This window comes from Arvicanthis niloticus, chromosome 22, assembly GCF_011762505.2.
Source record: "Arvicanthis niloticus isolate mArvNil1 chromosome 22, mArvNil1.pat.X, whole genome shotgun sequence".
Taxonomy (NCBI): Eukaryota; Metazoa; Chordata; class Mammalia; order Rodentia; family Muridae; genus Arvicanthis; species Arvicanthis niloticus.
The window spans coordinates 11,933,247-12,221,604 of NC_133429.1; the positions used below are offsets into that span (position 1 = coordinate 11,933,247).

At 41.3% G+C, this 288,358-nt stretch overlaps 5 protein-coding genes and 2 pseudogenes across 9 annotated transcripts; 4 read left to right on the forward strand and 3 right to left on the reverse strand.

Moving 5' to 3' along the window:
- Positions 1–24,795: 24,795 nt before the first annotated feature.
- Pmch (pro-melanin concentrating hormone) lies at positions 24,796–25,949 on the forward strand. Its single transcript, XM_076919903.1, has 3 exons — positions 24,796–25,041; positions 25,368–25,566; positions 25,836–25,949. The coding sequence occupies exons 1-3, from the start codon at positions 24,796–24,798 to the stop codon at positions 25,883–25,885; spliced, it is 495 nt and encodes a 164-aa protein (XP_076776018.1). The 3' UTR covers positions 25,886–25,949.
- Parpbp (PARP1 binding protein) lies at positions 24,991–68,606 on the reverse strand. Of its 3 annotated transcripts, none has more exons than XM_076919898.1 (11): positions 68,475–68,606; positions 65,135–65,290; positions 61,370–61,600; positions 56,572–56,676; positions 50,401–50,571; positions 49,039–49,193; positions 39,241–39,421; positions 36,344–36,522; positions 34,961–35,042; positions 27,440–27,572; positions 24,991–27,010 (listed from the first exon to the last, which is right to left on the reverse strand). In XM_076919898.1, exons 2-11 carry the CDS (start codon positions 65,285–65,287, stop codon positions 26,679–26,681), a joined length of 1,722 nt encoding a protein of 573 aa, XP_076776013.1. In that variant the 5' UTR covers positions 65,288–65,290; positions 68,475–68,606; the 3' UTR covers positions 24,991–26,678. The 3 variants fall into 3 exon arrangements, with proteins under 3 accessions (XP_076776013.1, XP_076776012.1, XP_076776014.1); XM_076919897.1 differs by having other exon boundaries at positions 27,440–27,575; positions 68,475–68,595; XM_076919899.1 differs by lacking the exons at positions 24,991–27,010; positions 27,440–27,572; positions 34,961–35,042; ... (2 more) ...; positions 49,039–49,193; positions 50,401–50,571 and adding an exon at positions 54,867–55,733 and having other exon boundaries at positions 68,475–68,598.
- A 35-nt stretch (positions 68,607–68,641) lies between these two features.
- Positions 68,642–93,540, forward strand: Nup37 (nucleoporin 37). 3 transcript variants are annotated; one of them, XM_076919900.1, is made up of 10 exons: positions 68,644–68,729; positions 69,826–70,043; positions 75,108–75,232; positions 77,833–77,905; positions 79,899–79,993; positions 87,434–87,524; positions 89,789–89,970; positions 90,300–90,350; positions 92,177–92,270; positions 93,280–93,540. In XM_076919900.1, the coding sequence occupies exons 2-10, from the start codon at positions 69,888–69,890 to the stop codon at positions 93,391–93,393; spliced, it is 981 nt and encodes a 326-aa protein (XP_076776015.1). In that variant the 5' UTR covers positions 68,644–68,729; positions 69,826–69,887; the 3' UTR covers positions 93,394–93,540. The 3 variants fall into 3 exon arrangements, with proteins under 3 accessions (XP_076776017.1, XP_076776015.1, XP_076776016.1); XM_076919901.1 differs by having other exon boundaries at positions 68,688–68,826; XM_076919902.1 differs by lacking the exon at positions 90,300–90,350 and having other exon boundaries at positions 68,642–68,729.
- A 5,433-nt stretch (positions 93,541–98,973) lies between these two features.
- On the forward strand, positions 98,974–107,708 carry LOC143436487 (uncharacterized; annotated as a pseudogene).
- Positions 107,709–110,037: 2,329 nt separating this feature from the next.
- Positions 110,038–151,629, forward strand: Washc3 (WASH complex subunit 3). Its single transcript, XM_076919904.1, has 7 exons — positions 110,038–110,200; positions 110,753–110,851; positions 121,384–121,449; positions 123,691–123,798; positions 126,909–127,019; positions 144,232–144,296; positions 151,377–151,629. The coding sequence occupies exons 1-7, from the start codon at positions 110,150–110,152 to the stop codon at positions 151,459–151,461; spliced, it is 585 nt and encodes a 194-aa protein (XP_076776019.1). The 5' UTR covers positions 110,038–110,149; the 3' UTR covers positions 151,462–151,629.
- A 26,244-nt stretch (positions 151,630–177,873) lies between these two features.
- Positions 177,874–182,000, reverse strand: LOC143436488 (WD repeat-containing protein 75 pseudogene; annotated as a pseudogene).
- Positions 182,001–234,469: 52,469 nt separating this feature from the next.
- Positions 234,470–267,575, reverse strand: Dram1 (DNA damage regulated autophagy modulator 1). Its single transcript, XM_076919905.1, has 7 exons — positions 266,903–267,575; positions 254,435–254,502; positions 250,395–250,537; positions 247,566–247,743; positions 239,631–239,689; positions 235,421–235,513; positions 234,470–234,861 (listed from the first exon to the last, which is right to left on the reverse strand). The coding sequence occupies exons 1-7, from the start codon at positions 267,031–267,033 to the stop codon at positions 234,817–234,819; spliced, it is 717 nt and encodes a 238-aa protein (XP_076776020.1). The 5' UTR covers positions 267,034–267,575; the 3' UTR covers positions 234,470–234,816.
- Between the last annotated feature and the right edge of the window lie 20,783 nt (positions 267,576–288,358).

Consider the following 288,358-nt stretch of genomic DNA (forward strand, 5'->3'; position numbering starts at 1 on the left):
ATCATTATTCAGCCAGAAAATAATTCTAAGAATTGAAGATTTAGCTAGATGCATTTATATTCTAAGAAGCAGGCGTTCTTCCTGTAGTTCTGAAAGACAAACAGAGAGAAGGAAATGGATTACATATTGATGTCATCAGAGTGTAATATTTCAAACATGATTTTATTTTAAAAGAAATGCAAAAAAAAAAAAAAGGAAAACTTTTCAAGTTACACCAATATCATTAACCGCATTTCTCTGGCTTGTGACTCACAAATTTCATGTGCATTAGTTCAAATTTCATGGTAACATGATTCCGTGTAATAGCAGAAACGATCATTTAAAAGAAAAGTTAATGCTTGGTGTAATCCAACTAAATCACTAAATATACTCACAGTCTAAAGATATGCTTCAATGATGTAGATATCGTGAGTAAATAGTCTGATGCTTATTAACTGGAGCTTGGTCGGTGTAGTTACTGATTATAAGGCAAATTGTACACTCTTTTACCACTGCATGCTTCAGGACTTCAGGAAGACCAGTGCTGCCTTCAGGCTCTCTCCCTTTCATATCTGCAGAGGCTAAGGCTTGACCTCATTTTGCTCTGTAGAAGTTGACAGGTGATCAGCTCTAAAGAGCTAAGACTCACTATTGCATACGCTTAATGTTTCTAATCAACCTAAGTTTTCTGATTGCTTTCTAGCGTGAATCTTTCCCCATATTTGGCTTGTCCTAAGATGTTCTCATTGTTAAGTACTGATTATGTGTAAAATCTTCGATGGTGTTTTTTCTGATATATATCTATACTTAGAACAATCCCGACCTGCTAATATAAGGCAACCGCTCAACAGTCATTGAACTGAGTTCTTATTCCTACAACAAATAAATTGTATACTAGGTAGAAGATTTCTAAATTATAGAGTTCTCTTTGAAGCAGAAAATGTCTTTCAGGAGTTAACTAGGTAGAAAGCTACAGTGGTTCTTCTGGGGATGGCTTTGGAAATGAAAGCTGACCACAAGGGAAATCAATGTGACAGGCCTTAGCTCTGTAAGATTTAACCACCTATGAAAGATCTGCTCCCGTCATGAACATCAGGAGGCTTATAAATTGGATGCAGGCTACTCGATCACTTTCAAAACTGAAGCTTTCTCTGGGTGGTGGTGGTGGGGGAGCGTGGATTGCAAAGAATGGTTTTTATAATTCCTATAGTAAAAGGAGTTTGCACAGTGAACTAGCAGCAATTGGGGTTAGGCAGGCCCCCTTTTCCCAGGCAGATTCCCCAGGAACTGTTTTTGTTTCTTGGTTTTGTTAAAATGAGATCCAAGTTAGGGTTCCATAATTTCCCCATCACTGGCCCTAAAATGAAGTTACTACAGCCCTTAAACTGGATTGACGCCACTTGTTACAGAGCAAGCTTTTGTCCAAGATTCAAACCAAACTGAATGCTTGAGGGTTTTGGGTTGTTTTGAGTTTTCTAAACTTCAAGCTTAAATTTTCATGAACCTTATTGCACTTCCTGATCTTTTCTGGGAGAAAGAGTGGAAAAACTGACCAGTTTGGTGCCAGTGTTAGAAGCAGCCAGTTTCTAAGCATTCTCATTAATAGTAGGCAGAGAGGACAGGCCTAGATAGGTCTGAAGTAAATCACCTACTCTGGAATGACATGGATGCTTAACTCTGACACTTTCTCTTATAATATACTCTCCTAGTTCCTCCCACTTAAAGTATACACTAGCAGTACTAGAGGGTTACATTCCTAAAACCAGAATCATATTTAGAAATCAGCAATTTTATTCAGAACAGGTAGCTATCAGCTATCCTACAAAGGACAAGTAAGTATTAAGTAAATATAGACACATAGTATATGCTGTTTGTAAGAATTGAGTGAAAGAGAAATAGGTGACCTGACTTAAACCTTTGAACTTGAAGATTTGCTGAATTCCACAGGTATTTCAGCAGAACGTAGACTTGCATAACGAAAAGAAGGCCACGCGTGAAACTCGGAGGTAAAAGAAATTAATTTCACAAAAGAACCATTTGGAATGTGAAAGACAATGCAAGCCATGAATTAGATAGATGATTAAGGACTGCGCTAGTCTCAATAACTTCACTGGCTTCTGTGAGCAATTGCACTCCCAGACATAGCCACACACAGATGCACCTGCACATTAAAAATAAATCTTTAAGAAATACTAGAATACAGATCTCTTCATTTTTCCCAAATAGAAACACAATTAAATAAAACCTGCTATTCTTTCAAAGAACTTAACAGAGACAAGATTGGTGCAACCTATCAGATTCTTAATCACTACTTCCAACAATATTTGAAGCTAAAATACACCTTACATGACAGCATGTCGCAACAAAGCTGACCATAGGTCAATCACCAGGTGTAGGGAGGAGTTCTAGGGTCGTGACAAAGAGGAACCTGTCAATCACAGATAAAACGGAAAGGGAATATTGAAGATCAAAGAAACAGTTCAAATTATGCATTGATTTAAGGGGGAGGAAGTCTCAGTCTAGGCCTCCGGGATCCGCAGGAATCAGCACAGGATAGCCATTGATTAAAACAAGCAACGTGAGGCACATATCAACCTGAAATGGCCATTTCCACAACAAAACAAGCTTTTTGTGATCTAATAAAATCAGAATGGTAGAGGTCATTTAGCTCACATTTTTTATGGAATAAAACTTAATTTTTAAAAAATTCAGAATACAGATAATCAAGAAAATACATGTATGTCAAATCCTACTTTGAGAAATAGCATTTCTGAGTATACAACTTTAAAGAAACACATATCTATCATCAAAGAGGCTTCGCCCAGCAACTAATAGAAACAGATGCAGAGACCCACAGCTAAACATTAGCTGGAGCTTGAAGAATCCTGTGGAAGATGGGGAGAAGAACTGAAGGACCCAGGGGAGTCAAGGACACCACAAAATAACCTACAGAACCAACTAACCTAGGCCCCTAGGGGCTCACAAAGACTGAACCACCAACCAGAGAGCATGCATGGGGTGGATCTAGGCCCTCTGCATATATATAACAATTGTGTATCTGGGTCTTCATGTGGGACAGGGAGCAGCACCTGTCTCTGTCTATATTGCCTGCCTTTGGATCCCTTTCCCCTAACTGGGCTACCTTGTCTAGCCTCAGTAGAGGATGTGCCTAGTTACTACAACCTGCTATGCCAAGGCTGTTTGATTTCCATGGGAGGCCTCCTCTTTTCTGAGGAGAAGGAAAAGAGATGTGGAAGCTATGGGAGGGGAGAGGAGAGGGAGGTACTAGGAAGAGAGGAGGGAGGGGAAGGTGAGGTAGGGATGTAAAGTGAATAAGTAACTTAATTAATACAAAATAAATTGTAATACAGAGCACCTGAACAAAAAGGATTAATTTTTAAGTACAGCTAAAGGATTCAATCTAATATTTTAATAGAAATCAAGAAAGTCACGTCTGAGGTATTCAAGGACATAAGATGAGCTCATTTTAAATGCAGTAAAAGTGACCATAAATTCAGATTCTTGCATGCCTTTGCTGAGAATTTACCTCACACAACCAAAATGATTGGAGAGTTGTACTAAGGATAGTAATAGATGTTTAAAATATAATAAGACTAATACTATACTATATACTACATAAAAACAAAAGAACATTATAAGATGAAGTCTAAGTGACCATTACAAGAGAAGGCAGGAGTATGAGATGGTTCTGTGGTCAGATAATGAACTCTTGTACAACCACAAGCAACAAAGACACATATACAAAAAGAATCTCTCAGACTCTTCTCTATACCTACATTGGAAGTAGAGGCAGGTTAATGTTTTGAAGTTGTAAGTAATTTAGGAAAATATGAGAGATTGTTAGACATTTTAATATCAGCTCTAAATTTAAGATTTAGGATTTTTTTATCAGGGCAGGGGAAAGGAAAAACAAAATTAGGGAAGAGGTTGAATGTGCAAATCCTGTAGCGTTTCTAGCCAGAAGCATCAGGATGAAGTCATGAGATGCTTCACTCAGCAGTTTTCATGCTCTTACCCACCACAGGGACTTAGAAAAGAGCATCTCAGTGAACACTGTCTCTGAAACCAAGAACATTCCATTAAAATTTCAATTTTCACTTCAAGACTTCTGAAAAAATGGCAGGTTCCAAGCAAGAAATGTGCAGGATGAACTTGACATACATATCATACCTTGGCAAGAACGCTTGTGCTCAAGTAAAGACTCTCCAGTAGCCAGATATGGGGCAATTTAAGCTTTAGGTTGGATAATAGCAGCATAGTGGAAACAGGAATTAAATTTAAGTAAGTTTCTGTTGACACCTAGAGAGGAGTTGGTCATCTTTGGAAGAGGAGAGGCACCACCCCTTCCCCTTATTCTCAATGCAGTAATAAATAAAAATAATCAAGAACTTCTTCATTTCTTGCATTAATTATATCATTGAGTAACAAAATGACAGATAAGGGTGTGTATTTCTCGAAAAATATTCCAAATAATAAACAAAAAGAAATGATATGCAGCTGGAGATTGGTCCGTGGTAAAGAGCATGGGGTGCTCTTTCAAATGACCCTGGTTGAATTCCCGGAAGCCAAATGCAGCTCTGAACCATCTGTAACTCCAGTTCCAGGGAATATGATGCCTACTTCTGGCCTCCTTAGGCCACAGACATGCATATGATATATATGCCTGCAGGCAAAATACCCCTATCCATAATTTTTGCGTTAAAAAACTACAAAAATAGAATTGCATTACTTTATTTTTATTAATCATTTTATTTGTTTACATTTCAAATGATATCCTTCCTTCCTTCCTTGTTACCTCCCCATCCAATCCCCCTTCTCCCCCTTTGTCTCTATAAGGGTGCTTCTCCACCCACTCACCCACTCCCACCTCACCCCTCTAGCATCCCCATACATTGGGGCATCAAACCTCCACAGTACCAAGGGCCTTCACTCCCACTGATGTCAGATAAGGCCATCCTCTGCTACATATGTATCTGGAGCTATGGCTTCCTCCATGTATATATACTCTTTAGTTGGTGGCTTAGTCTCTGGGAGCTCTGGGTGGTCCAGTTAGTTGATATTGTTCTTCCTATGGAGTTGCAATCCTCTTCCGCATCTTCAGTCCTTCCCCTAGCTCTTCCATTAGGGTCCCCAGGTTCAGTCTGATGGTTGGCTGTGAGTATCTGCATCTGCATTGGTCAGGTGCTAGTAGAACCTCAGGGAAGAGTCATACCATACCAGGCTCCTGTCAGCAAGTGCTTCTTGGCATCAGCAATAGTGTTGGGATTTAGTGTTTACAGATGGGATGGATGCCTAGGTGGGGCTGTCATTGGCTGGCCTTTCCTTCAGTCTCTGTTCCATTTTTTGTCTGTCTTTCCTTTGGACAGGAACATTTCTGAGGTAACAATTTTTGAGATGGGTGGGTGGCCCCATTCCTCAACTGGGGGCCATACCTATCTACTGGAGGTGGTCTCTACAGGTTGTACCTTTGTTGGGTATTTCAAGTAAAGTCATCCCCATTGGGTCCTGGGAGCTTCTCCATTCCCTGAAGTCTTGGACTTTCTAGTGGCTATCCCCAGTTCCTCATCCACCACTGCTACATATTTTTATTCGATTTTCTAACCCTCTGTACTTCTCTTTTATCCCTTCTAATACCTGATACTGCCACTCTTTCTCTCCCCCCTTCTCTCTCCCTCCCCAGTGGCTGCCTGCCTCTACCTCCTGTGATTATTTTGTCCCCCCTTCTATGTAGGGTTGAAGCATTCACACTTTGATCTTTCTTTTTCTTTTGCTCCATATAGTTTTAGGGTTGTACCATGGGTATTCTGCTCTTTTAGGGAAAAGATCTTTATCAATCTTATATCTATAGAGGGCTAATATCCTATATATACAAAGAACTCAAGAAGTTAGACTCCTGAGAACCAAATAACCCTATTTAGAAATGGGGTACAGAGCTAAATAAAGAATTCTCAACTGTGGAATCTCGAATGTAAGTATTTAAAGAAATGTTCACCCCAAGATTGCTCAGACACTGAGCCACCAACAGGGCAGCATACACCAGCTGATATGAGGTCCCCAACACATATACAGCAGAGGACTGCTGGGCCTTGACTCGGTAAGAGAAGATGCATCTAACCCTCAAGAGACATAAGGCCCCAGGAAGTGGGCAGGTCTGATGGGATGGGGGTAGGGAATGAGTACATCCTCTTGGAGACAGGGGGTGGGGGAGGAGGTATGGGATGTGAAACAGTCAAAGGGCAGGCCAGGAGGGGGATAAAAACTGGACTGTAAAACAAGATTAAAGAATTTTAAAAAGAAAGAAAGAAAGAAAGAAAGAAAGAAAGAAAGAAAGAAAGAAAGAAAAGAAAAAAAAGAAAAGAAATGTTAAACATCTTTAGTCATCAGGGAAATGCAAATCAAAACAACCCTGAGATTCCTCCTCATACCAGTCAGAATGGCTAAGATCAAAAACTCAAGTGATAGTAGATGCTGGTGAGGATGTGGAGAAAGAGAAACACTCCTCCATTGTTGGTGGAATTATAAGCTGTTAAAACCACTTGGAATCAGTCTGGTGGTTCCTCAGAAAATTGGAACTAGTCCTACCTGAAGACCCAGCTATACCACTCCTAGGCATACAGCCAAAAGATGCTCCAACATATAACAAGGACACATGCTCCACTATGTTCATAGCAGCCTTATTTATAATAGCCAGAAGCTGGGATTACATCACTTTAAGCCACCAGTTAATGAACCATCAACAACTAATAATTTTATTACTTCTGATTTTGAAACAAAAAGACTCATTTGGACTCCTGTCAAAGGCACCAAACATGAGTCTTATTAATTCTCTGGACAACATTACTAAATTGTATGAAAAGGAACTAAAGAAGCTGAACTTCACTTGTTACACTTATTTGCATACTAGGAGCAAAATCCTGACTCAGAAATTCTACAGATAAGTATTTTGGTTTTTTCATCCAATGAATTTTGAGAAATGAAAAGTAATGAAACAGAGATCTATATATGTACAGGGACAACACTTTTGTAATAAGCAAGACTAAGTTCCAAATTGCGACCTTTACATTTAAACAATAAAAACCCAGAAACTCAGTGAGTTAATGGTGATGCTAGCAATAACAGTGGTTCCTTTGAAAGCAGAACTAGGGGTCGACAAGGTGAGTGAGCCTGAGGGGGCTTGGGTAATAATACATGGGAAATATTCTGATTCTTGACTTGGGTTGTGGTTATTGTATCTCTTAATTCACTGAGCCTTATGTGTCTCATTTTCTGTTTTGTGTGTGTAATACAATGTATTTTGTATAATATAATAACTATAAATTATTAGCCATTAAATCATTGTAGTGGTAGTTGTAATAAAATACCTGACAAAAGCCACTTACAGAAGGTCGTATTTTGGCCTCCTGTTTGAGACCGAGGGTGGAGTGCATCATGGGAGGGAGAGTATAACAGCAGAACATACTGTATTCAGGCAGGAAGCAGAGAGATGAGTGCCAATGTTCAGCTTGCTTCCCCCTGCCTGTTCAGTCTAGAAATCTACCCCATGAAATGGAGTCTCCCACTTCAGTTAATGTTCAGAGAACATTCTAGAAATGTTCTCACAGATGTGCATGGAGATTTGTCTATAAGGTGAAACTAGGATCTGCCAAGTTGACAATAAACACCAACCATCAGAATTCATTATTTACCTGTATTTTATTAGTTGAATAGAAATTGAATCATTACGATAGGATTTAATAAGTATTCTGTCAAGGTTGTTTGTTGATTGATTGGTTTGTTGTTGTTTTTAAATAGCCAAAGTATTTATTGAGCTGGTCCTGTGCTGAGACTTTTTCTTAGAGGTTTTTTTTTTTCTTTTTATTCTTCTCTTATATATTACATCTCAACTGAAGTTTTCCCTCCCTCCCCTTGCCCCAGTTCTCCCACACACCTCATCCCCCTTCTTCCCATATTCACCCTACCCCCCTTCACTCCTTCTCAGAAAAGAGCAAGTCTTCCAAGGACATCAACCAAATAAAGGCATAACAAGCTACAATAAAACCAGGCACATATTTTCATATTAAGGCTGGACACAGCAACTCAGTAGGAGAAGGAGGGTCCCAAAGGCAGGCAAAAGAATCACGAACAGCAACTGGTTCCATTGTTAGGACTCTCCTGAGAGCACTGAGTTACACAGCCATACGTATGCGCAGAGGACCTAGTCCCCTGTCAAGTCTTTGAAAGTAAAGAAACTCAACTATGAAGAAATGTGACAGGTGTGGTGGGGCTCACTTGAAAGGGAGTGCCAAGAGGATTAGCTATCCACTGGGGTCATCCTCGGCTACACAGAGAGGTCGCGGCAAACCTGAGCTATACAATGAGACCCTGTCTGAAAAACAAACAACACAAAACTGGACTAGACGCCCAGCAACTGAAATCACTGGGTGCTATTGCAGAAGACCTGTATTTAATTTCTGGTATCAACGTGGCAGCTCACAATAGTCTAGCTCCAGTTACAGGAATTCTGACTCCTCTTCTAGCTTGGGGCCATGCACACAGGCAAGGCACATACATACATACATACATACATACATACATACATACATACGTATGTATGGATTAAGGAAGGATTTCTAAAGAAAGACAGGTCAATACAATCCATTTCAATAACATTTATTTGATACCCAGTTTTCTCCTCTGAGAGATCAGTCCTGAGGTCATGTGTTTAACTGGACTAGCAATGATTTACATGAAGCTTACTAGAAGCACTTAGATAACGTAACCAGGAGAATGGACATTCTTCTAGGTTTTTGTAGAGCTACATTTAATTCACATTTAGTTATTTCACACCAGAACATATCTTAAAACTGCTTTTTTTATAGTAACTAAAACTTTATTTTAAACAATTTACAAATAAAAAACATTAAAAATGAGATTAAGACTGGCTTTTCCTCTTGCCCACTCCACTGTTTGCCAACGAAATCTCTATCCAGTAGTTGCTCCCAGCAACACTTCTTTACTTAGTTATTGAAATGTGCAACAGGACTTCCACAAGCCAGCCTGGAACTCTATCCTCTTTCTCTGTTTCTCTAACACATGCACCAGCCTACCTAGCTGCAACGCAATGCCCATGGTACTAAGGTCCCTTATAATGAAACTACATCATTTGGCATGACAACTGATGACAGCTAGGATTCCATTCCTGCCACCCCTTGCAATGATGGGTGACAGTATGAGAGGTAGGTACGATCGACCCTGTGGGGCTTCAAGGAAAGGGTTTTACAGGGAATAACTGAATCAACAATATCTTCTTTTTATCTTTGCCTGTTGTTTAGCGCCCTCCAGTCAGGAATCTGGAGTGGCTGGAACTGCAGCAACTGCCACATGACTTTAAGGAAAAGAATCCAGTCATTACAGTCACCCAACGAGAATTAGAGGAGTCTTGTCCTCAGGAACATTTGAAGCCACCACACCAGCACAATTACTTCCATCCCTTTACTCTGTATTTCTTCTCTTCAGATGATTATTAATATGATAATAGTGGTTGTTTATATCAACAGTATCAGCATCCACTGGCATATCATTTAACAGGAGCAGGGATTGAGATACACACACTAAAAAATAAAATAAAATAAAAAGATAAAATCTCTGAGAAAAGAACTACAGTTCTCAGCCCCCTTTGTACTAAAGAAGGCTGCTAGGACTTGCCAGAATAACAGGACTGAGGGTGCAAAGAGAGATAGACAACTAAGATAATGAGCAACAGTAAAGCCCCAGTGTTCCAGGTTTATCTTCTGCATCATTCTCTGGAATGTCATTATCAAAAACATCTCCTAGGTATCCCAGATAACTTTAAGTTATCTGTGGGTAAGAGCTGTCTAATGAATTAGCATGATCTCAACTCCTCAGCCATCACTCATGTGGGCACAAGTCACAATATAGAAAGCGTTTCAAGACAAAAAGATTGCCATCAGCTAGAAAAGCATAACTTTCGGCCACTGCTAGAACATATCATTTCTTTCCATCACTGGCAAGACCTCGGCCAGAATTCTTCTGGATCAGTCATTGCTCACTGGGTCATCCCAGAATAACTGTGGCTTTAAACCACAGAGCAACTGACATAATCATTGCTCTATGTCAGAAACAAGAAAAACACAGAAAACAGCCTGAACATTACTTAATTTATTGACTGCACTAAAATGCTGATGGTATCTGTGGGCCTCGGCCATAAATTACTATCTAGCTTTCTGTGCTTATAACTTGTCAGTAGCTAAGAAGCTGGTGGGACAGTGTGCATTAGTCAATTCCTCAAGAGTCACTCAAACAGCTATGATACACCTCATGATATAATCCTGGTTATTTATCTGACTACTTAATGACTGCCTTTCCTATTAGAACACACGTCCCATGCAAAAAAGGCTTGAAACTATCCTGTCCACAACTGAATTCCCAGTGCTTACTTTAGTGACTTGTATATAATGTATGATCAAAAACATTTCTTGAGTGACTATAGGGATAAGAAAACTATAAGACATAAATTTCTTCTTATTTCCTACCAAGGAGGAGGCAAGACATAAAACAGGGTGGGGCAGAGGTGTCTGTGAGAAAGTAGTAGCTGTACATAGGACTTGAATTCAGATCCCCCAGAGGCCCAGGATGTGCCCGGGACATGCAAAGATAACATCCTAGCCAAACATTCTATCCAGATTGGTAAACTTCTGGTTCATCAAGAGAACCTATCTCAAAAAGTAAGGTGAATTGAGGTAGAGAAAAACACCTGATATTAAACTTGGCCGCCTCCAGCCTCTGCCCTTAAATGCACAAGTGTGTATACAGATACATACATATGGCGGGGGTGTGGAGAATAAGAACATTCCCTCTAGGCCTAAGGAAAGACTGCATAAGGGGGCATGGAAAGAATGTAAGCCACAAAAGATAGGGAGAAGGGCTCCAACCTGCCATCTTCTGGGCAAGGCATCCATTACAATCAGGAACTCAGCATCTGTGGATGCATGCTCAGAATGTGCACAAGAACAAACCTACCAGCAGTTAGGCACGGAGGCGGGCTTAGGGGATCTGCTCCTTACTGCGGAACTTTGTGCTACTGATAGATTCAGGGAGGAAAGGCATTGCCCTCATCTGTGCACGTACTGGTGATCCTGAGAGGTTCTAATGCATAGCCCCCATCCATATCACATAGCTAAGGCAAATGGGGCAAACGTCCTAAGTCTGGGGAAAGGACAGGCAGGGGCTGTTTGATAGAGATGGAAGGGAAGTAAGAGATGATGGGGAGAGAAGAGCATCTGAGTTCTAATGCAGAACCAGAATGGAGCAGCACACCCTTCAGTGTGTGATGTGATGTTCTGCATCCTCCAACACGGTAATCACCACCCACACATGGCAATTGAGACCTTGAAATGTAGCCGCTGAAGTATCACCACAATGCCTCCCTGCCATCCAACAATGCAGCACCATTTAGTGTTTCTTAAACATTCACTGAAGAATGTCTCGGGGTTTGGAGTAGAGAATGAGGAATCTTAAATTATGTTTGGGGATGAAAGATTGCCATTCCCTTCCCATACCCACTGCCAGTACACCCAAAATATATACAACCAAAAAAAAAATACAAGAATGATAATCAGTGGATTGTTTACATGAGAACTGTACTTTTCTAAGTTATATTTAAAGAAAGAGGAGGAAAGGGTTTGCCACTGTTAGCAGTACAGCTTACCAACAGCATTTTAAGCATGCAGCATTGTTAGGATTACAAAGTCAAACATTTGAAACACAAACACAGTCATGATGAGGACAAACACTGAAGAGAACAGAAATGGTACTGGATTGAGAAGAAGCTGGGGGACAGCTACAAGGACTTTAAACACAACCCTTAGGATACAGTTCCTAAGGTTTTATTTATTTTTGGTGACAGAATCTCATGTAACCATGACTGACCTCAAACTTTCTATGTAGCTTAGGCTGGCTTGATCCTCCTGGTTCCATCTCCCAGGTAGTAGAAGTATAGGTGTGGGCTAGCATGCCTGGAAAGGTTTCTAAGAGACGCTTGGAATGATGCGTTTTTCATTTTCAAATGTTTACTCTGGGTGTGAAATTTTAAAGGATGATGTTGAGGGTAGGTGGTAACAGGGAGGTAAGGGGAAAGAACTGGAACAGAACAGAAAAGACTCCTCCAACCTCTGCTCTCTTATACTCTAATTGGCATACATATATCGGAATAACCAGGAACATTCTACTCAGTTTAACAGAGGGCCTTCTCTTAATTCACATACTATCGACACTAAGTTATATGACCTGTTAAAAGCTTATCTTACAGATATTTGCAACACCACTCCACAGAATCAAAGGGTACTTCTAACGGACATTGTGATGCTTTGTGCTGTGAACTAGTCAAGGTGACAGAATCTAGAATCACCTGGGATTTGAGCCTCTGAGTATATCCATAGGGAATTACCTTGATCGTATTGCTTGAGGTATCAATTGCTCAATGTAGATGGTGCTATTTTCTGGCTGGGAGCCTAGATCAAGTGGAGAAAGAGTACTGAGCATGAGCAACAGGGTGTAGTCATCACTTCTTTCCAACTGTGAATGTTATAGGTTAAGCTCCTGCCACTGTGATCTCCCCACCATAATGGACCATATTCTTGAGCTGTGAGCCAGAACAAACCATTATATTGTTTTGCCAAAGTACTTTATCAGAACAGGGGAGAAACCAAACAAACTAAGTATGTTCTCTATTAAGCAAAATGAGAAATGGAAAGATGAGCTGATTCTACACCTCTAAAGGGATGGGTTTCTCTAGAACATGTACCCTTAATCCATGTTTCACAGAAAGGTGGTAAGATTAATAAGCAACATTGCCCAGAGGAGGTCAACTTAACACAAAGCTACAAAGATTCATAATTTCTACTCTGTGATTCCCATGTCCTTCCAAAATTTCTAGTTTTCCTGGAAATGTTAAGAGTCAAATCTATTCTCACAGTAATAATTTTAAAATAACAGCATCAATCAGATTCCTAAAGCAGTGTGTGACTGAACTACATCTGGACCACAAGCTAGATGTATGATTTTAAGCAATGGTTTTGTCTCTGCCATAATAGTTTGGTTAGCTAAAATATAGCATGCATTTAGAGACTTGGTACATAGTTAATACAAGGTGTTACTCTACAAGTGCGGTGACTAATTAACTGTTCTCAGTGCTTACACACCAATCTCTACAATGTTCTACCATAGGTATCATTATTACTGTCTTGCCAAATAAACACAAAACAGTCTTAGGTAACATGGTCGTATCTATCTACGTATCTCTGACCGTTAACTTAGGGATGTTAGGCCCCTTTGCATGTGTTCTTACATAGTGCTCCTGTTGCCCAGATATGTTTTCACAGGCTAAGCTGCCTCCCCCATACTAGGTGGTTATCAGATCCCCTAAACCTGTAAATGTTACACTTATAAAGTAAATGAAAATATAATTAAGTTAATGAATTTGAGATAAGGAGATAATTCTAGCACATATATTATACTGTCTCTTAACAAGAAAAAGCACCCATACTTCTTTTTTATATTATATGCACTGAAAGTTTATTACATATCACTCTTCTTCAAGCAAAGGGGAGTAAACAAAGCACTATTGCATGAGATGGACAATAAATATGTAAATAAATGAGATGATTTCATAGAGAAGCACAGTGAACAATGTAAGAATGTAAGCCGAGTCATACATGACAGGGCTGAGGGAGTCTTTTATCTCATGTGACCGAGGAAATATCCTCAGAAGCCATAGATAGGAGTTGAATGTGCCTCATGGTGATGAGCTGTAAATGCTCACACCAATAGTAGGCAGATGCTTCTGACAGGTAATGGTGGAGAAGTAGACTCAACAAAACTGATCTTGGCATAACATGGCAATAGAAAGAAGAACAACATGGCTAGAGAGTGTTGAGAGAGGAGGTACGCCCAGCAAGGCAGGCAGGAAGGAGAACATTTTTGTCAATTATCTACGGTTACAATGACTTTTATAAGAAAGATGGACTAATTTTCCTCTCATGTAACAAAAGCATGCAAAACTTTGAAAGGCAATGAACAATAAATATTTATGGATTATGCTTTTGGGGTCAACTAGGAACCAGCTAGGCAAAGAAGCTGATCTCAATTTGCCTTACTCTGGTATCTGTGATGAAATAGATGTCTGTTGATAAAGGCCTAGAACATCATGGTCCTTATAGCTAGTAAATATTCTTATGATGATGGAGCAAAGGTTGAGGTGGGAATGGCTTCCCAAATATAACTCTATTCCTAGCTTATGCCTGTGTAATATTTGATAATTCTGTCCTTAATGGAGGCTAATCACTAAACTGGAGCCCATAGTGGGCAAGATTATAGCAAAGAATGAAGTCATGAAGACAAGGTTCTGCAGACAAGTATAGCTCTTATAGACTAATACATAAGTTTAATTATAACAATGTATTACAAGAGTGATGACTCAAAATAGAGAATTTGGATGTAGTACCCTGACAAAGCTGAAAGAAGGGTCTTTGTATATTTGTGTGTGTGTGTTTGTATGTATGTATGTATGTACAAATAATCACGTATATTTATTGGTTGTCTGTCACATATTTGTGTGGTGATATGTGAATGTTTTTGGGTGCACATGTTTGTACAGGTACAAAAAATGTACATGTTTAGCGACCAGAGGTCAACACGAGGTATCTTCCTCAATTGCTCTCCACTTTACTTTGGGGACAGGTTCTCTTGCTGAACCTGTAGTTCTGCCTATTATACATATTCAAGTAGTAGAATTATAGATATATGCCACTTTGCCTGCCTCTTTTAATGAATTCTGGAGATCAAACCAAGGTCCTTATATTTGCATGGAACAGATTTTATGGAATGAGCCACCATCCCAACCCCAGAAGAAGGATCTTGAAGGACATTTAAGATTTGGATAGATGACTGGATAGGTGGATGGATGGATGGATGGATGGATGGATGGATGGATGGATGGATAAATGAATGAACTGACAAATTGCTAGACAAAATGAAGAAATGTTAAGAGCAAGAATTATTGTGAATAAAGCAACAAAGATAGTAAAGAGTACTTACTATACATGGAAAAGATGAAAGGACAGCAGGTATACCAGTTATCCAGATGCTTTCACTATCCAATCTAACACAGAGAAAAATGCAGTCTTTCAAATGAGTCACACATTTAACCTATATAGAAGAAACCACTACATTGTAAAAAATGTTTTAGGAGTCTAGAGTTTGAAATATAATAAGTAGGAATGTCTGAGGGGCAAGACATCCATGAGAGTACAAATCTAAGATTCCTAACATGCATAACAATGAAGATTCAATGTAGCTTTACAGTAAATAATGTGAAGAAACCTGGAATTATGAATCAATGTATAAATATAACAATCCTTGTTGGTAACCCAATGTTGAAAGCTATCATCAGATTGTTTTTCTAGAAGAAAGATATCAGATTACTCCAAAATTGCTAGGAATTAAAACAAAATTTAAAAATCATTTTTTCAAGGAACTAAAAAAAAAGGTCATGCATATTATCTTAAGCATATTCATCAACTTTTAATGTAACTTAAATCTTGGTTTGTGACAAGAGCATGAAGGGGATTCTCAAAATTATCATTTTAAAATTCTAATATTTGAGTATATTCTATTCTTTACAACTGGCTTTTTGATTGGCTTCTGTTTATATCACACTAATTACAACATACCATCTGGTAGCAAGATCTAAGACCAGGTTGACCTCACTATGTATGGCTGAGACTGGTACTGAAGTCATATCCTCCTGCCTCTACCTGTAGACTCCTAAGATAGTAGGTGAGAAGCAGCATGTCCAGTTAAGTATTATTGATTCTGAGTGGCCGAAAGGACCACATTTCCCTGTTAACTATAGCATAGCCCAGAGACCCCTGGGAAGGGTGCTGCAGGATGAATTCTCCTATAAGCCAAGCCCACTGAAATATGTGCTCTATTGAACCCACTCAACATACAGACAGCATTTTTGTTACCTGTTCTCCCATGCCTTCATTTCCATTAAAAATATTTTCTCTCTATCCTTTATCTTTAAACTATGGTATCTGAATATCAAGTACATTTAGAACCTTATCCACTTCACTAATCTCTACCATATATGTTTAAGAATTGGAAAGTAAGATGAATGTCCTTTTTATTATATCGTTATCATCATCATCATCATCATTTTTTACAGTCCAGTCATTATCCTTACTCCTGGTCCACCCTCTCACAGTTCTTCATCCCATTCTTCCTCCCCCATCTCCAAGAGGGTGTCCATCCCCTCCTCCCCCCACTAGGCCTCTCCACTCCCAGGGGCCTCAAGTCTTTCGAGGGTTAGGTGTGTCTCCTAATGCATGTGTTCATTTATTTATTTAAAGTAATTTTATTTGAATTTTGAAATTAAAAATTACACTCCTAAAATAAACATTATCTGGCTATGACATATGACCTCCATATAACTGGATTTATATGAGAATGTTTTGTTGAAGACTTTTGCACTTTTATTCACGAGAAAGACTGGCTGACCTATACTTTTCCCTTCTAGTAATATTCTTTTCAGGTTCTGGTAATCAAGTTTATGCCAGACTTATAAAAAGGACTGAAATAAATATCAATCAGAATGCAGCCAGAAAAGTTATATCATACATATAAATATACACATGTATCTGCAGAAACAGATACATGATTTGCTACAAGGATTTGTTCTTATGCAACTATGTAGCTAGTCCCACATTCCTAGTAAGACGGTTCCATTACATGCTGACATTCACAGACATGGCAAGTGGATAGAAATTAAAAACCAAGGAACAGAAGAGTGGAAACAAACTAGAATCTACCAGCATGACTTGAAAACCATAAGAACAGAATGAAACTATAAATTATTTCCCTGTTGTAATTATCTAGGAAGCTTACTACGGCTGTCTGCTAAACTATGCATAGTCTTGGATGCTTCTGGCCACTCGCCACCCCATATAATCTAATCTAGACCCAGAATGTTTTTAGCCTCTGAGACTTGCTGCTGAATATGCTTATCCCTTCCTAGTTCTTTCTGAGCTCTGGCTGGCTGATTCAACTCAGCTGATCTGACTCAAACCCGGCTCTCAGATCTGGCTTTTCTCTTGGCCTCTGAATTGCTCTTCTTGGTCTCCAACTAATTCTAGCAATCTTTTCGAATCTGGCTCCTTCTCAGTCTCTAGCTCATTCTGTCTTTACCTGCGTCTAACTTGTTCTTTCTTCAATCTGTCTCTGAAAAACTCTCCTGGTAAAACTGCCTCCTTCTCCCTCTGTGCTGCTCTACTCTCCCTCTCAACTGTCTCCACAAACTCTGCTGCATTCCTGGAGTGTACTCTCTTCTCCTGTATTGTCTGTCTCTCCCTTAAATGGCTTCCCTTTCCTCTCTTTTCTCCTGAGAGTTGGGTATATCCCATTCTGTCAAACCTTCCTCTGATTTGGCACTTTGCCACTCAATTAGACATCACTTTCAAACTTTTCAAACATGTGTGCTTTCCTTCTACAAACTAACTTTACCTTCCTTGTTTGGGATTAAAGAGGACTACTAAAGGCGTGTCTGGGATTAAGGGTGTGCTATGGGCTGAGCCACCCTAACCAGAAACAGGTTCAAATAGCCATGTGGCCCAGAAGACCCAAAGTAAGTATTATCTGAAAGCCCCGTGTATGAACTGTCTAGCCCTATGCAGAAGACTGTTTGCCAGTGTATTATTCGTTTATTTGTAAAACATTGTTGGATGTTATTTCTTGGTATGTGCTTAAGTTCGTGTGTATGTGTGTGCATGTTTGTTTGTGTGTGTGCTGTTAAATCTGAGATTTATAGGACCAAGTCCATGATTGTCCAGATAAAATTGCCTATATTTTGGGGTGCACACAGGACTGGTCAACTGACTGCCTTAGGATGCTAAGTGGGGATTTGAGAGAGCAGTTCCTGTCTCTGTCAACCTCTTGAAGTCCCTTTTATAGAAGCCCTAAGATGTCCACAGGAGTGAGAGGGTTGGCTGTTGTACATTGTTGGGAAACTACAATGAAAGGAGAAGAACAAGAGTAAGGATATAAATGGGGTCATAAGTTTAGTGTAATTGTAAATAGAAACCTTAACTTGCAAGAACTTAGTACAAACAAACAGGAATGTATTCATTAACAACCAACAGAAACCTTAACCTGCACAGGACCTACAGGAACTTAGTTTTAACTGTCTTAACTGCAAACACAATTCTTACTCTGCAAGGTATATTGTTCCTGTTTTGGTCTCCCATTAACTTGCAAGGTATAGGGTTCCCATCTTGGTCTCATAGTACATGCTTTTCTGTGTACCCACGTACATGTGTGCTTACATTGTGTCTGTGTGCAAACATTTATGAGTATATACACATGTGTATGAACATACATATGTATGCATATTCGTGTCTTTGAAGGCCTGAGATCTACACTGAGGATCCTTTTCACTAACTCTCCATATTGTTTTGATTATAAGTTTTTGAGATGCAGTCTCTCATTGGACCTGGAACTCAATGATATGGCTACAGCGGCTGGCCAGCAAGCCCTACAGATCCTCCTGTCTTGGCTTTCCCAGAGTGGGGATTACCAGGGTGTGTCATCGCGCCTAATGTTTAGAGGGGTGCTGGAGCTTGAACTCCAGATTTGCGAAGCAAGCACTTTACAAACAGAGCCATCTCTTTGGTCTTTTAATCTTTGTTTTTTTCATTAACTTTAAGAATCATAGTAATGTCTTCGTTTTCATTCCCGATGTAAGTAACATGTTTTCCTTCTTGATCAGTCTCACTAAAGGCATTAATCTTTGCTCAATTTCTATTGTATGATTAATTCACATTGTCTTCATTCTTATTCTGTTTAGCAGTTCTTTTCATTTTCTGAATTTATTTTTTTGAATTCCTTAAGATGAAAGCTTAAGGTGCAAACCAGTTTTTAATTTTACAAGCATGTTTTTGTAGCAGGAGGTATTAGGAAAAAGGAACCATCCGGCTAGCTCCCAGCCTGGCTGCCATGTTCCAGCTCCAAGTTCCTGCACTAATGGTGATACCGTAGGCTGGCCAGTGGCGCCAGCCTGGGACCCACAAGACGTTGGCGTGGCTGTTGCCTCCGCTGGATCAGCTCTGTGGCCTCCATGACTCTAGGCACGGCTCCTAGGCCAACTCTGCCACCCCCATTCAGTAGATACAACAATTCCCAGTACCCAGAAGAAATAAGACTCTTAAGGCTTAAAGATTAACCAAATAGATTTATATATCAGCAAATACTCAATCCCCAAGATGTTCACATAATTAGAATTATTATCCCAATTACCTAACTTTTTGATATGAATAACTACTCAAGACTGCTAGAGACACATCACCTCCTCTCCCCTCTCCCCTCCCTTCTTTTTCTCTCCTCCCAACTCCCAGCTCCACCTCCCTCTTTCCTATCCAATGACAGAGCTCCACTGAAAATACAATGCGCAGGAAAGTCCTGCCATGTGTTTCCTTTTAAGTACATTAGCTGGTTCCACAAATTATGTCATATTTACCTTTAATCCAAACTATTCTTTAATTTTTATTATGCTTACTTTCCAAAATCACAAGATCTTTTAAAATGTGGCATTCAATTTCTAAACACTTGCATATTACTTATTTTTCTGCTATTGATTTCTAAATTAATTCCAGTGTAAATCCAAAGTATAATCTATGATTTAAAAAACAAATCATAGCATGCATAGCAATCATGAAAACGAAACGAATTGTCTAGTCAACTTCAATATTATTATAAAGACAAGCTTGTAAAAGGATCTCTTACCTGCCTGTTATAATTGTCTTGGAGGCTTACTGCTTAATAAGCTCACCCTTCCTAGCTCTTTCTGAACTCTGGCTGGCTGATTCAACTCAGCTATTCTGGCTCTAACGCCTCTCCAAGCTGACTGATTCAATATGGCTTATCCCAGTTTCTGACTGAATTGCTCTGTTTGGCCTCAAACTAACACTACCAATTTGTTCTAATCTTCTGGCTCCTTCTCATTCTCTGGCTCATTCAGTCTTCACCTGTGTCTACCTTGTTCTCTCTGCAACCTGTCTATAAAACTATTCCTATAAAAAAAGTTCCCTCTGAACTCCATGAACTGAACTGCCACCAACTGAACTGTCACAAACTCAACACTCCCTTCAACTGACTCCCAATTCCTGTTCTTGTCAGAGTTGGGTAGATCCTGTCCCTGATTCTGACTCATTCTGTCAAGTCTTTCTCTGATTTGTCAACTTGTCTGCCCCTCAATTAGATGTAACTTTCAAACATGGCTGCTTCCTTCTACATACTATTTTTGCCTTCATTATTTAGAATTAAAAGTATATTACTTAAGGGTGTGTCTGTATTCTAGACAGAGGGATTAAAGGTGTGTCATACCAACCAGATCACACAGATCTAGAAGGTCTTTAGATGTGATCCCTTGCCAAAGCAGCTATATTGCTGGATAAAAATTCCTCTACACAAACTGATATGGCAAAGCTATTCCAGAACCCTTAAACTCTGCTTCCTTAGGAAGTGTATATATTATGCACCAAGATAATACAGCAATAAAATTTAAGTGAATACATCAACCAATAAACAAATGAGTTAGGAAGTCCCAAACAATTCTTTACTGTTAGGGATTTAACTCTTTATATAGACATCAAAGTAAAGCAATCTGAGGAAAAAAAACTTTTCAGCTAATATGATGACATTGTTGGATCTTCATGTGGAAAGAAAAAAAGACAGGAACTATCTGTTCTACCACTTATAAAATGCAAGAATTAATAAAAAATGATAGATTTAAATGTAAGATTTTTTTAAAAGCTTCAGAAGTGAAAGAATACCTTTTCATGTGTTAGAAATAAGTAAATATTTCTTAGAAAATAAAATTCAATAACAATTCTTAGTTTGAAAAATTGTATTTAATCAAAAAGAAAATTTTATGCTTATTGAAATTCTTTTAAAGAGATAATAACCTCTCACACATACAGAGAGAGAAGAGGAGACAGAGAGAGAGATACAAATAATTCTTACAACTCAATTAACAAAAGGAAACAAACATGCCTTATGAAAAATGTCAGGGCAAAAAGTTTATACACAGAAGATACATTGATAGCTAAACATCTCAACATGAGTTCTCTGGGAAATCGAACTAAAACCCCAATGAAGCATCACTAATCATGTATAAGAATGGCTAAAAGAGACAACTGGTCCCACTATGAATAGTTTACCAATGGTTAATAGACCTTCATATTTTCTCTGTCTTATTGAAAATCATCTTATATGTTATTAAGATGCACACTAAATTAGGTACTTATGGGCCATTTTTTCTTTATTTTTCTAAAGCAACAAACTAAGGAAAAACTATTTGAATATACAGTTCATGCTTTCCTGGCCTTTAGGATAACTGATCACCTGCAAAGGCAAAAAATATCAGTGTCATCAGACATGATTCTCAGCCAATGTACACTCATTACATAGAAAGGGTACACTAACTGGAGGAAAGAGAAGTTTAATGATAAAATTATTTACAAAGATGCTGCATGAAGTTCCTCAGAGAATGAAGCCCCCTTTCAGATGAACCTAGTACTTACACAGGTTTCCTGAACCATACAACTCCATCTGGTAATAGTTTTTCTTCAAAGTTGCTTTCTACCACTGAGGAACTTTCGTTTCAGCATCAGTGAAAAGGAAATCTGCCACACTCTATTGCACATCAGAGTAACCGATGTAAAAGAAGTTATCATTAAAAATTGGAAACTATCTCCATAATTAAATGGTTATGGGAAACCTCATAGTGTTCAGAAGCTAGAACAGTTTAAATAAAACAAAGGAAAACACTAACTAATTTTTTAAACTGTCAGAATGGTTTGGATTTGGCCCCAGTTTTAGAGGAAGCCTAGCCAAAACAATTCACCCAGTGGAAACTTAAAACAAAATACATAACTATTAATATTTATTATAGTCCAAGATTGCAACTAGGAAGAAGAGGAAAAGGTTAGTATTAACAAGCACTTCTATAGATTGCACATACCTCCAAAGCAGGTTTTAAATGCTAGAAAACAAACCAGGCCATGAGTAATGGCATTAAGAAGATTAAAAGCAAGCAAACAAACAGCAGCACAAACAGATAAGCACTCTCTTAAGAACAAAGACATCAGAAAATACTTGTCTATTATGATTTTGGTAGCCCCAAGTGATTTGGCATTAACTATTTCTACCTGATAAAATTTACATTGCATATGTCATAGAACATAAAAAAAGGTAAAATTAAATTCCTATCTATAGATTAAAACAAAACAAAATTTAAATCCTACCAAGAGAATTCCACACTCAAATAGCTCAACAGTAAAGGAATAGGCTCTCCCTCACTACATCCTATGAAATTATTATAATCTAATGTCAAACTCAAACAAATTCAATAATAAAAAGAGAACTTATAGATTACCTTCATGGAACTACTGAAATAGTTCCATGTTGAATATAAATAAAAATTTTGTTTTACAAGCATATGAAAACTTTAATACTAGAAAAACTCTATTAGCTTACTAAAGACTAAAGAAAATTATATGATCATTTCTAAAATACATATAGTATTAAGTATTCAGTAAAATCTAATAATTTGTGGTAAAATTGTCAGTGAGGCAGAAATAGGAATCTCCTGCCATTTAGACAGTAGACAGGAGATCTAAGGTTGTGCTCCAGGATAGTGTTACTATTCTCTATAAAATCATTACTATTGCAAAGATGTCTGCTCACTCAATTTCAACACTTGCTAGGAGTCTGGGCTAGCATGTCTTCAAAGTCCTATGGGAATCCATAGGCTGTTGAACTAAGAATTGTCCAAGAATAGCCAAGGAACTGCTTAAGAAAAATAGATGGCCAACAAGATGGTTAGTAGGCCTCATCCATTAGACATTAAAATAAACATGGATAAGGTGGCTGATCTGACAGCATGGTGAAGAATTCAGAAAGGGACCTACACATTCAAGAAAGCCCGGCATCTTGAAGACAGTACAGCAGATCATCTGAAAGAGGGCACATAATAGCCCAGGCGGTATGTAGATACCAGAAACATAAGAGCCCAAATATATACCATTTGCAACATTCTGAATCATTTAGATTTAATTAATAAATAATAAATGTGAAAATAAACACATTTACAAATTTATATTTTAAAAAGAAAAATTGAAATATGTTAATAATTGCAGAGTTAGGAAAGATTTCTTTTAAAAACAACATATTAGAAATAATCAAATATAAAGAAAAATTCATATATTAATATTGAGCAGACTGGATCACTAAAACATACCACAAACAAGTTAAAATAACAAGCCCCAAACCAAGAAAAATATTTCCAAGATGTATATCTAATGTCCAGAATAGTGTATAAAGAGTGCTTATAATCAGTTATCAAAAAACAATCGAAAGCCAGGCCCGGCCTTCCTGCTATTCCAGATGTTAAGGAAGATTGAAAACGTAAGGCCTACGTGGGCTACAGGGGGAGTTCAAGGCTACATTAGAAAAGAGTATTACACCATCTAAAAACTAAAACCAAAAGAAAAAAAGAGCTAGAGACACAGTTCATCGGCAGAGCATCTGGCTAGCATGTGCAAACCCTAGGTTCAAATCTCAGAACCAGGGGAAAGAGTACACAAAACAGCAACAACTGAAATTCCAGCCTTTTTAGCATTGTCAAGGTCAAACAAGTGGCAGTCAGGATTCTTGTACCCTGTTAAATGAAAGCATAAATTGGTTACAACTATTTTGAAAAACATTTCTAAAGCCAAACATATACGAAGTCTATGCCCTAGAAATTCCCTACCTTGAAACACAGTTTTGTTAACACACACACAAATATATGCGTGAGAATGTATTACCCATTAGAATCTTAGAAATTAATTTTGAAATATAATTTAAAAACACAGTATCTAAGCTGGCTATGGTGGCACAGCACATACCTATAATCCCAGGACTTGGTAGGGTGAGGTAGGAGGATTACCAGAAATTTAAGGCCAGCCAGGGCTACATAGCAAGGCCCTGTCTCAATAAATAGAGATCAAGCAAAAACCTAAAACTTCCAAAATTAATCCTTATGGAGACCATGAATATTCACAGACTTTTTATCAACTATTTACTAAATTCTCTAAGAGGAACTCAGATAAAGAACAGCAGACAGTTAAGTTTCAGATGAAGTATGAGCAAGTCTTTGTTGTTGTTTATACTGACACACAGATGTACTTTCCTCACAAAAGACCATATCAAGTATTTATAAAGGAAACTCTTTTCTAGCAATAACTTCTATTTAATAAGGATTAAAAGGACATAACACTTTTATCCTTATTATCCATGAATTAAATAACATGTTTTGATATCTTAATCAGAAAGTATACAGAAGGAAACAGTGATACTACGAGAGCCTGGTGTCCCGTGGTCTTCCTTAATAACATCCCACTCCAAGAGCCTATAATCTGCTCACAAAAAGCCTCCCCTCAAAGATCTTAATCAGATTCGGAGAAAATTCACACACGAAATAAACAACAGGCCACTAAATCCAAAACAATGCAAGCATTAGCAGCCTTACAAAGGCGAGGCTCTGCGGGATGAGTCATTTCTAAAATGAGAAGATAAGGCCTTCAAGTGTTTCCTATTCAGGCAGAAAGTATATAAAGGTAGGAATCATCCAGCTCCCGGCAGAGTGTGAAACTTTTCATCCAACCCATTCTTGTTTGGCTTTATGCAAGCTTCAAACTAAGGATGGCAAAGATGAATCTCTCTTCCTACGTGTTAATGCTGGCTCTTTCTTTGTTTTCTCAAGGTATTTTGCTTTCAGCTTCCAAGTCCATAAGGAATTTAGAAGATGACATAGTATTTAATACATTTAGGATGGGAAAAGCCTTTCAGAAGGAAGATACTGCGGAAAGATCAGTTGTCGCTCCTTCTCTGGAGCAATACAAAAATGACGAGAGCGGTTTCATGAACGATGACGACAAGAACATAAAGGTAAGTATATGCAGTCCACTTTTGATCGCACTAGAAATGAAAATGACTTTTATAATTAAAAACCACCTAGAAGTAAACTTTGAATTTTAATTTTAGAAATAGGCATGCATGCAGTCATTGGGTGCATTAAGATAACTAGGAAAATTTCATACTAACCAGGTATTTCCCCATCCTATCCAAAAGCTTTGTATCTTGTATCTCACATGTTAGGAGGTGAACGTAGTGTAGAGCATCTTAGAATTGATCAGCAAGAATGTTGTACAACTGCATTTTAGCTCTACTCTTAAGAAGACAAGCTGGGATACAAACCAATCTTCTCTTCACAGAACACAGGCTCCAAACAGAATCTTGTAACTCACGGTCTGCCACTGAGTCTGGCTGTAAAACCTTACCTCGCTCTAAAAGGATCAGTAGCCTTCCCAGCTGAGAATGGAGTTCAGAATACTGAGTCCACACAAGAAAAGAGAGAAATTGGGGATGAAGAAAACTCAGCTAAATTTCCCATAGGAAGGAGAGATTTTGACAGTGAGTAGCCTTCTAAACATTCAATTCCTACATAGTAATTCTATAAAAGAGCTCTGAGCTTAACTGAGTTGGATCTGACCATAACAAAATCAAGACCATAATTCAGTTCTAACAAATAACAAATAGTAACAAATAGTAGGCAACCTGTGTCAAAATGGTGACTTTTTCAAAATCAGTAATAGTGGTTTGATTTATGCCGAATTCATTATACGTCCACAGTTTTTCTTAATTTTGTGTGGTAATTATAGTCGTTGTTTGTTCCCTTTCAGTGCTCAGGTGCATGCTGGGAAGAGTCTACCGACCATGTTGGCAAGTCTGATACCTGCTGGTCCACAACATCCTTTCAGAAGAAAACAATTCATTGCAAGTGGAGAGAAAAGCCCTTAATGTTGATATAACTTGTGTATTATCCTAAACGTTTGTTTTAAAAAGAAACTGGTTAAGATATGTAATAATGTAAATGACATGCTTTGACTAGTGCATTAAACTTCACAAAAATTCTGCATAATTCTGACTTACTGGTTATTTTTGAATGGTGGTTAATATGTGAGCCTCACATACATTTATCAAAATAATAAAGCATCACAACAGAACATCTTGGGAACTTATGTAATAAAGACATTCTGCGCAGCCTTGAAACTTGAAATTTGCCTCCCTCAAACACTCAGGTTGAAATTTAATAATCCCAGTATCCAGAAGCTGATCCAAGAAATGAAGCAGAGCCATCTACAATTGACCATTATAAATGACCAACGGGACCTCAAAAGGCAGAGATCTTCTTCCCTCCTTACTTTTTAAGGAGTCATTGCCCTCCCAGAGGAATAGAGGGCATTAAAGATGTGGTGAGGACCCTCTGGGCACCCTCTTTATTTGTTGGAAGCTGGGCTAAATAAATGTCTTTATCCTTCATTCCACCCAGTCTGTGTATAAAACTCACACAAGTCACTAAACAATGTTACATGTGAACTGTTTGCATCACAGGTATATTGAGAAACAAAGGTGAAAGCATTCATAAAAAACAAAAAATTAAGTCTTAAGATTTAAAAAGTTAGCTCAGAGCTCTGGTGAATGGTCTTATATGTACCCAAATCTAAAGCATATGGATGACAAAATCATAGCATAAAAAACTGTGTCAACTTGGTCTGGCCAGGAATCAGTCTGTCCTTGGCAGTGCACCTGTTGCCTTTCGCTCCTCGGGCTAGTTTGCCACCAGCTTTACTGTGTGAGTCACTGGGCACTTTAGGGATCTTAACATTTTTATGTTGGTACAGTTCATTTCCATGGTCACAGTGAATATTCTCACTGTCTAAATCCAGCTGTTTCCTCTTCAATATCTTCCTTTTTGTAGATTTTCTTGGTATTTTGTCATCCCTACTTCTGTCCAGACGCACATTTTCAGAACTTGTTTCAATTATTGCTTTTCCAACAGACGACTGTACTCCCTCTGTCATGAAGTAGGACAAGGGGGAAAGGAACAATGAATGATATTAAGTATTATAAATCTTGAGACATATGAAATAAACGTTAATGGCTAGACCATTTAAAATGTGTTTATAACATAATAATCCTACCAATTAAACACTGGAAGTAGCTGTTGTCACACTAACTTTCATTTTACTATGCCAACTCTCATCCTGCACAACATCTATGTAAAAGCACAACAGACAAAACTACGAAGTAATTTCTAAATCTACTTAGTTAGATTAAATTATATCATATTCCTTTTCATAAATCTGTACTTAGATTCAATTTCTAAAACAATCCAGGCCTAAAAACCCACATCTTTACATTTCTTAGTATGTTGCAGAAATAATCTGGTTTTTACTAAGGTAAAACCAATTGGTTGACTAATTGTTCAAACAAGGTCAATTACCAGAACCATCATTTTCCAAGTGAAGAGCAGACAGCGGCTTTGATGATGAGTTAACATTCCATTTATTCTTGCTCATTATGGAGTCATCTTTATAAGTACAAGCAAACTGGGATCTAATTAACGTTTGTCTCATCTGCTAACAAAAAAGAAAAAATATGCAATTATATTCTGTCTTATTTTCCATTTAGTTCTATACATGTCCCTTAGTGATTGACACACAATACAAAGACTGTCCTTACAAGTCCCATCACTCACTTGTTACTATGACTAGCCTCTTGGTGTGTTTAGCAATACTAGCTTTATCCAGAGAGTTTATATTTTTATAATAGTTCTAAAATTTCTAATTATTTACTCCTTAGAAATTTTGTAACATGCTTTTTTTGAGCTGCTTTGGAGTGGGTGCTATGATAACTTAAGTAATAATATATACTCATACAATCATAAAAGGATGGGAGTTCTATATCTTATAAGGAGCACAAAGCTTTGAAAGATAGGACATGAGATTAAAGATACTGGTGGAAGGAAAAATACTAAGACAAAAATTAGGGTTGAGAAGTTAAAAGGAAGAGAAATAGCAAACGTTCAGCGAGAGGAACATAAACAGTGGCAAGTCACATCTTCTTGCTTAACACATGCATCTGAGAAAACCAGAGTCTTTAACTATGTCATTCTAGAAAGGTGCAATGCAGTTTTAATGGTCGAAATTTCAAAATATACACTTGCATTTAACCTCAGAGATAAGAATTTAAGCTCAACTTTCTCATAAACAGAAGAAAAACACACAGATAAAGTTAGTTCTAAGTGGGGTGTAGACACAGCGCAGTAGTCTTAACGCTCAGAGGATAAAGTAAGAGGATCAACACTGAAGGCCTGGATTATATTCTGAGACACTGAAGGGCAGGGCGTGGGGAGAGGGAGAAGGAAAAGTTAATTTATGAAGTAAGACAGGAAGACAAGCAGTTTGGAAATGCATTCTGCAAATACAAGACTATGGAGCATTTACAGAAGTAGGAAAAGATTTCAGAACAATGCAGTCTACACAAATAATGTGAATGTCATCAATGACACGATCTCCCATTGTCTCCCATTGTCTATTACCACTCATTATTATGGGAGGTTTCTCCAAATCAATAGATGCTATGTCATATCCTGTTAATACTTCAAACTATACTTGTATTATGTTTGATACTACTATGAGTATTTACTGATTAAAATCTAATTATATATTATATTCAGTAATAACATTTTATGTTACCGTAGTCAGAGACCAGTGCTTCAGTTCACGCATATGTTTGCAAAGACAATGGCAATGAAATCACCAACTATAGCTTAAAGATTATGAGGATAGCTTCCTTGCCAGCAGCTTCATAAAAAACAATTTTACTTAGAGTAATAAATTATCTTTAAGAATAATCAAACCATTTTCATAATAGTAAAAATGATAATAATAATAATAATTTTTAAAAGTTAAAACTATGGAGACTTTAAATAAAAGATCTGTGAATTTTTTTTTAAAGAACTATGTTACATATTTTTCCATGAAAAACTATTGAAGGTTTTAATCACAAAGATGTGAAAAGTTGCAAAAAAAAAGTATAAAAATTCAGAAAATGAAAGTTATAACACAGTGGGTTCTTATAGTAATGAGGACAGACAGATACAGGTAAGAAAAAAAATGATTAACCATAAAACACGTATCAAAATACAAAAAAGCCCTTTAAAAATTAAAAAAAAAAAAAAACAGGCACCTTTATCCACTGTACCATCTTGCTAGACCTTTATTAACTAGACAGTCTTGAATAAACCATCAACCTGGAACATGTCCACACATAAATGTAATAATAGTCATAGACATCCCACATAATTGTTAGCATTATAGAAGTTAAAAAACAAAACAAACAAACATTCCTGTGCAATACAGCTTTGATCCCAACTCTGAGGAGGCAGAGGCAGGCAAATCTCTGTGAGTTCAAGGCCAGCCTGGACTACAAAGCAAGTTCTAGGATAATGAAAACCACAGAGTGACCATGTCTCAAAAAACCAAAATACACAGAGAGAGAAAAAGAGAGAGAGAGAGTGAGAGTGAGAGAGAGCGAGAGCGAGAGCAAGAACGAGAGAGAGAGAGAGAGAGAGAGAGAGAGAGAGAGAGAGAGAGAATATGGCGTGTGAAGTCCCCCTTATCTCAAACACCAAAGTGCAGAGGTATAGAGATTATGAATATATGTAAATATATATGTATATATGGAGACGTATATAAGATATGCATGTTCACTGAGGAGATCAATGCAGACACTGGATAGCTATTATAACACAGATGAAGTAGATATCCCTATAATGTAAGTTTTGCTGAATCAGATTTCTCAGATCCAAGCCAATTCTGAAAAGATAATAGACTGTAGCTCAAAACAAGGACTTTATAATCAACTTCTTCATTTATTAAATTTATTCAGTTATTAAGAGAGTGCAAGCTACATTGGCTTGCATTTATAACTTGAAAGGGAATTTTGTTGTTGTTGTTCATAAAAGCAGAATTTTTCTGCACAAGATTAATGGTCGCATAGAAATAAGGTTACTTCCTGTTGCAAATCTTCCAAATATCTCTGTGTATTTTAGTTAGAATCACAAATAAACAAAACAATTTCCTCTTGAAAGTGCTTTTGAAGTACCAAACAACTCAGAATAATGTCCAGATTCATACATGGCTGTTAAAATCATTTTATGTTCAAGTCGTATGAGAGAAAAGGATTGGAAGTTTTCTCTTCCAAAATTTCTCTCCTTTGGGGAGATTGCTATCCACAGTGAAGTTACAACAAACTTCAGATTTGCCACACACTGGGAAAGTCCTTTGCCACACCTCTTTTTAATTCAAATTATTAGGAGGTTTCCAGTTAGAGGAAAATAATACTTCCCATAGGAAAGCATGACTCTAGTTAAAGCTCTGGGCAGGCATCGACAGTTAAGATATTAAGTCTTAGCTACCACTACAGGATCAACAAGCTTGGAAAGGGAAACTAGCCTCAAAATACCTGTTAACTATGTATCTTAAATAATTTGTTCCAAATGTATCTTTTCATTCTTCTATTACCACATTTTCAAAAGAATGGAGATTTTATGTCATTTATTTGATACTGAAGAATTTGTATATATACAAAATAATATCTTTTGCTATCAGAGAAAATTCAACTACACAGCTAAATTTAAAAAGTCATCTAAGCAATAACTTTATGAGCCTTTCATTTACTCTTTGGCAATAAACCAAACTTTCAACTCTAGAACCTAAATATAAAACCTTACCCTGCTACCTGCTACCAATGTGATCTATAAAATAATTTCCAGAGTTAATAAGGGTTAATTAACAGATTTTTAAGTGCCCTTGGTAGAAAAAAAAATACTGCTGTATATTAGGTAATGAGAAGTTTTCAAATAGTGGTCAGCCCCTCAAAACACACAAAGCTTCACTCACTTGTCCTCTTCTTTCCTTTGTTAGGGGCTCTTTATGTGGCTAATCGCAATCCTCAGTGTATATCCCCAGAAAACAATCACCAACAGACTGGGAAGAATCATCAGAGAAGGACTCATTCTTCCTGGGTTCTTAGTTTAACTCTTCTGCTTCATAGCTTTACCATGCCTTTAAAATGTGTTTTCCAAACGTATCTGCCTTTTCTAATCGTGTTACTGTAAGAGAAGTGAGCTCGGCCACAATCTACTATACTCTAACTGGGACCAGGAGTCTCCAGTCTATGGCTTATTACTTCATTCTAGTCACCTCTCATTTGAAAGCAGCTTATTTCTCCCCAGAGTCACATATTTTCTGACCCTCACTTTTCTGTTGTGAAGGAATGGTTGGGGGAAGATACAGAGGTCACCATAAGCAACAGTCTAAAGAAGTTTCTGGTTCTTGGGTCCCTTTCTTGAGCTTATTACTAAATATTATCAGGTCTACCTTATCTTGTAGGGCTACACTTGATTCTAATTAGAGGACTGCTTAGACGAGATTTAGTAGAAGCCCAAGAGCCTTCACTTCTCTCAGAACGTGCATTTCAGAGTCCACTCTCACACATTACTGTGCCCACTACTTCTCTGAAGAGTAAGAAGAGAAACACGTTTACTTGGCTTCCCAGTTTGGGAAGCCAAAGGACAATTTGGTGAACTCAATAGTTCTGTATCTCTGTTATCTGTCAAGCTGGACTAGATTAGTACTGTATTCTCTGTATCTGATAACTAGGACTAAATTAATACTGCATCTCTATCTGATAACCAGAACTAGATTAAGTTGCTAAATCATGCTAAGCGTCTTACCTCTGCGACTATTAGCTCTCTGTGGGCCATGTTGTAATAAGTGCACTACAACTTATTACAAGACTTTTTGCTGTTTGTGCTCAGTGACTGCTGGGGGGGATGCGCATGCGCGTGCGTGCGTGCGTGCGTGCGTGCGTGCGTGCATGGCAGCTGCTCTCACCCGACCTGGTACATATGGAAATCAAAGGTGATTTTCCTAGAGTATTTGTCCTCAGTCACATCACCCTAATTTCTGAGACAGGGTCTCTTATTGACATTGGAGATGGCCAATTCGGCTTGGCTGGATAGCCAGTAAGCACTAGGATCCACTGGCCTACCCAACCACTGCCTGCCTCCTCTCCTGGAGCTAAGGTCACAGGAGCAAGCCACCGTGACAGCTATTTCTTGGATACTAGGAATCTGAACCCGAGTCTCTGTGCCTGCACAGTGAACATTTTACCCACTGAGCCACCGTCTCCTAGGCCCTGTTTCTCTTAGTTTTAATAACTTTGCAATTCACGTTAGGAAGCAGGAGAGAGGACATTCTGAGAATCAATCCCAGTGCACCTATTTAACTTGGATAAGCTTTCAATGTTTCAAATTCCCAGGCTAACCTGGGTTATCCAAGAAAGAAATTTCTAACACCCCAGGACAAGGAGTGTTTAGGGAGATAACAATTACAGAGAGGCAATTGTCTTGCACTACTGACATCTAAATTTCACTGTACCTACTGTTCCTCGTCTTAAGGATCCTATGCCTTCTGAATTGGGTCATTTCCATTAGTAAGTAGATAACTACATATGTAACACAGATTCATTGAGATGCTAAAAAGTATTAAAGAAAAAAATATGTATGCCCTTTCAGTTGAGGCAGATATGCAAGGGACTAGCAAATCAAGATGTAAGGACTAAAACACACAATACACAAAAGTTAAGAAGATTAAGTGGGCCCTTAAAACTCTTCTAATAAGAAATAGAAAAACTATTTAATAAATGATGTAAACTAGTTTGAAAGTAATGGTAAAGAAGTGGAAGAAATATGGTCTGTCCATATCAAACACAGAGGTTTAATGAGGCCCTTCCAGTTTCCTTCACGGGGAAATCTACTGGATTATCAGATGCAAGTTTCCTCATAGACCACAGTGGGAAATGAAAGTGGAAGACCTAGCTGTAAATTCTCTAATATTTTCTTCTTTTAAAATGCTTGAAGTAGTTCAAATATAGACCACATATAACTCCCATAACAAAGAAAAAACTTCACCACAACTCTATACCAATAGAGCAAAAGGAACAGAAAAATATAGCAATAAGTAGTTGAATACTATTTCATCAACACTCTGAGAGTTAATACAGGCAATATTTCTTGTTATTTCCAGCAAATATTCTACCTGTCTGTGCTTCAGTTATATGTCTGGCTAAGTTGGAGGATTTCATATTTTGCTTCTGCAAAGGCTATTTACTATAAAGCATGATTATGAATAGTAATTCTTTACTGTCTTTTAGTTTCATACCTGTGTGGACGAGGCTGCCAAAGCAATGCCAGTTTAATTCACGCTTTTGCCAAGTGACATAAGATACTGCACAGTCATTAGTAGACATCATCCTTCTAAAATGTGTTTCTATCTGTGCAAATTATACTAAATTAGATGATCTTTTCTATTTCTCTAGCACACATGGATTTGTTTTCATTTTATAGTAATTAGCTGACCCCTGAGAATTTCTAAAAATGCACAAAACCAACTACATTTTAAATATTTGTCCTTATACCCACAGGTAAGTGCAGTCCTCATCACTTGCCAAGGAAACTACCTCTTTGCCTCAGATGGAAACCACTATACAAAACCATAACCAATCAAAACGGAGAGTTGTGGAACCCAGTCCCCGGGGATAAATCTACAACACAACTCCAGCACCTAAGGCTCTGGGGTCAATGGAGAAGACAGGGCACAAAGAATCTGTTGTGCTTGTGTCTTAAGATGGTGTCTCTTAAGAATATTAGACCAACACGACTGCCTAAACATGACCCGCACATGCTAACATACATGAGAGCAGTGAGAGAAGTTGGGAGGGGAATCTCAAGAGGCCTCAACCTACATAGAAAACTACAAGCAACTCAGGAATGCTGAAAGTGAGAATGATAGTCTTCCCCAGGGAAAAGTACACCAATACCAAATGGTCAACCATGAAAGTAAATACAAGCAAGTAATATTATAGAGACTAAACAGGTTGGAATAGTATGTGTGTAAGTGTATCATAACATAATTAACAACATAACTCATAAGAACATAACAATTAACAATAAAGAGGTCATGAATTTTAAAGAGAATAAGGAATATATATATTTAAAAAATAAAAGAAACAATTTTTAAAAGAAATACAAGAGAATAATAAAAAATACAAAAAAGTTATTTTTTCTGTTGTATCAAGATGAAAAATTATTTAATAATTTAAAGATAAGTATAATTTTTATATAAAAACTTTTAATAATACTTAATAACATACAATATATGCCCAATATATAGAAACTATTGAATATATTCCATTAAAACATAAAACCAAAAATAATTTACATGTTTGAATAAACACATTATCAACTTCAGACACAAATGTTCTAATGGAAAATCAGAAACTTACTTCAAGTTATATGAAAGCAGATAACCACTAAGGAACAATGTGAAGACTCTCTCATCTGAATCTATAACTAAAGAGCTACCACTGTGTCTTCCGAATTTATAATTTGGTATATATATATATATATATATATATATATATAATTAAAATTTATAATGTATATAATTTTAGTATTATAGATAACTTTAAGAGTATAAATACTTTAGAATGCCATCCAAAGGCCTTCTCCCTTTACAGCTGACCATCTCAGTTCGTGTTACAGTGGTGGCAGCATATCAAGTCTCCATTCCGTTAAAAATGCTGACAACCACATAAGGACACAGCTTCTTTATTTTTTCTTTCACTCATTCATACACACTGGTCTAACAGTTACAATAGCTCTGCTTACTTCTTTCTTTCATTTAAGATCCAATAAATTAAAAAGTCACAGATAGGTCAAGATTATATAAAAGCAATGCTGTTCTCCACAAACTGTCAATGCTAATTTTTCATTTACTCCTTATTGTGTTATATGAATGGCATAACTACAAAATCCAGCCTAGTTTTATATATTCATTTCTCCCAAAATAAAACAATAGCTATCATTTTATATATAAAATGAACTTTCCTATACCTTATTTTTCTCTGCTTGCAGTGACCTATGGATTCGTTCTTTGAGAGGTTTAACTGATGTATTCTTCACTTGTGTGGGAGACCTATGGGGGGAAAACAAATGAAGCATATAAATAGGGCTTGGATGTTCCTGTCCTTTCCAAATGTACATTGACATTTAGTCTCCACTGAAACACTGCTAAGAGGGAAGGCCTGAAGAAGGTGCTGAGGTCGGTGATGGATTAGTGAGAGCACTTGAGGGCCTCACTCTCATTGTCCTTTCGAATTTTCTGCCATATGAAGATGCCTGGGCAGGTGCAATTCACAACAAACAGGCCTCCACCTACCAATGACAATCAGCCTGTTGACACTGTGATCTTGAGTTTCTAGCCTACAGAACTATGAGAAATGAATTTGTTATTTGTAAGTTACCCAGTCAAAAATACATTTTGGTAGCAACTCAAATGAACTATGACACTCATAAGCCAGAGAAGCTTTTAAACTAGTTTTCTCCCTACTCTCAAAAGCATATTTACAGGAGGAAAAAACCTGCCATGTGATTGTATTTAACCATTAAATGTGACTGTACATGAATTGAAGAGACAACTGCAGTTAAAGGATCTCCAAGGGTAACCTCTCAATTGGATAGGACATATGCTTGGTAAGAAAGGGGCAAGAGAGAAAATGTGAACACAGTAAAGAAGCTCATGTAAGGAAAGCAAAACAAAACAAGACGGCATCCTCTAAGGAGGTACGGTTCTCACCAGAACCCACTGTGCCACCTCTGCTGCTATCCCCTCACACTGGGCCTGTTTAACTGCAGTCTGTATCCGCCTATGGTACTTATCATGGCTGCTGGAGTGATGCCAAGGCAGTGTCAAGGTCTTTATATAACACCAACATTCACTTAGCAAGGAAGCTAACAAATGCCAACTCTGCTATAAATATGGTGTGTATGCCTCATCCTGTTACTACACAGAATAGTGGCCAATAAAAAATGACCTCAAGTTTGGGAGAAGAAGTCTTTGCTACTTGTTAACTGAGCTCTCTTTGGCATATTTTACAATTACTCTCAAGTCTCAAGTCTTCACTAGACATCAGGAACGCCACTAAAAAGAATTGCTTTAAGGGCTGTGATTTAACAAAGTTCCGATATACACCAAAACAAATAAAAATTTTTCAGCAATACCTGAAAACACTCTTAAGTGCTACACTGACACTGTAACTGGGCTACAGTGACACGCCCGATCTTCTTTAGCTTTTCTTTGCTTTTTCTATATTCTCCAGTAACTTTCAAGTTTCCTACCATAAGTGTAAGTTCCTCTGATAATCAACAAGGTACTTTCTATTTAAAAAAAAAAAAAGTCAAGTCAGTGCTTTCACACATAGCTTCCATTTTACGTACTTAAAGAGTGTAAGCATCGACGTTCCACCGTGAGGAACTGTACTTCCGTCATTGTATAAAAGCTCTGCTTTATTTCTGGTAGGAGCACGGGCTGCGTCTTCATCCAAAAGAACCAGTAAAATCTTCACGGCATCTCTGCCACAGTATGCGGTATCGTGGTTTATGGCAAAAGATTTTGGCTAAAACAAAAATTAATTTAAAAGTATACAGAATAATCACAGCAGCTGGGTGAGTCAGCCACACGTTTCTATTTCAAATGGCACGCTTCTTCATTTATTGCTGAAATCGCAGAAAGTAGCTAGAAAAACTGGATATAAGATATGTAGACATTTTTCCTTCATTTTTAGACATATACGAATATCATCAAAGGAAGGCATTTGTTTCTGATGTAAGGAACATTAGTCTTTAAGATAGAAAAATCTAATCACTATCTAGTTAGGCCTCAACCCCATGACTTTACCTCTAAATCTCTGTGTACTTTTTCTCTTACACAAAAGGGGGCTGGAGTTCTGGTAATCCAAAACAAACTCAGACATGCTTAAGAGCCAGAAGTGGTAGTGCATGCCTATGCCCCTCACCGGGGAGGCAGGGACATGAGTTTGAGACTAGTTTCAGTTACATAAGTTTGAAGATTAGCCTGGCTTATAATGAGACCTGGTCTGAACAAGGCAAAACCAAAAGATTTAATCAAATGGAAATGCATGATGATTCTATGCTCTAAGCATTATTTTAAGAAACTAAAGCTTCAAAGGTGAAAACCAGTACCTTCAAAGAAAGGTACCTTCATCACAAAGTTTCATTACAGTGCTGTGATATTTCCAGTGTGTACATACACTGTGGTGCAAGCACCCGAAAGACAATGGTCAATGCTGTATGAAGTGAAGGACAGCCTCAGGGAGGAGTCACAGAGAGAGGAGCTCAGAGGTGAGGTAGGAGGAGAAGAAGCCTAGGTCCCTAGGTGGGTGAGAGGGAGTTCCAGTAAAGGAGTCTGAAGGAACCCTGCATGCCATGCACTGATGGTCTGGCTCAGCCTGCTACAAAGGTAAAACATCTTGCTTTATTAAGCAAGTACAATAATCTTAATTATACTTCAGAAAAACCAACAATAGCAATGTGTAAAATATATTTTAGGATAAAATTTGTCAAATATGGGCATGGCTGCAGCAGACTAAACGAACACAATAGATTAGTTTTGAAATGAAATAGCCTGAACTAAACAGCACTAGAGATAAAGAAGATGGATTATAAAGGAAGAGCTGGAAACGTAGTAATCAGAATAAATGGATGTGATATGTAGATATCAGACAGAATAAATGGATGTGATAGGTAATCTGCAATGCAAAATTACATACAGGTGCACAAACAGGCATTTCTGTTAGGTTGAAAATATTCCACTAATTATGTCCACTGCAGGACTCTGAGGAGATGCTTATCTTGTCTATGTTCATGACATACTCACTGGCAAAAGAAGAGTAGTGACAGTGCCCTTCCATCTGGGGTGAGGGACACTATGCCTAAATATCAGAGATAATCTTTTGGGTGGCACCTGTGCCAGTCCCTTCAAGATTCATCATTTGGCTTCTTTTGTCTATTTGGCAGCTCAGGCCGCCAGATGAACAGTAATGTATAGCGCTACTCAAAGTAAAACCAGGAGCCTACCATGATCTGGTACTTACCACACAGTTTATCTATCAGTGTCAGCAGGTGCCACATTGCTAACAGTACTTTCGATGAATGTCATTTGATTAGATTTTCAAGATTTGTGATTTAGTGGGAAACACAAAACTAACAACAGGTGGTTTGTGTCAGGATTCTGGTGCCTGGATATAAGAGGCTGGCACTGAGCGATCTGAGATGGCGGTGGTTCCTGGCTTACACTCACATACAAACCCTTATGTTTTGCGCCAACATAATCACTCAAAATGTTGGCATGAAATAAATAGGGGGAAATCCCAGAATCTTCCCCATGATGCCTTTGAAGTAAATCTAAGAAGCCACATTTTTTCAGGAAAAATAGAAAAAAATGATCACCAAGACCTGTGGATGAAAGAATGAATAAATAGGAAAAGCAAAAGTCTTCCTTCCTGTACAGCCTGCCAAGGTAACACCTAAGGAAAGGGCCTTTGTTAACCAAATAAACACTACAATACAGTCAGGCACAATCATTTCCATGTGTAATTCCAGCATCAGAAGACTATGCTAAGAGTTTGAGACTGGCCTGGGCTACACAGGGCGTTCCAAACCAACCTGGGCTACACAGTAAGACTTCACCTCAAATAAAAACAAAGAAAGAAAAAAAGAAAGAAAAAGGCAGATGTATTATAATATATACTCTAAGGTTCTGTTCTGTTTAAAGTCATGGTAGCTCACTTCTGTAGCAATAATCTATTAAAACTGACCATTGATGCAAGAAAGCCAAGGAAGAAATGCATATCGTATAAGATTCTCAAGTATAAGGAAGATTGAACTGTAATCAACTGGAAATATAGTTAGTAATAAAAAATTATATAGCTCTATAAATGAAAACTAAACTTCTGACTACAAAACCTGGTTTACTGGAACTGTTGCTGCCTTGCAGAGAGAAGAGTACTGGTCAAAACAAGACTATTATTTTGAATCTAAGTAAATAGAAAGAGAATGGTATTATAGGAATAATTATTGAAAAGTAGCTCTAAGCACCTTAAGTATTAAAAGATACCAGAGATTATCCAATGTCTTTTTAACAAATACGTTTTCACTAAAGATGCTATGATTTGCCCTAAGTTGAACATAATCCTATTGAGAAAATTAAAATGTAGAAAATACATCTTCTGACTTAAGTAGCAACAGCAAATAATTTCTGCAATGAGCAGAGGAGATTATGTTTTACATAGGACAATAAAGAATAAATCCATTACCGGGACAGGACTGATGTTGGTGGCACTGACAGCTACAGCTTCTTGAGAATTAATAATATTTTTAATCCTCAAATTCAAATCCTGAACAACTTCCTCTACTGCTTTATAAAAAGGCTCCCCACTGCTGTGGCCTTTGATCAACTGCATCTTTATCGCCGATAATATCCGACCCCCTGCAAGGCTGGAAATAGAAATAAGAGTTTACTTGTAATAGTTTTATAAGTAAGAATACGCTGATAAGCTTCAAACTTATTTCTCAGTGTTCATCAACACCTTTCAAAAACATAACTTTGATCTTATACATCAAACAGCAAAGCATTTAAGGAAAAAATAAAAGCCATGAGAAACAAAAAGGTTTTCTAAAACCCAAGATGTCATACATTACATCTTCCTTGATATAAAAGCTGAAAAACTATTTTAACTGTATAAAATATAATGACAGATAAGATGAATTTCTATATATCTGAAATACTTAAAGTATGTACACAATACTAAGACAACAAAAACAGTCACCTAGAATAGCCTAGAATGTTAATTTATCTTAAAACCAACTCAATAAGCTGCTATAGAGTCTCATAAAAATTGAATAACTTATCCTAGGTCACATGGTATCCCAGGAAAGGAGGAGGAAAGAAGAAAGCTAACCCAAAAGAAATACTCTAATACCATATGTGAAAAATTATTATATACAGAAGAGGAAATTAAGCAAGTCAATATTGATCCAAAGCAAACTAAAAACTAAACCAGCTACAGACACTAGACTAGTGTTTTTCAAAACCTGCAATCGATGTTTCTTTCTATGCCTGAATTTGGGTTGCAGCTCCTGCTCTACAGGACTGACATAGGTCCAGTGAGAGATGCACAGGAGGATGGATCTTGGTCTGTTCTGAAGAAAAAACTAGAGGTGTCCAACAATAGCAGCAGGGTTTCCATTGAAGTCATGAGGCATCCTTAGCAAGGCTGTGTCCAGCGAGACGGCAGTCTGGTGTGACATGGAGTCATGACAGCTCTGCCTTTCTGTACCCAGGCCATGCTACTAAGCTGCTCTTTTGTAGTAGCACAAAGGACAACCTCTCAGCTGAAGCTTTTATCCTGAATATCTTATGCCCAGATTATACATCTCAGGTAGTCTAACAAGTGTGTGAAGATTGATGAGGTAAATATTTGGGCCAAGGGGAAAGGGCAATTTTTGAGACAATCACAGAGAAAGAACTGAAAGTCCAATGGCAGCTCACTAGCTCAATCTCTGCCACGTTTCCTAGCATAAGAATCATATTCAGTTTTGTTTGAAACACCACCTCCTAATGTTAGCTTACTGAGTCACTTTCTCCAGGAAGGGTGCTATGTAACTGCATTGGTACCACAGGTGACTTTTATGCTGGAGCAATGTGGGAAGCATTTCATGCAAAAATCAGCTCTGAGGGAGGGATCTACATCTTGAGCAGACATCTCACTGAGTCTGGTAAGACTGGAGGAAAACCTTCAAATATCTCCAGTCCTCCCCGGGGAAAGAGCTAGTGTGGTAAGCTATGACTGGCAAGTGAGCAGGATAAACGGCCTTTTCCTGAAGGCAAATTTGTTTAGCATTGTCTTCTGGGGGTCAGGTGCTGATCGAGCAGAAAGGTGGGGGGGGGGGGCAGACAGAGAGCTCCTCATCTGCTGTAATCCTCAGGAGGGGGAGTTACTATGACTCTTACTACATTTACTCTTTTTACTTTCTAATTGGGGAAACTTTTCTAAAGCTTTTTCCTACAGAGGCGCAATATAGAAATAAGATTGTTTTGAATTTATTCATTATAAACAGAGCAACAGCTAAATTCCACTGCTTATTTTAATGTTTTTCTTTTAGAGTCTCTGAATTTTGAACCATTACAATCATATCACTACCAAATAGTTTTATTTCTTTTAATTATTTGACCTCCATTTAATTTTCTTGCCACACTAATTTAAACTGTTCATCAAATACTGGGCTGCAAAGACATGATGGTGCACGAGCTCTCACCTCAATCTTAAATTGAATGCTAAGACAATTTATAATAACTAGGTTTTTATAGGAACCCTTTTATTGGATTAGACAGTCTTCATTCTTAGTTCATCTTTACACTGAGGGATCATCCCTGCTGGGTGATTACATGTTTGTATTAGACCTGTAATTTGAGCTGCAGCAATCCTGTGCCATACTATTGGTAACATGATTATCCCACAAGCATGAGTACCTGAATTTGATGCCCGGCATACACATAAAATGCCCGGTGTAGTGGTGTGCTCGAGTAATCACAGAGCTAGGAAGGTGAAGAAAGCAGATGCCTGGGACTCACTGGCCAGCTACCACAGCCTACTAGGCAAGACTCAGATGCCAGTGAGACCAGGCCCGAAATACAAGGTGAACAGCTCCTAGAGAGGTTGATCTCTAGCTCCCACTCACAAGTCCACACCTTCACACGCACACACACACACACACCACACGTACCTGCCACACACACAGAATACAATCTCCAGTTCACCAGGTCCACTATGTGACTTGCTCCATTTTTGACTTGCCTTTTGGAATTTTCTTCACCTGATTCTTGGCCTATGTGTTAGCCAGCATTATTAAATTTTTGTTAATTAAAGGGTAATTCCTGGTACTTTGTCTGTCCTACTTCTGTAACAAGAAGTCTAGGCTGGTTCTAGGAATCACTTCACTTACATAAGAACTTTCTTTTCAGCTATTACAAACTTAAACTTATATTTCTACAAAAAGAACAGACAAATTGGATGAACTATAGCCAAAACGAATCCATAGTTAGCACTTTGGCACTTTGTTTTTTCTGGGAACTACTCTTCTGAAAGAGTTTTGGTAGTAAATTCTGTTAAGTACTTTGGTTTCATTAATTTGTAAAAATTATTTATAATATATGATACATCTCTTTAGTCATTCTATCATCACTCAGGATTAATATAAAAGTCATGGTTTACAGACTTCAATGATGTGAATGATGTGGCTTGGTAGTGACAAGCTGCTACTACTATGCCTAAGGGACAGCAATTTACTTTTCTTTACATGATGCGTGTTTATGTATGTTAATGACTTGATTGTTAGCTATTGATGTACAAGAATTGACAAATATGTAATCAGTCCTTTCAAATAAGACTAGTACTGCTGGGCGGTGGTGGCGCACGCCTTTAATCCCAGCACTTGGGAGGCAGAGGCAGGTGGATTTCTGAGTTTGAAGCCAGCCTGGTCTACAAAGTGAGTTCCAGGACAGCCAGGGCTACACAGAGAAACCCTGTCTCGAAAAACCAAAAACAAACAAACAAACAAAAAGACTAGTATTAGTTGATCATAGTGCTTGTTTAGGGCCATTAAGGATGACTATCGAAAAAAATCTGACAACTATAGCATACACTATATGCATACATAGCTCTGACATGTATTGTATCAACATTTTATGGTTTAAGTACTGTCAATAATGTTTGTGTAAGTCCAATTCTGGTTGTTTTTCCCCTAACTACACTAGACTTGTTCTCACAGTTGTGAAGTGCTATGCATATTATATCCTATGTGATTCCTCATTTAAGGAGCCCTCTAAAGTGATAATACAAATACTAATAGGGAAATTTCAGCACAGTAGCTACAGGTCACAGGATCTCTGCCCTAAAGTAATGCTGGATAATGTTACTGGCCTGGGAAAAATTTGTTTTATTAAAGATGGTCTTCCAAGTGGTTTTTAAGTGTATCCTTTTATTGAGGTAGCTAGGTCAATTACATGTTTATTAACGCTACAAATAAACTAACAAAAAATTTCATAAAGAGTCAAAGGATGATTAAAGATGAAAGAATGTCTTAGTTCAAACTTATAAGAATAAAATTTTCACATATTAGGAAGAACATTATCATTTATTTTCTCCCATTCCTTCTATAAGAACAAATTCTCAAAATGGTGTAATTCATTGCCAGAGTTGTTTCTAGGAAAAGACTTACAAGACTTATATTCCAGCTACTTGCCAAGGTTAACATGTTAGGCATTGGCAAGCATTTTAAACACTGCTGCTATGACTAACTCATATACTCCCTAATCAAGCCAACCATTAGACTCGCTACTGTCTATTTGGTAATCCAGTAGCTTCATTCAAGCCGGTGCTTTTAGAACCTGGAAGCTCCAGAGGTGTTTAACCAACCCTCAAGGCTTTCCGTGCTATGGGCTGGCTTTCCACCATGAACAAAAGCTTGTGAGGGAGAATGAGACTAAAAGGATAGAGGGGGCATGACTGGGAAGTGAACAGAAGAATGAGCTATTCCCCAAACACACCTTCTTGCTGATTGAGATAAACATTCTGAGGAGACCTAGATCAGAGAACTAACCCGCAGCTCTCCCCTCACCACACTACAGTCCCCAGCAGAAAACAGTGAGGATGGCAACCACAAGCACAGTTCAAAACCAAGTGGCTGGCCGAAATCCTAGGCAATAATATGAACAAACATCTTCATCTAAATTATTACTCTTTATTTTACTAAATACACTGTCTGGCTCTGCCATTAGGTATTCGAGAATTTGATAACTATTTGCTTTAATACGTTTAAAAATTAAATATGACTACAGGTGCATTAAGTAGTATAAAAACACTTCTGAAACATTTTCAAACAAAATAATAATTAACAATACATGAGACATGTAATTTCCAACCAAATTAATATTCTGTAACCACATATTTAGCCTACTATGTGACATTAAAAAGCTGTGTAGTAAGCCTAAAGTATAGCATTTTTTAATTCTTAACAATAGAACCTAATTAATTTATATAAACTGAAGCTTCCAAGACAGTTTTCAGGTAAAAATATAGCATGCATTTTATGGTGGCATCTACTGGCAAACTTCAGAAATGCAGCCAGCTTAGCTAAAATGGCTTCCTGAAGACAGGCCAAGGACAACGAATGTCCAATGGCATTCTTCTCCCCGCCCCTCTTCCCTATTTACCTATCTCCATCCTTCCTTGGAATAAAAGACTATTATAATGCTTCCTTTATAAGATAAGCACAAACTTACCCTCAGACACAAGAATCAACCCACCTCTATCTCTTGAGTTGTAAGGCGGGGGAACAAAGAGGAGACAGACACCAGAGTGAGAGGTGTGCATTAGGTTATACATATTTTGCTTACTGACCATGATTCCTGAGGTCTGGTCCTACACTTAGTATGGAATCCTGAAGGTCTTTAATTCCAGTCCTATCAATAACCATTTCAGAAATATCACACTGGCATCAGTGCACTAACAGGATTGCTGGATGAATCCTGTTATCCAGTCCAGCAACACAGGACTGGAGGCATGATGAACAACTCAGCTAGGTGAAAGGGCCAGACAAAAAAGGATAGGATTGAAAAGACCAGCAAAACCCAGAGATAGGGCTGTAGCTACAGGGATAAAGACCTGAGATGCAAACAAGCTATAAATAAATAAATAAATAAATAAACAAACAAACAAACAAACAAACCTAGCTAAGGCTTGGAGATATGAGACTTAAACTTGGGTAACTGGAGTCACAGGAGTTATGAGAAGTTCTGACAAGTGACCACATGTGAGGGGTGGACCCTTCCTGATGGTAACAAAGGCCGGATCCCAGAAGAGCACGGACAGAAGAGAAGGCAGGAGAGTAAACAGGAAGTATACTCCACTCTGCCAGAGACTGTGCTACTGCCGGGCCAGCATGTTAGTGAAGACAACCAACAACCACTTACACTTTCTGCCTGGGAAGAAATGAGTCAGGACTGCAAACAAAGAAGAGGGAAATTAAGAATATCACTTTTCATGAGTCTGAGCAAAAAAAAAAAAAAAAAAAAAAAAAAAAAAAAAAAAAAAAAAAAAAAAAAAAAGAGAAGGAACTGGAACCAAAAATAGAGTTTACTGGGGTTTTCTTACTATCCTTATAGACTATGGATAAAGTACAAGTCAAGAAAAAGTGTAAAACTGTAAGAGAAAACGCATAACCAGTGGAGCAAACATCCACTAAGTTACTGACACCCCCACATCTGGCTCACAGCAAGTTTATCCTTTAGATTAAGCTGAACTGCAACCTTTTCCCAGGCATGCTTTCCCAACATCCTTATCACAGGCACTAACAAACCAGGCCTATGTAGGTCCTTCTCACAATCCTTTCCACCCAGTCTTTAGTAATCTTGCTATTCTGAATCATAAAATTTACATATTATTTAAAAATTAAGTAGACTCCCAACTGAAGACATTATTTAGATGCCCACTTCCTTAGTGTCTTCCCCAGAAGATGGGGCAATTATTCATGAATACTTTAAATAAATGGTTGCTAAGTTGAAGAAATATATTCTCTCATACTAGGTGCCTGTAAAAGAAATGCATTTCTAGCCATTTGGTCAAGTTTCCCAACCGAAATTTTAACAGATTTATTGAACTGAATGTATGCATTTATCTTGCTTTCTCCCTAAACCTTACTGAAGTCTAAAAAAAAAAAACAAAAAACAAAAAAAAAAGATTTTTTAAAATAAATTCAGAAGAAAATACTAGTAATAGTAGAAGCATTTCACCAAAATATGGAAAGACAGAAAGCAGATCGACAAAAGCACTAACTACCCAGAACAGTAAGTACAAGCCACTGTTCAAGGACCACCAGTGAGAAGCTCAGAGCCTGGAGACCCTGTAGCAAGGGATGCTGAAAACCTGCACATGCATGTGGGATACTGGTACCCTAGATCCTCTCTTACTCTCAGCAGTGAAGCCTCCTCCACCATGGCATGGAAGGCAGGGTCACCTGAAGAATAAGCAAGCAGGATCCAACCTGGGCCAGCAAAGGGAAATAAAGGGAAGAAAATCTTCACACTGAACTGTGAGCTCAGTATCTGCACGTCCATCACAGGCCTGAATTTTTCTAACCAATGGACTTGCGGAAGCATTTGGAAAGAGTCAAAGAAATGATGGACAGGTATCTGACATCATCAGAGTTAAGTCCCTAAACACGGGGCCAACTGGCCATCCTGCTGTCACGAAGCCCACTACAAAGCTGGTGAACAGCTTTGCGGGGCCTCACTTTTAAGCAGGAAAAGGCAGGATCAAATCACTGTCCCTTCTGGGAATACTCTAACACAGAACAGGACAAAATGAAACTCTAACCAAAAAAATCCTTAGATAAACAAATACCATCTAGACAGCAGGTAAACATTTCATTCTTTTCTTCTTGCTCTTTTGTTGTTAGTGCTCACCCTTAAGAGAAGTCTTATACTGGAGCCCAAGGCAATTTTCTTGTCTCAACTTCCCAAGTGCTTTGAACATGTGTGAGTTAGTATGTTTAACTTAAGTTAAACATGATTAATAATCTTACAAGATAAAATATGATAAGATCATATAAAATCAAATGTGAGACTAAATGTGCTGGTTTCTTGTTTGCTTTTATGTATCCTTATTCCTTTGTTCTTATTGTCCGGGGTGGGGGTGCAGAGCACGCATGGCACTCACATGGCAGGCAGAGGACAACTTTCAGGAGGTGAGTCTCTGGTTCCACTGTAAGTTTCAGGAACCAACTTAGTCATCAGGTTTTGGCAGCAAGGCCTTTACCTGCTGAGCCATCTCACTTGTCCAAGTGCTTGCTTTTAAGAAGCCATGTGAGCAAAGTAAAGCTTTCCACTGGAGAATAAAGCTGTGAAGTCCAGGAACAGGGCAGACACAAAGAAAATTCCCAAGGTGCTGAGGAAGCTCTCTAGTCACCACTCTGAGCAAGGCCCAGCAGGCAAAGGTATGCACTGAGCACTAAAGGGGACGCTGCAAGAATGTGGACAGGAGAAGAGGATGGACCAAGGACACTGCAGAAGGAATGTCTGCAGGGGAAGAGGATGGACCAAGGAGACTGCAGAAGGAATGTCTGCAGGGGAAGAGGATGCACCAAGGAGACTGCAGAAGGAATGTCTGCAGGGGCAGAGGATGGACCAAGGAGACTGCAGAAGGAATGTCTGCAGGGGAAGAGGATGCACCAAGGAGACTGCAGAAGGAATGTCTGCAGGGGCAGAGGATAGACCAAGGAGACTGCAGAAGGAATGTCTGCAGGAGAAGAGGATGGACCAAGGAGACTGCAGAAGGAATGTCTGCAGGAGAAGAGGATGGACCAAGGAGACTGCAGAAGGAATGTGCGCAGGGGCAGAGGATGGACCAAGGAGACTGCAGAAGGAATATCTGCAGGGGCAGAGGATAGACCAAGGAGACTGCAGAAGGAATGTCTGCAGGAGAAGAGGATGGACCAAGGAGACTGCAGAAGGAATGTCTGCAGGAGAAGAGGATGGACCAAGGAGACTGCAGAAGGAATGTGCACAGGGGCAGAGGATGGACCAAGGAGACTGCAGAAGGAATGAACCCTTAGGAGCACAAATATTAAATCTGTCAAGCTTGATGAGTAATTGATGAAAAGTGAATAGGAAAGAAATCCAAAGAGAAGGATGTTTTGAATGTGGACTATCTCCCTTGGGCTCAGGTTGGAACAGTGGGTGCCTACCTGAGACAGTTGTTTGGAAGGCTGCAAAACCTCTCTGAGGAAGTAGTCCACTCAGGTGAATCTAGCAGCTTTACACCCTGGCTTCACTTCCTTTTACTCTCTGCTTTCTGAGTACAGATATGATATAACCAGCCGCCTTCCCGCCCTTATGTGATAGATACTTATATAAGATACAATGCAACTTGGAAGAAAACAGTTAAATATATGGAATTGAGGGCTAGCAAGATGGCTCCGTGGGTAAAGGTGCTTGCTGCCAAACCTGACCACCTGAGTTCAATCCCTGGGATCCAAATGGTAGGAAAGCGTGAACTCTTGTAGACTGTCCTCTGACCACCACTCCCATGTCATGGCACACATATATCCCTCCCCATCCAAAAAGGCACACACATACTTCAAATAAAAAAAATATGGAATTTTCAATGAATGAATAATTGGAATAAAGTGGATGTAAGTTCCTCAGAATGAGATAAAAGAATGTGTATCAGGAACTGAACTGACTAATTTAAGTCCAAGCTCTGCCACTTAATGACCATGTGACCCAGGGTAAATTGCTTGATCCCCACACTGCAGTCTCTTCATTTCTGAACTGAGAATAGTAACAGTATACACCACTTGAGACTTTATACTGACCAAAGGATAATCTACAGAAAATAGTTTAAAACAATGCCCAGTGCAATGCTCAGTAAGTATCAGCTACTTTTATTTGAACAATGCTACAGCTCACCAATCAAAATGACAGCAATCCACAATAGCCAATAGGTACAATCTACTCCAATACCCTAAAATTACTATAAACATCTAACATATCTTTATTATAAATAGAAATCTTTCTGATTTAAAAAGAATGTTCATCTCTACTGTCACATGAAACAAATCCTAGATAAACCAAAGACTTGTAGATGTAAGAAGATGAAAAATAACAAGAGCCAGAATATGGAATTCATTCTTTTCTATTTTCCTCCTCATTCTTGGTATTGGTTTCCTTTATTGCTAAGTAAAACACTTTTTAAAAAATTACTTTGCCATTTCCAGTTCTGAAAAATCTGTTTCTTCCATATAATTATAAATAATAAGCATCTTTACTAAACAAACTCAATTTGAATATATCTTTGGGTTTTCATACACAGAAGGCAGATATTTAGAGAGGACGGTCATGTAGTTATGATTTCTTCATTTTGGTATTTTATTTCTTCTACTTGTGCTTTGGTCTGATGCTTGGTGATTCCAGTATTACCTTCACTCCTATCTTTGATTCTGTGAAGTTTTAAAGGCAGATTAACAATAAACATTTATGATGCATAAATTATTACCTTGGATTTGGTATCTCTCCAAGAATTTCATCTAGCTTGTCGATGAAATGAATAAAATCAGACAGCCCTTTCACATGTGCCCACAGAGGATTTGATGGTGATGGTGCATATCCTTTCCCTCCAAGCTGTAATGTCCTGATAAATGATGTGGCCATCTGTGAAGGAAAATGGATGACTCTGTAACTTATAATGATGTTGAAGGTTAGGCTACAGTAGAGATCTTAAAGCTGGGTACATTTATATAATCCTAGGTATGCAGCACCAATGAAGCACACTTCAGGGAACATGTCACATGTTGAGGAGCAGATACTCTCCGGAGCAAGTGTCACATGGACCCCATCCTAGGTAGGGTGAGACCGAGGGCAAGTAGCTGGGGACGAAACTGACATGCCAGGTCAGATGACAAAGCAAGGATAAAGGAATATGTTCATATTAAGAGCAGACCTTTGACTATACAGATTTTGTTCATGAATATAGTTTCACTTATGTGGATAATTAGCTACTGAAATTGTTACATAGAAGAAATCCATTTCCACTGTCAACTACTCCATTGTTTCCAATGGGCGCAAACCTTTATTTTATCTTTGCTATGAAATAAGACTTGTATCAGATAACCACTAGATCCCGCCAAGTTTCACATCCCGGGATAAGCAGTTGAAAGAACTGTCTTAACACTGATAAAAATGTTTATGTGACAGCTAACACAAGAACATCTCCATCAAAAAGAGGAAATGTTCCAAAAACAGCATCTTCCAAATCACCTTTCAAAAAGCACATTATAGAATATCAGTAATTTGTGGGAAAGTTCTATGGCAAAACAGCTTGAGGAATCACAGACAAAGTCACAAGGTTACTGTTTATAAGACATAAGGAAGTTACTTCACTGAAGGACTTCTCAAAGCTCCTGATACACAGACACGCATCATGTAAACATCACGTATGCTATGTCTGACGATTTTTGCTCTTAGAAATACTTACTCAAGAAGAATCTATTGAAGCCAGGCACAGTAGTACATGTTTATAACCCAGCATTTGTGAAACACAGGCAAGGGGATTGAGAATCTGTGATCAACTTGGGCCACATAGCAAGGCCTCTCAAAGTAAAGAAAAGATAGAAAAGAAGGAAGAAGAAAATAAGAGAAAAGAGGAGAAAACCTGTACATTTATTTATTAGGGGTAATGGTGTATGAAATATATTTTTGTAGGAAATACCATTTAACAGAAATTCTCACTTGATAAACTTGGAAGACACAGAAAAAATTAAAAATCAATGGATTTTTCAAATATGAAAATAAAACATAAATTAACTACTTAAAATTATTTCATTATAATTACAAGTCCTGAAAATGCAAGCATCCATACCAAAAACATAGACAACTGTTTCTCTCGAGCAGCATGCTTCAAGTTGGTGAAGGCCTCTCTCCCCAGTCCTCGATCAGGGATGTTGAGAACATAAGCCAGGGCTAGGTCATTCCTTGAATTCACTAGCAGGCTCAAGTATGAATAGAAAATGTTCTTTGCCAGTAACCGTACCTGTACAGTAAAGTATTCATTATTTTCTTTATTGCAATTGTTCTAAACCTTTTTTTTAAATATGCAGTAAGAAAATATAGAATCATGTAATCACAACACTGCATCCCATTCTTTAAGCAAAAGAAACAGCCAGATAAACTGGAAACAAATTTGACAACCAACATAGTCTTTCTTACTGAACTTAATAACAAGCAAATACTATTGACAGTGGTTACTGGAAAATTACCCTTACAAAATGATACAAAAGGATACATCACAAGAAGGCCTTTCTGGTGAGAGTTCACCTTTCTTCCCTGCATAAGCCTGCCAGGCAATAACAGCCAAGGACACAGTCACCAGAACCTTAGAGCAGAGCCATCTTGCCACTGGACCCAAGTCTACATTCTATTGTGATGCCAAGCACAGAACTAAACTTAAAGGCTTCAGTTTCTGAGAACTACTAGATAATGACTTTGACATAATGAAATAACAAAATGACAAAATGAATGAAATAAATGTTTAGAAAACAATGAAATTTATTGAGTGTTGATATTAACTGACTTCCAGAAGTGTTAACAAATTTAATAAGAAATATATGTCATATAAAAACATATTAAATATAAAAAATAATCTTAAGAGTTTTTACAGAATTATAATAATCAAGATAGAGATATATATTAAAAAAAAAAAAAAAAGACAGATAGACAGGTCAGCAGAATTTGAAAAGACTCCAGAAGCAGATAGACAAAGAAACAGCAACAAAAGTACAAAATAGCAACAGTATCATTACTGGGACTGGGACAAGAGATCTCCAACATTCATATGGCAGCACATGAACCTCAATCAAAGCTCATACCTTTTATGTAAATGAGCTCAAATGGATCATAAATTTAAATTTACAATATAGCTGAACAGCTTTTAGAACAAAACATAGGAGAAAATCCTTACATTCTAGCATTGGGTAGCGAAGTTAGATTTGACACCAAAGCATAATCAAGAAAAGGAAGGAAGGAAAGACAACTAGACTACAGCAAAAATAAAAACTTTTCATGGACTTTCTTTGTGTTCTTTTCCTTTCAACTACGACTACCACCTACAGATCTGGAATCACTTGTTTCTGGCTCTGTCATATTATATACAGAATGGGCTTGAAATCTAGCCCATTCCTTCAGATAACAGATTTATAGATGCTGAGCTCAATTCATGGTCAAAACAAGAAATTCATAAACATTCCAATAACATCAGAAATCTGAAACTCCATAATGTATCCTCTCCAAACTCAAGGAAAGTATTTTCTTTATTTAAATCTTCTTAGCCCAGTGTAAGTGGTAGAATAGCTCCTTATTGACTGTTGGCCAAGGAGACTCCCAAACCCTCTGAACAATACTTCTCCCGTTTGCCTACCAGAACTAGAGAATCAGACCCTATCACTGAAGACACAACACACTTTCGTTCAAACTAGAGCAAAACTACTCATTAGTCCTTGCATAGTTCCAGAAGGTACTATGCAGTCTACTGGTAGGGAAAGGTTATCAGTGGTCTTACTTAGCAGTATCATGCTACCAAACAGACATGCTAGGAAACATGTACACGCAGGTACAATGGTGCTGGTTGTCCGTTATAGGTGTAACCAGGCACTTTCCAACTGGATTTGTGACTCATATTACAGAATGGAATTCATGACTGGTACTATAAACCTGGTCAAAAGCCTGTAACTAGAGAGGTTGTAAGGCCAAAAGAGGTGGGAAAGATCTATTGCTGTCATTTTACTAAACATATATGGTATTATGTTGTCAAACCACCTTCTAAATATTTGTGTTTGTATGCACAGACTAGTGCTGCTCCTGGCCTAAGTCAGAAAAGTGGCTCTTTGCAAGGAACAACAGTGTGTGTGTGTGTGTGTGTGTGTGTGTGTGTGTGTGTGTGTGTGTGTGTTCGAAGCCAAACTTTAAGCTTCCACACCTACAAATTGCTCGTTATGGCTTACAAATTCCATTTCTCTGATCTATGCTGCTGGGCAAACACTCACTGGGGAAAAGCATCTTGGAGTCTTCACAGACGGAGGGCTTCTTCAAGCTCTGGCTGCAGCTGGACCTGCATCCCTTTCATTATGGTCAGATAACATGGCAGTTATGGTTTCTGTGCTCTTGTATGTGCAAGTGAGTTTTTAAAAGGCTCCTTGGAAAAGCAGTCCATAAATACAGTTATGACATCCAGAACCAAGAACCCAAATTGAAAAAATCCACAAGACTAGAGCTTTAGCAAGACATCAAAAATGGGAGTACTGTTCCATTTGCTTAATAAATTGATTCTGCCCAAAGTCTCCTTTCTTACTGAGATGCAAATATCCAACCATAATTTGAAGTCAGGATTTCTAAACAAAAAATTTTGCTTACTTTCCTTGCTAAAAATGTTCCTGGCTAGCTCATAAATGCTTATGTGTAATGACAAAACATTCATTAGATTAAGAATTTTTTATTTGCTTAAAGACCTGGCAGGAAACCTTTTCATATGCTCCACTTTGTTACCTCAGAATTTCTAAAGCAATAGTTTAACACTTTGGGGGATGAGGGGGAGTAGGGTAAAATAAAATAAAATAAAATAAAAAGTATTTCTTAAATCCATCCATGTGAAGATTTTGGTGTGCCATTAGTAAATGTATCTGATAATCAGAATATACCTTTGCAAGTCTGCATCCCCAAAAGTCTCTTTAGAATCTTAAGTATACTGATTTCTAAAGCACCTTGTAAGTCAGGCACAGCCTTACAAAGGTCTCTAGAAAGGAGACAAGGTACCCAAGGTGAAAGGGGGAAGCCAATGTCAGCAAGGCTGGGAACAGCTCTGCAGGACAAGACATGCCAAAACAGAGAAGGCGTGCTGTTCAGCTGATGGTTTCTGGAGATGCCAAGTGAAGTGTGTGCATTTTATGACTCTACTTTTGTTGGCTGTACAGTATTAAAAGGTATTTTCTACATCAAGTTTTATAAAAGTAAGTCTCTTTTTACTGTGGGCACATGTGTGCATGCACACGCACATGTGCATATTCATGTGCATGTGTGTGTTGTTTTAAGCTATGTGCAAGCATACAGCACCCTTCACTGTTATAGCACTGTTCCTAAGAGAAACTTTCCAAAGCTAGACTGATGTGCAGAAGAGCATAGCCTTCCTGCTAGTATTGACACTTGACTGTCATGTGACACAAACTCCTTGTGATGTGAGAATATTTATGGTTTCTCCCACCTTCCCTCATTAGAACACCCTTAAAAGCAGACACCTGTCAGGGCCTGATCTCTATAACTGGCTTTGTGTGTCAGTCAGTGTGTCAGAGATGGTGTTTCTCTTAGGACAGTGGGTTCTTTTCCACATTGTCATCTTCAAACTGGTTGTTCTTCCATTTCCATTCACTTCCTCAAAGTCCGGGTCAGTCTGAAAATTTAGGAAGCATCCTTACTGTGGAACAGTTGGCCCTCACTCAGCTGCCTGCTCAGAACATTAACCGGAGCCTTCATCAGACTTTATAGACGCTTTCTGACTTTTTCACACTAAAGGGAGGTTGAAAGCTGCATGCTGTTAATGACTGCCTCTGGTCGGCCTGAACTTTCATGATTATAGAAAATAGATTTAATGAATCATATGTAGTTTGGCTTAAAACAGAATAGAAAAAGAAAATATAACTCAAGAAAGAAGCTACTGTTTTTTGATGGAGTGGGTTGTTTTTTTTTTTTGGGGGTGTGTGTGTGTGTGTGTGTGTGTGTTTGTTTTGTCCTTGTTTTGTTTTTGTGTTTTTGGATGAAATCTAGGATCTCAAACCCAGGGCCAGATAGAGGTTCCACATGTTCTACCACTTAGCTACACCTCAAGTGTCTCCGTGTTTTTAAAATAAAGAGTATTCGTAAGCCTAGAGAAAGGACATCACTCTCTGACTATTTAACCCTTTGTTACAGCCATGTTTTAGAACACTGCTTTATACATTTAAACGCTTTCATCATTTCACACACAAGTCAGTCCTTTTTCTTGAAAGAGCATGACAATTACTGTGTCCTCCTTACAGCATACTTAAGAGAGAACAGAGACACTGTGCTACTGATGTAGGTATAATGCTGGCCATCAAACCTCACATACACACAAACACAGTCTGTAAGAGAAATATCAGAGACAAGATCGATAAGACCGTACTCTGTTCTCGTGTGATATATAGGAACATACTCATTAAATATAAAACATTTATTAGCATTTGTAAATGTTTAGGATAAGAACAAAAAGAGAAATTTAGATAATTAATTTTCAACAAGAGTGAATAGTTATAAAATCCCTACAAAGAATCTGGTATTATGGACAGAAAACATGCATGGTAGGACTGTTTTTTTTTTTTAATACCAGAAACAAGAAAATACATAAAAAAGTCTAAAGGGGCACATAAAAAAAGACACTGGGGTCCCTTAACAGGGCTCCCTCTATTTTAGCATTAAAAGTACAGCACCTTTTAGCACTGAAGGAACAAAGACAAATAGAAAAAGTATTTCTCTAATTTACCTCTTATGTAGCTCTCCCACACCAGCTCCTACATGGGTAAAGAGGTTTAGGCAGTGACCTTCGCAAATTGTATTTACCCCACTAGACAAGATAAAGCTTTGGTAACTGACAGGAATTAATGAAGACATTACAAATCAAAAACTCGGAGCTCTACAAATGCTGAAAAATAACTGATTCAGACAAGGATCATAACTGCGTGTATTAAAAAATCAATTAAGTAAAAGGTTACTGGGAAACAGAATTGCTTAACGTGGTGCCAGAGGACCCTCTCATGGGTCTTTAATGATGTCTGCAAAGTGGAAACTAAGTTTTATATTAGAAAGATCTGCCAGTTCAGGACAACCTGAATTTCTATTTCCTAATATGAAATATTCTATATCACTCATAAAGTTATTTCTTAGAAAATATTAACACTAAATCTCATAGCTTTTTACTAGAGATACAACAAACACAGGGACAAGTTACAGGACAGCAGAGTATTAAGTAAACAGAGGAAGGAAAAGAAAATTAAGGAGTCCCTAAAGATTAAACCATCAGCTTATTTTAGGAACACACGGAGACATTAGACATGGTGCTTATCCTTTTTGATTTTTCCAGGAAATGCATGCTGAAGAATTTCAGGCATACACATGGCACAAAAGTTTGGTAACCTTTAAATAAATAAGACAGAAAAAGGAGACATTAAAAAAAAAAAGTACATCATTAAATCCAGGAAGCAAGTAAGCATTTAATCAGAGGCAATGATAGAATCTGTTCTTTAAGGTGTAATTTGCTTAGCACAAGACTTTCAGAAGACTCAGCAATGTTCCCTGAAAACAAAGAGAAGGATTTATCAAATGTGCTAACTATATTGGAGTAGATGGCCATGAAAGTAGGATTTCAAAAATATGTCAATAAAAGTTTACTGACTTTGCCAACATTCTTGATCTCTCACTGACGGTGATTCTATTAAACACAAACTTTAATAAACATAGCTTAGTTAGTTGAGGTCAGAGGCACCTGGCACACTATACAGCTAAAGGTAAACCTCACTAGGACAACCCTGTACATGGTATGCACCTTAAGTCGTGTGCACAATATAGTCTGCCGTAAGAACACCATCAGTAATGGAACATAGCCTCTCAAGAATCAATCATCAAAACAGTAGATGTGTTACAAAAACAATCTGACAACCTGAAACTTAACCACTTCCCTGGCACCTTGAATTGTGCCTGTGTCTGCTCAATGTCAGTTACCTTGGCCCAAACCATAGGACATAGATTAAAATGACACTCTTATCAATCCTAATATATTATCCTGTGTAAATTCGGCTCTATTTAAATAATTTTAAAACATGGAAAAATGAAAACAAAACAAAAAAACAAACAACCACCAGATTCAGTGATAACCCTGATGAACCCTCAGATTCACTGATAACCCTAATAAACCACCAGATTCATGACCAAGGGGTCCAATCCTACATTAACTGGCTGATGGTGTTATCAGTACCTGCTCGTCATTCTCGATGCATTTCACTGGTGACACTGGCATATGAAGTTTAGCTTCGTCATTTACTCCACACTCTGTGCCAGACAGAAAATCCCGTAGTTGAATCTGTAGGCGATACATGGTATAATAAAAGTACAGGACACAGAATACTATACTCCATAAAATTCTACACATCGTCACAGATGTTCCAGTGTACAGCACTGCTGGACATTTGTGGATGGTTATAAATAAGCATAATATTGTTTTCTACATTCTTCTTCATATTCTCACAAATCCTTTTAAACCATGGTTAGGAAGGGACAGTCTATTTAATCTTTTGTTAAATAACAAACATATCTAAATATAATTTAATAAAGTATAACTAAGGAATTTGATAATATTTGAGAGTCCAAGAATTTTATCAGAATATATATATATATATATATATATATATGTATATATATATAACTTAGATCATCAGTAGACTATGGTTTCTCTTTAGCTAACAGTACTATTTGTTATGACAAACATTTCATTACACCCTCAGGTCTTTTCCCTTCTAGGGAAACTGCTAGCATCCTCATGGCAAGTCCTGTAGCTCTTCCTTGAAGTTCTTTAAATTTACTTTTTGTTAGAATACTAATTTCTAAGTCAATACACATGCTATACTGAGAAATCTTCCTCATAGTTTTCTCTGAGTTACCATGAAAAGGTGTTTTTTTTTTTCATAAAAATTAGGAAGAATAACTTAAAAGTATTTGTTTTTATATCATTACATAACAAGTTTTTGTGTTTATATTTTCATGTTTTATTTGAAAAGTTAAAAGACTTATCATTTTTATAACTGGTATTTTTATAACCTATTAGTAACTATAAGAAAAAATGAGCCAACCTAGCGGGGAGTTCCTAAGTTACAAATGCTGAAACAGCTTATACAGTAAATTCCTACCACACAGTGAACTGGGGTGGAAGAAATACTGAACTATCCCAATGGCTGCTGCCACCAGCCTGCATCTGTTTGCAGATTTCCCGATTTTTCTGAAGGTTGGTCACCCTCCAAAAAAATGTCTCCAATTCTGACACAAACTGGAAGAAATATTTTTCCACCCAACCTGAAGCTTAAAAATAAACCTTCTCACCTGCGTCTTAGAGCATCTTAGACCTCATGTGCCCTTGGCATCTAGTCAATACTGTTTTTCCAACTCAGTTTTCAGTTTCCCCCAGTAACTGCTGATTCCACTCTACCAGCACACTTTTAGCTGCCTCTCTGAGAAGAGCCAGCACACATGTCCCTGTGCCCAAAGAAGGGGTGGAGTAAAACAGGAGAGAAGGATGGGGTTGAAAGTAAAGGTGTTTACAGTATCACTATAATAAAAGAACAAACTTTTTTTTCGGATAAAGTAGGTGTAACAAACATTTATAAGAGTAATGCCAGTTTATATTTAGTGGCCATGTGTCTAAAAACACAAATGTCTATGCCCTGTGTGGACCTCAGAGGCAGTGTCTGGCTGATCTTCTGTGTTAACCTGGATCACTGGTTTCTTATTCTCGATTTCAACAGTGAGCTGATGCTGCGTGGCTTCTTCGAGGTTCTGGAGAAGGCGACTTTCCCACTGCCTCACCCGCTCCATGGCAGCTGCCAGCTTCTTAGGGTCTCGCTTCCCCCTGCGGGTTTTGTGGAGAATCTTGGGTAACGACGAGTTTCGCGACATGGCTGCGAGACACTGTCGCTTCTGCGGTGGTGGTTGGACCAGCAAGGCTAATGCTGAGGTACCTTCCCCAGGAGCCGAGAAGTCCTGCCAGGGCCTTAATTCCCCACAGGGCTGCTTGGAAGCCCTGGAAACGGGCTTCCTTTTCCTAGAGGCAGCTGTGGTGCTGACCTCTGCTGTATGGACAGGGATATCCTGGGAAAGGCGTGAAGACATTAGTCCACCTTCCACACTCGGTTCACAAAGGTTCAGGGTGTCTCCTACAGGTCTCTGGCTACAGCTAAGGGTAGCTTCCTCAGGAGTCCTGTCTTGTGTGAATTTTTTAAAGCGTGGCTTCATCAGGAAAAATGAGTTCTCCAGAGATCAACGTAGGAACCTGCACCCCCGTACCGTCCCTGCAGTCGGACGGTTGGAGCACGTGCTCTAACATCCCTACGTCATCACACAGCATCTCCAGCAGGCGCATCTTCTTTGTTAGGTAAGATCTAACAAGTCTTGTGCTTCTGTTTTATCAGTGAATTTCTGTAAGCATTTGATATTTCTGTGTATTCTAGGTGTTATTCTCCTCTCTAACAGCTCTCTCTTTTGTTGAGAATGCATGGCCCCTGACTCATCCTTGTCTGGCTGATGATCGTGATCCCAGGCTGGGTTGTTGTTTCTCTTAATTGGCGCTCTTCTCTCTTTTCTCTTCTCTTTTCTCTTCTCTTTTCTCTTCTTCTTCTTCTTCTTCTTCTTCTTCTTCTTCTTCTTCTTCTTCTTCTTCTTCTTCTTCTTCTTCTTCCTCTCTCTCTCTCTCTCTCTCTCTCTCTCTCTCTCTCTCTCTCTCTCTCTCTCTCTCTCTCTCCCTCCCCTCTCTGAAATGATGGATTCTACAAGTAATAAACGATAACACGGTCTTTGTGCTACTCTTCGAAGCCTTAGAAGAAAGCAACAAGGCTGTCGGACACCTGCCAAAGTCAAGGAAGTCTCTGTGTTCTCCCAAGCCTTACCAACAGGAAGTAATACAACTAATACTTGGCTAGAGAGACAGAGAACCCTGCTAGCCCACAGACATCTGTTGATCTAGCCCAGAGGGTTCACAGATCTGTGCCTAAGTTCTTCGGAGAGCTACATTTCTGCTGGCCATAGGTCTCCGACTTTGTAGTCCAGATACTTAGAGTTCTTTTCAGGTGAAATCCAACTCTGCCCCAAATCTCCCTCCATAATATTCCAGTTAGAACCCAAAGTCTTGTATGCTCCCAGATGAAGAATTATAAACTAGGGAGTGAAGGTTCAACTCACCATGTTTCCAGAACTACCTCATCTTTATCTTAATTCCTGATAATCTCTGTATTACCCAATCTATAACATATAAGAAACAGAGCAACTTTATTAAGGCCATGAATTCAAGAGCATAAAAATCAGAACAACTGGGGTACTGTGATATGTAACTTTAAGGACACACCACAAATTAATTAGGGTTACATTTAATGTGTTCTTGGAAAAACCAACCCAGAGATATGTTTTGCTATACAATTTTGTTGTTAGTGAAAATTTCCTTAAGAAAGTATCTGATATTTATCAGAGACTAAGCTGTTAGAATTTGAGAGTTTTCTTCATGAACTGCCATCTCTGCAGATTCAGTTTAATGTCTGGAGTTCTGCAGAGATGCTGACATTTGTGGACAATCTCCCACACAGACAGCCTGAGAAGCAGCCTTTCCATGTCCCATGGCTCAGTGAGGAAATGTGTTAGAGAATGCATCCCCCCCCCAAACAACAAACACACAGGAGGAAAACACTGTGCCCAAGATTTCAGGCATCTTCTCTTGTTTCTTCCTACAACTCAGTGCTTACCTATGATTAGCTTTGTACATTAACTATGCAGGGCTGGTCAAAAATCAGCCAAATAGGAAAAAAAAAAAAAAAAAAAAAAAAACAAACAAACCAAACCACAAAACCCTTCTTTCAAGGTGTTGCTCGTGGACAAGAGAAGAGCACGTGTGAATGAGTGCTTGAAGAAGTTATAGCAGGGCAAAGGTCTGCATGCTGCACCAATGAGGTAAAGACAGCAAGCTGCCCAGAGTCCGTTCTCCCTTCCCACTTACTAACAGAGTGCTTGCCTTCACCCTGGCACATTAGTACTCCAAATAAAGAATATTACTACATTCTCCACATGCCCTTTTTCTCCCGTCATTCTCCAGTCCTACCGTCTCTCACAGTGAGTACTACTATCCTGTGCTACCTTGGACCATTCAAGTAAGAATCACATGGGTCTTCTATAGGGAGTAAAATAGCTTCTACTTTCTTAAAACACATTTTTATACCAGAGATTTCTATTATAATGAACTTACCGCTATTACTAATTACCATATAAGGGCTTAGTATCTCACAAAATACAGTAAATAATTCCTAATTCCAAATATAATTATTCAGCCATTACTAACATATACTTATTTCTTTATTAGCACACAGAAAGTATTAAAGTACTTTCAACACTCAAAAAATAAAACCTGTACATACACAAATAGATTTTAAATAATTTATCAATTCTAGTATAAACAAATCTAAAGAATGCTACAGCTTTTAAATTTTTTTCTATTAAATTAAATGTTTATACAATGAAGTCTATTATCTCAGATACTATATCATTATGTCCTCTGATAGTAATATATGTATGACATGTCTACCTAAGAAGCTATTAAACCATGTAAAACAACTGTAACAATTGTTTATACAATACACACCTAATAAACTTGAACATTCAACAAAAAGGAGAAAAGTTGTGGACAGGTAATCTTTGTTCTAATTCAAAAGAAATCTGACATTTGGAATTTATGTCTTTGCCCAATTTTTATCTATTAAGAAAAATGTTCTTATATCAAATAACAATGTCATAAGCCCATCAAAAATATTTCTTTCGAGTAAAAACTAGGCTTTGGGTAGCTAAATTTTCCATTTTTTAACATAATTTAAAAAGCAAAAAAATGATCAGCTTTTTGTCTTTTTGTCTTCACTTTACTACTGAAAACCAAGGCATTTCTCTGCCTCCCACCATACTTTTAAGACTAGTAACTCTATCTGTGGTTTAAAATAAAAGGATTTTAGCTGAATTAATTTTAGAATACTTACCGAGGATATCGTGTTATTCTCACAATTAGAAGTCAAGATGCTACATTTTTTATAAACATCAATCAGATCTAGTGTATTACTATTCTTCAAGAAATCATCATATGTTTTCTTAATGTCTTCATAGTGGTCAACAACTTTCATGTTTTCAATGGGCAAGTTCAGTTTCTCGTGTAAGAAGTACTTCCATGTCAGTAAGACATCACTGAGACAGACTGCAAATTCTCCATTGTACTGAAAGATACAAACAACAGATAGAGGTGAGTGCTTAATGCTTGAAGTCCACTTATCTCACTGATATGAGAAATACAAATAGCAAGCTGCTAAAGTAAACACAAAACCTTTGATAATTTGATAAAATATAAATAAGTAAGCATGTTTGCAGATAAAAAAAAAATTGGTAAATGGGGTTGGGCATGGAATGCACCTTTAATCCCAATACTTGGGAGGCAGAGGCAGGATGCGTGTCAAAGATGCTGTACTCAGCTACAGGGCTTTTACTCTCTTACTTAACATTCCCAGAGCCATGAGGAATTCCCACATAACAGAATATATTCCAAGTACAGGCTTTAAAATCCAGTCTTAGTGTTCAGGTTATTGTTATTAGGACTTGATTTTCATTTTGTTACTATTACAGAGAAAGAAAAGTATGGCTGCAAAACTAGGAGCCTAGAAAGATTTTTGTTTCTTCTCTGGTCCTAAATACACTAAATTATAATGAAGAAGTGCTAAAAATCAAGTTACACTCTTTTCTGTGAGTACTCAGATGCTACTAAGCAGACAAATTTACTCTTCTACTTCTTGGCTTCTGTTTTTCTTGAAAGAACCCAAAAGATTGTGATCTAACTACACTAGTATATAATTGATAAGAGATCCAATACCATTACCAACAGGATTTTATCTCAGTATAAAAGCTTTCCTTAAAGTATCTCCCTGGATAGCCACATGATAAATTTTCAGCAGATGCACTAAAGGTTTGCTTTTCATTCAATGCATTCTTTTTCCATGTTAATATGTAAGATATTAATAATGGTGACTTCTAAAAAGTACCAGCCTTAACTCATTAAAAAATGCTAACTTCTCATTTTCAATTCAGCATGAAAAACAACTATATTTTAGTATCCATATGTGGGTATGTGAAATGGAATATATGCTGCCTTCCACCGTTTTAAGTTTTTTCCAGTTTCTGTGAATACTAAGATTTTTACAATAGTCCCATTTAAAGATGAATAGATAATTATGTAGTTAAAAACTGTTATTCTTTGAAAATGAAATCTTAATCAAGAATGTAAAAAACCAATGCATCCAAAACAAACATTTGAATTATTAAAAATTTCTCTTTATATCTATGATAACAAGTCATACGTGTTATTTGAAATCCAGACTTTAAAACATCTTTAAGAGACCCTTCCTCCACCAGAAGACACTCCAGCATCCAGATCCCCAGATAAATCCCCAATCTGCAGACCACCAACATTCCCCTAGTGTCCACCCAGCTACCTCCAACAGCCCCTCCTCTCCTCATCACCATATCCCGGCCCACACCTCCAGTGGAAGCCCCCTGATCCACTAGAGGCCACACCAGCACCCAGAACCCCAAGACCGCCAGAACTCCAGCCTCCAACTCAGGCAAAGACCCTCTTTATTCAACTACAGGCCACTCCAGACAGAAGACCAGAGAGAAAACAGAAACAAAAACAAAAAAAGAAAGAAAGAAAAATAAAAAAAAAAAAAAAAAGAAAACACCCATCTAACAAAGACAAGCTCAGAAATCGGCACCTAGACCAATAATTATCCAAACCCAGATGCCCAGACTCCAGCAAGCACCATCAACAGAATTGCAAGGGATGGAAGAGAGAATCTCAGGCACTGAAGATATGATAGAAGAAATAGATACATCAGTCAAATAAAACATTACATTAAACCTAATCAATTCCTGACACAAAACATCTAAGAAATCTGGAACACCTTAAAAAGACTAAATCTAAAAATAATAGAACTAGAAGATGAATAATCCCATCTCAAAGGCTCAGAAAATATTTGAAGCAAAAGCATAGACAAAAATTCTAACCCAAAGGATATGTCTATAAAGGTACAAGACGCTTACTCTAAAAGCCAGAGGGTCTGAACAGATATCCAGCAGACTCTGAGACCACAGATGCCAACCCAGACTACTTTCAGCAAAACTTTCAATCACCATAGATGGAGAAAACAAGATATTCCATGATAAAGTCAAATTTAACTAGTATCTATCCATAAATCTAGCCCTACAGAAGGTACAGAAGGTACAGAAGGTACTAGAAGGAGAACTCCAACTCAATAAGGTTAACTACATCCACAAAAATATAGGCAATAATTTCACACCAGCAAAACCCAACAAAGGGAAACACACACATACAATCACCACCAATAACAACAACAAAATAACAGGAATTAACAAACATTGGTCTCAACGGACTCAACTCCTCATCTCTATTAGAAGGTCAATGGGCCCCAGCAACCTACAAGAGAATCACTTTGTAGAGATTTTTCTTCAAGGTAGCTTCCAGCAGGTCAATGAAGACTCCATTAGGACAACAAGGCAACAACTTGGAGTTGTTTGTTTGAGCACCTCCTATGTGCTAGGGAAACACTCTACCACTGAGATTTCTCCAACCCTTATGTTATTTTGAGACAGAGCCTCAAAGGCCCAAGGCATGGACTAGTCTTGAGCTCACTCTTTAGTCCAGACAGGCTGTCTTCTGAGCATGAGCAGCTAGATTTACAGGCCTGTGGCACCAAGCTTCAATGAACTAGTATATTTTTAAAGACCTCCCAAAGGGAAATACTGTGGAAGACAGGGAGGAAGAATTTTAGGAGCCAGAGGGATCAAAGACACCATAAGAACACATAAGAACACATAAGAACACAGCCTACTGAGTCAAATAACCAGTACTCATAGGGGCTCACAGAAACTGAACCAATCAGGGAGCCTGTATGGGTTTGACCTAGGTCCTCTGCATACATGTTATAATTGTGTAGCTTGGTGTTCTTATGGGACTCCCAACACTGGGAGTGGGAGCTGTCTCTGATTCTTTTGGCTGCTCTTTCCTCCCTGTTTCTCCTAATGGGCTGCCTTATGCAGCCTTGATCATGTTTGGTTGCGGTCTCTGGGAGGGCTGCTCTTTATGAAGGGAAAGGAGGAGGAGGAGATCTGGGGAGAGGGGAAGTGGGAGGGAGGGGCTTAGAGGAGAGGAGGGAGGGGAAACTGCAGTCAGGATGTAATATATGAGAGAAGAATAAAGAAACTAATTAATTAATACCTCCCAAATGATTTTAATGTATAAACAGATTTAAGAATACAAAATGCACACAACAGTGCTGAAAGTAGACATAAAATACTTTATATTGAATAAAAATGATACCTGCTCCTCTAGAGCTTCTTTTAGGGAACAAAGGAACAATTATTAAATAGGAATAGATTTAACCATAAGAGCTGCAGATTTAATCTTTATGATCTTTTTCATGAGACCAAATATCCACATTTCACGTTCAGATCATACACATAACATAAATTGAATCATTTCAGTTATACAGGCAATTTGTTTTTCCAAAAATTCCAACTGCAATATTTTGACACAGATATGCAGAAGCATTTCTGAAACACCCTATTTCAGGAGAGGAAATATTGCAAAGACAATGATGTGTGTAATTAAGTTCAAACCTATCATAATGGGCAACAAGTAAAACTGAGTTATAAAAAAGTTAAACTAAATATAGCACACTAACCTGTTTGTTGTTTTCTGCCATGGAGAGCTGCAGGGCCAGGAGCATGGAGTCTGGACCACATACCGTAGTTCTTTCAGAGTTACAAAGAGCACGCCAATTCCTTCTAAACTCTTTAATCATACCCAAGACAGACAGCTGATTAAGCACAGCCATTCTCTTAAAGTAGAACAGAATACAATGTTAAAGTGACTTGTTTTAATTGGAAAGTAACATTTAACATGTGTAAGCAAACATGGTTAGAAAAAAATAAGCAGTGAACCAGAAGTCATTTCATATTTACCAGGATTGCTTTTAATTAAATTTAGGAAAACAGAATAATACAATTTCCGCCCAATCATATTTTCCCCTCCTTTAGTTTTCTTAAGCCAAATCTTTTGAAATAACAAAAATCCAACCTTCAGTTTTGAAAATTCTCATAAAACAGACATGCAAATTGTGCAAATTTATAATTTTAGACACAGACATCACTAATTAAATCTGTATTTTAAGATAGTTGTTTTGAGACAAATGGTACTATGTGTGGTAGATTTGGGGAGGGGGGGTGTTTCCTCTCATTCATGTATTGTTCCAAAACGAGTGGTTTACTTTTCTAGTCACTTGACTTAGGACTTGATTTGACTAGTAGACTGTGAGATAACAAGAATTCTAAGCCTAGGCTTTAAGAGGTTTGTGCAAAAACAGTTAATACAGCAAGTTTCCATTAAAAGTATTTTATTGTGCTAAATTGTTCTTATAAACTATATGTGTTTTGTGATGAACACCTCATTTCCTTGAATCTGAATTTTTTTGGTACGTGTTGGACAGGGTATGCCTATGAGTCTAGCCCCCCCAGTCAAAACTCATCAGCATTTCTAAGAACTTTCCTTGGTAGACAATACTTCCATGGATTGTCACAAGCTGTGGCTGAGAGAATTAAGCATGGACTCTCCAAGGACACTGAGAAGCCTGTGCTTGCTCTCACTCACTTCACATGCCCTGCCCCTTCACTGACACTACCTTTATCCTTTGCTACAGTAGTTCAAGTCCACAACTACACCTAAATGCTGGCTTTCCTGCTCTTCCTCTGGGGAGACCTAACTCCCAAGCCCAGTTAAGCTGTTGACAAAAGCGAGTTATCTGCTCCAGGCTAGCAGGGGAGTCAACTAACTGGCCCAGCCCAAACTGCTGACCCACAGATTTAAAGCAAATAGTTGTAATTTTACAGTGCCTGCGGTTTTGATGTTTTGTTACACCGCAAACAGATCATCAAGATGTGATCTAACACATGAAGCTTCTTAGTGCCATATACTTTTCAAACATTTAATATTAATTACTTTGCTCCATTTTCACAAGAGTCCTGATGACGCCAGTCTATGAATGTCTGCATTTGACACAGGAAGAAAGCAATGTTCAACGACATGACATGAAGCTAGTAAATAGCCAAAGGGGATACATCCACTTTTTCTAAGCTTGTCATAAGCTCTCCTGGATGCATGCAGAACCCTTCCAATGTGAGCTGGGCTGTGTCAGGATTCTAGACAGCCGTCCTATGGAGTCCCGTTCCACTTCCATTCTTCTCTGTGTGTGTGTCTATGTTCGCCTATATGTGAGTACGTGTGTGTGGAGGCCCAAGGTCGACACTGTTTTCTCCACTGCTCTCCACCTTGTAGATTGAGGAATAGTTTCTGCCTGTACCAGAGCTCACCACATCAGCTAGTCTGGCTGACCAGCTTGCTCGAGTATCTCCTGTCTACACCCCGGCACACTGGGATTACAAGCAGGCTGCTCCACCAGCGTTTGCATTAGAGCTGAGGATTTGGATCCCAGTCCTCATAACTGTTCAGGTGCTTTATCCACTGAGCCACCTTCCCAGACCCTACTCATACATTCCTTGATGAGCACCTAGGTTATCACATAACACATTTATCTCTTAAAAAAAAAAAAACAAAATTGAAGAAGTCATAAAAAGTATGAGCTAATATGATTAGTTTGCCTGAAATGAAGTTTTTTGGTAAAGGTCTACCCATTGGTATTATTTGAAGGTATTACATGTTAAGATCTCTATAAATACAAATCCACCCAGATCATCCTGACTCCCTGGCTCTACCCATTGCTAAGCTAGGAGATCTTAGCCAAGTAACAGCACCCCTCCCTGCCTCAACTTCCTTGTAGTGAAAATGAACAAAGTTCTTACTGAGTATAGTTTGTGAACAGTAAAAGAAGAAACTATATCTAAAGCTTTTACATGCAGCAATGTCAAGCACATTAGTTATGATTGTACATCATGAGTTTTTAATGGTTTTTCTTTTTCTGTTTCTTTTCTTTTTTTCTTTTTGAGTTAAAATTTCTATCAGTGTGAGAAAGCCAAGAGTCACAACCACTTACCCTGACCTTGTCACATAAGGGTAACTAGGAACAATGCATAAACAAACATAGCTGGACCTCACTAAAATTTTATTTATGGACAATAAAACCTGTTTTCTATAATTTTCAGAAGGCTCAAAATGTTCTCTTTTTTTCCTCCACTAACCATTTAAACATGTAAAACCATGTTTAGCTCTGGATCTGGCTATTCACAAACAGGCATGCAGCTGACATGCCAATGCCTACTATAGTCCCAGCTTCTCCAGGGCTGCCAAACTTTAGATCTGGCTGCCCAGAGAGAAGTATTATCACAAAGAAAACAGGACTATGCCTCCCACTGTGTTCTATCTCCCAGCCTGTTGTGAAGACTCGGTGAGACGCTGAATATGGTTGGACAGAAGAGATAGAAGGTGTCAGAGGGAATAAACTCTTGCTTTAAAAACTGGATTCAAGGTGCACTGGAGCAGAAAGTCTGAGACAGGGAATTGTCGCTGTTAGGTAAAGTGAGAAAAGCATTGCACTTAGCCAAGCATCTCTGCTACTACGCGCCTGCATTAGCTGTACCTCGTGATTGACACAAATTTCTCCACATCCCTACTGGGGATGGGACTATCGACTTAACAGAATTATGAGGCACCAGTGAAGCAAATACACAAAATCCTTATTGCCAACACTTAGAAAACAGTCCATTAAAAGATGACAGGTGACAGTTAACCTCCTAGTCTGGTCCCGAATGTCCCTTTGAAGGATGCAACAACAACAAATTCTGGGGGAGCCTGCACACGTTGTGTGCCAGATCCCCGGTCTAACGGACTAAAAGCAAATTTTGATGGGTTTCAGTCTTCCCATCTACAGCCGAGCCCTATTGACCTTCCAGGTCTTCTTTCACGGGATACTGTGAAGTCAGGGCGAAGCCACTGCGCAGACAACGCCGCTGACAGGCACAAGGTACGTCGCTGTCACCGAAACGCGTTCGCAAAGCAGCAGCCGGAATTACCACTGTGACCGGAGGCCAGAGAAAAGTCGAGATCCACCTCGTCCGGGACCCAGAGGGTGCAGGTCGAGGGAGGAGCAGCTCAGCCAGGATGCCGGAAGGCGGAGGTTTGAATCGCCTCGGCGTCTCTTTTAAATCTCGCGGCACGACCTGGGAACCAATCGCTGCGCTCGCCCTCCGACCCGGAAGCAGAGCGGGCGCCCGCCGCGGCGGCCCTTGGTCGGGAGAGCTGTGCCTAGGTCACCTCCCTTGCATTAGGTGCGTATGGAGCGCGGTGGCCGGAGATCGCCAGCTTGTGCTGTTTCCCCAGGGTCCCGTCCCTGTTCCCTAGAGCTCTTTGCTGTGACCTCGCGAGGTGGGAGTGGGTTGTCTCGGGCCACACTTGGGGGACACACTCCAGGGATTTGACTACTGTGCTTGTTCCTCGCCTGCTCGGGAGGCCCTGGGAATATTGACATTGGGCTTTAAAGACCAGGAGATGAGGGGTTGCCATCAAATCTAGACCTCAAGTCTCCTGCACGCCCTATACCTCTCTGCTTCACGGTCTTGTCACCTGCTGGTCCCGCGTAACATGTGTCCAGTATCCCTGAGATGGGACTTAATCTGAAAAAAAACCTCAGCAAATACTCAGGATTTAATGTGTTTGTTCATGGCCTTGGATGCCTCCTTTTAATTAACAACAAAGTAAAAATTAATTCGCACGTGAGAATGCTATTTCTACAGGGCACACTACCTGTCTGGCGACAAATAGAGGCTCGTGGCTGATGTTATAACCTTAGTAATACACATTACTTCAGAGCCTGTATTTTTGAATCTGCTTATTTTATTGCATGGGTTATTGTTAATTGTAACTATCCCTAGATGATATTAGCCTTCAAGGCTCTTAAACTCCATGTGTCTTTAGGCAGGGGTAGGACTTTCCAGTTCATCTGACCCTTGATGTTAAAAGTCATATAATTCGAACAAACAATGTAGCATAGTCCCGAGAAAGGCAAGTGTGCATATTTGTGTTTTCTCTGGCATTTAGGCCTAACACATACTAAGACTTTCAAATCCTCAACCTGTTGGTTAACTTGGCAAATTTCTTCATAGACAAAGAGGGGACTGTTGTTAGTACCAGCTTTTATAGAACTCTTGGGTGTGATAATGTCAATACAACATGTCAACTACAAATAGTCTCTCTGTTGCTTAATAATCGTAGGAATCTATTCTTATTAAATGTATTCATGTATATGTGTGTGTTAATGTAAGCAGAATTCTCTTTTGAGCTGCCTCTGACATTGCAATACCAGGCCCTATTGTAGTTCTTCTGTCGAATGACAAACACTTCTTAAATTTTCTTTGTGATCCACAGTTTTGTGACAGCCAATAAAAGGCCATTTGATTCTTACAACCGCTCAAGCTTTGGGATACAAGATGAAGCAAGATCCTACAAAAAACGCCGCCTACACCGTGGATTGTGAAGATTATGTGCATGTGGTGGAATTTAATCCCTTTGAGAGTGGAGATTCAGGAAACCTAATTGCATATGGCGGCAGTAATTATGTGGTTGTTGGGATGTGTACGTTTCAGGTTAGTCCACCAACTGCATGGGGTAACACTGAAGATATCGATAGATTGTGGACATGAAAAATATGTAGCTATTCTTTCAGCTAGAGATTCATAGTGGTGTATTCTGTTAAAGCCCGATATCACTGAGCAGGCGTGTATCTGCATGTATTAGAAGGGCCACTTCAGATTTCCCTGCATTATACTGTCACAGAAAACAAGGTGATACTGAAAAGCTACAAAATTATCTTCCGAAAAACGTCTAGCTTTCATAACTAATATTCAGCTTTCCTATTAATTTGCTTTCACACCTTGTGTATCTGCAGCAGATATTTAGATAACCATATAGGATTACATCAGTTCATCATAGCTTCCATGAGTTCTGTGGAGCCCGAGTGTCTAGACACTTGGTTTCAAATGACTATGCTTCATTAGATACTTAACCCCTCTTCTCTAAAGGTGAGGAATATGATGTTCAGTAAGGCTTGTGAGGGGTGGTGTGTTAGTGCATATAAAGTTCCCAGATGACATTCGGCAGTTTGTAATCTATAGATGTGTGTTTTCTTTGTGGTTGGTATGGGCAGTGGTGACAGTCATACCCTCATATTTAATCATCAAAGAAAAACTGCTTCCAAGAGTCCTCCTCCAATGTTTTCTCACAGAAACCTAGGGTACACATAGGAAACACTCAGCAATGAAGATTCACCACCACCCTGCCTTCCCAGAGTTTCATTTCTACTATTCTTTGTGTAACAAAATAATATTTAAGGACTATATTTCTATGACCCTGACCTAAGTTCAGCTGGACTGTCAGAATCGTAAGTCATATGTCAGGCAAGTGATGTAGCAATGTTTATTAAAAACTCTCTGCTGTGGCCACTCACCTGTTGTAAACGTAAGCAGCCGTAAGGTGGGCTTGAGCCTCCCTCGTTATTGCCGCTGCTTTCTGGATTAGCAGATGTGACATAGGATTGCATTTTCAAATGCTGACAAATACATCTACCTCTAGTTCAAGTCCAGTTAGTAAAAACCAGAGGAAATCAAGATGGGAGAAAAAAGAAGATGGAGAAAGCAGACAAGGAGACACAGGAAAATGAGAAGAATGTTTGTGTCATTCAAAAAACTTGTCCTTATTGGTCCTCAGGTCTGTGAATGCAACAAAATAGGTCTTATTTCCAAATTGTGTAAGGGAAAAAACAATAGGCTTTTTTCTTTGATTAGCGCATAGAGAATACAAATCATATTCAGGTCTTAACCTTAGAGGTGGCCTTAAATACACCTCTCCCGTTCCTCTTAGACTTTTCATTCTGCTTCAGAGATGTCTGGGGGAGTGCGTGACGAAGGAATGAGAACAAGTTTGAGACCTCATTTGAAATTCTGTTCTTCTATCAGACCCGTTCTTGTGTTTCTCTTCAAATGCAGTCAGTAGTTCATCCTGAAGAATTTAGTTCCATTACTTTCTGTTGGAGATCGGAAACAAGCCCCTGTTCTCCTTTGTCAGTTTAGACACTGTTGGACATTCGAATCTTCAAGCTCCATGTCCCCCAATTTTACACCTTGTAAGAAAAAAATGTACATTAAACCAATTTTCCCATGCCTATAAGGAAAAAAAAGCAATCTTTACTGTGGGATTATCAGGAAGCACTAACTACAGAAAACTGTGAGTTTCAGCTGAATGGTTTTTAGACTCTCATGCTGCCCTTTTACATATCCAGAAATATGAGTAAAAATGGTAGGCTTGTTGATTGCTACACATTTGTAAAAAAAAAAAAAAAAAAAAAAAGTCATGAGTGTAGTAAGGGCCAGGAAATTAGAGAGAGAGAGAGAGAGAGAGAGAGAGAGAGAGAGAGAGAGAGATTCTTGCCCTATCCCCAAAGAGAGTCTGAAATCAGTGCGCTCTTATAACAGCCTCGTTTGTAAAAGACCAAATAAGGATAAAAATTTTGAGTCTTATTCACTCTTCGGTAATAAAGAAGTCTGGTTGGGCTGGAATGAGAGCGTTAGTTTAGGCAAGCACATTTTTGTGGAGAAAACGAAACAGAAAGATACCTTAATCCTTTGATAACCAACTTCGTTTAACAAGTATTTATTGAGTGCTTTTTGTCTGCCAAACTCTGTTCAGATCCAAACATTGTTTAATAGATTGGACCAACTCAAATAAGGGACAGTTAATAAAGATGACTATAAGTCTTAAGACAATAGACTTAGAACTGGGAAGGGAGAGTTGTCACTCAGATGTTAGTCACCTGAATATTAACCCCACGTCAGCACAATGGGGAGCTGAATAGAGCTCCTTCAATACTATCCAGTTAGAATATTGTATGAGCCACGAGATAAGCTTAGATGTCATGATAACATAAACTCAGGACCAATGAGATGTGTTACTGGGTAAAGACACTTCTTAGCGAGCCTCATGACCTGAGATCAACTTCCAAAGCCCACATGGTGGGACATAGAACCAGCTCCTGAGGGTTGACCTCTGGCCTCAGTATGTGCACTATAGCACATGCACACAATGAAAGTAATTAAAAAGGCAGAATGAAGCCTAAATGAATATTTTAACTAGAATCCTTCACGTATGATCAATATAAAGGTTATCCTATACTTTGCCTTATGTTGATAGATTTCTTTGAGATCTTTGTACAATGCTCATTTTATACCTTATAAAGTAAGTATACATACCGGCTGCATTTCACATGCTTTAGGCCCTGTATGACTAGTAGCTATCTTATTGGACAACAGTTCTCTAGAAGTTGATAAAAATGTTTTTGATCTTTATTTCTCAGCATTGTATTCTGATTAAAAAGGAGATGGTGTATTTGGGAACAAATTTCAGAGCTATATTAAAAATGTTTAAAATTCCTCATGGAAGGGGAATTAGACTGGCAGTTTGACTGGTCACCTCCATTTGTCTGCAGTAACGGGTGCTAAGTCTGCCCTGAATGTGTTCACCTATCAGCTTGCTCTGGCAAGGTTTGCCATCACAAAATTCAGCTTATCTTGCATAGTTCCAGAGACAGAACTGGAGCATTAAATACAATTATGTGGAAACACTCTGGCTTACCATTGAGATCACTAATAGCCCTATCTGCTATTGAATCTGCTTCTCCCAAAGCAGCTACTTTTCTCATTGGAAGTGTTCAGAGAGCAATTTTTTTAAAAATATTTTTTCAGATGTTGAGTTAAAATGAAAGCACTAATAAGAGAGTTGCACTAGATAAACCAGCCTGGGTTAACTGACATTCTGTATGAGTCCTTAGTGAGTGTGGTGGGAAGGCCTACCACACCAAATCCCTAGAAGAGCTCTTCCCCCAACTTGGCTGTTCCTCAACCCCAAATTGCTGGAACCTTCTATAATAATTTCTATTACAGCAAGTTTTCCAAAGTCTCTTAATTTCCTGCCTATACAATACAGCCTACACCCCAAACTGAACCAAAAATAGCATTCATCTCTGTCTATACCACACACACACTGCCCTTTTCATCGGCTGGCTCAATAACAGGCAGTATTGCCAGGGGCAGGGCAAGTCTTCCTGTTAATACATAAGGCTTCATCTGTGCAGTCCCTGTGATTTCATTATTCCTAAGACCGCTCAGTAGTTCCATATCTAATTAACGAATACAGGCCCTGCTTTTCATCACTCTTGTTACAGTAGCAAAATAATGTGTTTTTATATAAAAATTCATTTTTAGGTTTGTCAAGTATGGAAAAATAGATCTAAGTCAGTCTGTGAAGTCAGCTATGATTAGGCTCTTGAACTTAATTTTAAACTGCTAGTGGCTGCTGCCTGGCATGTCTGTTAGCTGGTTAATTGTAATATACACAAATTTTGAAGTAAGAAAATTTGGCAGTGCTTTTTTTTTTTTTCCAATTCACTTCTTTGATTAATGGAAAACCCTTTTGTTAAGTTTACCTGGAATTTAAAGTTACATTCAAATAGTGTTTGAATTTTATCAAGACTTGGGTAGCATACCTGCGAAATGATTTGGCTGGGATCTCAAAAACTATCTTGGAAAAATCAATACATCTACTGGGGTTCAACAAAAGTATATATGAGAGTATACTATGAAACATGTAAAATAATAAATAAAATAGATCCCTGTATACGTATTACCTAGTCTGAGAATTAGGAGTTTAGCAGTTATTTTGGAAGACCCTTGAGTATCTTCCGTGTGTGGCTGGTTCCCTATTCTTACAGTATTATCACTATGTGCCAGTATACTGAATCAGTATACCTTTATATCACGTTCATGGTCTTTAGTGCAGTGGTTCTCAACCTATGGGTTGTGACCCATTTAGGGGAAGGATGGCTCTTTCACAGGAGTCAACGTAAGACCACTGGAAATCACAGATACGTATTACATTACGATGCCTAACAGTAGCAAAATTACAGTTATGAAGTAACAAGGGAAAAACCTATGGTTGGGGCTCTCCACAACACAATGGATGAGCTGTATTAAAGCAGTGCAGCATTAGGGAGGTTGAGAACCACTGGTCTAGTAGGACAGGTACATTGTAACAGCTCATGCATATATAATACTGTGTCAAAGTTAACACTGACTTGGAGGCATGCATTGCCATTCAAAGGATCTTCCACATACTTAAAACATATCTCTGTGCTCCACTATCTTCCTATCAGTTGATAGTTGATGTATAATTACTCATTTACCTAGAAGACTAATTTTGAAGCCATCTCATTCTTTTAATTGCTATGCAGTGTATTTGCTATTGAAAATAAAGTGTCACCTGGTGAAGGATACCAAGTTTATTGCTTTGCTTTACCTGTGTCTTTGTTTTTAAATGAGGCTTAACAGATTTTTTGTTTGTTCCTTTATATTTCTTTTGCCTCTCTCTGAGGATACTGGGGACCAAACTAGGACCTTGTGCACATTAGCCAAATACTCTACAGCTATATCTCAAGCCCCCAAATATTCTTTTTAATTCTATAAACTACTATAATCTCAATATCTAATTTTCTTTTGCACTCCTCAAAAGCATGCCTTGTGATAAATTATAGATTAAGATGAAATTCAGAGTATTTTATTGTTTGTCTTTATAACATTAAACCATTTGCTATATCTGTTTAGGAGGAAGAAACAGACATTGAAGGGATTCAGTATAAAACACTACGAACATTTCACCATGGAGTCCGAGTTGATGGCATTGCCTGGAGCCCGGAGACCAGACTTGATTCACTGCCTCCTGTAATCAAGTAAGTTGAAACATTTCAGTGCAGTGTTGCTGTCCTTCCTGGAAGGTGATCCCAAGTGCTCCATGCCTATTGTCCATCACCTTAGATGACTAGGTATGTTAATGTTTGCTGTTATTTAATAATTAATGGGTATTGTCTTTGTGGTTTAGATTTATGACTGTGACTGATGCTTTGACCATGTGTTTGGTCCAAACTACAAATCTCTTTACCTGAGTTCCATCAGAATCATTCACAGTCATCACAGACACTGTATGTCTTATTCTTAATTAAAGGGCTTCTAAGCCCAACAAGATAGCACAGTGGGTAAAGGTACTTGCCACCAAGCCTTACTGCCGGAGTTCACTTTCCAGAACCCATTTGATGGAAGGAAAGCTAACTAACTCTAGCAAGTCATCCTCTGACTCCACACACCCACCATTGTGTGTACATACAAGGACACAAAGTAAATGTGGGAACAATGCAGTGCTACTTTGTTAAAAATAACTGCATTTGTTTGAAACAGTAGTATAGCATTCTGATTCCAGCTGTGAGCCTAGGTCATATACTCATGTTTAGCATAACATTCATATCTAGTTTATTCAGTGGCTTCAGTTTTGATTAAAGCATTTTTTAAAAAATTGGTTTTGAGAAAAACCACGCACTTGTAGAGAACCTGAGTTCAATTCTCAGGATCCATATCAGGTGGCCCAGAAACCACAACCACAGTAACTCCTCAAGGGAGATCTGATGCCTCCAGATTCCACACATACCTACACAACCCAAGTTTTGACAAATGCGTGTGTGTGTGTGTGTGTGTGTGTGTGTGTGTGTGTGTCTGCATGCACATGTGCGCGGGTACATTCCTGCAGTAGCTGGTGGACAAGCTTGGATGGCATCCGTGGTGCAAGGGTCTCTCCCACTTAACACCTCCCCAGCACTGTGAGAACAGCACATGCCGCTACACCTGGCATGTTCACATGAGTTCTGGCATGTTCACATGAGTTCTGGAAATTGAGTTCAGCTCTTCACACGTGCACAACAAGCACTGCTTACCATCTGAGCACCAACCCCAGCTCTTCGTGTAGTTTTATAGTTCATATTCTTGTAATACACAGCCTTGCTCTGTCCCTCAGGAGCTCTTCATGCTCCTGCCCAGCTACGTTCATTTGGTTATCTAGAGTGCCAGATACCATCACACATGTCTTCTTCAGACATGCCCAGGGATTTGTTTCAGTGATAATAATAAATTCTATCAAGTTGACAATAGAGATTGCATCAACATGTTACCTTCCAAGTTTTCAGATGGAGTGCGTAGAGTTGTAGCCTGGCATCCTACTTGAGATTTGACCGAGTCTCTACTCGTTTTTAAATAGACTTTATAAGCTCATCTTTCCAGGGGTCAGCATCCTTGCTTTGGATACATTCATCTCATCACTCTTTGGCAGCATCTATGTTTGTGGGCAACTGCTTTAAAAAAAAATATACAACACTACTAATAAAATGCAAACCAGAATATGTGGCAAGCATCTTAACAAAACACTGAGAGTTGTCACAGTGTCCATCGAATTAGATGCAGCGGTTTCTCAAGTACAGTGTCAGGTGTCTCATTTGTTTTCTGTTGCCCGTTTACTTCCATAACAGAAAAAGAAAACGAGACTGTGTTACTTATATGTGTCCATGTTCTTTATGAGGGGTGACAAACTCGGACTAGCTTGATGACTTTAAGACTCTGCAAGCAGGCACTTCATGTGTAAGATTATTGTTTGAAGATTTCCTGCTTATCTGTGGCAGCAAATATCATGAAAGTTATACACAGGTTCTGTTTACTCATCAGTTTTATTAATATTTATATAGATACTGTCTGCCTCAACTCACTTCTTCATTCAGTATAGCTAAAAAATGCCAAAAGGTTGGATACCCTGATGTGTGTGTGTGTGTGTGTGTGTGTGTGTGTGTGTGCGCGCGCGCACACGCGCGCATGCATGCTTGCATATGTGTGATTATAGTCATATACATGCTCTATTATTTAGGAGTATTCTGAAATAAATAAAATTTCTTCGTGACTGCATAGTGGGCTCTGTATGTGACTGAGGTGCAACTTAGAATCTTTCATTGTCAAGTTTACATTTAAAAAGTTCTGGTTGGTAATGCAGTGGGGGTGGGGGCATGTTTGTTTGCCCTCTTCCTGACTTGCTGCACTTTTCATCTATGCTTGATTTTCTTTCTTAGTAGTGGAGCTCTGATTGCACATCTTGATTCAGTCTCTGAGGTGTTCTGGTCTCCTTAAAGGACAACTTGTAAACCCCTAATGTAGCAAAGATTCAGAGAAAGGTAGAGAATGCCATTTATTATGAAATTCTGTTTATGGTTGAAGACACAAACCCAGAATGTCCTGACACTTTATGCGTTCCAGAATAAAACATTACATTTGTCTCCTACTTTCTTTAATGGCTGTAAAAAATTTTTTAGTATAAACAGCAATAACCCCTGTGCCTGCCATCACCAATCCCAAAAGCGTCTTCATGAATTATGACAAGGTTTGATGACGTAGAGGCAAAGGTGGCATGGGGAGGACTTTAATTTACAAAGGCTAAACTTAGTCTGATTCCTTTTTCCTTTAGATTTTGTACTTCAGCTGCTGATATGAAGATTAGATTATTTACTTCAGATCTTCAAGATAAAAATGAATATAAGGTATATTGACAAGTATAATGAATATATCTTCATGTTAAAATATGTTCATATTCTTTGCTTATGAAATTGTACTTACCATGGTTTTAAATGACACTTTAATGAGCATTGGATTAGTCAAGAATTCTTAGAGGAACAGAGCAGAGGAATGAATGTATTTTATAACAGTAGAGTTATGATATGACTGACACAGTAGGAGCTGGGTCATCTAGCAGCAGCAGTCTGCATGCTGAAGGGCCTGGGAACCCTGGACTCTTCTGTCTGAGGCTTGACACCTCAGCAGTCCAGTCGGTGTTGAAGGCCTGGAAGATCCTGAGTGATCACATGGGCACTCTGATGTCAGCAAAGAACAGGCACGGTGGCAACAGCAGACGATACACAAGCTCCAGCCAGAAGTGAAGGCAGGCTGGCAAGCAGCACGGTTCTTCCTGGGACCACTTTATATCTGGGGCCCGCCACTCCGGGTGAGGGTCTTCCCTTCAGGCCAGAGGCCTGTGTCTTAGTTAATTCGAGATCCAGTCAAGTACATGATTATTATTCACCATCTCGTCAAAGACTACAATTTAGGTTTTATTTACTGTATTGTACACCCTAGTAACTAGGTTGCTAGAAGAATCCAGTTAGAAACTATGATATCACTTCCAGATGCTTGGAACAGCAGGTAAGAGAGGACTTTACAGGTGAGTATAGTGAGAATGAAATGAATGTAACTTCAGAAGAACAAACATTGAGTGAGGTAGCCTAGGCTGGGCTACACAGTGGTGGTGGGCAGAGTATGAGCATGATATATGCATTGATAATTACATATATGAACAATGCTGTATTGTCCTAGGTTCTCACAACACAGAAAAGTGAAGCAAGCCAGGCAGTGGTGGTGCGCAGCACACCTTTAATCCCAACACTCGGGTGTTGGGGGGAATGCAGGGCAGAGGCTAGTGGGTCTCTGAGTTCAAGGCCAGCCTGGTCTACAGAGTGAGTTCCGGGACAAGCCAGGGCTACACAGAGAAACCCTGTCTTGGAAAACAAAAAAGAAAAAGGAAACAGTGAAACACGTGAACCTAAAACCGTATGAAGGGTAGACCTGTGAGCTTTGCTGCAGTTATCATTTACAGTGTGTGCACACTCCTTGGGGGACTTTTTCAGTAGGTTTTTAGAAAACCAAATGCAGACCCTCTTAAGACCATAGATTCACTTCCTGTATTACAACTCAGTTCTCCCCATAGCAGGCAGGGAGCAGAACTCTTCCTCATAGATAAAGCTAGGTATAGCATCTGTCTGCCTCATAAGGTTGTGAGTACTGGTTGCGCTAATTCATATAGAACTTAGAGAACAATATTTCATACAGAGTAACATATATATGCACACACATTTTCTGTTAATAGTAGCTCTCATGTTGAGTTGAAAACGTATCATATTTTCATACAAGAATAATATTAAGAATGATATTGACCCTTGCAAGTTCCCATTAGTTCCATCAGAGGCCTAAAGGGGAATTTTGTGTTGATTGTGATGATGGGTTTTAGTATTCGCTATCTCCAATGCTTTCATTGAACTGAACAAATGCTTACAAACGTTAGAGGCGAACTTCATATTGTTCATATTTGCCAGGTGGCTGTAAGTGTGCTGAGAGACAGATACATAATACAAAGCTTAAAAAGACTGTCTCGGAAGCCCCAAAATATCTCAGCAACTTTAGTTGTTATTTGAGCTTTATGAGGTAAATGAAAAAGGCAGTGAGTGATATGAGGACAGATACAGTTAAAGAAAATAATGTGTTTTTTTTTTTTTTAATGCACACTAGAAAAGAAAGACTGAGTTAATAGCAGTGTTGAATGATCGACTTCTCTCCAAGATAGCCTTTCTCGGAAAGTGGCTATATAAATCATACTTTCAAGATGGCAGATTTATTAAACTATTATAGAAAAAAGTATAAAGTGAAGGTATTAGGTAGGGAAATCGTAGACTGGTCATGCTTCCTTACTGATCTCTCTCACAGGTTCTGGAGGGCCACTCAGATTTCATTAATGATTTGGTGTTCCATCCCAAAGAAGGCCAGGAAATCGCAAGTGTGAGTGACGACCACACCTGCAGGTATGTAGCAGTGTTACAGCCACACTTTTGTTCTGTCATTTTTTTAATAAACATTTTAAAAATTAAGACATTATAGCTTCTGTATAGACTCTACAGAATACTGGAAATGAAGTCTACTTCATTTAAGTTGTAGAAATTTCCCAAACTTGAGTTCCAAAACCCATAAAGTTTCTATCCAATTACTGGATACTCCCTTCTTCTTTATATGTACTCATGCCCTGTTCTTTTGGGATGTGAATATTTATTAGCATTACACACGCACACGCACACACCAGTAGATCAAAGTCTCCAATATTGGGCAAGCTCAGTAGGCTAATAATACAAGGCTGCTGTCATATAATGAAGTTATTTCTTATATCACAAAAGATAAGTTAATGTTTACTAATAAACTAGTAAAATAAAATTTACTAATGCTGACTGAGAGGGAACCTTTAGTGTCTTGACAAATCCTACAGTCTATAAAGTTCTCAGTGGATCCTATGGTCCCTTTCCCAGTTTAGAATAGACAGGATAAGTAGAACATTTTGATGGTGCCCAAAGCTATAGAACATGAACAATAAAAGGAAGAGCAGTGGTGTAGGCAAACATGAGCTGAGTAGCGTCAGGTCAGTAGAAGTGCCGGTTGCTTCATTTGCTTTTACAGGAGTGTGAACAAAAGCTCACCGGATGCACCTTGAATTCTCAATGTTTATAATGTTCTTGTAAAACCCTACTGATTAATGTACATACATCTATACAGCTACTAAATATTTAGTGCCTCACACTGATAGTAAATCCGATAGCTATTCCTTACATCTTTTGTCTTTATATAGTTTACTTTTCTGTTTCTTTGCTTTGTTTTTAGAGACAGGGTTTCTCTGTGTAGCCTTGGCTGTCCTGGAACTCACTCTGTAGACCAAGCTGGTCTGGAACTCAGAAATCCACCTGCCTCTGCCTCTTTAGTGCTGGGATTAAAGATATGAGTTATCATGCCTAGCTTATAATTAAAGATGTAGTTATAGTTATAGGCTATTATATCCATGTACTACCTGCTAAAATATCCATGTGAGGGACAGGAAAGATTTGTAGACATAACAGCCTAGGACCCTGAGGATTTATTAACCCGTTTGAATAGAGGCCTAAATAATAAACATACTATTTAAAGTAATAATTTTTGGTGATTCGGTTCTATAAAATTATGATTTTTCTAGTCAAAAGTATGTAGAATAATGACACCTGAAAGGAGAAGAAATGCATGTCCTTGCAAAGCCAAGGAGGAAGCTGGGTCCAGAAGAGAATTCTTAAAAGACAGAACAAACTTGAATCCAAAGTCCTTTAAATAAACTGAACTTTACAAAATTTATGACAAAAACTGAAAACCCAGGTGTGGTGGCACATGTCTATATTGGTTAATTGGGAGACTGAGTTTGAAACTTCCAAGAGCTGCTTGAGTACCCGGCTAGCCAAGACAACATCCCAAGACCCTTTCTCAACAAAGAAAAAAGTAGACCTCATTGTACCTGAGTACCCCATGTGCCAGACACTGCTAGACCTCTGCAGCTATGGCTCTAAGAGCAGAGCCATTTCTTCAGCCACATGTTTAACTGGTTTTCAGTGTTTTATTTTAAATATTTTTTAAAGTTTTTTACTTATGTGTAACTATATGCCCACATATGTGTGGATACCCTTGGAGGGCTGGAGAGAGTGTCAGATCCCCTGAAGCTCAAGTTACTTACAGGTGATTGTGAGCAGCCTAACCTGAGTGCTAGGACCAGAACTCTGGCCCTGCGCGGGGGAACCATCTCTCCAGCCTTTGTTTAAATTAATGGGTTAAGCTTATAGTTTCATAAATTCATCCATGCAGAACATCCTGTTCCTAGTCAGTGCCAAATCACATTCTGTAAGAACAAGTCAGATCAACAAATATTTATTAAACATGTTAGTATACCCAACACTTAGTATTTTGGGGGATACAAAAGAAGTAGATTCAGTGTTCACTATAATTACAAAAGCTGTCAGAAGGAAATCCTCCCCACCCCCAGCCTTAAAAAGATTAGATAAAATTTGACAGTGAAGAAAAAATTGATTTCTGCAAACCAAAAAACTCTTAGTGTAAAACCAATGTATATGAGACATGTAATATACCATCCACATTCTCTATAAAATATGAGATATTATAGATCTCATGTTCTGGTTAGGAATGGGAGAAAGTAAGGATACGACTTTTTTCTTAAAAGAGATAAGACTCATTTTAAATTTTCTATTACTCTTAACTTTGTGTATATGTGGGGTGGGGTAGTTGTGCATGTGAGTTCAGTACCTGCAGAGTCCAGGAGGTGGAGTTAGATCCCTGGAACTGGAGTTCCCAGGACTTGGGAACCACCTGATAAGGGTGCTGAGAACTGAGCTCGGGTCCTTGAAGAAGGACCTCTCACCTCTGGGCCTTCTCTAACCTCCTTTTTCTTGTTGTTGTTTGCTTTTGGGTTTGTTTTTATAAGTATGACCAAATAACTGGCTAGGAATACTAACTGGTGACTTAAGCTATTCACTGAGCCAGTAGTATAGTCTTTCAAAAGAATGTTCCAAGAAAAAATATCTCACTTCTTCTGTGTATCACATGATAGCAAGTTCTTGCCAGTCTATCTGTTTACATACATTTGAAAATCTCTTAGGATCTCTCATTAAGATGGAGTTTCTCTCCTGCTTCTTCAGTTGGAACCATAAAATATGTGAAATATTTTTAAATAGCCCTTGATGGAAGTAGCAAAGTGGAACCTGAGATCTTTCTGAAGATAGGCCAAGGCAACATTTCTTTCAGAAGAGTCAGCATTGAAGACCATATACAGGATGCCTAAATAATTCTAAGTATAGAATGAAATCAGAATAATGGATTATTTATTACTATGTTATAGTTACATCATTCAGGAAAAACACTACAAACTGGATCACATTTTCATACCTTTATTAATTCAGTAAGTGAATTAATGCTAATGAAAGAGAAAACAAGCACAGGTAATTCTTGGTTTTAATTCCTCTTACTCTGTGATTAGAAACCCATTTCTTTCATCATTAATATTGCTAGTATATAAAGTTATTGCTGCTGCTTGTTAAGTAGACTTCAGTATTTAAAAAAGATAATACTCAGTTCCAGTGTTAACTTCAGAGTATATTAGAGAAATCTGACATATATTGACATACCTTTTGCAAACTTCCTGCTTCAAATTATCATTCCATTTATTATCTCTACTTTTAAGGCTGTCAAAGTTTTCTACAGTCTAAGCTATATAAACTAACTGTACACCACTGACAATATGTGTCTTCAAGATTTGACAAGTTTAGTTCCTAGGTTTGGGCTTTCTATGACAGAGCCCCACCTGAACTTTGCCCTGAAATGCCAGCACCATCTCCTGTGTTAATGCTGAGTCCTTTTGACTCACTCTCTTTTCCTAATGTGTCCTCAGTAAAGAATATACCACTGCTTTCTTTAATCAGCTAACATAAGAAGGGACGTCCTCATTTTGCTATCACAACAGAGTCAGTGAAAACTGCATTGTCAACACAAGGGCATGATAAAAATGCCTTCTCATCCTTAAAACGACAGCTCTGCACTGTTCCCTCTGTTCTTTCATATCTAATTAATCAGCATGCCGGTTCATGTGATCTAGTTGTGTCTTTTAGAAGTACTGTGGTTTGTGTTTTGGCTTTACCCATTAGAGAATGCCAAATGGATACAGATGTATCACTTAATGTTGTCCATTCCTTCTTTTGTCTGTTGTTTAAGACAGTTGCTAGCAGAAGTGTCCTTCTGCAGCAACTCTCTAGCAGACAGTGAGCTGCCAACTGAAATAGACAATAAACAAATAAAAAGAACAGTGTATTACGCAGGAAATTCCCTCTGAGTTCTCAAACAGAGTCTGCCACCGATTGTCAATTGAATAACCCTCGAAAATAGCTGTGGTGTCTCCTATGCCAACACACACTCTGTGGGATCTTTTAATTAATTAATTATATGAAAGTTACATCTTAATACTATATGGTAAGGAAGTTAATATTTTATGAAAAGCACTCATAATGATTTCAGCAAGACCCTATAAAATTAAAGGAAGTATAATTCATAAATTTAGATGAAGTTAACTCTTCATTCTTCCATGTTACAGCTAAATCTAAATTTTGTTTTCAGGGTGGTATTGGCATGGGAATCCCTTGTTTTAATTCATGGATGGTATTGACATGGGAAGTTTCTTGTTTTAATTCATGGATGGTATTTGCATGGGAATTCCTTGTTGTAATTCATGGATTAAAGGTATTGGCATGGGAAGTTCCTTGTTATAATTCATCCTGGGTAAGAACTGCTGTTGCCTTTTCTTTGACAATGGCACTGTATCATCCAGTTCTCTGATGCCTTTGGTTCATTACAGATTGGCTTCTTTAAGACCTTAAAACCTTCACCTCTAAATTTAATTGGAAGCATTTATAATTGAACCTGATAGATTTTACCCTGTACTTTATAAATTGCTCATTTCTTTCCGTGCATTTGATTATGTGTACTGATAGTGCTGTTTTTTGTTTGTTTGTTTACCTTTGAGGTGCATGGGCTCTAACCTAAGCCCTTAGACATGGAAGACAAGTGCTCAACCACAGTGGGGGAGCTCCCTGACTACACCTTTCTCAGTTTCTAGTATACCTGGTGTTTTCTTTTTTAAATATCATTAACATATTTGTTGACAAATAAATTTGGAACTTAATAAATAAATTTGTTAATATCTGAATTTCCAGTTTCCAATATTTTCTTGTTTTTTACAGGAAACCCTCCTATCTGACATGAACTAGACCAGTAGTTTTTTTAGAAAAGCAAAAAGCTATAAAACCATCTGAAACATGCCCACCACCTTATTTTAATGCCGAGTATGTATATGAAAATTCATTTGCCAAGGTTTTGATGGTAGGGCAAAGCTTTTTTTCTTAGCTTGTTAACCCATTAATGGCTATTAGAGCATCTGTGTGGTTGTGTGAAAATGTCTTAACAAAATTGCACGATGTTCTCCACTCACTTCAGAACTCTCAGTAGGGTCCACCACAACAGATATGCAGATTGTTCTCAAGATTTTAGCAATCTCCTAACAGTAATCAAAAGCATTCGTGAGGATTTCTCACATTTTCACACAACCCGAAGGTGAGTAAAAGAAGCCAGATCAAAAGAAATACATGCTATGTGGCTTCGTGTGCTATTAACATCTAAGCTCCCTCGTTAGAAGTCATAGTAGTGATGCCTTCGGCATTCCTGAGACTGAGGACACAGCTAAAACAGAGCTCAGGTGACGTCAGTGAGAAGACTCTGCACTGTGTACTAAGATTCATGCACTGTTTGTATGTATGGTCTACTTCATACAGGAAAAGAAGTGTGACTTAATCAGATGGGCTTAAAGATAGAAAATACATTGAACTTCACAAAAGGATTTCAGAGGACATAATTATGGAATCTATCAAAAAGGGAAATAAGACATAACAACTTAAATTGTACCATCTGCAGCTAATTTAGTTAGGATAACTTATTTTAGTCCAATTTGTTGTATTTTGCATACTTAGTTCTGAGATTATGTAACAGTTGGGAATTACTGAATCAGTGTATAATTACAAACCATAAATCATTGTATCCTAGTCCTCTGAAATATAATCCATATGACCCTCCTCATGCTTGAGCTAGCTCTCTTTCTTTTAAAGGCTCATCAGGTTCTGATCAGGATAAAATACTGCTTAAATTAGACTAAACTTTGGTTCCATTAACCCTCAATCTACTTAGTTAACTGGCTTATTTTCATAACTATCTCTCTATTTTTTCACCTCATCATCTTCTGGATTTGAAAGGGGGGAGAGAACCATGAAAATATTGGTGTATGTATTTGTCCAATTTGTATAATAGCCAATAAAAGTCAAATTCATTTTAAAATAAAAATCAAAAGAATGGATATTTCAGTCCCCCCTCTTATGAGAGCCATTGAACTGAGAAGACAAATTTCTGCTCTTCCAATAGTGATAAAATATATGCTAGCCCAGTACTTCATTATGGAAATGGCAGCAGAAAGGAGATTCAGTTGTCTTAATGTCTAATCTCATTCTAGGGACTGAAGGACAAGAACATAAACCCTTAATGATTTACTTCTTCAATTAAACCGTAACTGTCTCCTTCATATAGGGAAAAGTGTCTTTTAGTAAAAGATATGATTTTAATATTTAATCAAGTAGACAATCCTCAGACATGTTTGCTATTTCATATGTTACTATGATATGTCAAATTTGACATCCTATACCTTTTAGGAAAAAAACTTTGCCTACTTTTTTTTTTAAACTTCTTTACAGTCCTAAAGAAATCAAGAACTGTAAAACCTACAAGAAAAAAGGAGAAATCCTCATGAATGCTTTTGATTATTGTTAGGAGATTGGTAAGGTTGGAACCCAGAGCCTCGTGTATGCTAAACACACACTCCACAGAACTATACCCCTCAACTTTGAATGTGTTCACTTGAGGACCAGAATGCTGAAGGCACTTTGTTACCCATCAATCATGGAGCTTCTGTTTCCTGCCATGCTAACTCTGCTCAGCACAGTGTAACAGTGGCTGAGTGAGAATCATGAGCTAGCCAAAAAGCATAGTTCCCAGGGATAGTCCTTTGACATCCAAGTGCTATGCCCGTGATTTCTGATTAAAAGGCGTTGAGATGGGGGGTGGGTGTGGGGGGGGAATGAGGATAGGGGATGCCATCTGAAGTGTAAATAAAACATCTAATAAAAAAAAAAAAAGGCGTTGAGATGAAGAGCCCTATTTGTGAGTAAGTTGATGCTACTTGATAGACAGTAAAGAACCAAATGCTGCTTCTTTGGCCCATCTTTAACCTGGCAACTGTTAAGCATAGCCAACTTGTAGGAGAAAACACTAGAGAAGCCAGCCAGATGAGAAATTGCATACGATGGGACACAGAAAAGTAGAAGGAATAAGTGTTGTGGGAAATGGTTATCCCATTAAATGCCTGTCACTTCCCATTTCTAGCTTCTTTATGTGTTACTTTGAAAATAGAAAGGCTATATGGGGGAAGGGGAGAATAAATACCTTTGATAGGAATAATTGTTAATTGAAATGACTTATGTAGGCTTGCAACCTGATTGATGGCCTAGAAACATTGATTTTGCTTACAATGAATATATAAATAATTAAGTAATATGGTAACTATGTTAGATTAATTACAAAATGTATAACTTTGTCCCCATAATTAAGCATGATAAAACTTAAATTCTGTATGCTACTTTTATATTTTCCAACAACAGTATTTTTTCTCAAAGATGTTTATTAAATACAAATGAATGTAATAATATGTAGTTAATGGCTTTAAATACATTTGTCAAAGTTTTATTTCTTTTATTGGTAGTGATGTATCAAGAGTATTTAACATCATACTCCTTTGTTAGGATTTGGAACTTGGAAGGAAAGCAGACAGCTCACTTTCTTCTTCATTCTCCCGGAATGAGTGTATGCTGGCATCCTGAGGAAACGTTCAAGGTTATTATCTATAACTTAATTTTTCTTTACCAAGCTTAAAAGACACACAGTGTAATACCCATATTTTTAAAGGAAAGAACCAATGGCTTTCTACCTCAAACACAAATTAGTACAATTGCATTTGAGTTTTTATAGAAATAAGTACTTTAATAGTTTCCCTAAAATTGTTAGCTTTTTTGCAACCATCATTTATATATACAGAGTGTGCTCTTCCTAGCCTTTGGCAGATTAGAGCCTAAAAACTGGCATTCAATCTAGTTAGCAGTATGTATTAAAAAAAAAAAAAAAAAAAAAAAAAAAGGAAAAAAGTTAAATCCATGCATATGAGCATATATAAACAAGAAGTGTCAGTGCCGTAAGGCACATGTGTCCTATATTAGTGCCACTCAAACTAAAGCTTTCTGAAGTACTAATGGGTTTTGAATACAATTTAGCCATAATTCATGGTGAAAACAGGAGCCATTTAACAAGGTTTCTCGTTTGCCAGTGTGTTTTCCTAGAGTTTGAATGCCTTGTGTACCTCAGAGTCAGCCCTGCAGCATCTCCTGCAGCCATATCCTCCCACTGGCTCCTAGGTTTCATAGACCTCTGATGACCTCATGCTCTCTTCATTTCTCCTTTCTGCCCTCAATTTTGTAGAAAAGATAGAGTTTATTGAGTCTATCTGCCAATGTACAATGTTAAGCTTTTACAATTACAGTTACATTATGACAACTTAAGCTATCTGATTTCTACCTTTTATTTTCAAATGTTTGGATATATTTTCCTTTTTTGTTGTTTGAGCTTCCTTAAAATTAGAATACAAAGGAATGGATTTCATTATTGGCGTGCATATTTTGTTCTTATTGATTACTGTATCCCACTGCCCTTTCACTGTCTTCCTGCCATCTCGTTGGTCCTCTTCCTGTCCTCCAGGACCTCCATCATTCCTTCATGTCACAGGTATTCCATTGCCCTCTGATACTAGAATACCCTTTTTTCTTCACTTCTCATGGTCCCCTTTTTAGTTTCATGATGTGTGTGTATGTGTGTGTGTTTGTGCACGTCTGTGTGCATGTTCATAGATGTGTCTAGTGATTACTGCTACACTATTCAGAATAGCTAACATATAGTCTGGATGTCCATAAGTAGATAAAGGAAATATTGTATATGTATGCATACAGTTGGATTTTGGTATTTAGCCATAGAAAAAATTAAGTCACAACATTTGCAGGGCAGTAGATGGAAATTGAAACCTATGCAAAGTAAATAAGTCAGACTGATTCTTGTGTTTTCTCTAAGGTTCGGATGCTAGATTTTAACTTTTATATTAGAGTATATATACAGGAGATCAACAGGGTCATGCCTCTTTTAACTTTACTTGTACTTCATAATTATAATCTAACTCCATAATTTCAGTTAGTTATTATACTCTCAAATTGCCACCAATACATTAGAGAATGTTTTCTCCTTCATCCTTAACTGGAAACAGTTTTCACATTGTTGACTGCCTATTTCTTGAAGCTAGTTCTGATAAATACTTGGGCGTGTGGATGTGCGTGTGTTTGTACATTCTGTTTGTGATTTGTTTTTCCTCTTGTAAATAATTACAAAGCAAACTCCAAGCCATTGAACACATTACGTATCAGAACTCAGGCTTCTGATGCCGCTCCCCACTCTTTCCACTCTGTCACTGCTACCTCACACTTCCAGAATGTCTGCAGCTTTAAATCAGCACAGTTAGACGACCATTCTCAGAAACAAGGGTCTTTACACGGTAGATAAAGCATATTCTTTGGATACTAGCTGTTAATGCCCTGTTCAGCATAGTTGGAGAAATCTTGTTCATTATACTATGACATGCTTTCATAAGTCTAAGAAACAACTTTCATATTGTAATTTTTTAATTGGGATTTATTGTATAAATATATGCATTTGGTTACATATTTTGTATATTAATAACTATTTAACATCTAAAATTATTGGAATCATTTTAATTATTAGAGTTTTATAACAAGGAAATAATGAGTTACTATTAATAGTCACTCTTTCTTGATTTAAGAGTTCAATATTTACTAGGTACTTGTACAACAAGCTTATTGGTACCCCTGATACTTACATTACTTCATTTCCTATGTATTTGTTTTCTATTTGTGATACGTATGTGTGTGTATATACATATCTGTGTGATATATGTTTATTTTATGACATTGAATCTCTGCTTCTTTCTCAAATTTAGCTACTGAGATACATGTAGAGTTTTCTTTTTTCACCCTATATTACAGTTAATGGTTGCAGAGAAGAATGGAACAATCCGGTTTTATGATCTAATGGCCCAGCAGGCAATTTTATCTCTTCAGTCAGAACAGACACCATTAATGTCAGCACACTGGTGCTTGAAAAACACCTTCAAAGTTGGTGCTGTTGCAGGAAATGATTGGATTATTTGGGATATCACTCGGTCCAGGTAGTTATTTAGTATGTCTGTCTATTATATTACATAAATGTGTTGTCAGATGACCCACTTAGCCATTCTTGTACATGTAGGCCTCCATGTCCAATGAAAACACATGTCTCCTGTAGAAAAAGAGGAGAAATGCTGTCCCCGTATTGCCCCAGAGTAGTTCTAAGTCTTGCCCATTGTTTGATATCTATTTCCAATTGATTGCCTACTTGGAATTTTATTACAGCTTAAATTTATTGGGCTCCAAAGAGAAACACCCTTAAAACCTTCATTCAAGTCCATCTACTTGACTCTAACACATAATTTGCAAAATGCAAACTCTTGTTCTTTAGTTATCCTCAAGAGACAAGACCTGTTCACATGGACGGAGCACACTTGTTTAGGTAATGTACTCTTTCTGCTGGAGTTGTGTGAACGCTCGATTTGGTGGTATTCCACTGCCAGAGAACTTCCCAGCCCTCCTCTTTACATTGGAGTTTGGGAATTGGTTCTCCTCTTCTGTCTGGTTGCTTTATAAGGGTTATTTTGCTTTCCCTACTGAGTTGTTGCTTTGTCTTTTGCTTTAGGTGAGCAGGACATTTATTTTTCAACCACTTAGAAAATGTTTCTAATTCACAGAAACCATGTAGCCAGTCTACCAGTCTACCTCATGGTCAGGATGGGTTGTGCTGCTCTGTACAAGTTCACAGGGACCCATGTGTACATACAAATACCACTGTATTTGAAACACAGTCATGCCAACTAATATATATTTTTAATATGCTAGTTTCATGTTATTTTGTCATGTTTGGGTTTTTTATTTGCATTAACATATCTTGGTTTTGTCATTTTATTCCACTGTATAGTCATTAAGCAGCCTTACATAACAGGAAGAGCAAAAAAGACCGAGAACAGTGAGGCATTTGTAATTTGCTGTTTCAATTACATCAAATATCCCTAGTAAAATGAGCAGGACTCCATTATTATTAAGAATGAAATATATTCATCATAGTATTAAAGTTCCATAGATTGGGCCTAGAGAGGTGGCTCAGTGCTTAAAGGCCTTGGTTGCTCTGCTAGGTGACCCAGGTTCAATCCCCAGCACCCACATGCAGCTCACATTTGTCTGTAACTCCAGTTCCAGGGCTTCTGACACCCTTACACAGACATATATGATGCAGGCAAAACACCAATGAACATAAAATAAGTTATATATTTAAAATTTTTTCATAGATTATTATGAAGTAATCCAAATTTCAGAAATATGATCAAATAATGTTTTTGAAACCAATGAATCATGCATGGTCTGTATTGTTAAAAACTTAGACTCAGTGCTGGGGCTTAGTGGGTAAGAACACTTATACAGGTCTGAAGACCTGAGTTCAAAGCTCCTACCCTACCCCATCACTGGAGAGTGCAGACAGATAGCTCCTAGGAGCTCACTGGCCTGCCAGCCTATAGGGAACGGTGAAGCTGTGGCTCACTAAGCGATCAGGACAAAAAGGAGCCGTCCATGGATGTTGGATTGCTACGGCTTCCTTATGCCAGTTGTATCTCAGCCCTAGAATGGAACACTGGCCCAAAGAACACAGCTCAAATTCAGTTGCTACAGACAACAGAAGCACTGTTAAACCGTGATGTCTGAGACCAGGTGATTTATTATCAAAGAATTCTTTTTCTTTTTCTCAAGCCTTGTCACCACACTGACAGTACAAGTCATCTGTCAGGCATCCACTAGCACTCGCTGACTTAGGAAAATACAGCGACCAAGATACCTTGAAGGCTTTGATATTCTAAGTGGCTATCATCCCAAGTGACTTAAACATGTGTATCACACAAATTTAAAAGAAATATCAATAAATGGAGCTGGAAAGATGGCTCAGCAGTTAACACTGGCTGTTCTCCCATAGGATCTAGGTTTGATCTCAGCACCCATATGGCAGCTCACTCACAACTGTTTGGATCTTCACAACCTCTGTACATGGCGGATGCCTTGTGTCCCCGTCTGTAGATGCCATGTTAACCTTGCATGATTTTAGCACATAGTTCAGCATTCAACAAATGTACAATACGAGAAAGTGTTCATGGCTACATAAACCAGGGGTCTGCATGGAAAGTCATACTAACAAATTCAGGATTATGGAATTAGTACTTTTACACAGATGTAGCCTGTTTTAGAACATTATTGTCTGTAGGACAGTGCTTACTGTTATGCTTTCCTCTCTCTTAGGTGGTCTGCCATTAGTGAGAACTTGTTTGCAACCACTGGATATCCTGGGAAAATGGCCAGTCAGTTTCAGATTCATCATTTAGGACACTCTCAGGTAACATGGAAGTGTTTCGTGGCATTTCTGAATACCTGGTTTTCACACAGGGTTTGTTTACTTTTCTATCCATAGCTCCCAAACTGACAGTTACTAACTAAAAATACTTATGTCTGCTGTCTGCATAAACTGTAAGGTTTTTTTCTTTCAATGTTTTAATCACCAGTAGCAATAGATTTATTTTTCTTCAAAATTAATGTAAAAATCATATTTTATCTGTTTCATCTGCATTTTATCTTTCATTTAAGAATATTAATTTTGCTTGCTTAGTTTATGTAGACTGCAAAAATTTTTGATTCTGGACCATACCCATTATTTATAGGTAGCTTAGATTTTCATTCAAGTCAGGTACAAATAAATAATGTATATTTTATTACTATGCTTCTGCTACAAACATAGTTTTCAATACATTTCATACTTTTTATTTTAGATTTTTAATTTTACGTGCATGAGTGTCTTGCCTGGGTGTGTGAATATGCACCACATGTATGCCTGCTGCTTGCAGAGGTCAGAAGAGGTTATAGATCTCCTAGAACTGGAGTTAGGGGTCGTTGTGAACAGCTGTGGGGGCCTAGACTTTAAACCCTGGGTCCTCTGAAAGTGCTCTTACCACTGAGCTACCTTTCTAGACCCAGTGCTTGTTTGTAATCATCGTTTAGGGGCTGGCAAGGAGTCACTGCTTTGCGATTATTTCTCTGCACACGTATCTCACAGAGGAGCACCTCTTCTGTCTGTTTGAACTCCTGCCTACCTTTGTTGCACTGTAAAGATGTCTCCTCTGTGATGCTGCTTCTGTCTCTCAAGATAATAATCTAATAAGTAACCTCTTTTACTATAAGTGATAATAATTATTTCATCAACATTTACCAGCACTTATTACTTATTAAATGTAAATATATTTCTTTTTTAAAAAAAAAATACAATAGTTTTCTTTTCTTTTCTTTTTTTTTTTTTTTTTTTTTTTTAAGTTAATACTTCACTATGCTTCTTCTATTCACATGTTTTTCAGCCCATCCTCATTGGCTCTATAGCTGTCGGATCTGGTCTTTCCTGGCATAGAACACTCCCACTGTGTGCAGTTGGAGGAGACCACAAGCTCTTGTTTTGGGTGACAGAAATATGATTTTCCTCTGTATTTTTGATCCTATGCTTTGTATTTTTAGTATATATTTTGGAAAAATCCTTATTTTTATATCAAACATACTGTATATCTAGAAATGCCTCAGTTGACTTTTCTGATAAATAAAATGATAAAGACTTCTTGGGAAAATGTGTTCCTCTTGTGTCAGGGTACTTTTTGAGCTACATTTTGCTTTTTTTAAATTTATCTCCTTTCTAACCCTTACTCCACCCTAATCCCTTCCAATCCTCCAACACTAGGTAGGAGAGGAAGGCTAGAGGGAAAGGGGTTAGATCTCTGTAGGCTACTTCCTGCTGGTTAGGACGTCAGGTTCCTTGGGGCAAGTCCAATCCTCTCCTGTCAGGCTATCCAGTTTCTTCTCCCTCTGCTCGCAGGGGAAAGCAACAGCTGCCACAGGCCCTCTCCAAAGTTCCCAGAATTCCAAATGTAAACTGTCTGCCCCTTTAATCATGCCCCTTGTAGTGCACCAGGCAAATCATAGTCACCTGCTGTGAAACAGCCACTTACCCCACACCTGGGATTCAAAAAAAAACGTATTCACATAACTAGGTTTTTAATGAAACCAAAATTCTCACTATACTGTTGTGCCAAATGTGTGTACAGATGCCCAGATACTTTTAATCATCTTGTATCAACTTAACAGCTGTATTTCCCAGCCTCTACACTTTGAGTGTATATATACTTTTCCTAATTTTCAGAGGTAAGAACACTTGAGAACCCAGAAGGTAATCAAATATTTGAAAATTGTCATCTTAAAGTTATGAAGTGATGTAAAAACAAAGTTAGTTGTATTTAGGCATTGAGTTTGGGGACATGAGTATGCTGAAATTGGGATCTAGGATGGATTGCCTAGAATAAGTCCAGAATGTTCAATTTGTCTGTTGAAATGATTTACTGTAACTGCCATCTGTTTATTAAAGGTATTATCTTAGAAAAGGATAACTTATAGATGTTTAAATGCAGTTTTGCCAAAAAGACCGGAGGTTTTAACCTAAAAGGGAAGAAAATGCTGTTTCCAGTGGTAAATTATTATATTACTATATAATAAAGCATTTTTAAGAATTGAGAGAGATTTCAGAGTTCACTGTTGCCCTTAGTTACAAACAGGTCACAGGATACTGTCCAGCTTCTCACCTGTTACACTGTATTGTGTTCTTTGCCGTTGTATCCTGGCACTTGTTCCCTAGTAAGCCTATTCTTTGAAGTATGTTTTGATTCAACTAAAGCACAAGCCATAATCTAAGAGGGGTGCCATTGGCTCAAAGCTAGCCTGTGCTACAGAGTCAGATCTTATCTATTAGTGAGTCAGTGAGTAAATAAGAGACCGACAGACAGACATACACACAGACAAAAACTGGAAAAAAATGCCCATGGGGAGCTATTAGTAACCACTCTGGTTCTTGGTAAATAACTTGGGTTCTGAAATTGAGTGTTTCCTGGGTTTCGCTTCCCTGTGTTTGTTTATAAACATGTCTCCGAGGGTTTTCCTTCTGTTGGAGTGTCCCCCAGGATGGCCTCACATACAGACATCATGGAAAGGAAAAAAGCTGTGCTTGTATGTCAAACCTCCAATTGTTTGACACTGTTGAACAAAGTCTGGATCTCCCAAATCCACAGGATATCAGAACTAATCCTGGTCTTTCCAGATGATGGAGTCATTAGTCTCCTTTTTATGATCTGGCTGTTGGGTAATTTCAGGGTCTCTCATGCCAAAACACAGAACCACACACTGGTGTTTGTTCCTTACTTTGATAATTTGTGACTATACCCTGACACTAACCTAGATACATTCCTCTAGCTGTTTTAAATCTCATGTCAGTAGGAAAAAAAAAAGAAATCTTTTTTTTACACATAAGTGACTTGGTTGTTGCTGTTGCTTCTAATTTGTCCAGAATCCGACAATCCCAGAAATGCAGGAGAGTTAAAAGACACTGTTAGGCCCCAAACTACTTTTAATAGTTCTAAGGAAAGAAATATCCATGCCAGACTATTTCCATAATTTTCTATAGTTTAGAAGTTGACTTAGTTTGACCCAGGTAGTAGCATCTTTACTCTTAGCAGAAGTATGTTTGCAAGGTGGAGATGATGTTTCAGTCGCTCAGTTTCCCTTAGTTGAGTCAGTTGAGTCCTTAGAACTAGCGTTCTGCTCCAGTGTGTCTTCAACACTGCCTGTGTGCTCAGTAACAGGACAAGTGGTGAGCAGTTTCTTTAATAGTACACCTTGCTGATTGAAAAACATCTACATCTCTAAATATAACTGCACATTTAAAGAACTTTAACCCTAAGACACAGGCCTGGTTTTGTTATTTTACTGTGGTTTTTTTGTTTGTTTGTTTGTTTGTTTGTTTGTTTTAATTTACATCATCTATACCTTCCCTTTTCTTTTTTCCCTCCAAATCCTCTCATGTACCCACTCTCCACCCCCTGCTCTCTTTCATATTTATGGACTCTTTAATTCCTAAGCACCTAGATAGAACCTGCTCAGTCTGTGTAATGTTACTTGTATGTACATTGTCAGAGCTGACCCTTTAGTGTTAGATAACCAGTCCAGTCGGTGTGCTCTTCTCTGGAGAACACTATTTCTCCTGCTCTAAGCCAGCATTCAGTGGTTGCCTCTAGTTCTTTATGTAGGGTTGAGGCCTCCTGGACTTTCTCTATCCACTTTGACATGGTTCTTGTCCTTGTTTTGGCAAGCTCATGTTTAGGCAGTCATGCTGGCTAAGACATTACTGATGTTGCTTCTGAAATTACTAGACACAAGTCTCACAGCAAACTCCTTGGGGATCCTCTGGTTCTTAAAGTCTTTCCACTCACTCTTCTGTAATGTTATTTTCCTTGTATGATTTTTATACTAAGTTTCCTTGGTTAGAGGTGAGAACTGCACTTATCTGTGGGTAGAACAAATACTTAGAATGCAGTTAGGGATTATGCTGCTTTAGTAAACGTTTATTTGTCAATTTTCCTCCAAAGTCCATGATTTCACTAGCCCTGGTAATTGGCTAGGTTTCCAGAACTAGTCACTATTTCCCTCTTGTTAAGCAGGTCTTAAGTCTATTAGAGAACTGTTGGCTACCACCAAGATACACGTACCACTACTGTACCCTTAAAGTTACCATACCATTCTTGTCATGGTAGTTCATTTTTAGCTGGGTAAGACTGTTGGTTGCTTCCCTCCCTGTCAGGTCCTCTGGGCCTGTGTCCAAAGTCCATGTTGTTTTCAACAATAGAGACTTAACGTCCACTTCCGGTAGGCAATGAAGGCAATACCCAAAAAGGGCAAAAGCCTATAATGTTTTTATAATCTCTAGACAACCCTGACTAACAATTCAAAGGAGGGGTTCTCATGTTTAGTATTTGTTAGATAAAGACCCAGACTTTTTTAATTAACATGACTTTATAAAGAACATTTATTACCTAAGCATAGTAATACAGTAAAATCATTAGGCTATCATTTTTATGATCTCATTTTTATAAAAGAAAAAAATCATGTTTTATGATGTATTTGCGTGAGTGGTTTCTGTTGCACACATGGACACAGCCTTTATGGGAAAACAGAGCATTAAACTACTTTCTGACCTTTTCAGCTGTTCTGTAAATACCCTGGGAAAACAATTGCCCCTCTGAGGAGGAACTGGTGACATTTTTGTCTGGAAATTTCTTTGGGTCAACTTACTTCCATGTATGCCTCTCATATTATTCTTTGCATTCTGGGATAATTTTTGACAGATCCTGAAACTCATAACACTTAAGTAAGCTTATAAACTCCATATGAACAATGAATAGTGAGCAAAATAAGGCCACCAGGTCTCTTGGCCTTTACAATTTGCAGAACGAAATAGATTTATTGTTTATGAAACAAGCATGTCTACCATCTGCGTTCAGAATGCTTTATTGAGTCTCCATTTCTGTAATAAAAGACAAAAGCTGCTGGCTGCTTTGCTTAGGATAGTGCTTAGCTACAAAACTTTGATCTTTCTTATAAACACTGCCATCACCCTATCATTGAGCAAACTCCAGGCAAGATTAGACTCTGGCCAAAGTTAAGGTTAATCTTTGCAGCCATCTCAAGTAAGGGCTTTCTAATACTGTTTTAGGAAATCTCTGCTTTTGAGGCAGTATACAAAGGAAATGAAGTCCCAGACAACCTCTAAAGTAAGCCAGAGTTAACTAATGATGAATTTTACCACCGTGATAAGGAAGTAGAAAGTAGTTTGTTTGGGTTCATTTCTGCTTAGACATTAATCTGGAGACATTACTCTTCTTAGTTCACATCAAGTTTAAATCAGACCAAAATAAGTTACTTTTTAATAAACTTCATGGCAATATTTCTTTCGTCTTTCTTCCACTAATCCTAGTGAAAATGAAGTGTTTGTTCGTTAAAACAAAGCAGATGTATTTTAACAAAGAAAATCATGTTTTTCAATAATATTTAGACTCAGGAGTTTTATGTACTTGGCCAAATTTCTTGTGGGTTATTCTCCTTAGACTTGAACACGTGCTTCAAGTCATGTGATAAATGCTCCCCCGTGCATCCTCTCCAAATTGCTCCTGGAGACCGTGAGTGCACGGATGCCTCACCTGGACTATGTGGAGCTCTGCTGTATGTATGTCTTACGAGTGCCCTGGTACTTGATTTCCAACAAATCATATGTACCTCTGCTTCAATGGTCTTATCGATTCCTGGACTTACCTGATGGATACATTACACTCACCAGCAGTTCTGAAAGTGTGAAGTCCTAAAGTGAAGAGTCTTTCCTGCACCATACCACCTAGATGCTACAGTCTCTGAGAAGTGTTCTAGGCAGAGAAAATCTTAACAAGACCTTGCATTATTGTTTCTCAAACCTAATGAAGAAAAATGCCTGGAAAAGAAATAATTCCATAGCATCGTCACTATTAAAACCTTAGAAACAACAATTTCTTAGGATCCTGGAGTAATAGATACCCCAAAACCCAATCTGCTTACATATCTCTAGCAGACATTGATTTAATGTGTCCTGACATCTGCCACCTCCTACCCCCAAAATTTCAAGCTAGGAAATAAAGAAGAAATAAAGCTTCCAGGAAAACCTTTTGTCTTCAATGTTGGCATGTAGAGTCCTTATTCAGAAATCTGGAGAAAGTTAAGTTCCTAATGTTAGTACATCCAGGTTGGTCTTTCTTCTTGGTGCCTTTTATGTGGTTCTGGGTTTGCCTCTGTTATTGAGATGAAAACCAGGATACGTCAATCCCTCCTGCCACAGTTACATAGGAGAAAGGCTTTCTAAAGCAAGGTACAAAAGGGAAACTAGTGGAATCCAGCCTAGAAAACAAAAGAGGAAAATAGTGTGCTTGACTGCAAAGACGGGATATTGTTACTGATTTCCAGAAATAGTCTCCTGTTTCCATTTAGTGTGCGGATTTCCTCAGCAATATGTCTACTGTTGTCCAGTGACTATTAGATGCCTTGCCATGATTCTCTCTCCCTCTCCTCCTCCCCTTCCTTCTCCCTCCCCCGTCCAACCCCTCTGTGTCCTTCTCTACTTCAGGAAATAGCTCAGTTGCAGAGCATTTGCCTAGCGCATGGAAGGCCCTAAGGTATGGTCCCCAATAATGGAAAAAAAAAAAAAAAAAAAAAAAGGAGAAATCAAACCAGGTTAGAGGACTGATCCTCATGCTGGCCAACGTTATTACCACTTTTCTGAGCCGTTGTACTCATAACTTTTGGCCTGGTCTTTTTTTTTTTTTTTTTTTTTTTTTTTTTTTTTTTTTTTTTTTTTGATCAGTTCTAATACAACTCTAACATTGTTTTGAAGTCCAAAAACAAAGCTTCAAGAGGAAATGTTGCTGCTGGGTCCGTCTCAATGACTGTATGAAGCTGTGATTCAAAGTAATCTGACTGCTTTCAGAGATCCAGGTGCTGAGTCACTTACAGAAAGAGCCAGGCGAGGTTAACGAAAAGCAGCTGAGAGTGGCATCCATTGGCTGCAGTTTTTAAAATAGACCTTTTCTTTAAAGGTGGGCAGAACTAAGCAAAGGCCGGTGACGGAGGCCTGCCGCGTTTGAATTCAGGATCTCCAGAATCATTTAAACTCTTGCCTTCATGAGAAAAGCCTCAGTAAAGACTATGATGCTGCCTTGTCTCCTGAACAAGGTCTGGCATTTCCCTTATCTGCATGACATGGAGTCTTGCCTCATTTTCTTGGTTAGGGCGAATGCTAAAGACCTACCTCTCCCAAGAGCAGTTATCCTTGCCACAGCAATGGTGTGGGCAGCTAGGGCATTGTTAATGATGTGTCTGTTGTAATCACCCTCTCAATACTTATTTCTCTTTTAAGCTGAGGTGTTGGAGGCCAGAGAACTCTGACTCCCTAACTGACAACCATTAGACCCTTCCCTAGTGCTTTGGCTGCCGAGAGCAGAGATGACTGTCAGCTAAGCAGCTAGCTGGATCGCCCTCCCGCCAGCAATAGCCACTCTGAGGAGGCTAGCCAGTAACCACAGCTGCTTGCTATTATATCAGAGTCACAACTATACTCCTAAAGGCCCTATCCCAGTTGCAATTGTTTTAAACATGTCATGCAGAACTTTGTGCCATCAAAAACCCTTGGTCAACTGGAGGTTTGCTTCTTCAGCCCAGAGCAGAGGAGGCATATTGCCCCTAATGGCTCAGCAGAAGGCCTCTGACTGGTGTGAGACCAATTGCTCAGTCATTTCTGTGGTGGATGCATGCACCCCCTTTCTAACGGTAGAAGCACATTGTCGGGCTCACTTTCTGAGTTGGCCAGAAGACCAATGTGCCAGAAGACCTGCGATGTGCAACCTGAGACCCTTAGATGGCTTCTCTAGAGAGATCTTGTCTGCATTTGACTTCTTACCCTTAGCAGAATGAAGGAAGGACAGCAGCAGACCTCTTCAGCGGTGACAGCAGTGACACAGCTGTTGGGGAAACAGCTGAGATGGAAATGATACAGGATGAGGTAGACAGAAACAAAGCAAATGAGGGACAAGAAGAACTAGAGACTGTGCCCTTCAGGCTTCACTTACTGGAGGACAACCAGAGATTATCCAAGCCTAAGGACCAAGAATCCTATCAGCCTGGGCTCAAGAGCTGTGACACTGGACACTCACTGCCTGTATGAGAGAGCAGCACTAGAAGATGTCACATACTTCTGCTTGCTGCTCACTGAAGCCAAAGGTGACAACTGCCAGAGCTGCTGGCCCTTAAGCCCCAAAGCTATGAGCCTTCAGCCTGTCATTGTAGAGCAAGAAGGAGCTGTAAGCCACTGGGTCTGTGAATCTAGGCTATAGGACTTGTGTGCTGTGGTGCTTTGAATAGGTTTGGTCCCCAGAGATTCGTGTGTCCCAGTGCTTGTCCATAGGGAGTGGCACTATTAGAAGGTGTGGCTTTATTGGAGGAGGTGAGTCACTGTGTAGGTGGTTTGAGGGCTCCTTTGCTCAAGCTCCACCAAGTGTGGAATCAGACCTTCCTCCTAGCTGCCTTTCAAGATACAGAACTCTCATCTCCTCCAGTACTATGTCTGCCTGAAGGCTGTTAAGCTTCCCACCATGATAACGGACTGAACTTCTGAAACTGTAAGCCAGCCACAATTAAATGTTTGCCTTTATAAGAGTTGCCTTGGTCATATTGTCCCTTCACAGCAATGAAACCCAAACTAAGACAGGCGCTCACCTAGATTTTCCAGCAGTAGAATGGCTTCCCACATACCTACGATTCTTAGCTCATAGAACGGAAAGATCTTAGCCAACCAACAGAAACAACTTTCAATGCTTCTAGCCTCTTTGTGTCATCACTCAGTCACCTCCTTTAAATAAAAGTCCCAGGAGTAGAAATGAGATAGAATTTTCTTCTCCAAAGTATTCAAATTAATTAACTAATTAATAAATAAAAATAAAAAACTTGCAGAATAACATTGGGCTGTCTATTGCTTTACTGAGGACTTTCTGACTGAATGTGTTTCGGCCCCTTCCTTCCCTTGAGGTGATTGGCTTTCTAAAGAGGAATCTAGTCTCTCACCAGCAGGATATAAAGTTATGGTCCAGTGTTCTGAGTGGCCTTAGGAAAGCCAGATCACTTAGCAGTAGTCTCAAAGAGACACACTGGAATAATTAGACTACAGTTCCTTCCCTTAACTGAGTCTCCGCAGAGGGTTACAGCACTCTTAAGGAATGGGGCCTAGAGGAGGGATAAGAGTAAGAGGCATTTCATTCTTTCCTGGGATTATGAACCAGTTGTGTACTCTTCTGACTTTTTCAGCTTAAATTAAGGGATAGTATAAAGATGGGAGCCTACTTCTCACCTGTTCTCCCATCTAAGAACCAATCTGAGGTAAAATTAAATTTCAGCCATCTACCTATTACCCACAAAAACGAAAGTAAGTGCTTGAAATTTGTAAGACTGTTTTATTGGGTGAATGAATGTAAGGGACAGAGTCTCTATCTTTAAAGTCGGTGTTCATTACGATCTGCTCAGCTTACTGCCAAAATTCACTGTAGTAAATGAAATCTGGCAATACGTTTTAGGGTTTGTTTGTTTGTTTGTTTTGCCAGGGTGGGGAAGTCTGCACAAAATCATATATGTCAGAAGATTCCTGGTAGTTTGCCAAAACTTCTAGGTATGGATCATTTTTTACTAGTCCTAAAAATTCTGTTTTTAAAATGAGACGGGCACTGCTGTCAGGAACTATGGATGATGGATGAGCAATCCTCGTCCAGGACCCAAGAAGGCAGCCAGAAATAGCCGTGCTTTCTGCTGACTAAACATTGCATCTCCCAGCATTATTTATTTATGCTTATTGATATATATCATATATCAAACAATTTCTGTTGTCCTTTGACCAACTGGGAAGTTTATACATTGACAGTTCTGTTTTACACATTCACAATCACTACTTACAAGTAGGCAGTGGGTAGTAGTGATTTGTTTTGTCTCACTCCTCACTTGCTCTTGGATTTCCCCTCTTCTGACCAGGAACTTGTCTTTGCTCTAGAGAGGCAGGATAGGCCGACAATTTAAGCTGTGTCCCAGAAAGGCTGCGAGTTGTGAGTTATACCTAAGTCAGGAGTTCACAGAGGATTAAGATGTGAAAGTCCAAAGATCTGGCTGTCATTCAATAGACACTTACTAAGGGTTTGCTATGTAGCAAATGTTGGGCTTAAGTTAAATTAGAAGTCAGGGCAGTCTGTGCCCTGAATTGACTCCCAACAGGGCTCTAAACAAACAGGCAAGTAACTTGGTCCATTGATCAAGAAATATATTTGCTAATATAAGATTAAGCAGAGCTGGCCAGCAGCTTATTCAGAAGAACGACATCCTTGGGCAGATCGGAGAGACTGAGGATGGAGTGGTACGACTTCTGCTGATGATTGGGACATGGAAAGTTGTAAGAAAACTTTCCAACGCTATGATCACAAGAAACAACAAAATAAAGCAAAACCCAAATATTTCCATGGGTGTCCTGAGACACAACAGCATGACCTTAATGAAACACATTCTGAAGAGGCTGCTCTTGAGAAACACAGGTGAACACGGAGTGATGAAAGGAACATGACAGATGGAGAAATAAAAGCATCCTCCTGCAAGAGGACTTAAGAAGATGAAATCAAGTGGGTTCTTGCTAAGAGTATATAAGCTGTGGAGACAGACTTGGGTCTGGAGGGCCCCCAGTCACAAAACTAGATCCCCTGTAAAGTTCCTAACAGGAACAGTGTGTAGTTATTGGCAAATGTTCACTCTGTCCTGCACAAAGACCATCATCCCCAAGCATGTGGTATACAAACTTGAAGATCAAGGATGTGGTGTGAGAATGAGCAGAAGTTAGCCAGACAGTGCTTAGGAACAAAGATGAGTGTTCCAGACAGAGGAGACATCATGTTTAAAAGAGCCGCCTGTTTAAAGTTTAGTTTTGAGTAAGTGATTGCAGGAATGGAAAGAAACTGGACTTAGAACAGGGAAGAGGGAGATGAAAGAGGTGAGCAAGCAGCTGGATGTTGAGCAGAACGTGAGATGTGTCAGGAAGGGTACAGTCGTGAGTAGACTCAAGAGCTGCCGAGGTGGGAGGATACAGGACCAGGATGCTCAGGTGTACCAGGGGCTGGAGTATAGCCAGCTATAGCCATGTAACGTTTCCAAGCTTGCCTACCTGAAGAAGACACACTCAGTTGTGTGTTGTGCCAAGTGGAGTGACTGCCCTAAAATAAGATTCAAAAGAGGACGAGCAAGAGAAAGCCAACTACGAGAACAGTATCTCTTAGAGCATGACCTCAACTGTCGGGGCACGTTTACAGAGGAGGGAAAGACAGTAGTGGCCCAATGAGGAGCAAGGGAAATGACCGTCTCCCCCCCCCCCCCCCCCCCCCAGAATACAGGAAGGGAGCTGAAGATGAAGAAAGGACCAGAGAGGCTACACGGGTTGCAGTATCCTCAGGAGAGGCTAATGGGGCCTTTGCCCATTGCTGATTTCTACATGTCACAGTAAGGAGTTGGGAACTGGGAAGGATACGGTCATCAGTGTAGCACGCCACTTTCTGTACATGCTGTGGGGTTCAAATCTGTTTTATTCATCTAACTATCATATCTTCAAAACTAAGCAGCGGGTCCTCTTAAAAGAGATACCTGTATTCATCCATCTATTAGGTGTTGTTCTTCGGGGCACACTTTAGCCTAGCCGTTATGACACTATTAATCTCTCATTTATTTGTCTCCCAGTCTAGACTGTGAGCAACTCCAGGCCTGTTATCATGTTTATATGCATGAGAACGTAAGCGCTATCTCTTCTTCTGTTCCCTTCCATATGCCTGTTTATGATATGTTGAGTACACACCATGGGATATGTTTGAAGAGATGGCTGAAGGGATGGATAGAAGGATGACTGTTCAATGCCAAGGACCATGTCTGCATCATAATAAGCCCTTAAAATAGCATGTTTAATTTATTAATGAGTTTTCACTGGAAAGCAGCGTGACAGGCACCAATTGAAGACTCAAAAGAAAAGAATAGCCTTTGCTCCAAGGAATTTACAGCCTAATGGAACAATTCCAGGTCGTATGGACTTTATCAAGGGGAGAAAACAAAACATAAGTACAGTTGCCTAGAACTGTCATAGTGTGTGTGTTATTTATACACGTGACACAAGTACAGTTTAGGCAAAACTTGTTTTATTGTGGTTGGTTTTACTGGACTTTCCAGATAATATTCTCTCTCTCTCTCTCTCTCTCTCTCTCTCTCTCTCTCTCTCTCTCTCTCTCTCTCCTCTCTCTCCAAACTGAAGCTCTGTGGCAACTTCATGGAGCATGTCTAGTTCTTAGTCCCTTTTCCACAGTGTGTGATCACTCCTGGCATCTATGTCACGTCTTAGTAATTCTCAGCACTTCCTACCTTTTCATTATGTTTGTTTACAGTAATTTGGGATTTGTAACCATTGATGTTACTACATGATAGTTTTGGAGTGTTGCAAATCACACCCATATAAGGTGGCAGACTTAACCCATAAGCATCATCTATGTCCTGACCACCTGTTTCCCTCTAACCCCTGAAATACAAGAATGGGTCATGCTAGAATCCACAGACCCATAGAAGCCAAATAACAAGGAGGACCCAAGGGAGGATGCTTGAATCTTTCTCAGAAGGGGAAATAAGATAGACATCGGAAGTGAATGGAAGGAGGAAACTGAGTGGGAAAGGAGATGGGCATGAGAACAGGGTTGGGGGACCAGGTGTAGGGAGAGCCTGGAGGAGAGACTGTAAATAGGCAGCAGGGGGGATGTCTCTAGGACATGCCACAGACCTGAGAGGGAGAAGGTTCCAGGGAATCTATGGGGGTGACTCTAGCTGAGACTCCTAGCAGTGGGGGATAGGGAACCTGAAGTGGCCACCTCCTATAGCCAGCAAGACTCCCAGTGGAGGAATAAGGACACCAACCCATCCATAAAACCTTTGACCCAAAATGTGTCCTGCCTACAAGGACAAAGAACAGAGACTGAGGGAATGACCAACCAATGACTGGATCAGCTTCAGACAAGTTGGGCCCATAGCAAGAACCAATGGGCAAAAAACGGTCCCTGACACCATTAGTAATACTCTGTTATGCTTGCAGATAGGCTCCTAGCATAACTGTCCTCTGAGAGGCTCCACCCAGCAGCCAATGGAAACAGATGCAGAGACCAACAGCCAAACATTAGATGGAGCTCGGGGAGTCTTGTGGAAGAACTGGGGGAAGGATTGAGGGACCTGAAGAGGACAAGAACTCCACGGGAAGACCAACAGAGTCAACTAATCAGGACCTTTGGGTACTCCCAGAGATTGAACCACCAATCAAAGACCAAGCATGGGCTGGACCTAGGACACAACACATATGTAGCAGACATGCAGCTTGGCCTTCATGCAGGTCACCCGACAACTGGAGTGGGGGCTGTCCTTAACCCTTGCCTCCCTGAAGATCCCATTCCCCTAACTGGGTCCAGTGGGACAGGATGCTAGCAGAAGTTCAATGAAGTTCTCCGCAAGTGCTGATGCAGAGATGCAGCCAATTATCCCTTAGGTCTAGAAACCATCAGTGATGAAGGCAGCTCTGCTAGCCAACCAGCTTTCAACATGGATGGAACAGCTTCCTACTGGAAGATGCCATGTCAGACTTTTATAGCCAGAAAGATGTCAATGCCATTGTCAAAGCCTCAAAGGTCAAACTAATTCTCTTGTTAGGGCTTAAAGAAGCTGGGGGCTTTTCGTTGAAGCCAATGCTAATTTACCATTCTGAAAAACCTAGGGCCCTTTGCTCTGTGAACGGAACAAAGTCGAGATGATATGGTATTGTTTTCAAAGTTCTGTATATCTCAAGTAGCTCAATAGATTGTCTGGGTGGTCAGAGACTTGGAAAGATCACGTTTGGAAAATTGCTGAGAAAGACATCTGGGAAAGGAGTATGTGGATAGATCTCTCCAAATGGGCAAAGAACATGAAGATATTTGTGTCCCATGTAAATGTTCACCAAAAGGTGACTTCAGCTGAGAAGGAGTTCAGTAATCATGTGGATAAGATGACCCGTTCTGTGGTCAACGAGCCTTTGTCCCCAGCCGTCCCTGTCATTGCTCAATGGCACATGAACAAAGTGGCCATGGTGGCCAAGATGGAAGTCATGCTTGGGCTCAACAACATGGACTTCCACTCACCCAGGCTGACCTGGCTACAGCTGCTTCTGAATGCCGGATCTGCCAACAGCAGAGACCAACACTGAGCCCCAGATATGGCACCATTCCTTGAGGTGACCAGCCAGCAACCTGGTGGCAGGTTGACTACATTGGACCACTTCCTTCATGGAAAAAACAACCTTTTGTTCTTACTGGAGTAGACACGTATTCTGGTTATGGATTTACCTTTCCTGCATGAAATGCTTCTGCCAAAACCACCACCTGTGGACTTACAGAATGCTTTATCCAACATCATGGTATCCCACAAAGTATTGCTTCTGACCAAGGAACTCATTTCACAGCCAGAGAAGTGTGACAGTGGGCCCACAATCATGGAATCCACTGGTATTACCATGTTCCCCATCATCCTGAAGCAACTGGTCTAATAGAAAGATGGAATGGCCATTTGAAGATATACTTACAGCACCAGTTATGTGACAGCTGCATGGAGGGCTGGGACAGAGTTCTTCAGAAGGCAGGATATGTGTTGAATCAGCGTCCAATATATGGTACAGTTTCTCCTATAGCCAGGATCCATGGGTCCAGGAATCAAGGGGTGGAAAAGGGAATAGTTCCACTCACTATCACTCCTAGTGACCCTCTAAGAAAATTTTTGCTTCTGGTCCCCACAACTCTAGGTTCTGATGGCCTACAAGTTTTGGTTCCAGAGGGAGTGGGGGATGCTCCTACGAGGAGCCACAACAAACATTCCATTGAACTGGAAGCTCAGATTTCCCCTAGTTATTTCAGGCTTCTAATGCCCTTCTAATAACAGTGTTAGGAGGGGTGATAGATCCAGAGTACCACAGGGAAATTGGATCACGTCTCCACAATAGAGGTAAGAAGGATTATGTCTGGAGTGCAGGAGATCCCTTAGGGCATCTCTTAGTACAACCATGTCCTGTGATTAACTACAACAGCCTAATCCAAGCAGGATGACAAAGGACGCAGACCCATCAGGAATGAAGGTATGGGTCACTCCTCCAGGAAAAAAGCCAAGACCTGCTGAAGTGCTTGCAGAGTGTAGAAGAAATACAAAATGGGTAGTAGAGAAAGGTAGTTATAAATACCATCTAAGGCCACGTGACCAGTTGCAGAAATGAGGATTATAAAGTAACTTGGATGCTTCTGTTTTATTTTGTTAAGAACGCATTTGTATAGTATAAGCTAGTTGTGCTTTCTTCCAATTTCTTTAACATCAATTGGTATTGAAGCTGAGATGCTAAAAGAATGTTCACTAGAGACATTGTCACATTGTAAATTTACAAATGCATTTGTGGTTGTACAAGGAATAGTTATATCATGTCAGGCATATTCATGACCTTGTAATTGTTTCATGTGAACAGGAGATATTATTTGTGCCAAGTCGACAAGGGGTGGACTGTAGTGGCTATTCTTGGTTGTCAACTTGACTATGTCTGGAATGAACTACAATCCAGAATTGGAAGGCTCACCTGTGATCTTGATCTTGAGGCTGGAAGACACAAGTTTCTGACCTGGATTTTAGCATGGAGATCTTGAGGCATAGTGGTTATGAATTCCAGGAGATTAAGGCAAGGAGTTCAAGGTCATCTGGGACAAAGCAAGTCCCAGATCCAGATGTGGTGGTACAAACCTTTAATCTAGGCTACACCTTCTGCTGGAGACCTAGATAAGGACTTTGGAAGAAGGAAGATTCGCTCTTCTTCGCCTGCTTGCCTTGTGGGACTGAGCAACTACTAGTTCCTTGTGTTGGACTGCAGACTTTAAGTCATCATAACAAATTCCCTTACTATATGGAGACTACCCAGAAGTTCTGTGACTCAAGAGAACCCTGACTAATACAATGTGCATATATAATTTCAATGGAACTGCTCTATAATAAGGCAAAAATGCCCCTACTAGATACTGCGGGCTAACCAAAAGCCTAGACCTAGGAATGGGTTACCTCTTTTAGAGCTACTGGTCAGTGAGGTCCTATAGAACCTGACAGTAAGAGCTCACTGCTGCAGGCAACACAATGCAGACTCATTCCTGGGAGTGGTATTTAAAATGCAAGCATCAACGTTTATCCAAAAGACATCCTGATTTGGCTTGTCTGAGGTTAATCTCTGGAATGGGCGTTTTAAGAAGCACTCCCAAACAGAAACTCTCGAATCGCATGTAGAAAAACATGACTCTTATTCTGACATAAAGGCCCTTCATCGGCTTTTTGTGTCTACTTCTGCCTTATTTCTCATTATTCTCCACTTCCGGACATTTCTGTTTACACCACCAAACCGCTTTCCCTTTGTCTTAAACACCATATGCCCTCATGCCTCTGCGCCTTTGTTTGTACACAGGTTCATTCCAGATCATCATCTTAACTCCTCTTAATGTTAAGTAGATGCTAAGGTCAGCTTCCTCTTCTTGGACAACTTAGAAACTCCTATTATCCACAGAACCACAGCACTTTGCGTGCGGTGTGCATGTACTCGTGGGTCCACAAGTGTTTGTACATGCTAGTTTGCAATGCCACAACTTGCACAGGAGTTTGTTTGAATGTCCATCTAAATTTTGCCCATCACAATTCTGCGTGTCCTCCCTTTGAATAGTACAGCAGAGGCGATCCCATCACCTCTTCAGTACTTGTTTGGTACAATAAAAAGTTTTGCTTTTGCTTAGGTGACCTATTCTAACTGACATAGCTGGTAAAATGTGTTCCAAACTCTTATACTGCAGGTGTAAAGATCTTTTACATGGTGTAAATTGCAATCACTTTCACATCTGTCTGTCTCAGCTGTTGCTTGAAATTATGTTATATCAAAAAAAAAAAAAAAAAAGAAAGAAAGAAAGAAAGAAAGAAAGAAAGAAAGAAAGAAAGAAAAAGCTTTAGAAATAGATCTCTAGGGTATAAGGCTCTCCAGGGCTGAAGACTCATTCTGATCGAGTTCTCTATTCTTCACAAGGGCTAGCAAGGGCTAGTAGAATATCTGGCACTTAGTAGGATTACACAAAAAGAGAAGTGCTCTTCAGTGAATTATGGATCTTTTTTTGTAACAGGACTAAGGAGGTAAAATCTCAAATGGTTACAGCTCAGCTTCTAATTTTCTCAATCTGAACTCATCCGTACGCTGTGTCTCCCCCCCTCCCCCCACCGTGTGTGTGTGTGTGTGTGTGTGTGTGTGTGTGTGTGTGTGTGTGTGTGTATGCCTCTCTGTTTTTGTGTGTGTCTCTGTCTCTCTGTCTGTCTCTTTGTCTCTATTTCGCCCTCTGTCTCCCTTCCTCCCCTCCCCCGCCTCCTTTTCTTTCGGCTCTTTTCAGATTTTACAGCTAAAACAGCAACTGTGAACCCTGCTCATCAGCATATTTTTCCCAGCCCAACTTTGCAATCCGACTCGTGAACTACCAATCCCAGAATCCTGAGCGAGAGCAAGGGGCGGGGCGGCTTCTCCGAAGCCACCGATTGATTGGTGAACACACGCGCTTCTTCCGGGAAGGCCCCGAAGGCAGGAACTTGGGAAAGGAGTCTAGGCTCTCTACCGGGCTGGGAGGAACTTGTGCCTGAGCACCGGGGTCCCCATCCGCTGAGGAGATGGATGAGGATGGGCTTCCTCTCATGGGGTCAGGCATAGACCTGACCAAGGTTTGTAAAGGATGGACTTGAGCTTCCGACAAACAGGGAAGGAGGCTTGGCCAAGGGGGCCCGGTTCCCAGGGGGACACCGCCTCTCCAGGCCCAATCGGGGCCCCTGTTTTCCTAGCCTGGGGAAAGGGGAGCCCTCTTGAGCTAAGAAAAGAGTTGGTGTGCCACGCAGCCTTTGCACCAAACATCACGTGTCTCTATGCCCAAGATTGACAGTCTGGAGATAGTACCACCTCTAACACTTCACCTCTTATTCGACCGTCAAGCTGCTCTCGTGTGTGTGTGTGTGTGTGTGTGTGTGTGTGTGTGTGTGTGTGTGTGTGTGTGTGTGTGTGTGTGTGTGTGTGAGACAGACAGACATTCTCAAACTTTATGCAACCCCTGTCACTTTGACCCACACAAGATTCAGGAAAACAAATTGGTGACTCTTCTCAGCCCTTCGTGAAATTCATGTCCCAGGGCAGACCATCCCCTCTATGAAATAAATATATCCAAAGGATTGCACAGGGTTTGTTTCTCCTGTAAGAATCATGTTTGTTTTTACATGACACAGGTGCCAGCTATTCAACAGAAAAGAACCGTGGCATTTCTAAACCAGTTTGTGGTGCACACTGTGCAGTTTCTCAACCGGTTTTCCACAGTTTGTGAGGAGGTAGGTGCTGGGCTACTAGTTTATGGAGCGGCCAAGAAGTCGCCTTCAGCCTTTCATGTTGACAAATGAAGTGGAACAAGAATTACAGCCTTCATGTGTTCACTTTGCCATGAATTTCAAATGTCTTAAGACGACAGCACCTCTGATTCTGTCGCCATCAGTCCTGTGCCCTGCTTTAGCTGAAATAGTACTCTAAGAAGCTTCTGTGACATAGCTCAGCCAAGTTTGTTATAATTATGAGAACAAAAGAAAATCCAGGATTTCACCGTTGAAATTTTTTTTTTATTTGAAAATGGTGTTTTGTTCATCCTCCTACTAAGAGATTACATTTTAAATATATGTTTGAGTTTATCTTGAATTGCTTAGCATCCTTTGAGCCAAAATGGGTTCACGGAGGTAGCCTATAATTACATGTTCCAAAAAATACTTTTCTGCAAATGACAGATGACTCATGAAGTGAGAATTATGTACATAAATAAGAATTTGGCGCCAGATCCAGGAACCTCCCCTGATCTTGGAAAAAGTTTTGTTTGTTTGTTTGTTTTAAAGAGGAGGAAAATGGGGAATATATATATTATATATATATTATATATATTGAAACTAAATTTAAGAAAGGAAATAAGAAAGTAGAAACTTATCGACAGTTTACAGCTGGATTGATTTAATATTCTATTTTCTTATATTGTCTTAATGTGAGGCGTATCCTTGACAAAACAGAGTTTATGTTAGATGTGGGGCTGTTAATCAGAATTGCCTGGAGACAGGAAGCTTCTCATTTGAGTAAAATTTGAGCTGTTTATATTATGGGTTGTGATTAAGGCCTTGAACATGCTACCCATGTACTCTGCCACTGAGTGACACCCCCAGCCCTAGCCATTGTTTTTATTTCTTTATCAGAATTCCTTCAGCTTTTCTACTGAGACAAATGAAAGTAAAATGTAATTACTGATGCAATGAGGAGCTCAGGTCTGTGTGTCTTATGTTTGAACAGCCCCAGAGACTAGGCGCTTGCTCCCAGTCCCCACTTTTTCTCCTTTCTTTTTGGTCTATTAGAAAATTTAAGATGTACTTATTTTATTTTATACATGTGAGTATTGATCACGTGTATGTCTGGTGCCTATGGGGGTCAGAAGAAGGCTTAAGACTTCCTAGAATATGGACAGTTATGAGCTACCCGGTGGGTGCAGGCAATCCATCCTGGGTCCTTTGCCCAAGTACTTTCAACTGCTGAGCTGTCTGTCCAGTCTGTTTCTCTCTCACACCGTTGCTTCTCTAAATAGGATAAGGAACCCACTGAGTAAAGGGGTTTTTCACCTCTCTGTTCTTACGTGACCCATTTTACTCTAGGCCAGAGTATCTAAAGACTGAGTTTCAGCCAAAGAAAGCAGGTATTCGTTTCCTATAGTTGTGCAGTTGTCCTTATTGGGGTAAATAAAACTAGCAAGCACAGGTAGGAAAGCAATTTGCTATAAGCTGCTCTGGGGCGAGGATAACCCCTTGTCTTTGTAGCCCCGCCCTCCCCACCCCATCCCCAGTTTCCGTTGTCTGGTGAATTGGTGCTGCTTATTGACAACCAGGATCAAAGATGGGGAGTGTCACCTCACTGAGAGCAGAGCCTTCCGACCCACACTTTCCCCCTCCAGCTCCTTCACTCCCAACGTTCCCCACAGTTGGCCCGTCTCCCCTAGTGATTCCCTGACCGCCATGGAAAAGTGTGCTGGATAGAAAGCTCAGTCCATACAAAGCTAGCCTACTGCCTTGTGTTCTTTTTCATATGTTTGTTTTGACAAGTAAAAATTGCAAAGTCTTTACGATGTAAAACGTGCTGTTTTGATTCTCGCGCCCACTACAGAATATCTAAATCTCATTTGGGCTGCTTCACGCACGTACTCTGCTGTGTGTGGAAAGAACGAAACTTGTGGTTTCTTCATTCTTGAGAGGGTACTTCACTGTTAGCTGCGTGGTGTACAATGAACAGAGTGAGTGTTTTCTCCTGAGATTCTGTGGCTTTGAACAACACCTTCCCAGGCCCTCACCTCTCCCATCCCACCTCTGAGCACTGGTATTTTACTCTGTTTTTGAGTTCAAACTTGTTTTCATTTAAAAAATGATAAGCTAAAATTGCATCGTTTTCCTCTTTCCCTGACCTCCCTTCAACTCCTCCCATATTCCCCCCCACACACACACACACACAAAACACCTTGCTCTCTCTCAACTTGGCTAGAGCCAAGAGTGATTTTATATATACATATATATAATATATATATACACACACATATAAATATTTATGTGTATATATACATAAATATGTATATAAATATATAGACAAAGATATATATATACACACACACACACACATCCCCATGCTAATTCCTGAGTGTTTTTAATCTAGTAACCTTAATCTTCTAACACTAACCTTTAATGGATGTGATGTGAGGTCTCATTACATTTTAATCTGCATTCTCTTTATGATAAGTGAGGCTACACATTTTCCCCCATGTTATCCATTTAATTTCTGAATCTTCCATTGGTAATTACCTGTTCAGGTGCTTTGTCCATTTCTTAAAATGGAGTTATCTGGATTTTTACTATTGAATTGGGGTTCTTTATAGATTGGGCTATCACCATGCTATTAGATAGGCAGCTTTTAAACATCCTCCATTCCAAAGGGGGTCTTCATCCCTGCCATAGGGGGTCTCTCACCCTGCCATAGGAGGTCTCTCTCACCCTGCCATAGGAGGTCTCTCACCCTGCCATAGGGGGTCTCTTACCCTGCCATAGGGGGTCTTCACCTCTGCTATAAGGGGTCTCTCACCACTGCCATAGGGGGTCTTCACCTCTGCTATAAGGGGTCTCTCACCCTGCCATAGGGGGTCTTCACCTCTGCTGACAGTTCTACTCTGCACAAAAGCTTTTTGCTTCAAGTAAATTCGCTAGTTCTGCTTTTGCTACCTGGACTTTTGGGGTCATTTTCAGAACAATCATTGTCCATTCTGCTGCCCAAAGCTTTCCTTCTGTGTTTTCCTTTTCTGGTGGTTTTATGGTTTCAGACATTTCATGCAAGCATTCTATCCATATTGACTTGGTTTTTGTGCATGGTGTGTGATAACCTCTGATTTTTACTCTCTGGCTTATGTATATCCCATACCACTTATCAGAGAAAATGTTCTTCCCCTGCTTTTTTTTTCCAATTGTGTTCTTGGCATGTCTGTGAAAATCAACTAATTATAAATGTCTGGCTTTATTTTGGGTACCCTTTTCTGTTCCACAGCCTGTTTTTATCAGTACCATACTGTTTTGGTCTGTATAGCTTTGCCGTCAGTGTTTAGATTTGGGTAAAACCATGTATGTTACCAGAACTTACAGTCACAGGAGCAGGAAGCAAAGTTTTTTCTAGTGGGTCACTAGGAGCTGTAGTGACTGGAACCATCCCCATTTCTACCCCTTGATTCCTAGACTCATGAGTCCTAGCTATAGAAGAAACTGCTAAGTATTAGATGTTAATTGAAAGCATATACTGCCTTCTAGAGAAGCCTGTCCCCGTCCTCCAGTCGGCTACCACCTAACGGGTGCTGTTTCTGTCTTCAAAAGGCCATTCTACCCTTCTCTCAGGCCAGCTGAGATGCTTCAGGATGGTAGAGACTGTGGTAAAACTAGTTCCATGAGCACGGACCCACAGTTGCACATTTCTGGCTATGAAGTGAGTTTCTTGGTCAGAAGGATGCTGTGTGGAACACTGTGATGGTGGATAAGGCATTTCTGAGCCCAAAGTGATAGTTTGGCAGAGATTTTACTTGCAGGAAAGTCAAATCCATGACCAGAAGTATCTATTCCAGTAAGGACAGAGCATTGAACTTTCCAGGAAGAAAAAAGGCCAATGTAGTAAACCTTCCACCAGGTGGCTGGCTGGTCACCCAGTGGGATGGTGCCATGTCAGGGGCTCACTGTTTGTCTCTAGCATTCAGCAGCTGCTGTAGCCAGGTCAGCCTAGGTGAACGACAGTCCCTGTTGGTATGCCCTGTGTAACCTCCATCTCTGCCTGGTCGTGTGATGCTTCCAGCTATGCTTCTTTTATTTAGATTTGCTGTTGATATTTGAGTCTGTATTGTGTGTGTGTGTGTGTGTGTGCGTGCGCGCGTGTGCATTCCCATATAAATTTTACGATTTCTTTTGATAGAGATTATGTTATGTCTATAAACCATTTTTAGGTCATTTGTACATTTTAGCAATATTCTGCAAACGCATGAACATAGGGATGTCTTTGTATTTATTTGTGTCTGATTTTTCTCATCAGTGCTTTATAGCATTTGCTATACAGATCTCACATTCTTTGTTCTGCACTGAGCTTGGATCCAGTGAGGTGGACTTATTGATAAGCTTATGATGTGGGTTTTCTAGGGAAGACCTAGAGTCTGGTCCCTAAGAAGCCATTCTAAACACCAAGTCTACAGAGACTGACTTGGAATTGTAGTTAGCCTTGAACATGAGTTTGCAAAGTCCAGCTGTGTACCTGGCCAGTCCTGAACCCTCTGGGATGTGTTGGAAGCCTGAATCTGAGAGGGTAGGCCCCGTCTGTATAAGCTGATGGTTGCATCGAAAGGGGTCTTCTGAAAGCTTTAGTTTGTGTGGGCATTGGGGTCTGCTTAGGGTTTGCCTGGATTCTGAGTCTACGTGGGTAGTTTGGTACTATGGCAGCTACAGCACCTATATCTACAAGGTTGGTCTAGAGTATGGGATAATGGGTGCTGGGCTGATACTATAGGCCACGTGTTTACAGGGCTGGGACTTGGGAGTTCTGGAAGCTATCCAGAGACTGCATATATTGGCCTGAATTAGGTCTGGGAAGGTTGTCACAGGCAGAGTCCATGAGAGCCTGAAGCTCTGTAGCCAGACTAGATAGTAAGACTGTAGGAAATGACCCCACTGTGTTCATGGATGTCAGTTTGGTGACTTAGAGTCAGAGGCATAAACCTGGAGCTGGGACAGGCCTCAAGCTTACATTGTGTGGTCTGCCTGGCTTTGGGCTGGGTTAGAATTAGGGCAGACCTGAAACCTTCATTCCCAGAGGCTAACTTGAAGGCTGAGTCTGGGGCATCATGGCCCTATTGTGGGTCTGGAGACAGAGTATGAGGACTAGCCTGACCTTTGGGCTGTCTTGAATGTTAGCTTGATCTGGAGGTTTAGACCACTAGGATTGACCTGGCAGTGGGCCAGGCATGAAGTCTTGAGATTCTGAAATCTGAATAGATAATGATTGGTACCAGGTATCTGGGGCCACCAGGGCTTGTCCAATGCTAGATTTGCCTGGGGTGGTCCTGTGATGAGTTCTGAGGCAGAGAGGGTGGTTCTCACGCCCCTGCCTTTTTCCCAGGTAGAGTTGTTTCCTCCTCATGATGTGCCACTTGGGGTTTGGTGAGAGCCCAGTAGTGTGAAGCTGTCCACATCATACACACATTACATCACACACACCGCTCTTGTGAAAGTGTCTTTGTGTGTGGCTCTTTGATTAAATCAATGCCTTTGCTTGTACATGGGTACTAGAAAGTCCTGGGTCACCATCTTCCTGGTATCCAGCCTTTCTGCTTTATGTTTTATAATTGACTATATGATTCATTATTTATAGTTGATATTTTGGCATTTTATCCTTTTGTCAGTTGTAGGCTATTGGCTGGGAGAGGACAGTGACACTCACTAACTGAATTAGATGTGTTTAGTCATCACAGCCCTTCCTTGAGGACAGGTCTAGGCATCTCTCTTTGGTATGTCCACAAACTAAGATATGGGGGATTGACCTGGTCTGTTCTCTGTTTGTTCATTCCACGTGTATTTGAGTCCCTGGGCTTTGTATCTAGCTGTGTGATACACTCTAACTGGCTGAGAGAAGCCTAGAGCCTACCGAACCAAACTGAGATTCCAGCTCTTATTGAAGTGAAGAAACTAAAAACTTTCTCTCTATATTGTAGTTCTATTGTTCCATATCTACTAAATGTAGTATCTTTGTGGATATGATAACTTCTGAAGATATTATATGTGTATCTCAATGTTGCTTTCTGGAATCATTTTTAATCTGTTAGTAGCCCCTAGGAAGCCTGTTGTCTTTGTTTGGCAAGCCTTAACAGAAACCAAAATGACCACTTTGCTAAATGAAAAAAAAAAAAAAAAAAAAAAAATGACATCCACTATTGCTTTTTTAAATTAGGAGTGAGCTCCAGGGAGAAACACCCACCCACCGCCGCCCTGATCTCATCTGGCATAAATGTAACACTTTCATACTCAGCTAGGATTACATTGAAACAAACTCAGCTCTTTCTTCATCTGTTATTCTGTTTCTTAGAATTCTCTGATAAAGAGTATAGGACTCTTTTTTGTATTTTTTTTTTTTTTTTTTTGTAAAGAACTAAACGTTCTTAAGACTCCATGCGTACTAGGCTACTTTGTAAATAATTCTCCTTTGCCTGCTGAGATCAGAGAAAGGAAAGAAGTTGAGTCAGACCCAAGTTACAACGTTTTCAGGGTCATCTCCTCTTCCTTCACAAATCCTCAGTAAACATTTTTGTTCTGTCCCAGTCAGCACAATTGTAGGAGGGTCCACTGTAGCTGGTCTTTGCCACTTTGTAGGTTTTTCTTTATCCCACCTTTCTCCCCTCCCCCCATCCCACTCCCACCCCAGTTCACCCTTTATCACTAGATAGGAGAGAGAGAAGGATAGAGGGGAGCGAGATAGAGACCCTTGAATCTAATTGCTTTCTTGTTTCTTCTTTGAGCACAACTACTAAGAAACCACATCCAATCCTCCTGAGTAAGCACGGACCACCTACCCATGCCGCTCTGGGCTCTAGCGTTTATATACCCTCTGAATTCAAACCATCACACAATCGCAGAAACTATCTGCAGCTGGCAAAGCCATGCCTCTGCTGCAGCACGAGGCAAATCATAGTCAGCTGCTGCGGACAGTCTGAACCAGCCCCGTATCTCCACACCTGGGATTAAAATGAAAACATATTCTTATAATGTTCCTGTGTTTTTAAAGAAACCAAAGTTCCAGAATTGTCACTACAGCTCACCACTCGGTGGGCTGGGCCATCTCAGTTCTTACTGGAGTAAAATCTGTGCAGACTCTGTTTAACCATGAGTTACACAGTCAGCAACCCCATGTAAACAAGACATGTGGATGTTTTATCTTGACTCAGATTTGTTACACACAGTACTGGATTTCAAATCATTTCTAATCTTTTTCTTCTAGAAATCTTTAAATACAGGCAAAGGTGTTGAGAATACTCATCTAACAAATTTATAGTGTTTATCTCTTATAGCCAAGTTTTAGGCCCACATTGAAGTTAACTTTCAAACAATGATATCTTTCTTAAACCCCCTTTTTTTGTTGTTGTTTTTAGCCACATCCTTATAGTGGAGAGGCATAAGAGTTGTATGCGGATTAATAAAGATATTGATTGATTCCCTTGCTGGCTTCTAGGACACTGAACACAGCAGAGTACACTGAGATCTACTTTAGAGCACTCTTTTAGAGATGTGGCTATACATGTTCAGGATTTTATAATCACAAAGTTATGTCATCCTATTATTCACAGTGGTATTAATTAGCCCTCTCTGGGGCTGGCTTGAGAATCTCAGATGTTCAGTGTTTCAGAATTTTCTATTGTTTTGTATTACTTGTGAGAATCCTTTCTTTTCTTTTTTTCTTTTCTTTTCTTTTTTTCTTTTTTTTTTTTTTTCCTGAGACAGGGTTTTTCTGTATAGTCCTGGCTTTCCTGGAACTCACTCTGTAGACCAGGCTGGCCTCGAACTCAGAAATCTGCCTGCCTCTGCCTCCCAAGTGCTGGGATTAAAGGCGTGTGCCACCACTGCCCGGCATAAGAATCATTTCTTAACACAGCACTCCTCACATGAGTTTTTAAAATAATAGCTATACTTTTTGGAGGGGTTTCTAGAACGTCAATGTAGTATAAAATTGCTAGGGTTTTTTTTTTTTTTTTTTTTTTTTTTTTTTTTCTTTCTTGAAATGACGTTTACATTGGTTTGCCTAGTTTTAACATAGGTGGTAGTAGCCACAGTAAGGACAAGACCCCTGCTCAAAATACTCATCCCCACAATGATAATTGTCTTTATAAAGGTAGTTAGATAAAAGATTACAAACTAGCTGGTATTGATGTTGATATCAGTCTTTCATGTCTTGCAAGGATCAATCACTCTTGCCTCCTGCAGCTTTGAAAGTAGCAGATGAGAGTAATAAAGTGAGCTCCAAATGAAGAATGGTGGTACCAGAGCATCCGACAGGATGCGGAAAGAGAAGTTACTGCTTTGAAGTGATTGACAGTCTAGTCAAGAGGTAGATTTCCAAACAACTCTGGGTAATGAAGAGTAGTCTGCAGCCCCCGCATTTACCATCCTGGCATAGCAAGCTTCTGTCAGCTCTGGGTCTGAAGTGTTTTGGTTCAGGTTATTTTCCTTGTACGAAGTCTCACTTTTTTCTTTTTCTCCTCAAAATTAGCAAAATAATCCCTACTTCATAGAGTTGGTGTGAGAGTTTGAATGATATGTTGCAGATACAGTATCTCATACATAAGTGTTCAGACATTTATGATATTAAATGTTGGAAAGTGTATATTTATATGGGCATATATTAAAACCTAAAACCTCAATTTGGGGAACTGGAGAGCTCATCAATAAAATGCCTGCCCTGAAAGCAGGAGGTCCTGAACTTGATTTCTCAGAGCCCAAATAAAAGTCAAGCAGGAAGTGCACTTATAATCTGTGTCGGAGGACAGAAACAGGAAGACTCCCCAGATTTGCTTTCAAGCCAGTCTAATTGAACTGGTGAGCTCCAGGTACAGGGAGATACCCTGCCCCAAAATCTAAAATAGAGATCAATTAAGGAAGATGCCAGTGCTGACCTCTGACCTCCACATAGGCACACATCTCACACACACATGAATGTGTATATGCACATATGGATAAAGTTTTAAATTTTGAACACATTTTTCTTTTTATATTCATTTTACTCAAACAAAATGTTCATTTTTCACAAATGGAAGTTATCATTTTATGAATTAATTTGTTGTAAGATTTCTTCTCTGCAAATTATAAGACTTACTAAATTTGCCAAAATTGAATTTCCGTGATTTTCAGGAATGTGCCTGTAATTTGAATAGCATGACATGTTTTATAACTTGTATTTATGTTTACATAACCGCTTATTGTGAACAAATTTCAAGGTTAAACTTAGCATTGATGCCATTAAAACTACTTAAGGGATGGGCCTGTAATCTGAGCACCAGGATGAGTGAGCAAAGAGTGCTAAGAATTTGAGGCTAGCCTGGGCTATACTGATAGTGCTAAGAATTTTAGTTTAGCCTAGACTGTACTGAAAGTTTGAAGGCAACCTGAACTTCCACAGTGTGACCCTTTCTCAAAAACTGAGACCAAAATGACAACTTACCTTGTGAGCATTTAATTTCCAGATTGCATCTTTGGAGATGCCTAGATGATCATGCTAAACAATCAGTGCTCTGGGGCTGGAGAGAGAGTTCATTGGTCCCAGGTTTGGTTTCCAGCACCCAGCTCTAGGATATCTGGCACCCTCGTCTGGCTTCCATTGGTACCTGCACTCATGTGCACATACACACATAATTTAAAATAAACTTTAACAACAACAACAAAAAAAGTGTTCAGTCGTTGTGTACCTTGCATCAGGTATGAGAGAGGTATGAGCTAGCGTGCTAAAATGGAGCATATATGTTAAACCTTGAGGTTCTGTCTCAGCAGTCACCAGTCCTGCTGATCTGAGTTATCAGAGCAACTGCTCTCTATGCCCAAGAGCAGTTCCTTCTGATACTATATTCTCTGGTGCTGTTGTGTCACCATCCACTAGGGCTTTCCTTGTCATCCCAAGTGTAAAGATGGGATATTATGCATCTTCATCCCAGCTTGCAAAGACAAAAGAGACAGTGCAATAATAGGTAAAATAAAAAGAAAGCAGCTTTGATTTACTTTCAGATGACAGGTTCAGCTAGAGTAGTATAGCCTGCCCTCCCTGCTGTTTGTGTGGCTGCTGTAGGGAGCTTCCCTGAGCCCAAGTTTGAGACCTGCACAGGCAGCATTAACAGATCCTGTCTCAAAACAACGAAGTATCCTGTGGAGAAGCCCTAAGCAGTGACCAGTGGTCAGCATTTTACTCCTAACTGTGGACAAAGTGACCTTAGAGCATCAAAGTTCTACTTTTAGTAAATTATCCCAGGCAGCAAACAGTGCTTCCACTGAGCCATAAAGTAAACTGGCCAACCCTCTTGGAATGTATGACTAAATATGGTACTGTGTACAATCAAGGTATTCAATAAGCGTGTTGATGGATTGTACATTATTAGGCTAACTTTTCTTTTTGAAAGTACATATGTGTGTTGGTGAATGTGATAAATGAGAAATATTGAAATCACATAATTTTCAAGTCTGCCCTTCATTTTTCTTTTCCACCATTTTAACCAAACACATTATTCTTATGTCTCTAACCTTTCTAGAAACTGGCAGACCTTTCTCTTCGGATTCAACAAATTGAAACAACTCTCAACATTTTAGATGCGAAGGTTTGTATTTCTAAATACAGGGTAAGCTTTTCTGTATGTACACCATCTTTCTCAGTCATACTTAAAAATGTATTGGGGGTGAAATTAATCTAACCCTGTATCTGTGAAGTGATACATTGTTGTACATTAAAAAAAAAAAAACATAATTGCAAGGCAATGAATTGTGTTCATTATAGACATTAACTTAGTCATTTCAAATGAACTTGTAGTTTGAGATTTCTTTGATTATGCCAGTTGAAAGTACAATATAAACAGCATGGTTACAAATTAAACTGTTATGTGGGTCACATTACTTCATGGGAACTCAAAATTCTTGTTATTGGTTATAACGTAGTAATAGTACCACAATAGTGTAATAAGCGGAATAAAACTTAAATGTTTACAGGGCAAGATTTATTGACACTATCTGATCGTTTCACTTGTATATATTTTGAAAGTTATGAAAGTATTGAAAGAATACCAGTTTGAAATCACAAATTACAGAGAAGCTGGGTATAGTAATCCGTGGTGATAATCCCAGGCAAGAGGATAATGAGTTTGACACCATCCTGATCCATACAGAGAGGGAGACTGTCTCTTAAGGAAAAAAAAAAAAAGAAAAAAAAAAGAAAGAAACAAAACAGGAAACATAAGGTCTCATGTTACCTGGGAAAAATAATTTTTATTTAAAGCCTAAAGATTTTGATAAATAACTGACACAGTCAATTTTAACTTGGTTTAATTTGTAATGCTATATATGTTCTTCCTGTTTATGAGGTAGAGGATTTAATTCTCTGGTATTTTTGTAACTTTTATCCTCTCTCCCTGATGGCCCATAAAAGTGTACTGTGGCTGTGTTTTCAAAAGGGAATTTCACTTTTTTAACTGGTCAAAATATCTACTGACCATGTGAGTGGAGAGTGTTATGCTCACGTTAGAATAAGGAAGTGAAGGTAGGTATGTACACTTTCCCTGCCCTCTCTGGACTTCAGCAAGTGTGTCTGTTGCCTTAGAACCTTTCTCTGGAAATTTAGAACACCTGGCCTTGAACATGCTGGGGACATTGTGTCACTCACAACTATACCCACTTGTGACTTTGGGGCCACTGCCACTTTGCTAAGCACTGTCATCAGTCAGCACTTCGCAATGGCCTTTGCTGCCCAAGATCCTATCACTGGGGAGTTCTTATGCCCTTTCTTATGACTGAATCTTACTTAACAGTTGGGATTTTAAGGTGATGCCATCCAAGGACACAAGTTACGTTTCTGTGTGGGCAAGTTCCCTAGCCATAGTACAGTGTCCACAGTCAGCCAGGCAGCTGACAAACGGGTGTCACATGGCACCAGGACAAAAGCAGGAAGAGTTTTTGTAAGTCTAACCCAAATGCTTAGCTTCTTTGTTTTGAAATGTTTACTATTCGAGTCTGAAATGCTGTTGTGTATGAAGAAAGAATATTTTAGTAATAGTCAATGATAAATGTTTAAAGAAAGAAAAACAAGCTGTGTCATATGTTAAAATGTAAAGACATATCTCGTATAATTAAAACTTAACATTGTTAGAGGGCTAGGGAGAAGACTCAGTTGGTGAGGTACCTGCTGTACAAGCTCAAAGGCCTGAGTTCAGATAGGAGAAAAGAGGGTCCTGCGATCCAGCCAAGCCAGGAGCTGCAAGGTCTCTGAGAGACCCAGTGCACAAACACACAACACATTCACGAGCACACATACACATGCTTGCTCAGCCCCACACAGGTACATGTACATACACGTGCGCATACATACATGTAGACACACACACACCATATGTATGACAACAGCGTGTTACAGAGTACTTTTCCTTAGCAAGGCATTTTTAATAAAATTATTTAAAATACTTTTATAAGGAAACTGTTCTTATCCCCTATACAGGGAACAGAAGTAGGACATGAGGAAGGTGGGCCAGGGAGCCCACCAGCATATTAGGACTTCAGTACACTTCGCAGTCAGACTCCAAAGCCCATGTTCAATCCTCTGTAGTCTATGGGCTGAACAATACTTTGTAGGGAAAGATGGGATTATCAACTAAATTAAACTTTGGGGAAAAACTGTTCCAGAGAACAGTGAATGTTTTTCACTTTTAATTTATGACATGGACATAAAAGATGAAAGTTCTGAACCTATACAGCTTTACAGGTTTAAGGGAGCTAAGTAAGAATGCGCAGTTCAGAGGGTCTATTTGTACGCCGAGACTGCTCTCCATATGCCCACACTAATTCATGCTTCTCAGCTGTCATCTATCCCAGGCCTAGAGGACGTCACAGTTGAAGTGTCTCCTTTAAGTGTCACTGCTGTCACAAACGGATCACATTCTGAAACTACTTCTGAGCAAGCACAGGTAAGCATCTGAGTCACAAGAGATGCAGGACATCTGGGTTGGACAGGATTGCTGGTGTTAAATATGTGTCAAATCATAAAACCACAAAGCACACTGAGGAAAAGAAGCTAGCTAACACACACACACACACACACACACACACACACACACAAATATCAAACCAAAATTAACAAGACCCAAAGGCTGTATTGTATGTTGAACTGAAAAGGGTGTAGTTTTGAGGCTGACTTGTTTGAGTCCTCATTTCACATTATGATAAGAGTCACTGTACAGTCAGCTTTTATGACATAATATTCTTTTATGCTTCTATACATTTAAGTTTTCTCTATTTATTTTAAAATGTATAATTGTACATATATATCTCAGTAAGGTACTAAAATATGAAACAAATTAACCACCAAAATGGTAAGCCACTAAAATAATATCAGCAGAGTAGTCGCCCTATACAGGTACATTCTACCTTTGCACCTAGATGTGCTTGACCCAGAACTTTAGGTCACATGTGCTGATCCTCAGAAGGGCCTGCAGCCCTGTGTAGTTGTTGTTCTGTGCCTGATTCCACGTCTCGGCATTCACAGAGGCAAACATGGAGAGTATTCAGAAAAAAGAATTTGCATCTCTAGTAAACACGCATGGACTGTTTTCCTTGTCAGTATTCCCTAAACAGTGCAACTGCTTACGTTGTAATAGATACCATAAGTAATCGAGAGGAAGTTAAATTCAGACCAAGGCCACTTTATATAGGAGACTCTAGCAGATTTCAGTAGCTGTGGGATCTGGAGCCAGTCCCCTCCAGACTTCAAGATACCTGTCACTATTAATCACACCTGAATTTCTTAATTTTCTTTGCAGATTCAGAATCACCTTTTGTATGTCTGACAATTTTTGAGTTGTAAATTAGTTTGTTTAGAGTATCTGGAAGTTCTTGCAGCCATCCTGGATTTATACAATTGTGATAGGTGTTGTGTCGATCAGCCTGATAAAAGGACTCTTAAGGCATGTTAACATTCAGATTGACTTCTCTTTTTTTCTTTACTGACATTAACTAGTATACTTTTATATAAAATATTATGAAGCCAGCTGGTGGTGTACACCATTAATCCTGGCACTGGGGAGGCAGAGGCGGGGGGGGGGGGGGTCTCTGTGAGTTCAAGGCCAGCCTGGGCTGCAGAGTGAGTTCTAGGACAGCCAGGGCTACACAAAGAACCCCACCATCAAAAAGCCAGTGTGTATGTATGTGTGTGTGTGTGTGTGTGTGTGTGTGTGTGTGTGTATAATATTTTGAAAGGAACTAAATATTGCTTTATGAAGATTTCCATGGTTATGACAGTGAAATCAGCTATGCACTTTGGATATACATGCATACATGTATAGCCCTGGCACGTGGAAGGTGAAGGCAGGAGTTCAAGGTCATCCCTGGCTGCACAGGGCATTGAAGGCCTGTCTACATGAAACCCCTGACTCCACACAACACAATAACAAAACCACCCATTTGTCACTCTTTCTAAACTCTGAGTCAGAATCCTGAGGTCTGCATACTGATTTTATGCAGCTTTAATCTCATGGCTCAGATCTTTGCTCACGATAGAGCATCCAGTTGTACAGATTGAGATCAATTGGAGAATGAAATGAAGGACAGTTGAGAGACAGGATTACGATGCTTAATGGACTATTCACATAGTAAAGGCACGCCAGTTCGTAATTAAACCGTGCGAGGGCGTGCTTGTTGGGCAGAGTAGCAGCTGGGAGCTGAAGACTATTAGACTGGGTAGAGCTCTCGTTCACTCTACCGAGCTTGGGGGAGCCATGCATAAAGACTTAGAAATGCATTTGGATCTTTTTCCTTTTTTTATGGGTAATAATGTTTTAGACTTCTGTATTAACTGTTTGCAGACGAATATTTATACTCATATATATTTTCACTTGCTTTTGTAACATTTAACAATATCCAGTATAAGAACTTAAAGAATTTGTGTTTGTTTTATTGCTTCAGAATTTCCTTTTTTTTTTTTTTTTTTTTTTTTTTGGATTTGGCTTACATATAAATTATGTTAAAAATTCAATATACAAATATAACTTAGGTCATATTCTTAAGTTTTTTTTTTTTTTTTTTTTTTTTTTTTTTTTTTTTTTTGTTGTTGTTGTTGTTGTTGTTGTTGTTCGAGACAGGGTTTCTCACTGTGTAGTCCTGGCTGTCCTGGAACTTACTCTGTTGACCAGGCTGGCCTTGAACTCAGAGACCCACCAGCATCTGCCTCCCAGGTGCTGGGGTTAAAGGAGTGTGCCTCCATGCCCAGATGAGACTGAAGATTTTTAAAATATTAATCTGTCTACATTTTAGCATAGATACATTGACCTAAAACTAATAGTGACTGTGGAAGAAATTCCTTGGAACAATTGTGCCAATGGGAGTGATGGTCACAGAAGCAAGCTTATTCTAATGTTCATATTGGTAGAAAAGCCGAGTATTGCAGTGTTGTGTGTTGTATGAACCTTTGCTTCACACTTAAGCTAGGGCAGGGACTCACGGTGTTGTGCAGTGTCAAGAGGGCCTTTATTTAAAATTGCCATTCCGCAGTATTTGCCACGGACACTAACACTGAGTATTTTGGCCACTCTGCTGTCTTTATTACCACTGATAACCACTCATCAACACAAAATATACAAACAATGTACAGACAATCTGGTTCTCTCCAAGAAGTCTCAGAGCATGGCTTTCTAAACACAGAGTCACCATATCCACTTAGAAGATAACGGTTAAATAAGTGAGGGACAGGAGAGTGGGTGGCAGGTACCTAAAAAAGCAACTCACTGTCCATTTGTTGAGCAGTTGACAAATCCTTCTGCTAATTTCCTGGTGTATCCACTTATCATGTTTCACAGAAATACATTTGCATCTCAAGGAACAATCTGTCATTGATAGTATTTAGTTTATAAGTATAGATATTTGGGGATGCATATTTTATAACTAAATGATTGGTATTTAAATATAAAAGTATAACTTTTGAGTATTCATTGCCTCATAATTTTAAAAATAAACATTGCTTTTAAGTAGCATGATGGGTCCTTTCTATGAGCTGTCTAAAGATTTCCATAAAAACCCTCTATAGCAGAACAACATGCAGGACTCAGGAGCACAGGAAGGGGAAGCACCGTCAGAAAACGTCCTCACTGTAGCCAAGGATCCACGATATGCCAGATACCTCAAGATGGTTCAAGTGGTAAGCTAATTCTGTCTGTCTTCTCTGTCTAGCCCCAGGGATTTCACTGTATCTTTTCCAGTCTGAGAAAACAACTAACCGGAATGACCAAGTTTTCAAGTCTCTTGCGTCTTTTCTACTTCATAATGCATTCCTTAAAAGAAACCAGAAGTCCAGCTTTTCCCAGTAAAATCAATTACACTTGTAGTTGATTTGGGCTAACATAGTTCAGTGTGGATCTGTGCCATTATTGTTATTATTGTATTTGAAATCTTGGCTGTGTCAAAAAAAATGAAAGAGAGCTGTTCGTTTGGTAAACTGAGTTTGATTCCCATATTCCAGTGTAAATATGGTTTTAAAATGTATTTTATTTTGCTGGTCATCTATCAATAATTTGGTTTATAAAAAAGAACACAGCTCACTTTGCTACATAAGATAATAGTTCTAATATTATATACCTTTAGAGTTTATGTTTTTATATACCTTTAGAGTTTATTATATACCTTTAGAGTTTATATTTTATAAACCTTTAGAGTTTATAGTATGATATAGAAAATGTTTGTGGTTGTCTGTAGCAGAAGTAAATTTACTCCTTTACCTATAGAAAGCCCTACTGCACATAATTGGAAAGAGCTAACCAAATTACTATTTTTCTGCTAATCAAAAGTATTTATGGGGAAAGGGAAATTGATGCTTCTGTAACATTTTATCAAGCAAAAAAGTACTGAAATCTAAAAAGTAAACTTGTTTCACAGTCAGTGGCATTACGACCTGAAGGCCAGTACTGCTGCCTGACAGCAGAGAGATCTGACTCAGGGCTTGAGGTCGGTCTGCAGAGGCAGTGGGGAAGGAAGCCATGCTCTCTTCTCGGTGTTGCTTTGCAATGGTGCATTGACAGTCAGTGTCTTGGCCTCTGGGTGTGGGGAGGAAGGTGGACTTTAGGGTAAGAATGTATAAGTTTAGTAAGAGCAAGGACAAGCTCAGCTTGAGTAATGATGGATCCATGTTCAAAGTGGAAACCAGGTAAAGACTACACTTGAGAGAAATTCGTAAAACTGTAGGACTCTCAAAATAAGAAAGAAAAGCCTTCAAAAACAGCACCTAAAGACTTGTTATGTTAGTGTGTTCTGGACTAATCAACATAAGAAATGAGAAAGAAAGTGGACTTGAATTTTCTGAAACCTCTCATGAAAAGGCTGTATTTAGCGCTGGATAGCAGTGCTGTGTCTGTGGCACCGCCTTCCACATTGCAGTTAACCAGTCAACTGCCATCTAGAAATATGAAGGGGAACGTGGCATAAAGAAACAGCTCACACTTTTTAAGTTACTTGCTGTTCTGAGGCTTTCTGTCTGGAGAGTGTCTTCCCTGGCCCGTTGTGTCCACACTGTGTTGGTCATCAGAGTTATCCGATGGACTGCTGCAGCTCTGTAGTGCCTGAAAGTAGGGTCAGTCACCTCTGGTGTCCACCTGGCAGGTCTCAGCTCCTGCAGACGAGGTCTGGCGCTGCCTCTGCCGCTTATGTCACAGATGTTTATAAACACTTACAAGATCACATTAGCTAGCCAACTGACATTCCCAAAAGCTTTTTTCAGTTTTGATTTTTGTCATTAATCAAGTAAAATAAGTTCTGTTGCTTTCCGTATGTGTGTATGCATGTGTGCGTGTACATGTGCTTGTGTGTGTGTATGTGCATGAGTGTGTGTGTGTGTGTGTGTGTGTGTGTGTGTGTGTGTGATGGTCCTTTGTCATTTTTTTCTAGTCTTGCAGCCTGCCATCTCACCAGATAACAAACCAAAGTTCTTAAGAGGCCTGCGAGGCAGATCCTCTTTAAGCCCCCTGCCCTGTCACCTTCTGATACTGGTCCCCATTCACTGTTCTAGCTCCCCTGGCCTGTGATGTTCTTGTGTAGGTGTGTGATCAGCCTCCTGTTTGCAGGCCTCTGTGATGTTTCATGGACAAGTGGGCAGTTGGTCGGCTACTTGGGATTCTTCACATCAACTATTCTCTGTCTGAAACACTTTCCCTAAGTGGTTTGTTTCTATTTCCTTCAGCTCTTCATACAAAATAGTCCTTCTGAGTGAGGCCTTCCTTAGTCAACCCTATGTTAAGGGACAGTGTCCTCTGGCCTTGTCCTGAATGAGGAGTCTATGAAGTACAGGTTTATGACTCCAACCCACAGAATCAGAATCTCTCCATGTGGAAGTCAGCATCAGACCATATGTGTTTTCAAAATAGTCTCTAATTTAAAAATACTTTTTTTTTTTTTTTTTCTGAAAATATTTTTTTTTTTGTTAAGAAGAAAGCATAGCTTGCTAGAATGGCTTGACTTAACTCGAGACCATAGTTTCTGTTTCTGGGCCTGAGCTTGCTGTGCCTCACTCAGACTTTTTTCTGTTGAAACCTGGTTTCCCTGTTTTAAGCTCCTGCCTCCCCCTAGTCTTCCGTCCAGGTGTTTCTATGCTATAAGCACTCCAGCCTTGTGGGGGTGCTGCTCCCTCATGGTGTCTCCACTGGGACATATGTACATGGCCTTTATCGGTTACCCTAGCTCATCAATCATTCTCTCTTCTCTCTGCTTTTAATTTTCAAGCATTGTGGTTCTTACATGCCTCTTAGTCATTGAAGTTGGAGGTTGTTTTCTGTTTAGGGGTGGTTTTCAAAAAGAAAGGGAGAAACAATATCTTTGCCCTGCCATCCCAAAACTGGAAGTTCATCCAAGTTAAATTTAATTTTATTGTTTTTAGTTCATTGTGCCAACCTGTATCCCAGACTCTTATTACCCAACTTTTATTTCCTACTGCTCCTTGTCCTGAATTCCATTCTTCATTCAAACCAAACCACAATCCTTCCTCACATCAGCACAATGCTTGTCCAGCTCTAAACCTAGATTCTGCTTCTCTCCATCACTTCTTTTTCAGATTCTACTCATCTCACATCCCAGCTTCTGTACCTATAGTTCAAACGGCCAGAACAGTGTCTCCTCCACTGAGCTAGTCAGCCATGTTTTCTATATTCACTATGGAAACGGTTATCTCATACTCTCTTCTATGACTGTATATAATACTGTCATCAATTACTTAAAAATATTCTCTCTCTCTCTCTCTCTCTCTCTCTCTCTCTCTCTCTGTGTGTGTGTGTGTGTGTGTGCACATGCGTAAAATGGTCCTTTGTTATGTTTTTCTAATCATACAGCCTGCCATCTCACCAGATAACAAAACCAAAGTTCTTAAGATGCCTGTGAGGTAGATTCTCTATGCCTCTGTAAGTTACCTGCCCTATTAACATTCTTTCTCTCTCTCTCTCTCTCTCTCTCTCTCTATATATATATATATATATATATATATAGTCATTCAGTGGGATCCAGCCATCTGTGGTGGTATCACCCCTGGGCAAGTAGTCCTAGGTTCTATAAGAGAGCAGGCTGAGCAACCTGCGGGAAGCAAGAGTTGATAAGCAGCCGTCACACACAAGCACACCCGTGCCTCCCCATGGGTTCTATTTCAGTTCCTGCTTGGACGTCCATAAGTGATGGACTGTGAGCTGGGAGTTGTAAGCTGCCTGTCCATTCTCTGCTCCAGCTACAGTCATGTAGAAATGCATAATTAGCTCCTGTTTCTTCAAGTCGTTGGTTTTAAATGCTTTATAGGACCAAGGCTGGAGGAGTCTCTCAGTGTTAACACTAATTTTCTCGAATCCAATTATTAAACTATAAATAAGCACTTTTAGTGTTTCTTGCATACATTGTGAGTAGCTGTCAAAATTGGAGCTGGAGGAACATGATGACATTACCACCTGCTTTAGAAAATGCCTGGCAGTAGTCGTTAGAGACCATGTCATCTACTTACTCATTTAATTTGTCAGTGACAGAAGAATCTAAATAGGTCTTGTAACCCAGGGTGATGAGATGTCCTGTTTTCTCTTACTCTAGTCAGTTGTATGCTTGCCTCAGTTTGCTCAGCCCCTTCAGTGCGGAACTGAGCGGAGTTCAGTGGGGTCTGGATAAGATGATAAACATACTTTCCTGCTGTGGTAAATAGCAGTGGCCCCACAGATACATATGTTTGAAAAGTTTGACCCATAGGGCGTGGCACTATTAGGACACATGGCCTTGTTGGAGGAAGTGTGTCACTGTGGGGGCAGGTTTTAGGGTCCCAGATGCTCAAGCTATACCAAGTGTGGTACATAGTCTCCTTCTGCTGCCTGTGGCTCAAGATAAAGAGACAGCTGCTCCAGCACCATGTCTGCCTGCATGCCATCCACCATGACAATAATGGGCTAAGCCTCTGAACTGTAAGCCATCCCCAAGTAAATGTTTTCCTTTATAAGTGCTGCCATATCATGGTGTCTCTTCATAGCAATAGAAACCCTAACTAAGACACTGCCATTCCCACAAGCAGCCTAACTCTAGCTAACTCTAGAGCAGTCCTTCATTGTAGCTTGCCTTAAGCTAGTGAAAAGTGCTTTACTCTGCCTGGAAGGTCAGAGGTGTTATTGAGATGCCCCATTTTTCTCAGGTTCTGAGGGTCACTGTGTGTTCCTAAGCCTATGAATGCAGAAGTCTGGTGTCAGGGAAACTCATGGAATTTGCTTATAGAGAGATATGGTCTGAAGCAATTTGCCATCCACTGGGTGTGTTACTGCAAACCACTGAAACTGGATCACAGAAGCCCATGTTCTACCTTTTTTTTTTTGGGGGGGGGGAACATGGAGGTGGTGTTTGTATTGACAAAAACAAAGATAGCCTGGTCTAAAACAAAGCAAATCTGTCTCTAACAAAAGAACCCACAGCACTGATATCAACAGTATTATTCATATCTTCAAAAAGAATCAGTGGTGCCACCAAGCCTCGCCTGGGGATTGCACTGTCTGTGTGTCAGTCAGTTCCACAAAGTCTCGACTGGGAACAGCATGGTGCTGTCTCTCTGTCTGTCAGTGCCACAAAGCCTTGCCTGGGGACAGCCCTGTGCTGTCTGTCTGTCAGCCCACATTATGTGCTTGTGCTCATAAACGTGAACTCCCCCTGTGCCGAGCTTATCGTTGTGCAGTGTGATGCTCTCCCTCAGCAGCCTCTTGTTACTGTGACCCTGTCATCTTCTGCGCCTTCCCCAGATTGTTTAGAATCATTTCATCCTCTAACTAGACAGGGTGGAAACACCTTCTCAAGCCTTCTCAGTGTTTTCTGTAGTATAAAGACTTGCATCTGCAGGCTATACATGTAGTGACCATTACTTCACGTATGAAAGTTTTTTTTTGTTTTTTGTTTTTGTTTTTGTTTTTGTTTTTGTTTTTGTTTTTGTTTTTGTTTTTTTGAGACAGGGTTTCTCTGTGTAACCCTGGCTGTCCTGGAACTCACTCTGTAGACCAGGCTGGCCTCGAACTTAGAAATCCGCCTGCCTCTGCCTCCCAAGTGCTGGGATTAAAGGCGTGTGCCACCACTACCTGGCACGTATGAAAATTCTATAGCTTGCAAGCATATCATTTTTGTTTTCAAGCTCTCTCAGTATTAAGATGCACTGTAAGGGGGAGGGGGTGTTCACCCTAAGTTGCCTTGAAAACCCTCTGCTCCTATGTCCTGTCTGTCCCCAGGAATGAATTGCCTTTAGGGAGCCCTGTCTCATTTGTCACATTTCCATGGATGTACTTTAAAGCCTAATAATTTAGATTAACATAAATGTCTTCCAGTGCAAACTAACACAGCTTCCATTTGTTTCCCAAGTCCCTATCCACAGAATAGAAGTAATATTTTGCATTTTGGCTTCTATGCCCTTTTCAGTTACACATCTTGGGATGGTCTCCACTGCCGAGAGCAGTTGTTTTGAGAGGCAGTCTTGAGTGCCTAGAAGCATGTGTACCCCTAAAATGGAACTTGGTGTAGCTTCTTAGCTTTGCCTTATACTGTGTGTGACCATGTTCAAGCTTTGTCACCCCAAGACCTGTTTCCTCACGTGTAAACTGAGACCTGAGTGTCCTTCTAGATTTATGATCTGTTCATTAATCCTCAAATCTGGACCTTGACATTAATAAAGGTCCCTGGAACACCTGCAAGCATTTTCTGATTCTTTTCTTTTCCTTTTAAAGTAAGTTTTATGTGAGATTTTTCAGTGAGTAATACAATTTTGTTCCAAATGTGGCAGATAATTGATTCTGATTTAGTGCTTGTTACCATAATAGTGTGGCACCAGCCTTTGCTGAGTTACATATTGCTTTTATAACTTAACTGGAATGGCGTTCATAGATCACTTTTCCAACAATACTTTCCCCCCTTTTACTGGCAGAGTTTGGTGAATCTTGTGCCAGTAATAAATTGTACATTGGGAAAGTCCTACTTCCACATTAAGGAAGCTAATGACTTGTACTTTTTGAGACCATATTTGCCAAAACAGTCTCTTCAGACACTCAGAGTTTTCAAAGCTCTATTTTCTTTGGCTTGCTTAAAATGTGAATTGAATAATCTCTGGTTCTGGTGGCTCTGATGCATCCACTGCCAGCAGTGAGCATTGGCCTAGGGAAATGGGACTTTCCTTACCCAAAGGTAGAGCGTCTCCAGATGATTATTAAAGACGTCCAAGAGGTGATACACCTTGGGCCTGGGAGACAGTCTTCACTTTAGACAGAAGCAAAGTAGAGTTAACGCTAGAGTAGTTGACCCCCAGACCCTTCTTATATGAGGACAATGTGGCTTCCTGTTGTCTAGAAAGCTCCAGGATAGGTTGTTTAACACTAACCAACCATGTGACCAAAAGACAGAGTTATGGTCTATGGTAATGCCAGCTGTCAAACACTGGTTTCAGATTTAGTTTAACAAGTTACTTCTTAGTATGAATATGTGGGTTTTTAAATAATACCTGAGGTTTTATAATAATATATATAATATTATAATCAATATCAAGGCTATTTTTTCTGAACATAGGGAAGATCTGTAGAATGAAGGAATAATCTCATACTGCTTATTGAAGGTAAAAACCATATGACCAGTCATTGGACAGGCTTCCTATTTTCTGCCAACTAAGTGACTGCTCTGTCAATGTGATTAGAAGTAAGACACAAGTCCCTGTAGAGCAGTAGACTCGTGAGGAGGACCTGGGAGCTGGAATGAGCAGGACTGAGGTGTTACATCCTACCTTAATAAAAGTACAAGAAACTAGCTAGACCTTTCCCTCATACAGAAAACTTCACTCACAATACTGCCTTAGCCATGACTTGATATCAGAAAACCTATTTAAAAAAAAACTTTATGTCATATTTTTTGATAAATATAAAAATTACTAATTTTCTCCCAGTGAACTGGATTCTAAGAATACGATTTGTAAAATATTTGATGCTGATTATAAACTCTGTAAAGATTGTTAGTTATAAATCATCTTGCATTTCTTTTAAGCATCTGCATGTTGCCTTGAAAGTTGTGGCACTCAGAACAAGTCACCGTGGACATGAATTTAATGTTGAGACACACATCTGCCTGACATAGCGGTGCACTCTGTAGTGCCAGGACTTGAGAGGCTGGGGCAGGGAGATCACTACTTTAAGGACAACCTGGGATATATAGAAGATCCACATCAGCCTGAGTTATATACTGAATTCCTATCTATAAAACAAAAATGAAGCGGGCAGGGTGGCACACACCTTTAATCCCAGCACTTGGGAGGCAGAGGCAGGCGGATTTCTGAGTTTGAGGCCAGCCTGGTCTACAGAGTGAGTTCCAGGACAGCCAGGACTACACAGAGAAACCCTATCTCGAAAAACAAAACAAAACAAAAAACAAAACAAAAACAAAAAAAAGAGAAAGAAACAAAAAGAAATATGACTTTAAATTATGTATATGCCTTTAAGTTATGTACATGTTGGGTTTCTTATTGGCTATTTTTTCCCCTTCAGTGATGGGAATTGAACCCAGGGCCTCCCAAATGCTGTGCTCTTGCACACTAAGCTATATGCTACCACTAAGTTATAGCTATAACCTGCTTTAACCTTTTAACTTTGGGTTTGTTTGGGGGAGGGTTTTTTTTTTTTTTAATTTGGGTTTGGGTTTTAGGGGTTATTTGTTTGTTTGGGGTTTTGTGGGGTTTGGTTTGTTTGTTTGTTCATTCGTTTGTTTCAAGACAGGGTTTCTCTGTGTAGCCTTGGCCGTCCTGGAAGTCACTCTGTAGACCAGGCTGGCCTCCAACTCAGAAATCCACCTGCCTCTGCCTCCCTAGTGCTGAGCGCCTAGATCTTGTTTTGTTTTTTGAGATGAGGTCTCAATGAGTTTCTAGGCTGGCCCTGAATTTACTCTGTAGTCCAGGCAGTTCTTGAGGATGTTGTCCTCCTGCCTCAGCCTCCCAGGTAGCTGGGATTACAGGCCTGTGACACCTGGCCCAGCCTTCCTCCCTTTATAAATATGATGTTAGCAGTAAACAATAAATTAAACTCAGATTTTAAGCCTCATGTGTTCCCTGAGGTGTGATGAGGATGGCAGGAAGTCAGTGCCATGCAGACCAGGCTACTGAATAGTGTGAGTCTGCATAGTGTGGTCAGTGCCATTCTTCACGCCTCCCTTGTCTCCAGGCTGCTTATCCTTCACAATGTCACTGTTGCCACACTCCCGCAGGGATTTCCAGGCTGATACCGGATGTGTCATTGTTCATTTCTATCCAGGAGCTTGTTGTTGGCTATACTGCTCTTCTGCCTGGTGCTCGATGTGCTTGCAAAAGGTAGTTTGAGCCATGAACCTTCAGAAGGTCAACGCTTCAGTCACATACAAAGAACAGCCACATGTCAACAAACTGATGTACTCATCACATGAAGGCCGGTCTCCCTTAGAGTTGCTGATAGACACTTGGCTACTGGACACTTGAGTTCTTTGTTTTTAATGCTGTATCAGATACTTTAAAAATTAATTTTAATTAAAGGCAAGGTTTAAGGGTAGAGAGATGGCTCAACAGTTAAGGGTTCCTGCTCCTCTTGCACTTAGGTTCTCAGCGCCCATATTAGGGGCCTCACAGCTGCCTGTAACTCTAGCTCTAGAGTATCTGATACCATCTTTTGACCATTTTAGGCACCAGCAAGTACACCACACACACACACACACACACACACACACACACACACACATAAGTGCACACATGTGTGCTATACACATACAAACAGAAATAAAATAAAATTTTAAGTAATTTAAAAGAGATAAGTGATAAATAAGAAAATAGGAAATGCAAAATAATATTCAAAATGTAATTAAGAGCCAGCAGAATAGCTCAGCAGGTCATTTGCCACTAAGCCTGACCTGAGTTCAGTCCTCTGGGCCTGCATAAAAGTCAGTATAAAAATGTATTTATTCATGAACTCATCAGATTTTTTATTAATGGCATTATAATTAAAATACTTAAGAGAATACACAAAATGCATTATTGGAAATAACTTCAAGTCAAATATTCATTCCATTTAACTTTGCTACGTGCCAGTCCAATCAGCTTCAGTTGCGTTAAACCACTATAACACTACACCTGTCCTCATCCATCATGGAAAGACAGGAAGCACAAGTAGGCAAACACTCTTGACTTCATATCCTTCATTACACAACCACTCTTGGCTGTCTAGAAGTTACAGGGAAGGTACAGACAGCATCTTCTCTGGGGCTTCTAAAGAGGCTCTCAGGCACATACTGGAGGGACAGCCATGATTGCTGAAAGTGGGGTCCTCCCTCACCCCGACCCATCTGTATGTGCATTTGATTCATCAGAGCCTTTCTCTCTTTCCATTTCCACCTCTGCCAGAAGTAAGGAGCTACACCGGAAAGTCTTCCAGATGTGTGAGGGGAGAGAATAGCCACTGGAATCTGAGTAGTTACTTCTTTCTCTTTATTCCTCTTAAAAACACATAGTGCTCACCTTTCCTGTTAATTGTTTATCTATCAGTTTGGTTCATTTATGAGAGGAGAAATAAAGACCACAAGACCAAGCAAGGTGTCATAGGGAGCAAGCTGTCTCAGGAGGGAGAGGCTTGCCTGTCAGCAGGTCACACCTAAGTACCATTCTCTCCAGCACACTGCAACACCTCTCTGGCCCAGGTTCACAAAGGACCAACCCTTAATTCATTGCTTATAATAAGGTTGACGACATATCATTAGCAGACTTAAGGCTCTTTACTGTATTTCTGTAACCCCTGTGGGTGCTCAACCCTGACCATCTTTCTTTGCATATGTATAGATTCCTAAGGTCAAAGAGTGACCTTAGGAATAATGCAGCTTTCCAGACTCCCAACCCCAACTGGAAAATTAGCCCAGAAGTAAACATTCTGTGTTTTCAATCACTAGATTCTTCTCTGTGGCTTTTATTACTATATTTGGAGAAATAGGTTTAAATTTACTTAAATAATATATGCATGTTTTTTGACATTGGAATTCATAGACTCATAATTTGACTAGCAAATTCTAAAATTATTTTATAATGACAGGGGTGAGTGCTGAAAAGAAGGCTCAATAGTATAAAGGACATTTTACACTTGCAGAGAACCTGCGATGTATTCCAGCATCCACATAGCTCTGCTCATAGCCACCTGTAACACTAACTCCAGGTTCTGGCGCCCTTTTCTGGATTCTGAGGGTACCTGCACTCATGTGCACAAGCCCTTATATAGACACATGCACACTTCATATGAATAATTTAAATACATATTTTTAAATTATTTGCAAGTTTATTCTTAGAAATTTTAAGTAAAATGACATGTAAAATGTAAATGAATACATATATAGAAAGAAGCTATCCTCTGAGGGGAATGAGGTAATGGCTCCACTATTCATTAGCCTTTCACTATTGGTTCGCCTTTAATCCGAGCATTCAGGAGGCAGAGGCAGGCAGACCTCTAACCTCAGTGAGTTTGGGACCAGCCTAGTCTACATAGTGAGCTCTAGGCTGGCCAAGGCTGCATAGTGAGAGCCTGTCTCAAAATAAATAAACAAACAAACAAATAAATAAATTCTATATACCTCTTTTATATGACAGTAAGGGGAAGAAATTGGGCTCCCAAAGCATCAAATTACTTTTAAATCAACAAATACTTGAGTAGTTACAAATGCAAAAAAAAAAAAAAAAAAAAAAAAAAAAAAAAAAAAAAAAACCAATTATGCACTCTGCTGGTCATTAGCACATGAAATTTATTATGTTACAAGTATATTTTATGGGGCATGGGAGGGTGTTAATAACATGGGAAATTTGATGTGGCTATGTTTTAAATTATCCCATAATAATAGATTCCTAACTTTTGGAAGTGATTTTTTTTCAAAGCTTTTAAAACTTTATTTGCATGCAGATGAACTTTATCCCCAAAAGATAGAGACAGGACTGCTGAAATACATTTATTTTATTAATAAAGACATGGTAATTTCCTCACCAACTTTCTGGGCCCTGAGAATGGCCAGTGTGGCTTTTGCCCATTTTTCTCCCATGAGTTGTCCCTGCATCTTTAAAGATAGCTGATAACAGTGAGGAAACTCTTCTGACTGGAGCACTCATCACTTGAAATAATCCTTGCAAAAGAAATAAGTCACTGTTCCTTTTCCTAGAAATGACTGTGTTTGCTACCAGGCAAGATTTGTGACCCACATACATATTTAGGTTCGAGTTAGAAAGTAGCAACAGTCTCCACATTGCTATCAGAACTTAGCATTTTCTCAGTCTGTACAAGCCTTCATAACAGCGCTTTCTTCTTTAGATAGCTATATAGTGTTATGTTAAAGTTTTAAAGATATTTATTTAAATTAGTTTTATATTGCTTTACTAGAAGCTTCCAGGAGGAAAAAAAATCATTGATCATGTGTTTTGTTTTATGATTTAGTCAGCAAACAAATTATATATACTTTATAAGAAAAATTTATCCTTAACATAAGACCATACCATTTTATAAAATGTGATGTGTTTATAAAATGGCATTCTTAACCATAGAGATGCATGCCTGTAATACCACAATTTGGGAAGTGGAGGCAGGAAGATCAGGAATTCAAGGCCAAAGCTACATGGCTTATTTGAGCAAGCCTGGGCTACATGAAATCCTGTGTCAAAATAAACAATTGCCCAAACATAAATAAATAATTAAAAATAGCACTTTTGAAACAGCAGAAGGCACAGATACGGTCGAGTCCATTTCACCACATTACAGAAGCTGATCAGAATGTGGGTCTCCTTTTCCAGCCCATAGCATCCTACACTTTCTTCACATCTCTCTGTCTCTGCAAATGAAACTGGGTTGAGACTCTTGCTGTGTAACACAGCCTGGCCCTGGCCTGGGATCTCCTGCCAGAGCCTGATGATTGGGTTACAGGTGTCACCTCCCCTCCGTTCCCTTCACAAAACAAGTTCTGTCTTCCTGTCTGCTCAGAAGACTGATTACGCTTGCTCTCTATGTAAGGGAAGAGCTTCATGTTTGCCACTTCTTACAACTAAATTATTGGATTCAAATTCATAAAATGAGGGAACAAAACACCCTAAAATATAAGGATTTGTTTTTGTTATTTTTTTCAAGGAGCACAACCCTCCCCCAACCCCTTGGATCTAAAACTTTAGGAAAATTTCAACATGGTTTATAGAGAGATTTAGTAGCTTGGTTTTCATTAACGCAATAACAGATATGTGTAAATATTGGCAGGCCTGGAAACCTCCGAACAGTTTTTGTGATATAAGAAACTACTATTTAACCATTAGTACTGCCATCCTAATTTCATTAGCGTGGCTTCTTTACACACTTTCTCCAGTGACGCAAATGCAGACATGAGTTTTTGGAACACCAGTCCCATGGCTGCCTTCTCTCTCCTTCGTTACTTATGTTGGACAAACTGCCCCCATCACTTGCCAAAAAAAATCCCACAGTTCCGTCGACTTCAGTTTTTGAGGTCTCTTGTGTCCTCCTTAGACCACCACTTTGTCTCTTCGTGATTAGAAATTGGACACTTCTCTTTGATGGTTAACAAACCAGACTCTTACTTGAAGTCCTTCCTAGCAAGAATGTAGCAGACAGCAGACCCCTGAGGGGTCTAGAGATACAACAGCAGGTCCTGTCGGAAAGCAGCCTGGGAACCAGGCCCAGTTAGTGGTTTTGTTCTCTAGCATACTTCATGAGATTTACATTAAGGTGTGATTGGAAGCCTCTGCAGGGCAGAGATTGGAAACTGGGTGTATTTCCCTTTACCTGTGTCAGTATACAAACCTGACGGGGGGGGGGGGGGGGGCGGCTGGACTTTGGGCATTTCTGTGCTCTCTTTCTGTAACCAGTTCCAGAAAAGTAAGGTTAAAATGTGGGGCTTCAAGCTCAGATGTCCATTACTTCTCCACTCTGATCAGTTCTATGGATCTATGAAAATGGGAGGTTATCTGATTTTACCAGAATCTCTGGTTTTCACCCCTGCACCCCCCCTCCATCCCCACCCCTGCCACCCCCACCCCTCCCTGCTCTTTTGTGCTGTGTTTTAGGAGAGTCTGTTGGAGTGTTTTTTGGTTGGTTTTTTTTTTGGGGGGGGGGGGTTGCCTCTTGTTTTGTTTGGGTTTTTGTTTTTTAACCTCATTTTTCTTCCCTTCTGTTTTCTGGATTTTGTAATTTATTTTTGTAACCTTTCCAGTGATGTCCTGTGGCTTATGCTAACATATGATAAATAAATCACATAGTTGTGTTTGTAGAAAGACCTTATGACATCAAATCATACTTAATAGGAGCTGAGAGGTTGTTTGTTTCTTGTTGTTTTTAGGAAATATGGCATGAACTCTGTTCTCTTCCCCTTTTAGCTGGAGGAGGACATTGGTGCTTTTGGAAAATGAAATGTTCTAAACTTCTCTCATTCTCTCATTCTCATTCTCTCATTAAATAGATCCCGTTGCCACCTACCCCACATCTCCCAGCTCCAGCTCATGTCTTTTTTATTTATTTATTTTTAACCCACTGACACCAGTTAGTGCAGCCAATCTGTGCATAGGTGTGGGGCCAGCCATTGGAGCATGGCTGCCTAGCACCCTCCCTCCCCCCCACAGCCAGCAACTGCCTAGAGCCTTTCTGTTAGCAGAGGCGCTTGGTGAGCCCCTTCCCTGAGTCAGGCTGGACTTTTAACTGGTCTGATCGTGTGCAGATTCTATGCCTGCAACCAGGGGAACCGAGAGAGCATCTGTGCAGCAGTGGTCAGTCCCCCTAGCCTCAGGCGCACGGTCCTTCTGCCCTGTCTTCGTGGGACAGGGTGTGAAATAGATTTCCCATCAGAACTGAGCTCTCCACAGGCACTGATGCTCTGTACTTTGGCCAGATGTGGCTCTATTAGCCACCATTCACTGCAGAAAGAGCCACTCTGGGAAGGGTGGAGACATACTGATCTCTTGGTATAAATGTAAGTAGTAGATTTGGGGTTTCAGTCTCTTTTACTAAAGTCTTAGCTTTAGGAACTGGACTGAAAAAGTAAGGCTGGTCCTACCCTCTCGGTTACTCTGCTGCAGAGGGCAGACTGTTGTTTATATTGGATGGGCTTTTTGTTTTGCTCTCAATATTGCAGTTGTCTTGTCTAACTCTGTAAGTTATCAAAGGCCCAGACTTTTATCTTCCATTTTCTTTGTTTCTCAGACCTATCATAATTTACTTCTCAGAACACAGTGATTCTACCTCATGGGAAATAGTTGTTTCAGGGCAACTGCTGTGGAAAGAGTTCTGGGTTGGAATCATTGGTACTTGTTCATTTGATATCTAGGGCACAGTTAAACATGGTCGCTTAAACCTTTTCCATTTGTGAACTCCTTTTTCCTGGCAATTATTTTTTACATAACCTCATGCATATCTAGATATAGACATAGAGGGGCTAGAGAGATGGCCCAATGGTTAAGAGCACTGACTGCTCTTCCAAAGATCCTGAGTTCAATTCCCAGCAACCACATGGTGGCTCACAACCATCGTTAATGGGATCTGATGCCCTCTCCTGGTGTGTCTGAAGAGAGCTACAATGTACTCATATAAATAAAATAAATAAATCTTAAAAAAAAAAATCAGGATAAATTGTAGGAGACAGTAATCTACCTTGAATAGATATTGATATAAATATCAGGTATATAAACTAAACATATACTGATAACTATGAAAAATTGTTTTAAAACAATTCATTGGCATATAATTTTCTACATCTTAAAGATTAAAACAAATTTGCATACTAATGAGATAGGTGTGCTCACTTATCTTTACATAAACAATTGAAACTTGGTGGAATGTTTATATTGTAGGAGTATCAGATTTTTTTTTAAAGATTCATTTTATAATTTTCTAATCAACAATGAGAACCACTTCATATAAACACATGGTAAAAAGTAGCAAAAGTATGTTTAAAGCTATTTCAGAAATTTTAATTCTGTCTTAATCACAAGCCCAAATTCATTGAACATTCTGGGTGTGGGCATATATGTAGGTACCTGCAGAGGCCAGCAGAGGGTGTCTCATCCCCTGGAACTAGAGATACAGACAGTTGTTGTGGGGGTCTCTGCATACACCGTGGCCACAGAGGAATGATCCGTGTGAGGCAAGAAGGAAATTCTGTTCAGTACAGGGCTGACACTGGACCGTTTGTTTAAGCCTGTTTAAGGACAGTGTGATTTGGAAAAGGGTTTCCTGGCAGAACACAATCCCTTGAGCACAATGAGACATTTAATATCAAACTCTTCTCAAAGTACAAATCACTTCTCCCATGAAGATGGGTTCTAGAGACAGGCTATATGTGTTATCTTAAGGGCCTCGGGAGGGATCTGGTATGATCTCAGGCATACAGACATGCAGGGATCATCGGGGCTATTAGCTACCAACTTAGGGGAGCCCCTGGTTATAGAGAGAACGCAGGGACCACCCGGGCTATTTCACTCCCAGACTTCTCGGTGGAAAGCAGGCTCTACATCTCTTACATTGAAGAGACAATTGTGTGTCTAATGGCCCTGGTTTCCCTGGTGCTTATGCATGCGCACAGCGACCTTAGTGTTCCCAACAAGTTGTAAGCTGCCTGACACAGGTGCTGGGAACCAAGCTCGGGGCCTCTGGAAGAGCTGCAAGTGCTCATAACCATTGAACCATCTCTCCAACCCAAATTCATTTTTTTAAAAATGAAACTCAAACAGTAATTTTTAACTTCAAACATTTAAACACACTACAATGCAGATTATACTAATTTGACATTTATATGCTGAGGAGCTGTCGTGAGATATTATGACAAATGTTTGTTTTTCATAAATTACACCATTGTTTCTGTAAGAGCAGAAACCTTGAAATCTAAATTTAAAAGGCACTGCAGCGTATAACATACAACAGTTTTGAACCCGAGCAGAGGTGTTTCAGGTAGCATTTGTAATGTTGTACGGCATGACACTGTGTACAGAGCAGTGTGTGCGTGCTGGGTGTAGAGGGCCAAGGCCACAGCACAGGTAAGTGCTGACAGAAACACCTCAGATTCATCATGCATTTAATTTTGAATTAATTTTGGAGTGAACTACTTTCAGAAACCATTTAGTGCTGCCAAAGGTTTTGTGACATGGCCACACCCAGTGGTGTAAAGATGTGGGTTTGTTTACTCAGCAAATGAGCTCTTGTTGTCAAATACAGTTGGACTTGTTTCTGATGTATCCCTTTCTTACAGCCTTAATAGTCTTAACCTGAATGCAGATGTTCATGTGGTACCAACGTTTCTCAGTTTACCACTCTATTGTCCTTGTTCTGCATCATGTTTGTAGTGGTGGTGAGATGTATAATATACTGCTTAGATTCTGTATTCCTAAGGTGTCAAAATGAAATCAAAGCGTTTGGTTATTACATGAACATTTACACTTACATATGCTATGTTTTTAAAAGCTCTGATGATGATGATGATGATGATGATTATTATTATTATTATTATTATTATTATTATTATTATTAGATAGCTAACTATTCATTCTATCAGTTTAGCCAAACTTGCTGGCATCTGAGCTCTCAATGCTTTCCGTCTTTTGGTGAGAATGTAGTCTCCTCGCCCTGCACAGCAGCAGCAGTGATAGTTCCGGGGACTCAGTTTGGGTTTATGTGGATTAGATAGTGCTGGTTCCATCGTCTCAGTGTAAGACGTGCACACCCTGCGATCCTTCACGAGCTCTGCACACACCTCCATAGCAGAAAAGGGAGAGCTGCCTTAAATCCTAAGGTGCCTCCATGTACCCCTTAGGTTGTTCATGGGAATAATGAGGAAGGCTTTCTGATAACTACATTCTTACCCTTTCTCTTTGATAGGGTGTTCCAGTGATGGCAATCAGAGACAAGATGATCTCAGAAGGACTGGACCCAGAGCTACTGGAGTGAGTAATATTGCTATAAAATCACATCTATATGGTAGGAAACGTGTCAGTTACAATAAAAAAATTCCAAGCTCTCTCTCATGCCTCCTATACAACATTTTATAGTCGAGAATATGATCATCATAAATCATGCCCATGCTATGTTAAAAAAGAAAAGGAAATATTGGAGGCCACTAAAACCATCCCTGGCACACTTCAGGAGGTGAAATTCAGTAATGAGTCTGCTCAGAATTTGTGGCTGGGCATGTGGGGATTGTTGTTGCTGCTGTTGCTGCTGCTGCTGCTGCTGCTGTTATTGTTGTTGTTGTTGCTGCTGCTGCTGCTGCTGTTGTTGTTGTTGCTGCTGCTGCTGCTGTTGCTACTGTTGTTGTTGTTCCTGTTGCTGTTGTTCCTGTTGATGTTGTTGTTGTTCTTTTTGTTCCTGTTGTTGCTGTTGCTGCTGCTGCTGTTACTGTTGCTGCTGTTGCTGCTGTTGCTGCTGTTGTTGTTGTTGTTCCTGCTGCTGTTGTTCCTGCTGCTGTTGCTGTTGTTGTTGCTGCTGTTGCTGTTGTTGTTGCTGCTGTTACTGTTGCTGCTGCTGCTGTTGCTGTTGTTGTTGCTGCTGTTGTTGTTCCTGTTGCTGTTGTTGTTGCTGTTTTTGTTCCTGTTGTTGCTGTTATTGTTGTTGTTGCTGCTGCTGTGATTGCTATTGTTGTTGCTGTTGTTTTCCCCAGAATGACTTTTTCTTTGACAATGATGTGACAAGATATGATCTACTCCCGATTCTACTCAAGGCTAAAACACTTAAGAAGTGTATTCTACTATGACCTAGGTTAAGCCAGTCCAAGAAGTAACTAGGATGAACAGTAATCCAGGGTACACATTCATGGTTATTATGAAGCAGATGCCGGTTTATATGTGTGCTATAAGTTGTCTTTTATAAATGCTGAGAAATGATGGCTCAGAATATTGGTAATAATTCATTCCATCCACGCCGACTTTGCTACATAGGTCATCTCAATAAATTATATATCTTAATGGGTTCTTTACAACTCTTCTGCTTTACAAGCATCCAGATACTTGAGTAAAGATTCTTTCTAGTTGGAGCTTTTGCTTGCCCCTGTGTTCCCTGGGCGCTCAGACTGTGCTAACGTATGCTTTGAAATTTTTCTTGGCTCCAGCACTTGAGGAAAAGGTGTGCATTTTGGAAATGAAACACAATAAAAGTCATCTTCTCGTATTTTATCTTCAAAAATGTAAAATTTAAGGATGTCTTTAAACCTGCCAACAATGGATTTTCCAACATGTATGTTCATTTGGTATGTTTCCAAATGGCAAAAGGTTCGACTGCACTAATGTGGCTTGGTGACTTGAACAACAGATAATCTGCGTTGTTTAATATGTGTTCTGGAAATTGTTTCTGACATTTTAAAAGTAGATAAATTGTGGCATGTAGTTTAATAAGAATTGGACATTTGGATTTAATCTATTTTGGTACTCACTTTGTATAAGTACATTTACCATCACTTGAGACTTCTTTTACACTTCTGGAAATACACAATAGGCCATAAATACTAATAAAGATAAAAAATGACCTTTAAAATGGTGACATTTCACTCTGGAGGACAGGAAAGACAGTGTCCTGTAAGCATCTGCACGGTCTACATGTCCAGTCTATGGTCCACTTGTTTCATTTTATCTCCTTCCCAAACAAAGTCTCTACACATGGTTCTTTCATTCAACAGCTATTGACACTACAACCTGAAGTCACCTTTGCTCCTTTCCTGTTCCCTATCATGTCAGTCACTCTGACTCTTCCTGTCTTTAGTGACACTTACATGTGCTTGCATGCCTACAGCCCACTGCTGCTTGCTCTGCCTCTCATCATCTCTCACTGAATTATGACAGTAGCACCTGATGTGCTTTTGTGTTTTCTTTCAAGCCATCCCAATCAATCCGTATGAATTCACTCATCACTTCATTCTTGCCTTCAGTGTATAGTGTCTGTCACATATAAATGCTTTTCCCATCGTGTCCTGGATTACTTCTCCAGTTCTTGCTACTTCTGTCCATTGCTTTTGTGCCGCCATTGATTGCAGATGACCTGTATTTATCTGAACATGTCATCTTCCTGTTCCTTTCTGGCATTTTTAGATGTTGTCTTCACTCTCCTCAGAACTCCTTTCTTTCCAGTATCTTGTTGCCTAGATAACTCCTTATTCTTCAAGAGGATTAGGTATTCTCACTTAAGAAATCCAGGGGTACAGTATGCTCTTATATTACCATTAGCAAATGTGAGTATATGTCATTGTCTATAAATGTTGAGAACATTCAGCTGTGATGAGATGGGTGCCAAGTTGTAGGATAGATTCCAGTAACAGTTAGCATGGCCTTACCGAAAGCTTCTATAACCACAGCCTAGAGGCTGACTTCTGACCCATTACCTCATGGTACATGCGGTGGCCACCAGGGCCACTGCTTGGAGTGGACTGACTCACTCTAACCAATCGTCACTACAACCATTCCCATCTGTCTCCCTTCAGCTTAGTGTCTGTGGAACAGCCATCTTGTTCTGAGGCCTTCTGGTGCTGCAGAATCAGGTTTACACCAGTTAGGAACCTTCGCCTAGGCAGAGAAGTCTGATGTCAAGTACAAGAAAGGATGTGCCATCCAAGGAGAGCACAATGTTAATTAGAATCAGGTACAAAATAATCCTCTTCCAAGCACTTGCAGTAAAAAGTGTCCTGATTCTCTTTCCTTTAAAAGTATAACTTTTAATACATTCTGTTTTTATTAGCTTCAGGTAATAAGACAAATAACTGTCAGGAGAGCTACGCTAGGATCTGTCTGTCCTGAACAGAGAGACACTGAAGCAGAGCGGAATAAGCCGTGCTCAGTGAGCCTGCTGTCAGGCTGGCTGTTGTACAGCTGGAGTTGGAAGCTAAAAGCACATGGCTCTAAAGTAGAAATTATATGATAAAGATTGGCGGGTTTACTGGAAAATTTAGGAAGTGTATCCTCAAATTTGAGATGTCTGTAAAACTGACAAATGGTTGATAATTACTGAACAAATATTTGTTTGATACTTCTAATTGTTTTAATTACTTTTTTTTAAATCCCGAGCTTCTCAAAATTAGTTTTGGTGCTACCTTCATAAGAAGACATGGGAATGTCACTGTCATACTTAAGAGTTTAAGAGGAAAATTGATACTTTTAATTAATCTTTATTCAGAGATTAATCTGCTTTAATGTTATATCCAGAAATACAGAATGAGTAAATTATGCTTTTAAAATTCTTTCCATCAATGCCTAGATTTTCTTACCAGGAAACAGAAGTTTCACCCCTGTGTGTCCCTGAGCATTTGTTCAGGGTATTGGTATTGGTATTGGTATTGGTATTGGTATTGGTATTGGTATTGGTATCGCTTAGCAGTGAGCACATTTACACCTCTAGGATGACAGATCGGCCTTTGACCCTGTGCATCTTAGGAGCAAGTTCCTGGTGAATAAGGGAGTTGCAGACTCAGTTAGACAAGAGGTAGTCAGCATGAGGCAGTCAGGATTAGAGTCTGCCTGCCACTCTCCATCTCTGTAGCCAGGGAGTCGTCAGTGAGATGGGAAATAAAAGGGTTCAGCATCTCAGTAATGATGTAGGTGCTCGCTCGGCAGAGTTCTGGCCAGGCAGTGAGTGTTTAGTGAATGTTAGCTGTGATTTGTAGATGTTTTAATGAGGAATATGTGGCAAGTTCTAAACAATGGATTTACCAAGCCTTGAGGTCATAACTTGTTTATGAGCCTGAGTTGCATATACCCTCATGTTTTCGACAGGCATATTTCATACACAGAACATCATCTTTAGAAATTATACTCTATTTTGTCAAACTGAAAAACCTCTACTTCCAGCTATGTAGCAAAGAACAGACTTTTTATTTTTTACCCTGTGTTGGGGATCAGATTTGGAGCTGAGAAGCTACTGAGGAGCTGCTCACCTGGGATGGTATCTTAGTTTGGGTTCTGTTGCTGTGGTGAAACACCGTGACCGAAAAGCAAGGAGGTGAGGAAAGGGTTTATTCAGCCTACACTTCCAGACCATAGTTCATCATTGGTAGAAGTCAGGACAGGAACTCAAACAGGGCTGGAGCCTGGAGGCAGGAGCTGATGCAGAGGCCATGGGACAGTGCTGTTTAGTGACTTGCTTCTGAATTGCTCAGCTTGCTTTCTTATAGAACCCACCCATCATGGGCTGGGCCCTCCCCCACTGCTCACTGATTAAGACAGTGCTCTCCAGACTTGCCTACAATCAGATCCTATGGAAGTATTTTCTCAGTTGAGGCTCCATCTTCTGAGATGACTCTACCTGTGTCCAACTGACATAAAACTAGCCAGTGTGGATGGGATGGAGCCAGGTCTACAAACATTCATGCTCTCCTGACAAGCAGAGTAAATACAAGTGGCCACTTTATCCAATTCTTCACGAAGCTACAGCGGGGGACATGAGAAAATAGGAAACTTTGATAAACATGGCAGAATTTCCAAAGAAATTCCACATTTATCAATGTTCTTGTTGGTTCCCCGCTAGCTATCCAACCATGATGGAACAAAGATTGGGATTGAACAGATTAAAATAGATCTCAATTCCACAACTGGATGATTCCAAAAAAGAGGTGGATTTTATTTGGTTTGAGTTTTCACTCATTCAGTATTTTTTAGTTGCCAGCTCTCAACTCCTAAGTAGCAGCTACTGGCAAGACTGTATCGGACATTTGTGCTGGGAAATGTATCCAGGGACTCACAAATAATAAGTATACACTCCACCACTGAGCTACGCTGTCATCCCAACTCTGATTTTTAAACTTTTGTTATTTTGAGAATTAAATATACAAATGCTGTTTTTCACCATCTCCAAGCTTCCATCTGCCCTTCAGCTCCTTTCGTACCCACCAGCTCCCTCTCAGATGTATGACCTCTTCTATAATTGATGTAAATGTACATCCTGCTTAGACCACTTAGTGGGACCTGCTCGTGTGTATGTTTTTAGCCTGACCACTTGGGGCTGGATGACCCAATATTGCCTCTCACAGCTGCAGTTGAATTCCTATAGCTGTTCATCTAGGGGTGGGTTCTTGAGGTTTGTGTTTAGTCAGTGCTGTGTCTGTTCAGAACCTTAGTGTTCACTCTTCCCTCAAGAGTGCCTGTTGCTATAACACAGAGGTCTCACAGAACACTAATTGACAACAGTATCATGTGACATTAAAATTTTAGTATGACATTGAAAATCCATAGGAAAGTCATTTGAGTAAATACTGTGGTTACTCTCTGCCACCTTCTGCTCAGCCATAGTTATTCTAACAATATTTTGTTATATAGTCTTCGTTAAATTCAATTGCTTAAGATATAAAGAAAATAAAAAAAAGTGATTTCAAAGTATCTGTATACATATTTTTCCAAAGAATGTTTATTTGATTTGTATATTCTTCATGTGGCTATGGTTTTAAGCACAAAGTTAAATCTTTATTTAATGAAAAAAATATTAAATCAATAATCCATGTGTTTTAAACTCCCCATGTTCAGAATTACAAAACCCATGTAGATTAACTTGAGCCTTAGGGGAAGTTACTGGCTCCTGGTGTGAAATGCAGGCACTGGAGACACAGAGTCTCAGGATAGCTGAAAGCTGACATCCTTCTGTCCACCTGCCTCATCACGCTGTGTGTCTCCTGCTACTGAGGACTCTCCTCTCTGAATCCTAGCAATGGGCGGGCCCAGCAGGAAGTCTTCAGTTTTGCCTGATGAATAAAAAAGAAAGCTTCTTCTGCTTCATAATCCAAAGCTGTGCTCTAAAGCACATTCTGATTGTCTATGCTTGAGGCCCCAGGAAGCATCTTGATATGATTGGCCAGGCTTGTGTCATGTGACTGAAATGATGTGGGTAGAGTTAGAAAAAGTACTGTTATGAAAATGGTTTCTTGCACAGCAGCCTGCACATTCAGTGCGCTTCCCCATCTAAGTCCCAGTCGTTCTGCAGAGAAGACCAGTCGGAAAACTCATATGGAAGGACAAAAGATCCCAGGTAGGAAAGGCAACCCAGAGTAGAGACCGTAAAGCTGAGCTATCACCATACCTGGTTTCAGTTTATACTACAGACCCATAATAATGACACAGAGACCAATGGAACAGACTAGAGGACTCAGATATGAGCCCACATAGCAACAGCCATTTTAACAAAGATGACATAAATATACATTAGAGAAAAGGAAGGCAGTAATAAATCTTCAATAAATTGTGATGGAAAAGTACTTATCCACATATGGAGGGATGAAAGCAGATCGACCTCCCTCCTTCTCCCTGCTCCTCCTTCCAAGGCAGGGGCTCTCCCGCCTGAGCCATCTGCCAGCCTCTCAAAGTGACTTTCAAAAGCCCTGTTAAGTGTCCATTTTGTTTAGTATAACACACTCATACAAAATTCGGGTGTGAGCAGTCTGTTTCCTGTTGTGCTGTCTTTGAGAAAGTAATTTTTTTTAAACAACTCATACTTTTTATATTCATTCTCTAGAGTAAAAACACAAAAACAAAAAGCCCATAAGTGAAAACATCCCATAGACATTAAGAACCTTCTTTGGCCTTGCACTCCTCCCCCACAGAACTTCCATATTGCCCGTGCTTCTCAGCCATTCTTGAACTCTTTTCTGCTTCTGAGTTTCCACAGCTTTCTCTCTCTTCATTCCTGACTTCTCCTCTGTACCTCAGTGCGCTCGCTCTCAAGGCCGGAGGAACGCAGCCCTGGGCGTGCCAGCCTATATGGATCACATCCCTGTCTATAGTTGTGTCTCCATGGTAACGAGATGCGGAAAGTGCTGAGGGAGCACACTGTGTAAGGCTGGCAGGAGTGCTGTGGCCTTTGCAGGAATGGCACTTAATCCCCAAGCAGAGTGTAGAAGCCAGAGAGCAGCACACTGGGGTGAAGTGCTGGAGGTGTCTGGTAAAGGACACAGATGTGGCAGATTTATTGGCCACAGTATTCCAAGGTGGAGCTAATTTACAGTTTGTAAGTGCTTTCTTCAGTTGGAGAAAAAACTTTTAAATTTTTCCCTTCTTTTTCAGGAAGCCGGATGCCGCGGTACCTAATGGCGAAAGTGAAAAAGTCATAGAAGAAAGTTCAGATAGTGAGTCTTCCTTCAGTGACTGAGCTGGATGGTGAGACGCACACAGAATGTGGAAGGATGTATTTACGTTCCAGGATAGGGCCTAAGCTCTAGCTCTCGGTGATGAAAATCACCAGATGTTACACACCTACCCCAACCTTTCTCTGTTTAAAAAGAATAATAATAATAATAAAGCATTTATAATCTTTCAACATGGTTTGTTGACCAAATAAAATGCTCTGAAGTTAGCAGTAGAACAACGTAAATTGCTACAAGCGCTGTGAACAGTAAGATGGACTCAGTGAACATTCTAAAATGGAGCTAGTTTGGGTTTACTGATCAAAAATAGACTTCATGTTGAAATAAGAGAATGTGTTAGGTTTTCAATTTAGTGAAATTATTAGTTTGGAAATTATTGTGTATTTTGTAAGCTTATTGAAGAAACTTCTGATGGAAATTAGTACGTCAGTGAGATTTCCAGTCAGTGTTGGAAAGTTATATACAGCTATTATGGAATTCATTGACAGAATTTGAGTGTGTGTGTGTGTGTGTGTGTGTGTGTGTGCGCGCGTGCGAACGCGCCTTAGCCAATAGTTTATATATTACCAAAGTCAGATATCTTACTGTATCTGTTACTAAATAGAAATAGTAGGGGTGATTATAGCATGGTTCAGAGTGCGTAGTCATCACTGTCATCAGCTCCTTGGTCTCCTTGTCAGAACATTACGTTTCTAAAGTTAAAATGTTCTTGCATCACCTTGCAAGTAAATCTTCATAACAAATTACTTAAACACAACCTAGAAAAATTTCTACAGTGTTACGATATATAAAAGCACTTGATTCACTGGGTTCTTAGTTTAGGCCCACTAAAAGTGGAACCTGAGAAAAGGTCTTGAGTCTATGTGGGTCATTTGTGAGATTATCCCAGGAAGCATAATTTAGAGAACAGGAAGAACCAGAGGATGAAAACCAGTGTGAAGAAGTATCATCCAGGCTGCCAGTTTAGGCTTGGATGCCCTGAGACCTTCAGGGATACTGACGGAGCACCTCCCACCGCCATCTACCAGGTACAGCTGAGATCATTGGTTAGGTGGCTTCCATAACCCTCCAAGAGAAGGGTCTCCAAGGACAGTAGTTACCCCTACTTCCGGGATGTGCTTCCATGGAAAGACAGGCTTACAGAGTATTGAAGACGACCCTGAAATTGTTACCAGACCAGAATGCCTGGGTAATTGGTGCTGCGGGCAAATATGCAGTCAGAACTATGTCCTACAGGCGTGGCCCGTTCCAGAAGAAGAAATGAGGGATGCAATATACAGGACAGGAAAAAATGTTTGACACTGTGTTCATTGTTTGGCTTGGTACTAGGATGCTAGGCGAGCACTCTGACATAGAACGAAGCTCCCAGTCTCTCATTTCTTTTATCTATTTATATATCTATCTAGATTTTATTTTCAAATAATTTTAAATTTATAGAATTTTAAGTAGATAGTATACATAGACCTATAAATTCACCTCACCCCACTTTCCCCATTTTTAGATCTTACTTAAGTGATACATTTGTTAAATTAATAAATATCAATGTATTATTTTAAACTAGTCTACAGATTGTTGAGACCCACTGTTCTGGGCAGTTCTATGGGTTTTGACAAACGTATAATAACTTCAACATTATGGGTTCTTACAAAACCTTAGCTTCTTCCGCATCCCCTAGTCCGTATACTCTTCTAAAACAGATGGTAGAGAAAGCAGACAGTGACCGTAAGTTTGGGCCTTAGGTTCAGCTGTGAGAACAGGAAGTATAGCTTTTCTCACTGACCTTGTACAGTCTTAAGAGTATGGCTTGATATCCTCTCTGATGTCTTAGAGATGAGAGTAGACAACATGGAACTCGGGTAAGTTTAATAAGATTGTTGGATAAAATCAACTGGGAGTGTCCCCAGCACCTTTCCTGTGAGGCTTCTAAGGGAAAATGGGTAGCTTTAAGCTCAGGGAGGGAGAGGGAGGGAGAGAGGGAATATTTGTAGAGGGGGAGGGGAAGAGAAGAACACATGCCTGGAATACAATATCATATGGGAAGGCAAGGGAGCAATTAATATCAGAAACTATCCAGGTGAGGCTCAGAAAGACAAAATAACCAATGTGAACAGGCTTCCACTGACTGGATATTGGAACACTGGAAGATCAATCAAAAATAATAACTACTAGAAGTTGAAACACTGTCAATACATGTCTTTCATTATCCAGGTCTATGGTTTCACCAACCAAGCTGATTTATCCAAATTCCATCTCCAGTCCAGGACACACACACACACACACACACACACACACACATGATCTAGACTTGCTGCGTCTCCTTTGATCCTGGGAAATGTCATCTGGATGTCCAAAGTGCTCCAAAGTAAAATTCTCAGTTGCATCTACTGTTTCTCCTAAACCTGTTCTCCTTTGTGCTGTTGAATTTAGTAATTTGTGCCTAATCAGTGTGGCCTTGAGTTCAGTATCCTTCTATACCACACCCCTCCACACACAGACACATACTCAAGAATCCTTGCTTGTAGGGGTATATTTCCCACTACACTGAACTCAGTATTTTGGGAGGAGATAAATGGGAGGAGTAAGGAGAGGAAGAGGAGAAGGAAGAGGAGGAGCTATGGGGAGAGAGGATCAGAGAGACCGGAAGATGGCCTCAGATGTGCATGTATCTCCACCAGTCAAAGATAGTTGATATATCTAGGTTGGGTATTGGGTTACACTTCTGATTGTGTGGGCATCATGTTATTGAGCATTACCAAACATATAAAGCCTTTGGATAATCTAAGCATTAGAGTCTCATTTCTACCGGGTACCACGTGGGTGGCAGGATGGTCTGGGCTCAGCCCAGCCTTGTGGAGACAGCATGGAAGGTTGGCAGAGCCATCTCCCTCGCTGTCGTCTCGTAGGTGGCAGGGCCAGTATCTCTGGCTGCCTGAGCCAGCAGCTTGTGGCCACAGGCCTTGTCTAGTTGGGAAGATATCGGCTGATTAAGAACAAGCAAAATTGGGTGCCGCCGTTTTTAAATAATTACTTCTAACACCTGGTAACAAGTATATCAGCTAATTTTCTGTTGCTGTGATAAAAGTAACTTATAAGTGAATGCATTGATCTTGGTAGACAGTTCCTAGTGGGAAGCTGAGATATCACCTGCAAACAGGTGCCGAGGAAGTGAACTAGGAGTGTGACGAGGTTGGAAACACTCAAAGCCATCCCCCATGATGGACCTCCTCCAGCATAACCCCCCAAAACAGTGCCAACCAAGCATCATGTGTTCAAATATATGAGCCCCTGGGGGACAGATTTTACAGAAAGCTTATAGTACCAATGTCATGAAAGATGAACCTACTCACTGCAAGGTGTAGCCATCGTGGAAATCAAGAGAAATATGATACATCTGTACTACCATTCCTGAGTGTACCTGAATTTCCTAGTTTGCACCTTTCTTGCTGTGACACAACACTGACCAAACCAGCTTGGGAATGGAGAAGGTTTAATTTAGCTTGCACTTCCAAGTAACGGGCTGTCAGTAAGGGGAGTCAGGACAATAACTCAAGCAGGAACCTGGAGACAGGAACTGATGGGGAACCACAAACACAGCTTCTGGCTTCTGCCCCTTGCATGCTCAGCTACCTTTCTCACATAGCCCAGGTCCTCGAACCCAGAGCTAGCATCCCCCCCCACAGTAGCCTGGGCACCTTCACATTGATTAGCAATTAAGAAAATTCTCCACAGACACACCATCAGGTGTTCTATATGTTCCCAGGATTTTAATTTGTTTGCTCTTTGTACTGGAATGACTAGTGATCTACTTGGGCCTGATTATTTGGTTTTGAAGCCTCCTCCTAAATTTTGTGGTTGCAAACTATCTCTTAGGCTAGGGACTATTTGACAGGACTAGTTCCTTCTCCTGAGGGCTCTGCTCAGTTCATATGTAAGGAAGGCTTTCTACTCTGGCCTGTGGGAACATGCAGCATCCGGCTCTGTGTGCCCTGGGGATGCTCCAACTTGGTCCCTTCATGCTTCTTTTCCAGCCTTTATAGTTTGCACACAACCACAATTTAGCTAAAGCCCTAGGGAGACTCTCTGTCGGTATCTTGTTCCAGCTCTTCTCTCTCTAGTGTTCTGGGCCCTGACTTGCACTACTTTGATATCTTTATAATCTAAACTCTGTCTGCCCAGTTCAGGGAGACTGCCAAACTGTCCTAAGTTCTTCCCTGTACACTGTCCTGGAAACTGTACCATTCAGTGTATTTTGTAGGGGAACTCCTGTACTGCCTGATTTGCAATATCCAAAACTCAACGTTTGGGAAATGTTTAGCTTTTAAAAGAAAAGATGAATTTTGTTTCAGTTAATCCATCATGGCAGTAAGCATTTGAGGTCCTGGAACTGGAGTTATGAAGTTGTTAACTATGAGTTCATGAGTTACCACCTCGTTACTGGTGATTGGGTGATTGATGAACATCCCCCCCAGTCCCCCATCCCCGTGCTCTGGAAGAGCAGCAAACACTGCCACTGCCCCACCGGCTCCCAATGCTTTAGTTAAGACTGTAAATAGACTGTTAATTTAATTGCAACCTTGGCCTTTTCAGTTAAGCAGAATAGGGCTTTGTACATTGAAGATACACAACAGTTATTAAATGAACGAGGCCCCATTTCCTCCCATTATTGTTAATGAACTCTGCATATACCATGAATATTCGTTATTCTTGTTCTCTCTTCCAAAACATGAACTCTTCTTTACCCATCATGCCATGGTCTATATCCTTCCATATCATCTCTGAAACATTCAGGGAAATCACCAAGAAACTCACATGAGCATACTGGCCCCTTCCTGAGTAGAGCCTCCAGGCAGCTATGTGTCCATGTCTAATATAGACGTCTGAATTTACTTCAGAGGAAATGCTTCATATGTTGCATCTGCCAAAATGTCACTACCTGGCCCTGACCTAATTCTATAATTTATATTCCAAAGACCAGAAAGTTCTAGAATTGGCTAGTATTGGCGCATTGGCTTTGTTTTCCAGTCCCTCTTCTAAAATTGCCTTAAGAAACAGTTTCCATATTCTGATGTGTTAGAGAACAACTGAGGGCTGGAGAGATGGCTTAGTGGTTAAGAGCACTGACTGCTCTTCCAGAGGTCCTGAGTTCAATTCCCAGCAATCACATGGTGGCTCACAACCATCTGTAATAGGATCCGATGCCCTCTTCTGGTGTGTCTGAAGACAGTTACAGTGTGCTCATATACATAAAATAAATAAATAAATAAATAAATAAATAAATCTTTTTTTAAAAAAAAAAAAAAAAGAACAACTGAATTCAGTCTGAAGTTGCTGCCTATGCCAGGACACACAGCACAGGGCTTCTTTGTCATGCCTCAGATTATCTTCTTTATCCCTGTTACCACATTTGTTCCCTTTGAAAGCCAGAATAACATGGCCAGAGTGAAATGACACTTGTCATCCCAGCACTAAGAAAAGAAAAAACAAAGAATTCATTTTTAAAAAAAATCTGCTAGCCACATGGTGGTGGTGCACACCTTTAATCCCAGCACTCAGGAAGAAGAGGCAGTTGGATCTCTGAGTTCAAGGTCAGCCTGGTCTACAAAACTAGTTCCAAGACAGGCAGAACTACACAGAAAAAAAAACCCTGTCTGAAAAAAAAAACAAAAACAAAAATCCACAGACAAATCTGCTGTGGTATTAAATGTAAAAACTTTTTAAAGTGGAAGTAGTTGTACTTAACTATATTCTGTTAATATCATTCCCAAATTAAAATGCAATATAATAAGCCACGTAACAAGCCACAGCATAAATGTTTGCTTTTATCTTGATTTTTGTTCCTTCGTTTTTGTATTTTTTTTTCCTTTAGAACATTTTCTTTTTGTAATAAATGTGAGTTTTCTCTTTTTCGTGTGGTGAGCTTTGTATGTCAGATACACAGCTCCTATAATTCAGGGAGCTCACGAAAGGCTCAGGAGCCTTTAACTTCCTTGCTCTCAGCTCCCGACTGAAGCTTCCACCGCTCACAGTGGCAAGGAAAGTATGAGAGAAAAGAGTTTCCTTGTGAAACCTTGTCTTCTTAATTGGAAATAATCTCAGCTGCAGAGGAGAGGCAGAATAGCACAGTGAACTAAAACACCTCTGTCTGCAGTCAACAGTTGTAGGCATTTTACAATTTTTGCGCCTCTCTCTTTCTTGTTTCCTTTTATTGAGAATAGATTTTTTTTTCTCACATCCTGACCATGGTTTTCCCTCCTGCTGCTGCTCCCAGCTTTTCCCCACCTCCTCTCCAGTTGAGATCGACCCCCCTTTCTTTATTAGAAAGCAAACAAGCTTCTGAGGGATAATAAAATTAGATAAAACAAAAACTAACACATCATAATAGGCCAGTGTAAACAAACAAAAGGAAAAGAACCTCCACCACCGCGAAAGGTACAGGGAACAGATATAGATGCACAGAACCACTTGTTCACAAACTCGGGAATCCTATAAAAACACAAAACTGGTAGCCATACTATATACACAAAGGATCTTTAGGGTAACGAGAGACAAACAGAGAGAGGAGGGGCAGAGAGGGGGAGGGGATATGGAGAATATATTTTATTCTATATAATAGAAATAAATAAAATATAAATATGTATAATAAAAAAATTTTTAAAGACTTGTCAAGATGTTAGGAGACAAGAAATCTCTAAAGACACTGTTGGGTTCATTTTGTGTTGGCTGTCTACTGCTGGGCACACAGCCTACCCTTAAGAGTAGTTTGTTCCCCAGTGAGACTCCCTTGGAGAAAACTACATTTTCATTTGCAAATGATTATCAATTGGAGAAAGATTCTGAGTTGGGAATGGGACCATGTGTCCATTCGCTTTTCGCCTAGGCCCATGGGCCATCTAGTCTCAGGTTCTTGGTCAGCAAGCAGTGTTGGTTCCATCATGTGGAATGGGCCTGAGGTCAAATTAGATATAGATTGGCGAATCCCACGAGATTGTGCCACCATTACATTAGCATATCATTCAGGCAGGACGTCACTGTGCATCAAAACCCTCTGTAGCTTTGTTGGTGTTTATGTTTTTCCCTTTGGTAGTGCGCACAGTACCTTCCTATACCAAAGATGCTAGAACACAGGGATAAAGGGCCCTATGTGGGCATCGGCCTGACTTCCCCATGTTCAATGATTCGTGTGGGTGTTTTCTTCAACAATACGGCCATGCTGTTTGATTTTTTGGAGAAAAATAGTCTTGCAACAGGATGGATTGTTTGGAGATCCCCATGGGACCCCTTTAACTAACAACTCAATTAGATGTAACCATTTCTAGTACCGGAAGCTTCATTTGATGACAAGTGATGCCCAGTTTGGACTCTGTCTCCCCATTATTTGGTGATTTTATTTAAATCACATTCATATGTGTATATATTTTAAGAAGCTTCTACTGTGTAAGGTTCTTATGCTACCCCTCAAGTGGCCCCTGATTTTAGCTGTCTCCCTCTCATCCCCTTCCACATCACCTTAATCTTGCCAGTCTATTGCCCCCATCACCCAACTATCCATAGTCTGTTCTATTTCCTTTTCCTAGGGAGATCCATCTGTCTCCCCTACTCCCTTACTCTATACCTAACTTCTGTGGTTCTACAGATTATAGTTGGCTACCATTGACTTAACAGCTAGTATTCTCACATAAGCAAACGCATACTCTGTCTTTCTGAGTCTAGGACACCTTACTCGGGATGGTTTTTTTTTTTCTAGTTCTGACCATTTGCCCATGAATTTCATGATTTCATTTTTCTTAATGGTGAGTAATATTCCATTGTATAAAGCACCACATTTTCTTTATCCATTCTTCTGATGAGGGATATGTAAGTTGTTTCTATTTTCTGGCTGTTACGAATAGAGCATCAGTGAACGTGTTTGAGCAAGTGTTTCTGTGGTAGGATGAAGCATCCTTTCCATATATGCCCAAGAGTGGTGTGGTGACTTGAATAGGAATGGACCCCATAGATACATGTGTTTGAATGGTTGGCCCATAGGGGGCGGCACTATTAGGAGGTGTGGGCTTGGAATAGGTGTGCCCTTGCTGGAGGAAGTAAATCACTAGGGGGGAAGATGATCAAGTCAATCTCCTTCTGCTGCCTGCAGATCAAGATGTAGAGCTCTCAGCTCCTTCTCCATCACCATTTATCTGCATCCCACCAAGCTTCCCACCATGGCAGTAATGGATTAAACCTCTGAAACTGTAAAGCCATTCCCAATTAAATGTTTTCCTTCGCAAGAGTTGCTGTTGTCACCGTGTCTCTTCACAGTAATGGAAACCCAAGCTGTGACAAGTGGTATAGCTGAATCTTGAGGTGGATCGATTCCCACCTTCCTGAGAAACTGCCACACTAAGGTCCTTAGTAGCTATACAAGTTTGCACTCCCCCAGAAATGGTGTTCCCCTTCCTCCACACCCTCACCAGCATGACCTCTCACTGGTTTTCTTGATCTTAACCATTCCAACAAGTGTAAGATGAAATCTCAAAGTAGTTTTGACTTACATTTCCCTGGTGACTAAGGATGTCGAACATTTCTTTGTTTCTCAACTATCTGAGCTTCCTCTGTGGATAATACCCTGTTTAGATCTATACCTCATTTTTGACTGGCTTATTTACTGTCTTGATGTCAAATATTTTGAGTTCTTTATACATTTTGGGTGTGAAGTTGGTGAAGTCTTTTCCTATTCTGTAAGCTGCCACTTTGTACAAATAATAGTGGCCTTTGCTTTACAGTTTTTACTTTTGTGACATCCCATGTATTACTTGTTGATCTTAATGCCCATGTTAACAACGCTCTCTTTAGGAAGTCTTTTCTCGTGCTAGTGAGTTCAAGGCTATTCCGGACTTTCTCTTCTAGCAAGTTCAATGTTCCTCGTTTTATGTTGAGGTCTATGATCCTCTTGTACTTGAGTTTTGTGCAGGGTGATAAATCTGGGTCTGTTCTGATTCTTCCACAGGCAGCCATCCGCTTTGACCAGCATCATTTATTGAAGATGCTTGCTTTTTTTTTTTCCGGTGTGTATTTCTGCATTCTTTCTCAATATTCTATGTCTATAGCTGCATGGATTTCTATCTAAATCCTCAATTAGATTCTATTCATCAACGTGTCTGCTTTTATGCCGTAACAGAGCTGTTTTTATCACTATAGCTCTGTACTACAATTTGAGATAAGGAATGGCGATGCCTCCAGCAGTTCTCTTATTGCTCAGGATTATTTTAGCTGGTGGTGGGGGGGGGTGCGAGCATGCTCGCGCGCGCATGCACACGCACACACACACACACACACATTTTAATCTCCAAACAAAGCCGAAAATAGGCCTTTCAAGATCTGAGGAATTGTGTTGGAATTTTGATAGAGATTGCATTGAATCTGTAGACTGACTTTGGTAAAAGGGTGATTTTTACTATCTTAATCTTATCAATCCATGAGCATGAGAAATCTTTTCATCTTCTGATATCTTCTTCAATTCTTTCTTTAATGTCTTAAATATTTTTTTTTATTATATTGGCCTTTCATTTGCTTGGTTAGAGTTACCCCCAAGATTTTTTTATTATTATTATTTGAGGTTATTGTGAAAGGTGTTGTTTCCCTGGTTTCTTTTTCAGTCCATTTGTCATTTGTATATAGAAAGGCCACTGTTTCTTGTGTTATTTTTGTATCCAGCTACTTTCTAAAAGTGTTTATCAGCTGGAGTTCCCCAGTGGAATGTTTAGGACACTTATGTATATAGTATCGCGTATCATCTTCACATAAAGGCACTTGGATTTCTCCCCCTCCAATTTTGTATTCCCTTAATCTCCTTCCATTGTCTCAGTGGTTAATCCTTGTCTTATTAGCTAATATTCTAATACTTCCAGTACTGTATTAAATATAGGTATAGGAAAAAATGGATAACCTTATCTTGTGCCTGATCTTAGGCAAATTTGAGTTTCTGTCCATTTAAGTTGACGTTAGCCAAGGGTTTGCTGTAAACTGCCTTTATTATATTGAAGCTTGTCCTTTATATTCTTAATCTCTCCAGAACTTTTATCATGAAGGGAAATTTTGTCAAAGGCCTATTTAACATCAAATGAGATGATCATGAGGTTTTCATCTTTCAATTTGTTTATATGGTGGATTAAATTTATTGATTTACATATGTTAACCCATCCCTGCATCTCTGGGGTGACGCTACTTGATCATGGTGGATAGTCTTTTTGATGTGTTCTTGGAATCAGTTCTCGAGTATTTTATTAAGAATTTTTGCCTCTATGTTCATAAGGGAAATTGGTCTGTAATTCTCTTTGCCTCTATGTTCATAAGGGAAATTGGTCTGTAATTCATTTCCTTTGTTGAGTCTTTATGTGGTTTGGGTATCAGAGTAACTGTGGCCTCATAAAACAAATTGGGCAATGTTCCTTCTGTTTCTATTTTGTGGAATCATTTGAGGAGAGTTGGCATTAACTCTTCTTTGAAAGTCTGGTGGGACTCTATGCTGAAACCATCTGGCCCCGAGATTTGTTTCAGTTAGGAGACTTTTAATGACTGCTTCTACTTTACTAGGGGTTATAGGTCTGTTTATATTGCTTATCTGATCTTGGTTTAATTTTGGTTTGTGGTACTATGGAGAAAATTATCCATTTCTTTTGGATTTTTCAATTTGGTGGGGTACAGTTTTTAAGGTACATGCCAATGCATGTCTGGATCGCCTTGATTTCTATTGTTATACCCCCCTTGCAGCTCTGGTTTTGTTAATTGTGGTGTTCTTTCTCTTCCTTTTAGTTAACTTGCATAAGTGTTTATCAATCGTATTGATTTTTCTCAGAGAACTGACTCCTTGTTTCATTGATTCTTTATGCTGTTTGTTTGTTTGCATTGGATTACTTCTTGCCATCTGCCCCTTTGGGTGCGATTTCTTCTTTTTGTTCTAGAGTTTTCCAGCATGCTGTTAAGTTACCAGTATGAGACGTCTCCAATTTTTTATAGAGACACTTAGTGCTATCAGCTTGCCTCTTAGAATCGCCTTCACTATGTCCTGTAAGTTTGGGATGTTGTGTTTTCATTTTTGTTGAATTCTAGAAAGTCTTTCATTTGCTTCTTGATCCATTTCTAGTTCAGTAGAGAGTTGTTCAGTTTCCGTAAGTTTGTAAGCTCTCTGTTTTGTTTTATTGTGTTTTCTGTTGTTATTGACATCCTGCTTTAATCTGTGGCACTCATGTAGGATGGATGATGTTATATCAGTTCTCTGTGCCTGCTGAGATTTGTTTTGTGTCCAATTATGTGGTCAACTTTGGAGAAACTTCCATGAGGTGCTGAGAAGAAGGTCTATTCTTTTGTTCAGGTGAAATGTTCCGTCGGTATCTGTTATGTCCATTTGGTTTATAATATTAATTACGTCCAGCATTTCTGTTTGGTTTTTGTCTGGACAACCTGTCTACTGTCAAGAGTAGAGTATTAAGTCTCCCACTATCAGTGTGTAAGAGTCAAGGTGTGATTTAAGCTGTAATGGTATTTCTTTTATGAACTGGGTGCCCTTGTGTTTGGTGCATAGATGTTGAGAATTGCAGTGTTCTCTTGGTGCTCTGCTTCCTTTGCTGTGTATGTAGCATCCTTCCCTTATCTCTTCTGATTAGTTTTGGGTTAAAGTCTATTCTGTCAGATGTTAAAATGGCTACACCACCATGATTCTTATCTCCATTTACTTGGCATATCATTTTCAATCCTAAGGTAACGGCTATACTTGGTGTTAAGGTCTATTTCTTGGATGTAGCAGAAGGATAGATCCTGGTTTGGCATCCATTCTGTTAGTCTGTGTCTTTTTTTCAATGGGAAATTGAAACTATTGATGTTGAGAGTTATCAGTGATCAGTGTCTGTTGATTCCTGTCATTTGATGGTGGGGATGATGATGATGGTGGTGGTGGTGGTGATGATGGTGGTGGTGGTGATGATGATGGTGGTGGTGGCAGTGGTGTGGGAAGGGTGTATGGGTATGTGTGTGTTTCCCCTCTTGATTTTCTGGTCTGGGTTCTTTGTGTTTTCTTGAATGTGGTTAACTTCTTTAGTTTGCCGTTTTCCTTCTAGTACCTTCTATAGGGCTAGATTTGATAGACAGATATTAAATTTACTTTTATCATTTCTCTGTTCTTCGTGTTTAGTGTTTTGATTATTATGTGCTGAGGGGCCTTTCCTATCTGGTGCAGTCTAGTCACTGTTCTGTAAGCTTCTTGTACCTTAGTAGGCATCTCCTTTTTTAGGTTAGAGAAATTTTCTTCTATGATTTTGTTGAAATTATTTTCTGCGCCTTTGACCTGGTTTCTTCTCCTTCCTCTATTTTAGATTTGGTCTTTTCATAGTGTCTCAGATTTCCTGGATGTTTTATGCCAAGAGTTGTTTAGGTTTAGCATTTTCTTTGACTGGGGCATCCATTTCTTCTACGGTGTCTTCATTCCCGAGACTTTCTTCCAGCCCCTGTACTCTGTTGCTGAGGCTTGCCTCTGACGTTCCACAGTTCCTGTTTCCACATTTCCCTCTGCTTGGGTTTTCTTTATTGATTCTCCCTCCACTTTCAGGTCTTGAGCATTTTACTCATCTCCTTCCACTCTTTGTGCTTTCATTGATATTTTAAACAGATTTATTCATCTTCTCCTTAAGGGTCTCCATCACATTCATAATGACTATTTTTAGGTTTGCGTCTTGTGCTTTGGCTATGTTCCAATTCTCAGGGCACACTGCAGTAGGGTTTCTGGGCTGTATCACTGCAGTATTGTCCTAGCTGTTAGTGTGTTTTTACACTGTTGCGTAGGCATCTGGGTTAGGAAGATTGTAATTCTTGGTACTGTCTTCTGATCTTGTCTTTGTTGGGTGGGTGTTTTGTTCTTTGGTTTCTGTTGCTGTCGCTGGTTCTTAGGGGGTCATGTGGCCGTGTTGTCTGGTAGGGAATACTTCTGGGATCCTGCCACGTGTGGCCACTGGGGGTTTCTGGGTAAAATGTGTTTCTAGATACTGACAGCTGACACTTCGAAGTGGGCAAGGATCCGGGGGTGGTAAGGGAGTTCACAGGAGATAGAAGAGCAGGGTGTTCCACCAGGTTCTGCTTACTTCCCTGGGATTGGAGGCAGAGAGATCCAGGAGAGGCCACAATAGGTAGTCTGCTACAGAGCTGGGAATCAGATTTAGAGATGAGGGAGCATGAAGACCTAATGCTCTCCTGCTGCTCTGGCTCGCTTGGCTGATGCTTTCCCAAGGAGTGCCTGGTGGAGTTGGGGGTGGGGATATAAATTGATGAGCAGTCCTAGAGGAAGATTGGAGAGGAGGGTCAATGTGTCCCACTGGAGATGGGGGAAGAAAGGAAGCGAAGCCCAGGCCGCAGTGGGTGGCTGCGACAGAGCTGAGGGTGAGACTGGAGGATTGAATCTGGAGAGGAGAGAGAAGTGGGGAAGATCTACATTTAGCTCCCTGCTTCCCTGGCTGGAGACTGTTTCCAGACATGGCCTTTCGATGTATCTCTGACTGATTTGGTACCCTGTAGCCCAGGTTAGTCTTGAACTCATAACAGTCCTCTTATCTCAGTTCCTGAGTACTGGGATTGACAGGCATGTAGCAGCAAATGAGTGTTTACTGCTGCTCTTTAAAGGGGACAGTCCCTAAAGTACTGTCTTTGCTCCACACTGACTTTTAAACTCTTCAATAATGAATCCAGATCCCTAAGACCTACAAAATGTTGGCATCATTTAAGCAACTTGGTTGTCCATCCCTAGACGCCTGGAGTTTATCCTTAGTAAAATGGATTAAGCCTGAAGGTGTGAGGATACGTCTTTTTGGTTTTAGTTCACCATCTAGACAAAGATAAAACACACAGTCTGTTTTCTCATTCTTCTGAGATATTTGTTAATATGTAAACATATTCTTCTAGAAGGATGTTCGAGTCCTATATAGGAAAACCGTAATATTTCTCTAAGTATTTGTCTCCCTTCGACTTTCTCCATAGATAGTTGAACTTAATAGGAAGGAAATAGACTCCATAGAGGTTCTTGGCTTCATATAAAAGAATTATTATTAATTAATATTCTTAATTATTTTTCAGTTTATTGGAATATGCAGCTCAGTTAAATCAGTAAAGCACAACAGACACAATACAGAATTCTATAGAGTTAATTTAGTAAAGAGAAATTTAAGGGCTATTCAGGTTCGGAAATACATCTAAGTCACAGAAGGAATTTCTGTGCAAGTATAAGGACCTTCATTCAGTCCCTAGAACTAAGACAGAGCCCAGCATGGTGGTGCATCCTTGCAGTACTGAGGAGGGGTTCCTGAGGCTCCCTGACCAACTAACCTGGGCTACTTTGCCAGATCCAGGTCAATAAGAGCCTGAGAAACCTGTTCTCAAATAAAAACAAAACCAAGATAAAACAACAAAGATGGATAGCACTGAAGACTCCCTCTAGCCTCTGCGGACACACACACACATGTATATACACAAATGTACACATAAATATACACATACATACACAGACACACACATATATACACACTCCCCTCCCAAAAAGCTCATCTTGACTTTACAGGTGAAGAAGTGCAGAAACATCTTGAACACAAAACTTCTGAAGCACAGGTGGATGTCATCTGTAACACTGGCATGGAAGGGCCGAGTTTAATTTATTTTTCCCTCCTTTTATCTGTCCTAATAATTATAATTTGAGAGCAGAGCCTTTCAATGTTGACTGTAATTATTGGGTCAAAGAGGTTGCAGATGACAAGGTTACAAAATTCAGTGTGGAAGGAGGAAAAAAAGAGAGAGAAACAAAAAAAAAAAGGAGACAAAGTCAAAATAAGTCTCTCCTCCTGAAGGACCGATGTGAGAGAGAACAGCTTGTTCGCTAATTGCACAATGAAGTCATCGCTGCCGAGCCAATGTGTGAAATACTCAACGTGAGACTCCTTCCGTTTCATCTTGCTCTGCAATATAACGCTGGTGACAGGTATTTAAGAACTGTGTGTTCTTCCAAAAGGTTCACTGTCTACTGAGTACTCTCAGCCCATCCGTGCACATAAACTGCTCCCACCTGTTTTGAAGCACAGCAGACACTCTGTATGACAGGCACGCCTCGAGTTGTAATTCTCCCTTTTGGATTTCAAAGTCATAACTTAACTTCTGGATTTTTTTTTTTTTCTTTTGCTTGCTTACACTTCAAAGACAGTGGATAAGCCCTTGCTTTTTTTTCTTTTTAAACAAAGCCCATTTGTATTTAAAAACAAACTCACTTCCTAAAGGCAAAGAGCCTTGCAGAAGGAAGTAAAATACTATCTCAGACCCTTGCTAAGTTTATTTTTTCATTGTATGTATAATCAGTTCCATTTGGTTTCAAATCCTTGAGGCAGTGTCACATTCTGTGAAATGCTAGCATATACCAAGTTTTTGGAATCACAGGAGTTTGTTGGTGTAAACCAGGAAAGTTCATAAAATCCGAGCAAATTAGGGTAAAAGTCAATGTGATGGTCAAACATTGCGTTTTAGAAAAAGAAAAAAAAAAAAAAAAAAAAAAAAAAGCTCATAAGAGAAGAACTTGGGAACTTCGCAGTTGAACCCAGGAATCCCTTTCTGACAATTTCTTGCTGTTCACCATTCTGAAAGCAAACCAATTCTTCAAGCACTGTCTCTTGAGAACTGGCCATTGTTATTTGGTGTTCTAACAGATGCTGGCCCCAAGCTCTTTGCAGGAGAGCAGTGTTTAGCAATAGCTTCTTTAGAAAGGGTGAGTCCATCTGAATATGTCAGACAACAACTTGCCTGATGTGAAAGTTATTAATATAAGCACTCCCCTCATTGTCTGTCTGCTTTTTAATGGCCAAAAGTAATGAGCCCTTTTAAGACTTGTGGTTCACCATTTTTTTTATAATATGCAAACTGTACAGAACATCATGACCATTAAAGCAGGCTTGTAATTATGCTAATCTCCATGGAAATGCTGAGATGCAGATAAACAATCCCAGACAATAGATAAGAATGCACTAATCTGTTTATTAGGCTCTGAATGTCTTCCTAGTGTTCGAGTGAGCAAGTTCCCTACAAGGAAAAAAAAGTGAGAAGAAGCAGGAAGATGGTGCTGTTTTATTATGGCAATAGAAAAATAGCATTGCCTTTCAGCAGTTCTGCCAATCAAATGGAAATATAAGCCATGTATTTTATTTGAAATTTAGTAGCATCCAAATACTAAAATAAAAAGAAATATTTAAATTTTACTTCAACATATTCTTTAATCTACTCTAGCATTCCAACATACCACCAGTAAGAATGTATAGTTTGTTTGTTTGTTTGTTTGTTTGTTTTGGCTTTTTGTTTGTTTTTGTTTTTGTTTTTTTTGGTTTTTCGAGATAGGGTTTCTCTGTGTAGTCCTGGCTGTCCTGGAACTCACTCTGTAGACCAGGCTGGCCTCGAACTCAGAAATCTGCCTGCCTCTGCCTCCCAAGTGCTGGGATTAAAGGTATGCACCACCACCGCCCGGCTTCTCATACTGTCTTTGATGTTGGCCGTGTTCTTCTATATGCTAGGCTGGCCTGCAACTTCCTCTATAGTTGAAGATGCCCATAGACTCTTGCCTCCGGATTCCTAGTCCTGGAATTACACTCGTATGCCACTAATCCCAATTGTATAAGGTACTGGAGCTACAACTCAGGGCTCCATACACATTAGGCAAGCATTCTACCAACAGAGGCGCATCCAGAGCCCCTGAACTCACCACATTTCAAGTGTTCAATGACCACACAAGGCCTAGAAGATCGTTGTACTAGTTAGAGGAATATTTATTGTAATTTAAGAAGTAGCAGAGTCTCTCATCAATGGGAAGCCCTTGCTTGCAATTTTCCCTTTGGTCTTGTTAAGAAGTTATACAGACCCTGCTCTCTGGCCCCTAAGGTCTGACATTCCTGTCCAGATTGATTATGCCTTATGTATTTTTCATGTTATCAGGAAGTAGGCTTACCCATACCTACTGGTATTTTGCCCTAAAGTCAAAGGTAAATCTTGGTTAATCCTCTAGAATCTTCCTCAGTTGCAGACCTGTGTTCTCGAAACCTACCACTGAGGCTGATTTGAACTCAAGAATAAACCCTGGAGAGTCTGACTGACTCAAGCTACCGTAAGGCGTCCAGCATATGAGCAGCACACAGGACTGAGCGCCCATCATCTGCTGGGCCCTGACTTTTTCATGTTTATCACTCCATCACTATTGGCTTCCAACAGCATCCGGGAGTAGCCATGTAGTTACCTAATCATGTGATCGCTCTCCAACACTCTTCCTGCATGCTCTCTGGCCACATGGGAGTTACTTCCCGCCATCTTTTCACTTTTTAACCGTGCCAGGTTTATATACAGTTTCTTTCGCACACGCCTTTTATACTACAAGATACCTTTTCTTCTTGCTTCGTCTTGGATTGTGTCAAAATCCCACTCATCCATTCTGTGGAGTCCAGTATACAGCCAGATCTGCATGTTATCCCTATAGGAAGTTTCCTTGAAATCTAAAATCAACCTTATCTCTAACTCAAGGAGCTGGTAGAGCTTCCATGGGTAAAAGCTCCAACTTCGTCTGTCCTGTACTCATGCAAAAGGACAAGCAAAGTGTGAGCTTGCCTTTGAAGGTTTCCCTTTAAAGGTATTCGAAAAATAAGAATTAATGGTTGTTAAATATAGCTGGGTCAAAAAGGGATCCAAACTTTGATACAAATCCTTGAGCCTGTTTTCGAGAGCCAAGCCCACATGAATGCTCATCTTGCTGGTACCCAGAACGCTCTTAGCTCTGTGCACATCCCATTCATGTTTTTAGCTACAGGGCCCTCTCACCTTCAGCCTCTCCCAATTCAAACCCACCTTCGTCCCCCTAAAGCTTGCTCTTCAAACTCTGCAAGCTCCACCGTGGACATCACTTCAACTCATAGCCTGTCCTTCTACATAACATATGCACCAACTATTGTAGTCTTACACTGAGCCCCAGGCACACTGTCTCCAGACAGCACAGATGCTCATCTTTCCCCCATCACCTAGTAACATGGCCCAAACTCTTCTGCCTGAGGTCCACAGCCCACCCATGCTGTGACCCTAATGTAACGTCATAATGGGATTCTCCTCCTACTCCCTCCATAAACTCCAGACAAAATGTACTAATCATCTCCCAAATGCATGCATCTATTCCAGCATCTGGGCCTTGTATCTGGAGCATTCATATTGTTTTCTTAGTCCCCTAAATTCTTGCTGGTTGAAACGTGCCTCCAATCCATCAAGTCCCAATCAAAACTGCTACCTCTTCTATGAAGTCTTTCTGGATTTTCCAGCAGAAAATAACCGTTTGCTCCTCGAATCTACTTTATTTGCATGGTCTATATTGAGCCTTTTTGACTTTTACATTGTAAGCTTATTTGTGTGTCTTGTGTCTATGATAAGACTATAAAGTTCCCTCGTATCTATGGTATGCACTATAGAAAGACACACAGAATATTTATGTTACATATCCCTGCACTGTGTAGTATGTGTTTCTGACTCTGCAAGAACTCAGTGAGTATTTGTGGAATACATGACTAAATCCCTCACTTGTTTAAAAAAATGAATGTCCAACTGGTTTTATTTTCAGAGGAGCAAGAAACGTCTCAAATCAGTCTGAGTAGGAGTTCAAACACAGATGCACTTGACTCTGACCCCACTTAGCCACAGAGACCTTGGCAAACCCTAACATACACAGAGCCCTTTGCTATCAATTTGCACACATTTCTAACAATAATAATCATGACAACAACCACAATGAGCTTGAGCGTCTGATTTCCAAACCTATTGCAGCTGAAAATCAGTGAATTGGGAGCAGGGAATAGAAATGGCGAGGCATCTACACTGGTGTTAGTAAGACCAACATCAACAGCAAGGAAAGGTCTGTAAAGTTAACATATCACACACACACACACACACACACACACACACACACACACACACACCAATAATAATAATTGAAAATAAAACAGTAATCTGTGGCCATTTAAAACAGGGACAAGCTGTTCTGCATATCTCAGAAGGGCCTGAGGACTTCTCAAAGGTTATAGGTCACTACTACTTTTAATGACAATCCCAAGTGTCCCAGCTGAATTGTGTTTATAATGCATTATTTCAGAAGAACATATTGGAAACGTTTCCATCCAAGACAATTAAAAGTAAAACTTTCGGTGTTTAAAAGGATAAGTCCTCAGCCATCTATTAAACTCATTTATCCAGAACAAGTCTCCTCCCACCCCACCCCCACCCACAACCTCTGAAGCCAGGATTTTATTGTACATCCTTGTATTGCTGGGTTCGTTTGCCTCAGAACATTTGTTGGCTTCAAGAATTTAGTTCAGTCTTCATTCAGTAACTTTTGTTCCCATGTTATTTTCGAAACACTCCAAGTGGGCCAATAGAGGACACAGAAAACATCGATCTTAGGTTTGTCTGAGAGGTGTTGTCTCTTTGAGCAGGTACACAATGTCTGTATCCTTGGGTGATCCTAACAGAGGAGAAGCAAATGGGTAGATGGTAAGACAGTTAGACATCATGTGGAAAAGGACCATGGGTAATTAAGAAGGGTTCTTAGCACTGTGCCTCCCAACTAGAAGAGATTTGAGGAGGTCATCTAGGGTAAAGAAAACAGCACATGGGGAGGACAAGCTAGACGCAAGAAAGAGCAAGTTTTCTTCAAGTGAAGTTAAGGAGCCAGCCTGGCAGAGCCAGCGGCCTTGCTTGGAAATAATAAGAAATGGATGACTTTGGAGCATTTTCATAGTTTTATGCAGACCTCTGTGACCCTCTAAGGGTCATGTCTGTCTCAGTCTGCTTAGGCTGCCATAAAGAAAACACACCATACACCGAGTGACTTCAACACCGGATGTGTATTTCTGTCCATTCTGGAGATTGGCAAGTTCAAAGCCAAAGTGCTGGCTTCTTTGCTTCTAACAGCTTTTGTCTTTTCAGGTACCCAACTTCACACCATGTCCTCACATGCTGGGGAGATGGTAAGCTAGCTGGTGGCTAACCCATCATGATGCCACCCCTCCAGGGACCTCATCCAACTCTTACCACCCCTAAAATCACCAGATTGAGCTTAAAGCTACAATCTATAGATTTGGGGAAAATCAGTGTTTTCTCTATAACATAATATGAATGTAAATCATACTTTTTTGTTTTGAAAACTCCCAAAGTCAAGTTTCGGATGGTTTCTGTCTTCAATCAGTTATTTTTCTGGGGGGTTCATGTGACAGCCAGTTGTAAGCGAAGCTGTAAGGCTGGCTTGGTTTGCCTCCTCTATATTTATTTTAAAGACAAAACCATAGAAGATGTAAATATTCCCTTTGGTTAAGCGCTCTGGAGAATCCTATCCTAGAAGTCACCAGTTAGTGCTGTACATACTCTTCGGGCAGTGGCTAACAGATTCATTGGTAATTGAGTATGAACAAAAATACATCCTACAGTGTGTTAACTGTAAGGATTAGAGATTTGCTGGCTTGTTAAGATGAACTTCTAATAGTTGTTTCTGTTGCCTTTCTCACTAGACTCTACGTTAATTGTTGCCGCTAACATCCAGCCCTACCAAAAAGATGGAATTTAGTGAACAATTTAATAAAAGTCTGACTACAAAACAAGTTTGTGGTATTTTAACACTAGACTAAAGGAAAATTATATATTTCTCAAAGTAAACTTGTTCTGAATTCACTACGATCTTTGTAACTGTTAGATCATGCTTTTTAAAAAAAAAAAAAACAAATTAAAGACAAATCATAAAATCGGGGATTTTAAAGTCATTCGTTCATGGGCACAGTCATTGTGAGTGCAATCCACATATCCTGTTGAATTGGCTGCTCTGTGTAATTGGGAATCGATTTGAATGTTCACATGACAAGGAAAATTGTAAGCTTAAATTTATTAATATGTTACCTTGGCAGAACACCAGACCTTGCAGTAGCAAAATATGGAGAGAAAAGATATTATTCTCCAAAGATTTGAGTTTGATTTTGAAAGAAAACTGATATTTTTTTTAAATCAATCTTACAGAGCCATAGATATGGGACTATAAAGCCATTTGCATGAAAATTATTCAAGAGACATAATCATAATCAAACAAAATCTTAATGTGGTGTTTAGTTGGAATTCCTGTTGAATATTCAGGTGTTTTAATATTTACCTAAGCAATTTAAATCCTGAGCAGTTGCTCACTCACTACCAGATAACTCTTGTGTTAAGCCTACACACTATAGCCTATTACACTATAATAAATATAGTTGTCAGTTATACTATAATACAGGGCGCAGGTGTATCATGGCTCTTACGTCAAGTGTTTGACTAAGACTATCCTTACAAAACACATTTGAACAGATGAACTAAAGTTTAGATATAGTTAGTTAAGGAAAACTATCCTATACCAACAATCCTAGGACTGGCAAAGCAAGATTTTGAACCCAAGACTTTCCACTTTCAAGCCTTTTCTTTTGGCCACTCTATTCTTTACTGCTGTTGCTCAAAGGGTGGCCCTTGAGCAGAAAATACCAGCATCATCTGGAAACTTATTAGAAACCAAAGTCTCAAACTCTACCCAGACCTCCTTGATTAAGCATCTCTGGTTGTCTCTGCGTCTGCTTCCATCCTCTGCTGGATGAAGCTTCTCAGGAGAGAAGTTGTGATAGGTTCCTGTCTTTGAGGATAGGAGAGTATCATTGATGGTGTCAGGGGTTGGCTCTCTCACATGGGATGGCTCTCAAGTTGGAGCAGTCATTGGTTGGCTGTTCCCTCAGTCCCTGCTCCATCTTTGTTCCTGCACATCTTGTAGGCAGGAAAATTTTGGGTTGAAGGTTTTGTGGGTGGATTGATGTTCCCCTCTCTCCTGTGGAAGTCCTGACTGGCTACAGGAGGTAACCACTTCAGTCTCTATATACCCCCTCTGGTAGGAATCTTAGCTAGGGTCACACACCCCTTCATAGACACCCTGTATCCTTCCCATTCCAGGCCACCAGCTAGTTCCAGAAATGCCTCCACACACTGGTTTCCATTCTTACTCCTAGCCTTCTCCTGACCCTCTCCCCACATCTGATTCCCACCCCCATACCACACCTCACCTCATCCTTCCACCCAGAGACCCATAGCCAAACATCAGATGAAATTCACGGAATCTTGTGGAAGAGTTAGGGGTAGAATTGAGTGAGCTGCAGGGGTCAAGGACACAACAAGAGTCAGCTAACCTAGGTCAAAGGGGGCTCACAGAGACTCAACCACCAACAGGGGCTGAACCTAGGCCCCCCCCCCCATACATTTGTAGCAGATGTGCAGCTTGGTCTTCACATGGATCTGGAGAGGGGGGCTGTCTCTGAATCAGTTGCCTACTGTTGGACCCCTTCCCCTACCTGGACTGCTTTATATATAGTGGAAGAGAAGGTGCTTAGTTCTGCTGGAACTAGATGTCCCTGGATGGGGTGGTATCCAGAGGTGGTTTCCCCTTCTCTGAGGAGAAAGAGAAGGGGCAATGAACGGGAGGGATTTATAAGGGAGAGACAGGGAGGAGAGGAGGGAGGGAGACTGTGATTAGCATGTAAAGTGAGTTTTAAAAATCATGAAAAGAAAAGAAAGGAAAAGAAGAGGAATCTCTGGTTGTAGTCCTGACAGAGCATGTCTTTAATCTTTAATCACAGATGGATCTCTGTGAGTTTGAGGCCAGTCTGATATATGTAATAAGCACTAGAACAGCCAGAGCCACAGGGAAGACCCTGGAGAGAGAGAGAGAGAGAGAGAGAGAGAGAGAGAGAGAGAGAGAGAGAGAGAGAGAGAGACAGAGACAGAGACAGAGACAGAGACAGAGGAAGAATCATTATTGTCAATGCCAGCAGCAGCATCTCCCTGGCTATGGGGCTGCAGAGGCAGATAAAGGCACTTACTGTTCTTACAGAGGATCCTAGATCAGTTGCCTAGCACCCACATGGAGCATTTCACAACTGTCTGTTCAGGTCCAGAAGATCTGACAACTTCTGGCCAAGCAGGCAACCACACTAATGGGTACATACCCCTCCCCCCCCCCCCCACACACACACATACACATGCATACACATATCGAAAATAAACTTAAGTCTTTGGAAAGAATCTCTTTTTGTGGATGTGGGCCTCTAGCTTTACCAGCTCTCAGGTAGATTCTAAGGTGTGCAAAAGTTGGGAAAGAACATCTGTTTTTCTCTAATTTTAGAAAATATGTATACTTCTTATAGGTTCTTCTGTAGTCCAGAAAATTAATGTCTTATCTATTTCCTTATTTGTACAACATGCATAAATAATAGTCTTATCTTGTACCTCACTGGTACAAATTGGCATAATTATGCTCTAATTGTATTTTGAGAGAAAAGTTTCATTTTAACAGGAAGAGTGATGTGTAGGAGGAGCTAAGGTAGGAGGAGTACTGAGAGGAAGAAAAGGAGTAAGAAGAGGAGAAGAAGAAGGAGAGGAGAAGCTAGGTGATGAAAGAGAGAAAGAGGAGGGAGACAGGGAGGCAGATATTCATGTATCTCCACCAGTCAAAGATAGTTGTTATATCTAGGTTGGTCAGTGGGTTACACCTCTGATTGAACAATTCCAAACTTATAAAGTTTATGATTAACATTATTTTAAAAAATGTATAAATGCAAAAAGGAAAAGAGGACATGGGATAGGGGCTTTCTAAGGGGGGGAATAGGGAAAGTGGATGGCATCTGAAGTGTAAATAAAATATCTAATAAAAAATAATAATCCTCAAAAATAACAAAACAAAAAAAATAATAGTCTTTGCACCAGTGGTAACAATTCTTACATTTAGAATATAAACTGAGCAGTAATGAAAATAGCAGAATGTTCTTATCTATCAAATATACAAATAAAACCTAAAGAGACTGTCGTCCTGCCAAGACTTGACTGCATATACTGACTTGGGATTAAAACAGTAATCACCAGCATCTGCTGTCACCTGAGTTTTTGATCTTGGCCATTCTGACTGGTGTGAGGTGGAATCTCAGGGTTGTTTTGATTTGCATTTCCCTGATGACTAAGGATGTTGAACATTTCTCCTGGTGCTTCTTGGCAATTCAGTATTCTTCAGTTGAAAATTCTTTGTTTAGCGCTGTATACCATTTTTTAATAGGGTTATTTGGTTGTCTGGAGTCTAACTTCTTGAGTTCTCTGTATATATTGGATATTAGCCCTCTATCAGGTGTTGGATTGGTAAAGATCTTTTCCCAATCTGTTAGTTGCCGTTTTGTCCTATTGACAGTGTCCTTTGCCTTACAGAAGCTTTGCAATTTTGTAAGGTCCCATTTGTCTATTGTTGATCTTAGAGCATAAGCCACTGGTGTTCTAGAAAGATGAACACTCCTCCATTGTTGGTAAGGATTGCAGGCTACCACAACCACTCTGGAAATCAGTCTGGTGGTTCCTCAGAAAATTGGACATCATATTACCTGAGGACCCAGCTATACCACTCCTGGGCATATACCCAAAAGATGTTCCAACATATAACAAGGACACATGATCCACTATGTTCATAGCAACCTTATTTATAAGAGCCAGAAGCTGGAAAGAATCCAGATGTTCTTCAACAGAGGAATGGATACAGAAAATATGGTATGTGGGGAGCTGACAGAAGGCGGCTTTCATCCTTGCAGCCATCTTGAGCCATGTACCCTGACAAGAGACTTGTTTACAACAGCCTACAACAGCTGAGCACACTCTGATAACATCTTGCTTTAGATACCCAGAATCTTCCTTTGGGTGTGTGAGACTTAAAGGCGTGACTTAAAGGTGTGATTTAGAGACAAGACTTAAGGGTGTGACTTAAAAGCATGACTTAAAGGCGTGACTTAGAAGTGAGACATATAAAAGGTGAGAGGCAGACAGAAGAAAGCAACTAGGAACTATACACTTGGACTAGAGAACTGGGATTAGGACTTGGTGCCGAAACCCAGGACTTGAGAGGCACTAGGGACTAGGAACTCGAGACTTGGGACTTGGACTAGGAACAAGAGACTTGGAGAGAAGAAGAGAGACTGAAGAATACATGGGATTGAATCACACTTTGTCTAGTCTCCATTCTTCGAGTCTGTCCTCACTCTCTCTCTTGCTGAACCCCAACCTGCAGACTGGAGCAGCTTGGGGCAGTGCAGGCTCTAACAATTTAGCCCCCAAGGCTTTTGGCAGTGTGGGTTCCAACACTGACAGATCGGTCCGTGACATTTTGGCCCCCAAATGTGAGGTAGTGCGGTTCTCAACAATGGTATATTTACACAATGGAGTACTACACAGCTATTAAAAACAATGAATTCATGAAATTCTTAGGCAAATGGATGGAACTAAAAAATATCATCCTGAGTGAGGTAAGGCAATCACAAAAGAACACATATGAAATGCACTCACTGTTAAGTTGCTATTAACCCAAAAACTCGGACTCAAGAAGAAAAGTGTGGGTGCTTCGGTCCTTCTTAGAAGGGGGAACAAAATATTCATGGAAGCAAATACAGAGACAAAATATGGAGCAGAGACTGAAGGAAAGGCCATCCAAAGATTGCCCCACCTGGGGATCCATCCCATATACAGTCACCGAACGCAGACACTATAGTGAATGACAAGAAGTGCTTGCTGACAGAAGCCTGATAAAGCTGTCTGCTGAGAGGCTCTGCCAGAGCCTGACAAATACAGAGGCAGATGCTCGCAGCCAACCATTGGACTGAGAATGGGGTCCCCAATGGAGGAGTTAGAGAAAGGACTGAAGGAGTTGAAGGGGTTTGCAACCCCATAGGAAAAAAATATATATATACCAACCAGACCCTCCAGAGCTCCCAAGGACTAAACCACCAACCAAGTAGTACACATGGAGGGACCCATGGTTCCAGCCACATACATAGCAGAGGATGGCCTTGTCTGGCATCAATGGGAGAAGCAGCCCTTGGATCTGTGAAAGCTGGATTCCCCAGTGTAGGGGAATTCAAGGGTGGGGAGGCTGGAGTGGGTGGGTGGGTGGGTGAGAGAATACCCTCATAGAAGCAGGGGAAGGGGATAGGGGGGCTCTGGGGATAGGGGGAACTGTGAAAGGGGATAACATTTGAAATATAAATAAAGAAAATATCCAATAAAAACAGTAATCACTTACTTCAGTCTGAACCTTATTCATCTATAAGATAGATTTTTTAAAACAAAACCTTTAATATTTTTGTCTTAAGAATAAAATAAGTTTGAAAAAAATGTTTTGGACTATTAACAGACAGTAAAAATTAAGTACAACATATCTCTGTGTCACACCAGAGCCACGGCCTTCAGAGCAGTTAGCCAGCTATAATCTACTTTTCTGAACTTTCTCAGCTCTTTTTTTTTCAGAGTTTGACACCTGATGTTCTCCATTAAGGGGAGTTGTTCTCTGAAGTTTCAGTTAACTTTGCATCCTGCTGTTGCCTGTGTTTTCCCAATATAAAAGAAAATGGGGTTGTTGGCACACTTTCTTCTGGCAGCGGCTGTCGGCTGGTGGGTGCGTGTTTCTCTTCGGGGGACTTGGTACTGAATGTTAATAAGCACAGTGATTTAGTTAGAAGTAAGACTGAGACTTAGCCACTGGTGAGCTTCTGAGGTGAATGATTCTGGGACATCTCGTGGAACAAACACTCCCCATTGGACTTTCTCTCTGGAGACAGTCTTTCGAATATACAATGGCCTTGGCTTGCTAGGTTTAAATACAAACAGATCTGAGCACACTGAAAAACTGAGCCACTGCAGTGACATTGTCTGAGTAAGGGTCAGGTTCCATCACTCTAACATTTAATTTTGCACTCTGCTGCATTGAGGAAGTGAGCCGATTCCAACAGCAGAGAATGTCATTCTCAGTGGTACTGAGAAGATACTTGTAGCATTTTCAGTTTTCCAAAGCAAAGGTGCCTTATTTTCCCAATTCGTTGGCAGAATGTACATTTTAGTTCCACGTTTCTGAATACCATATCGTAATTATTTCCTCAACGCTAACTGCCAGTAAGGAGCCATCTTCAGAGAAATAATAATCGGTTGCTTGATACTTGTGGTAACTACCCACAAAGTCACAAGTTGAGCCAGCGGCTCTTTTGCACATATCAGAGTCGTCTGTTAATATTCATACTTTGAAGTGGCCATCTTTGCTAACTGAGACCGGGATGCGTTTTTCATAGTTTTCTGCATCATTGAAGCAGACAACTGGGATGTGGTCATCATGTGGCATGGTGATCTCTGCATTAAGAACAAACCCTTGGGTTTTCTTGCTGTAGCTCCACAGTTTCATTTGCAGCTTGCACTCACTTCCATTTCCTTGCCATTGTTCAACTGTTGCCAACCAAGTACCAGAGCAGTCGGAGGCAGCCTTCGTTAGTTTAGTTTGGATTAGACCCTCATCATTGATGCACTCTAGCTGTATGATATCTAGAGTATATAACTGCTTATCACCCTGGAGGGAATAAAACTGCAGGTGACCAGGCTTTCCATTCAAAACTAAAGTTTTGGTTCTTGGGTCAACCATCAAACCAGGAGATACTCTCCTGTTTTTGACTAGGCCTTGAATTACTGCAGGTGCATCAAGATTTCGGAGACTAACTGTTATCTTGTTATCAGAGTGAAAAATACAGAACAAATCTCCCACAGGTGAGACAGAGGTGTGCTCAAGAGAAGAGCCTAATCAAGGAGGAAACTCTTTGTTCTTCTCTGACCCCTCTCACCAATCCACAAGCACACACTCCCACCTGACACTCAGCAGACTGGTGCCTGTTACTGGAAAAGTCAAATCCATAGCCATGTTGTGGTGCCAATGCAAACACGTGTACATGTACTTCTTATCATCATGAAAATCCCTCCAAAGGTGGATTTTGCCGTCCATGTGGCCAGATGCAATGCAATCTTCTTTTGGGTGGCAGGCTACACATGTGAACTTGTTCTTTGCATTCTTCTTCAGTTTTGTTGATGGTAAAGTAAAATTGCATGTGTTTTTTTTTTTTTTTTCTTTTTGAAAACCTAAGTAGATAAGTAAAAGTCCTGGACTGCAACAACATATCCTCCCTCATTTCCGAAGGCAATGCACTTGGGGGACTACTTATGTAATCCAAAACAAAGGTGAACTCCTTAGCTTCTATGTCCCGGCTTGTTGACTTGGGCAGTTTCTCTGATACCAGCTGAAGTGTATCTGGCTCTTCTCCACTTATTGTAAGGAAGACAGAATTTTCGGTGTGGAGAGGAATAAAGGGGCATGAAGTTTAGGTCCAACAATGAAAGTCTTTATCAAAACGCCATCAAGATAGTCCAACAGCTTAACTGTGCCATCAAAGGAACAAGAGTATGGTTGTTAGGGCTGATGAGGATTCCAGACACCAGATGTTTGTGCCCACAAAGAATGTGTACACACTCTTCTGTGGCTGTGCTATAGACCTTGACAAAGTCTTCCAAGGCACAGAAAATATACTTGGAATCCACGGAGAACACGGCTCTCCTTGAAGTTCAGCCAGCTACCGCCGCAGCGAACCACTCAGACTCTCCTACCATCTTCACACAGACGCAGGAACCTGATAAGACAGATTTTTAATATCAGCTTAGAAATAAGTACCATGCCAAGAGGGAAAGAAAAGGCAAGGGCAGCCATCCAAGGTACTATAATGAAAGTGTAATATAACACATAAAGATGGCAATCTGAATCTATTGCTATGATGGGCTGTCTTGCCAAGTAATGAAACGTATTGACAGCAATACTAAGCTGTCATTGGAATGTCATAAAGACATTGGATTTTTCAAGCAAAGTTACTGGAAGTCATTCAAGATATCCGCGCTGTTATAACAGATTAACTACAGATATTTTTATTCCAAACTCCTGGATGAGAAAATATTTGGAATGAAGTACAGTGCATTTATACATAGGCTTATATGGATGAAAATTGATTTTTATTTCCCTGGGAATTTAACAGTCTTTTTTTTAAGAGTTGAGAACCAGTATATAGGGACAAGAGGTTGACTTAATGTGAAGCCAATGTTTATGTTTTCTTGATAAGATAAAAAATTCCTGTTCTGCTTTCTGTCTTCCACTGAGAGCCTAGTGACCCTTGGGTGTGGTGTTTGCCTCTTCAAAATATTTCCAAATTGTTGCTCAGTGTTTTGTTTTATCTCAGAGCTGTTTTCTTTATATTACTAGACCTCAAAGAGGCTCATATGGACAGGAGAACAGAGCCATGTAACTATTTCGCTGGTTTTCATTCTTCTTTTCAATAGAGAATTCACTTGAAACTGGAAATCATTAAAGTCTGTTTTCTAGCCTTAGGGTCTGCGCCTCTGCTTTGCAGTATGCTGGCTTAAACAGACTGGCGAACTCAATTTCACAGCTACAGAAAGCATCCTCTTCCCAATAAGTATGTGGTCGTTTCTGTGGGTTCTTGCTGTTTATGTATTTAAATATAGTGAACCCATCCTTTCTAACATTGTTATTCAATGCCATCCGTTCCCGAATGCCGTCTCCATTCCTTAACACTGTGTCAGCCTGAGGGTCGAACAAACCTGAGGGTCACCTAAGACCATCAGAAAATACAGATATTTACGATACAGTTGATAACAGTAGCAAAAGTGCAGTTATGAAGCAGTGGCAAAGATATCTCCTGGTCTGGGGTCGCCACAACAGGGGGAGCTGTGTTCAAGAGTCAAGGCGCTCGGAAGGTGAGATCCACTGCTCTCGGCCCTCTCTAGCCAGTCTTATTTTTTCCTCTTGCTCATTCAATACTATTTGCCTACTATATCAGGATCTATTAAGGGCTAACATTATGCTGTGTGTGTTACCTGGAGGAAAACTTACAAACACAACCCTAGCTTCTCACAGGCAGAGTCTTCGCACACTACTCATCTTTTAGAGAAAGGAATGAGACCAGGACTCGATGGTACCTTGCCCTGTAGTGTTTTAAATCGTGGGCATCAGTGCTGGAGAGGCTTTGTTCTGTTGCAGGTCCACTTCCTATTGTCTTTGTTATCAGGAAGTGCTCACTTACGTAAACCTGAAAAGCACTGAAGAAAGTCCAGCTTCACTGGCTCCCCTCCCCCTTGCTGGCCTGCTTGGTTGGGCCTCAGTGGGAAAGGACACAATCCTGCTTTAACTTGACTTGATGTCACAGGGTGGGGTGGTACCCAAGACGGCTTCCCCTTCTCTGAGGGGAAGGGAGAGGGTAATGAGGTGAGGGATTTGTGAGGGTGAGAGGCTATGACCAGGATGGAAAGGGAATAAATAAATAAAACAATTTTTAAAAGAAGTGTGGCTTCATATGATTACTGGATAAATCTATATAGATATAAGAGTTTCTATACACCTGAAATTTCTGCCTCTTCATGCTCCCAGGTCACTTGCTCTCCTTTTATGGTCTTTGGTTCCTTTTCCCCGTCTTTGCTTTTGATCTTTGGCTATGGAGCTCTGCCCACTCCACTAGAGAGGGGACCTTTCTGCATCAACCATTCACATACCAGTTGGGCTTTTGTTGTAGGAATAATTCATGATTTCCCAAGACACAAGAGCAGTTATCAATCTAAGTTTAAAATTTGAGAGTGTATACATTTTCTTAAAACACATAATCTCAGATTTTCCTAAACCTATTCATACAGAATTATGGACCAGCTGACATTCCAGCCCAGCCCAAGGTTTCTGTTGGAATATTTCCATAATCTCAGTATGGGACTGTGACAGCCTAAGAAGACATTGTCACCCATTCAAAGCAGATAATTAAAAGACTAGAGTGAATGGTTTTTCCGCTCTTTGTCTTTCTTTACTGGAAGTATATGACAACTATTTTGTTAAATGGAGTTTTCCCTTAAGTAAAAAGTCACTCAAACTTTTTGATATGCTTTTATGTAGGTAAAAGTCTATGTTGCTTTGCCCAATAATGTCTTGTAGTTGCCATAAATAAATAAGTAAACAAACAAACAAAACAAAAACGCCTCCTTTAAGTTTCCCATACCTTCTTTTCCAGTAAGTACTGTAGAACTATTGTAAAGATTATTCATTAAAGGGTTTATAATACTGTTGGCATGGAGCAATACAGGGTGGGCATCATTATCATTCTCTGAGCCTCATTTTTATCATCTGTGAAATGGATGCAATAAACAGTTTGGCCTCAAGTTCCACAGGGTGCAAAAGGTAATGTCTTTTCACTAATTGATTGCTAGACCATAGATGCCTACAGACAGTAGATACCAATGAGATTTAAGTAGCTAGACAGATAAATTCTACATGTAAAACATTTAGCCTAGGGCCTAAAACATAGCAAGTGTTCAAAACACATGAAGGTTAATGTATTCTTAGCTATTTTATAGAATTCCCTACCTGACCCATGTCCACTGCACTGGTTGTGGAAACTAGGCCTCAACGAAGCCCTTTGCAATGGCATCCTGAAATAGTGACTCCTTGGCAAGACAAGATTAGTGGGGAAAGCATTGGACCAGAAATCCAGGAGATCAAGACTGAGACTCAGTTCAACCATTTCCTTAGAAGGGTTGATTCTCAACCATTAAACAAGTCACTTCACCTCTTTGTGTCTGTTGCCTTCATTGTAACACAAATAATTTGGATCGGAAGATACCTCTGGATCTTCTGCCATTTGGAAAGCATAACAGGTCTTTGTCCATGAGCATTTAACAGCTTTTAGGATTTATTCTCCATGTATGTTAGCATGCTTGTTTTATATACACACAACACCCTTCATTGTGTGTATGAGCCAGTGCCTGCTCTGGATTTTTACCTAATATAGCAATATTTCCTCTAGAGCAATGGATTCCTCTTCCTTTTAACCTTTTTTGGTGACGACTGCATGTTTGTTGAACATCTGGATCTGGCATCCTTATTAGGTTGTAAATGAGAAAGGTTTTAAGAGGAAGGCATGATCAAGAAAAGTTAATGACCTGCTCTTTTCATTCCAGCCCAGCATGATTTCCCACTTCCATATTTACCTCTTTTTATGTTAATTATTTGCCATTTTTTAACATAGCCAACGGGTAGGGTGTGTATATGTGTGTACCTCATCCCTGGGTATTAGAGAAGTGGTCACAAGGTGCATACTATTTTTGGACACCATGCTAGAGAATTCTCTCTTTCTTGCAGCTCTGTAAAATCAGAAATTCTAAAGCACTCAGCCTTAAAATCAAAGTTTAGTCCTTTCTTCCTTCCCCAGCATTCAGCAGACTAAATACCAGCCCCCTGTTTTCCAGCATCTTCCATAGACAGCTGCCTTCTATGGGGGGCTTGAACCCTGTACCAGCCACTGACTGAGACCTCCATATCTCTTTTACACATTATGGGAAACCATTTTCTCTAGGCTTATTAAAGCATATTTTAGGAGAAATTGATCTTTTGGTATTATTAACGTTTGTGTTAATAGTTCCTTGTGGCTTGGAGACTAGAGTAGTATGAGACTGAATAAGGCTTTTCTTTCTTCTCTTTCTCTCTATTCCTCCCTCCCTTGGTCCCTCTCTCCCTCTGTGTGTGTGCATGTTTTTCTGGGAATTGAGCCTTGTGCCTGTGCATGTTAGACAAGTCCTCTGCACAACTGAAGTTTATTTCAGATTCACAGCACTGTGCAATGCAGGCAGTCTTGGTCAGCCATTGATGTGCTCAATTGCATCTCAGGAACCTGTGGAACCTCTTCCAGGTCCACATCCTTGACCATCAGGGTCCTTTCTATTGATGCTGCCAGATGACAATAGAGAATGTGGGATAATAATACAAGGTTTCTGTTGGTCAGGGCTAGATACCTATCACTTTCTGCCCACGAACCATTGGCAACAACTTAGATGCATGGCTATAACCTAACTTGTGGGAAACGCTGTCTGGATAAATACCAAGTAGAAAGAACCTGGAGAGTCAGGTGTGGCCGTGGGCATCTGTGATGCCAGTCCTTGGGAAGCTGAGGCTGAAGGATCATGAGTTTGAGGCAAATCCGGGTTGCACAGCAACACATTGTCTCAAAAAAAAAAGGCCACAAACAAGAAGAAATGGTGTAGGTGAGTACACACCAAGTCACTGCCATCAATGACAGAAACACAATTTCAACTCAGTGTTATGTGTTATCACTGATCCAGATAAACAGTCAAAAGGGGAGACTGAAGAGACAGCCCAGAACTTAAGAGCACTTACTGTTCTTCCAGGAGAAGACCAGAGTTTGCTTCCCAAGCACCCATTTTAGGGAGCTTGTAGCCATCTATAACTGCAATGTGTGCTATCTGATGCCCTCTTCAGACTACCTGAGGTACCCACACATACATAACCTCACACATACAAACACAGTTTTTTTTTTTTTAAGTAAATTGTAAAAAAGAATCAACAAAAGGTTACCCTTGTCTCTTAGTCAGGGTTCTCTAGAGTCACAGAACTTATGGAATGTCTCTCTATGTTGAGGGAACTTATTGTGATGACTTGCAGTCTACAGTCCAACTAACCCAACAGTGGGCAGCTGTGAATGGGAAGTCCAAGAATCAGTAGTTGCTCAGTCCCATGAGGCCAGTTGTTTCAGCTGGTCTTCTGTAGAAGTAGGTTCCACCAGATGTGCTGGCAAGCAAATGCAAGCAGACCTTAGAAGAATAAATCTTCCTTCTTCCAGTGTCCTTGTATAGGCCTCTTGCAGAAGGTGTGGCCCTGATTAATGGTGTCTGCCACGCCTGGATCCCGGACTTGTTTTGTCCCAGGCTGACCTTGAACTCAGAGATCTCTTTGCCTCAGTCTCCTGGGATTAAAGGCATGTACTACCTTGCCTGGGCCTGAGCTTTTCATGGCCACTTTTCATGGTCAAGAACTCCATGGGAAGATCCAGGTCAGAAGCTTGTGCCTTCCAGCCTCAAGATCTGGATCAAAGGTGAGCCCTCCAATTCTGGATTGTAGTTCATTCCAGATACAGTCAAGTTGACAACCAGGAATAGCCATTACATCTTGTTACCAGGGTACATCAGATCCTGTCAATTAACCACTGTCTAAACCCCAAGTAGACACAAAGCTTAGTGTTAATGATCTCTGTCCTTAAGAATAAGCAGTAGAGCTGGGCATGGTAACACACACCTTTGATTCCAGCACTGGACAGGCAGAGGCAAGAGAATCTTTGTGAGTTCAAGGCCAGCCTGGGCTACATAGTGAGCTTCAGGACAGCCAGAACTACACAGAGAAAACTTGTCTTAAAAAAAAAAAAAAAACAAACAAACAAACAAAAAAAAACCCTGCTAAAACAAGGCATGTAATCAACTTTAATGCAAAGAGAAAAAGATAAAATAGAGGAATTTCCACATTATATTTTCACATTATATGTCTATTTGCTCCAAATTTGAGTTTTTCAAGGTCATGGCCTGATACTACTCTCTTGCTTGCATCTCTAGTCTTTAATCACTACATAGCATGTAATAGGAGTTATAAAAGCAACATTTAAAAAAACTTTTTATTGATTCGTTTTGAATTTCACATCATGTAACCCGATCCCACCCATCTCCTCCTCCCTTCATATCCAGCCTCCTCCACCCTCGCAAGCTTCCCCCAAAGGAAAATGAAAAATAAAAATAATAATAAAATCTCATTGTGGGAGCTACAGTGTGTCCCACAGTATACACCCTTTTGTCCACACTTCTTTAATTACAAATGTTCATTGCAATGAGTCATGGGTCTGGTTTGAGGCCTCTGGCTTGTGCTACACTATCAATACTGGATTCTCACCGGGACTCCTCTTGGTTATCCTGTCGTTGCCCTGTGTCATGGAAATCCTGCAGCTTTGGGTCTGCCAGATCGGACCAGAAGCAGCACTTGTTTTTTTTGTTTTCAGGGACAAAATAAAGAATAGTATTGTAGGCATGTGGAAAACAAAGCAGTTATTTGTGATTATGGTTTAGGTCGTGCTCTATCCAAGCCTGGAAGGTACAGCTTGTGTTCTGGGTAGCACAGATCATATTGGAGGTGTGCAGAACACAACCAGCACAGTCGGATGTGGAAGCCCAGAGAACAGAGCCATCTGGAAACTCACCCAGGAGATATTGCAGTTTGAGCTGGGCTTCAAGCACAGCAGAAAGAGAGGAAGGTCAGTCCTGACTGAAGACACCGGGCAAGAACCCAGGGTGAGGGAAAGCAGTTCACAGACCAAGTGGAAGGGCATTGTGCTGAGGAAGGGGAAGAAGTGGAGCAAAGGCAGAGAGGTTACTAAGCACCCAGTCATGTGTTGACTGTCACAATAACTAAGAAACTTCTTCAGTGAACACCTGCATCACTCTGTTGGTCAAAGATACCACAGGTCCCACTGGGAGAGTTGGTGACATAGACTCTGCCTCTTGGTGGTTGAATAACATGGTCACTCAGAAAAAAAAAAAAGCCCCACTGGCTCCTAAGGAGCTTGTTCAAATGGTCTATTACTCTCCTAACTTGTAAATAATATAATATAATATAAATAATTGTAGCCAATTCTTATACTTTGCTTCATTAAGACTTGCTGCTATGGAGTATGACAATAATGAGGTCCAGGACTAACTGAAATATCACAAAAGAGCGGCTCTGTGTGCAGAGCATCTGCTAATGAGTCACATGAAAGAGACGACTGGAAGCAATATGGGAGCGGAGGAAGGTGTGGCCAGAACACTGTAGGTTCTGGAGACAGAATGGGCGGTAAACACAGGCTGCTGCTTTGGGCTTTAAAACCTCCAAGAAACCCCAAAATTCCTCTCAGTGGGGTAGAAATGTGATCTTAGACCTTTGCAAATGAAGTCTACAGCTAGAATAGGTTCTATGCTCCTCCACATACTTTGGCTATTGTCCCACACTCTTTTTTTTTTTTTTTTTTGGTTTTTCAAGACAGGGTTTCTCTGAAGCCCAGGCTGGCCTCAAACTCAGAAATCCTCCTGTCTCTGCCTCCCAAGTGCTGGGATTAAAGGCGTGCACCACCGCTGCCTGGCTGTCCCCACACTCTTATTTGAAAGATTGAAACAGCAGTGGCCATTGCAGCAAGTTAAGCCAACATTCCCGACACACAACACTAAAATGTTGTGGTAGACTTTAAAGCCAGTGACAGTGTGAGCAGCAAGCCAATTAGGATGTTTTTCTTCTGACAGTCTCTGTCTCCTATTCTCTGTCTTCACAACTCAAGGTTAGTGTATTTGTCAGGATTCTCCAGAGACAAGATGGTACCAACTGGATGGATGGATGGATGGATGGATACTTAGATGATTGCTATATCTGTAATAGAAGATAGATAGATAGATAGATAGATAGATAGATAGACAGATAGATAGACAGATACATAGATGATAGATAATACATAATACATACATAAATACATACATGCATGCATACATACATACATACATACATAGGGTGATAGGCTTCCTGTAAGCCAGAGAAACGGGAAACCTGGGACTATTTCCCAGTGCAAGTTCAAAGGCAGCATCTGATGTGGTCCTTCATGGCTTTCCAGATAGGGCAGAAAGACAAGCAAATGAGTGATAACGAGGAAAGACAGAAGCCAAGCTTGCCCTTCCATCAGGAGTCTGCCTCTTCATTCCATCATAAGAACCATTTAAATTTCAGCATGACTCTTGGATGGAATATTCCAAACATTGCAGTTTGAGTTTTTCTTGACATCTCATTTGAAATGTCAATTCAGCATCATATATCCGCTGGCTCTTTCCTAAGAATCAGATGCTAATAGGACAGAGTAATGGGCTTCACTCTGTCCTTTCCATCCACGCACACCAGCTAGTCCTTCTGTAACAAGCCATTCCGAACTCGATGGCTTTAAAACCATAGGTCAGAAAATTGAAGCTCGTGGGCCAGGTGCCTGCTTTGGTAGGTACAAATTTATTTGGACACTAATGTCTAGTCATTACTTGTTATCTATGACTATTTAGGAAGCTATAGAGCAGAGAGGAGTCTTTAATATTTACTCTCCAGCTCTTACAGGGCTGGGGAGGTGGCTCATGGGTAAAGTGTTTTGGGATAGGGTGTGAGGAGAAAAGGCCAGAGGGCCAAGAGAGTGGATGGAGATCGGCAGCTGGGGGTCATAGGGGCATCTCTAGGACATGCTAGAGCCCTGGAGTGGTGGAGGCTTCCAGAGGTCTATGGGGGTGACTTTAGCTGAGATTCATAGCAGGGGGAATAGGGAACCTGAAGAGGCCACCCTTTGTAGCCAGGTAGGACCCCCCCCCCCCAGTGGAAAGATAATGACACCACAAAACTTCTGACCTAAAATGTGTCCAGTCTATAAGAAATGCAGGGACAAAGATGGAGCAGGGACTCATTCAGTCTGGGAACAGCCAGCCCAACTTGAGACCCATCCCATGGGCAAACACCAATCCCTGACACTACTAATGATACTCTGTTTTGTTTGCAGACAGGAGTCTAGCATGGCTGTCCTCTGAGAGGGTCCACCCAGCAGCTGATTCAGACAGATGCAGACACTCACAGTCAAACAGTGGATGGAGCTTGGGGACTCTTATGGAAGAGTTGAGGAAATGATTGAGGGCCCCAAAAGGATAGGAACTCCACAGGAAGACCAACAGAGTCAACTAACCTGGACCCTTGGGGGCTCTCAGAGACTGATCCACCAATCAAAGAGCACACACGGGCTGGACCTAGGCCTCCCCCACACATATGTATCAAATATGCAGCTTGTCTTCATGTGAGTCCCCCAGGAGCAGGAGCAGAGGTTGTCCCTAAAGCTGTTGCCTATCCGTGGAATCTGTCCCCCTGGCTACCTCCACCCTCTCAGAAAAGAAGAGGGAGGGGAGATGAGGGGAGGAACTACGTGAGAGGGAGACCGGGGAGGGGACAGGCAGTGACCAGTTAGGAACTTAGGTCTTAGCGTCTAGAACCATGAGACATAAGTTTCTAACCTTTAAAAACTACTCATTCTCACTAGGCAGTGAGGCCACACACCTTTAATGTCAGCACTTGGGAGGCAGAGGTAGGTGGATCTCTGAGCTGAGTTTGAGGCCAACCTGGTCTACAGAGCAAGTTCTGGGACAGCTAAGGCTACAACGGAGAAACCTAGTCTAGAAAATAAAAACAACAACAACAAAAAAAAATTACTCAATCTCACGAATTTGTTATACCAATAGGAATAGACTAAGAAGCCCAGTCTACCTACAGTACTAGCAGACTTCAGTAGAAAGCAGAAACTTAGCATTCCTGGGTTCTAAAGTGATTCACCTGAAAAAATACTTGTTATTATGATGGTGGTGGTGGTGGTGGTGGTGGTGGTGGTGGTGGTGGTGGTGGTGATGGTGGTGGTAGAGGTAGTGGTGGTGATGGTAATGGTGATGGTGGTTGTTGGGAGCCGACTTTAGTAGAAAGCGGCTAGATCAACTTTGCAGCCATCTGGAACCATATACCCTGATGAAAGACTTGGTTGGCAAAAGCCTATAACAGCTGAAGCACACTCTGATAAATATATTGTTTATCCCACATAGCTTGTTTTGCTGTTTAGTGACCTCAGCTGTATGGTGCACGTGGTAAAATGTTTTCACCTGTGTTCTCCTGCTTGTGTATATAAATACCTCAGAATTCCCTTCAATAAGAGAGACTTGAGGGAGACTTGAGAAAATAGAAGAGACTGAATCACACCCTGTCTTGTCTCCATTCTTCGAGTCTTTTGCCCCAAGAGCCACACTCTCTCTTGACCAGAGCACTTAGCCCCAAAAGTGTTGAGGCAAAGTGTTGAGGCAGAATGTGGGCCTCAACAGGTGGTGATGGTGGTAATGGTGGTCATGATGGTGGTGGTGGTGGTGGTGGTGGTGGTGATAGTTGTTGCAACCAGCTCCGCTCTACCTGGCTTGAGACAAAAGACTTAACAATGTCTGAATAGTTACTGTGTTGCGGCCTGCTCTGTTCTGCCTGGCTTGGCTTTTCAAAGGCTGGGATTAAAGGTTTATGGGCCGGGCGGTGGTGGCGCACGCCTTTAATCCCAGCACTTGGGAGGCAGAGGCAGGCGGATTTCTGAGTTCGAGGCCAGCCTGGTCTACAGAGTGAGTTCCAGGACAGCCAGGACTACACAGAGAAACCCTGTCTCGAAAAACAAAAAGAAAAAAAAAAGAAAAAAAAAAAAGGCTTATGCCACCACTGCTCTGCTCAAACTGCTGCTCCGGTCTTCGGGTCAGGGTCTAGAGAGAAAGAGAGTGGGGATAAGGGGGAGAGACACAAGGAATGGAGACAAGACAGAGGTTCTGATCAAGTCTCTTTATTGAAGGGAAATCTGGGGTATTTATACACTTTTGCCATGCCCCTTGTAGGCGCGTGGATATGATGTAAGCCTTGGAGGCGTGCCTAGCATGTGGATAGCTGCTTTCTAGCCACTTTCTGCTAAAAGTTGGCTCCCATCAGATAGTTGTGGTGATAGTGGTGGTGGTGGTGGTGGTGGTGGTGGTGGTGGTGGTGATGATGGTGGTGGTGGTGGTGGTGGTGGTGGTGGTGTATGTTACAGCACATATGTAGAAAACATTGTGGAAGCACTGATTCTCTTCACTGTGGATTCCAATGATGAAACGCTGGTCTCCAGGCTTGCACAGCGCCTTCACAGTGAACATTCTCACTGGCTCCGTCTCCATCAATTATGGCCAAGTAGATCTCAAGGCCTGCCCAGACTTAAAAGGTAGGAAACAGTTTAGCCTGAAATGAGAGTTGATATAAAGCCGCTTTGCCTTTAAAGGATATGGATGTAGGAAGGCACGGGAGAGTATGTCTACTTTCCCAATTAATCTGCCACAGAGGATATAGAAAGGATACCAGGCTGAGGCTTGAGAGGACCAAGGACAGATTTTTGTCTGGCTTCAAACTCACTGTATGACCTTCAATTTCAGGGCCAGTCTTTTTAGCATTAAATCCTGTTGAATTTTTTTTAACTAAAAAAACTAAAGTCACCCTTTATTTTTGTTTGCATTCAACAAATGTTATTTTCCTTGCAATGCTTTTAGTGAGACTTGAAAATACTCTGTTTTCTAATCTGAAATGTTGGGGCCAGCTTAACAGGAAACATCTGCTTTCAGTCCATTCCCTTGACAGGGATTCTAAATATTTGTAAGATACATGAAAAAAAAATTACAATAGTCACACTCGTGTGCTGAGAAAAGATTTTGCAAATGAGAACAATGGGTGTCTCCCTCAGAAAAAAAGAGGCTGGTGTTTTCTCTGCATGATTTAAAAAAAAAAAAATGGTTCCTGTGTCCCTCACCAGGAAGCACAAGTGAAGGGTAATAGCTGGCTTAACAACCTTCTAGAGAGTACTATGCAAGAGGTTGTGAGGAGTATGCAAGGGCTTCCTGGGTACCTGCCGACCTCCTTCCAGCTGAAACTGGAAAAAATGCACCTGGACCAGCCATGAGAGACTCTCAGCAAGCATTCTTCCTACCCAGCCCATAAGAGGGCACTCTGGGCATCTGCCCTCAGCAAGGCTGGTTTCAGAGCAGAGTCTGCACATCTGGGGCTGGGATTTGTGCCTCTCTCCATTCTTTATACTCAGGTTCTCCGTGCTACTTTAGAACACACATGTGGAGTCAATGTTTCCCGGGTCATCAAGTAAATTATTAGCTCTTTCATTCCCAAATCGCTGCAGCCTGCTCCTCCCCTTCCTCCCTCCCCAGCTACTCCCTATGCTCCTCCCCTTCCTCCCTCCCCAGCTACTCCCTATGCTCCTCCACTTCCTCCCTCCCCAGCTACTCTCTATGCTCCGCCCCTTTCTCCCTCCACTACTTCTCTCTATTGCGTATTTATATTCTCATTTCCCCTTCCTCTTCTTTTTCCTTCTTCTCTTTTATTAAAACTTTTCTCAGACTTCAAAGCAGGATACATTCTGCTTCTAGAAGCCACCCATGGTCAATCCAAAGTCTCCCTGACCTCTTTAATACAGACATTCACTTGGGAGATGGCAGATGGGATTAGTGGAGTCCTAGCTGTCCTGGAACTGACTTTGTAGACCAGACTGGCCTCAAACTCACAGAGATCCACTTGCCTCTGCCTCCCAAGTGCTGGAATTAAATAAAGGTATGCATCACTACACCCAGCCCAGATGAAATTTAAAAGTACTGTATGGCTAGTGCTTAGGTCTGGCGTGTCATTTACTTATGCAACACTATGTAAATTATCATTATTATTACTCTTAATCATATAAGGATATGCTGCCACTGGTTAACATTTTCAATAACCTGAGATAAGGTATATGAACACAGGTTCAGGAATAGGAAAGAAAACAGGTGGAACTGGCTGTTACTGGACATTTATCTCATGTCAGCCTTCAGCTAGGTTTTTTACACATATCACCTGTCACAGAAACCCTGTTCATGTTTTTAAACTGAGTTGAGATTCAGAAAGACTAATTGGTTTACCAAGGTCTTCCAATGAAAGGTGCTGAAAACAGTCTAAGCCCTATTTAGCTGCACCCCTGCCCTCCTTTTCTTTCCCAACTCCCAACATCTTTTGGGTAGAAGAACATCCTAAAATTTTGCAGTTTGCAATTACTATTTTCCACAGTAAATAACATAGTCTAACCAGGTCCACTTCAACTTGACCAGTACCCTGCCTTTTAACAGAAATAATGAGAAAACGGTAAGGACGCTACTCAAAGAGCTTCACGTCCGCAAAGAACGTCTTTGCAAAGTAGCACAAAGAAATTGAGATGAACCTTTCCTAGAACTAGTTATTTTTACCCTGTGGCACTGCTCTGGAAAATAACTTCCAGGCGTGTGGAGCTGCGTTTCCTATAACTTCCTCTAAAATCTCATCTTCAACTCCGACTGCCCCTCAAGACCAAACACACAGAAATGGAAAGTTCACTTAGCCTTTCCCAAAGAGCCAGTGTGCTGGGTAAATATAACTCTGATAAGAAAACCTAAAACCTAATGAGTCCCCCCATCCCTCCGCAAACTAGGCCTCTGAGATCCAGGCTGAAAACATGCCATGGGTCTGTATCCAATAATAAAATCCTCCTCAAATCTGGGAGCACTCAGCTCGTTCCTGCCGCCTCAACCTTTTAAGTGCCTCCTTCCTCTGCTCTTTATTCCTTTCCCTGGTCTCTTGCAAAATCTTGTTCCAAAATGTCAGTCAACCATCAGCTAATGGGATGAGAAGTTGCCTCACCATTACAAAAAGCCCTCCTGGTCCATGCCCAGGGCCCCCCATCACACTTGTGTCCTGAGATGACCTCCATGACATAAGGACATCTCAGAACATCTTTATAAATGCAGACATTCGTCTGCTTTTTTGTTTTTTGTTTGTTGTTGTTGTTGTTGTTGGAGGGGTTTTTTTTTGTTTTGTTTGTTTTTCAAAAGACTAAGAGAAGAAAACAAGCAAAGAAATGGTTGGTGGGGTTGCCAGCCAGGACACAGAAATTTGAAAACTGAACAATTAATTGGAGGATAATATAAACCGGTTTCATTATACAGATTTTAGGAATATGATATGAATAGCCTGTTGTCTTTGATTTGAGCCTGTTTTCCCTCCTACTACATTCTGCACCACCCTCCCCTGGCCCCTCTTACCATGAGCTGCCATCCCTACTCCTGGACTGTGTGTTCTGGCTTGTTTTCTCCACCCACCTTTGCTATCTGAGTACAAGTGAATTTTCTCTCGGATTAGCTGCATGTGACTGCCCAGCCCCTGTTTGTTCTAGCTAGCTATTGTGTGGCTGACCCACGTTTTGGAAGACTTCTATTATGTTAGGCTTCTTTTTTTCCCCTACTCTCTTATACAATTTGACTTTTCCAAAGTGAAGTCTTCTAAAATCTGTTTTGTTTATAGAAGTAAAATTCTTTTTGGTTCTTGGTCCCTACTTCACGATCACAAACATGTGATCCAGGAGGAATTTATTAATATGTGAGAGACTTTGAAGCTGCCAGGTGGGCGTGTGGATGTAGATGCACACACACACACACACACACACTCACACTCATGCACTCACACACACACATGCATGCGCATACATACACGCACACCGCCACCATCACAATTATTTTCTCCTCTAAATCTTGTCACTTCCAACCACTGGTTCAGGAATGTTTAAGGGTACATGCCAACTCAATAATCAAAATCATTTTGGCACTGGGACCCTAGCTCCAGTCTCTGAAGAGCCGTGGAATTTATTGCTTGCTTCACTGCACTCGGTACAGCATCAACAGCATTTTGCACAAAGAAGATCTGATAAGATGTAAGCCATGTCACCGTGATTCATTTTTATCATAAAACAATGCTCTCTTTGAATACGAAATACTAATAGCATCACCAGCCTGATGCTCATGGTCTCCTTGCCTTGACCTGGTAGGAGACTATGATTCACACTCCCTTCAGAACAGAGACTGTTTTCTGCCCCATCCACATCCCTGTTTCCATCTCACAAATATGTAACTTGGACCCACTATGGAGCCAAGAGCTGTGCTGGGCTTGAGGACCACAGCGGTGAAGAAGATAAACAGAGTTCCTGCCACATGGCACTCACTGAAGGGAGATAGGCTGGCTGCATAAATTACTTCTTGTTGAGACATTGGAGGCCCACACAAAACAGAATGAAGCTTTGGGACTCTGCAAGCTGACTTAGCCATGTTCTCTTCCAGGCTTAGCCGCTCCAACCTATTTTACCTTGCACGACTTAGACAGCTTTGCTCGGCTTCGGATCCCTAAATGAGAGCAGTGCTTACTTCATAGGGATGAAAAATAAAACCCTTGCACAGCTTTTAGCCAAATGCTTGATTACCACCCATCAGTAATACTACTAAATGAACCACAGAGACCTTTCCCCATCCTTTGTTTGGTGAACTCAGGGGTCCAAATATCGCTGGGAGTCTGCAAATTCTTCCTGCCTTAGTGGCCTCTTTAGTTCAAAGAACAGGTTTGCACAGTGCTCAGAAACAATGCCTGTCTGTAAAGCTACCTCTGCCAACCCTCCCAACACTACCTCTGCTAACCCTCCCAACACTACCTCTGCTAACCCTCCCAACACTACCTCTGCTAACCCTCCCAACACTACCTCTGCCAACCCTCCCAACCTAACCCTCCCAACACTACCTCTGCTAAACCTCCCAACTCTACTCGACTGCTTATATTGCCATGTCAACGATTTCTCACACCACCTGAGTCCTGACACTCGAACCTCAGAGATGGAACTCCCTTCAGAAGCCCTGAGGCCTGTCACCAGCCCCCACATCTGCAGCACCCGCTCCCTTCTGTATGTGTATCAGAAGGAACTTTGTTTGCTCCTTGTGGATTTCTGGCATTTTCCGTGGTGTTAGACTCTTTAGAGTTCAGGAGGAGCCTACCTAATGGATCCTTAGCCCTGGATCCTTAGTCCTTTCATAGCGTCCTGACTTCAAAACTTATCCCCCAAAATCCACTGCACAGCTACCATACCTCTGATGGAAGATCTGAGACATGATGCCATAACTAACTGGACCCTCTCATGGATGGTTCTTAGGTTCTCCTTGGCACTCTTGTTCAAACTATGATGAGGAGCAGACAGCGATGCCAAGCAAGTTGCTCTATATCTAGGTCTCCTCAGCACTACCTATCCAGCCTCACAAGAGAAAGATGCTTTAAGGTCCAGCATACAGACTCCAAATGCACCAAGAACTGATGGCGTCTAATTTGTTAATTTCCTTCCCTGTGAAGGGAACAGGCACAAAAAATACTACTTGATCCACCCAGACCATCTACTCCCAAGGAACTTACCTACATTAGTCAGGACTCTCTCTCTCTCTCTCTCTCTCTCTCTCTCTCTCTCTCTCTCTCTCTCTCTCTCTTTTTTTTTTTTTTTTTTTTTTTTTTTTTTTTTTTTTTTTTTTTTTTTTTTTGGTTTTTCGAGACAGGGTTTCTCTGTGTAGCCCTGGCTGTCCTGGAACTCACTCTGTAGACCAGGCTGGCCTCGAACTCAGAAATCTGTCTGCCTCTGCCTCCCAAGTGCTGGGATTAAAGGTGTGTGCCACCACTGCCCGGCCGTCAGGATTCTCTAGAGGAGCAGAGCTCATAGAATGAATATCTCCCTCATATACATGTATATATTCTTGTATATACATATATCTTCATATATTAGTATGAATATATACATATACACATACATACACAGACACATGCAAATACATACATATACACATACACTTACATGTACACCTACTCATACACATATACACATGCAAATATATACACATAACATATCTGTGTATATATGTACACATGTGTGTATGTGTATATGTATATATGTATGTGTATGTATATATGTGCATATGTATATATGCATGTATATATGTGTATTTATATGAATATAATTATATATGTTGATTTGTTAGAATGCCTTGCAGGCTGTGATCCAGTTAATCCAACAATGGCTGCCTATGAACAGAAGACTCCTCAACTGCTCAATCCATGAGACTGGATGCTTCAACTGGTCTTCAGTATATACCAGAATCCCAAAGAAGTGGGCTCTAATGCCAGGGAAGGGATGGACTTGTTGAGAGTGAGAACAAGCAGGCAGAGAGCAAGCTTCCTTCTTCCCTGTCCTTTATGTAGATTGCCAGCAGAAGGTGTGGCCCAGATTAAAGTGGATGTTTCTACCTCAAAAGATCTGGATTAAAGCTTTATCTTCCCACCTCAAAGACCAGATTAGAAGGGGGTCTTCCCTCTTCAAATAACTTAATTAAGGGAAAAAAATCCTCACAGGTATACTGAGTCATTTGGGTTTGGGTTTGGTTAATTCCGGATGTAGTCAAGTTGACAACCAAGAATAGCCATCGCATTACCATAACCAGCCTGTGGGAAGAGAGTAGATGAAATAGAAAAGTTTTCTCCTATCAGTAATGGTTTTACATGTTCATCACTTCCTGAATGACTGATTTCCTACACGGTACCCTAGAAAAAGTCATAGCAGCCTTCTTGGGGGCTTAGCATAAATCTGGCTGGATGTGTCATTGCTAGCTTGATGGAAGAACAAACAGATAGCACAGGCCCATCACTGGAGGCTCCATCCTCCACAAAATTTCCACTCTATGGCATGCTCGGTGTGGCCAGCATTCATTTCCTGTGAATATGCAAAGCAGTACAGGCAGTGTCATTGTCACGGGCCACGAGTCTTGGCTGACCGGGCACATACCCCTCTGTTGGAGGACTGTAGCCCATTGTGTTCATTTCTTCTGCTGACTCTCCACATGGAAGCTTCCACAGGAAGCCTTACTTCGCTTTCTGAAAAGTGTTACCAGTGAAATGTGGGATTGTACCACTTAGTGTGATGGCATCAAGTCCTCGAAAATAACCCAGGGAACTCAAGATTCCTGCTCACATGGAGTTTATACTCTGTTATGTCTTCTTCTAGAAATCAAAGGCAGTAATAGATGCAAATACATTACCAACACCAGCTTTGGTGACTTTATGTAGAAGTTATAATTTTATTATTCTTAGGCAAGTTATATAATTATGGTTGCTTACATGAACTGAATGGGGAGTAATTTACTGGAACTTGGACAACTTATCTGTGGCTACACCACCGAAGAAAATGAACCCATTAACTGTCTGGCATCCTATAGCAAGGGCAGTCTTCCACGATGAAATGGTTTCTTTCTTATAGTTTCTATTACTGTGATAAAACACCATAACCAAGAAGCAAGTTGGGGAGGAAAGTGTTTATTCAGCTTACATTTCCACATTGCTGTTCATCACCAAAGGAAGTCAGCACAGGAACTCACACAGGGCAGGAACATAGAAGTAGGAGCTGATGCAGAGGCCGTGGAGGGGTGCTGTCCACTGGCTTGCTTCCCCTGATTTGCTCAGCTTGCTTTCTTATAGAATCCAGGACTACTAGCACAGGGATGGCACCAAATGGGCTTCATACCCCCTTGATCACAAATTGAGAAAATGCCTTCTAGCTGGCTCTCATGGAGGCATTTCCTCAACTAAGGCTCCTTTCTCTGTGATAGCTCCAGCTTGTGTCAAGTTGGCACACAAAATCAGCCAGTACAAATGATAATGGGTCGAACATTATGGTGGTCTTGTACATGCAAGCATAGCTACAGTAAGTTCATGAGTGTTGTGGCTATGTTGTGTCCTAAGGACACTCTTTTTTATAAATCCCCTTCTGGGGCTGGAGAAATGACTCAGTGGTTAAGAGCACTGACTGCTCTTCCAGAGGTCCTGAGTTCAATTCCCAGCAACTACATTGTGGCTCACAACCATCTGTTATGGGATCCGATACCTTCTTCCAGCGTGTCTGAAGACAGCCACAATGTACTCACATACATAAAATAAATGATTCTTTTAAAAAGAAAGTCTTCTCAATTTCTGGCTCTTACAATCTTCTTCCTCTTTTGAGATATTCCCTGAGCCTCGGAGATAGAGGAGTGAGGAGAGGGATAGTTCCCTAAGGGTCAAGTGTTTCACAGTCACTTTTATTTTTCATACTTTGGCTTCTTCATTAGCTACTACCCACGGCAAAAAAAGAAGTTTTTCTGATAACAATACAAGCAGTGCTAATTGATAGTATAAATATAAAAATATTTAATTACATGTACTATTTAATGTGTGTGTATGTGTGTATGTGTATGTGTCTACTTGCTTACACACTTAGTTGTGCCACAGTGGATGTGTGAAAGTCAGGGGACATCTTGCAGTCAGTACTATCCTTCTACTATGTGAGCCCTGGGTGTTGAACTTGAGTCGTCAAGTTTGCTAGCAAACACCTTTACCCACTGACACACCTTAATCATCCCTAAATTGGCATTAAAAGGCATTTAACACCACATCCATTTAGCAAAAATAACAGTAGTATGTTCTCTCCTAAGGTCTCTAACCTCCCGGCCATAGGTCCTTGACCATGTACAGTCCCTGACATGAGTTTCTTCTTATGAAGTGGGCCTCAAATCAAATCAAAAAATGATTGTTCACCCTCACATTAGCTACACCACTGTTGCAATGCTGGACACCTCCAGCCAGGCAGGTCATTATTGTAGCTTGTGAGGTCCTCAGATGGTTACAAACATCGATGACTTCTCTCATCACTTTGCATAATACTATGAATGCCAGCCAGCAAGGAGGAAACTTCTAGCTCAGATCCAGATGGATTTCTCAATATCCTGCACCCCAAGTTCATGGTGTCTTCAACAATAGGTTCCTATGATCTAGTTATGGTAGATGATCAAGGGCAGTCCACGTACTCTGTAATGGGTGGGGGAGAGGGCCTTGAGGCCCCCCTAACCGACAGCTTGTAGGAAGGTACCATACAACTGGATCTAGGATTTTGTTTAACAATTTTTGGCTTCTGAAAGAAAGATTATCCACCCAAGCATGGTGCCTCCATCCAAGCTTTGTTTTAGATTATATTTTTAACAGGTTTGTAAAAGAGTAAGTTGTAATAGGCTTGTTTGTGCATCCTTTGTTTTAGTGTAAGCACATCTGGCTACTGTGCACGTGTAAAGGAGAATAGAAGAGAACATCTACAGGCCCCTGAAACGTCTGCCCGTAGAGCACTCACAGTTACCAAGTCATGTGTGCGGTGGAACACTGGGGCAGAGCATGGTCACACATATCACAGGCACTCTACAAGAGGCTGGACCTATTTCTCCATTCCTTGACTCCAGACATGGCTGATGTCTTACTTTGCCTAACGGACACTGACAAAGTAATGTAAGTAGATGCCCGAGGTGTGCTGTGCACAGACGTTTTTCTCACTTGATCCTTTGTGACGGGTCTTTAGAAGCAGCTGAAAAGCATGCTCCCCTCTCTTGGGCCCACGGGTAACTGTATCACAGTGAGAACCTGGCATCTCTGTCTTCGTTTTGCATCTGTCTCCATTACTTTGCCTCTCTACAGGCATGGTAAGTGCAAAGGAGTGTCTGTCTGAAGAGATATCTGTCTTCATAGCCTATCTAAAAGGCTGAAGGCACAGAAGCAGCTCATGGCCTCAAACCTGTAGCCACCTTGGGTTTCAGAAACAGCAAAGCCTCAGAGGACACCATACCCCCAGAGAGAGAGGCATGGCTCTGATGACAAGCCTTCTCTCTGCAGCAGATTGCCTTTAAGGAACTGGACTGATCCCCTTGGGTGACAACAGTGATGATTAGGTTAATGACCCAAGACATGGTAGGAAAGAGCTTGACCAGGACTGCTTAACTATGCAAACTTCCTGCTCCCTGCCTTCATCCTTTCTCTATTTAAACCCCTGAAGGTTGGGGGTGGGGGGCAACTGGACCCCTTTATCTGTTTCTCTTCCCAGATCATGGATGCAGTCTCTCCTTGTCTTTCACCTTTACTCATCTCTTTAATTAGCATATTGGAAGGGGGTTGAGCAGAGCTTGTTGGTGCTTCCAAGTGGAATCTTCTGCCCTAAGACTCTGGCTATGCTTCTAGAGCAACCTATGATTGAACAAGAGGTAAGGAGATGCCATGGACTGAGTGTGAGGAAGGCCATCCTCACATTCCCACTTCAGCTGAGCCAGCCCAGACACAAACATGACTTGTCTAGTACACATATTTTGGGAGTGTTTTCATTTATTTGCTTGTCTGTTTATATTTTGTGTGTGTGGATATTTCGTCCGTCTGTATGTCTGTGCACCACCTGGTGCCTAACGAAGTCAGAAGAAGGCACCAGATTTCCTAGAACTGGAGTTGCAAATGATGGTGAGCTGCCACGTAGTTGCTGAGAATTGAACCGGGGTCCACTAGAAGAGTAGCCAGTGCTTGTCAAGTACTGAGCCATCTCTCATGTTGTCTTAGTTAGGGTTTCATTGCTGGGAAGAGACACCATGACCAAGGCAACTCTTACAAAAGACCACATCTAATTGGGGCTGGCTTACAGGTTCAGAGACTTAGTCCAGTATCATCATGGCAGGAAGCATGGAAACATACAGACCAGTACAGTGTAAGAGACGGTGCTGAGAGTTCTACATCTTGATCCTCAGGCAGCAGAAAGTGTCTTTTTGCCATACTGGGTAGAGCTTGAGCTTAACGGCAAAGCCCACCTTCACCGTGACTCATTTCCTCCAACAAGGCCACACCCACTCCAACAAGGCCACACCTCCTAATAATGCCACTCCCTATGACCAAGAGTTCAAACACATGAATCTGTGGGGGCCATATCTAATCAAACCACCACACCTGCCCTTGAGCAGTGGCCCTCTTAAGCCACTAAATTTTGGGGTTGTCAAGCAGTAAAAGCTGACTTGTAAATATTTTATTCTCCAGTCTGAGAAAGAGCCCTGATGTTTTTGCAGAGCTTTAATGTCTACCCCAGTTTTAAATGTCACGAGTGCACTGTAATTTATTAAACCATTTTCTTATTGTTAGAATCACATTATTACCAAATGTGTGACCTCACATTTATTACAACTATAAATAATATTTTCATAAACATCTGTGTGTATATATTGCTAGCCAGGTTTCTAGTATTTCATAATAATACAAGCTTCCACTGTGGTAGTAGACTTATGAAGTAAGAATTGGCTAGATCAAATTGTAAGCCTTTTAATATGTACTAAATTACGAGCTAAAAAATTGCAGTAATGCATACACACATGTGTATACATTTGATCATGCTTCTTGCATTCATTAGATGCATTTAATGAAAAATAGATATGTAATAAAACCTGCAAACATGACTACGATGCTGTAATCAACCTCACTAGTCACTGTGGAGTTTAACCCTGGAACAATATCTTTGTTAGTCCACTGGGATTTTTCTCATTACATTTTAATTTTTTAGCAAATTGATGTTGAACTTTTCATACATTGTTAAAAATATTTACACAATAGAGTATACGTGGTGATTTTTTTTTCATAGTAAGTTAAATCCAACTTGAGTGCCCCATGGGATACAACTGGCAGGAAGTTCAATACTTCATTTCTGTTCCCTGCTTTAGTCAGTGCTTTGTGGGACAGGGGCAAGCAGAGAGCTCTGTACTGGTGGCTCATCTTCTGCCATACTGTTTCCCATGGCCTTGAAGTACTGTGGGTTTCCACATCTACACACATCTTATTAAAGTGCTGTACCTTGGAGACCTTGGAGTCGCTGCTCAAATCTTTAACCATCTGTTGTTTATGCAATATCACCTTCTGTCAGAACTATAAATTGAGAGGGAAGGGGTGTAGCTCCCTTGTTACTTGTGTTCTGCAAGGTTATAATTTGTGACATTTCAAGTGTGGTGTGTGAAGTTTGAGAAAATGATTGAGAGAAGATATTATGTATACCCAGCATACTTTAACTGAATAAATAATCAGCTATTTTTAAAGATACAGGTATTAACTATTAGAAATGTAACATAAATTATAAGAGTATATATCTGTAATCCTAGGTCTCAGGAAGCTGAGGCAGGAGAAGTGCCATAAATCCAAGGGTAGCCTGTGTTACATGCTGAGACTTTATCTCAAAAAAAGCAAAAGTAAGAAGAAAAGGTAATCTGAATTCCAGAGGTCAAAGAAATCTGGTCCATAAGTATTAAAGCCATGACTCCAAATATTTCTTTTATAATCAAGAAATAAAATTAAGGACTGAGGATGGCTTATCAGTTAAGAGTACTGGATGTTGTTCTAGAAGACCTGGGTTCGAAGCCAGCACCCACATTATAGCTTACAACTATCTGTAACTCTAGTTCTAGGGAACTCAACACATGAATAAATAATAAAATAAATCTTTTAAAAAGAAAAGGAAAAGGAAAAAGAAAAAATCAAGTCACAGAGACAGCTCTTACCTCTCAGCTACATGATTCCATACTCAACACTAGGTAGGGGGGTGGGGAGAATCACAAGTCTCATTAAGATGGACTATGATAAAGAGTGAAGCTCTGAAGACATTTCATATTGCAGTATACAACAGGAGTCCTCTGTGTTCCCACCCCCAATACTTTTTTAGACACTAATCTTTGGAAAAAAATTCAGAGGGTCAGCTTCTGTCGGTCTTTAAGGCAGTGGACAGATCTTAAAAACCCAGTCATGGGTGCTTGTTCCTAAGGAGAAAAGTCTTGTCCTCAACTGAGGTCAGGGATCGGAGTTAAATAGCAAAGTCATTATGCAACCCACTGACTGGCCATCTGTCCTCTGGTTTGCCCTGAGTCACATTGGTCAGGTGAGGTGGGGGCCATGTTGCCTGCATCAGAATCTAATGAAGAATCTGTGCTGAAACCAATTCCTGAGGGGCCCCACGTGTCCTTGCTCTCACAGTGAGGTGTGTTCTCTCAGTATCCTCAACCGAGGAGAAAACGGAAACTACCCCCAGTCCACTGTGCACTCCCCAGAGCTGAAGCTGAGTTACAGTTATAAAGGTGGGCAGAGGTGGGTCAGCAAGATGGCTCAGAAGACAAAGGCACTTGCTGCCAAATGTGATAACTTGAGTTTGATCTCTGGAACCTACTTTGTAGATGAAGAGAATTGACTCCTGAAAGTTGACCTCAGACACTGTTGCAATGTGCCCTCCTCCCAACACACACACACACACACACACACACACACACTCATTTAAAAAAAAAAAGTAACAAGAGGAAGGAGACCAGGTAAGTAACTTGGATTGTCACAGGGTCAGACAGGAGTGCCTAAGAGCTGTTTCACTTTTCCAGGCCTCCTAATGGCTCTGATCCAGCCATGGGGGAAAAAAAAATTGGGCACCTCTTTAGAAGAAACAGAAGAGTCCAGAAGCCTCTGGACTCCAAGAGGCAGCATCTCAGTGACTGGCTCGGCAGCCTGCGAGCTGATGAAACCTCCCAGACTGAGGGAGAAGCCCATGAGCAGGAACGCCTGCTCCAGAGAGCACACTGATTGCTGTCCTCCCCGTTAACAAAAACAGATGTGTGTTTGCAAGGAAAGTAAACATTTGAGCTCAATATATGTTTCTCTCTGCCGATCTAGTTTGGCTCTTCAACATGAGCGGATCGTCTCTGAAGCAGAGTGGAACATTTTCCAACAACAGTGTCGAGTGACCGACTCACATCTGTAGACTAGGTCAACTGTTACATCAAACATCTTCACAGTTTGTACATCTACACGATGGATCTTTTTCTGTTCCTGGAGAAGGCTCTGAGCTGTAACTCTACTGACATGGACTAAACAAGAGAAAGATGCAAGATCCTGTGTGTGCACACAGTCTTTGTCTTAACACTTTTTTGTTGTTGTTATAGCCTGAGGCTGTACAAAATTTAACCTCAGTGCATACAGCTGTAAACCAGAGGTTCCAATTGTTTTTCTTTTCTTTTCTTTCTTTTCTTTTAAGTTTAAAATTGAAATGTACATGAACTTAATTTTCTATCCTAGTGAAACGGGACCTTGGGAGAGAATGGAACACCGCTATGATTTCTCTAATGAGCCGTTGTTACTATACACCCACACTAGTGCAGCTAACATGGCACTGTGTCCTTGAGCCCTTGAGTTGCCATCCTTCCCACCCTGTTCTAGCACTTCTTCACCCACTCATCTGTCACAAGACTTACAAAGGGACCCAGACTCGACATGTCAGTCACTGTGCAATGGTGATCCTATAGTATTTGCTTTCCCCACTGTGCTCAGCCTTAGATTATTCCCAGGTGCTTGAAGAAGTAAGCACCAAAGGATTTAGCTACCTAAGTTTGCCAACAACCATTCTCCCATGCCTTTTACTGAATACCTACAGTGTGCCAAGCACAGAGCCACAACAATGACAAGGACAGCCGTAATTCAGCCATTAGGACGCATATAGTCTCATGACTCATCCACCATGGGCGTGGCCACTTGTTACTCACCACCCTAGGCTTGTTTTTTTACGAGTTCACTTATTTAGGGGTGGGGCATGCCTGAGTGTGCACATGCAAGCACCAGGTCCATTCAGAAGCCTGTGGAGATCAGTCAGAAGAGGGCATAGGATGTCCTGGAATTGGAATTACTGGTGACGATGAGCCACCATCTGAGTGCTGTGAACCAAACCCAGGTCTTCTGCAAGAACAGTAAGTGCTCTTAACCTCTAAGCCATCTCCCAGCTCAAGGTTGTGCTTTTGAACCTAGGAACCACCTGGTATCCCCAGAAAAGACAACATCTCTTCCCAGCCAGTGAATTCTGTTTCCTCATTGGCAAAACCAGGACAGAGCAAACTCTACCCCATCATTTGTGTTTTCAGGGAAGTTGCCTCAGAAACCATGATGCTACCCTTGAGGGGTTGATATCCAAGCCTCCTCTGGAGGTTCTGAGAAGCCAGTAAATCTCACTCAGAGCCTATGGACTGCCACGGGACCCTGCCACCCACCTCCTCCTTCTGGATTTTCTGAAGACATGAATCAGAGTCTACCTAATAAGTTAGTGGGTACCTGTTGGCATCTGAGTCAGGTCTATCACCAAGCTGAACATGTAAGTTGAACTGCAGAATTCCTTATGATCAGGCTGCAGAGGGCTTGAAAACAGTTACTATAGATGGATTTCTGTAGAGAAATTTTAATCCAGCAGCATGGCTGCTCTGGCAAGGGATCACTAACTAGGTCTGGCCAAAGATCTTCTAGGTCTATGTGATCAGGCCATGATGCAGACTTGATCTGGATTACAGAATGATGTGACTGGAGTGTAGACTCATACACCCTGAGTACTCACCTTTAATCCCTAAGAGTGAAGGTAAAGTTAGTTCCTAGAAGGAAGCAACCATGTTTGAAAGAGATGTCTAATTGAAGGGCAGACAACGTGATGAAGGATTTGGCAGAATGAATCAGAGATAGGATACGCCTAACTCACACAAAAACAGCACAGGAAGGAGAGGCTTCTTAAGAGCAGAGCAGAGAGAGAGAGAGAGAGAGAGAGAGAGAGAGAGAGAGAGAGAGAGAGAGAGTTCTCTGAGACAGAGAAGGTTCTTTGAGCATAGTACTACCCCTTATCCTGAACTGTCCCCTTCTAGACTCTGTGTAAAGAAGAAAATAACTTATAGAAAGCTTCAGCCATGCTGTTTTGGGCCCTGTCACAGACAAACGGGTCCTCGCTGATGCAGTGCTCAGTTATGTGGATTCTGTGGTTAAACTGTCTAGGTTCCACCAGGCTCATGGACTTGAGCTTGCATCACTTCTCTCCTTCTATAAAAGTGAGAGTGCTAAAGACAGCACGGTTACTTTCTATGATGATTAGAAATGAGCTAAAGCATATAATACTTAAGCTATATAAAGCCCAGTATGTGGTGGGTACTCAATATATATGGACTTTCTTAGCAGCCACTATTGGATACATAAAGATATTCCTGAATGGTGCAAGATCGAAGGTTATTCTCTAAAGTCTGTTATGCTTTTTTAACTGCTCCAGTAATAACAATAGTTATAACAGTACTATCCTTTAAAAGCTGAGCTGCAGATACACCTTAGTGACAGAGCATGTACTGGTTGTTAGGGCTGTACTGGTTGGGTTTTGTGTCAACTTGACATAGGCTAGAAGCATCTGAGAAGAGGGGATCTCAGTTGAGAAACTTCCTCCATCAGATTGGCCTGTGGGCAAGCCTTTGGAACACATCCTTGATGGATGACTGAAATGGACCACTGTGGGAGGTGCCACCTCTGGGAAGATGGGTCCTAGGTTGTATAAGAATACAGGCTAGACCAGGCGGTGGTGACTCACACCTTTAATCCTAGTACTCGAGAAGCAGAGAGAAGAGTTTGAGACCAGCCTGCTCTACAGAGCTAGTTCCAGGACAGTCAGGGCTACACAGAGAAACCTTGTCTTGAAACAAACAAACACAAACGAAATGTAAGCTAAGCAAGCCATGAGGCGTAAGATATGGCTTCTGCTACAGTTCCTGCCTCCAGGCCCCTTCCTGGGATTTTTTCTATGCTGAGTTCCCTAGTGTCAGGACACACTACCTTCCTATCCACATTGGTTTTGACTAGGCCTTTACACAGCCATAGAAAGCAAACCAGGGCAGGGCAATAGGTTTATTTCCTTGTGCCAGTAAACAAATGCAGTTTTTTATGTAGCATTTAGTAACTTTAGCCAACTGGTTAGGTATTACTATTATTGTTATTTTGAAGCAGAGTCTTATTATAAAGTGAAGGCTGGCTAGGAACATGCTATGTAGCCCAGAACATGAACTCATAATCCTTCTGCCTCCCACCTCTCAAGAATTGGGCTTGAAGGCACATACCACCATGCCTGGAGAGTTAGGTATTATTACTTTTATTTCACGGAGAAGAAAATTGATACTCAGAGAAGTCAAGCCAAGGATTACACAGTTGCTAAGAGACATTGTTGATATTTAAACACTGATCTTTCACTTCCAAATCCCCTACATTTTCCACAGGCTTTTGTTTGTTCTTCCATGCAAACCACTGCACCATTGCAGCCTGCATCTTCTTACGTGTCTAACATGTGGGGACGTTTGTTCTAAAGGACTAGATTTTTCTATTAGGAAAAAAAACAAAAAACAAAAAACAGAAAATGTGCAAGTCTCTACGTAAGAAATGGCGTTTTCTCATTCCCGGCAAAGCCCTGATGGGACTAGGCCCTTCTTGTGTTTACATAAAATGTTAGTCTGAGAATATGTTTTAGAAAGCAGATCCAGCTGAGGCTTGGCTCGAGAGTGAGAGTGGAAGAGGAGCCTTTCTCCATCTTGATTGCCATCTAGATCCCCAGGCTTGATTCGAGTGATACCCAGGCTAAGCCTGAAAGGGGCTCACACAAGTGGAGCATCTGGGGTGGGGCCCAGCTTGAAGACAGCGCATGTGTTTTGAATTGGCAATTCTTTTAACAGAAGCAATTTGGAACCCAGACAGGGAAGCTGCTGCTGCTGGGACTGTTACAGCGGTTGTTTTTTTTTTTTTTTTTTTTTTTTTTTTTTTTTTTTTTTTTTTCGTGTCCCCTGAGGGCAGTGCCTCTGAAGGGACTTCAGTTAGATGCTAGGGAGAACTTTTTTTTTCACTCGGGTGGTTGTGAATGACATTCACAAGTGGGTTTTAGAACTTTGCTTTTAGGGAGGCTCTGAGGAAAGAAGAGGGCGCACGCTCAGGCGTACAGGTGTGTGTGGCGTTACCTCTAGTTGGAACTAGAAAGTGAAAATAGGAACCCTTGATATAATAATGGTCCCCAGCAATGACTCCATCATTTGACAAGGTAGTCCAAATCCTAGCTCACTGGTTCAGTGACTGGAGCCAAGCTTCTACTCCATTGGGGCTCTTCGGTTTCCTCACCCAGAGCACAGCAACTGAGATTGAAATAAAATATACCCGACTTGACAGAAGGTGCTCAAAGGATATTCATCTTTTTCTTATGAAGCTTTTCCTAGTCTATGACTCTATGATTCAGCACTTCCTGGAATTCTAAGGCACCAGTAACTTTCCAAGAGTGTAAACTGGCTCCTCTGTAACATCCAAGTTCTTCCCAGCAACGCTACGAGAGGTGAGTGAGTGGGTTATAGCGACTGATCAGAGATCCCCGTCGGTTTCCTCTTCTGCTCCCATTTGGACAAAGATGAAATTGTCAAAACAAGCCGTTTCACAAGGTGGTGGAATCCTGGTGGGATGTGCTCTGATACCTCGCCTCACATCCCTTGCTGCCTGTGAAGATTAACATCTGGAATCTCTTGGAACACCCGGGACTAGGTCTAAGTGTAGTACTGTGAGGTTGCACCCTGTCTGAGAACAGGAGTCAGAACCGCAAGCACTGGTAGGGCTGGTACCAATCTGCCTTACTTGAAGACCTTGGTCACCTTATATACACAAAGAAATGATGCTGTTGACTGAATATTGAAAACCCTCTAAATGCAAAAGTTCCTATGGATCAGCCATGTACAGAAGATCTCTGTGTGGAAACAGCCTCTGTCTGTGCCTGTAGGCTACCCTCCAGTTCCTGTTTATACTTTCTTCTGAGGAAAAGCTTTTAAAAGGCTATGTGAAGGAGTCTTCCTAAATGGAGCTTTACATACAGGGAGTATTGGTTGGAAAGACAGGACATACACAGACAGAAAACAATAGCCTGCTACGAATTTCCTGCTGACAGTATTACTTTAAACAAGTCACCCCAAACAGCTTGAATGTAGGTCAGTGGTAGAGACTTTGTCTGTATAGCAAGACCCTGAGTTCAGTCCCCAATACCCAAAAGGGAGAAAGTCACCCCATGAGTTAATTGTATTTAAGTTGGGCTGCCTTTCTTAATATGTGTCACATGACAAAGAAGACAAAAAGATATGTATGTCCATTTTGCCCCTAAGCCCCTTATAGCCTGCCACATCATTAAAACAAGCAAAGTTATAAATGTTTTTTTAATTAAAAAATGTATATTCTAAAGAAATCTGTCCCTCCCCTGTATGGATAGCAATATGTAGCCCAGGCTAGTCTTGAATTCCCCATCCTCCTGCCTCAGCCTCCTGACTGCCAGGTTTAGAGTCATGCGTACCACACCCTGCTCCCTCCTTTTTAATTTATAATAAAAGAATTTATCAAGAAAAGAATAAGGCCCTCCATGATCAACCGCAGCTGGCTCAAAGTGAGCACAAGCCACTGATATATGGATGAAAAGCTTTGCTTTATGGGATTCTTTTTCTCTATCTCTGAGGATAAAGGGCAAAAGATATTTCTTTACTGGATTCTGTTCCTTTCCACCCCCACCCATCCAGAAGAAACAGAAACCCAAAAGGAATAAGAGTAAGTTCTCAGTAGCTTTCCATTCCGCTGAGAAAGGAACTGCTCAAGTGCCTCTGGCTGCCACAGCTTGGGGCTTGCCCTTCCTTGCCAAGTCTGTAGTGTGGCAGCCAGTATGACAGTCCGCTGGCGCCCCCTGTGCTCCATTTCAGGAAACTAGCCATGACCTGTAAACTGCCGAACCTTTTAAACCTTTCTAAGAAATCTCTGGATTTCAAAATCATGATTACAGCTTTGATTCTCTGAGGAACAACTAGAAGCTATGTCCCATGGTTATCTCCTGGGCGTGCAGGATACTAGAAAGTGCCCTCTCAAAATCACTCAGCCATGTAAGAAAGAAAAAGTGTGGAGTTAGTTATGGGCATTATTATGTAGGGCAAAGGGGTTGGGAAATGCTGGGTTAAATTCAATAACATTAAATATGAAATTCAATAAACGTTAAATATGAAATTCAATAAACATTAAATATGAAGGCTATTTTCTGCTCTTCTTCAGAGCATTTGACATGGAGTTGATATCTCTCAAGGGAAAATGATATTTCCCATTACCAGCAGGAATTGTAAAGAAATTGTCACTCAGATCTGTAAACTGAGTCCCAGGAAGGTGACAAAGAAGGTGGAATCATCACTAACACACAGACACGTGCATGCACACATACACACACACACACACACACACACACACACAAACACAGACACAGGGGGTGAGAAAAGAGAGAGAGAAGGAGAGGGGTGAGGGGGAAAGAGAGTTCATTATTCCTATAAAGCATGGTTATTTGTAGAACAGAAAACCCCTTTCAGCCAGCTGTATTGGGAAATCAAGTAGACCCTTTTCATGTCCAGTTTGGTCTACCTCTTCAGGGAGAATTGTTCCCAGTTCTGTTCTGAATAGAAAAAAAAAAAAAAACCTCCTCTGTTATATGCAATTCTCTGTTCAATAAACACTCATTAGGCATCAACTGTATACACAAGCAAAATAACACGTGGTCCAAGAAGAGCAAAGATTTGGTGAATCAGGTTCTGGATCTGCCATGTGTTAGCTGTGTTCTTGGACAAGCTGCCAATGGGACTGATAATAATAGTTCCTTTGATAGAATATGTTGAGGCTTCAATCCAGTGGTTCTCAACCTGTGGGTCATGACCCTTTCATATCAGCTATCCTGCATATCATATGCATTATGATTCGTAACTGTAGCACAATTACAGTTACAAACTAGCAGTGAGAATAATTTTATGGTTAGGGGTCACCAGAGCATGAGGAACTGTATTAAAGGACCACAGCATTAGGAAGGTTGAGAACCACTGCTTTAATCAGATAATATCCACAGAATGAGTTATATCTACCCCTTCCATTATTGTTGTTGTTGAGATAATTCAGGCAAGGCACCTGCCCTCAAGGACATGATAGTCCCACTAGAGACAGGTGACAAGGACACATACATAACAATATGAAGGAATGGATCAGAGAGAGCAATACCACTTGTCCATGCCAGCATCAAATGCCATTTAAATTTCATTCTTGGGACTGCAGAGACGGCTCGGAGTTTTGGAGCACTGGCTGCTCAATTCCCAGCAACCACACGGTGCTCACAACCATCTATAATAGGATCTGATGCCCTCTTCTGGCACACAAGTGTACATGCAGATAGAGCACTCATACATAAATAAATAAATATTTAAAAAAAATAAACATCATTCTTTTCTAAATTTGTTATCAGCATGTATTAATAGCATATAACAAATGGGTTTTGTCGTGACACCTCATACATGACGTAACTCACTCATTCTTCCCCATCACCTTCCTTCACTCTACCCCTGTCCCACTCATACCCTTTTCATCTTCTTTGTTATCTTTCACTTTCTTTCTTCTTTCTTTTTCTTCTTCCTTTCTGCACTGGCTAGTTTTATATCAAGTTGATATAAGCTGGAGTCATCTAAGAGGAGGGAAACTCAACTGAACAATTACCTCCATAATATTGGACTCTAGGCAAGGTTGTAGAGTATGATCTTAATTAGTGATTGATGGGGAAGGGGCCCTGCCCATTGTGGGAGGAGCCATCCTGGGGCTGGTGGTCCTAGATTCCAGAAGGAAGCAGACTGAGCAAGCCATGGGAAGTAAGTCAGTAAGTAGCACCCCTCCATGGCCTCTGCATCAGCTCCTGCCTCCAGGTCCCTGCCCTGCTGGATGGAGTTCCTGCAGTCTTCCTCCACTGTGAACTGTGATGTGGAAGTGTAAGCCCAATAAACCTTTTCTCCCCAACCAGCTTTTTGGTCATGGTGTTTCATTGCAGCAATAGAAACCCTAAGTAAGACACTTTCTTTCTATCTTTCCCTCCTTTTTTTTTTTTTATCTGACAAGGTCTCCTGTGTACCCCAAACTGGCTTTGAACTCTTGAACTTCCTGCTTCAGCCTCCCAGAGTGTAACACACACCACCGTGCCTAGCATCATTCAAATTCTTATGCCTATAATCACAGCACTTGGAAGGCTAAAACAAAATGATCACCAACTCAAGGCCACCCTAAAATTGCAAATCAAGGCCTTGCTTCAAAAACAAACAAAAACAAAAAGCACCCAGTGGTACACTCTTTAATCCCTGCATTCAAGAGGCAGAAGCCAATGGATCTCTGCCAGTTCCAGGCTAACTAGCCATAGCTACAGAGAAACATTCTGTATCAAAAACAAAACAAAACACCCCACTCCCAGCCCCCATGGATGTAGCTCAGTGGTAGAGCAATTATCTAGAATGCATAAGGCACTAGTTTCAATCTTCCAGCAAAACAGAGAGACATCGAAAGAACAAAGCTTTGACAGCGATAAAGAGAAAGAACAGCAAATATATAAATAAATGCCAGTGACATTTATCACAGGAGAGCGGGGTAGAGGTATGTGATTATGTGGCATGTATTTGCTGTTATTAGAACAAGTGATTAAATGATTAGATCAATATATTCTGAAGGAGAGCAAACAGATGCTCCTGGAGGGTGAGCTGGTTTGAGGTAAAGCAGAAAACAATAACATAAAATGATACAATTTTGTGAGTAAAAGGATAAGACCCAACACAACCTGTACAGGATAGCAGATCTACAGAATTTGATGCTAAAAGTTTCTTTGTATCTATGGTAAACCAGAGATACTGCACTGCTCATTCACCATCAAATAGGATCTAATAAGCTCCTTCATATACATTGGGCCACAGGTCTAGATCTGAAGAAAAATAATACAAATGCCGTTCTGTCTCTAGTCACATCTTCTCTGCCAAGAAGCTAGGAAAAGTCTTTGTCACAGCCCTTGTTCTCAAAGAAAATCCCTCCACGTTAAGTGCATATACTATAGCCTCCTGTGTCCTTTGAAAAGTACTTGTGAATGTTTTCCCATCATGCATTACAACCCTGCAGTCTAAATTTTCCAATAAATGCACATGGGTGGGGCCTCATTGAAAATGAAAAATTAAGAAGCAACCCATCAGCAGACACTGTGGTATTTAGGCATGGGATGCTTCTCTTCTGTATCTAACACTGCACCAGCTTCAGGAGGATATTTTTAAAAGGTAACTTGTGAAAACCATAAATAAGCATGGGAAGTTTTGAAGTTTTCCTATCGCAAAACTTCCTAACCTGTGGTATCCAGACCTTCTCCGTCTATTTGATTTCATTTGAGTGTCTCCCGTGTAGCGGGCACCTCTGTGCTAGGACTTAGATGGTTATAAGAGGTGAGGACCCAAATCAAACTCACCTAGGTAGATACAGGAGAGGGGATATCAAAAGGATAACTCGGTGACCACAAAATCCCATGGATAGGAATGTGCCTGGGTCTTGAAAACAATAGAACCAGGTGGGGGGGGGTGAATACCGGGTGGGGGGGGTGAATACCGCTCTCCTTCTTTGCTTGTTTCTTTGGTTCCCTCCCTCTCTGCTCCTTCTAGAGATCCAATTTTTCCAGGTGGTGAAAGACATGGGGACCAACAGCTTCTAAATTTACTACTCCCCTACAAAGAGACTAAACATTTTTCTCTGGTTCCAAGACAAAATGTCCCAGCAAAGACCTCTTTGAAGTAGCATGAGTCAGTCCAATCTGGAGAGTCACAGGGCAATTCAGCAGTTTATGGGGGAGGGGGGGACACAAAAATAGGGGTCTGAGAGGAGAAAACTCTAGGAAAGGAGAGACTGAAATGCCAGGCAGCCAATAGGAGAGTGCCTGCTGTGTTTCTTCCTAATTCGCGCACCTTGTGGTTTAAAGGTGAAGGTATCTCCATGGGTCTCCGGCTGGTGACAATGATTTAGAATGTGTTAGAACCTCTTAGACTTATAACCTTCACTGAGAACAAAGTTGCTGAGGTGACCTTGGAAAGTGATCTCCATGGCTGGTTCCAGCCTGAGCTTTCTGCTCCCTGATCTAGCAAAATATCTATATACAGCCACACAGGGTCCCATCATGCTGGTTAGGTACGTGCTGAAACCAGGTCTCAAAATAAACCCTTTCTCCCGGAAATTGTTTCCATTTATGATTCTCTCCCAACAGTGAGAAGAGCAATACGTGCAGTAGTTCAACTTAGCTTTCAACCAACAATTCTATTAATTTAGTGAACATCTACTCTCTGGCTCAATGTGTAAGCTATAGGTGAGGGTTGGCACTAGGTCCTAGGAACGGATAAGGGAACTTTTGTTTGCTTTTTCTGTAAATAACGTGTTTCTGGGGGATGGGCTAAGCATTCATAGATACAAAGAAATACAATATATGTTTGGCCTGGGACCTTTAGCAATTCATCCTACAACTAGAGCAAGAAAACTGTGTAACAAGCTGTATGTCACCCATGATGGAGCAGAAGCTTCCAGGTTAGAGAGGCCAGAGGGGTCACTCAGGAGGAGCATCTTGGAGACATTGGTGGTTTTGTGGGGTCTTTAGAGGGTAAGGGAGCTTTGTTTACGAGTGCATGTGTTTAGCATCCAGTATTTTCACAACATCACACCAAGTAAGACCATCTGCATCTGGAGGCATTCCGGGGCACAGCCTGTAGCCAGCAGCCTGGTCCTTGTTCAGAGACAGGACTGCCACCCACAGCTCTTCTGATAGTCTTGTTTTCAGTTGTTATGGCCCGTTGGATCAAAGCCGCTAAGCTTGATGCAAGTGAAAAATAATTTCCTTCAAGGATTAACTCATCTTTCTGGGCTTGAGGAGCTACACAAGCAACATCTGGTAGAGCCTTCAGAGGGCTTTTTCACCCAAGGAGTTTCAGATTTCAATATGTGAGCCATCCCGCTGAATAACACCGACGGGAAATGGCTCTGGGCGGCTTTATCTTGTAATGAGAGCCCCACAGAACACCCCCACGGCCGTGTTTTGCACACGACCATAATAAATGGGTGCAAACCGTAACAGGTTCCTTATCACTCTGTTTCTTGCCAGAGTGACTGAATTCCAGCTGTCGGGCTGCAATCCCCCTGTGAATTTTCTCTGGGGTCATTCCATAGCCCATCCTAGGACTATGAACAACACCCTCCCCGTGCGTTCACCAGCCCTTTGCTCACATTTTAATGTAGCCTCGGGGAATCTCTTGGACAGTTCCTATCACCAGACTCCATCTACCACCTCCCTGTCTGTTTACATCTGCTTAGGACCATCTCGCCTCTTGTTAATCCCTGGCTAGTTTTCTCCATTTGCACTGCATTTGGTGTTCCCAGCTCTTTCCTCTACACCTCATGGTCAAATCCACCCCTGGAGTTCTCTTCCAGGGCAAGATATTACATGTTCTTAAAGATGGGACCCTACAAAGCTGACTCGGGTATCAAAACAGGGATGCTCAGAGTGATCATAAAGATATGATGCTCAAGGGTTAACAGTACCTACTGCTCTCTCAGAGGACCCAAGTTCAATTCCCATCACCCACATTAGGCTCACAACCACCCATAACCCCCATCTCCACAGGGATCTAATAACTTTGGCCTCCCAGGAACCTGTGCTTGCTATATATACCCACACAGAGACACATAATTGCAAACAAAATAAATTCTTTAAAAAAAAAATTACGTCTGGGTCTTGGGAGATGGCTCAGTGGGAAAAGGTTTTGCTACGAAGGATGAAAATCTAAGCTCTTTCCCCAGCACCTGCATCCAAAATTGTGACAGGGCAGAGACAGGGAGATTCCTGGGATTTACTGGCCAGTCCAGTCTAACTAGGTCATTAAGTTTTAGGTTCGGTGAGAGATCCTGTCTCAAAAAAATAAAATAAAATAAACGGCCAGTGTAAACATCTGACATTCACACATATACATCCATAGATACGCGTGGACACACATGTGAATATATATATGTATATGTATACACACACACACACACACACACACAGGCACACACATACTCAAAATCAGGATCTTATCACACTTGAACCTGCTCTTTTTAAAGAATAAATATAGCGATCTGGATATCAATGGTCATGAAAGTCTCTCCTTTCAAATTTCGTGCGGGGGGGGGGGGGGCGGGGGGGGAATGAGAAAGGGGATTAAAACCCTAAGAGTCGTGGCCTGAATTCCAAGAAGACACTTGTAAGGCATGGTCAACTGTGTCTAAAGCAGCAAGGTCTGACAATACAGATGCTACTGGCACCGGGAAAGCTGCTGGCAAATTTCAGTAGTAGGTCTGGTAAAGGATGCTAGGAAGCGGGTAGGACGTACAGACCACAAACCAACGGTCAGAGCAATTTGATCGGTGGGGCAGGAAAGCAGAGAACTGTTTTCCATCCACTCTGTTGGAGAGTCTGGGCCTGGGGCCCAGGACTCAGGTCCTGCTGTACCTTCCAGGTGATGCTGGCTCGACCAACTGGAACTGTGGGGCTCTGCCTTCACCATGCCTGCAGCCCAGGTCCCTTAATTCCACTGGAGTTGGCCTGTGTTCTGGGCTTTGTCAAAGCTCTCCTGACGATTCTAATGTGCAGCCATGGTTGAAAACCGCTGCTGTGGAGCGAGAGGAGACAGTTGCGGGAGTGGAGCCAGGGAGGAGTGGGAGGGTTGGTCTGTGACAGGGGCTCCAGCCGGGCCAGGCACGGTTCTGAGGCTTGGCTCTGCAAGTGTCCATGATCATGTGGACCGCGGAACAAGCTCCTAGATGCTTGGGCTCGATGAATGACTATGTCAAGGGGTTGTAAAGACAGGGCTATGACTCAGATGCCACCGTAGGTCCTTGCTTGCAGATATGAACACTGGGGCATGAAGGCAAGGAAGTGGGTAGATCTGGGACTTGGAAAATGAGGTTTGTTTTGTTTGTTTTGGTTTTTGTTTTGGGGAGTTTTTGTTTTGTTTGTTTGTTTGTTTTGGGTTTGGTTTGGATTTTGCCTTTCAAGAGAGGGTTTTTCTGTGTAGGTTTGAATTTCCTGGAATTCCATCTGCAAACCAGGCCAGCCTCGAACTCATAGAGATCCATCTGCCTCAGCCTCCCAAGTGCTGGGATTAAAGGTGTGTGCCACCATCGCCTAGCTGAAAATGAGGTCTTTTCAGACAGAATACTAGATTTTTAAGGAAAATATAATAAAATATTTTTTAACTTTTTTTTTGAGACAGATTCATTTGCATCCCAGGCTGGCCTTGAACTCACTAGGCAGTGAGGAGGATGGCCTTAAACTTCTCCTGGTCCTCAGCCTCTACCTTACAAGTGCCGGGACTATAGGCAGGCACTATCATATTCGCTTGTATATGGCGCCTGCGATGGAACTGTGGCATCGTGCGTGCTGAGGAAGCTTTCTGCTAACCGGGCCACACCCCCAGCTCTGTAACTGTTTTTAGTGTATGGTCCTCTCGTATTCAGAATGCCTTACAGCCGCCATTACTGCCCATGTCCAGGAATTTCTCATTTTTCCAAAAGGAAACTCTCATCCATTCAGCGGTAATCTCCACCTCTTTCCCCACCCCCCCCCGCCCCCTCCCGCTTCCTCCCCAACTTCCTTTCTGCTCTTTGTCTTCATGAATCAAATACATGTTCTTTGTCACTGTTTCACAGAGGTGACAGTACTGGATTTGATCAAGGGATTTCCTCGAACTTATGGTATCTCTAAGTTATCCATGCCTTCCATAAGGTTTACTACCCTACTCCCAAGCAGATTCTCTCTTCTTCCTGTGCCTCTGCACTTCCCAAACCCTCTGGGAGTTGTGACTTTTCCCCCACACCCCACTTCATTTAGCATTAACTTGCCCCCCACCCCACGCCAGTCACTAGCCAAGCAGGACCATTGCCAGAGATATAAATCAACCAGTGTGTCCTCATGGACCAAGGTTTCAAAAAGAAAAACAACAACTGGATTTGCTTGTGAAAATGCAGTAGATCCAGTGAGTGGGGCGCAGAGGACTGAAATTTCTTTCAAGTTCTCAGATGATGATGATGATGGTGGTGGTGATGATGATGATGATGCAGTCAGGTGTCAGCCCCCACTCTGTGTTAGTGAAGCGTATGGCTGAACTCTTTCACCATGGTACATTTTACTAGTGTCCGGTCAGCTAATTCTCACTACTCCATGGTAGTGGAGGGCAGAACTCCATCTCTTCACTATGTTCCCAGACTCTAGAGTTGTGACTGGCTCAGAGCGGCATTTAATAAATGCTGAGTGAATGGACACATGGATGAACTCAGAGACTGGAAGGCTTAAAAGGAATTTGCACAAAGAGCTTCGTAAGCTAACTAGGAAACTTGAAATGTATCAGCCACTGAAGGACTTCAAGTAAGCACTCGGAATGTTAAACCGTGTGCCCTGTGTGTGATGTGTAAGAGGTGCGGATAAGGACTTTAATTGCAGGTGACGGCGACCTGGGTCGCTAGTCAAATACTAGAAAGGCATGAACTACAGCCCTGATCCTGGGCCTCAGGAGGGAGTGAAGGAGCATGTGGCCAGGCCTGGTGGCCCATGCCTACAATCCTGGCACTTGTGCAGCAGAGGCAAGAGGATTTCAAGTTCGAGGCCAGCCTAAGCTACATAGAAAGACAAAGACAGACCAGATGGAGGGGCTAATCACATATCTCCACTGACTTCAGATTGTTTATTCTGACTAAGTAGCACTGACTTCTTCGTTCCTCAAAGTACCTGGTTTAAGCGGTATTTACGTGTCTGTCATGTACATGGAAGATAAAGTTAACAGAACCTGAGAATATGGGAGAATATAGAAGAACCTGGGATGATTCTCAATTTTCTTTATTTATTTTTTTAAGATTTATTTATTTATTTATTTATTTACTATTTGTAACTGTCTTCAGACGTGCCAGAAGAGGGCGTCAGATCCCATTACAGATGGTTGTGAGCCACCATGTGGTTGCTGGGAATTGAACTGGTCTTAACTGGAGCCATCTCTACAGCCCCACGTCTGAATTTTTCTACCCTAAGTAATCTGCTGTTCGCCAATGTCACTGACCAAAGTACACTGCCCAGGAAAGGAAGGTCTTCACGTACTTTGAATGTATTTAAGTTGGAGGGAGCGTGATTACAAGTGTTAAGTGCTTTGCAGAGTAGAGCATGGCAAGGAAGGGTCGCGTAGCAGACACACACGGCTGCTGCTTGGAACACAGGTTGGAAGGCATTACCCAGCGAGAATATCTTCCGGGAAGCTCAGGGTTGAATCCGTCCCAGAGATTTTTATTACAGTGGAAAGCTGCATTGCTGGCTCTTGAGACTATGTGAAGGAGGGGTGTCAAAAGCCCAATTCATCCGGGTTCCCGTTTTCCAATCCTCGTTCCCCGCCCTCCAGGTCACCAACTCGACTGCTTCTGTTGGTGTTCCATGCCTTCTGACTGTCTTCGAAATGAACTGGACCAGTTAACTGCGGCCATTTACACGGCCAGTGTTAACTGCTTACCACATTAAGGCCTGGTTATTTGAGTTGGAAGAATATATACCCTGGTTTGACGGTTCCGAGCCAAAACTCAGGGACACAAAAATGTCCTCCCTCATTTACAAGCCCCATGACCCAAGACCATTACTAATTTCTATCCACCCTTGCCAGCACAGCACTTTCCACCGTCCCTGCAATGTGTCAGCAAGTAGGTAATTATTTAATAACATCAGGAGCCAGCCTTGGGCTTCCTCGATTGGCAGGTGATAAGGGATTTTCCTGGTTTCAATTTCAAGATGGCTCTGACTTAAAGATTCTGAATCTTTAAGGAAGAATACATACACCCGCTGCAGCTGATGAGGGAACAATACTTGACTTTTCAAGTATTAAGAAGAAATGAAAGACAACTAAGTTCTCTTTTTATCTTGATGCAGGTATTAAGATTCTGTTAGCAGCTGTCTACATGCTGGCCAGTTCTAAACATACCACTGTGCACATTGAACCAGGTGACTGGGGTGGTACCCGGAACTAGCTTCTCTAGGTTTCCCGACTGGAGTATTGTGGGAAAAGGTAAAATCTGCCTTTTTAATATTCTAATAATATTAGAGCCATTGGTTCTAATATTATACTGGTAAACAAGGTAAAGTAGGAGAGCTGAAGCCCAAGACTCCATGTTCTACTGAGAGGAGGAAAGACTAGACTGTCAGGAGTCAGATGTCAAACCTGGATGTTCGAAAGTAGATGCTGGATTAAACAGCGCAGTTCTGTTGAAGTTTAGTTTGTTGCTATGTTCTGTGCTGGCCTCAAGATCTGGTCCCCACCCCCCCACCCCCCCCCACCCCCCCACCCCCACCTCCGTGAGGAGATCCTCAGGTACACCAAATAATACTATGTGACTTGTCCCCCAAGCTAATCCTGATTGGTCAATAAAAATGTTTACAGCCGGCAGCTGGGCAGAAGAGAGGCAGACAGGACTTCAGTTTCCCAGCTTGGAGTCTGAGGAGAGACCACAAGCAGAGAGGAGAGAGAGGAGAAGAAAGAACTCACCATGGGGTAGGTAGATCATAAGAGCATGTCCATGAGGGCCAGCCAGTTGGAATAGCCAAGGCCCAGGAAGAACAGGGAAATAGACAAACTAGCTTAGAGGGTTGATTATCTGCCCAACTCTCATGCCTTACAGATTATTAAAATATAAACGTTTTATGTCTTTAACAAAATAACCTAAGGTGGTATAAAAACACCCAATTAAGAGTTACTACTACACAATCCCAAACTGAGCAAAGCACTTAACTAGACATTTATCCAGATGCTCAGAAGGTCAAAATAGCACAAGAAAAGTTCTACCCAGCGCCTCTAATCACACAGGAAATGCAAATGAAAAAGACAAAAAAAAAATCTATCTCATACCTGTTATGATGCTACTATCAAAATTCACAGAGAAAAGCAGAGATTATAGAGCTCATAAGGAGAAATTGCAAATGTGTGCACTGCTGGTGGGAAGTGAAAATGATACGGCCATTGTAGAGAAAACTGTATGGGGGCTCCTATGAGAATATTAACCAGGAGTATAGCTCAATAGTAGGGAAAGAGAAGAGAGGCAGATAGACAGACAGACAGACAGGCAGGCAGACAGACAGACAGATAGGCAGACAGGCAGACAGGCAGACATAAAGCATGGTGGCTCATACTTGCAACCCCAGGACTTAAGGGGGGGGGAAGTGGGCCCCGAGGCAGGAGGATAACAATGAGTTCCAGGCAAGCTTAATCTGCAAAGTAAGACCCTGTTTCAAAAAGCCATGGGGACGGGGTGGGGAAATAATGAGACATGAGTTTCAAGATAATATAACAATTTCACTTGTGAGTATTTACTCAAAAGAACTGATAGCAGAGACTCCAATGACTGACTGTACACCTGTGCTGACAGCACCATGATACATAATAGCTAAAATGTGGAAGCAGCCAGCATCCTTTGGCACAAGCCAGATGTTGTGCAGTGAGGTATTATCTGGCCTTATTGATACTGTCACATGTTACAAGGAGGACAATGTCGTAACTGAAACAAGCCAGTCATAAAAAGGTGAGGACCACCTGATTCCAAGTTCTAGAGGCAGGAAGTAAAATAGTAGTTTCTAGGGCCTAAAGAGACTGAAGAATAGCCCTTCGCCTGGTACTTTTGGCTGGGGCAGACACCTAGCTGGTCTGCTCCTGTGGAGATACTGTATCCTGAGCCATCCTAGAGGAGCCACTGCACTCAGAGCAGCGGACGCCATACCCTGAGCCATTCTTTTTTTTTTTTTTTTTATTTTCTATTTTATTTACATTTCAGATGCCATCCCCTTTCCCCATTTCCCCTCCCTAGAAAACCCCTATCCCATGCCCCCTTTTCCTTTTTGCTTTTATATAATTTTTTAAAATGTTAATCAAAGGCTTTATAAGTTTGGTAATGCTCAATCAGAAGTGTAACCCAATTGACTCAACCTAGATATATAAACTATCTTTGACTGGTGGAGACACGTGAACATCTGCCTCCATGCCCCCCCCTTTCTCTCTCTCATCACCTAGCTTCTCCTCTCCTTCATCTTCTCCTCTCCTTCATCTTCTCCTCTCCTTACTCCATCTCTTCCTCTCGGTACTCCTTCCCCCTTAGCTCCTCCTACATATCACCCTTCCTGTTAAAATAAAACTTTTCTCTCAAAATACAATTAGAGCATAATTATTCCTAATTGTACCAGTGAGGTACAAGATAGTCCTAATACCCAGTCCATCATCTTGTTGACTAACCAGAACCTCTGAGCCATTCTAGAGGAGTCACTCCACTCAGACCAGTGAACACCAAGCTGATCTGCTCCTGTGAAGACACCACATCCTGAGACATCCTAGAGGAACCACTGTACTCAGAGCAACAGGATCTCAGGATCCCAGAGGTGTCCTCAGTCCCAGGAGTTCTTCCACCCAGGAGCTTAGGATCACAGGATCACAGAGACATCTGGACCCTGAGGAGTTCTGACACAAGCAAGATAACTGGAAAGACAGGCTCCAGTCAGACACAGTGAGTGCAGGTAACTTTAGAGTTAACCAGATGGTGAAAGGCAAGCACAAGAACATAAGCAACAGAAACCAAAGTTACTTGGCATCATCAGAACCCAGTTCTCCCACCATAGCAAGCCCTGGACACACCCTCACACCGGAAATGCAGAATTCAGAATTAAAATCACTTCTCATGATGATGATAGAGGATTTTAATAAGGACATAAGTAACTCCCTTAAAGAAGTACAGGAGAACACAGGTAAACAGGTAGAAGCCCTTAAACAGAAAACACAAAAATCCCTTAAAGAATTGCAAGAAAACACAACCAAACAGGTGAAGGAATTAAACAAAACCATCCAGGACATAAAAATAGAAATAGAAACAATAAAGAAATCTCAAAAGGAGACTACCCTGGAGATAGAAAACCTAGAAAATTCATCAGAAGTCATAGACACAAGCATCACCAACAGAATACAAGAGACAGAAGAGAGAATCTCAGGTACAGAAGATACCGTGGAAAACATTGACACAACTGTCAAAGAAAATGCAAAATGCAAAAAGCTCCTAACCCAAAACATCCAGGAAATCCAGGACACAATGAGAAGACCAAACCTCAGGATAATAGGTATAGATGAGAGTGAAGATTCCCAACTTAAAAGGCCAGTAAATATCTTCAACAAAATTATAGAGGAAAACTTCCCTAACCTAAAGAAAAAGATGTCCATGATTATATATATATATATATATATATATATATATATATATATATATATATATATATATATATATATATATATATATATATATATATATCTCCAAATAGATTATACCAGAAAAGAAATACCTCCCGTCACATAATAATCAAAACATCAAATGCATTAAACAAAGAAAAAATACTAAAAGCAGTAAGGGGAAAAGGCTAAGTAACATATAAAGGCAGACCTATAAGAATTACACCAGACTTCTCACCAGAGACTATAAAAGCCAAAAGACCCTGGACTGATATGATACAGACCTTAAGAGAACACACATGCCAGCGCAGACGACTATACCCAGCAAAACTCTAAATCACTATAGATAGAGAAACCAAGATATTCCATGACAAAACCAAATTTGCACAATATCTTCCCACAAAGCCAGCACTTCAGTCTTGAGAAGATCAGGAATTCAAGGCCCATACCTAAACATAGTGAACGCAACATACAGCAAACCAGTAGCCAACATCAAACTAAATAGAGAAACTTGAAGCAATCCCACTAAGATCAGGGACTAGACAAAGCTGCCCACTCTCTCCCTACTTATTCAATCTAATACTGGAAGTCCTAGCCAGAGCAATTAGACAACAAAAGGAAGTCAAAGGGATACAAACAGGAAAGGAAGAAGTCAAAGTTTCACTATTTGCAGATGATATGATAGTATACTTAAATGACCCCAAAATTCCACCAGAGAACTCCTACACCTGATAAACAACTTCAGCAAAGTGGCTGGATGTAAAATCAACTCAAACAAATCAGTAGCCTTCTTCTACCTGAAGGAAAAGCAGGCTGAGAAAAAAATTAGGGAAATGACACCCTTCACAATAGTCACAAATAATATAAAATACCTTGGTGTGAATCTAACCAAGCAAGTGAAAAATCTGTATGGCAAGAACTTCAAGTCTCTGAAGAAAGAAATTAAAGAAGATCTCAGAAGATGGAAAGATCTTCCATGCTCATGGATTGGCGGGATTAATATAGTAAAAATGGCCATCTTGCCCAAAGCAATCTACAGATTCAATGCAATCCCCATTAAAATCCCAACTCAACTCTTCACAGAGTTAGAAAGAGAAATTCTCAAATTCATTTGGAATAACAAAAAACCCAGGATAGCAAAAACTATTCGCAACAATAAAAAACTTCTGGGGGAATCACCATCCCTGACCTCAAGCTGTACTACAGAGCAATAGTGATTAAAACTGCAACTGCATAGTATTGGTACACAGACAGGCAGGAAGATCAATGGAATAGAATTGAAGACCCAGAAATGAGCCCACACACCTATGGTCACTTGATCTTTGACAAAAAAGCTAAAACTGTCCAGTGGAAAAGGGATTTGTTGAAAAGCATTTTCAACAAATGGTTCTGGTTCAACTGGAGGACAACATGTAGAAGAATGCAAATTGATCCATTCTTATCTCCTTGTACAAAGCTCAAGTCCAAGTGGATAAAGGACCTCCACATAAAACCAGATACACTGAAACTAATAGAAGAGAAGGTGGGGAAGGACCTCGAATACTTGGGCACAGGGAAAAATTTCCTGAACAGAACACCAATGGCTTATGTTCTAAGATCAAGAATTGACAAATGGGACTTCATAAAATTGTGAAGTTTCTGTAAGGCAAAGGACACTGTCAATAGGACAAAAGGGCAACCAACAGATTGGGGAAAGATCTTTACCAATCCCACATCCGATAGAGGGCTAATATCCAATATATACAAAGAACTCAAGAAATTAGACTCCAGACAACCAAATAACCCTATTTTTAAAATGGGGTAAGGAGCTAAACAAAAAATTCTCGACTGAGGAAACTCGAATGGCCGAGAAGCACCTAAAGAAATGTTCAGCATCCTTTGTCATCAGGGAAATACAAATCAAAACGACCCTGAGATTCCACCTCACACAAGTCAGAATGGCAAAGATCAAAAACTCAGGTGATAGTAGATGCTGGTGAGGATGTGGAGAAAGAGTGTTGGTGAGATTGCAAGATGGTGCAACCACTCTGGAAATCAGTCTGGTGGTTCCTCAGAAAATTGGGCATAGCATTACCTGAGGATCCAGCTATACCACTCCTGGACATATACCCAGAAGATTCTCCAACATATAACAAGGACATATGCTCCACTATGTTCATAGCAGCCCTATTTATAATAGCCAGAAGCTGGAAAGAACCCAGATGTCCTTCACAGAGGAATGGATACAAAAAATGTGGTACATTTACACAATGAAGTATTACTCAGCTATTAAAAACAATGAATTTGAGAAAATGGATGAAACTAGAAAATATCATCCTGAGAGAGGTAACCCAATTACAAAAGAACACACATGGTATTTACTCACTGATAAGTAGATATTAGCCGAAAAGCTAATACACATGGTATTCATTCAGTGATTATTGGATATTAGCCCAGAAGCTTGAAATACCCAAGACTCAACTCACAGACCACATGAAGCTCATAAAGAAGGAAGACCAAGTGTGGGTGCCTCGGTCCTACTTAGGAGTAACAAAATACTCAAGGGAGCAAATATGGAGACAAAGTGTGGGACAGAAACTGAAGGAAGGGCCGTCTGGAGACCATTCCACCTGGGTATCCATCCCATGTGTAGTCACCAAAGATAGACGCTGATGTGGATGTCAGGAAGTGCATGCTGACAGGAGCCTAATATAGCTGTCTCCTTAGAGGTCTGCCAGAGTCTGACATATTCCGAGGTGGATGCTCACAGCTAACCATTGAACTGATCATGGGGTTCCCAAAGGAGGTGTTAGAGAGAAGACTGAAGGAGCTGAAAGGGTTTGCAGCCCCATGAGGAGAGCAACAATACCAACCAACCAGAGCTCCCAGGGTCTTAACCACCAGCCTGGGAGCATATAGGGCCAGACCCATGACTTCAGCTGTATATGTAGAGGAGGATGGCCTTGTTGGGCATAGGTGGGAGAGGAGATCCTTGGTCCCATGAAGGCTGGATGCTGTGTGTGGGGGGAATTCGAGGGTGGGGAGGTGGGAGTGGGGGGTAGGTGGGGGAACATCCTCATAGAAGCATGATAAGGGGGGATGGGATGGGGGTTCCTGGGTGGGAGGGGGAATGGGGAAAGGGGATAACATCTGAAATGTAAATAAAATACCCAATTTAAAAAATTACAAAAAAAAATGAGACTGAAGAATGGAGAATTGAATGGCTGTGTGTGTGTGTGTGTGTGTGTGTGTGTGTGTGTGTGTGTGTGTGTGTGTGTGTTCATTAGCTGAAGCTAGGGGTATATACAAGTAATCCTAAAATTGGGAAGAGGATGATCAGAAATTCAAGGCCAACCTCAGCTACATAGGTAGTTTGGTGCCAGCCTGGTCTATATGAGACTCCGTTTGAGAATTTCCTTGAGAGTTCTGGCCTGGAATGCGAACACACTTCACTTTTGGGAGACCATGGCTTTTCCCTTAGGAATTCTAGAAGCACAAGCGTGCTAGAGAACTGGCTGTAACCCCACCAGACAACAGGCCTACTATTCAAGCTCTCTGCTTCCTGTTTCTCCTGAACCCCCAATCTTGGGTACCCTCAATCCAGCCAGGAGAGCCACCCTGTTAAAACAGAAAACAGGTGAGACATGTCACCTGTTTTCCCAAATTTCTCTCTCTCATTTATGGAACTAGGATGATGGCTCAGGAGTTAAGAGCACTGGCTGCTCTCCAAGAGGACCTGGGTTTGGTTCCCAGCACCCACATGGTGGCTCACAACTATCTTTAATTCTAATTACAGGGGATCTGACACCCTTTTCTGAACTCCATGGGCAACAAGCATGCCCATGATAGACAGACACACACACAGACAGACATACACACTGACACACAGACAGACACAGAGAGACACACAGACACACACACACACAAGCATAACATTCATACACATAAAATACATTGTTAAAAGGAATATCTTAGGCATCTCATTTATTATGTGATCCGAGGAAAACCAGCAAACTGATTCATACCCACGGTCAATTTTAAGGTTCTCAGTAGTAGTGTTCCCTAACTCTGTTCCCCTACCCCCTTACCTCCTAAGTTCCCCTTTCCTTGGGTCATTCTGCACCAAGCCCAGGACCAGGAGGTTCCCATAATCTGTTAGCTTCCCTTGGGTCTCTGTTGTCAATCATTTGTCCGGGTGGGAGAAAGAAGAGATTTTAAGTGAGTGTTAGTATGTACCAAAGTCTCAACAAGAGTAATGATGGGTGTCTGATCCCAGCACCAGAGGACAAGGCGGCCAGCCTGGTCGACTCTGATAACTCATGATCATTGTCAACTTGGCTGGACTAAGACATGCCTAGAAGATAGGTATTTCCCCCAGACAGATCCTGAAGGCTCTGACCTAATGGACAGATGATGCCCTGATGGATTGATGGTGTGATGACATCACTGAAAAGCGGTGCAATATAGGAGGGGAGGGAGTAGTGGGTCACTGAGTATATGGCTCTAGACCCACAGTTCTCTCGCTCACTCTCTTGTTCTCACTCTCTCACTCTCTCTTACTATCTCTCTTGCTCTCTCTCCCTCTCCCCCTCTTTTGCTCTCTCTCTTACTTTCTTGCATTCTCTGGCTCTCACTTTCTTACTCTCTCACTCTCGCTCACTCTCTCTCATTCTCACTCTCTCTCTCTTTCCACTAATCCCCCTTTCTATCTGCTTACCCATGCATGATGAGGAAGGCCCCCACCTTGCTCCTGCCATCAGGATGTGGTGACACTCCTTAGCAGTGAAACAGAATGAACACTCCCCTAAGAGGCCCCATCTTGGTGCTGTGATTAAAATTGACTAATACAGCCATGCGATGAGATCTTGGTTTTAAAAAGAGCACAATTCTCTCAAAAAAAAAAAAAAAAAAAAAGTGTATGTAGACCTCCAAAAACACCAAAAGAGGAAGTAGAAACATCTCTTGGCCTCAGTTCAGTCACTTGGATAGGTTAACACTTGTCCTTTCTCTCCTCTCCTACACCCACTGAGAGGATTTATTCAAGTGAATCTACAAATGTTGTGTGGAGGCTGCAATCGAGGGAACAAAGACAGGAACGGGGATGTGTGTGCATATATGTCTCTAATATCATACTACCCTTCTGGGGTGCTAGGGATCGAGTTTAGAAACTCGTACGTACTAAGCAAGTGCTCTACACTGAGCTATGGCCTCAGTGCTCTGTTTCTCTCTCTCTGTAGCTTAGGCTGGTTCAACTTTGCTGTAGAGCTCAGGGTGACTTCAAATGGCAGATTCCCCTGCCTCATCCTGCCTAGTGCTTCTAGGCAGGCATGCGCTACCATGCTCTACTCCTGGAATATAATTTTTTCCCAGTCAGTTTTGTCGTATTGATATTAACCAGTTCAATAGAATTATTAAATCTTATTTTTACATGAGTGATAACTGTTACTGTTTGTACCAACTGTCAACTTGACAGGACTTAGAGTCACCTTCAGAAACATTCTGGGTACATCTGGGAGGGAGTTTGCTGATTGTGTAAAGGAGGAAGGCCCATCCTAACTGGATAGCACCATTCCGTGGGTTCAGACCTCAGACCTCATCAGAAGGGCAAAGCCAGCTGTGCACAGTTTTCTCTCTCTCCCTCTCTCTCTCCCTCTCTTCTTTCTCTCTCCCTCTCTCTCTCCCTTTCCCTCTCCCTCTCTCCCTCTCTCCCTCTCTCCCTCTCTCCCTCTCTCCCTCTCTCCCTCTCTCCCTCTCTCCCTCTCTCCCTCTCTCCCTCTCTCCCTCTCTCCCTCTCTCCCTCTCTCCCTCTCTCTCTTTCCCTCTCTCTTTCTTCCTCTCTCTCTCCCTTTCTCTCTCCCTCCCTCTCTCCCTCTCTCCCTCTCTCCCTCTATCCCTCCCTCCCTCTCTCCCTCTCTCTCTCCCTTTCCCTCTCCATCTTTCCCTCTCTCCCTCTCTCCCCCTCTCTCCCTCTCTCTCTCTCCCTCTCTCTCTCCCTTTCTCTCTCCCTCTCTCCCCCTTCCCTCTCCTCCTCCTCTCTCTCCTTCCTTACTGCAGATGCTGTGTGACCAGCCGCCTCAGGCTCTGGACCACCGTAAGTTCACTGCCACAACCTCGCCTCAAACTGTGAGCCAAAAGAACCCCTTCCTTTTTGTAAAGTTGCTTTTGTCAATTCTTTGCCCCAACAATATGTAGAGTTACTAACACTGGGAGGAAAAAAAAACAACTTTTAACCACAATATTTTTCTGTCTGGAGAATTCAATCTCCCAGGCTATTTGCTTACATTAACCATCTGAAGCACCTAAGGCATGTTTACTTATCTGTATGTTAAAAGTACTGCTGTCCTGACTTGTTTGAACAGGATCTCATTGTATACCCAGCCTAGAACTCACTATCAAGAGCAGGCTAACCACAGACTCATGGTCCTCCTAACTCTGCTTCCCAAATACTAGGACTATTGTAACCATCATTCCTTGCTTTTTTTTTTTTTTTTTTTAATTAAGTTCCAGGCTTCCCCTCCCTCTCCCTCCCCTCCCCTCATCTCTCTCTTAATTTTTCTAGTTCTTGATCATATTCTCCCTCTCCCCATTCCCTCCTGACCAACCCCCTCCCCCATTTGCCCAATTTTTTTTTAACCCTTCAAGTCCAACTTATGCAGCATATATTCTTGGGTGTGTGGCTTTCAAGTGAAGTTGCTTGACTCACCAGGGACTCCACTGTTAAAGAAAACTGACTCACTCCTCCTTGCAGAGACCAACTACCTATAGCTCCCCAGCTATGGGTGGCATTTCCTGTCCACTTCCCCTCCTTTCCTTCTCTGTGTGCAGAGTAAGTTGGCGTCTTGGGACATACATCATTTGCTGCTGCTGAGGCTTAAATCAATCGGTAATATATCATTGATTCAAAATGTTTAAGAACAAATGGTTCAAAGGACTAGGAGCATTCAAGACCAAATCCCAGTTACCTTGGAATCATTTTGTGACCTCACTGTATGAGCAGCAGTAGGTCACAGAACTGGCATTAGCAGGACTACCACCACCACCCCACCACCTGCTTAATTGTATCAGTTAGGAATCTTACAGCTACAATGTCAGCATTGTATCTTGAGCTGGGTATAGTGACTAACACCTATAATCTCGGCATTTGGAAGAAACAGGATTGCTGCAAATTCGAGGCTAGAGAATTAGGTTCAGGCCAGCCTGGACTCCAGAATTAGATCCTGTTTTCTTAACGGACTTTTCCTATCAGAGAACAACAATCCACTTCTAACTGAAAAATATAGAGGTGAAACCTACTCCGGGCTGGGGCAGCACACCGAACTGCTTGCTGAGAGGGAGTGCCTATGTCACAGGCTTTCCCAAGGCACCTCTGGACACCCTGGCCTCAATCTCATAAGATTGCTGGTGTCTCTATCCAGCCTTTTGCAAGCATTGCAAGGTCGCTGCCATCTCCAGTACAGTCGTGGGGTTCTGTTGCCCTCCGTTTTAGAACACGAATCTGCTGGGGGTGACCAAGGGGAGCGAGCAGCTTCCCCTCCGGGGCCTCAGTGCGGTTGCTCTCTTGTGCAACCAGCATGAGGCAGATGCATAACATTCTGGACTTGAGAATGTGGGGTATTCAGAGCCAGACCAAGAGTATGTGTGTGGGGAGACAGCTGGCTTTACCAGCTTGCCAGGATCACGGAGAGGGAGAGGACCGGGGGACCACTTATCTCCCTCCCACCTCCCACCCCCCTCTCCTCATTCCAGGCTCAAACACCAGACCAGTAAGTCTCCAAGCAAGAAAAAAAAAATGGGAACACGGGACAACGCCACATGTAAGGGATGTCAGGAAACCCAAACACAGTTCAGCACTGATGTACTTAATTTGGTTTATAAAATGCAATTTGCAATTTCTGTGGAATCCTCTGTTAGTGTTAAAAGGGAAAACAAAGGGGCTCAGTTGAATAGAATCAGGAAAACAGAGTCGGGACTGGAATCTGTTGCCATCATCTGACTGGAGTCTGTCGCCATCGGGCTGGAGACTGCTCCCAGGTCGCTGGACCACTCTGTTAGTTTCCTCATCTGAAAATGTGATAGATAATTGCCTAGTCAACTTTACAGAGGTTGGATAGAAACGTAGGAGCCTTGACTTACGTGTTAACAAAAGGCATGTGTTACTGAAATGACTTAATTTTGCTTTTTTTTTTAATCTGAAAGATTGGTAATAAGTACAGCTTGGTTTACTGTCAAGCAACTTGGACTTTTGTTTGTTTACCTGTCCAAGGCCTGTTTCCTACACCTTTCTTCAGAAGAGACCTTTACCCAGCATCAACCCATAGGTTTTGACAGCTCCTTCTCCTAAAGATAGACATGTAACCAATCAGAGCAAAGCCCATCAGTCACGTGACCTGAGCTAACCAATCAGAGGCAACAGGTTTCAAGTCTGCGCATTTTGGTGGAACTATTTACTAGAGATTGTTATCTCTTCTGGATGAGAAAAGGCTGCAGGCTCGAGAGTTCTAGAAGCCTCCTCACTCCTCCCGAGGAAAGACTGCCTAAAAACAGCAACCAGGAAGAAAACAGGGCAGCAGATGATGAATCCCAGCGGTACCTTTTGATCCCGCAGTCCCTAACAACCAGTTCTACGCTGTAACCTGAGAGCAGATGCTCTTGACGTTGAGCGGAAGTGGATTTCTGAAGCCTGTACCCCCAGGAGTCTTGGCTGATATAAACTTCTGAAACAGTTCAGAATCTACAAAGACGAGCTGACCGTGCCCACATACAACAGCACTGCATGAACCAAGAAACAACAGGGGTTAAACCACATCCTTAGTTTTATGCATTTATTCCTGTGTATCTGGGGTGTACACATGTGTATGCATGCAAAGGCCACAGGGTGTCAGGTGTCGGCTTCTTATCACACTGTCTTATTTCCTAGGGACAGGGCCTCGGATGAACCCAATGTTCTCTGGTTTTCTGCTAGGCTGCCTGTCCAGCAGGCCACAGGGATCCTCCCAACTCCCGGTCCCCTCTCAGGACTGGGGTGTCAGGGTCCGTTGACACATTCAGCTTTTATGTGAGCGCGAGGGAGCCAAACTCAGGCCTTCATGCTTGAGCGGTGAGGGCTCTCGACCACTGAGTCATCTCCCCAGGCCAAGCCACACCCTTACAACAAACATCCAGCAATTCAGAACCAGCCCAGATAACCATACTGCATAACAGCCCCCAGGTGACGGCTTATAACATAACCGAGTCAAATTATTAAAATAAAGAAATATTTTACTTTATTTTCTCAGGTATGAAGTCCAAGGAAATACACATTTATAGAAATTTAAAAAATAAATACAAAAAAACCCCCACCAAAACGGGGGATACGGTTAGAAGTCGCGTGGAATCTGTAGAGTGTGACTTGGGGTGATTTGGGGCCTTCTCAGTTTGCCAAGACAGGTCTAGCCCATGTAACAATTTCTGTGGTATCTGTCCAGAAGAGAGTTGTCACAGAATCATGAAGCCCACACAACTGGAACAGGTTGAAACGAGTTCACAAAGCAAAACGGACAACATTACTAACTGGCACAGAGAGACTAGCTGTTGACATTAGAATAACCGTGAACTAGAAGTAAATAAACCCCTTAGCACCTCAAACATCCTTAGTCATCACTTGAATTGTTCATTCATTTATCCATGTATACATTCAATGAGTATTTATTAAGCACCTATTGTGTGCCAGAAGGCACTGTGTTCCACTCTGGGTAAAGGTACATTGTCGGGTCTCCAGTGGAAGCAAAGAGAGCCACGTGCATTCTGGGAAAACATCAACAATGTTCCTGCTCAAAGCAAAGCACGGCATGGATTCAGTCCATGACAGCTTCCACAGGAAACATACCGGCTCTTCTTTCTCATCAGAATGACAGCCACTGTCTTTCTGTTTCCGGATTACAGTGGGGATGTTCGGTACTGTGAAAAGTTACAGGGGACTCCGAAATGGATATTGGTTGTCACCACTACACACTGAGGAAGACACGGGATGTCAGTGGAAGTGGATGCTGAGCCGCACCCTTCACTTAGCAGCCAAAGGAGACACATGACCCTGGATCTCCCGGTGCCCCTTCACCAAGGATGCTCAAATGGGCTGCTCTGCCCTTGGCACGTGCCCTCGGGGCAGCTCCCGCTTGCCCAGACTTAGATATGAAACTTGGGGGTCTTGTTAGCCACTTCTTCCTTGACAACAGCTAGTGTTTCTTTGCCATTGGTGAACTGGATGAAAGGTGGAGTCTCCAGGCCGTGCGTAGGAAAGGGCCTGACTTACCTCCTCTATAGTGTCATAGAACAGTGGCCACAGGCATTGAACGGAGCAAATAAACAGCCACCTACCTACCCCTGGAAGTTTCTACGGGCGCTCTCCTTTCTCCCTGACTTGGATCTGTGTTCTCTTTGACTGGCTTACAGGGAAACTGAGAAGTGAGTCTAACTTGTGATGCGAGGGGCAGTTTTACCGCTTCTAAGCTGCCCCTGTGAGCACATCCTACCTGGAATGAACTCCCGGGCCACCAGTTAGGGCCACCAGTTAACAGCGGCAGTAAAGCTGTGGGTTCCTGGGAGAAGCAAACGAAGAGGCTCAAGTTTCAAACCGAGGTCTTCCACCCTTGCTGGTTAATGAGCACTGTAGTATTGTACACAGTTTGGAGGCCTTAACTATAAAAGCATTTGTTAATGCACTGAAAACTCAGCGTGCTGTAAGTGTTCATTTATTACCTAAATCTGTACCATTAGGGTATATAATCATTATGGATTAAATCGTATAAATGCTCTTAAGATGAATATGTATGCAGGTCACTATATTTTTTTTTAAAAAATTAAATTTTAAAATGAATATCCCCTGATTTGGCTTCTTTAATAAAAAGTACTAAACTCAGCAATTTTTTTCTCTTAGTGTATTTTCATAAATCATTCTTACTTAAAAAGCCTAAAGAATCTATACAAGAATAATCCTCCGCTTTCCGTAATGCCCCATCTTCTCTGCATATGAGCTTGTTCTTAAAGATTGTCTTAGAAAATATAGAAATATTGCTACAGTGTCGTTGGTGCTGTCCATTCTCTGGGGAAACATACCTTTGTAAATTGAACAACTACTAGGAATTCTTAATGAAATTCAAGTCCCGGATGTGCCACAGATATGTCCCGATCAGGGTGACATCCAAGCCTGTCCATCCTCTGTCCACTTCCAGAAACTGTCTGTGACACTCCCTGAGTGAGACAGGATTCTTGCTCTTTCAAAAGTCATCATTGATTTCTGTGGATATTTTTAGGGTGACACTCTACAGAGACAAGAGAAAAGGAACGTCAAAGACAAAAACAATTCCAGAGTTCAGTATGACATTCTCAGAAGCTTTCTCCCACCTAACAGGAGACTCGCACTATCCTGCCATGCTTGGACTGGGTCCTGAAGGGTTCTCTTGGCTTCGTCATTTTAGCCAGCAACTCACTTGTTTTAGTGAGCGTCTCCCTGGGGTTAAATATCCTGTCTTACATTCCCTGGGTCTTAGGAATGTTTTTCAACAACATATTTTTTTTTTTTTTACACAGTCATATTTTCTAGTCTTTGGAGCTAGTGAGGGCTACCTGAACGCAGCCTGGACTTTGAGCATTGAATGTCAGATAACATGAAAGTTTCATTGGTGAAGTGACCTGTGTGTCTAACACCGCCCCCTTTTGGAAGCAAGCTAATAACGTCATGTAGCACACAAGCTTCCCGCCACCCAAACACATTATAAGGGTAAAAACCGGAGTTCCTCAAAAATCAAAAACTTTTCTAAATTTTTTTCTAAATCTAATTATCAGGGATTCATATAACGTTTGAATCGACTAAATCCTTACCTGGAAATCTTGGATGAATGTTAGGAAATAGAAAATAAAACCAAAAGCCACGGTCCACTCACAGATGGCGCTCACCACGTGATACATATAATCCTAATAGCAACAGTAAAGACACAAGGAGTTTAGCCAAAAACGACCTCATCGGAACTATGTCACCTGAAATACGAGATAATCAGCCCAGAAGACAAAGCTGTGAACATAAACGGTAACCTTGAGGAAACACTGGCTGCAAATCCTTGCAGCTCAGAGGTCAGAGGTCAGAGGTCAGAGACCAGCCCAGGGCTGATGGGAATTCAAGCCGTGCCAAAGTTCTTTATAGCTCTCACTTCTAGTTTGAAGACTTGAGCTACAGAACTTCAAAAGGAAAATTAAGGACCACAGAATGGCTGAGACCACAAGGCAAATTTGGACCACAATGAAGAAAGGGTTTGGCTTTGTGGCCCTGCCCTGGGAACCCCATAGCTGAAGGACACACTGAAGGGTCTGGTGGGCACTCCCAGGGATCACTCCAGAATGAATGCATGCATGCCTGGCCTGTAAGACCAGCTTGGAACCCCGCGATAGGCTTTTATGTCTCTCTGTGGGCATTGATTCTGCAGAGTTCTGCTTCGCACAGTGAGACAAATACAGCCGCAGAGCAAATGCCAGCAGCAAGACACCCATCGGATGACTCTTTTGGGGGTGAACGGTTGCCAGGAATCAGCTGTGTCTGGAGTTGAGAAATAATGAAACAGGTGGTGGTTGAGCGAGACAAGATCAAAGCCCATGTCTCATCAACTCATCCCGTTTCTCTTGATTGTATTTAATTTTAACATTAATTAATTAATTAATTAATTAATTAATTTTCTCGGTGTTGGGGATTGAGTCCAGGACCTTGTATAAGCTAGGAAAGTGTTCTACCACTGAGCTACACTGCCAGCCGACACACTTCATCTTCACAACATAGGAAAATAATATGCCAGTGCTGATTCAGAAGTAAAAAGGCCTCCACATATGCATGAGTATCCCTGTCTGTCTGTCTGTCTGTCTGTCTGTCTGTCTCTGTGTGTGTTTGTCTTCTCCTCCCACCTCCCTGTCTGCATGTGTGCATGCATATGTGTATATGTGTGTCTATCTGTCTGTCTGTATGTATGTATGTCCATCTGCTTTTTGTAATACTGTAATTTACTCAAAAGCACTGGCAAACTCTATGTATATTTTTACCCTCATCTGCATTCTGATCCACTTACATGTCAAGTCTGTAGACACTTGATCTGAGGCCTGTGCTGGTCCAGTAAACAAGTCAGTTCTAGGGCGTCGGCTCTTTCATTTGATCTTCTGCTCATCCCCAGATTTAATGGATGACATCCGACTCTGCTCTACACATGTTCACATCTAACCATTGTTCTCACCCAGGGTCACAACAGAGGAGAGCCCCGGCCAGTCCGATCAGGGACAGAGAACAGCACCCACTAACTGTTGGTACCAGCAGCAGGGATCGTACCCTATCCCAGGTCATTCCTGGACAATAAGGAATGCTTACAAAAGCAGAGGGTGGGCTGGAGAGATGGCTCAGTGGTTAAGAGCACTGATTGCTCTTCCAAAGGTCCTGAGTTCAATTCCCAGCAACCACACGGTGGCTCACAACCATCTGTAATGGGATCTGATGCCCTCTCCTGGTGTGTCTGAAGATAGCAACAGTGTACTCACATACATAAAATAAATAAACCTTTGTTTAAAAGAAATCACATTAAAAAAAAAAAAAAAAGCAATGGGCAAGGGGCAATAGAGATGGTTCAGAGGTTAAGAGCACCCACTGCCCTTGCAGAGGACGAGGGCTTGTGTCCCAGCACCCACATGGTGGCTCACAAGTGTCTGCATCTCCAGTTCCAGAGCACCAAACATGCGAATGGTGTGTATGCGTACATGAAGGTAACACACACACACACACACACACATATATATAATATTTAAAAATTAAGTAAAGGGCAAGACTGGCAGATGGCTCATTGTATTTAAGGCACTGTGTCCAAACCTGATGACCTGAGCTTAGAGGAGTCCACATGGAAGGAGAGAGCTGTCCTGTGTTCTCTACATGTGTGCGTGTGTGTGTGTGTGTGTGTGTGTGTGTGTGTAATAAACAAAATCATTTTTTAAAAGGTGGGGTCATATGATACTGAGAGGACATGGAACCAGAGTCCCACCTTCTCCACTCTACGTGTAAATGCAGAATACACTATGTGACTGACAGAGAGTTCTAATCCTCACCCTCCCCTTCAGGTATGCTGTTACAGAGTGTGCAAGAAAAGCTTGATATACCTCTTGGAAGTTCAGGGCAGTGCCTAACTATTACTCTATCCAGACAATTGGTTTAAGGATTCCCAACGGCAGCCATTGATACTGGAAACAGGAGGCAGCATCTGAGTGCTTCAGTAAAGAGAAAACCAGACACTAGATAATTTTATGCTCTTTTCGGTAAGTCTCTATGTGGCCCAGACTGGTCCTAAAGTCATGCTCCTTCTGCCTTAGCATTTGGAGTCCTGGGATCGCAAGCATGAGCCACCCACCCTACCCTGCTCCTTTTCACAATTTCAGATAGAAAGTGGAAAAAAGCTAGCAGAATTTCAACAGCCTAAGGCCATGCTGAACCCTGGATTGCACTTGATTTGTGGTGAAACACTGCCACCTCGTGGCCACAAGTTGAATTACACCTCGACTTGTTCTATGGATTGTATCCACGTCAGTCCCCTTGGACAGAGAGAGCAGAGCTACCTCCCCACCACTCCCTTCCTTCGGCAAGCTACTCAAAAGAAACACTTTTAGAAGACCTAGCCTGAACTTTCTCTTCTCAGCATCATCCCTGTAGCTGTCTTTATGATGTCCATCGAATGCCAGAATCTTCCGTGCTTTTGGTTTAATCCTCTGCCCCTCACTGCATCCCCGCCCTTCCTCTCATCTCTTACCTTTAGCCTCTCATCCAACATTTTGCCAAAATTGCTTTTTTTTTTTTTTTTTTTTTTTTTTTTTTTTTGAGAAACATGAGTGACTTTGTTGCTGCTCAAATCCAGGACCCTCATTCCTAGAACTGCTCAGCCCCTGTCCGCCATGGACAACTATTTCCCTTCTTTAAAAACGTCCTTCTCTTGGTCTCTGGGATAGACACCGTTCCCTAGTCTGTGGTAAGAATTAGCTATTGCTTCTGTGGTTCTGCAACACACTATCAAACTTCAATTCACAATCGTCCTTACTTTCAAAGTACTAAATTTAGCAGAGGACAGTCACTGTTTACCCATTGAACTCCAGGCCTCCTTGGGGACCCACGTCCCCACAACTGTCCTCCCTCCCGGACAGTCCTATAGACTCAGCTCATGAGAACTGTCTGAGGGCAGCCCAGCACAGTTCTGGTTCTTCCATTGGCCCATTTGTCTTCCTGTTTGTTTTGGCTGAAGACGTTCTTCTTGCTCCTTGAAAAGCCCCCTGCTACTTTGTATCATCTACCTTGTGTCCCGAGCATCATCTATTCACTCTGGCCAAACTGACACATCCTAAGGCAGTAAGTGGATCCCAAAACTAACCAGTCTCCCTGAACATGAGAGATTCAAAAGTCAGGGGGGGGGGGAAAAAAGACCTTTTGCTTTTAAGAAAACCCAAACACCAGACAGTGGTGGCACACACGCTCAGGAGGCAGAGGCAGGTGGATTGCTGTGAGTTCAAAGCCAACCTGGTCTATATGGTGAGTTCCAGGATAGCCAGGGCTACACAGAGAAGCCCTGTCTGGAAAAAAAACCAAAAACAACAACAAATGCTGTATTCCTGCCATTGCACAAACAACAACTGATCATGTCCCTCACCCTCACCGTGCGTGCGTGCGTGCGTGCTTGCGGGGGTGTGTGTGTGTGTGTGTGTATGTCTGTGTGTGTGTGTGCGTGCGTGCGTGTGTGCTTGCGGGTGTGTGTTCTCTCTTACAGGGCTTCTCTCTCATATGACAGTTGCTCTGGAGTACTAGTCTGTAGACCAGCAGCTGCCTTGGATTCATGAAGTGCAAACAATGGCCAACTGCACCTGTAACTCTGCTTCCCTGCTGTCTTTGCTAGCTAATCATCACACCCTGGCTGCAGCGGTAAGCTGAGTCCGCACTTTGCATTCTAGGAAAGGATCCTTCCTAGGATTCAGCAGTCACAGTCTCACAGACTCAGGATCAGTAGCAACTCTACTGAGGGTAGACGCTTACCTTTTCTTTTGGATTCCATTCCAGTTTGGTTATCGAAATTAGTGAAGCGCAGGCAATCACTTATAGAAGGAGTTTGTTAAGGAAACGGCAGAAGAAATCGGATCTTTTATTATTAAAACGATTCTATTAACATAATTATTATGCAATCTCCAAACAACATTTTTACAATCAAACCAGCGATCTGGACATCTTGGACTAATGTCAGGCCTTCAGTCCTGGCAATAGCTAATTCACAACATTTACCCAGCATTGCCTAGGGCCTTAGGTTCAGTTCCCCATACCATAAAGAAAATGCATAAATCAACAAATTATAGTATGGAAATACAATTATTCCTTAGCAAGACTTTTTGGGTGTTTTGGCGGTTCAAATAAGAACGGCTCCCCCTAGGCTCATATATTTGAATGCTTAGTCACCAGGGAGTGGCACTCTTTGATAAGATCAGAAAGATTAGGAGATTCGACCTTATTGGAAGTCAAAACCACACACCCAGCCCAGTATCTTCCTCCTCCCTTTCAGCTACTGGATCAGGTTGCAGCCTAGTTACTTCTCTGGCCCCATGCCTGCAAGCCACCGTGCTCCCCGCCGGCTGCCATGATGATAATGGACTAAGCCCCTGAAACTGTAAGCAAGCCCGCAATTAAACGCTATCCTTTATAAGCGCTGTCACTGGCATGGTGTCTCTTCCCAGCAGCAGAATACTAAGACAGGTTTGTATAGTAAGTTTTAACCTGTGTCTACATTTCGTTCAAACTGAGCGTTTCTGGTTGTTCCACTCAAGCTGCTTACAGCTGGCCTACCCTGCTGACACCAGGTTTTTTTTTTTTTTTTTTTTTTTTTTTTTTTTCATTTCTGCAACTGAATAAAAACATATTCCCTCTAAAATGCCATTTTCAAGGTAAGAGCTTTTGTGAAAAGTAACACGTCATATACAAAAATAAGCTACCAGGGGGCTGGAAAGAGGGCTCAGTGGTTAAGAGCACCAGGTGCTCTTGCAGAGGACACAGGTTCCATTCCCAGCACCCATATCTATGTATAACCAACTGCAACTCCAGTTCCAGTTTGATGCCCTCTGTGGGCACCATATAAACTTGATGCACCAACATACATACACATGCAGGCAAAACACCTGAGATGATGATGATGGTGATGATGATGATGATGATGATGGTGATGATGATGATGATGACGACGGAAAAAAACAAAAATAAGCTATTTTTCAAATTCAAACTACTACCTTGTAGAAATAGACTTTTGATGGGTGGTTGGGTAGAAGTGTATCCCTCTTCCCTCTGGCTGAGAGTTAAAGAGCCAAAAGAGATGCCAGCCATGGAGATCCCTGATTTCCCTGGGCACTACGGCCCCAAGAAGGGCAAGGTTGAACTTAGAAAGATTTTTTTAAGTGGGGCTGGGGGAGGGGGGCACTGGAGAGACAGCTTAGTGGTTAAGAGCACTGGCTGGTCTTCCAGAGGTCCTAGGTTCAATTCCCAGCAACCACATAGCAGATCACAGCTGTCCGTAACACCAGCTCCAGAAGATCAGACACCCTCACACAGATGTATACATGCAGGCAAAACACCAATGGGCATAAGTGAATTATTTAAAAAAAAAAAAAAAAAGAAAGAAAGAAAGAAAGAGAGAGAGAGAGAGAGAGAAAAAGAAAGAAAGAAAGAAAGAAAGAAAGAAAGAAAGAAAGAAAGAAAGAAAGACAGACAGACTATGGGGAAATAGAAAGCTCTGGAAAGACTATTTATAAAAACAGGGTATCAGTCAGCTCGTCCTTTCCTGACTCCTCCCTTCATATTCTGCAAAGCTCAACACTTCTCACTTTCTCAGAATAAAAGCAGCTGAGAGCATAGATAATCCCTTGATCATCCAATGACCACACTCCTGCTTGTTTCAGTCTATTAACTCATCTGCTTACCCTTAGCTCCTTCTTGAGGGCACTATCTGTGAGTAGATGTGAGGAGTTCAGTTAAACAGACTTAGTCTCAGCACTTGGAAATTTCAAAGTCCCATTAGATGAAGCCCAGAGACCATGGTATGCCAGACAGAAGAGAGACAGAAACAGCAATGGCTCAGATGAAAAGACAAATTCTTATGCACTGGCTTCTGGGGTGCCAGGTTCATCTATGAAGATGGGACTCAGGTGTCAGAGTTCATCTAAGCTATGAAGTTTGAAGTCTTCTCTATAGTAGCTCCAAGCCCACAAAACTATAATGTCTTACATTTAAATTTGCTGGTATCCGTTTTTTTAAAACTAAAAAGAAGGTGGGACATGATAGCTCATGCCTTTAATCCCAGCACTTGGGGAGGCAGAAGCAGTCAGACCTCTTGGGAGTTCCAGGCCAGCCTGATCTACAAAGCAAATTCCAAGATAGCCAGGACTGTGATATAAAGAAACTCTGTCTCAAAAATATAAACAAACAAGCAAGCAAATAAATAAATGCAATAATAGTGAAACTGGGAGATGGTGGCACACACCTTTAATCCCAGCACTTGGGAGGCAGAGGCAGGCAGATCTCTGTGAGTTTGAGGCCAGCCTGGTCTACAGAGCAAGTTCCAGGACAGCCAGAGCTACACAGATGAGAAACCTCATATCCAGAAGCAAATTAAAAAGCTAATAAAATACCTTATTTAAATACTTACTAAATTACTAAAATACTGTAACTATAATAATATTGATATATCATTTGATGTTATCTTTATACTGATAGGTAACATATATCTTATTTAACATAATATTTCAAATAATATTAATTTTTATGACACAGGAGACATGTCTCAATGTTAAGAGTGTGTACTGTTCCTCCAGAGGACATGAATTTGGACCCCAGCATACACAGTGAGCAGCTAACAACTATAAGTCACAGTTCCAGGGGATCTGATGCCTCTTCTGGCCCCTGTGGCACCTGTATACACACACACACACACACACACACACAGAGAGAGAGAGAGAGAGAGAGAGAGAGAGAGAGAGAGAGAGAGAGAGAGACATAATTTTTAAAATGATGATAAAATAGTGGTGATATTTTAATGTGTCATAAATACAGAGTTATTCGTGGAAGAGAGATATAGTGCCCTCAGGACAGTAACCCCAATACTGGGAAGCTAGGATAAGAGAATCATAAGTCTGAAGGTAGCCTGGCCTACACAATGAGTTTAAGTATTTAAGTCCATTCCCCACCACCTCCCCCCCCCCCAAAAAAATGGATGAGGTCAGAGGTCATCTACTCAATAACATTCCTTTTCTCTCATCAAGTCTTTGAAATGATGTGTATTTCACATATAGGAAAGATTTCAATTTGAGTTAGCCATATTTCAAGTATGCAAAAAAAAGTCCCGTTGGGCAGTGGTGGTGCGCGCCTTTAATCCCAGCACTTGAGAGGCACAGACAGGCGGATTTCTGAGTTTGAGGACAGCCTGGTCTACAGAGTGAGTTCCAGGACAGCCAAGGCTACACAGAGAAACCCTGTCTCGAAAAAACAACAAAAAAAAGTCCCATAGCTACTTTGGTGAACCAAGAGCCCAGGTCGAGGATAAGCCTTGGGATGAGCATAGCAAAAACTAGAAATGAGGAAACCACCATGCCTAGAGGGCAAAGTCTGTCACAATGCAGCTGAAGAAACAGGAAGTCTCATATCTCATGTCTCAAGAACTCTGGAAGGTGCCTTCCTTTCTTCCTTCTCTGTTCCTTTCTTTCCTTTTCTGTGTTTGTTTGGTTTTGTTTGTTTTGAGTGGGGAAGGGGGTGAGCAGGGTCTCATTATGTACTCTGGTTGACCACTTTGTAGACCAGGATGGCCTTGAACTCAGAGAGCCACCTGCCTCTGCCTCCCAAACACTGGGATTAAAAGAGCAAGCCACCCATGCCCTGACTTTCTCTCTCTCTCTCTCTCTCTCTCTCTCTCTCTCTCTCTCTCTCTCTCTCTCTCCCTCTCTCTCCCTCTCCCTCTCTCTCTCACTCTCCCTCTCTCTCTCTCTCCCTCTCTATCTCTATCTCTCTCCTCTTTTTCTCCTTCCTTCCTTCGTCAGGTTTGGACTGCTATCACCACGCCTTGCTTCTGTGAAGTTTTTAAAAGCTTTAGAAGTTGGCCAATCAGCAGGAGAAATTTAGAAATCGGATAGAAAATGACTGATTAACCCCACACTCAGGAGGCAGAGGCAGGCAGGTGTCTGTGAGTTCGAGGCCAGCCTGGTCGACAAAGATAGTTCAGGACAGCCAGAGCTACACAGAGAAACCCTATGGACAGAACAGTGTCATAAAAATATTAAGAAGAAACACAGGCTCCTTAAAATTAAGGAGCCTCTACAGTCTTTCCAGAGAAACATTGCTACCAGAGAAAAGCTTGAGGCCGGAGACTTTTTCACAAGGAAGTTTGTTGACTTCACTCAGGTTAGCCTGTTGTGGGGACGTTACAGAACCTGCTTTTGGTCTCTGACCCTTGGGCTTGACTAAGAGTATGAACCTCCTGGAAATGTAGATGCTAGGGAGGGAAACAGGCTGAAATGTCCCAGTGTGCTTGGACTCCCTGGTTTTAGGATCGAGAGATTTGCCTCTAAGAGCTGCAAGCAAAGAAAGATTTCCTACACTCGGAACTTTACAACACGACAGACACCACTTAATCATACACTTGGCAGGCAGCATGAGCTGAAGATTTAAGGAACTCTATTTTGAGAAAAGTATGAACATCTTTCAAACTATTAACGGAACAAGGAAATGGGGAAGGGATTGTCTTAGGAGAAAGGCATGCTGCTTGGCAGTAAATTTCTCAGTCAGGGCTTAGTTCCTTCCTGATGGTAAATTTTATAATTAAAATTTCCCCAAGACTAAGAGGAGGAAGCCAGCTAGGTGGCATATGCCTGTAATCTCAGCACTCAGGAGACTGAGATAGAAGGGATAGCCACAAGTTTGTGGCTAGACTGAGCTACACCTAAGACTCTATGTCAAAACAATAAGAAATAAAAACAAAAGCAAAATTGCATACTTAAGTATCCTTTCTATTTTAGGAGAAAAACAGAGGTCTGAGTTTGGAAGGACAGAATGTTCTCTGAAGTTTGACCACTACATACCATGACCTGGTCGACACTGCTTATAAAACACTGTCGTTTTTTTTTTTTCTTCCTGCAATCTAACATAAGATCAAAAGATGGAGAATTTCCCACCCTTGAAATACCAGACCAGTTTCATTTTCTTGGTTTAAATACTTCATGAAAGACATAAAGGGAGGCAGGAGTGATCACACACATCCACAGTCACTGCACTTGACAGGCTAAAACAGGTTGGCTCCTGGCCAGCCTGACTTATATAACAAGACCCTGTTCTCAAATGAACAAAACAGAAGAAAATAACACACACACACACACACACACACACACACACACGAATAGGAAAGGAGATATTTCGCTTTCTTTTCTTTTTTTTTATTGAAAATAAATTCTTCTCTCATTCTCATTCGATGTGTCCCCAACTGAAGTTTTTCTTCCTTCCCATCCCAGATTCCACCTCCCCCAGATCCACTCCTGCCTCCATTTCCCTTCAGAAAAAAGCAGGCCTTCAAGAGACAATAAACAAAAGGAATACAATGAAATAGAATAAGACAAGGCAGAAGCCCTCCTATCAAGGCTGGACAAGGCAACCCAATAGGAGGAAAAGAGTCTTTTTGTTTTGTTTTTTGGTTTATTGTTTGTTTTTTGGTTTATTGTTTGTTTTTGTTTTGTTTTGTTTTGTTTTGTTTTGTTTTTTGGTTTGGTGTTTGGTTTGGTGTTTGGTGTTTGGTTTGGTGTTTGGTTTGGTTTGGTTTGGTTTGGTTTGGTTTGGTTTGGTTTTCTGAGACAGGGTTTCTCTATGTAGCCCTGGCTGTCCTGGAACTCACTCTGCAGACCAGGCTGGCCTTGAACTCAGAGATCTGGCTACCTCTTCCTCTCAAGTGCTGGGATTAAAGGACCAGGGCCTTTCTTAGGATGCCAGTCCCATGAGCCCAGGCCGGTCCTCCTGTCTATGCAAACCAAGGACTAGAGTTACAAGCATGTGCCACCATGTCCAGACAGCTTTCATTTCCTTTAGGTCAAAATACACAAACATGATTAAATACTCATTCCCTTCTTCATTGCTAAATGGGAAAATGAAGTGGATTTCACATTGAAAACGAGACCCGTGACCACAAAAAGGCTAAATGTATTTTGGGTCGACTTAGGTCATAAGCAATAGAAATTTAAAATGAAATCCCTTAGTACAGGTCAGTAAGTCAAACTGTCCCATCCCCAGCAGGCATGGAGTCAAAACTCATTTCTTTAATTACAATGCCAATATTTGATGCCTTTAACCAAGCACTACAAAAAGTTAAATATTTTCATATGTCTTGTGAAACGGACCCTCGGGGAGGAATGCAAACAGCCTCAAGTGCTCCTGGCTGTTTTTTTTCTCTTCCCCCATTCCTTCCTTCCCCCCCCCCCCCCCCCAAGGATGTTTCAATCTAATACTTCTCTAGTGTCTACTTTTCTCCTATTTGATCTCCTAAAGAGTACGGACACTTGGTATGGCTTCAGGAACGGGGTGAAGAGGGACATCAAGCTTCTGAAACACTGTGGAAAGATTCTTTGCTTAGCTAACTCTGCAACCTGGGTCCTAAACTTACTCCTGGGCCCACTTCAACATAAAGACCAATTTAATTAGAATATAAATATAAGGAAAATGAAGTCACTTTAGCTAGATCTTGGTTTAGTGTGGTTTGAGTAAGAATGGCCCCCATAGGCTCAGATATTCGTATGTTTGACTCTCAGTTGTTTTGGGGAGGATTAGGCGGTGTGGTCTTGCCGGAAGTGAGTCACTAGGGGCGGGCTTTGGAGTTGTAAAAGCCTGTGCGGTTCCCAGTTAGCTCCTTCCGCCTTATCATTGTGGACCAAGATGCAAATTCTCAGCTACTGCTCCTGTGCCTGCCTGTCTGCCTGTCTGCCTGCCTGCCTGCCTGCCTGCCTGCCTGCCTGCCTGCCTGCCTGCCTGCCTGCCTGCTGCCAAGGTCCCCACACTGTGACAATCATGGACTCTAACTCTGAAACTGTAACTCTTTCTTCTACAAGTTGCCTTGATCATGGTGTCTTCTCGAAGCAGTAGAAAAGTTACTAAGACAGTTAACTCTAAAGTGTCTCCATCCCACCCCCAAAGGTTCATGTGTCAGCTGGGGGCTTGTCCCCAAATGGGGACACTATTGGGGGAGAGCTGAGACTTACCTGGAAAAAGCAGATCACGAGGGGTAGGTCCTTGGGCCAGCGCTAGGGGCATCATATCCCTGATTCCTTCCCCCACCTTCTCCTCCTGTTCCTGTTTCTCTTCCTTCCCTTAGCCCCTTCCTCCCCTCTATCTTTTGCTTTCTCTTTCCTGCTCATAATGAGGTGAAGAAATTCTGTCCTCACATGCTCTGGTTGCCATAATAGTCCACCTGAGCACGTGGTCTGATCGACCATGGACTGAAGACTCAGAAACAGTAAACCAAAATAAAGCCGTCCCCTTTGGTTGTTTGTGTCAGAAATATTGTCACAGTGACACCAAGCCTAGTAAACCCAAACTGCCTAACCGTTGGTGTGATCGCTCTGGTTATCTGAGTCCACTCCCCTCCTTCACCACCCCCCTACCCCCGCCCCCAAGGCTGCCTGATTTCCCTGAAGTGTCTTGTGCAAGAATCCTATCAGGGAAGTTTAGCCACTTCATGTTTCTTCCTTGTTCTCTGTTACCCAGTGACCCCAAGCTACTCCCTGGTTATAAACCCCCACTTACCCACGCCATACTCCCACGCCGTGAGTGAGTCTCTGTGCCCACGGCAAAGACCCCACTTAAGCAGTCCCTAGTTTAGCTACTGCTATGGCCAGAAGTTAGAACAATCTTCCTTCTCCCTCACCGCATTTTTTTTTTTTTTTAACAACAGACCGGTGAAAAGGATACTGGGGACAACAGCTGCGCAGGAAACGGCGGAGATGGCCATCCTGACATGGCACGTGGCGAGGCTGTTCCACTGGGGACACGATTTGTAGGAGATGATCGATTGCAGGAGCGTGTACACCACACCGCAGACAAAAGCCAGAAGCGCACCACCATCGTGGACCACAGGCACAGCTAACTCCTGCAGAGAGCACAGAGATGGGCTCGTACTAACCCCAGTCATCAGCACTCACTCACTCACTCACTCACTCACTCACTCACTCACTCACTCAAGGAAGCTCTAAGGCAGTGGTTCTCAACTTTCTTAATGCTGTGACCCTCTAATACAGAGTCTTCATGTCGTAGTGACCCTCAACCATAAACACTCCAACCATAAAACCATTTTCATTGCTACTTCATAATTGTAAATTTGCCGCTGTTATGAGCTGTAATGTAAATATCTGTGTTTTCTGATGGTCTTAGGTGACGACGATGAAGGGGCTTGTTCAACCCCCAAAGGGGTCAAGACCTATAGGTTGACAATCTGCATAAGCCATTGGTTCACAGGGAGGTGGGTGGCTCCCATCCAAGAGAAAAGCCTCCAGCTGCTGATCAATGCCAGATGCAGGAGCTGCTTCCACAGTTCCCCCCACCCCACCCCACCCCATCCGGCATCCTAACTTCATGAGACCGTGAGCTTAAAGTAATTACAGCCTCCGTTTTGATCTATCATCAGTTCTGTCAAGACCATATAGAAGCTTTTCCTATAAAACTTGCCGTTAGAAGCCAAGGGGAGGCAGTTTAAATCCTGTAATCCCAGCACTCAGGAGAATGAGGCAGGAGGATCACCGTGAGTACCAGACACAATTGCAGCCACGGTCTACAATACATCGTGTTACTTTCTATAACTAGGATATCTAACATGGGCATATAGATATAGTTATACATGAAAAAGCAAGGGACTTTCTATGTCTTAAAATATTTGTGCCCCTTTAAGTACTTACAGAATTTAGGAATTCTGGATGATACAGAGAAAAATGTTTAAGATGAAAATTCTATATTTTATATGTCTTACCACAATTTAAAAATATTTTTGAACAATGAAGAGAAACAAATCTGTTTTGATGCTTGAGTGTGTGGAGTATTTGGGTGAGGTCAAAACAGAAACTCATGCATCTTCTGCTAAAGAGTCACTTTCAGGAATAATCAGAATTTTGGTACTTTCCACTTTTCTTTTATAGACATCCTGAATTTTAATACTTCATCTCCTCCCACTATGAGGACATTTCCTTCCTCTGCCTTGGCCATCTTGACACACCCTTCTGAAGCTAAATCTGAAAGCTTTGTGGGCTCCCTGAGAACGCTTACCCTACCATGATCATATTAAAAGTCTCCCGCCTCTCTCATGCGTCTCCTTCACAATGACAGACGTACTTTATCATGAACACACAGGGAAACAAGGAAGGAGCAATCAAGGGGTCAAGACCAGCCTGGGCTACAGAGTAAGATCTCTCAAAAATCACTCTCATTTTTTTTTTTTTTTAAAACAGAGCTTCGTGTAGCCCAGGCTAGCCTCAAACTCCCTCTGTAGCTGAGGACCTTGAAATTTGTATCCCCCTGATTCTACTTTCAAAATGCCATAGGCAGACTTATACCAGGCCCAGAATTTAGGGTACTGGGACTTTGTGCATGATAAGCAAACAGCCTACCAACTGAGCTGCATCTCCAGCCCCTGTCTTTTAAAGGAGGAATGGTTCTTAGGTCAGACATGAATTTTGGGTGGATGAGATGGAAATTGGCATATTCTTTGGACTCATTGTTAAGAACTTTTTGCAAGTTTCAGGGCAAAAAAATGCACAGAAAACACTAAAACCCTAAGAGGGTTAAACCTTGATTTTTTTTTTTTTTTTTTTTAGCTATAATGAACGTCTCAGTTTAAAATTATTGGTTTTAACTGTTTGTTTGTTTGTTTGTTTGTTTGTTTTTGAGACAGGGTTTCTCTGTGTAGCCCTGGCTGTCCTGGAACTCACTCTGTAGACCAGGCTGGCCTTGAACTCAGAAATCCACCTGCCTCTCTCTGCCTCCCAAGTGCTGGGATTAAAGGCGTGCGCCACCACTGCCTCAGTTTATTGTTCTTAATTGGCTTTTTTTTTCTAGTTCATCACCTTATCACTAGGCTGTGACTGTACAATCATGTTTTTTTTTTTTGTTTTGTTTTGTTTTGTTTGTTTTCTTCTGTTCTGGAATCAGCCACCCTTTTCTTTTTTCTTTATTTTTTTTGTTTTGTTTTGTTTTGTTTGTTTGTTTGTTTTTCGAGACAGGGTTTCTCTGTATAGCCCTGGCTGTCCTGGAACTCACTCTGTAGACCAGGCTGCCCTCAAACTCAGAAATCCGCCTGCCTCTGCCTCCCAAGTGCTGGGATTAAAGGTGTGCGCCACCACTACCCTGCGCATTAATAATTTTAAGGTTAAAATATGTGCTATGTTCATGCATGCGTGCATGTCTGTGTGTGTGCATGTCTGTGTGTTTGTGTGCATGCATATGTGAGTGAAAATTCCAGCCCTAGTTTGGCCAGATAGAGGGTAAAAAAAAAAATCTCTTTAAAAAAATGAAGAGGGAGCAGCACTGAGCCTGTGGCACCCTCTCAGGCATGCATTCTCATCTTGCAAATATAAACCCCTTCTCTCCCAATTCCCAAGCAAGACTTACAAACATGTTAAAAATTTACCAAATCCTAATCCATTGGCCATCTCATGGCTCTCTCGGCTCAAGCTGGTTTCTTGCCTGCCTGCTTCTCTACTTACACGTGAACTCTTCCCCCCTAAGCACCCACCCAGCACACTCAGGCCGTACCTGGAAGTTGGCTACGATGCCCATTCCAATGCATCCCACCAATCCGAGCACCAGCGACACCAAGTTAAAAACAGGAGTGCCGAAGTAGCAGGTCTCATTCTGTTTCTCCACTATCTTATATCTTGTATACATCGTAGCTGCGCCTGAAAAAAAGAAGTGTGGTCTGATTACTTCTTCTTTTAATGAAACACAAGAGTTTCTTGATCATGGCTGGAAGAGTAGCATGAGGGTTTGATTCCCAGCACAGGGGGGGAAAACATCCTGATTGCGATACATTTTGTTCTTCCCATTATTCTCTGCCCCACGAAGCAGACACACACACACACACACACACACACACACACACACACACACACACACATTCTTGGCTATTTTCATGTAAAGGGTCATTTATGACTCCACTCCATTCCACGCTACGACTTGCTTTTCTCACTTAACAGTGTACCGTGAAGATCCCTCCCAGTTACTGTGAAATCAATCTCCACTGTGATTTTTGGGAGGTTTCTCTACGGTTTGTGAGGTCTTATCTCTATCTCACCCCTCTCTTTATAGACTGATTTCTACTTTGCTCCCTGGGTTGTCCAACCATAAACAGTACTCGATTAGCAGCCCTGATTTGTAGGTTTGGGGCACGCTTTCAGAATAGTAGCCTAAGGTTTAAAAAAAAAGGGGGGGCGTGATCAAAATGCTGAGATCATTCTCTCTGAGTCAGCCGAGGTGGGAGAATAACCATATGCATGCGTTTGTCAATAACCAGCCCTCTAAGGAGTGAGTGAGAACTGGAATCTTTAACTGGCATTTTCCCCAATGAGACTTAACAATTTAAGTCTTCTAAAAACTGCCTTTCGTCTATTTGCATGTCTTCTGAGATGTGCAAGGTGGCCGTACTGCTCTCAGTTTCCCCCTTGGGTTTAAACTGTAAGGGCTTTGACACATTCTACACACCAGAATATGGCCTACTGGAAATATTACAAATTTTCTTCTGGTCTGCCTTTAAAATGTTCAGCACACATGTCCCTCGTTACGATAAGGTGGACTTTCTATGTATTGACACAGTTAAGGCCATACTGGGCCTTATCTCAAAATTTTTAAAAAGTAAAGACCTTAAGTAAATAAAAAGGAAGTTAGCGAGTTGCAGTGGCACATGGCTATATTCCCAGCCTTTAGAAGACTCAGGAGGGAAAACTGCGCGTCCAACCATTGATTGTAGCAAAACAATTACTTGCAGCTCTAAGTCTGGTTCCAAAGATGCATAAACCTGCGCCTAGAATGCCCTGTATTTCTTTTTCCCTCCCTTTCTTTCTTCTTTCTTTCTTTCTTTCTTTCTTTCTTTCTTTCTTTCTTTCTTTCTTTTTTGGTTTTTCAAGACAGGATTTCTCTGTGTAGCCCTGGTTGTCTTGGAACTCACTCTGTAGACCAGGCTGGCTTCGAACTCGGAAATCCACCTGCCTCTTCCTCCCAAATACTGGGATTAAAGGCAAGCGCCACCACTGCCCAGCTCTCCCTCCCTTTTCTTACCTCCAAACCCAAATGGAAGCACCTAAGAGTGGGTGAGCAAGAGAAACATTCTATCACGTTACACAAACCAACTTCTAAAGCTGCTCCCTCCCTCAGGTTCTCCTGGCTTACTCTACAACCTAGAGAGGGAGTGAGTGTTGATTACAAAGTAGGCCCTGATGGTTCAACAGGAATAAAGGAAGGACTGAGCCCCACATCTCACACCTGTATCCTCAGATCCTCTGGTAGAAGACTGAGTTTTGAATCAATGGCAAAGCAAATGGAGTCGGTGTGTATTATATTAATTGACTGGTGGTGGAATTGCATCCTGTCGACTGCTTCTGCGGTGTGTCTGAGTTACTGAAAACAAACAATCATACCCGAGACAGACACAAGCTAGCTGGTTTTACCGTTTTCCATTTCTCTTAACAGATCAGCCGTTCTCAATATATCAGCATCCAAATTCTCTAAACTGGATTGGTTTGGTTTGGTTTGGTTTTAATTTACGGTACTGAGGATCAAACCTTGCTCACATGCCAAGCTGTACCACTGAGCTACACCCTGGCTCCAAGTGCATAGTTGCATCTTGTATTCCCCAAGTAGATCTGAAGGATAGCTCAGGGTCCCGCTTCTGACCCCAGATGAGTCCACGAAAGCTGTCCTCAGAACACATTTTCAGAACCTGCCTTCTGCGCTGGATTACACAAGTACCTTGGCTAGAAATAGTTCTTTAAAAACTAAATTGCACTGAAAATCTATTTCAGGGATAGAGAAGGTGGCTCAGTGGTTAAGAATGCCCGTTGCAGGTCAAAGGTTTTGTGGCTGAGGTGGTGTCCCGATCCCAACACCCAAAGCCTAGCCTGGCTACAGAAGATCCGATCCCAACACCCAAAGCCTTGCCTGGCTACAGAAGACCCGATCCCAACACCCAAAGCCTTGCCTGGCTACAGAAGACGTCCGGTTCGGGCTCCGTATTGTCCAGCACTAGGAGTCCTCACTAGAGTCATAGATTCCTCATAGATTCAGGGAAATTTCCACTGCACTCACTAGGTTCTCCCATAGTCCCCCAAATGCCCCCCATTATAGTCATCTCTCCCCATACTCTATCCCATCCCCACGTGTCCCCATCTCTACCGGTCCCCAGTCCACCCACAAAATCTGTTCTATTTCCCCTTTCTAGGGAAATCCATGCATCCCCTGACCCCTTGCCAGAGCTCTCCTTACCACTTACCTTCCTTGGGTCTATGGACTGTAGCGTGATTATCCTTTATATAACAGCTAATATCCATTTATTTTGGTTTTTTGGTTTGTTTGATTTGTTTTTCAAGACAGGGTTTCTCTGTGTAGCCCTGGCTGTCCTGGAACTCACTCTGTAGACCAGGCTGGCCTCAAACTCAAAAATCTGCCTGCCTCTGCCTCCCAAGTGCTGGGATTAAAGGTGGCTCTAATATCCATTTGTAAGTGAGTACAAAGCATATTTGTCTTTCTGGGTCTGGGTTACCTGACTCAGAATGGTTTTTTTTTTGTTTTTTTTTTTGTTTTTTTTTTTCTATTCCATTCATTTGCCTGCGAATTTCCTGATGTCATTTTTTTTTTTTGATAGCTAAAAAAATACTCCATTACATAAACGTACCGCATATTCCCTATCCATTCTCCAGTTGAGGGGCAACTAGGTTGTTTACAGTTTCTGGCTATCAATCTTGTTATGCCTTGCTCAGTTGATATCCCTGGGTGCCTGCTCTTTTTCTGAAAAGAAACTAAGGAGCAGTGGATCTGGGGGAGAGGGAAGGTTGGAATGGTGACTGGGAGGACTGGAGGGAGGAAAAACTGTGGTCAGGATGTTTTATTGTATGAGAGAATTTTTCTATCAAATGCTTGTTGCTCTATCATGAGGACCAGAGTTCAGATCCCAGCACCCACACTGAGTGACTCACAAGGGATTATAACTCTAATGGGTCTGACTTCCTCTTCTAGCCCCTGAAGGCACTGACACATGCTTGTTTGCATAGACACACAAGTAGTAAAAAAATATAACATATGCACATTGGTGCATACACACACATACACAAATAATACAAATAAATCTTTTTGTTTTGGGGGGTTTTGTATGTTCATTTTATGCTTTTTGGTTTTGGTTAGCTTGGTTTGGTTTATTTTCCCTTCCTTCCTTCCTTCCTTCCTTCCTTCCTTCCTTCCTTCCTTCCTTCCTTCCTTCCTTCCTGAGGGTGGGTTTCTCTGTACTCTGGCTGTCCCAGAACTCACTCTGTAGACTAGGCTGGCTTTGAACTCAGAGATCTGCCTGTCTCTGCCTCCTGAGTGACAGGATTAAAGGTGTGCACCACCACCACCTGGCATAAAAATAAACATTAGCTAGAATAAAAATTCTAACTCCACTTCAGAAATTTGTGGTTTAAAGGTACCTCTTAAAATTCTGCCTCAGATTACCAGGTAAGCATACTTCTATAATGAAACTATACGTAAGTTTGTTATTAAATAAATAAAACAAAAAAAAATCTTAGCATATCGTGCAAAATTCTACTTACCAAGAAATGCAGAGAAGTTTATCATGAATCCAAAAATACCACTCTCTGGAGGAGTTGTTCCCGTGTCACTGAGAAAGAAAGAAAAGAAAATATTTGAATTATTTCAAAAGGAATCTCAATTCCAACCCCTGGGCAGATAATTAGTTCATTTTATAATAATCTTTCAAGGTGTTCAGACACTGAGTTGCAAAGGTCCGACCTGAATTTATCCTAAAGAATTTTTGTCTGGGTTCTAGAAAAGCCTAGAAAATTCTTTTCTGCCACAAAAAGATTACAGAGTTAGGGAGCTAAACCTGTCAGGGAAGTGCTTGTTGGACAAGCATGAGGCCATGAGTTCATTCCTCAGCATCCATGTAAAACACCCAAGTGCAGTACTTCACATTCGTAATCCTAAGGGACTCACTGGCTCTCCAGTCAGCCTGGCTGAATCAGCAAGAAACTGTATGGTCTGAATGAAATTGGCCCCCATAGGCCCATAGGGAGTGGCCCTATTGGGAGGTGTGGACTTGTTGAAGTGATGTGGCCTTGTTAGAGGAAGTCTGTCACTATAGGGGTGGGCTTTGAGGTCTTCGTAGCTGCAGCTATGGCCAGCAACAGTCTCCTTCTGCTGCCTGCAGGTCACCATGCTTCTCCATGTATGCCTGTTTCCCACCATGATGATAATGCCATGATGATAATGGACTGAACTTCTGAAACTGTAAGCCAGCCCCAAGTAAATGTTTGCCTTTATATTTATTTATTTATTTATTTATTTATTTATTTATTTATTTATTGGTTTTTCGAGACAGGGTTTCTCTGTGTAGCCCTGGCTGTCCTGGAACTCACTCTGTAGACCAGGCTGGCCTCGAACTCAGAAATCCACCTGCCTCTGCCTCCCAAGTGCTGGGATTAAAGGCGTGCGCCACCACTGCCCAGCAATGTTTGCCTTTATAAGAGCTGCCTTTCCACGGTGTCTCTTCACAGTAATAAAACCCTACTAACTAAGACAGAGATCTGGTCTTGAAAAACAGACGTATGTGTACATACAAGCCTCCACACCTACACCTACCCATATGCATGCGTTCACACATACGTGAGGACACTCTCTACTCACCAATACAAGCTAGAAGACGCTTAAAATAAACAGCATGACTGTTTCTCAAACCCCATGTGATAAGCTCCATGGATGTTGCTTCTCAATGAAGAACTGAATGTGACTATTTTGAAAATCAAAGTAACTGGAAAATAAGCTTGAAAAATCCCAAGATTGAGACAATTAGCGCACATAGAGGCCCCACTTTAATCTTTAATGACTGGATGTATGCACAATACAGTAACAAAAACTAAGCGATACTATGGATCCCTACTAAGTCCACCTCCACAAGGAAAATCATAACTGTCCTCAAGTGCAAGCAGCCTTTAAGCCATGAGTCAAACACACCTGCTAGTCTGATCAATTACCTTAAAAGAGATTCCCATAGGAAAAAAAAAAAAAATAAAGCTTAGGTGCAGTCTTCCAGTTCCTGATGTGACTCAGAAAGTAGAGATGAAGCCCTGGGAGCACGGCTCAGTATCAAAGTGCCCAGTGTGCCCAGGCACCCAGTTCCAGTCAGAGAAAGTGTTTGGCCCTCTTAGATTTCCTTTTCACTGGTATCAGGTTACAATCGGGCAAGCTGCTCACAGGCTAGCTAGCTACCTTCCCAGTTTAAAACTGATGGGACAATGGTGCTCCAACGTGAAGCAACTTGTACTGGTTCGGGGTACTTCCACTTTTTAAAATAGCTCTGAAATGTATATGTTGAAAAAGGCTAGCGTTGAAAAGGCACACTTCCCAGCATGTGGAAAATTCCACCAGAAGCCTGTCCAACAGAGAAAGCAGGAACCTCTTGAGTTTTGAGGACAGTGAACTTTTTTAAAGAGAAGGCAAAGAGGCTCGGCTGTTAACAAGCACCTCGACTCCCTGATGTTTCCACTGTGGTGTCTGAGCCTGATTAGGAGGAAATACCCCCTCTTGCCCAGCTTCCTACACTGAAGGAGGGCTGGAGAAGGTTGTCCTTGTGCAGGGTGTCCTTTTGAGCCCAGGGCTAAGAGGGCCAGAGGGAAGGGATGAGAACCAGAAACAGAACAAAGGCAGAGAAAGCCTGAGCCCTTGGGCTGCACTTTTGCCAGATGATTAAGTCTGTGAAGAACATCAAGCCTTCTGGCCTCCACCTTAGGATGTAGAAAAGTAACCGCCAGAGAGGCGGAGCACAGCGCTTGGCAACCATCTACCACCTCAGACAGACTCCTGGCAGGGACAGGAGCTAGGGCACCTAAGCGTGTGTTTGGAAAGGGAAGGAAATGACATAATGGGTTGGTATTCAACAAAGTATGTGGTCGGGGTGTAAAGACATTCTGAAAGGTCACAAGAAAACAACTACGACAACGTCACTGTTGGTAATTTTGCCTTCATGAGCCTAGTTGAATGTGTATGGGGGTGTCTTCTGTAAACGCCATTCTATTCAGGAAGAAATCATGTATTTGAGAAGTTTCACGTGTTCAAGTCACAGAGGAATCAATACCCCAATGTCCTTGATCTCAAGGCTGCCATTGGCAGTCAAGCAAAGCCATCAGAATGAATGGGCGAAGAGGAAACAGTGGTGTGCAGACAAATGCTGAACAGCCAGCCTGGAGCTTGATTTGCTAGCACCTGCCAAGTCCTTGGGGCAAATGTATTCGACGTGTGAGACAAAGACTGTCAAAGTTCAAGACACTGGACGTGGAGTTGGATAGAGAAAAAAACCCATGGATGGCTTTCAGGAGTGATGCCTGCTGGCCTCAGCACGGCCATGGGTATGAGAAGGGACCCCTGTGCCTTTGGTGTGTACCAGGAAGAGATTAAGTAGGTGAGAGCTCTAAACTTCTCAAGAATTAAATTGTAAAGCCTCTTTGACAAGCAATGGCATGCATGCTCTATTCGATCTCTCTCCAGAATTCTGAATACATAGCAGCTCTCATCAATGCATTAGCCTGTACCCAGTTGGCTCATATCCCCCATCTTTTCATCATTGTAGGTAGTTGTCAACAGCACAACTTAAAAAAAAAAAAAGAACTTTGCCGTGACTCTACGACTCTACAAATAGCCTTATGATTTATTCACTTATCAATAAAACATACTCAAAACAATCAGAATACATCAACAAAAAGTGAGTGTGCTGTTGTTCACTCTATTTTCCCAGCAGATGAGGGGCTGAGGCAAGGATTACCTCAAATTCAAGGCCAGCTTAGGCTTAAGGTGATAGATAGATAGATAGATAGATAGATAGATAGATAGATAGATGGATGGATGGATGGATGGATGGATGGATGGATGGATGGATGGACGGACGGACGGACGGACGGACGGACAGACAGACAGACAGACAGACAGAGGAGGAGAGAGACTGGAATTCCACACTAGGTGGAACTTGAGCATAAAGAACTCAAACCCCACCCACACAATGAAGCACTTCCTCGAACAAGGCCACACCTCTTCCAGTAAGGCCACACTCTTAATAGTGCCATTCCCTGTGGCCAAGCATTCAAACACATGAATCTATGGGGGCTAAACCTATTCAAACCACCACCACACATATTCCATAACTGAACTTGTCACTTTGTATGCTATCTTTAAAATAATAATAGTAATAAATAATAAGCAATAGTATTGATTGTACATTATCATTAGTAAAAGTGAAAGGATTATTCTTATTATCAATAAAAACTGTCTTCATGCTGGGTGTGTTATGCATGCCCTTAATCCCATTGCTCAGGAGGCAGAGGCAGGCAGATCTTTGTGAGTTCGAGGCCAACCTGATCCACATATTGGTTTCCATGCCAGCCAGGGCTATATAGTGATACCCTGTCTTTAAAAAAGAAAAGAAAAAAAGAGAAGAAAAGAACTCTTCATAAGTCTGTCAGGTCTCTGATATTACATATTATACGGTAAGTGAATGTTGAGTAACACCTTCCTCCTGATGTGCAAGGGGCAGTCAAGAAAACTTACCATGAGCTTTGTTTATTTTCCTGTTTAAGCTCAAACCTAATGATGCCATCACACAAGGTCAGAGGGCAAGCAGCTGGCCATCCATAGCTATCGACATATGTACTGAATCCGGGGATTCAACCAAGCAAGAATCCAAAACACATTTTGAGTCGCATGTGTACTGAATCCACTTGTCGTTATTGTCATTATCCCCTAAACAACACTGTTCACCGGCTTTTTTCACAGTGTATACTTTGTATCCTAAGTAATGTAGAGATGACTTAAAGTATACAAGGATGCTGTATGTGTGTGTGTGTGTGTATGTGGAGGGGGGTGTTTAGGTAAACCCTAACGCACTGAGGAGCCACTGACATCAGTATCCTCAGAGTATTGTATCCCTAGGCTGTCTAGGAACCAGTCCTTCACAGATACCGAGGGGCGTATTTGGGTGACATAGGTATATCTGGGTGCCTGATTCAAGAAACTGGGAACATGAGAAGACAAACCAGTTGCTTTCCAAGCTAGCTGAGATCCGTCCATCTTGCTCCCAAGCACATCCTTCTTTCATCACATGGCTTCCCAGAGTGCTTGGCCCTGCCCTGGCCACACCCACTTCACTCTTCTCTTCTTCTTCTTCTTCTTCTTCTTCTTCTTCTTCTTCTTCTTCTTCTTCTTCTTCTTCTTCTTCTTCTTCTTCTTCTTCTTCCCCTTCCCCTTCTTCTCCTTCTTCTTCCTCCTCTTCCTCTTCTTCTCCTCCTTCTCCTCCTCTCCTCCCCCTCCTTTTCTTCCTCCTTCTCCTCCTCCTCTTCTTCTTTAAAGATTTATTTATTTATTTATATGATCACACTGTAGCTGTCTTCAAACACATCAGGAGAGGGCATCTGACCCCATTACAGATGGTTGTGAGCCACCATGTGGTTGCTAGGTTGAACTCAGGACCTCTGGAAGAACAATGTGTCAGTGCCCTTAACCACTGAGCCACCTCTCCAGCCCTTCACTGGTCTTCTTAAAGATGTATCCAATCTGGCTGAGAAAGAAGTAATGTTTCATTTGCACATGGTTTAGAAGCTGTTGAGCCATCATACGCCCAGTAATTTCAAAACAAGAGGTATCTGGGAAATCAATTACGACCACATTTCCTGTGTTTACATTTATATAAGTTAAGCCAACTTTACATATGTCCAAGAATGTTGGGAGCCGACTCCTAGCTGAAAGCAGCTATCATCTTCGCAGCCATTTTGAGCCATATACCCTGACAAGAGATTTGTTTTCAACAGCCTACAACAGCTAAGCACACTCTGATAAACATCTTGTTTTTCCCACACATCTTGTTTTGTTGTTTAGTGCCCCCAGCTGCAAGGCGCACAAGGTATCCATGCCTACAAGGCACGTGGCAAAGCATATAAATACCTCGGATTTCCCTTCAATAAACAAGACTTGAGACTTGATCAGAACCTCTGTCTTATCTCCATTCTTCGAGTCTTTTCCCCTCCATCCCCACTCTCTCTCTCTTGCTAGACCCTGACCCATGGACTGGAGCAGCAGCTCGGGCTGGGACACAAGAAATTTGAGGAACATTCTCCAAACTAAATTTTTGCTAAGGCAGTGAATAATCACTTAACGCTAGAACAGTACAAAAAACACATGCCTGATGGTACATGACTTTCCCAAGCATGGACAAATGACATTCTTTATCACCAGATACATGTGATTCCCATCTAAAGCCAGGGGTTATGGCTTAGTGGGGGATGTAGACCCTGAGCACAAGGTAAAACATTGTCTTCAGACTGAGGCTTATCAGCCTAAGGTCAGGTTCAGTGAGAGACCAAGAATAAGACCTCTGGGTACATAACACCGCTATTCACTTGAATATGCACCATATATGATAAATAATTAATAAATATAAAAAATAAAGGCATTGGAGGAATGGCTAAGTGTGACAGCATGTGCCTGTAAATTCTGACACTGAGGCACGCAAAAGCAGGAGGATCACGAGTTTGAGGCCAGCCTAGGGAATTCTGTTCCTTCCAAAAAGCGGCAAAACTCCTGCCTATTCCAGGATTGGGTTAGCTGTTAACGTTCAACCTTTAATCTCAACTTGAAAACAGGAGAGCTATATTCTAAAGACCTCTTGACATTTCAGTCTATCAAGGACCCATTAAAGAGTTATCGTAAGCCAAACGCCTCAACAATGGCTCCAGAAGAGCCTGCAAAACCCTGACTGCGAGCACACAAGGCTACTTGCTGGGCAATAGGGAAATGCTTAAGGAAACATAACATAGGCCAGTGGGGAAGAGTTCTAACTGTGTCCATTGAAATTAGATAGTTTTAGATAGTTCTAGATGTTCAGCCTGTCTTCCCACTTATACAGTTTCGGACAAGTCACTTTTTAAAGAATTTTCTTTTCTTTTCTTTTCTTTTCTCTCTTTCTTTCTTTCTGTTTTTTTTTTTTTTTTTCCTTTAAGTAACAATACTAACTACTTTGTGTTGGGTTTGGGTTTTTTGCTTTTATTTTAAAGTTGTGTCTCATTCTATAACCCTGGCTCAACTGGATTTCACTATGTAGACTAGGCTGGCCTTGAATTTATAGTAATCCACCTCGACCTGCCTCTCAAATGCTGAGATAACAAGTACAAGCCACCATAATTAAAGTCTTCCTTAAGACAGGCTCTTGCTATGTAGCCCAGGCTGGCCTCAGATTCACAGAGGTCCATCTGCCCATGCCTCCCCAGTGCTTCGATTAAAAGGCATTAAGCTACATATCCTGTCATAATTTTGATTTTGAAATTAAAAATCAGAACAAACTTTTTATATCACTTACTCTACAACTCTGCTTCCAACTTTAAAGTGTCTGAATTCTATAGGTAGCCCCGTTTTCTGCCACTTGTTGACTGAGCAGAAATTATGGTCATGAGGAACAACATAGGTGGTTAAATGCTGCATAGTCTGCTTAGTAAAACCAGACTCCTCATAAAAGGCCAGTCCGGGACCTAGACCCAACAAAACTGTAAGAGTGTAGGACCACATGCCAGATACGAGCACACTTCCAAGGAAGGTTCAAGGGGGGTAGCCTAGATATTATGGATGGAAGCCATAGAGATAAACTGATGCCAGAGAGCCCAGAGGAGGAAAGAGACACTCCAAATTAAACATGGTTGGTTATGCTTGAGAATGTGGGTGTGGCCTAATCCCGTGAGGCTGGCTTTTATTTATTCTTGGTTTGGATGCCCTTGCATTAACGGGCTCACAATGAACACAGAAAATACGTGATATTACTCCAACCTCTACATGTAGCTGGCGTCTGAATCCATGTTTTTAATTTAAGAGTAGGGTAGAAGGCCAATTTGTTTAAAATATTGAAAACATGCGGAAAAATAAGCTGGGAACATTCTTATAATGTCTTACTGACCTCAGTGGCCTGCTGACAAACATTTTTATTAGTCTCTTTATTTGAGGGGCTGGTGATTAATCTAGGACCTGGTGCATGCTAAACATTTCTCTTCTCGTCTCTTCTCTTCTCTTCTCTTCTCTTCTCTTCTCTTCTCTTCTCTTCTCTTCTCTTCTCTTCTCTTCTCTTCTCTACTTGAGACAATGTCTTAGTATGTTGTCCTGCCTGTCCTGCAGCTTGCTATGTAAGCCAGGCTGGTTTTGAACTCACATGCTGAAGTCTTTCTATCTATCTTAAGTTCCCCCTCAGACCTGAAGCAGTACTCTTGCCTCTCTGCCTCTTGAGTGCTGAGATTAAGTACCACACTAGCACACCCAGTTTCTGATTAATCTTTAGGCAAGCTGATACAAGTGTGTATTGTTTCTCTCCTTTGTCTCTAACTAAAAATAGCAAGCTTTGTTCTGCATCTTGCTTTTCGCCCATGTAATAATGTATCCTGGAGATTTAAACACCACAGGCATACAGTACTTCAAAGAGAAGATAGGAAAGCAACTCTTGCTGGAAGCACTACATTCTCTGCCTAATCTGTTTATTTAGCAAGTTCTTTGTTATGGCTACTTAGACCTTTTCCAAGCTTCCAGAAAACAATACTGTAGCTCAATGGGAGAGACCTTGCCACACACTCTGAGCTTGAGATTGCTTCTACCACAAACAGCACATAATAAAATGAGTGAGTGGAAACACTGTAACACTGTGTGCTTCCTTACAGGGATGCATTTCTTTCAGACAGGCAGGCAAACCTATAGGATACTTGTCAAAAAAAAAAAAAAACAAAAAAAAAAAAACAAAAAAAAAAAAAACCAAAACCCTGTTACACACAGGATGTGTTTCTCATTTTCATTTTCTTTTCTTCTTCTTCTTCTTCTTCTTCTTCTTCTTCTTCTTCTTCTTCTTCTTCTTCTTCTTCTTCTTCTTCTTCTTCTTCTTCTTCTTCTTCTCCTCCTCCTCCTCCTCCTCCTCCTCCTCCTCCTCCTCCTCCTCCTCCTCTTCCTCCTCCTCCTCCTCCTTCTTTTTTTTTTTTTTACACTGAAGTCCTTCCATAAAATTTAAAATAAGGGGCTGGAGAGAAAGTTCTGTGGTTAGACACACTGTCTGCTCTTCCAGAGGACCCAGGACCCAGGTTTGATTCTCAGCACCTGTATGGCTGCTGACAATCACCATCACTTCAGTCCCAGGGGATCCGACACTCCTTCTAGTCTCCCGGAGCATCAGGCACACACAGGGTGCACAGACATACATACATGCAGGCAAAACACCCATTCATATAAAAAAAAAACCATTTAAAAATTTTAAATCAATTTACCTTCCCAGGAAAAGGTCTGTGTTCACCCATCTCCATTTCCCCACCCCACCCTCACCCCCCACACACACACACACACCAAACCTCACCAAAAGTATTATCAAATAAAAGACAGCATCAGTGAATTCCAACCGGAATCATTTCTATGCGTGAATTTGAGTATCTTTCCATGTCTCAGAATCATCTGACCATTTATGCAACACATTTAAGAATAGCAAGGCCTATTATCTAAGCACTTGAGAGGGGGAAGCAGGAAGACCAAAAGTTCAAGGTAATTCTGGCTTCTTATCAAGTTTGAGACTGCTTGAGACTTGATGTCAAAAGACAAACAAAACAACAACAACAACAAAAAAATAGTGTCACAAATCGAAGTTATCTGATAAGGAAGCTAGACTTTAAGGTCATCCTAGGTAGTGGTTTTCCTCTTATTTCATAAATGTGCTAAAAATATCAGACCACCACAATTGCCAAACAGGGAAGGGAACTCCCATTGAGGAACTAAGTATCCCCAACCAAGCACCCAATTGACTGGGCTTATCTTACAGAGACCCACCATGACCTTGGATAAATAGATAGGGGTGGGGTATTTGGTTTTTTTACACATTATTCCTGTGGAGCTGTGAACCAAATTCGGGGCCTAGAAGATACTAGGTGGACACTTACCACTGGGCTCCACCCCAGTTCCCAAGCTCTCAAGGGTCTTATATTTCTGATTGATTAGAAGGCCATGTGTAGAACGGTGAATAAAAGACGAGGAATAACACATGTGGTTGGCCTCTGACGCCTTCAAGCAGTTGGACCAGCCATTGTCTCGTGGGAGCTGAGGAAATACCTTGGAGATCCACAGGCTAGTGAACCACACTGAACTGAGCACACTAAAACTGTAAGTACATGGCCTCAAAGATGGGTCAGTGGGCAAAAGAACTTGCTGCCAAGCCTGATAACCAGAGTTTAAGCCCTGGAAACCACATTAAGTAGAGAGCCAAGTTCAATAAATTGTCCTCTGGTCTCCACTTGTATGCCATGGACACACACACACACACACACACACACACACACACACTCACACACACACACACACACATATTGGTTATAGGAGTTCAAAGTGGTAGAATGCAATTTTAAATCTTGAGCTATCTTTCCAGGCATTATTAGGACTGGCTTTGCTAATCTGATGTTTATTTGTTTTGGGTTTGTTGTTGTTGTTTGTTTTGTTTTTGTTTTTTGTTGTTGTTGTTTTTGAGGGTCTGTTTTGTTTTGTTTTGTTTTGTTTTGAGACAGGGTTTCTCTGTACAGTCCTGGCTGTCCTGGAACTCACTCTGTAGACCAGGCTGGCCTCAAACTCAGAAATCCGCCTGCCTCTGCCTCCCAAGTGCTGGGATTAAAAGCGTGTGCCACCACTGCCCAGCAAGATGATGTTTAAAAAAAGGAAATAATCTGGAGATAGCTAGCCAAGAGATGTGGCGTGTCTACAACATTGGAAGAAGGCCAATAGGCATTGCCCAGTGGCAGAACACTTGCTGTGCACCACAGGCTCGATCCCCAGCACCAGAAGCAACAACAAAAGCAAAGAAAGCTCCAGGATTTGGAGCCAATGTTTTTTAATCCCATCTACTTGGGTGCCTGAGTCAGGAGGATGGAGACACCAGCGTGGGCTACAGGGGGGATGCCCAGTTTCAAAAAGGAAAAAAGGTGAGAAGAGGGGGAGACATGGCTAGATGTGGTGACCCAAGTCTGGAATCCCACCGATCAGGAAGCTAAGGCTGGAGGAATGTCACACGTCTGAGGCTAGTCTGGGCTACATAGCAAGACCCTGCCTCACAAAAACAAACAGACTCCAGACAAACATAGAAAGGAATATCAGTGTGAGAGAGAAAGTAGAAAGAGGAAGGAGAGAAGAGAGGAGTGGAAAAGAAGGAAGGGAGGGGAGAGGAAGATTCAGAAGATTCAGAGATAGTAAATAGAGGACTTTTTTTTTTTTCCTTTTTAAACAGGGCCTGTCTTTATAGCCCTGTGTGTCCTGGAACTCACTTTGTACACATCAGGCTGTACTCAGAGATCAGTCTGCAGAGGGCTTTTGTAACTTTTATTCTTTGTCTTGCTCTTCTGCTGTGCTGGGAATTAAGCTCAGAGTTTTGTACATGCTAGGCAAGCGGCCTATACACAGATATAGCCCTGGCTGTCCTGGAACTCACTGTGTAGACCAAGTTAGCCTTGAACTCAAAGAAATCCTGCCTCTGTCTCTGCCTCTGCCTCTGCCTCCCAAGTGCTGGAATTGAAGGTGTGTGTGACCTTTCCTGCCTTAGTTCTTGATGTCTGCTTCTAAATGTCTAGCTCTTGCCTGTATCTGGCCATATATCAATGGTTTAGAGACAGTCCAGTGCCTGTCTCTGCTGCTAGAAAGGTAGTAAAAAAAAAAATCCCAAATTCCCAGCCACACTTGGGCAATCACCTTAGTTTTGGATTATAGCTCCTACCAATGTGGGGTCCATCCTGTGCCTTGAGTCCCATAATTCAGCACTCCTTAAAGCCTTCCTTGTTAATTTCTAAGCCCCTTCTGTGGAGTGCCTGTGATTTCAGTATGTCACAAGTATGTCACTCATTCTCCACTCTGGTTATCTCCCACAGATAACCAGATTCACTTTAAGGAAATGTCACTCACAACCACATCAGACACAATGGCTCCAGCCTTGCCTCTGACAGCCTGGCCGATCCATATCACATATTAGCCGGGAGTGAACTTCAGATCTAGGAAAAACATAGCTATTACTTCCGCAGGAGGGTAGCAAGGACAGGAGCTCATTTCTATACATGAGTGGATCTTGATTCATTAATGAGAGAAGGGACACAGATGCTGGTACCCAGGACTGAGATGTGCTCTGAGGAACCATTCTAAGGGTTTTTCAGGGACACAAGACCAACTACTAAAGTCTTCCTCAACGGACTCTTTAGTCTACCCTGTCACTAAATACAGAGACATTAAGGAAGATCAAGCTGTTGTCCCAGCTGTGGATAAAGCGACCCCCAGAAAAGATGGACACAAAGTAGGAAACAAAGTAATAAACCAGCCAAGAAACATCACAGGTGTTGACATCTTGAGGGCCCTGACTTTAGAGGCACCAGGTCCAGAGGAGTCTGAGGCAGGTCCATCCTAAACGTGCTGCCATTGGCACAAGGGGACCAGGATGTGAACTCTGTAGCTTTCACACCAATGACCTACCGGTGCATCTCCACCAATCTAAACCTCCACTTTCTTTCACGGAAAGAAACTTAGCTGTTGTGGTGAAGATTTTTAAATTTCAACACAAGGGAAGCAGAGGAAGGTGGACTGGTGAGATCCAGTCTCAGAGACAGAGAGGGGAAGGGGAGGGAGGGGAGGAGCCAGGAGTGGTTGGAAAGAGAAATGGGTGAGCAGTTCGGCACATGCCTGGATCTACTTATAATAAGTGGTATCCTAAGAACTCTCCTTGTCTGAGTGTCGCCAAAGAAGGCCCTTCCCAAGATTCTGTCCCATACCCCAGGTCGAAAGGTGCCACCATCTGTCTAGCCGCCCTCATGATGATGCTCTAAGCACTGTTTCTCCTTAGAGGCAGAACCCACACGTGCTTCCTGCCTCTCTAAACACGTCCTGGAACGTCAGAAACTATCTTGTCACACCTTTCCACTACCTCAAGAACTTCCACTACCCATGCCTGGCCTGGATGCCTTCCCTCCCTCTCAGCTCCCCTGGTCCCTCACCTGATATAGGGGAGAAGGGGGTTCACATGCCCAGAGAGCACCGCGACCACATAGGAGATGATGAAGGCTGCGGACGACCAAGTCACCAGGAGGAAGGGGACGAAAGCCATTCCCCTGAGGAAGCACAGCATCGCGGTGAGAGGGCGGGCGCTGAGCTCGTCGGACCACGAAGCCGGCTTGCTGCGGGCTGCCTGGAGGCGGTGGCCAAGACACAGACAGCTAACGCGCGGCGGGACCGAGGCTCCGCGACTGCCGGGGCAGGCCCAGCCCCGGAGGGAGGGAAGCGCTCAGAGGCGAGAGGGCGGAGGGCGGACGGGCAGCCGGGTGGGTGGGGCGCGGGCGGTCCAGGCTTGTTGCGAAACCAGTGAAGTCACAAAGCGGCAGCCTGGTCCCGCGGAGCTAGAGCGCGCGGCCACCTCCCCGCCCACGCCACGCCACGCAGGACCGCTTGGCTTCCTTTCGCTTTTGCTTGGGACAGCGATAGGTGGGTGCGGCGGGAGACGCGGGACCCGGCGGGGCTGGTCAGCTCTTGGGCAAGTCTGGCTAAGTTGGCTGGACTCCCAGCTCCGCCTGCCCTTGGGGGTTTTCCCTCTGAGCCTCTGTCTCCACCACCCACTGAGCTTCCCTCAAGCGTCTGGCCACCGGTGATGCCCACCCCATCAGGTCGCGATGTGGATGCAGGCGTTCAGGCAGAGGGGCTCAGTGATGCTTGGGCCACTGGGCATGGACGTCACACACACACCTGTGTGATAAGCACAGGGAAAGCCAAAACACATAGTAGCCAGGCCTGATAGCGTAGGTATGTCAACCTGGCTGCCTGGCTACTAAGGAGGATCACAAGTTCAAGGCCTGACTGGGCAGCTTAGTGAGCCAGCCTCTAAACGGCTGAGAATGTAACTCAATGGTAAAGCACTTGCCTAGAGTGGACAAAGAATCTCATTCAAGCAAGTGACAGAAAGGGTTGGACCCAGCCCTGGCCCACCCACCGAAAGCTACTTGAAGTATTTATTTCCTAGCAGTAAAACAAAAAGACTTGATCCATTTCAGATCCACCCCAGACTCCACCAAAACCAAACCAAACGGTGTTCTCAAAGTACAGGCCAGCTCTGTGGATCTGAGCTACAGTTTGGGAATTCTGAGCCCCACTTTTGGCCATAGATGACCTAATATGGGTTCATCTCAGCCACATAAATGTGTCTTGTGTGCCACAACATGCTAGGGAATAGCCTACAGGGATTAAACACCATCAGAACTAGAAAACGGATCTATCGGCTATGTAGAACAGGATTTTAATAAAAGAAATAGACCACATCAGAGCTGGGGACCCAAGACAATAACAGAGCTTTCAAGGGGACATCTAGGGATGAGCACATGACCTCCGGCTAGCACCCTGCTACATCCCTAACTCCAAAAGGAAATAATTAACCAGATCAAAGCGAGACTTCCTTGGCATGCCAAGGAGACAGCAAACTGCACAGACTGTAAATGCTTGCTTCTTTAAGATATTAACTACCCATGAGGCAAGGGGTGACTTGGTTTTAGCCAGATGTGGAGCTCATATCTGTAATCTCGACACTTGGAAAGGCTGAGCAGGACAGCCAAGAGCTCAGGGCCCGTCTGGGCTACACAGTGAGTCCTAGACACACTTGGGCTACAGAGATCCTGTCTCAAACATCACTCAATCGTGACTTCTGGGGGAGGATGCTCTTCGGACCCATTTAAAAATCTTCAGCCAGAACTTCTCCCTACACTGGAGCACCAATCCCTCAGTCACTTCAAGCTTATAGAAACCTGGGCCTAAGAGAAGGCTCTTTGGTTAGAGGGGCTTGTTGCCAAGACTGGTGACCTGAATTCCATTTCATGGACCCACAAAATAGGACAGAACTGACTGCTTTAAGCTATCTTAGACTTCCACAAACATGCTACAATACCCCCAACACACACACGCGCACACACACACACACACACCCTTAAATAGCGCAAAAGCTGTCATTCATAGTATTCCTCGTACATCTTTACCTTAGTGTTTTGGAAACTCACTGTCAGTCTTCTGTCCTATCTCCAGTCCCCCCACCCTATTTCTCCTTTTTTACCATTAGTAAAATTTAGATCAAAATGAAATTCTTGCTTAGGCAGAGGACTAATGATCCCCCCACAAAAGCACTTTACTTGAACACCTTATGTTTTTGTTGATTGTATAATTCTCTACAAACTCTGATTTGATAATTACTATTTTTGTTGTTTAGAAGTCTCTCTCTCTCTCTCTCTCTCTCTCTCTCTCTCTCTCTCTCTGCTTGTTTTTGAGGATCTCTGTGTAGCCTAGGCTAGCATCAAACTCACATTGGAATCCGCCAGCTTCAGCCTCATGAATGCTGAGATTAAAGTCAGACACCGGCACAACAGGCTCACTGATCATTTAAAACACTGAATATAATGAGTTGTCTGACCAAGTGGCAACAGTAATGTTTGCTCATGCTGGTGTTTTAAGGTATATGGATGAAGTTTATTACAAGATGTACTGGTTGGTTTTCTGTGTTAACTTGAAAGCAAGCTGAGCAAGGCTGGGGAAGCAAGCCAGTAAGCAGCATCCCTCCATGGCCTCTGCATCAGCTCCTGCCTCCAGGTTCCTGCCCTGTGTGAGTTCCTGTCCTGACTTTCTTTGGTGATGAACAGCAATGTGGAAGTGTAAGCTGAATAAAATCTTTTCTTTCTAATTTGCTTCTTGGTCGTGATGTTTTGTACAGGAATAGGAATCCTGACTAAGACAAACTAGTACTGGGAATGGGGCATTCCTGTGACAACCTGACCATGTTTTGGGGAGGACTGTGGAAGGACTTTGGAACTTTGAGCTAGAAGAGCCAGTGGGTGTTTAGAGCTCTGTGGGATGTTCTGTAGGAGCTTGGAAGATAATATTGAGAACAGTGTAAATGATGGAGGCCTGGCTTGTGGAATTTCAGAGGGAAGATTAAAGACTCTTATCAGGGCCATTCCATTGCTGTTTTGATTGTGAAGATTCTGTGGTTTTGGTTAGCTGGGGGCTGAAGAATCAGCTGTGATTAACAAAATACCAGAACTACTAAAGCAAAACTTTTGCATTTCTGGGACTATTGATGCTGGTTAGCTGAATCTAAGAAATTAGCATTGATCAAGAAGAGACCAGCAGGGGGCTGGAGAGATGGCTCAACGGTTAAGAGCACTGGCTGCTCTTCCAAAGATCATGAGTTCAATTCCCAGCAACCATATGGTGGCTCACAACCATCTGTAATGGGATCTGATGCCCTCTTCTGGTGTTTCAAGGACAGTGTGCTTATATACATTAAATAAATAAATAAATCTTAAAAAAGAAGGAGGAGGAGGAGAAGGAGGAGGAGGAGGAGACCAGCATTACTAAGGTGAAATCTTCTGGGAAGTGTTTCCTGAGAGCACAGAGAAGCTATGTTCCAAAGGCAGCCACAGTTTTACTTCTTGTTGGCAACCAGAGTTGGTTATGTATAAGAGTCACCCAGGTGGTACTGGTTTTGAAACATGAAGGATGCTGATGCTTGACACTGTGAGAGGCCATTGGTGAAATGCAGCCTCAGTGACAGCTGAAGGCCCAGGACTGAAGGGGTCATGCAGAGAAGTTGAGACTTAGCACCAAGAAAGAGTCTATGGGAGGCTATTTGTGAAAGTGCAGTTTAGTTGCAGCAGAAGACAGCAGTGTTTTGGCGATGCCAGTACCATGAGATGGCCACCAAGAACAGCAGCAGCAGTGGAGTACAGGCAGCTGGAGCCTAGAAGCCAAGGTGTGTGCTACAAAGGGCAGAGCTGGAGATGTGACTACTTAAGGGTTATCCATTGTGTTAAATTACAATAAATACATTGATTTTGAGGAAAGCCAGCAGAATGACTCATTTCCATTGCCAACTTAATAGTATTAGGAAATACCTAGAACATTAATGTGACACACCGTGGCTGTGTCTCTGAAGGCATTTCCAAAAAGGCTTAACTTCAAGCAAGCAGCACCATGCCATGGACTCTGAGTCAGTACAAAGGAAAGGAAGAAAAAGCCAGAGGCACACTTCCCCCCTTCCTCAGCACTACAGAGCAAGCTGGTCTACTGCGTGACTGGCCGGTGGTGGCCTGAACGCCTGTAAACTGTGAGCCAACGTAAGCCAGTCCTCCTTTAAGCAGCCTTTTCTTAGGTAATTAGTCACAGCAGCAAGAACAGTAAGGACTACAAGCGGTGTGTGGGGACTGCTGACCAAAGGCTGATGGTGCCAGGAAGCAAAGAGGCAAATCCAAGGTGTCATCAAATGCAATTTATTTAGAGTTGCCAATGAAAGCATGCCTTGAGTTTCAGGAAGTTAGATCACTGGTCATGATGGAAGGCAGAAGGGTTACCGCTATACTACTCAAAAGCCCACAGCCAACTGTAGGTACCTGGTCTTTCTCTTTCTCTCTCCCTCTTTTCTTTACATTTACATATTTGTATTGTGTGTGTGCATGTGTGTGAGAGCATGTGCTCATGCCATGGTATGTGCATGAAGGTCAGAACTATTTTAAAAAACCTAGTCTCTCCTTCTACCATGTGGGTATGTGGGTTCTGGGAAATCAAACTTGAGTCATCAGGCTTAGCCACAGGGCTATCTTGCTGGCTCCCAACCTGGGATTTCTCAAAATCTATTCATGTTAAACATTAGCTAAGAGACATTGGCTTTTGTAAAGACTTCGTTCTTAGAGAATTTGGAACAAGCTCATTAATTTCTTGGTTTTGTTTTGTCATCTTGACACAAGCTATGATCATCTGAGAAGAGAGAGTATCAATTGAAAAAAATGCCTCCTTCAGATTGGCTTGTAGGCTAGGTTGTGGGGCATTTCTTGATGAATGGTTGATACAGAAGGGTCCAGCCCACAGTGGTTGATGTTACCCCTGGCCAGGGAGTCCTAGGTCGTATACAAAGAAAACTGAGCAAGCCATGGAGAGACAGTTAGTAAGCAGCATTCCTCCATGGTCTCTGCTTTGGATCCTGCTTTAAGTTCCTATCATGACTTCCTTCTGTGATCAAGCCTTTTCCTCCCCAAGTTAGCTTTGGTTGGTATTTTATCCCATCAAGAGAAAACAAACTAGGGGCTGGAGAGATGGCTCAGCAGTTACGAGCACTGAATGCTCTTCCAGAGGTCCTGGGTTCAATTCCTAGCAACCACATGGTGGCTCACAACCATCTGTAATGAGATCAGATGCCCTCTTCTGGTGTGTCAGTGTATTTACATATATAAAATAAATAAATCTTTGACAGAGAGAGAGAGAGAAAGAGAGAGAGAGAGAGAGAGAGAGAGCGAGCAAACTAAATAGGATGCATTCTGGGGCCACCTGGCAGGCAGGACAGCAGTTATGACCTATGTGACTATAGTCATTCATAGCAAGCTGGATCCATACATAGGTATATAACCATAACTAAGTGTGTGTGTGTGTGTGTGTGTGTGTGTGCGAGCAGCATATGGCGTCAACCAGCCCTGAGAACACACTGCTGCTTCCTCTTTCAAAGACTTGCCATACAACAGATCTTCCTAAGTCCTAGTTTTACAGACATGCGCCACCACACCCAACTCTTATTCTGTATTTAAAATAACAGGGAATATTTTAAATATCACGAGAGTGATTGCCTTGCCAAAAGGACAAGTAAATGTCTTAAACTATGTAAACATCCTAACTCACCTGAGAGGATGGCATGGTTTTCTTTATCTCCATTAACATGGGTGTGTCAGTCAAATATCACTTCCATTTGCACAGGGGCTATAAACTACTGCATTTAACCCACACTCCCTTTTAAAGTCCATAATTGCTTATTTCCTTGTATTAATTTACTAGTTACCACCTCCACTTTCTAATTTCCCCATCTCACTGACAGAATCCCATTTATTCTGCCCCTCCCCAAAGAACTACTAGATCTTAGCCTCCCATACAGTTATGGGTGCTGTTTGACTTGATTTGGACCCATTGGTGAAATAAGTATTTTATGGTATCCATAGAACTGCTGTTTGGGGGACGCTGTCTTATAATCCGATGAGATGACTGAACTCCATCAGCTATATTGGAATTTGGAGTCACTGACTTTAGGAAAAGAGGCGTTTATAGTCGTTAGGGTTGGGGAGAGCGGGTGTTTCCAGGTTCTTGGTTTTATTCAAAAAGAGTAAAGGCTCATGAAGATTTCCAAAAGAAACAAGATAATTTTATTTGGAACTTAGCAATAGTACAAATGAAACAAGGCTGCACTGACTGGGCATGGTGGCTCACATCTTTAATCCCAGCACCTGGGAAGCAGAGGCAGGCAGATCTCTGAGTTTGAAGCTAGCCTGGTCTAGAGAGCAAGTTCCAGGACAGCCAGGGCTATACAGAGAAACTCTATCTCAATAAAATAAAATAAAATAAAATAAAATAAAATAAAATATAAAATTGAAAGCCAGGCATGGCAGTGCATGCCTTTAATCCCAGCAGTTGGGAGGCAGAAGCAAGTGGATCTCTTCAATTTCAAGGCTAGCCTGGTCTATAGGTCTACACAGTTCTAGGACAGCCAAAGAGGTTATACAGAGAAACCCTGTCTTGAACCTCTATGCCCACCCCAAGAAGAAATAAACAAAAGAAAACAAAATAAGTAAAAGAATCAGAAACCAGAAGCAGGAAAACAAACAAACAAACTTATGTAACCCCCACAACAACAAACAGACAGACAAGAATACATGGTCAGCTGACCACAGAGTGCAGTACTCAAGGCCCCCAGGAGTGTTTGGAGTTCCTTTTATGTGGGGTTCAAGAAAAGGAGGAGCTGGATGCTCGGGAGCATGGTTTTGGTGTTTCTCTATTTATGAATAATAGATTAGTTTATATAATTTATTTTTCCTACTATGTCCCTTTCATGTGGTTTTAATCAAATGTGTGCTAAACTATACATAGGCATAAGATGGTAAATGGGGGAGTCTCCCTAAAAGTTTCCTTGAGGACACAGCTTTTCTTTATTTCTTAGGTACCCCAAACCAGTTCAGGCTGGATCATCCCTTCTAGTCTTAGTCTGGACTCACTAGGAACACACTAAATGGAAACTGCTTAGTGTTACTACGGAGAGGAAATTTATGCTATTGTTCAAAGCTAGATGCTTCAAGTACAGTTCTTGTGGCCTGAGGAAGGTAAGGGAAGTAGAATTACAAGCACGTTGTTACAATAAAGAGGCACATAAGCAAAACCACATAGAGGCCCAGGCTAAACTACCATCTACGTTTGCCTTCCTTGAAGTCATTAGCCGTAGAAAAGGAGGGAAAGATGTCCCTCTCTGACCTCATGGGACTACTAGATAAGCCTGGATTGTCTTGCTCTAGATTTCTTACATTAAAAAAAAAAAACAAACTTCTATCTTGTACAAACCACTATTATTTGGGGAGGTTTTTTTTTTTTTTTTTTTTTTTTTTTTTTTTTTTTTTCTTCTTTTACATGTAGTCTCAACTAACATTTGTTTCAATTGATTTAGTTATTCTCTTTCTTGTCTCAAAACCTTAATTGATTTAAGTATTCTCTTTCTAATGTACCAGACCCTGTTGGAGGATGGCTTTGTGCACTGCATATCCAGATGCTTGACTTCTGTACCCCAGAGTTCTACTTGCATTCTGGACCTTGGCATTGGCAATTTTATGAAGCATCTCCTGTCTCAACATTGTGTTAAAATTGTTCTCCTTCACCTCTGATTGGTTAATACAGGGCTTATCAGCCTATAGTTTGGCAGGAGAGTTAAGACCAGATTTCAGATCCCAGAGAGAGGTCCCAGATAGAGAAGAAAGAGGGGCTGTCATGAGCAAGTCACCATGAGGACACAAATGAAGCAGCCAGTGGGAGCCTAAGGTGACAGGGTACGTGGCTGGGAGTAGGCAGCCAGATTAGAACAGCATTTGCCCAGCTCATATTCTTAATATAATAGGTCTCCATGACATTATTCGGGAGCAAGAACAAACAGTAGAGAAGCCCTAAATGATAGTACTTTTACAAAACCAGCTGTCTACATTCCTAAAGAACTGGGTATAAATTCACTTTTCCAAAAATGATCATAAGGCCACTTGTGAATTGTCCCCAATTTATTCCTTTTGAAAGTCTGGATCTCCACGTGCTAAAAGTGCTTTAGAAGCTCTGTGTGTTCCTTCTCCCAAATCACATTTTTCCAAATTCAAACTACAGTCCTTTTGTTTCTTCCTTACACATTTCTGATTGGCAGTTTCAAGTGTTGCAATGGGTCTATAGGCAGGCCAGTGATCCCAGCACTCAGGAAGCTGAGGCAGGAGGATTCCTCTTTCAAGACCTGCCTGGGCCACATAATGAATCCTGTCTCAGAAAATTAATAAGATATGGCAAGGTCTTGAAAACTGAGGAAAGACTTAAGGAACTGACACAGGCTGAACAGGAGTAAGGTAATGGCTAACTGAAGACATAAATGGGACAGTGGTAAAAAGAAAATCAGTGAGACTCAAATAAATCTGCCCTCAATGAGGGCCAATGTACAGACATTAATGTCTTTTTTGTTTGTTTGTTTGTTTGTTTTGTTTTGTTTTTCGAGACAGGGTTTCTCTGTGTAGCCCTGGCTGTCCTGGAACTCACTCTGTAGACCAGACTGGCCTCGAACTCAGAAATCCGCCTGCCTCTGCCTCCCAAGTGCACCACCAATGCCTGGCCATTAATGTCTTTTGATGATGTCCAATGGTTATGTAAGATATCAACATTAGGCAAAAAAAAAAAAAAAAAAAAAAATGGGAAAAATACATACAACTCTTTAATCATAATTAGTCTATAAATTTATTATCCACAAGAAAATATTTTTTTCTAAAAAGAGCTACAATCATTTATGAGCAATGAGCTCAATATAAAGTTATATAAATATAACACACACACACACACACACACACACACACACACACACACACACAATTTGTTCCAGAGATTGAACCTAGAGCTTTGTAAACACCAACCACATACTCTTTCACCAAATCGCAACCCCTGCAGTAAGCTTCTCCCCTGTGGTAAGCCTCTCATGTTCCTAATTTCACCCCTCAAGTCAGGAGTGGTGGCCTTTGTAATCCCAGTGCTTGGGATATGAAAGCAGAAGGATCCCAAGTTCAAGGTTAGCCTCTGATATATAGGGAGGCTGAGGACATCCTGGACTACATGAGACCCCATCTCAAACAAAACAAAAACTTTCATATATTTTAAGTCTCTTAGTTTATATTGGAAGAGCTGTCTGTTACACATCCAAGATCCTAATATCGGCAGATCCAGTGTCTGGTAAGCACCTAACTCCTAGTGTTTACCCTCTTGTGTTTTTAACGTATTTGGAACATAATTTTGGTGTTTTCTTCTAAAAAGCTGAGTAATATTGTGCTGAGTAATACTGGTCATCAACTAGGATCTTGAATCCACTAAGAGACAAGACTCTCAGGCAGGTGTGTAAAAAAGAAAGGATTAGCTAAGGTAAGAAGACTCTCCCTGAAATGACCTGTCCCTTCCAAGTGAGGCCCACATATAAGGAGGTAGGAAGAAGAAAGCAGTCTTGCTTGCCTGCCTACCTTTTCTCCTCGTTGGTGAGCATGCTTGTATGGATTCCTGTTGGGCCTTCTGCAGTCCTTTGCTGACACCCGACTCCAGCTTCCTAGGCTCTCTGGCAATCTTCAAGGCCTTTAACCCCAAATCAGAGCTGCACCACTCCCCCCCGCCCCCCCCCACCCCCCACCCCAGCCTCATAGACTGAGCAGCTATTGTGTTCTCTGCCTTTACATTTTGTAAACAGCCATTGCTGGACCACTCGTTTAACCTGTGGCTTTTATAATACACATGCATTTTATCTCTTCTGTTCCTTTTGAGAACCTTGCATAATACAGGGCACTTCCATCAGGAGGGCTCCATCCCCATGACCTAACTTGTCCCCAAAGGTTTTTCCTTCTAATACCATCCCACTAAAGTGTCAGGTTAGGGCACTGTGATGGTTTGTATATGCTCGACCCGGGAGTGGCACTATTAGAAGATGTGGCCCTGCTGGAGCAGGTGTGGCCTTGTTAGAGTAGGTGTGTCACTGTGGGTGTGGGCTTTAAGAGCCTCATCCTAGCTTCATGAAAGTTCTGCTAGCAACCTTCAGATGAAGATGTAGAACTCTCAGCTCCTCCTGTACCATGCCTGCCTGGATGCTGCCATGCTCCCACCTTGATAATAATGGACTGGACCTCTGAGCTTGTAATCCAGCCCCAATTAAATATTGTTCTTATAAGATTTGCCATGGTTCACAGCAATAAAATGCTAAGAGAGGCACAAACGTGGAGTACATAATGTAGGCGTGATGTTATTGTGCACTGGGTAAAGATTATCCTTGTATTGTTCAAATGCTGACTTCAGTGCCCCCATATGTAGTTGCAATCCTTATTCTAAGAATCTCCTGTCTCAATATTGTGTAAACATTGCTCCTCAATTATTTCCTGATTGGTCAATAAATCTAGCTGATTGGCCCATGACTAAGCAGGGAAGAGAATAGGGCTGGACTTCCTCCTAGGGAGGAAGGGGTGGGTGGGAGAGAAGAAGTGGTTATCAGCCTTGGGAGGATTGTCCAAGAAAACACCTGGAGCCGAGAGAGCCAGATCAGCACTAAAATGCAAGTTATCTCAGGGGTTTTGTCGGGGGTGGGGGTGGGGGTGGGGTGGGGTAGCCAGATTAGTTTAGGGAATTAAAATAGAGCAATACTGCTCAGTTGTTGTGCCCTTAAAGCTGTAAAATAAATATAGTAGTCCAGTCTCAATTATTTGGGAATTAGCTGGGTTAAGAGAGAAGCTGAAGCACAAGTTCCACTAGCAACATCAGGACCACTTTATGTAAGTATGTGATGGAGACAGAAAACTCCAGCCACCCAAGTGGTGACCTTTTATTAATTCTGAAAGCTTGGCCGTCACTTAGGCTTGTTCCCAACTAGCTCCCATGCTTAAATTGGCCCATTTATATTAATCTATGACCTGTCACGTGGCTCATTACCTCCTGAGTACCTGCATCTCTGCCCAGAAGTCCTGTTTATTCTCTCTCGTTTTGCTACGGGCCATTAGCTATTTATTAAACCAATCAGAAGGTGATGGAGAAGACGTTTATAAAACACTGAGACAGGTGATGTGCTGGGGACAGCATATCATGACAGGAACTGCTCACAGCAGGCTGGGATGGAGATATCTCAGAAGCCCATGGCAGCTCCTTGTGAAAAAGGATGGCATCTGGGACCCTGAGAAGCAGAGATACATCCCTCCAGGGAACCCACCATCTGAAATAAGGGACTGCTTGAAATAGACCAGGTTGGAGACATCTTAGTAGTAGCCCATGGCAGCTCTTTGTAAAAAACAGTTGTGCCCATTTCTCCTAATGTTAGCCCTGGACAACAGCTGTATAGATTTCATTTGTGCACAACTGCTTTTCAGTTGGCTTTGGTGTGCATAATTATTCTATTATATCTGACTTTCTACTTCTTTTTCCTTCTGCTCTGGTGAATTCTGTGAAACTAGATGTTCCTTGATGTAATGATGCTTAAACAATTAAAAAATGAGGCAGGGGCCACAGCACAGCACAGGTGCATGCTGTGTGCTCTCATCTTGGAAACAGTGCAATAACTGCACAATGGCAGTTTCAGATTAGTGTTTGACTTGCAAAGAAAGTTTGAAGAAATTATTAGAAAATGAAACAGAGCCAACATTGGGACCCTGAGACAGGAAAAATCTATTAAAGTTATAAAATAAGTATTGCACAACATTTGAGAGTAGTTCCTGGATAAGCAAGTATAGAATGTATAAAATTATATACTATTAAAACTAAGTCACAACACTGGGGCTCTTAGGAGAGTCATTGTGTACAATGTGCAGAAGCAGAAAACTAGCGGAACTACTGAGTTAAGGGTTAACTTGACTCTTTCTGGCCACTGCCTGGCAGCTTTGCCCATGTCATTTATCATTAGAGCTTCAAGGAAAACACATGTAGCTGACCTCGGTGCTCTGAGCTCTGAAGTATAATAAGTCAAAAGTTAAAGTTTAAATGATAAGTTTGCAATTATTATTTTGGCTATAAGCCTGGGAATAGAGGAAACTTGAAACTTTGGGGGAACAATTGTAATTCTTGATTCTTTGTGGGACGTGGTTATTCTTTTGAATTTGATTTGGCAATGATTACACACTGTCTTTTTTTCTACCTGCTTTTGGAGTAACAATAAAAGTCTGGGGCAAGAGAAAGGCAAGAGAGCGAGTGGAGAGAGAGTGAGGTGCACATGAGGCGTGCATGAGGTGAGTGAACGGAGTGTGGAGAGAGAGTGTAGAGAGAGTAAAGAGAGAGTGTGAGGAGAGACTGTGGAGCGTGAGAGAGAAGGTAAGAAGAGAGAGAATGTAATGTGTGAGTAGAGAGAGAGTGAGTGGGAGAGTGTGTGAGGAGAGACTGTGTGTGGAAGAAGAAAAGGAACACACAGAGTGTGTGAGTATGAGAAGGGGAGTGAATGAGAGAACACAACCCCCAGCCCAAAGAGAGAGCAAAAGTACATCAGCTTCAAGCTGAGAGAGAGAGAACAACTTTAATCCTTAAAAAAAAAAAAAAAAATTGCCTGTCAGTTTGTACCCAAAAAGTTGTCTGTGTCTGTTTATTATGTGCCTTCCAGATATCTCTGCCTCCAGTTGAGAACTCCGATCCTGTGTGGAGCCTGGACCCCAACAGTAACACTTCATACAAAGACAACCTTGACACAGTGCACGACAGATGATCCCAACTCTGGGCCTTTGAGCCTGTGGTTTCACATGCTCACTCAGTTTCCTGGTCGGCTACCATAAGAAGTCAGCTCACCTTGCTACAAGTACTGACTGAGCCACCCCACCCTGCCTTCCCTGCCAAGATGCCTTTCCCTAAAACCATGAGCCTAAAAGACCTTCCCTCACTCAGGTTGCTCCCGTCTGGTACTTTGGCACAGCATGAACAGAGTAACTAATACATAACAAGTCTGGTGTACATGAGGACACGCTCGTCTGGATGGCAACCAGATCCTGGGGCTCAGAATTTAGCATCTGAGTACATAGCATCACCTGGCCAAACCCCAACAGTCTGAAGCCAACCTAAACTAGATTATACAATCCTGTCTCAAAAACAGAAGAGGAGCGGGGAGGAGGTGGAAGAAGAGAACGAGAAGAGAAGAGGAAAAGGAGAAGGAAAGAAGGTAGAGGAAGGAAGGAAAGAAGGAAAGAAGAAAAGAAGGTTAAGGAAGAAAGAAAGGAAAAAGAAACCAATCTAAGAAGAAAAGGGAGGAGGAAGAAAATGTCAATTACACTACACTTTTATATATCTAAAAAAAAGACTAAAATGGTCTTTTTCAAGTAGAGCCACTGTCTTATTCAGAGAGTCCTCTGAAGCACCTTTGTTTGCTTGCATGTGTACCACTGCTTGGAAGTGAGTAACTTTACATGGTAGCAAGCACTGCCTCCTTAGAGAGCATCATGGTACTGGCTTCTTTTCCTGTCTCTGAAATACAACACATTGATAAAAAGCAATTTAAGGGAGAGTTTATTTTGGCTCACAGTTTGAGGGTACAGTCCATTAAGGCTGGGAATTCAAGGTGGCAGGAGCCCCAGACAACCGGCCCCATCACATCCATGAAGAGTGAGAAAATGCTTGTGTTCAGGTAGTTTTCTCCTGTCTACACAGCCCAGAACCCTGGCCCATGGGATGGTGCTCCCCACATTCAGGGCAGGTCCTTCCCACTTCAATTAATCCTCATCTAGACAGTCCCTCACAGGTGTGTCAGAGGTTTGTCTCCTCTGTGATTTTGGATTTTGTCAAGCTGACAATATTATCTATCGCAATCATCTATGATATTAACTCGAGTCTTTGTTGTATGTGGTGCTGGGGATCCAACCCAGGGCCTTCTGCATGCTTTTTTTTTTTTTCCATCAGAAGAAATTTTAAGTGTGCTCTTGAAGATGGGGATTGCATAGAATCTTTTACATGGAATTTTCAGGAAAGAATCCTTTCAAAATAGGGAGTCAAGACTGGGACCAGTAGGAGCCTGATGCTGTGTGTGTGTGTGTGTGTGTGTGTGTGTGTGTGTGTCCCTGTGTTTTATAGACATGCATGTTCCTGTATGCACACACTTGTATATATTTTCCATGGTGAGGTCCCTGAGCTGTGAATGGGTTCTGAGTTTTGTTCCCAGATATGCAGGGAAGCCACTCTTCCATATAGGAAGTCAGGACTTCAACAAGTCACATGTTTTAGACATTACACAGCGAACTTGATTTTTCTGGCCTCTAATCTGCACTCACTTACTTTAGATAGTTAACTCCCCCAGTGTGGACTTGTTTCTTTTTAGAATGTTCCTCTGCTCACCTCTGTTCTTTCTTGAGGCTGTCTCCTCTATATAGGCTCATTCATGGTTGGGCTTCCAAATGTGGAGACATACTGGATGCAGGCGTTTCTTGACCAGTTGTTGAGCCATTTGCCTCAGAAACAGCCTTCTTCAGGACATCTTCTCTACCAACCCAGATGTTTGACCTTTGAGCCACTTCTTTGCATCCTGGGGCTACTTCTATTTCATATTCCCCAATGTTGATTTGTTACGCTACCAACTGGGTTATAAAGCCTTTGAGTGTAAGAATTGAATTTGCTAAATTTCTGTCTCCAGTGCCAATAAATGACACACATTGATTGGTTAATAAATGCTTGTTGAAGCCTTATATGAAAGTGAATGCTTGATACTAGTTTAATCCTTTCCCCAAGACAACCTGACTTTATACATCTGTACATGCCAGCTGCCCATCAGTATCTGTCTGATAAGAGGTACCAAGACTCTGAGCACAGAAAGCAGCTGTCACTCTAGTTACGGAGGATACAACTCCCTCTTCTGGCTTCCACAGGCACTGCATGCATGTTTGTAGAGAGATACATACAAGCTCAACACCCACACACATACAATAAAATGAAAATAAATCTTTAGGGCTGAAGAGGTGGCTCAGTGGATAACAACACTGGTTGGCTGCTCTTCCATAGGTCCTGGGGATTTCTATAACCTACTTGGCAGTTTACAAGTACTGTAGCTGTACTCCAGTTTCAAGAGATCTGGTCCCCTGTTCTGCCCTGGATAGACACCAGGTATGAATGTGGTACACAGACATACATGCAGTAAACACACATACATACACACACACACACACACACACACACACACACACACATACACACATACATACATACATACATACATACACACATTAACAACAAATACATTTGAAGGAAACACAGGAGGTTTAGAAATGTCAATTCTGCCAGGCGGTGGTGGCACACGCCTTTAACCCCAGCACTTGGGAAGCAGAGGCAGGCGGATTTCTGAGTTCTAGGCCAACCTGGTCTACCGAGTGAGTTCCAGGATACAGCCAAGGCTATACAGAGAAACCCTGTCTTGAAAAACCAAAAAAAAAAAAAAAAAAAAAAAAAAAAAGAAAAGAAAGAAAGAAAAAGAAATGTCAGTTCCTCAAAGAGACAGAAAATCTAAGTCCTTAGTGATCACTGTAATGACAACTCAGTTCAAACATTGCCATTTAGGGCAATTGTATCTCAGGCTTCCTCCATTTCATAATAATCTCTGGCAAGTGGTTTTTATTAAAATTATGAAAAAGTACTTCTGAGAAATCTGGGGATTTCCATTATGACAATGACGATGAGAATTTCTTGTAAGTTTTAAGAGGTCAGTTTTCTCCTCTCCTTCCCTTATGCACAGTTTCTAAGTCCCAAATATAGGAACTTAAACTACCTGAGTTTCTTGATTTGGCTAGTCTCAAATCTTTACTGACTTCAACATATATAGAGGACTTTTCTATTAGGTGAAATTCATGCTCAGTTGTCATTATATTTTGGATAATGAGGAGTAGTGCTCTCATTTATAAAGACCAAGACCACACTGGTTCATCTGCCCATTAGTGTCCCATAAATAAGAGGGATTTAAAGAAAGATTTTATTCATTTATTCATTTTATTTTATGCATGTGAGTACACTGTAGCTGTCTTCCAGAAGAGGGCATCGGATCTCATGAGCCACTATGTGGTTGCTGGGAATTGAACTCAGGACCTCTGGAAGAGCAATCAGTGCTCTTAACCTCTGAGCCATCTCTCCAGCCCTGCCATAAGAGGTTTTATGTGGTACAGACCTCACGGAGAGGAAGGAAAGGCCTCTACTAGGTGTCTCTTCTCTTGATAATCAATAAGCATTGAGCAGTGCTTGAAAAGCAGCCATCGAGGTGGCTCTGTGGGTAAAGGTATTCGTCACCAAGCCTCCTGAGTAAGACCCAAGTTTGATGCCAGAGACCCACATGGAAAATGGAGCAAACTGATTCCCATAAATTTTCCGTATGTGCTTGGGTATACACACACACACACACACACACACACACACACACACACACACACACTTAAAAAGAAACTTGAAAAGTTAAAAAGGGCCGAGAAGGGAGGCAGAGGCAGGTGGATTTCTGAGTTCGAGGCTAGCCTGGTCTACAGAGTGAGTTCCAGGACAGCCAGGGCTACACAGAGAAACCCTGTCTCGAAAAACAAAAAAAAAAAAAACAAAAACAAAAAAAAAAAAAAAAAAAAAAAAAACAAACAAACAAAAAAAAAGGGCCGAGAAAATGACGGGAACATCAGGGCAGGCCGCAGTCACTGCTTGACTCCCATTTCCAAACTCAAAAGTTTGGGATAGGGGGCTGAAGAGATGGCTCAGAAGTTTGCTGTTTTGGAAGAAGACCAGAGTTCAACAACCAGTACCTGTACCAGGCAGCTTATAACTGCCCATTGCTCCAGTTCCAGCTGATTCAATGTTCGCCTTTTCTGGCCTCCTTGGGCACCTGCACACGTGTGTGCAGACATGCCAAAAGACATATCCACAAATAAGAATCCAAAATGTTCAAAAAAAACTTTGGGAGGGAGAGATTTCTTTACTGGTGTATTTTATTTTAATTTATGATTAATGATTTATGATTAATGTTTTATCGAGTACAAAATAACCCAGAATGTAAGATTAGTTCATTTACAAACACATTGATGGAAATTTTTTTTTAAATTTGTGATTGAAGATACACAAAGGGAACACCCAGTTCCTGAAAACAAGGTCGTGGTGCTCAAATGAACCTTATTTGTTTAGGAGAAGCTATTAGGTCCTATTTGACTCCAGGTCCAATTTGTTTAGGAGAAGTTACGTGGCAGGATCGAACACACGGGGCTGGGAGAGGAGGAGGTTGGATATTTACCAAGAAAAACAGTAAGGAGAGTTAGGTCATAGGGTGGTATCGTTATTTGAAAGGTTGATTTTGTGGTGATAATTACAGCAACTCACACAAGATAGAGACAGCACTATCTCACTAGAGATAGCATTGGGGGTTAAAGGTGAGTACTTTTAAGAAATATTAGCTTGATGTGGCAGCCGTCTGAGTCCCAGCACTTGGAGAACAAAGGCAGGAAAATCAGGATTCAGCACCAGCTTTCGAGGCCAGCCTGGGACTGTATGAGACCTCGTTTAAAAACAAAAAAGAACCGCTAAGCATATAAGTTAAGATTCTAGATTGTGGGTGGAGGAAAAGGATGTGGTTGTCAACTTTTTGAGAGGGATAAGAAAAAGAATTGTGGAGACGGAGCTTGTTTCTTGCCTCAAAGACTTGGGGATTTTAATTATTAATAAAGCTAAAGAAGGTAAATGTGGCGGGGTTGGGAGTTTCGTTTTAGAATATATAGTCTGAGCGAAAACCGGCGGTGGTGCAGCGGCTAAGGTGCTCGCCTGAGCGTTCGAATCCCGCTCCGTCCCGCTCTGTCCTGTTTGTCTCCGCCCGAGTCTCATGGGAAAAAAAAAAAAAAAAAAAGAATATATAGTCTGAAGTGTCTGAGGGAAATCTACATGAAGACAAGAGCTAGGTGCTTGGGAAATGGGAGTAGGGAGATCACTGTGGAGCAAACACTGTCACGGAATCTGAGGAAGAAGGGGCAGATGATCTGGGTCAGACTGGTGGACACTGGCAATCTTCACCCAGAGTGCTAGGAGAGTAGTGCAAAGAGAAGCTGGCGGACAGAACTAAAGAGTGAACACGTTAGAGTGGACAGCTCTGCAGGCATAGCGTCAGAGAAATCCAAAAGGCCCCCTCCTGCCTCTTGTCTTATTCTGTTTCCAGTTGGTGCCTGCTTTGAATGCTGAATGCTGACGTGTTAAGGCCTGCCTGCCTAAATCGGCCACTAGGAGTGGGTCTTTGAAGGTTATGGTCCATTACCCATCCCCCACCCCCAACCACTCACCCCCACCCTGCCCCCCAGGTTCCAGTGTGCTTTCTGCTTCCTGGTTGGTACCATGGGAAAGCTGCCACCTCACATTCCTGACCACCATGGCAGGTTGAAATGTCTCTGAAATCCCTAGGGCAAAGAAACTTTCCTTCCTTTGAATTGTTTTTGTCAGGCATTTTGGTCAATTAACACAGCAGACCTAAAGAAAATGTCTCTGAATGGGTAGAATCACATACTTGTGATTCCAAAGTTCCAGAAGCTGAGGCAAAAAGGATTGCTATAAGTTCAGAGCTAGCCTGGACTACAGTGCTAGTTGCAGTTTTTCTTTACCAACCAATCAATCAATAAGCCAATAAATGAAAAACAATTTTTTTTTTTTCGAGACAGGGTTTCTCTGTGTAGCCCTGGCTGTCCTGATACTCACTCTGTAGACCAGGCTGGCCTCGAACTCAGAAATCCGCCTGCCTCTGCCTCCCAAGTGCTGGGATTAAAGGCATGCACCACCACCGCTCGGCTGAAAAACAAATTCTTTAACCTATGCTTTTTAACAGTAGATCATAGACTCTCCCCAATACCTTAGTTTGCACCTTTGTTGTTTGGTAAACACCACGATAAAAAGCATTGTGGGGAAAAGGTTTATTCACCTTACAGATTATAGTCAGTCAGCCATGGAAGCTACAACAGGAATTCAAGCTAGGAACCTGGAGGAACTCGAATTATTGGCTTGCTGCCTATAGCTTGTTCAGTTTGCTTTCTTTTGCAGGATGGATCCATCTGCTCAGGGAGATACTGCCGAGAGTGTTCAGGGCCCTCCCACATCCATTATTAATCAAAAAAATACCTTGCACACATGCTCACAAGCCAATCCGATGGAGGTATTTTCTCAGTTGAGGCCCCTCTTCCCAGGTGACTATAGCCTGTCTAGTAGACAAAAAGCTAACGGGCACACTTGGCCGATTTGTAGCCTTTGTAACACTCACTATAATGAAGCAGCAATGTAAGAAAGTTATTTCCTGGGTTCTGCGGAGCTGCTCAAGCACCTGGTGAGATAGGGGTTGCAGGGACTGCGGGAACTCCCGTTTGCACTGTGTCCATAAGCGCTGAGAAACCTGGGGGCTTGGCTGGCATCTTAACAGAGGGCCCAGTGTTGGGCACTGAACCCTTGGAATCTGCCACTAAGCTGGTTTTGAGCTCACAAGCCTTCTGAGTTGATTACGATGTGAGAGTAGAGGGAAGACGGGGTATTGTTGGTTGAGGCAAAGTTCTGATTGTATAGATCAGAACGGCCTTCAGTGTTGGGCCAAGAATCGGTTGATGACTTTCTGTTCCAAATGTGTGCCTCTGAAAACCAGCAGTGTGTTAATGGCCATCGCCATTGCCGTGTGTGTGGTGTTAAGCCTGGCCAGTAGGGGGCAGTGGAGGCATATTGTAGGAACAGGCTGTTGCTTCCTGGGGAATCTAATGTGTAGCTTTTGCTCTGTATTTCTCTGGCTGCATGGTAAATTGGCCGCGGTGATCTGCCCCAGCCATGTATGCGCAGAAAACAAGTCTTTTCACGCTCTTGCAATCTTGGCGTGGGTTTGTTGATCTCTCTTTCTCTGCCGTCCTTCCCTGGATGGAGACACAGACATCGGGTGCCCCAGGCCTGACACCTGAAGCAGCAACACCTCTCTCCATTCTCAGTTAGAAGTGATTGCCATCTCAATGAAAGTCAGTAAAGATCGGTGCTTAGCGGGACATCTAAACTTTTGAGAAGGTTTATAAGCGTAGGAGGCCCAGGGTTCAGTCAACTTGGCACTACAAAAACAAAAATACTGGGGGAAAAATAAACTAGGTATCAAGTTTGAGAAACACAGTCAAGAGCATCAGAACAAACCAAGAATAAGAAGAATGGTGATAACAAAGATAAAGGCACAAAACATTAAACTAGAAAGCCTGAAAAAAGAGGTGGGCTGGTAGAGCGGCCCTGTAACCCCAGTTGGAAGGGAGGGGAGGGAACTTTAAGGGAGGGAATTCAAGGCTTGCCTGGCTACATTGGGCTTTAGAACCCAGCTGGGGCTACTTGAGACATTGTTGCAAAATCCTCCACACTCCTACTTTCCAGCCTCCCCCACTCCCATCCTCTCCCCTTTCCCCCCTCCTCCCCGCTGCTGCCAAACAAAAAACAAACAAACAAACAAACTAAAAAAAAAAGTAATTCCCAAACGAACCAACAAAACAAACAAAAACTTCAGGTGAAACAGGATAAATTGAAGAATACACAAATGAAACAAAGTAGAAAACTGAGGGGTTTCATTTTAATTTTCTTTTCTTTATTGATAGGGTCTCACTCTGAAGACCAGATTGGCTTTGAATTTATTATCTTCTTGCCTCAACATCCCAAGTGCTTTTACAGCTGTGCACTATGATATACACTGCAACTGAAATTTCTGAATGACAGTAATTTCTCATACCAGAGAGAGACACAGACACACACACACACACACAGAGAGAGAGAGAGAGAGAGAAGCCGTTCCAGGTAGACTCAAACAATTCTCCAAGTGAATTTGACCCGAAAATTTAGTTAATTCTCTATAACATTCCAGTTTCTTCTTATAAACAATGTCGACTCAATTAATCAAAACCATAATTATGACAACCTTTGCACTTGTCTCATTAGTAAGAAAGGTCACACATTTCCAGAGCAATTAGCTTTTTTTTTCCCCCTTTGGATGTTGGTTTTTCATTAAGTATGACTGGAGGAGACAATCTAAAGTGATTTTTATTTATTGGTTTGTTTTGTTTTTCAAGACAGGATTTTTCTGTGTAGTTCTAGATGTCCTGGAACTCACTGTGTAGACCAGGCTGGCCTTGAACTCAAAGATCTGCCTGCCTCTGCCTTCCAAGCACTTGAGGTTAAAGTAGTGCACCACCACTGCTTGGCTAAAAGTGATTTTTTTTTTAAAGGTTATAATTCCTAAAGCAAAATTCTTATTTTCTCCTGGATTTTGAGTACCTTGAAAAAGCTGGTGTAGATCGGAATATAGGCCATTCAGATAAATGTGCAAATATATAATAAACAGTGTATGCCCCCCAAATTTCATGGGATATACTTAGATGTACGTTGATTTCCTTTAAGATTCACTTTATTTTTCTGAAATT

Coding starts and splice junctions, on each gene's coding strand:
- Parpbp (XM_076919897.1), bottom strand. CDS start 65,287: ATGGCTGTGCTTAATCAGCTGTCTGTCTTGGGTATGATTAAAGAGTTT. Junction 36,523..39,240: donor CCAACATCAGTCCTGTCCCG/GTAATGGATTTA, acceptor TTTTTGTTTTAG/CCAAAATCTTTTGCCATAAA. Junction 27,011..27,439: donor CTTGGAAAATGATGGTTCTG/GTAATTGACCTT, acceptor ACTTCATGACAG/AGGGAGTACAGTCGTCTGTT.
- Dram1 (XM_076919905.1), bottom strand. CDS start 267,033: ATGCTGTGCTTCCTCAGGGGAATGGCTTTCGTCCCCTTCCTCCTGGTG. Junction 239,690..247,565: donor CTGCGCAGCTGTTGTCCCCA/GTATCCTTTTCA, acceptor TCCTTCTATAAG/TGATTGCCTGCGCTTCACTA. Junction 234,862..235,420: donor CATTCATCCAAGATTTCCAG/GTAAGGATTTAG, acceptor TTGTCTCTGTAG/AGTGTCACCCTAAAAATATC.
- Pmch (XM_076919903.1), top strand. CDS start 24,796: ATGGCAAAGATGAATCTCTCTTCCTACGTGTTAATGCTGGCTCTTTCT. Junction 25,042..25,367: donor ATGACGACAAGAACATAAAG/GTAAGTATATGC, acceptor TTCTCTTCACAG/AACACAGGCTCCAAACAGAA. Junction 25,567..25,835: donor AGGAAGGAGAGATTTTGACA/GTGAGTAGCCTT, acceptor GTTCCCTTTCAG/TGCTCAGGTGCATGCTGGGA.
- Washc3 (XM_076919904.1), top strand. CDS start 110,150: ATGGATGAGGATGGGCTTCCTCTCATGGGGTCAGGCATAGACCTGACC. Junction 110,201..110,752: donor CAGGCATAGACCTGACCAAG/GTTTGTAAAGGA, acceptor TACATGACACAG/GTGCCAGCTATTCAACAGAA. Junction 121,450..123,690: donor TCAACATTTTAGATGCGAAG/GTTTGTATTTCT, acceptor CATGCTTCTCAG/CTGTCATCTATCCCAGGCCT.
- Nup37 (XM_076919900.1), top strand. CDS start 69,888: ATGAAGCAAGATCCTACAAAAAACGCCGCCTACACCGTGGATTGTGAA. Junction 79,994..87,433: donor AGTGACGACCACACCTGCAG/GTATGTAGCAGT, acceptor CTCCTTTGTTAG/GATTTGGAACTTGGAAGGAA. Junction 87,525..89,788: donor ATCCTGAGGAAACGTTCAAG/GTTATTATCTAT, acceptor CCTATATTACAG/TTAATGGTTGCAGAGAAGAA.